The sequence below is a fragment of the Haemorhous mexicanus genome, chromosome 9 (assembly GCF_027477595.1).
Source record: "Haemorhous mexicanus isolate bHaeMex1 chromosome 9, bHaeMex1.pri, whole genome shotgun sequence".
Classification (NCBI taxonomy): Eukaryota; Metazoa; Chordata; class Aves; order Passeriformes; family Fringillidae; genus Haemorhous; species Haemorhous mexicanus.
This window is the reverse complement of record NC_082349.1, coordinates 20,734,925-20,978,717: the sequence shown is the minus strand read 5'-3', so window position 1 is coordinate 20,978,717 and position 243,793 is coordinate 20,734,925. Positions and strand designations below refer to the sequence as shown.

The following is a 243,793-nucleotide window of genomic DNA, read 5'->3' as shown; positions in this document are numbered from 1 at the left end:
CAGCAGAAAGAGGTTCTCCAAGAAAGCAGTGCCCTAAATTCTGCTCTTCACTGTTTGAAAGAGGCAGCCAGGTAGAATTTATTTCTCTCAGGAGTTTTTCTTTTGCTGATTAATTGTTTTCTACACTAGGCTATTATGTTGGTAAAATATTTATAACCGTTATGATGAAAATTGCCAGGAAATGAATTCACACACTCCTGCTACCTTTAGAATTTTTTTTTTTTTCCAGGACTTTGAAACACTGCTGTGGTTTTGGCTTGCCTCTCTAGTCTTGCTATTCTTTTCTGTCACACTCAGTAATTGGCCTAATAAAAGGCAGTAACAAGAATTTATTACACCTTGGGCGATACTTGAAACAAACTTTATTTGCTAGAGCAGCACTTTTTATCTACTCGCTGCTGTATATTTTGACAGTCTTTCTAAATATTAAATCTGACTTTATTAAAAGTTAAATCTTGGTGCTTTTTTTGTGATTGCTGCTGTTTTTGCAGTTTCTTAAGCAGAATAGTACATATATAAACATATCCTTTTAATGAAGCTTTTGGAGAAATAATGTAAACTGTAGATCTATCTGCTTATTGCCAGAATCCACAAAAAAGGTATGAATTAAAGAGCAGCTTCTATGATACCTTGTAATTTAGTTTTGGAATAATGTATGTGATTAATTGAGAGAACAAAGATGAGGACTATTCAACTTTTCATGCCTTTTTCAAGGCTGAGATTTGATGAAATCTTTCTCTGGCAAATGCTGCCCTTAACATTTTAAGTTTGCAAAGTAACAGCAGTAAAATTAAAGCACGGTTAGATTGCTATGATGTGATTTCCACTTTTAAATCTGGGTTTCCTCCAGATACTGAAAGGTAAAACCATGAAAGTTTTTTGTTTGTTTTCTAAAAAGGCCTTAAGAAAGAGCAGTACGCCATCCTGGAACTGTTTATGCAGGAATTTTTATTCTTTGAAATCTTCCAGTGTTAAAGCAACAAGAAAACATTTATAATGTCCTTTGGTGGAATCTTATTACACTTGTTATATATGTAAACTGATATTCTTTGATGCCAGCACGTTGCCCATACAGAGAAATCTCTGCACAATTAAATGAAAGGAAAAAGAAAAGGACTAAATAAAAAGTAATAGTTTTCTCTTACCTGATTAGAATTAAATACATTAATAAATTGTCTGGTAACACAAATAGGCAATAATACAAAAAATCTACATTGTACATTATTTCAAGAAAAATAACTTCATTTGAATACAAAAGGATAAATACACTTGTTGTCCTATAGCCACTCTTGTACAGTAGGTGAACACAGCATCTTACTGATGCAGTGCTGCTAAGGTATACAAGGATATGACTGGCTTGAGTTTTATTGAGGGGGCTGTTACACATGTGCATCACTAACATCAGACAAAGAAATCTTTCAACCAACAAGGGTTTACAGAGCAACGTTCACTAAAGCACAGGTCGGAGAGGATTTGGGGACTGAAGCAGGCCAATATGGCAGCTTTTACAGATTTCCTTATACCCACAATGCACTGACAGCAAAGAATGCCTTGGTTTGGTCAGTCCGCACGCCGGGCAGAGGTACAGGAGCGCACCAGAGAGGATAGCGAATGCTGTTGGAGTTCTCTTCCGTTCGGGGGCTGTCAAAGCCATGTCAGTCCCGCAGCCGATGGACCTGACAGAACAGGCGGCTGCCGGCGTGTCTCGAGTCAGAGGTGAGCAGTCTCCGCTCGCAGCCCTGTCCGTGACTGAGCGATATGGCTTAGTTCAGTTCGGCCTTCCTAGTTTGGATGTGGTTATTTTTACTGTTTTTTTTTTTTTCCTTTAGGGATTCCAGTGGCGAACGCCGGGGCTCTGTCCCGTTCCCCGCGGCCCGGGGCCGTGCACAGTCCGGGGTGAGGCCTCAGGCCGCCTCAGCAGCCGCGGGCCGGGGCCGCGAGCAGCGCGGGCAGCAGCAGGAGGAGCAGCAGGAGGAGCAGGAGGAGCCGCGGGCCGGGCCCCGCTCCCGCTCCCGCCCGCCCCGGGGCCGAGCTGCGGCCGCCGCAGCCGCCCGGCTCCCGCTCGCAGCGCAGCTTCTCGCACAGGATGCCCGTGTAGGCCGGCGGGCACTGGCACCGCACGTTGTTGATGCAAGTCCCGCCGTTCTGGCAGTGCAGGAGCTCGTTGTCACACACGTTCGCTGCAAGACAGCAGGGGAAGGGGGGAGAGAACAGAGAGCAAGCGTGAGTTGGTCTTCAGCAGAAATGCACCAGAACCGAGGCTCCACCTCCCTCCTCTTCTGAGACATATCATAAGGGGCTCTGCTTTTTCAAATACTCGTGGGTTTTTTTCCCCCTAAAGGCTGTATTCGTGGAAAACCGTCGAATTCACTTAACACCACTGACTAAAGTATTGATTCATTTTATATGAAGGACTATTTAATAATGAAATAATAAGAATTTTAATACGTGCCTTGTGCTAATGTCTGCATCTTTATTACTGAACTGGAACTGTAGGTGGTGTGTGTTATTTGAAAGGAGCAATGTATCTTGAGCTTTTGGAACCAGTGGTTAAAATTTTTAACAGTGGTTAAAAATGCAGTATGGCTTTGCTGAAGTAAAAAGATCTGCATGAGATCGCAAGGTTTTATAATCAAGAACTGCATGTATTAATGATCTGAAAAAATTGTGCAAAAAAGATAAGGCAAGCACAGGCAGGAAATTCAGCATGCTGTTGGATGGGGATTGTATGGTACAGACATCTGGAAATAAAAGATAATGTTATTTCCATTATAGATCAAATATTTCATCCTAATTAGATTTGCTACTTTGGTACATGGAATCTTAAAGCTATCTTAGATATCTCAGATATTGTAGCCTGATAATAACTTCAGAAATCAGATTTGACAAGAGAGTTAAGAGACAATAATACAGGCAAAACTTTTAGACCTGCATAATATTACAGTATTTGAAAAGCTGACAGCTTTACTTTGTATTGCTTAATATAAATTCAAATATATCATGGGTGAAAATGCAGCAGTATGAGCAACGTACCAATTAAATGTGTCAATCTGTGTTTTATTTCAGATGATAGCACTAGTATGATATGCGTTGGATTACAGCTCTGCCTTCCACAGAGAGGCAATTTTAGTAAGGAACTTGCACCTACAATCTAGGTAGAAGGTAACAGTAAAAATTTTAACTTGGAGAATTAGGGAGAAGATTATTTGGGTAAGAAGCAGATTCAACATCCAGTGATATTTATGTATACCTTAGTCTGAAAATACTCTAAATAATTCAGAATAGAGAAAGTATTGTAAATTTTATCTTAAACATTACTGTTTATTGCTACAAAGAAGTACAGTTTTGCAAATATTAATTTAATTACTTTTTAAAGCAGTCCAAATATCATGAGAACTACAAGTGAAATAGTCCAGGTTCTCAAGTGGTGTACTTCTACATAAATCTGTACTATTTTGTGCACCACTAACCTGACTGGTAATCTTATCTGTCCTGGCTTGCTTTCAGAAAAATAATTTTCTCACCCTAGAAGGTCTCTACAATAACTGCTTTCGGATGTTCTGCATCCAAGTGGGCCAAATAATGCAATATGTTGGAAACTTGTAGATGCATTTAAGAGGGACCAGTAAATAATTATTTTTTTAGTGATTCCTTTAGCAGTCAAGGGTTTTTACTAAGAGCTATGATTTAATATTTTTGTCCAGTTTCTGAGTTGCAGTGGAAAAAAACTGAGTAGTAAGGTACAACAACACATTTTGTTGATAATTCTATGTCTGAATTTTAATGTTCAACTCATACATTAGAAAAAATGTGTAAGAAACACTAAGTCCCCACCAAATAAATGTGATGAAATTAACAACCCAAAAAATACCATGGTAACAGGCAGAAAAAATTAACTGTATTTTAATACAGTCAATATTTGCATTACATCTCTTGTAACTGAGGCTATGTATCTTTGAAGTTGACTTTATTATTTAGATTATATATATTTAGTCATTTCAATATGCAAAATCAAAGTACTTTATCTGATGGTACAGCTGCTGGATCTGCATGTTCCAGACTGCTCATTGCTGGGATGCTTCCTACAGTTCAGGCAGTGAAAGTTGTGAGAGAGCTGTCCCATCAATACAGACCCTTGTTTGCCTTGACAAACTCAGTGGGAGTCAACAGTTCATTAAGTACCACTTCTTAACCAGCAGAGGAGATGTTTCACTTCACATTTTGTCTGGAATAATTTATCCAAATTTTCTCAAGTATTAAGTAAACGGTATTTTTTTGAAATGTATTATAAAAGAAATACCTTTCCTATTTTAAAATTTATTTTGTAGACTACAGCCTGTTATTTGAAGAGGTTCTTTGCCCAGATCTGGTCTGTAGTTACAGGTGGCTGGAGTTGAGGGGCTCCAGAGGTGTTTTTCTCCATGCTGGATGTTCTGCCTGACACAAAATTCTGCCTGACTACAAAATTCTGGATACAATATTATAGATGCTGATTTCTAAATCAGATAAATTCTTTCTCATTAGGAAGTTTTTGAAATGTACTTAAAGAAGGGATGGATCAAAAGCTTCATCATTATTCTTATATGAATGTTTTAAGTGTTTGCCCACTTAAAACATTCATATAATGCAGGAATGCAGGTAGGTTTTATTGTTCTCAGCAAAATAGCTGAAAATTCGGGAGTTGTTGATCTCGTATTGCAACAGCTTTGCTCATTTTGTGCTTGTATCTCTTTCTCTTGCACACAGATGTATGCACATATATGTATCATGTAGATAGCAATTGTGAGCTGGAAGTTGTATGAAAAAAATCTGAAATGTTATGAAATCCCATTATTTTTTGCCAATTTTGTTTTAATTTTATTCCAACCAACTCCAATACCATTTTCACCTTTCTGAAAGTAGGGGCAGGATTACTTTCAAAACTTTAATGTTGACTAATAATTATCTGAATGCAATCAGGTACCAAGTTCTGACCAAAGAATGAAACATGGAGAAGTGACACAAGTGAAAAACCTAATTCTGAAGTCATCACATTGAAGACTATTAAGACCTGTGTGGCTGAACTAGCTGTGAGTTTGCTGGCAGATCTTCCTTAATTAGAAGCCAGGACACCAAACTGGTCACTTAAAAACCAAAACAGGAATCTCATTTGTTTTGGAGAGCTTTGCAGCCCTTTGTGAGGGATGTTTCTGAGGAGTCTCCAGATCTGTGCTACTGCATGAAGTGAAATATTTAAAGTAAACTAAAGGAAATTGTTTTAAAGTTATTTTCATAATTCATCAATTTGCAATCTAACTATGGTCCAGTTATAGGATCCTTAAAACACTTCACAAAGAAGACAGAAAAGAAGGCACAACATGCCTTGCCATATGTCACAGACTAGTCTTGATCTTTTAATTGCAATGTTAATGAATTTGGGAATGGAATAAAAAAGGAAAACAAGGGAAAAATACCCATTTTTGAGCTGGCTCAAGGGATAGTCGTAGCCTGTAATAGATGTGCTGGTGTTTCATAGAACTTCTATTGGGTATTAAATGAAATATTGTGAGTAATGCAGCTCTTTGACAAATTACTACTTTCCTCTTAAATGTTCAATCTGAATAATACATAAAAATTCCTGAGTCTCTCCAAAACTCAACTTTAATGTCTTTGCAGCTTCTTGAAAGAAAAGAGTTAGCTCTGGCTGATTTTAGTTCTGATGCAGCAGCAGGGACAGAGGAGAAGAAATGCAGGCGTTGCTCTCTTCAGTCTGGAGGGGCACCTCAGGCACAGCCTTGTGCACTTGGCTTAAGCACCTCCTCTTGCTGTGTCTGGGCAGCTGCAGAGCACATGCCCAGGGCCTTAGGTCTGCCTGCTGCCCAGACACAACAACAAGATGCTACAGAGCTTAATTACAGTTTCTTCTACACCTCTGTCTTTTCTAACGGCCATCCAAGAGGGAAGAAAATAAAATTTCTACCTTTCTTTTTGCTTCCTTAATTTTTGTGCAGCTTGCCTACAGTAGCATCTTGTTCAGGTGGGTCAGGCTATTGACACATTTTTTGAGCTGGGATAGATGGTATTCTCTTTTGGCATCAAAAGATTTATGATGAAATTTTCTTTGTGGGAACAACATAAAGACCATTAATGACAAAGTCACAGAAAGAAAAATTGTTATGAGAGGTCCTTGCTTCCTTTCTTGAATTCTTAAGACTTAAACTTCAAACAATGTTTCCTGTGTTCACTTCCATCACTGTTTTCCTTCAGTGTGCACCTTTTGTCACATCATTTGTTACAGGCTTCTCTCTCCCTCTCTCTTTTTAAAACCATCCCTTCACTTTCCTCCTTTTTGTCTCCCAGATCATGAGTGTCACAGTCCCTGGACAGGTTGCTGGGTTGACAGCTCTGAATATATTACACAACATATTTGTCTTTTCTAAAGCACTGATGCAAGCTTTGCCCTGACTTCTGCTGCAGTGAATTTTCCATACTGTTTGTGAGTGGTTTTTGTTACTGGCACCACTGAATTTTTGACCTTGGATTCCATCCATTGTTCATAATTTTGAGAGCATGCAGGTCTCATGGCTGAAGAAATTATTCTTGGCTGTTTTTTTCTCTGATGCATTTGTTGCCTTGGTGCTTCCTATTTAGTAAAGAATATTACTTGAACTCATGAATGAGGAAGATTTCAGCACACATGCTAACAGAATATTCTGTCTGTGCATAAGTGAGTAAAAACCCACCATAGTACAACCCATGTTTTCAGTAATGATGTTTATAGGTAGCTCCAACATATGCAGTGGCTGTCTATATATAGACACTGAACAGCACATTGAAATGCCATGAAAAAATTGGGAGGTTTTGTCTCGCTGCATAAATAAGTACAGTAAATCCAGGCCAAGCACAAGCGATTTCTTGTCAAATGCAGAATTAGTTCCTGTGAATACTGTGAGGATCCTGTAACTAACGTGCATTATTCTCTAAATCTGTGATCATTTAATCAATAAATGGTAAAAACAATCTCAAAATATCAAAGAAATTGCATTGAATGAAGCTTGTGTGTATGCCTAGTAAGAATGTGAGCATCTGCACATACATACATAGCTAGAAAACCTCTGCAGTTGTGACAGTATTAGCAACATTTTCCCCATAATTTTTCAAATAGGCAGAAATGGAATTGGGGAATGCAAAAGACTAAGTCTCATTCGAATGCAAAGGTGTGAAATTCTTTCCTGTTGTACCCAGTTGCATGTTCCAGGTGAACATAAGCGACTGCAATCAAAATATTTCAAATCGCCACGGTCAGCAACGAATACCTTCAGTATTTGGGAAAAAAATCCTAAAAATACAATATCTACTTGCTGTGTGTTGAAGATCTCTACGTGGAATTCCACTGACTCATGAGATCTCACCCATACAGCACAGATGTCAGGTAAGAGGATATGAGGGCATGGGGAAAACAGTAGTCAGGCTTCTCCTGAAAGGTTACAGCTACTGCTCTTACAGTTCATGTTGCACAGCAGATGACAATACTTCAAGTTTTTATAGCTTAAGTATCTTACTCATTTGAATAACCAGTGAGTAATAACTGAGTTGAAGCTTTGTCACTGAGATTTCTTCCCCTGCCTGTCTTCCAATTAGAAGTACTCATTTTACTGATTTTATTCTAATGTTTAGAATTTCATTTATTGTTACCATTTCCATTACTGCCAAACGGCTTTAAAATGTTTTACTACTGTGAGTGTGTGTCAGTGTTGATCAGACTTCTTCAGTGCTTTGAATCCACAAGCATACCTGATATGAAAAACAGCTACTGTTCTTGTAAATGAGATATTCATAATAATTTCTTTGTTTGGAAGTGACACTAATTCAACATTTGCTGTAGTAGTAAAACTATCTTAGGATACTATCAAGACAAGGCAGATGCTTTGACAGCATGAAAATAAAACTGGTTTGCACTTATCTACCAAAACATATTCTTAAGCTAAGACAAAATAAATCACTGCCGACAAGTACAAGCCTAAAGCATATCTTACTGTGTCAAAATTATGGTCACAAAATGACAAACATTAATACAAAGATCTCTGGTGCAAAGTTGAAACAATGTTGTGATTAATTATACTGCCAGCAATACAGGGAAATAAACAATGACCAAGTGAGAGTAGTTTGTAAAGGCAGACATCTCCATCTTGACTTGTCTTAGAAATGCCTGTTAGAAGCACAATTGAAATGACACTTGATTTTTTATCAAACCACTTTTATTAAGTTATCAGAGAGTAAATGAATAGAGGAGTAATGGAGATACTGTGTTCACTGAAAATTTCCAGTAAAATTTTTAGATTGTTTGCCTACATATAATTTCTGGTTTTTCTGCACAACAGGCAGTTCAAAGCCAAGCCAGTTCTAATCAAATTGCAGGCGAAGTCTTCAGAGTTTCTACAAGAAGATGTGGCTATTACTCAGAGTTCTGCTCAGCACACAGCCAGAGAATGGATGGTGATTCCTCTCTCCTGCAAATAGGCAGTAATTTATCCTAGCATCCACATGGGTGAGCTTAGTTGATTATCTCTCAGCACTGAAAGTGCAAAATCCTGTAGAGAGTTTGTGGGGGATTTTAACCATGATATGAAGATAGCAGAGGTCGAAAGTTACTGTTTTTCACAGGTGGTGTCTGTGCTTTCTCATTTTTCGTCTCTTTTCTTAATCTAAAATCCTTGGGTTTAATTAATAAAGAATAATGAGAAGAAATACATCTATCCTATCAAAAGGACACAAGGAAAAACTGAATTTTGGAATTGATACTAATACATGATAGCCATAGTAGCTTTGGTAGAAACTACACATGATTGTGTATTAAAAGGGATGAAAACAAATCCAGATTTAGTTATCTAAGAATTATATTTGAACTAATATCTTTCAATCTTCTTGGTTTCAGGAAATGAATGATTTAACCTTTTGGTTTTCTGATTTGATGGTTCCAATTTCATACTTGTATAAAAGAGGATGATTCCCAAAAGTGGGGGGAAGAAAAATTTCCCTCTTCTTTTTATTGCTTTGCTTATAAAAGAGGCACCACTGAATTGGTATGACCCTGATCATACTTTAGGGTAATCTCAGGAGAGCAATAAACTACATATCAGCTTTAGTTGCTCAGAAGGGACTGCATGCCCCTATCATTCATATTTCACTTACAAAGCTGTAAGCTGCAGTGCCATTATTCCTCTCTGCTTGGAGAAAAATGAACATTCTTACATGACCTGTCTTCTTTTCCCTTAACTAGGAAAAGAAGCAGTTACTACAGAGTTGGTGTTGGTGGTTTATTGTTTGGGGATTTTTTTTTTTTTCCCCTATTGCCAACAGCAAGGTCAGGGTTTACATGTAACCACTATCAGTAAAACTGGTTAAGCACAAAAAGTGCTCAGATGCAAAAGATGAAGTCATCAAAAGGCCCTATGAATTGGGGGATGGGATTTGGTTCCCTAAATATGAGCAGCTACTGCCATGAGCTTTCCAGAAGGCTCTTCAGACATGTACATGGAGTTGGCAGGTGTGTCCAGGAGTTTTGGGGCTTTAACTGGGGAGCAGTGCTGCCAGGAGCTCCTGGGCCCTGCTCTGCTGCCAGCCTCTGCCTGCTGCAGCTTCCCATCTGAGGCACTGCTTCCCTGCTCCAGCTGAGCTCTGCAGGCTCTGCCTGACCCCGTGGCCACCACTGGAGCTGCTCTGCTCCCCTGGCCTGGGGGACTGTGTGCTGGGAAACTCCTGTCCTGCTGTCCCTCACCCCTCCTGTCCTGCTCCTGGCTCCATGGCACTTTGGGAATGCCCAGCTGCCCCTGCTCCTGAGACATCTATGGCCACCTCAGTCCTATCCAAAGGGCTGGCAGGGTGACCTTGCCTGCACAGCAGCATTTTCTGCTTCATGTGCAACAACAGGATTTTCTTGTGACTTGATTTTCCCAAGAATTATGAGACAGACCTGCAACAAGTATTGCTTTTGCAGGGCACAAAACCACAGGAGAAAGTCTGGAAAACAAACCAAAGCAGGATCTTGCGAAGGTCAGCAATTCAAATACATGATTATGAATTATATAAAAGGCTGAATGTTCCTGCATCCTTGGCTGCTAAGGTGTTTGATTTGGAATAATGTTATGGGAACAAAAGAATGCAAAGAATTTGTCTTTGTTTATGGAGAAAATAGTTTCTCTTTTGGCTGTTCTTCCCTGTGAACACTACACTGAAGGCTTTGAAAATCCATTAAATAGTCCCAAACACTTGTTACTTCATTTGGCAGCAAAACCAGGCAAGATAAACCCAACAGAAAGTACTTCCCCAATGATTTAGGGGATTAGAATAATTTTTGTAAGTATTTTCCTAATTTTTTTTTAGGGAAGGGGTAAAAGAGAGTGACAGAATGTGTTGGTGGCTTCTATTAATAATTACTGCTATCCTAAAGTTATTTGCCATCTAAAATAATTTCAAAGTTGCAAACTTTCTTCTCACTACTTTGGCTGAAAGCCAATTGCATGGGAGCTTTGGAACAATTAGAAAAAACCTACTGGAAATATAAGTTATGATCAACTTCTAAACTACATAACCCAGCATTTGTAATGGAAACACCAACAGTCTTTATTTGCACTCTAATAATTATCAAGGGTATTAAAGTGGGATGGGTATGTAACTAAATGGAAGAGTGACTTAGCAGCTCTTTTAGAGTGACTACAAGGAAAGGTAAAGCCAAGTTTGTATCTACATGTCATTATATATTCCTTCTGTGTGCAGAAGGAATTTGCCAAAAGAAAGGTTTAAGGTATCAAGACAGTGTTCTCCTACAGGAGACCACAGCACCAGTGTGCAAAGTTAATGGTGTAGAATCCCTCAGGAGAGGAACATTCTAAATTTATGTGAACATTAGTTAAAATGCAAAGACAAAGGTAAAACATTTGCATAATTCCTACAACGTGTATGAAGTGAGGGATGGGGTTTTTTGTTCAAGTAACAATGCTGTGAATCAGGAGATCTTTCTGAATCAATCTACATTGATTTATTGTTTTGAGTGTGGATGAAATGCTGCAGAGTGCTTTTGCTGAGCCAGCTTTAGAATGGGGATAAAAACACTTCCCTATAGGTGTCAAAGCTGTTCAGACTAAAACTTCTTATTGCTAGTGAACAATGGGGAGCTTGATGCCAAAGAAAGTCCAATGAGTTGCCTGTGCAAACAAAAGGAGGGAATGATGCAGGTCCTGTGAATTCCTGCTCTATTTATTACATTGCACTGCTGATTAGATAAATACAACAGCAGAGCTGATTATTGTTTCCAGGGGAGTTTGCTGACAGTCAGCTTTGAAAAGGTTTCTAAACTATGTAGTTTAAAAAAGGACTATGCAATCTTGTCCAATTGTTACATGTGATTGCATAAGATGATTAAATACTCTGACAATCTCAAATACCAATGTCGTGTATCGTATCTCCTTCTAATCTCACCTATCAGAGCTTCAGCTGCTTCATATTCATACATAAGGTATGCAGTAAAAATATGCAAATCTTTTATCCACTCTGCTTCATCTGACCTATAAAAATATTACCTTTTATTGTCTATTTTTGTATTACATTAAAATTAAAAAATGAATTCAACAGGCAGATTTTTATATCCTAATTCCTGTCTGAGATAGACCAGATGATAACATGCTTTCTTGTGAGAGGGATTTTAATTGGTGCAATGCTTTACTTTTCCACTCTTTTCATCAGAATACCAATAAGATGATTCAAACAGCTGGCATGTAGCACTCTGAAAAAATAAGAACGAATAAATTAATGTGTCAAATAATTAAAGCCATTAGTTGCTTCATGCTAGTTTTCATCAACAATATCTATTGCTGCACACAGACTTGCTTGGGGTTATCACTGTGCATTTATCTTCATGACAGAGCAACCACTAGATGGGAAACCCCAGATAACAGAGCCTCTCTCTCCAACACCATCTTCTTCATGCACACCAGTTTTTCTGCAGTATTTTGCCAGGTGTAACCAATGTCACAGTCTTAGCCAGTGTTTTTTTACTTGAAAACATTTAAAAACTGACTTATCATACAGTTCAACAAAAATGTCTGAAAGATGTTCATTATTACACACCAACCAGTAGAGCTGAAGCAGGCATACAGGCAACCTGCAGATTTTTCACAATATTGATATGCAGGCTACCACTAATAAGTTGTTTCATTAGTAACAATTATATTAATCTTTTAAAATCAACTTTAAAGTTTTGCTATAATGTATAAAAAGATCTGAATAAACACAGACCTGTCTTAGAGAGTACATAGCATGGTTTGTTTGGGATAATGTCTGAAAACTTCTTTCTATAAGCATACCAACTAAAGATAATGTCTCTAACCATGGATGTTGATATTGCTTACTATGGCAAAGTGTTAAGATAATTCAGGATATTAAAAAAGACCAGAGTTTTATTCTCATGAGTAAGGGCTGTTTCCCTGTGAGCTTTATATGGTTGTAGCATTACTTTTGGCATGCTGATTATTGTACTTATATTTCTGTTTATCAATTGTGATGCACAAAGGTGTTAAAATTTAATTATTAATGAAGACTGAAATAACTTGGGATCCTTGAGGAATAGATAACTGCCAAATGTGATTTCACTTCAAAGTACTTTCCTTGTTTTGTTTAAAATTATTTTCTCCAATTTTTAATTTGTCAAGTCATTCCAAAGTTGAAAAATACCAAGGATATCTCCATTAACTGTGATCTAAGAAATTACTTTGGATATTGTGCTAGATATTTCTGAAGATATATTGTATCAATAGCTTTAAATCTAATGATGGGAAGAAGTAGTCGTGTTACTTCAAAAGTCTGCACTTAAGACTGAGAAATCAAGACCTCGGTCATTTTCTCCTGCTCCTGAGAGGCTGTGTGTACAGCAATGTCACAAACTTCTGGTTTGGAAAAGGAAGGGTCACACAAAACCCACTCAATGTTTATGGAAATGTACTTTTAGAATGCACTTTTAAAACATCATGTCTGACTATATTCCTTTTAAAACTCTCAGTGCAAAAGGAGACATTTCTGCACAAGAGAACTGGGATAATGATTAATCTGTATTTCCTGGCAAGTTTATCTCATTGGGTCCAGCCCTGTCATCTGCCCCAGAGAACCCTTACATTACATATGAGATCCCACAGCTCCTATCATGTTTGTCCTTCTCTTCCAGCAGCCTTGGCAGTGATGGCAGTGGAAATCTGACTGATCAAATCCAAGCTCCCCAAGAACTCTGTATTCCTTGGCATTGACTCCAATGGCGAGAGGGTATTTGCAACACGCCTGTGCTGCTGGCTGCATGTGCTAGTGGAGGGCAAGGAAAGGCTGTCATTCCAGGTAGGATGAATTTTGTAGGTCTGGAGCCTTGTGAGGGACAAACACTGGGGGCAAACAGCAATGGAGCCTCCTCCTGCTCCATGGAACCCCAAGGCAAGCAGGGCCAGCCAGCACAGCGCCTGCTCAGGTTTCAAACACAGCCCCAGAGTGTAGTGAGGGTATGACAGGAGTGTGAAAGAGCAAAGGTTTTCTGCTGTGAGACAGCATTTCTGAAGTGGTAACATGGCAGATCTGAGTGGGATGCTGGTTTTCTGAAGACTGCCAGAAGCTACAGAATGAGTAGCTGTTTAGCTAAAACAGCAGGAGGAGTGCTAAAGGGAAGTAGTTGGAACTGGAACAGCTCTGGAGAGGGGTTTGGGCTAAAGCCAGGGCGGGTAGGAGTAGGTGAGGGAGGTGCTCAACACATCTTAGCTGGCTCAATGTTTTGTATTTGCAAAACACTCAGGGTCCTTCTAATGGTGCAGTGCAGCGTGGGCTGCAGCATCATTGCTAAGTTGTCATGTTGCCACTGAATAAAAGATATAACTGGAGTACACTTCCCTAAGTGTCTTTGCACTTTGTTTTAAATCAGTAATGAACTAGCAAAGCTCCCAGGTCATTGCAGAAAAATTATTGCAGGATATGGCTTTACCTTGCCAGGCGGTGTAAATCTCGACCCAGATTTTCATACCTTTGCAGAAGATAGCAGTGTACATGCCACCTCTCATATTTCTCCCCAGTTGTGTATCAAAGGGCACGTGTGCAAATGAAATTGGAAGCATTTCAAAGCATCCAGGTCAATTTTTGAGATGTTTGTGTCGCAGTGTGCTGTTGTAGTCTGTCTCTAAGATATGTGGAATAGGAGGCTCTTTCTGAGAGTGGAAGCCTCCTTGCAGAGAGCTGTGCTTTGCTGCATAATGTCAACATAATGGAGCTGATTTAAGGATGCTATGCTTGCCCTCAAGATGAATTTCCTTGCACTAGCAAGCCCCAGTTTAAATCTCATTGTGAGATTCTCCTGTTCCTGAAATCAGTAGGAAGTAAGTTAGGGTTTTGAATTTTGTGAGAGTAACTTGTCTGCCTTAGATGCTAGTCACTGCTTATTGCCTCATGATCAAAATGCAGCTTCAGCTCTTTAAAGGAACAGCTACATGTGATGAAACGGTCTGCACTCCTTGGAAATGAAATTCTAAATTCTTCAAGGTAAGAGTCCTATTTCAAGGATCCTTTGGCTTAAAAAGCAAGTTGAATTCCCCTTTAAAGTATGTGTACCATTCAGAGCTCAGTGGTGCAGCATCTCATGAACAGAACAGCCTACTGAACTGTCTCCCATGGACTGCTGTTTCTGTACTGAGGACACTGGAGTTTGTTCCTCCTGCACTTGGCAGCATATTTAGGGACTGGGTAGTGCATGTGGAGAACAAACCTGGCAGCTCTTTATTTTACCTCTTCTGTGCCCCTGATCTGTAGCTGCTTGGTGCTGCTTCTTAAGGCTCACGTAAACACCTATTAAAGGGAGAATTCCTCCTCCAAAGAGATTATGGCTCAACTCCTTGTAACCTAGAGCTTTTGAAAGGCAAGAATAGATCCTTGGGTCTATTGGAAAAGGTTTCAGATTTAGGCAGGAAAGAGAGTAAGAACAGGGGCTAGCGTTGGATACTGGTTCCATGAGCTGGAACAGTATTTTGGGTTATCCACAGAGAGATTTGTAAATCTGGAAAATACAGATAAATGTCGAAGTGTGGAAGATTTGGAAAACTATTCTACTCAGTCTCTAGAAAGGGAATAAAGTGGGTAAACTGATCTATGGACAAGTGCAAAGCAAAATACTGGCTCTAGATTCAGCCAGTGGCATCAGTACAGTTGTTAGCACATAGCTTTCCATGTCCATCTGAACAGACAAGTCACTGTTAAGAAGAAAAAAGTCTATCAAGAAGTACCTGTCCAAGATGTAGTTATGAAAATGCAACATAATTTTAGGTATAAAACTTTAATCATCCTCAGCTGCCTATTGGCATCAGTGATGTTAATGAATACAGTCCCTTTAATATAATTATTTCAAGTTGATTTCAGATACAAGGAGTCTTCTATAGAAATTAATTGCCAACAACTGAATTATGATCAAACTCTTCCCTCTCCTCTGTAACATCTTTAAACTTCCAGCACTGTCACTTCTCTTCTCACCTGATGATTACAGGTAACAATTTTATTAACAATTTAATTATTCTCTTGAGAAGCCAAGGTAATTATAAGGAGTTTGGCTTCTACTAGAAGTCTTTTTAAATGATTTTACCATTGAGTGTAGTCCAGCATTAGAGAAGAATAGGCCATAATTAAAAAAAAAAAAAAAAATCTCTAAATTGTGTAGGGTTGGGAGAAATTGAAAGAGCAATGCTGTTAATATTTTACTGAACATCATGGTCCTTTTGTATGGGCTATGAGTCCCCTCTAAATTTATCCTGTAAATCCTGTAAAGCTCTATTCACTTTCACAGTGAATTTGTGCTATAAAAGCTGGTAGTGAAAGATCTGACAAAAAGGTGGACTGACATTTATGAGATCAAGCTTTTGTTCCTGATTTTATCATATCCATGTTCCTTGTCAAAATCTTTCCTTGCATGCTTACCCTGAAGAGGAATTTGAAATAGCTGGAAGGGCTGGTCCGTGTCTCAGGTCTATGGATCTGGGAGAAGATGATCATGCAGACACTTACTAGAGAGAAATGCAAGGAAAAGCTAAAGGGGCAGAATGCTAGCAGGTGATTTGGTGAGTTGGCTGTATTTGAGATGCAGAGTAAAGTGAGTATCAAAAAACCCCCAGACCTATTGGAAAGGATTCTTGTAAAAATTACATTGTTAGCGGCAGGTTAAAAAAGCTTTATAAGAAAATACATTTACCAAGGGTAAAGAAAAACAGTGCAGTTATGATGAATGAAGGAAAAAAGAAAAGAGTACAACTGAGCTGTAAGAACAGGTAAAGTACCAAGGTAGGCCAGAAATGATTGAGAAATTTAGTAAAGTCATAAAAATTAGCCATTAATATTTTATCTAAGCATAGGAGAAGCCAGGCCTTCTAGAAAGGCTGTAGGACAAATAAATGCTTTGTAAGGTAGAGAAGGGAAAAATCTATTAACTATGGAAGAGGTTACCAGGCTCCTGCCTGTGTTGATGGAGGCATGTTCTGGAGGTGTGTCTGAACATTTGTACAAACCATTGTTTAAAAATGGAAGTCTGTTGCATCAGACCACCAGAAGCAAATATTAATGCTGAGAATTTTTTAAAAAATGCAGAAACAACATTTTCACTGCTACTTGTGATTTTTCTAATTTAATTTTTCTAATTGTCAGGATGGGCTTGATTAACTACAAAAAAGGACCTGTGGCAGGTGTGATTTTTATGAAGATTTTCAAGGAGATGGAGAGAAACTAGAGACTGGCAATTAGAACTTCTGCAGCAGGCAAGTTTCTAATTTTTTCAATGGAAAATGTGATGAAAAACAGAATTAGCAGTTAGATGAGTGAACATGATGAGTATGAAAGAGAGAAATAATAATGTACAAAACTAGTAAAAGATTTTTTTTAAGGAGTCAGGTAAGTATATGGATGCAAAAGATCAGGTTGACAATGTACCTTACTCTACAAAAAGCATTTTCCAAGATGCCTCAGCAAGGATCTTTTTTATCCTTTTAATTTATTTTTTTTCTTTATGGAATAATTATAGCTTGAATAATAAGAATAGATGTCAGGAACTACTAATCAGTCTTATGAGGACTTACACATATAGAATTCTGCTAGAAAAGTGAGTGAATCATGGTGTAATAATTTTGCTTAGGCTACAAAGGTATTGTGGCTATAAAGACCTTCAGAAGAATTTCTAAGGTGTGGGTGACAGAAATTAAGTGCTCAAGAGTAAGGTATTCCTACAGATACTTGGCTTTACCATTTAGAAAAGGCACCCTAAGAGTAATTGAAGGTGTTTTATTGAAAATTTTGACTTAGTGCTCTTCATCAGTCAGGCAAATAGATTATTGAATTTTTCAAGACAGGAAAAAGAGTGAAGTGGAAAGACCACAGTGTCACTATATAGCTTCATGATGTGCCCATCTCTTGAACACTGCATGAAGTCCTGCTATTGAAAAGATATATACATGTAGTAGTACCATAAAAGGGAGAATGACAAGCTGACACAGCTATAAGCAGGCCATATAAAATGAGAGATTAAATAAATTGTGTTTCTTCAGTGTAAGAAAGGGAAGATGGATTGAAGAAAAATAAAATATATGTCTTTAAAATCACAGATGTTATGGAGAAGGTGAATTGGAAATGATTATTCCTTTATTCTTCCTCTCAAGAACCAGGAAGGAGCAACTAACCAGTTAAACAAAGACATTTATTATTATTGTTGTTGTTGTTGTGAACCTGTGCCCAGAACATTTGGATAACAGAAGTATGAATGTCTCAAGAAGTTATTAGGCGAATTAGTGGCTGAAAGACTCACTGAGACCAATTAAATATGAAGATACTGATGAGTTCTTTGGCTGAGAAAATCTGTAAGCTGCACCTTCCAGCAGCTGGGTGCCTCTGCTGTCTGAAGCTCATACAGCCTGCAGGTGTCACACAGAGGGCACTGGTCCAGCTCAGAACAGCTTTAGTTTCTATTGTGAGGTGTTCCATTGCCTGCAAGCATGCAGATAAACACATGACTCACAGGAGTGAAAGGTTTTGAAGACCAGCTCTAAAATGAGCCAGGTACAATGGTCAGGAAATAGGATGAAATGGGAACTGGGAAATGCAAAAAGGCAGTTCTGTTAAGTGTTATAGTTAAGAGCTCAGATCTTGAAAAGTCTTGATTAGATTCAGAAATTCTTTGCTGAAACACTCAATTTATTGACACTAAGTAATAACTCCCTTAGTTTGACTAAATTTCCTTAAAACCTTCAGTCTGAATTTTTTATCCCCACCTGTACAGATTACTCATAACAAACACTGTCAGTTAATCAAGACATCCAAAATATTTTGAAACAAGCATGTCAAATAGTAGTAGTTTATAAAAAAGGTCTTGAATTCCTTTGCTGTTAGATACTACAATACTCAGCTCTATAGAAGTACAAATCTGACATTAGAAAACCTGATTACTTTGGGATTACTTCCATTTAGCATGTTTAAATTCAGAGCAAAAACACACCTTAACATTAGGTGTGCCCCTGCACCTAAAGTAACTCTGAAATCCATCAAATATGCAAGCTAGTATTTTAAAATTAACACTTACAAGTTGCCAAAATAATAGTATACCTACTTCCATGGCATGCTTTTATTAATGTGTAATTAAAAGGTATTTTTTTACTTTAATACCACTGGGGGAGCTTAACTTCTGTTAGTGGAGGCTGTCAGCACTTTGCAAGTTAAAACCCATCAGCTCCTTCTAAAGAAAACTTTGGTTTCCATACTGCTGTGTCTGCACATGTGTAAAGGAAGGTAAAACAACAACTTCTAAGCCTTGATAATCAGCACGTGCTGGTTTCAGCAATGCCATCAATTGCATCAGTGCCAAGACAGGAAACCTTGGATATCTTTATTTGCCTCGGGTCAGTAATTTTTATCTGCAGTTAAGTAGGATGGAGATTACTTTACTTAATTCTAAATGGTCCTTTTAAAGCACCTTCATAAAAATGCCCCATCTGGGTGTGTCTGTGCTGCTATTGATCTCTTTATTCTGTCCTCATAAAAAGGCAGTGAGCAGGCAAATTGCACAGAATCTATGGCCACTGAGCAGGCTTGAAAGGAAAGTGTGACAGATTTTTCAGAGGAAAAGAAGTCCTGCTCATCACTGTTCAAATGAACACTTAATAATTCATAACAACTGAGTTATAAGTTTCTCCTTCGATACGCTTCCAAATGTGAATAGATTAAGTAGTAATTGCTATCAAGCTTTATGTTCTATTTCATGTACCTAATAAAAGTTTATCTAGTGGAGCTTACTTTGTATCTTTTTGATCTATTCCTAACTGACTGCAATATACTCTATTAAAATATTTATCATTGTGCTATCAAATATTAACCATTTTAAAATCATCTGACTGAAGAAAACAAATAATGTTACTTGCTTAAGTTTTCATGAATTTCCTGATATTTAGTTGTTCAGAACCCCCCCGATATTGCACTAAAAATACACAAGATGCTACAAATTGTATTCGTTCTCTTTGAATTGGGCTGTTTTGGAAATGCACTCTGCTCACATCCATCACCACTGTCTGATTTGGCTCTGCATGCAGAATCCAAGTTTTGTTCTCTGAAAAGCTATGATTCTGCCTCAGTACAAGAGAATATTAGAGAGTTGTTGGTTTTTCTATAGATTAGTGGATTTTTAAAACTATTTTAGGAGAGTACAGAATGTTGGGGGTTTTTTTAAGAGTAACATTTTTAAGACATTTCCCTAATTATCCACCTGCTCATCCTTCTGAAATTCTGTGGCTTTGTCAGGTAAAAATACTGGCAAGTTCCTAGAGTGTAGAACAGTCTAGTGATGGGGAGTGATGTGCCACGTTGCATGGCAGCCCAGCCCAGCCTTACTGGCTGCCAGGCTTCCATCCCTCCCCAGCTGAGTGGGTTATGCTCTCCCAGGGTGCTCCTGCTTGTTCAACCAGTGGATGATTCATATCACAGAACTAACATAGCAAAAAAACTATTCTTTTTTGGTTAGTGTCCTGCTGAGTTAGATCTGAAATCATTCAGTGAAAGGTCAAACAACTGCCTGAGAGATTGCTAGGGGTGGGGGACTAAATAGTGGGGAATTGGGAGAAGAGGGATTGCAGCACTTGCAATTAGAGCAGTTTGGACAGCCATGAAATAGCAGCTTTGAAGCTGACACTTGGGCAAGATCAAGAGGAGAACAACCTCTTTGCTCCAATCCAATCCCTCACCTTGCTGGGGAAAAATTGTTCTGTTAAAGGTCAGGTGTATAAATGTTGCTACTGAACCATTTCTTTCTGCTTTGGAGAAAGCAATTCCTGATCACCAGGTTATCAGAGTAAATCTCCTGAAGAGCTGCAGTCTGTCAGGAGCCTGGTGCCTCTCAATAACATGGTAACTATGCAAACTAGTCCCCTCTTTTGAGCCTCACTCTCTGCTTGATTTTATTTGCCTGTTATTTTCTTTGGCTTCTCCACACACAGGTATTACCCAATTGACAACCCCATCCTGGTCACAGAAGCCTTCCAGCACAGAGACACTGAGATATAGTCCTTGAGCTCTCCCCAGTACCCCTCTAGTCTATTGCTTCTGCAGGTTCTTCCATTTCCACAATATCCCACACACTTTGTAAGCAGCAGTGCTCAAAGAAGAAAATTAAGGCATGGTCTCCAACCTAGACATGCTACAGGAATTATGCAGATCTGTATAACTCTCTCAGAGCATCTTATGTTTTCATCTCCTCTGTGCTCTTCATAGAGGAGAGGTGCCTCACCTAATCATTTCTGTTCATATACAGTGTTTGTGTTCTGACATGTTTACTCTGACTAAAATATATTCTCCCCAGAGAGAGATCAACCTTCCTTTTCTCCTTCAAATCTAGCATCTCATTAAAAAATAATAGCATTCCATGACATTCATACTTAGGTGAACAACTTTCTACATATCCAAGTATCTGTATGAGTATTCTGTGGGATGTATGTTTTGGAAGGAATGCATTAATAAGCACATTTGCATTGTTGTTTCTCAGGTTTAAAAGACCCTGGTTTTAAAAGGATATCAGGATGGCATTACACCTGTAAGCCACCAGCACACTTCCCCTGAGGCAAGCAGAACGAGTGTTTTGCATCAGATGAGGATCAGGTCTGACAATGCTGTAATTTTGTTTGTATTCTTGCCTTGCTTGTCTTACATCTGTAAACCTTACTTTGCTGTGAGTTGCAGAAGTTGAATTCTGGATTAATGTAAAGAAAACTATTCTGGATTTAAATTTGAAGCCAATTGAAGGAGAGTCTGATCCTCTTGCATCCAAACCCCTGTACACACACACCCACACACACACACACACACACAATTTCTTTAGTGTGCATAACCACCATGTAAAATAGGTATTTTCAAAGAAGTATTTTGTGTATAAAGACCAGGGACAGATGACTGTTCCCTGAGGACAACAATGCTCAGCTCCAGCAGAATTTTATCTTTTTCAATAAATTCTTTTTATATTTCACTTCCCTTCAGCTCCAAGTGTAGCAGTGTGCTTACTAGTACCATCCTTGGCACCAAACCACAGCAGAACTGCAAGTATATACAGCACCTGTGCAGAGGGGAGTCCTAGTGTATCCTGACCAGCTGACAGCATTAAAACTGCTACTGGTAAAAAGATGTAAAAATAGATAAGTGGATCTTCTATGGCTCCCACACAGGCAGTTGCAATGGTGAACTGGAAAGTAGGGCACCTTGATTCTGCATTTGTTTCTTTTTTATTTTTTTGTCTTGTCCCCTAGGTAGAAGTTCAATGTGTAGGTATTGGATCCGTGGACAAATGTGTAAAAGATCACTGACCTTCACTGGGGGGACCATTGCATTTTATATGTATTCTATCTAGAAAGAAGTGCAGGGTGTAATTAAAAAAAAAAAAAAGATTTTATAAGAATTAGATGGTACATGTCTTTTTTTTTCTTGCTGAATGGTAAATCCAGTCCTCCAAAAGCAAATGTTAATATTAAGTTCCAAGTTTACAATTTCAAGTTTGATTTTCTTTGGCAGCTCAATCTGCATGATGATTTTGATCAAATGCCTCAGCTTCTAACAATTGTAACACATGAAAAAATCCACCCCTAAAAAGCTCATATTTAAATAATCATATAATAAGTTAAATGCATGCTGTGACAGAATATGAATTATCTGACAGGCTGCAGAGTAATACAGTAAGTTTAGTCTGGAAGACAGATACAAGCACTGAGTACAATTTGAGCATTGAAGATAAGAGTGCAATCCTTTGCTTGCTTCTGTTTAAATGAATGAGAAAGAGTAAAATGAGATAGATTGTTCAGACCTGGATATAAGGCAGCTGGCTGAAAACTCATTTGCTAATTGTTTAAGATTAGCACCATTGAACAAAGATAATTTAAAACACTGATTTGCTATGGGGTGCCAGCTACCATTGGTAACTCTCACTCACTCTAGGCCTTTGTAGTGCTGTGGGTTCAATGTGTTTACTTGGTTTTTGTATGAAGGGAGATGGAGAATATTATTAGTCATTGAACATTCCCTCACCTTTTCCCCCATGAGGAAAATGCCTAATGAAAATTCGAGCTGTGCTGCCAAACTAATATTGGCAAACGATCTTTTCTTTGGCTGATTGGATAAATATGCAGCTGGTTTTGGAATCAATGCTTCTGTGAGTAAAATGAAAAGCTGTTATTTTAAAATGCTGCTGTATGTATGCAGTGGACTTTAGTCACCTGAAACGTCACGGCCAAGAAATACAGAAGATGCAGGACTGTGAGCAATACACATAAATCAACTGAATGCTCCTACTTAATATTTTGGTGGTGTTTAAATGATTTTGCATTTGATACAGGTTCCTTTTTTCAAAAAACACTATGTTCAGTTAAAAACTGGCCCAAATCAACAGTAGTTGCAGGTTAAATTTCTTGCCAGGCTTGGAGCTTTTAGTTCTGTTTTAATGTTCATTTTTAAAGGAAATCGTTCAGTTTCTATAAAATAGAAAAATCAAATATATGCCATGCTATGTAATTTCTCATGTTCCAGGAGTTCTAAAAGGGTTTCAGGACCAAACTGTTCTGTTCTGAATTCATTCCTGTGCTTTGATCCTGGTGAGAAAATCCATTGTGGGTATGTGGCAGGGAGGCCCCGCTGAGCCCAGCACGTTCCCTGCATGCCCACACCCGCAGGGGTGCTGGGGAGGGCTCAGAAGCTGCGCCAGGCACAGCCACATCTATTGTGCCTCTTCTTCTGAGGGCAGCAAACCTTCCTGTACCAACCAGACCCCGCTGACCGCTACGTCTCTGCAGCACAAACCCTGAATGCAAGAAGATAACAGCTGCTAGCAGTGCTTTTTATCTGGGAGGCAAAGTCTGAAATTGCATCTGACCTCGGTGTGCGCAGAGACACCAAGCGAGGAGCGCTCTGCCTGGATCCTCAAAGGGTTTAGATTAAATCACTAAGAGTGAGGTACCTCAAGTAAATAGTTCTGAGGATAATAGCTTCTGTGACTTCTACTTTGTGTGGCACAAAGTACACTCCAAACTGTAATTTATCAAATGATATATTGTAGGCCTTAGAAAACACAACTCGGCTTTTGTGTTGGTTTTTCCCTAATAGGTTTACTAATATATAAAATTATGACACTCCATTTACTTATGGAATCATTCATATAATTAAACTAGCTATAGTATAGATTTAAACTCTTTATTTATAGTCAGGCTTCTGTTTGCACTAGGTCAATGGTTTTTAGCAACAAAGCTCCATAAGAATAGAATTTCATAATAATGCCAGTAGCCTATGTATAACAAAAAGTAAACAAGCACATATTGGTCTGTTGAGTGAGTGTGTGTATCCATCTTTGCATATCTATGTTCCTGTGCAGCCCAGGCTTAGGGAAAAGCAGATCAAAACCACATGCTACGTGTCCAGACAAATAATCTTTTTGAGCTTTGCCAAGGCAACAGAATGAGTTCTTATTTTTCTCGTATATTGGGGTCTGCTTGCTTGCCTGGTCATTTGTTTAGAATTCAATGTGAAAATAAGAAAGCTAAAACTGACACTGTACAAAATTAAATTAATTGGAATTCTGTTCCTCCATGATAAGACTTGAAATGAGATTTAAATCAGTGTGTGGTTGGTAAAACACGACAATTTGATGTCTGTTCCATAAAACTGACAACCGCATCTAGTTGTTTTTCTTCTGAAATTGATCAGATAATTTGTTCAAACTTGGAGACTATCTGACAGTTACACAATCAGACTGAGATTTGTTCAGAAAATTACAACATAGTGAGAGAAACTCAATTAGTTTTGTCAGCAAATTTAAAGGCACTAGCTTGCATTTTCAGCAACTGCCCAAAGCTTTTACAGATACTCTTGATTCAGCTTAAATCAAGCTAATTATATGCTGGGCTCAAAAAACTCCTCATTAAAAGAACATTATTTGTCTTATAATGTCCAAACTCAAAAAGATAGGAAGTACTGAAATTAGTAAGTAATTTCTTTGACAAACTAGTGTATATATATTACTGTAAAATTTGCTCAACAGTCCTCCAGACTTGTTCAGTACCTCAGCTACTTAATATCTTTTTTAAACCCACTGGGTGGACACAGTGGTAGGTTTTCTTTATTCAAATTCTATGCAGAGAAAACATACTGATTTCTGTTTTCTCTTTTTTCCCCTCATAGTTCGGGTCACTGCAATACTTCCAATGCTTCATAAATCCCAATGGTTATTTTGCCAGTATCTAGGATAAGGTACAGGGTGGTAACAACCTCCTTCTGCCTACAGGGGGTGCAAAGCAGAGGGAGACCTCTTATTTCTGAGTGTGTTGTTTGGGAGGTAACTAGGATCTGATTAGGTGAAGATTTAGTACTAGAGAACTCTGAAACTTGAAACATTACTTCACCTGCTTTCTGCTGCAATTCTAACTGCCCAAGAATTTTGTGAGTCATGACTCAAGTAGAAGCAGCTGGAAAATGAGAACACAGTCAACAATCACGTGTGAAAAATATGGTTTAAATGCCCTGCCAAATACAAACAGGAGCTGGCTGGTGGAAGCTGAGGAAGACCAGTTTTCTCAGGTTGCACTGAACAGTGTTGCCCATGCAAGCTTCTTTTCTTTTCATATGCTATCTTTAATGCTATTTGGTTAACCATCACAGTATTTCCTGAAATTATTTATTGGTTTTCTTTCCTGGTAGAATTTGTTGAGTTGTCACAAGTCCAGATTTTCTGCTTCAGAGGTACTCATCACTTGGAGAGGCAGTGGTAATCTCTAGCATTATTGCCTTAAAAAAAAAAAATCTATTATATAAGATTTGCATTTGGTTTTGAGTATTTAGAGCACCTGTATGAATGTTGACCAGTTTATAATATTTGTCTAATTGGTGTCAGTAATTTCATTTTCTTGTGTTTCTCAGTCTTAAGAATCAAAAGCAAGCTCTTGTAGAAATCTGTCTTTAATGTGTGTGTGGTTAAGAATGCAGAGAGGCAGTGAGAGAAGGTGACAGAAAAATGTGAGAGGACCCTCCAGAGTTTCTGGAAGTAGATGATCAAAACTGTTAAAAGATTAAGTCTTAAGGATTTACTACAAACAAAATTTGCAGTAAAAGTCTAATCCTGTATATACAGTATATAGAAGTGATATTTCTACTCAGTTGTTTACAAGACCTGTTAACCAGAAGAGAAGCAAAATATATAACTAGGCATTGAAACAACATGTGTTCTAGCACCATTTAAGGGAAATTTCAGCTCTTATTTTTAAGGATGTTAAGTATACTTCCATTTTTTCCCAACCATTAGCTTTCATCTAGTTTTCACTAATTACTACAGGTACCAAGCTAGTGTTTTGCAGTTACTGTCCAGGGATAGTTTAAAGGTATGAAAGCATAATTAACTTAGTCAAGAAGCTGAAGTTTCGAACAGAAAAAAGTGAACATGCAGAGAAATCCCCTTCTTTCTTTTAGTAGGAATTCTGAATTTGGAAGTCATATGCTCATGTTTTAATATAGAAAACTTACATCACAGTTGCCAAGACACGTGTATTTACCTATGGCAGCGGGAGCTCCTCCGGGTGTTAGCGGGAGAGAGAGAGGACACCAAAAGTGCACTGAATTAACTGGATGGCACAGTCAGTGCCCTCAGCTGGGTGTCTCCCAAGGTTCAGGCATTATGGCACTGGTACAGCCCAGAGCTTTCGCTCCTTCTCTGCTCCCAAGAATTGGCACATGACAGCACACGGACGAGAGGCAGCGGAGCTGCAGGAGAGGGGCGACTCTCAGAGTTACTTACGTTGACAGCCCAAGCTGTGCCAGATATATCCCGGCAGACATTTATCACATTTAGGCCCTGATGTTCCCTCCTTACACTCACAAAATCCTCTGTCATTACAGCGATCATGGACTGAACCAAAAGGGTTACAATAACAGTCTGCAGAAACAAGACAACACATACACACTGGATTCAGGTCTACATGTGGAGATAATTCATTCAATACCAATAAAGGGTGCATTTCCAGTGCTAAAGGTAAAGGAAGACTGTCTATTAAGAACATCTAGTGTAGTGAATATAATTACTACATGTCCATTTGTTTGTTTGCATGTGTCATTTCAGGAAGAGACGTTTTATGATGCAAAGAGAAAAAGTAAACAGAAAAGATATAAAGGTAGAAGATACCACGGTCTCGAGGGTAAGTGATTGTAACAGATTCTTTTTGGCAAAAATATTTTTGACAATTTAATGAACATTAGAAAAGCTTTGTATAGTATGGATATATCCATGTGCCATCAGGGTGAAATGTTTCGCTTCATTAAAATAGGCTTATCTGTATTACTCAATATTTTCAGAAGTGCTAGATGTCTTTATAGGGCTATATAAATGCACTTTACTTATTTCCAAGATAGTCTTCCTTTATAGGTTTGAGCAGCATAATAATTTAAGTGAATATTTGCCATTAAATTGATGAGATTGATTTATCAGTGACATTAATAAACCTTTTGCATATTCTGCAATGAAAAGCTTGAGGTGAGCACTAATGTAATGCAAAACCTTTAAGAATGGGCTTTATGCAGCCATTTTCATTTCTCTCACCTCCCAGCGTGCAGATGGAAAATGCAGTGAGGCTCATTCCCCGCTGTATATTTTTCACATGTGTTCAGCTAATTAAAGAATAAGTAGGGTAACACATTTCCTCCCACAACACTTACTGTGTTGTTCATTCACAGCCCTTTTCTTTAATGTGATTACAATATCTGTGTTCAGCTTTCAGCCAGCTGAACAAAGGCAAGGAGCTCACAGAGCTCATTTTTGGCATTCCTGTTCTTCACCTTGGTTATTTGGATTTTGTTTTCAAACGAAGGGTTATCTCATTTTTATGTAGACCCATGTAGACCCAGAGTAACCTCACTGTTAACTGAGACCACAGGCTCCTTTTGGAAGCATCTGATCTCTGCTTCTTGCTGATTTGGGGCAACCTGCTGGGAGTCTGGATTTCTAAGTTTGTGAATCAGTGCTGCTTTGATGACTACATCTGGCAATTGTTGCCTAGCATTAGGTTAAACCTCCGTGGTACCATAAATGAAAAAATTGAGTTGAACTGGGAAGTTAGATTTCCAATGAAAAAAACAAACAGGAAAAAATTACCAGGAAGACATTTGTCATTAGTTGTCTCACTGTTTATTAACTGTAAATTACAGATGGCACTTTGAACATTTGGGATGCTGAAGAAGAATAGTTACCTTTGGCAAAAGGGTTCTACAATAATAATAGAGTCAATTAGCTGGCAACATTGATTAATGAAATGGAAAACTGCCATGCCAAAAATGCTGTGCAAGGCTGAGTATTACAGCAAAGTGAGTGCCATTTAAAAAGCTGGGAATTCTGATGTTAATCAGATGTATCAAATGTTTATGTAAAGGGGCATAGACTTGAGATACATTCTGAATGCAGGAAGTAAAATAATTTGCTTCAAGTGTGTTTATAGAAAACCTTGAAAGACAAAAGCTTGGAATTACATTAAAAATAGAGGGCCCAATTCTTGTTAAAAATAGCTTTTTTAGACATGATGAAGTTACAGTGGTTTAAACAAGTATTTGTGAAAGACATGTACACACCTGTGATACTGGATGTTATATTTTCCAGAGAACAAGACCCTGAGCAGTGAAACCTTTCCTACTGAACTCTATCACATAAACATGTAGGAAGTTCCAGGCCCATATCATGCTATTGAAGGGAAAGTAAATAGCAGAAACAAAGTTTTAAGCCAGGCCATTTTGCAAAAGTAGTAGATCCAATCAGAACCACCAACAGACTAATTCTAGCTTCCCTCTTTTCCAATTGATACCACAGTAATATAGCCTACAGAACATTTGGGGTCATTGTCCAACACAATATCACAGTTTGTGGAACACTTCCCAAGGCCTACCAAATCCTTAAGACATTACAAATCTCAAAGGTCACAATTTCAGTGTGCCACAGGGAGGCAGTGAGTATCTCCAATGCCCTTACAACAACAGGGCACTAAGTAACACTAACCTAACATTCCCAGATCACCCTAATAAGCAAACCACACACAGGTTCCAGGGTGGGGGTAAAAGCCCTGTAGATCTGAACCAAGAAAGAATTTTCATCCTAACTTTCATCTGGGAACTATTTGTAAGGATAGGAAGATAACACAAATGGGGATCTGTTCACTGGGCTTCACTCTATCAATGTGATGCTTCAAACAAAACACAATGAGCGTAAATAAGAAAGGAGGTGGGGGAATGGGCTGAGGCTTGCAGGCTTGCTGATTATTAGTCTGAGCTGACAGGGGCTCCAGGACAACCCCCAGGCTTAACTTAACCATGTGTCATTAGGGCTTCTGGTGTTAACTGAAGCTTAAGCCTGACTGACTGCAAGGGTGGATCTGTTAAAAGTGTGACAGCAATCACCAGCTGAGTATTTCTGCTGTGAGGCAAAGGCCATGTTTTATTACTCTGGGTCTACCTGGTGGTTTCCATGCTATCCTTGCTTGTCAGTGTGTGCATTCACTGAAAGTCACTCGGGCTTTATCAAGAAATAAAAAACTCTTCAAGCTGTTAAATTATTTTTCACACTGAATGAATAATTCTTAACTTCAGAATACCTTGATTTATTCTGAAACTGCAATTGCCCATATGAGGTAATTTTGCAGTTAATGTACAAATCCACAAATTTTTGATATTTCATTTTAGGAAATAAAATCTATTTTGCTGCTAAAGAAATTAAGGGCACCAAGAATTTAGATTTAAGCCCACTGTATAATACATTGCATTTGGCTCACTGGTAAAAAAAACCTTCTCAGTATTTGAATTATTCTTAAAAATTAAGCATTTTTACATTTTCTCCATTGATTTAGCATCAGCTAAGATTCACAGATTTGTTATCCATGTACTTACCATAGGTATTTCTGCAAACTGTGAAGCAGTTTTGATAAATCAGAGCCAAAGCCCTATTAGCTGCCATTAAACTAACTCATCCAAACCTTTGTTACCTTTCTACATACATGGCTGAAGAGGAAAGAATTAGCCTGAAAAATGACTTTTGTACGGGAATAAGACTTGCACATATCGCTGCAAATCTGCTTATGAAAATGTTCATGCCAACATTTCACTTGTAGTTAAACCACAGAACACTACTTTTAAACTCAGAGAAAAGAGAAATGAGCGTTTCCAATAGAGCAAGACTGTGCTTGACCTAGAAGGGTGGTAAATCCATCAACTCCCTCACAGGTGAAAACACTCCACATTTTGCCCAATTAAATCTTAGGAGCCCCAGATCAAGACAGCACTTTGAGAACAAACTTCTCTGTTTTCTGAAAAGTGCTTAGGTGTCTGTTAATTTCACTGACTTTACACGAGAAGTAGGAAAGACCTCTTAAGCTGGCAAATCAGCTGGGACACATACATTATAAACATACATTTTGTATAGTAACTGGGATCTGGAAAACTGTCTTAGTCCAGCAAGAATGTTATTTATTTAAAATTAATTACCTAACGTGTAGAAAACCAAGGTTTGATCCTATTGTTATTTCACATGGTGCAATTCTCATGGGAGCCCAAGAGAATTCTGCTTGCATTAAGGTGGAAAGTCAGGAAATGTTTCACATTGCCTTTTATTGTGCTAAATAAAAGATTTTAAAAATTTATTTTCTCAGTGTCGTGGCAATTTTAAAGTGCACAGTTGTCTTACCATGACATTTTAAATGTATCACTTATAAATTAATTTTAAAATTACTTATTTTTGGCTTTTTGTTTACTAACTTCCTTGTCTTATGTAGCTGCAGCTGGTGTCAGCATTTCAGTGTATATGGGAAAACAACACACTGAATGAGCTGATGAAAAATTCCAAACAGACCAATTTAGAATTGTATTCATTAGGCCTATTCAGGCAGCTGAAATGATACAGCCCTGATGTCATACCAATGATGTCTGTCATCTACATCAAACAAAGATGTGGGACAGTAGTTTTTTTCCCAAGAACATTTGATTGTGGTAATCTCCTCAGCACAGTCATACAAAATCATGACTTGCCTACTAAAGTTCTTATTAGCTCTGACTAATTACTGGCAAAGGAGATAATGCATTTCCTGAATGCATTGCCAAGCAAAGTTAAAAGAAGGACACATGAAATGCAGTGCATGGATGGATCTGTGTGTTTTTCACAAGACTAATATGTAAATCTGTCAAGTTACAAACTCAGATAATAGCAACTTAAATAGTTTCTGGTTTGAATCTCAGCAATGGATTATCAATGTATAAAAATGTAATTTATTTACCCGTAGTCTATTTTGATTTTACAGTATCTGCTAACTACTCTTTGCTTCCTGGAAGATGGAAAGAAAAAAAAAAATCACAATGAAAATCCAGAACAGGTCTTACTGGTGCTTATGTCTATAAGAAACATGATATTGTGAAATTCTCCACCCCTGTTTGTTATTAGAACAATGTCTTTAGTGGCTGTTAATTACTGGCCATTGTTAAAGCTTCCTTTGTACAATGTTGACTATGTTGAGGTTTCACCTGAAGTGTCCTAACTTTGCTGTATACTCTTTGTGGTGACAAAGAGTATACAGCAAAGTTAGGACACTTTGAGAACAATGCATATTCTTCTATGATGCTAAGATCTTAATTTTTGTCCTAATATGCTTTTCTTATTATGTTCTAACATTTTCTCTAATTCTGCAGTTTGAATATTTATAGCAGATTCTTGTTCTAAAGCACTGTTTTCACCTAGGAATCCCTTTTCTGCATTGACATTGTGTCACATTGATTTGACAAATTCTGTTCCTAACCTCACGGGCATCATTTCAGTTCCTCCTCTAAGTAGAGGGGAGGTAACACTGCATTTACAGCCCTGTGTCTGGGGGCAGAATTAGCTGCAACATGTGAAATTCAGTGAATAAAAGGGATTAACAGGGGTCCCTCCTTATGTCCTCTTGTTGCAGCTGGCAACTTTTGTAGGTATCCAGGCAAGTATTCAAGAGTCTGTACTAGTAATTGCAAAAGTCAGATTGGGACCAGGTCTTTAAGACTCAACTCCTTAATTTTCATGTGTGACCCCAGTGTGGCTCCCTCCTGTGTAAGGAGAGCACATCCAGTTTCTCGGGTTTCTGGTGAAAGTCTGCCCAAGACCCATAGCCAGAGAGGTTCGTCCTCATTTATGGATTCAAAATGCCTCCTTGGGGCTACCAGGGCAATAGAAATGAGGTGAGAAGTCTACACAGATGTTCTGATCCATTGAAAAAGCTCATTCTGGCTTCAGTGGCAAGTAAGCAGCAGTGGTCCCTAGCAGCTGCCAGGAGCTGAAAAGGCACAGAAGAAAAGGCGCAGTTATCCCGGGACTGACCTATGCACACATTTTCATCGTCCAGCTCTGCAGAAGCATTTCTGAAGTAGCCCAGCCTGCATAACTCGCAGTGCTGACCTCTAGTGTTGTGCTTACAGCTCACGCAAATGACCGTATTGAGCAGCTCGATGTAACTGCACCGGTTGGAGTGCCCGAAGCATTCACAGTCTTTCAAGGAAGAACAGAAATGTATACAAAGTGTATACAGCAGCAGAGTAATAGCACATTACATGCTTAGTAAAAATGAACCATGAGCAGAAGTATGAATGAATGGCACATACATGTTAATCAATGTAACACGGACAGCAGCAGATGTTTATCTGCAATGGAAGTGGAGCTGGTTTCAGGCAGGCTAGCGTGACCCGACAACCACGGCATGACGTCGGAGGTTGGCTGTTGTTGGCAGACCTGATGGAACTGAAGCATTTGCAGTTGTAAACCTTTCAGGGTTACTGGAGGTTCAGTTTCCGCTGAGAGAAATGCACATATTTTTGCACATTTGAGATGAGTATAAATCAAGACCTGGGAAAAACCTCCTTGTATTAACAGTATTAAATTCAGTGGACAAAATTGTCAAACTTAATTATAATTAAATCCACAAGAGTAAGTAAAATATTTTTTTTTTCTTTCTCACAGAAATTGAGAGTATTTAAAAATGCTATTGAACTTGGGGTGCTATAACTGGTAGGCACCTTGAGAACCAGAGTGTTTTATTTCATGGCCAAACAAATCTCTAGTTTGACAATTTTGGTCACCAACACCTCCTAAAACGATTAACAGTGAAGAAAAGGAAGAAAGACAGTTATTGGAGAACTGCATCAACTGTACTTTTGAGGTAAGCATTAACCAGATTTTGTTTTCTGAGATGAAAAACAGTTGGGCTAGAAAAGATTATGAAAATTCTGAAATGTGTACTGACTAGAAAGCATGCTTACTGCAGCCATCTGAAATGAAGTTGGCATGACAGCCACTTTAAAGAACCCCTTCATTAAATATAGGATGCTAGTGCCTTTTAGTCTTTAATCACAAGCAATATTTGGCTTTATGCAGAACAAATTAAAAATCAGAAATGTATCAATAACATTATAGAAGACACAGCTTTGCTTTGTGTAGAACACTTGTGTAAGCCTGATCACTCCACTCTTGGGGTTATGAGTCCAGAATGAATGCAGGAAAGGTTACTAGGATGCTAAAAGAAGTTGAGTCTATTTAAAAAGTGAAGACTAGGAAAATTTGGCTTGTTTAGTCTAGGAAAGCAATGATAGAAGATACCACCTTGTTGTATAAATACAGCAAAGAGCTAAGCCTCCTGCCATCCTGATGGACAATACTGGCTCAAGAACAAATGAGTGTTAACTGGCTACTGGGAAATTTCAGCTGGAAGTTAGAAGATGGTATCTAGGCACTAAGGCAGTGAGGTTGTTGGACACTTTCCATTTGTGGCAAAACACACTGATGCTTTACAGATGTAGTTTATTAACTGGTAGAATAAATTACAGTATATTTCCTGCAATAATGGAGCACTGGATGCAGTGACTTGGAAGGGCTTTGAGGTCTTGAAGTTATCTTGTAATTAGATAAAGCTGTAGCAGAGGGTGTAAAATGTTTCCATGTATGATAGAGGCCAAGTCCCCTGTGCTGCCTTTCCTCTGGTATGCTCCTGATTATGCTGGGGCACCTGATCATCCCCATGACTGGTAGAGAAGGGCATCACATTCAGTATTTGAGCCTGTCTGTATTTTTGTAAAGATACAACAGTAGCAGTACATGTTTCTGAGTATGCTCTGCACTCCCAATACATGGATATTTCTTTGGCTTTTGTCTGATGTACTGGACTGTAAATAGATTGCACTGTAAATGGATTAAAATTTTTTTTAGACACTTAGCACAACATATGTTTTAATCTTGAGAGCTGCCTTTCTGCTGCCAGAAAACATTAATCCATTTTACATATATGCATTTAGTTAACATATACTTCTTGTTCTCTTCAATGTTTTTCTGCTAAACCGGCGTTTTGTGGTTCATGCTAATCGGATAATTTTGATGCCAGTAACTGCTGGAGTACAGGAAAACATTTGGTGTATCAGTCTCAGTATGTTACCACTTGACACAATTAAGTAAGGAGGAAAAAATGTTAGTTTGTTGTCTTTTGCAGCTGGTCAGTCTGATTCAGCATCTCAGCCAGCCACCCTGCAGCATTTCTCCCCAAGTGTATCCATCTTGCTCAAGTGAAAACTGCCTGTGTGGAACAGATGAGATCTAAAAGTGGAAAATAGCACTAGCAAACAGGAGTAATGGAAAACTGGTGTGATTTTGTTTGCGTTTGATTTTTAAAGTAAGAAAGACTGACTAGTGATAAGCAATCTGATCTTTCTGAATCCAAGATTCAGAAGCAAGGCTGTCAGTCTTTCTGTCTGACTAAGGACCTGTCTTCTGCTACCAACAGAGAATTTGTTTTGGTGAGATAATACTGTATTGGTATGTTGGTCAGACTTGTTGCTAAACACTTTCATATTTCAGGTGAATTTAGAGGAAATAATTTGCCTATATACTTTAAAGAAAAACTGACTATTTCTATAAAGAAAAACTGACTACATTATCTTTTGTATTTAAGGCAGCAGAAAGAAACTGAAAATAGTTCATGAATGAATGACTGCACTACTTCCACTCTGAAACTGCAATACAACTTTCAATTATATTACTACTACACATAATTAGCCATAACAACAGCACAAAAACAAAAGCTGCACATTAAGCAATTTACTCTGTAACACAAGGCCTGCTCCAAGTTATGATTTGGAGTGAAGAAACCTCTAATAATTATGAAGCACTTGGATGTATGCATGTGCTCTGAAACACATGCAGGAGGACTGCTCAAGTTCAGAGGTGGTCATCAATACTTCAGGTAAACCAAGAGACCAGTTTTTAAACTTGGTTGCATTTCTGTGGGTATTGCTCTTTTGTAACAACTGTGCTGTGTGAAACAAAGTCTTTGTGTCAAAGTTAACTAATGCTAAGGTACAGGAGTGCTCTAGCGTCTTCATCAGACAAGTAAATGCTACATGGTGTAGAAAAACCCACAGTTAACTCGAAAGCAGTCCAACATCTAATCAAACATTAGCAATGGCAAAAGGAAAAAGCAAAAAGAAATAGCAAGTAACGATTGAATCACTTTTGTGATAATGCTTGCTTCTCCCCTGCCTCCCCACCACGTTGTTTGTTAGTGCAGGAATGTTTTGCTGTTGGCCTGGTCAGTGAATCACTTTTACATCCCTCTGTGCTTACAAAAATAAGCTATGTAAAAAGTCCTCCTATGATTGAAATGCTACTACTTTTTCCACGGGCTACATGAGATGCTACCCTAAGCCACTCAGACATAGCACACAGAATTGCATCCAGCACCGTGCCAGCTGGGAAGCTGTCAGTGCTGTATGGCCCTTCCAGCATATCATGTGGTTCACCTTAACCAGAAAGTATTCAGCTTGTTAGACCTGTCAGAAGCACAGCTTAGGATCTTTAGGCACACAGCTCTGGCTAGCAGCCTAAAGCACTGTCACGCACTGGCAAAGTCATGCAAACACTGAAGGAGATGGGGAAAAGTCTCAAAATCTGGCTGCACATGGTTTACCAGCCATTGTGAAATGACACGAGCTTCTCACAGTGCTAGAAAATGTTGCTTTCAGTTCTGAGTACCACATGTCAGAAAAGACACAGATAAATTGAATAACAATAAGGAGTGAATGGTTCAGAAATGAAAAAGCTCAGAGAAGAGGTAATGACAGCTAGATAGGTTTAATGTGAAGGAAAAAGGGATTGCCATGTTAGATGTGATCATTTTTTGGCTGATTCAGGAACTGTCAAATCCCTTGCAAACTCACAGAAGCATTGACTCTCTGAGCCTCCCTGACTATTTTCCAGTGCAATGATTTTGTTAAAACAATCCTGATTCTGTTGCAGAAAGCATGATAAAACTACCCACTGAAGCAGGCTCACAAAGTTGATAATCTAATTGTTTTGTTTCTATAAATTGAACCATTTCCCCCCATTCTAATGCTCTGAGATCACTTACATCTTTGACATAACATACTACTATTGTAGGGATGAAGTTCAGCTGAAGCTTCAGCTACGACCATTAAAACATGAAATGTCATCACATGAAACAATGATAAACACACAAGGAAGGGTAGCATCATTTCTAAACTAAGGTTGCATGAGTCAGCTATTAGTGTCACTTTTAAATTAAAGGCACAAAGCATATTTCAAGAAAAGTGCATTCACAAATCATTAAATTATTTTTTCTTTTTCATTTTCCAGTCACTCCGTGCTCCTCCTCCATACACTAAGGCAAACAAAGGAGATTTCATTGTAACCTTAGAAATTACCTGCTTCATAACAAACAGTATGGCTCATTACCATGATCTCATCAAAGGGGTCAAACTAAGTTCAGACATTTCTTAATAACCCTTTTCCTTGTTCATATGTATTTCATGAATAATGAGATATTCTCAATAGCTGCAGAAAGACAAAACATCTTCATACATACTCTTTACAGATAAATTGATGAGGAAAAACAATGAAAAGATCTCAGGGTTCAGACTGTGAATGACATATATGCAAATGAAACAGGTTGCCTGTAAGTCAAAAAGAATATTGGCATCCTTTATTATATTCATAAAATTCCATTATTCTGATAGAACACTAGAACATCAGTTCCAAATGTAATGCCTGCACTCTGAATTTGCACACTTACAATAAAATGAAGACATAAGGCACACTTACAATGCATTAAGAGACACAACAATGCATTACATTCCATGGCATTTACAGATACTTCTTGAGGACATGGACAATTGATGTTTTATGGATTGTGTGCCCTCAACTAATCTGCTTGTGTTTCCTCTTTTACAATTTATGCATATCACTGAGGAAAACAAAACTCTAGTAAATATCTGCTTTCTAGGCAAGGATCTGAATAGTCATATTCATACATTTAACTCCTTTAAAAAGAAATGCCATGTCACTTTATTTGCCACCAACAACTATCTTAGAAGCATATTTATTTTTCTTTGTATGGCTTATGTTTATGTGACTTAATGCTTCTGTTGTATTCAATGAAGATGCCTCACCAGTAAACTAATGGGTACACTCCACAGATATTCCAGATTCATACAGTGCAATGTTTTCACAACACAGAGCACTATGGGATCACTGTATGAATCCTAGAATTCCTACCTCTCTTGTGGTTTGCAACTTGAACAGAAGAAACAGTTGACATAGCTAATTTGGGAGCAACTGGATAGGTAATAAAATGAACAGCAAATTAGAAAAAGTATCATATAGGAACAAATCAGAATATTAAAATAAACATCTTTATTCTCTAACTTTTGAATTTAACAATAGTTATTTTTTTGTAAGGGTAAAGTTACAGTAAATGAGATATACAGTATCAATTATTGAATTATTTGAGCCGTAACATCCAGGATCAAGACAGGGAATAGAATTCACATCTATGCACTTTGGCAGTTTTGTGTTAGGGGTTATTTGGTGGTTTCTCCCAATCCATGACAAATGACTATATGGTAACCAGAGTGGTCTGAAAAGGGTTTTATTGGATTTGAATGCATATTTATTCTGGCCAATTAGCATAAACCTAAACCCTATAATAAAATATTTAGATATAGGCAGATTTCTGTAATCATTCTTTTCATACACTATCCTTAAATGAAATACTTAATCTACAACTATATGTTAAACACTGTAACAATATACTGCAAACACACAAAAGCTGAATAGAAATGCTTTGAAGTTTTTGTGTTTTGTGCTCCCTTCCAAAACATCAAAACTAAATTTACTTAAACTCTTATTTTTGAGGAAGAAACACTGAGTAATTCTGTGCTGTTCAAAACATATTTTGCAATGAAGTTAGGTCTTGGATCACACACAGTATAATTAAGCAATGAAATCCATTAGAAATGCTAAGTATAATTTAACTGAGAATGTTTTAATTTAAAATTCTTCTGGATAACGTAGGCTAATCCTTACAGAGAGCAGAGGAAAAGAGATCAGTCTGGGTGGGGTTTTTTCTTTGTTTAAAAAAGACATGCATAAACTTGGGAAGTACAATGAGAACCAAATGAAATTGGAATGCTAGGTATTACTTTATCAGGGGTAGTTCATTTTAAATATATGGTGAATAATCCAAACTAGAGTACATTTCTAATCCTTACACAGGGCACAGATCAATTAGTATTTTCTGTTTTGTTGGGCACATAGAAACTTGCACGCATAACGTGGTAGATTTCACATGCACATGGGCTATGCTTGATTTGGTGATTGTGATCCACAGACTTAATTACAGCCCTTCCCATGTAATTCCCAACACACTCCCAATACCTCTCATTTGGTGTAGTGGCCATTTTCTAGATTGCCTTTTCATTAATTTTACCCTCCACTTCTGTGTGTTACAGCACAGAAAGGACACCCTTTGAACGTGAAACAAGCCACAGGCCAGATTTCTGCAGGGACTTTTGGGGGAGGAAAGGGCAGTAAATAGGAACAGAAAGAAATTATTTTTATAATGAGCAATCACTTTGAAATGTGAAGTATAGCTGAATACTTCTTCAACTAACAAAGAATCTTAGTTTTATTAGTCATCTTAAAAAGTAATTTTGTTTCTTTCAGTGCTAATGGTCGTATCACAGTATGTGAGTAATTTTTTGTGTGGCACTCAAAGTGTAGAGAATCATGGGTCTTTCCTGCAGAGAACTTGCTTGTATTGTGGATGGCACAAAAGCTGAGAATGCTTCTCAGCTCACTCGGGAAAACAAACAAGACATTAAAAATGCATTTGATGTTGACAGCGACAACCTCTGTTCACTGAAAAATCTCAAAATTTCCTCAAAATACAGATTGTGCTATCTAAACAAGTCCAAAATTGTCCTGTGTATCACAAATTTTAGTCTGTATGTCTATTATTCCCATATTTGCAGTAATGTGCACAGTCTGAGTGTTGGAAGACTCCCTTTTCAGGTAAGGTTTGTTTTATAGTTATTTTCTCACAGGATAGCATTACTTAGCACCAGAGAAAAATGAGTTGGAGTATCATTGTTACTACTTTTGCCACCACGTGGGACTCGTTGAGAGCAATTTCAGTACCTTTAGACCACTAGGAATTTTACAGCATCCTACCTTGGTTTGGTTTAGAAACCTCAAGGGAAGAAATATTCGGCCATATCCTATCAAACTTTGGAGGATCTGCATGCATCAGGAAAAATCAGGTTTTGTTATTTACATCTGTGATATTGTTCTAAACAGGCAAGCATATGGACAAAGACAGAGATTACACACAGCTATTACTGGACTAGGCTAAGTTGCACTAGAACAGAACATGACTCCACAGTGAACAAGAAAACAAGCAATTGATGATTCCCAAAACACCAAATGGACATAAAATACTGTGCATAACAATTTCTCTTCAGTGGCTTAAAATATAATTTTTCATGACGAGAAGATATCCTAGGCCAATATATATAGTTCTAACACCAGGAACAAAACAGGAACATATTGTGTTAAATCTGCTCTGCAGAGATAAAACGACAGTATCAGACAAATATGGACTTCTTACCAAAGACACATATCTTACTGTAACATCCTGTCTCAGGGCCTTTTGAGTGAATTACATATCTGTTATCAGAAGAAATATATTTACCAGTAGAGTGGGCCTCTTCTTTGGCTCTCACACTTTTGTGTGTTTCATCTATTTCCTATCATCTGATATATCTGCTGATATATTTTACACTTGATTTTTTTTTTTTGTCATAACGTTAAATATCTAAATTTCTTATAAGTTCTACAAAATGTGTTACTTGCATGAAGCATTTTGTGTGAGCAATAGAATTAGCTGTGTCTCTTTAGATCTTCATCTCCTTTGATTAATGTGTTCTGGGGCTGGGGAAGTGAGGAATGAAAACCCTTAGCAGACTGGTGCTGGGACTTGGAACTGAAAGTGAAGGGGATGGGGTTTTGGGGAAGGAAAGAAAACTTGTTTTTCTGTTGCCATCTGCCTAGCTTTGAAAATTAGACTTGGACCATGTTTTTAAAATCTTCTCTGAGTACTGCAGTGGTTGTGTCTTGTCTGAACCAAACAGAATTCTTCTTAAGGGTCACATCAGCCTTTGTCCCTTAAGTCCTCCCACACAGAGAACAATGAAAGGAAAGGATGGGGACCTGCCCTGTGCCATTTGCTGTTAGGCAGTCTTCTGCAATTGCATGGGTCAAGTTGTAATTTAATCACATAAATTACATCAGATTTTTGCATTTTTTTGCCTTTTCCTTATCAACCCAGAAAACAGAAAAAAGAAAAACTGAAGCAGTTTGGTAGATTCTCAAAGAGTCTACACATTGACTGACATTAACCTGCCTCTACAGGTCAGATCCACCAATTCCCACACATAGGAAGTGCAAGTGCCCCAGTCCGAGTGGATGACAAGAAGGATCTCCAAGCTGTACCTAGGGGGTGCTTTGGTAACCCTCACCCCCTCCACTGACAGACTGCTACCAAGCACCTGAGAGACCACCTTTCTCCTCATCCAGACACTCACTGACAAATTACTTGCACAGGTCAAATTTTGGTCCATTTCGGAACACTTAGACTTGACCTAGACATTATGAAGTGACTGGATATTAGGCATAACATAAAAATCAGGAGTTAAAAAAGGAAAAGCAGCCATTATGGACCATGTTGTCTCCTGAGCCTTTTTTTTTCTTTTAGCCATTGTGCAGCATCAGAGTTGTTGCAGAAAACTGGTCACATTTCAGACTGGAGCTTCCGATATCCTACTTGTGTTGTTGAGTACAGTGTGGCACACCTGCTATAAAAATTCATATGGATAGTGGTCTTCAACTGAAAAGGCCTAGGTATTACCAGACTAAAATTAATGGTGTCAAATAACTTTGTAATGGCTTAGGACCAACCCTCTGGAATTTGTCATGTCATAAACTGTAGGTCCTATATAAATAAGATACTCCAGCAAACTGATATAATCAGTAATATTTAGTATATAATTTATCCTGATTATGATTTTTCTAAGTAATATCATGTCCAAGTAAAATAATTCCTTCTAATGCAGAAAAAACTATATTTCTTAGAAATTCTATAAATGCTATAGATCTGTGCTTGTTTTAGCAAACTTCCTTAAAATGGAGGTTGTGACTTACTGCAAAATAATTAAAAATTCCCTGACCCTTTAAATTAGCTAACACTGAACTGGGTTTCTTAATGGGCACCCAAAACAATGAAGGGCATATTTACAGTGCCTGGAGATTACCATTTAAGTATTATTACTAGTGATTATTACTGGTTATTACTGATAATTATAATCATATTAGAAGGGACTTCTGGAGGTCATTCAATTCCACAGTTTGCTCATGGCAGGGTCAACTTTAAATTTAGATGAGGTTGCTGAGGGTCATATCCAGCTGAAACCAGCTGCTGCTTGGTAATGTGGTTAATGCTCCTCAGACTCAAAGCTTCTGTTATGTGCTTGTTTCAGTCTTTGGTAAAGAGGATATCTTTTTCTCATTCCTCTATTCATGGCCTGCATTTCTGTCAAGATTACAGGTTTTTTGATAAAGGTCTTTCTTCATATCTTTGAACGTTTTTTTAATGGCAATGACTTGAAATGTTTTATCTGAAAAGGTAGGAGAGATGTCCAAGTCCAACAATGTTGGATGTCATTCCCACAAGTACATTGGAGCAGATGAGTCATCCCTTGAACAGACACTGGGAAGATTCATTTAGCAGCTAGTTATTCTTTCACAGCAACCTGTGAAAATATTTCTAGTCCTTGGTGATTACCACCAAGGGCTTTATTTATAGAGAAGTTGACTAGATAACCAATCTTTTCCAGAACAGTTCCATGCCTGGAAACTCCATTTTGTAATTAGAGTCATTATTTACCAGAGTAATAAATGTGCCTTGGGGTAGGTATTCTATACGATGTGCTATTTCAATCTACTGTAAAATATTCCATGACAGTTATTCTGGGCAAGCAAGGCTAAGAAATGTGAAAAAGAGTTTCTAAATGTGTGTTTGAGTGTTATTATTTAAAAGTGAAGCTACTGTAGGCATCTTTAAGAGTGGAGGTATGCAAGCTGTGTGAGTGAGAAAAAAATCAATATGACATTTTAAATTTGCATATGATATTTTTGCACTTTTAGTTACTATTGTTCCAAAGCCAATTATATGTAGAAAGTAACTACTGGAAAAAAATTTAATTTTCATGAAGTAAGAAAAAACTTAATGCATTATATTTATTAGATGTTTGATAATTTCCTTTTTCTCCTCCCAATCTTTTTTTTTTTTATTTCCTCCCTGACATACAGTATCAGAAATACTTCCAATATTAAATGAAGAAAATCTGTCTGAAATATTCACTGCAAGTACAGTCTGTACCATGGGCTGTACCACGGTTTCAAATGGGGGAAACAGAGGAAATGGATGGGGAGTTTCAGCCTAATTCCAACCTGACAGCTGCACATGAAAAAAACCTGTCACGATCTTGGCAGAAATTAATGGGCATTTTGGCTTCTCACTCCAACCAAGCACTGAGCTGGCAGTAAACTGGAAGTGTATTCCCAGAGAGAGGGGCTGTCCCTGCCCAGGGATGAGGGCAGAGGTGATGGAGCGCAGGAATTCTCCGCTGCTGCCTGTGCAGCTGTGCTCTGCAGCCAGCAGTGCCTGATCACCTCCTCAAGTGCTCCTGCAGGCCCAGCCCACAGACACTGATCTGCTGGAAATTACTGCCCATAAATCTCTCAGTCTTAAATAATGCTCACTTGTGGCAGACAGGGAACACTTGTGTTGGCAACTATCGCTATTAATTTAATTTTTAATAACAATAAGGAACCCCAGTGAGATATGCTGATTAAGATGTTTTCTAACTTTCTTTCCATTAAAAAAAAATTAAAAATATATCAGTATAAACTTAATGATTCAGTAGAACTTCATGTCTCTAGCCACAGAAAGCTGGCCTTGCTGCTACCTATTTTAAACCATGAGTAGGCAGCAGTAAATATCTGTTCTCAATTATAGATGCCTGCTGAGGACAGTGGACTTATGACAGTTGTTTTAGGTGCTAATGTTGAACAAAAAATTAGGATTTTTAAGAAATAATGCTCACTGAAATCACTGGCAGATTTAGTAGCTGCTGGAGTAATCAAGTGTGTTTATAGCAGATTGTATTCCACCACTTCTTGCAATCATCATATCATTGTTACAGCACTTCTATCTCTTTTGGTCTTTTGGAAGCTATGATAATCTACCTCACATAAAATTTGCCTTTTAGCACTTTCATTAAACTGCAAAATCTAAATCACTGAAAGAGAGAAATGCTGATTTTTTTTTTATCAACCCTTTATTAAGTTAAAAAAATACTTGGCCAATATTAGGCAATCTTTCTTGGAGCAATGTAGGAAGTTTCATACCTGTTCCTTTGAAGAAAGGAGAATTCTGCATAAATGTGAAGATGTGGTTGTTTTAGGGTAGCTCCTCAGCCATAACAGCTTTTATAACTGTTGGAAGAATTTAAATGTGATTAGTCCTTTATGTGTCCATTTGTAGAGTAAAAAAGAAAGTGATCTTTTCAGAGCCTTAAAAAATAATCCAAGGATCCATCTCTGGAAACCTTCAGATATCAGAAAAAATATGCCACTGATTTGAACAAGTTTTGGCTGAATCTCAATATAGTGAGGGCTGAGGGAATTCTTCAATTTAAAGTATTTCCACTAAAATGTTTGTAGAAGTGAACAATGAATTCAAGTTATTTTGGAATGAAACATTTAGGTACCTTCTCATGAAAAAAAGAATTACTTTGTTGATAGTTTGCAGGGATTGTGTTGTTATTTTTTATTTGGACCGGTTCTGCTTTTTCCTATAAAAATGTTAAAATTGTCTCATCACCTGTACAGTAATTCACAACTGATGAACAGTAAAACAAGATTTGTTTTTTTTAAATCACTATGCTGATTTGGAAACCTCATTCTTTGCTTTAGTCTGTGAAATAAACTGATTCTGTCTTAAGGAACAGAAAGAAAAAAGATGAGAGGGTAACATAGAAATGGATTTTTTTCAGGCAATTTCTCCCCAAGTTTTATAGATAATTAGATCTTAAAATATCTTTTTGGGTCATATCTACTCTCTATAAACTTCCTTGAGTAACTGAGCTCACCTTGCATATAGCAAGTGCTTTGCATGGGTACCATGGCATTTATTGGAATTTTGATATCTTATTTTCTAGAGTATCCTATCACTGGATTATTTATTAGTGGTTAAAAGAAAGATAACTATGAACTGAGTAGTTCTCTAAATATTGCAGCAAATCAAAAAGCATGTGATTGATAGACTGATTTAAACTAACTCAAGATGATGGTGGAAAACTAGAAAGAGAAATGAGAAACAACTCTAAACTGTCAGTGGCTGTGTCTGAGACTGCTGAGCACAGCTCTTCTTATCTGTTAAAATTGGTGGATCTGGCAAAACCAAAACTGAAACGAAGGCCCCCCCAAATCCCACCCCAGGGAGCTGGCAGTGCTCCCTGGGGCAGCACTGGTGGTTTCTGACCCTGCCCTCGAAATCACTCGATTTTTTTATGTATTTGTCACAGCAGTTTTAGCAAAGAGGCAGTTTCTGCTCTGTGCTGGGCTCAGTTCTGCTTCCTCACCTTCAGGGGTCACACCCTAGCAGTACAGCAGCAAACTGCCTTTGCTGGGACTCCTACCAGGTACAAGAACCTGTAATGGAATGATCTGGAATGCAAACTTCTCTCACATCCAGTATTCAAATGAGCACATCATATCACAAAGGCTGTTTGCATTTTCTTTCAGCTCAGAAATGTTTTAATAAAGTGTAAAATCTAATTTTTAAAGCAAAAGATTCTAAGAGCTTCAGAGCATTAAAGGAGGGAAAACAAATTCTGGCTTGATATTATAATCAGTTATCTAGATAAGGTGATTGCCTTAGACTGGTAGCCTGGTTAACAATATTATTTATTAGAAGGTCAGATTTGGATAAAATTACATTGAAATGAGAACATTTTGCTTATATGTCCAAAATAACAGATACAATATATTGTCTGAAGACAATATGTGAATGTTTTAAGGAGATAAATATCTTGATGGTCCCTCAACAGTGCAGCTTTCTGTAAAACTTGACCTTAAATAATAATAGAAAAGTAATGTTCAATCTAGTTATGCATGTTTATGTCCTGCTGACATGTGTTGGGTATAGACTCTAGTCCAGAGCTTGGCATGGTAATGGCTTTGCTCACATGACTGAAGATTTAATAAGAGAACTTCTTGGTTACTGCAAAAGGGCAAAATCAGGTCCAAGTTACTTTGTGTTGGTATTAAAAAAGAAAAAAAAATCCACTAGTATTTGCTCTCACCACCTTTTAAAATATATATTTACCACATTAGAATATCATTACAAATGTGAAAAACAAATAAAGATAAACTCATCCAGACACTATTTTCGCTCCAGAAAAATACTGAAGAGATTTTTCAAGGTTAAGAAAACAATAAAATAAGAAAGTGCTCATTCAGTCTTTTTTTTTTTTTAACTTTTTAATCTTGCATTTATTATCATTAAAAAAAAGTTCTCTTAATTTAAAATTGACTATAAGGAAGAACAAAAACATAGAGAACAAAGCAGAAAATACTGTTTGGTTATTGTGACTGCATCTTGCACTTGGGTGCATGGTCTGTCTCTAAACTCTGACTCATCTGCCAGCAGCAGGCTTTAAGGTGATAATAACCCACACAGAGCTATTTGCACATCATGTCTATCTTATCCTCTATCTAATTATACCCTCTATAACAAACTGCTTAGCATAATTAGTGGAGTTATGCTTTACAAAAAAAAAAAGAAGCAATAGTTTAGAAGACTCAACTTTTTGAAGGCATACATGTACAGATTGGTAATGTTGGTATTTGGCCACAATAACAAACATTTTGGTGCACTGGTCTATGTAAAATTGTACAATCATTATTTTAGCAAGTAAAATAATGCAGTTTTTGGAATATTTACATACTGTATAAAGGCATTTATTAAAATTATGAAATGGTTTTGGGACTCATTAATTGCTAACACTTTCACCAGTATTTTTTCAGACATGGCTGAAAAATGCTGAAAAAGCCAGCATTGTAATCAAGAATGCTGGAAATGATCAGAGAACCTATTATTCAACTGATAGACAACAGCAGGTACAAATGACCTTAATGGGAAAGCTCTGGGGGTTTTTTTGGTTTGCTTTGTTTTCTTCTAGATGATCAGAAAGGATGTTTACTAATGACCACTGTTTCTTTGTGTTCAAATTTTAGTGCTAAGCTGCTTTAATACAAAATCCTTTGAGGTAAAAAAAGGAAAATAGAGAATAATACATATATGTGCACACAGGTGAACGTATTTTATTCTTTGCTGGCTTTCATTGCAGTCTCAAAAAAGGGTTAAATGAACATTGCTTGAGGTGGCATCATTTTGCATGCTGGAAGTTTAGTTTCTAACCCCCCTGCCCCAACCCCATCCTCCTTATAAACTAGGAAAAGCTGGGAGCACACAAAAGCCAATACCCCCCTGTAGGTGTTTGCTGCCAGGCAAAATGAAACCCAAACTGTATCTCCCAAGGGTTATTTCCTGCCCCCAGATGGGGAAAAACTCTGCTGATCTGAAAACAAATACTGTGTTAGCATAGACAAAACAAAAATCATGCAGAATCCATTAAAGCAGCCATGACTAATTAATCTTGTTTGGTTTTGTGTGTTAATTGGACTTCTGTTAAATTCTCTTTGAGAACAGGATAAATTTATGGATTCTATCCTCGTTTAACAGAAATTCTGCTATTCCTATGTTATAGAAAAGGTGTTTAGAACATTAAGCAAGCAGAGTTATTTCTCCCCTGAGCTATTTAAGGAAAATCACATGGAAAAAGCAAGCAGAGTATCAGTATTTACTTGTGCTCATGAAGAGATGCTCATACTTCAGATAGGCAAAAAACATGTTGAATTCTACCACATATTATCCCAGAACATTTACAGCAGACTAAAGATAAAACACTTATTTGCAGAAACTCTTGTATTTTCTATAGAATGTTAAACAGAATTTTCTCAGCTTGTAATAAATAAACTGTACTAATCATCCCAGTGTAAAATACAAAGAGGTCAACAATGCATCCTTTCAGCTCACCATTGTTCAAAAGGTATTTGAGTTTCCCTATTAAGTTTTCAAAGGCCAACATCTGCTGATGCTCAGAAATGGTAGATGTGGTGACGAAGGCTGTATGGAGGGTGAAGTGAAAACACAACCATATAGACCATGCAACACAGTAGTACTAAGAAACTATAGCACAATCAAACTCCAAAGAGCTATTTCCCATTCATCCATTTCAGTTATTAATGGCAGGAATATTTCTGAGAACGGTGACATAAACTTATTCTCTTTCATTTAGTTAATTTTTTTTGGTAATGTATATATGTATAAACAGAAACTTTTGAAAACAGCACATCACTATGAATCTGCAGGCCTGCAAATACCAGAGGGGACACTAGAGCAGGCAAATGACATTATTAAGATTGGAGGCTTTCATTTGCACATTCTTGTCATTGATGCTGTTTTTCTATTTAAAGCAGAAAACAGATGCTGTGGCACTCAGCTGCTAACGCTGCTCACACTTGCAAGGGAGAGAGTTTTGATGGCATTTAACTTGCCTGTCTAGAGCTTAACAAATCAGTGCTATTCATGAGCTTAAGTAAACTGAATTGATTATAAATTGGTAGTCCTGACCCTGCATCATAAGAAGTGAGACAGTTTTATCAAAATTGTTAAAAACTTTTCACTTGGATACCGGCTATGGCAAATTGCACTTAACAACTGTGATATTTTATAACTGTGATTGTTCTGTATATTATGCAAGTTGTGTCCAAAGTATTTGCAAAGCTGAGGCTGTGGGGAATATTCTTTCCTTGGGCCACAGCAGGACCCCATTTCTCCCTCCCTGCTTTATTGGCAATTAACTAACGTGCCATGACTGTGTCCCCCAGGCTCACAGCTCAGCTGCTGTGCACTTGGTCTCTTCACGTGTTTTGTTTAAGTAGTCATCTGTTTCATTGATATAGTAGTTCTTTATGTAAGGGTGTCATGGCTTTGCTATAGTTTAAGAGTTGTATTTTGGAACTTTGATTACATACAGGAAAGCATTTTTCTGTGAAGGAACACAATTCTATATATTTTGTGGAGTAAAGCCGAGTTCAAAGCCTGCTAGAGTTAATGCAGATTCCAGCAGATATGCTGCATTTGCTAATCTACTTCATAGAAATGAAAGCTATTCCATTTATAAACTTTTCCATTTGCTCTTTGAATTTACACACACATATACATACGTGAAAATTATTGGTCCTATACTTGTGTTATTAGCAAACACTTTTCTTCAAAATGCTCAACCAGTATTTTCTCTGCAACAGTGTCTTAGTTCTTTGTGTCACACTAGTTTTGTAGGACTCAGTGTTCATCTGCTGATAAGAATCGATCCGAAAATCTGGGGCTGAATGCAGATGTAAGGAGTGACATTGTCTCTGACCACATAATAACAGTAACATGTTAATGCCAGAGAGGAGGCCAATACACAGCCCCTGCCCCACAGGGCTTGCTGTCAGAGAAACATTATCTACACCAGAAAGGGATGTTGGGAAATCAGATCCATGAAGCTGAATGACAATGGAAAACAATACTGGTTTTATTACTTACTACCAATACTGGAAATACTGGGTATACCTGCAGAGAGAGAAAACACAAAGAAGTGTAGTTAGCTGTTTGCTGTAGCTGGCTGAGCCATTACACCTAAGATGCTGACAACATCTTCAGAGTACTTTATCAATACATAGTTAAACTCAAGCATCTGCCATTATGTGCCCAGTCCTTTGTAAATGCAGAGTCTTTTAGATTTTTCAGTATGGGGCTGCAGGGACCACTAAAATGCATTGACAGATGGGATCTATACCAGCTCTCGGAACTTCATGAATTTGTTCAGAACAGTTTTGTATTTCAACTAACCAGCCATTAGGTTTAATGCTCTAGATAAAAGTATCAGTCATGCATGTATTATGCAGATCCAAGAGAGTAATTTAACCAAGGGATAGATGCATTGCTAACTGCTTTGGCCAGCTGCTTAAATCAGGTGGTACCTTCTGTTGCATTAATTGTATAGAACTATTTTCCCCTCTTTTACCTGACAGTTATCTAAATTAAGCTATGTAAAAGAAATGTAATTGAGTGAAACAATCTAATGCAGTAGGTTGGCCATATTGATTAAGTCTCTCATTGATTTATTTTTTTTTCCTGTGTTCGTTTCAATTCCTAAACCGAATTAATGCAAGGAAACCATTCCAGAGACAGGTGAAATTCACCATGAGAGGTGGGGCTGTTAAGGAGTAAAACTCCTTCACTGGATAAGCAGTGTAGGATCTCATGCTGTATAATGCAATCTCAAGAACTTGCTTCTTGTCAGGTCTGCCCTGAAAGCTAGGTTTTGTGTGCAGCACAAAACCATGGATATGAAATCTTTCCTGAAATGCCATTTTCTTAAGACTAAATGCCATTGTTAATGGGACTGTGGCTCACCACTCGGGTTAGTCAGAAACTACAGATCAGTATTGAAATCCTGGATATTTTCATCCTCTTCCTTAAATACAGTTTGCCTTTTTAAAGTTTAAGTGACTTTTGTGGCATGCATTTTGTTGCAGAAATCTGTCTCTTTCTCCATTAAACATCTGCTACACTTCTTTCAACATCTATCTTAAAGTTCTCCCTTACTCAGAGATGGAATGGATCTCACTCTGCAATTAAGTGAAGGAATGTCTTGAGAATAAATGATATTCAATGCAAGCAAGGTTGCAGAGTCAAGCTGGGAAAAATCCTCACTTGTGGCATGGCTAAGACAATGCTGAAGTAAGAGAATTTGCAGAATAGGAACCAAACCCAGACTTTTTATGTTTCACCACATCAGTCCTGGGACACGTATGAGAATTGCAGCTCCTGGGTTTTGTAGCCTATGGAAGCTGTGGCCTGGCAGAGCACCATGGACAGCACCTGCTGCTCCCCCAGCTCCACACTCAGACACTGTTTGCAAACTTAATTATTTCTACTTATGCTGAGATGAAATGTATTTTCCAAAATTTTAGCACCATGAGGTATTGAAAGCTAAATGCAAATATCATCATCATAAAACAATGTGGTCATAGTTCTAATAGTAACAAAAAGTGCTTTTTTTTTGGTTAAAATAATTAAAGAGAACATCTATCCCCTTATTTTAAATGTCAAAAAGACAATCAATTTTCAAATATTTTTCCCTAAAGTTTCAATAGCAGCTTGTTTAAATTTTTGCAAGTCATTGTAGCTGGTTTAAATTAGCAGGATTAATTTTCCTTTATACACTCATGGAACCTACACAAATATTAGATAAAAGACAAAAACTGTGCTCTCGCACTCACACTTGTGCTGTGAAATGGTATTTGTATTTCCTCTGGGTATACTCCCCCGCATCAAACCTCTCTGTCTCCTACACACACATACAAATACCCTTTCCTTTCTCTCCTGAACAGATTGTAGCAAAGGAAGAGGTTTTCCTGCAAGTCTGCTTGCCTCATATTGTCGTACTTCAAAATTTTCAATGAATTCATAGTGATAAATGCTTCCTGGGCAGAGAATAATGAACACAAGATGCCTGCTAGCCTGAGGGCTCTCTATTAACCTTGCAAAGATATCTTCAGGTTCTGTTTCAAAAGCTGTTTTGATATTTCTGTACAGAGTTTCTTAGCTGGTGTGGTCTTCTCTAACCAGACTGGTTTTTGTACTACCAGGTATCCCTGTGTGAGGTGACTGGCCTTGGTAGTGCACTGCTTTATGCCCTTCTTACTAAAGAGAGTGAGAATGACACTTCTGAGTTTGTCTGGAAAGGAGCTGGTTATGTAGGGCCACGAAGCAGGGTCTATTAACACTCTGTGGAAACCGCACATATGATGGGGAAATTATTCTTAGAAGGAGTGTTTGTGTGAGATCTGGAGTTACATATTGAGGCTAGCTCTTGAATTCAGCTGAGCTGGATTTGGTGCAAGTCCTTAGGTAATCAGGCACAGGAGGTGTGATTCTGCCATCCCTCTCTGTCAGTGAGGAGGCAGGCAAGGGCCTGAGCACAGTCCACTGCTGTGGACTGTGGGGTCATCCCCCCACTGCTGGGGACACCCACAGGCTGTGGGGTCATCCCCCCACTGCTGGGGACACCCACAGGCTGTGGGGTCATCCCCCCACTGCTGGGGACACCCACAGGCTGTGGGGTCATCCCCCCACTGCTGGGGACACCCACAGGCTGTGGGGTCATCCCCCCACTGCTGGGGACACCCACAGGCTGTGTGGTCATCCCCCCACTGCTGGGGACACCCACAGGCTGCGGGGTCATCCCACCACTGCTGGGGACACCCACAGGCTGCGGGGTCATCCCACCACTGCTGGGGACACCCACAGGCTGCGGGGTCATCCCACCACTGCTGGCCCTTGGCTTGAGCCTGGTGTGTTACACGGTGTTGATTGTTTCCAGTCAGCCTTGTACTGAAATCTGTGAGTACTCTGCAGCAGTGAAATGATGGGGACAGGTTAGAGAGATGAAGGATCAGGCCTCCTTTGATGGACAATTCTATTGAACAAGGTACAAAAAGGGATTCAATTTACACCTATTCAGTTGTTAAACCAAAGCCATGTTCAGCCTAAATTATCTTCCCGTTGAAATCACTGGGATGGTTATTAATGGTAATAGATTTATAGTAAAGGGACATCAAGTAAAGCATGCAAAATAAGTTCAGAGGTTGGTACTGCCCCTGAAATTGCAAATATTGCAGGAGAAAGTCACTAATACTATTTATTATACTTGAGGGCGGTGGTTTGGTATATTACATGTTCACTGTAAGTGCATCTAAATATATATGCATTACTTGAGAGGAAAAAAATCTGGTGTTTTCCTTTCGTATGATCTTCTGCATCTGCCCTGTAATTTTCTCATTTCCCCTACTTCCAGAAATGGGTTGTTTTAGCTCTTAGCTACCATGGAGCTGGCTATTGAGATGAAGAAAAAAGCAAATCAGATGCTAGCAAAGAAAGCAAGTTTTTGATTCTGTCTCTAGTTTGTGTCAGTGTGAAATACTTAACACAAAGAAATGGATCAAGCTTTTGGTGAGAAGGACCACACTGCTGCTTCCAGTGTCAGGGCAGGTCATACCCTGCAGACCCTCTTAGCAGCTCCATTGTCAGTGCCCACATGTGCTTCTGGCAGGACTCTTAAACAGGAACAAAATATAGAGCTTTTCATAGCAGAGTCAGAGCAGGGATGTTAATGCCTCATCCGATCTTGTGCTAGAATATCTCCCCTGCAGCATGACAGCACTCCCTGCAGTGAGTCTTTCTTCCTTTTGCAGCTCTTCCATTGAGGAATGATTGCAATATCAGATGCTCAGCATCAATTCCAGAACTTGTGAATTCTCTAGCAATTTAAAGCCCTGAGAAGCTCGATGATACTGGTGTCTTGTAATCCCTCAAAGGGAGTGATCATCATGATCACAGGAGTAAAGTTTTCATGGATTGTTAAATCTGTAGTCAGAAAAAGGATTACACACAGTGAAAGAAAATTCTTTGGAAATTTCATCTGTTTCATTGCAAGAGCCCCAGAACTCCTGCTACTGTTAATTTTGCAGTTGTTCCTCTGTATAGATTGAATTCATAGCAAAGGAACTGCTTTGATGAAGTTTGTTATTCCTCAGCTCTGCTTTCCCAAGCGATATCACCAGAAATAAATGGGACAGAGGAAATAGCTATTGTTTTATTGGGTAACATTTTAAAATTCGGACTTGCTCATGTCATGTTTTAGTGAGTCCAAACCAGTATTGAAAATTCTCTCTAGGAAACACCCAGTGAGATCAAAAGATTTTTTTTTTTCAAGTAATCATAATTTATTGATAGAATATTAGAAACTTTGAAGAGTCTGAAACTCAGACTTTTTTTTGGCACTTTGAATATCTTAAAACAGACATTTTGCCTTCCCATGCTGCTGCTTGCTACTCAAGGACCAGAAGTCTCTTTCATTTCACCTTTTCACTGTATATGGCAAAAATAGAGTTGTTTGAAACCAGTGACGTACAGAAACAATTCATTTCCCAGCAACAGATGTCACCACAGCCAGCACAAACAACCAGCTCAGCAGGGTCATGCAAGAGGGTAGAGTGCTGAAGGGGAATTTTTCAAGCCCTATTTTAAAAAAATACAGCACATTATTTATAATGCATTGTTTTTAGGTATGTACCTGTGATATTTTGCTGGCTATTGCACTGGATACCCAGTTGAAGGAAAATGAGTTTATCAGTTGCAGATTTTTGCAGTTTTTCCTGACACTCCTGTCTACCTGAATGTTCTTGATACACTGCAGTTTTGCCCTCACAGTAGGTTTTCCAGCCTTTTGAGTGACATGTTCTTGTGGCTTTATACCTTCTGTAAGCTTCATGGACTAATATTAAGATGTAATATAAATATAAAATAGGAGCAATATGAAGCTTTGCTGTTTTGTAACTTATTGATTGATATCTTCCTTTTTCTCCTTGAAACACATTGTCAAAAGCATCAAGGAGCAATATTTTATAACTTCAGCATGTGTCCCATTCCTTCAAATCAAGTCATAAAGAAGACACTGGAAAACTTCTAGTTACTTGGGAGAATGGGCCCTTAGAAAATGGGACACTGTCTAGTTTATGAGTCTGCTTTGACTGGAAAGCAGGATGTGTGATCCTTTCACTTAGAGGGATCCTTGTCACCTGGATTCCTGACTAGAAAGCACAACCTCTTGGACAACTTCATCTATGCTGGTTTTTCAAGATGGCTTTTTTATTGAGCAAGTATTTATGGGGGAAACTGAACATCAATGAGGGTGATACCAGTGCACTTCTGGAGGTGCCATAAGTTTTGCCAGAAACTGTTTCTGTGGCAGCTGTGCTGCACGGATGCCTTGTAAGTCTTTTCCTTTCAAGGAGGTTTAAGGCTGTGCTGCTGAGACAGTGGCTGTACCATGGGAGGGGGACCCACTGCAGGAGAAATTCAGTAAACTGAGACTGTCTGCCTGACTCCTGACTGAAAAGAACCACCAATGTTTCCCATGTCCTGGTCAACCCCTTATTTGATATTGAACAATGAATTAGGAAAGTCATGTAACAGCTGGGAGGGGGTTCTGCTGAGTGTGGGGCACTTTTGATACAGGTTATTGGTGGTGAAGGGACTGACACAAAGCGAGGAGGCTTTGATGCAGGCCAGCTCAGTGCAGTCTGAGACAGCTCTGTCTGATGGAGCAAAGAACCTAAGTGCCAAAGATCATCTAAACAGTGAGAGGAAGAGAAGGGCTAGTGATGTCAGACACATACAGCTGCTGAGGAGAAAAGCTATCCTGTAATACCAAGCAGAGAGAAATTCAATAAGTTCACTTTGTGTGTCAAAACATATTGCAGAAAAAACTATCTATAGAATGTGGCAGCACAAGGGAATGAATGTAATCACAAAATAGTCAATAAGATAGAGTGGAAATATAAAATAAATGCTGTGTGGAGACAAATGGAGAAATATTGTTAGTGCCAGTAAACAACAGAGTACTTGCTGTCTTTCACAGGTAAAGCATGGAAAAATGTTTTACATTCTCCTGAAAAACTCAGGGTGACTTAAAATGGTGAAGAAATAAATGGATAAAGAAAACTGGTTTTCCTGTCAAGGTTTCTGCTATGACTACAGAATAATCTGGAATGGTCTTCTGTTTCAGGAGCTGTAGCTTGAAAAGGTATGTTAAAGTCTTACTGGCCACAAAAAATGGCAGAAACAGAGCAATGGAAATAACAGAATTTCCAGCTGGGAAAGATTTGGAAATAGACATTAAGCTCCTTGTTGAAGCTGAACAAATTTCACAAATTCACGGAATGTCATGAAAGAGTGTCCTTTTATTTTGTGGAAAGAAGAAAAAAAAATTTCAGAGTGTTTAATATATACAACTATTTTAACTGTATCTTATTTAAACGTATTCATGTAAACTTCAAACATATTTAAATTTTTAAATAATTTGGTCTTAGATGAAAAAGATGGTCTTTGAAAATTAGAGGAAGAAGAAGTATCAAAGGAACACTGTATTACTGGATTATACAAAGTGCCCCCAGAGAACTGAAGTAATGTATGAAGGGAAGTTATTTCTATCACAGTGTTCCAGGAACTATTTCAGAATCCACACCTGACTAGGGAGAGGACAACACCAGGGCTGCACTGCTGATCACACGATGGAGATGGTGACTAAAGGCAGCAAGTTAAGTGAAATTGCACAGGCTGTACAGACAGTTTACACAGTAATGTATAACTTCATATGCTCCAACACATACAGCCTTAAATCAGGAAGTGGCAAAAGAAATGAAGATTTACATACCATAAATGATTGCTGCTTGTACCAAAGAATCAGACAACCCACAAGAAGAGAAGCTGATTTAGTTCTGAAGCAGTGCACAGGACACAATTCAAGATGTAGTTATCAGAAAACCACTTCTGGACTGAAAATCAACATGCTTGTTGAGAAGGATAAAAAAAAATCCAATGCAGTAATATTTAACTTTGAGAGAGCAAGGAAGTTAGATAAAAGAAAAGTGAAAAGAACATCTAAAAAGATATGCATGCAAACAGCATGAAAGCAGCTGGAGACAAGTGTGTGAGAGGCTCAGAATAATCATATATAACTCTTTTCTTTTTATGTAACTTATAAAAATTAGCTCTCTTAAAAAAAAAAAAATCCGAACCCCAATGCCGAATTGAAAACAACAGAATGCAGATGATTTTGGAAAGATAGCCTTCAAAAGTGTAAGTCTTCTCAGTGGAGAAAGTTATGGGGAAAAAAAGCATAAAATCTGCCAATTTAAATAGAAACCACAGTATTTTGAGAATCAACTTCCTATGGACACAGAAGTTAGAAATTGTTTTTTGTTTAAACAATCATACTAGAAGCAGGAGGCCCAGAGAGATAAGTGGGAAGATAGGAAATTGAGGTATTATTAATACTACAATTAATTTGATTAATTAATAATTCATTAAATATTGAATACTAAATGAATTGTTTTCACTGATGTTCACAAGAAAGAAAGAAAGAGAGATTCTCACCTCCTGAGGAATTTTCTCAAAGTGTGTTAGCATCTGAAGTAAATGGTATTCAACAAGAGCTGCCATGAGGAAATGTTACCCCAAGAAGTATTTTACAGGAACTCAAATATGATGTTTCTGAACTAACTGTTGTAGCATATAACCTGTAATTTAAGTTAGCCTTGAGGCCAGAAGAAATGTTTTAACTGTGGTACAGTCTTAAAAAAGGATTCAAGGACTGATCCAGAGAATAACAAAATATAAAAGAGGCACATTTTTATGTTATCATAAAAGAGCCATGTTGTTGTCATGTCTAGAATATCATGTGTGGTTTTAGCCTAACCAAATAAAAAAATGACATCACAGAACCAGAAGAGAAAGCACAAATGACCAGAGATGTGGCATGGTTTTATGATAAGATGAGAGAGATCAGGATTTGTCATTTAAAAAAAGAGTGGAGGAGTGGATAAAGTCAAGTGATAAATGGTGTAACAGATGTAAACAAAGGTGCATTATTCTTTGTTCCTTCCTCATCCAAGGAGGTACTTGCTTAACCATAGAAAAACATTTAAGGCAAACAAAATAAAATACTTTTCACTCATTGTCTCACTAAAATTTGAAATGTGTTGTCATAAGGTATCACTGAAGTCAAGCTTATGTCAGTTAGGTGTCTCTGTTCAGCAGCCAGCAACCCCAGCAGTCCAGCTCAGAAAGCCAGATTGTTTCATGGTAACTGAGAAGGTGAAGAAGAAATCCTTCATGCTTCCTCCTGTTTGCCAGAAATTCCTGCTGCCGATGACTGCTGAAGTCAGGATTTGAGGGTAAGTGGAGTCTTTGTCAGCTCAAACAAGGTTGTTTTCATGATGCCATCACCATCATCATCATCAACCCCAGAAACGGCTACATATTATTTACAAAATGTTTTGATTTTTGATGAAACTGTATATTTGCTGAAATTCACTGATGTTGTTTTAACATTAAGTTGATTTAACAAGCTTCACACACTCTTTCAGTAGGTTCTAATTCCACTGTTCTGTCTGGTGTGTGCTCAGCTGACTGGGAATGAGGTAAAACTCACAGTAAGCTGAATTTAGCTAAAATCCACCTGGTAAATCTCACCATATTTCCCAAACTTAGCTTTAAAGTATTAATTCTGTGAGCCATACTCAGTTTTTGTAACAGGCAAAAAATAAGTGAATACTCTTACAAAATGTTTTCCCCTGCTTTTTGGAAGTTAATTTTTTTCTGCTCAGTAAGAATTTTATCATAATTTCATGCCCCCAGACTTCATGGTTTGTTACTTGGTCTACTACTCTCACATTTTACTTGATAAGGTCCTGCTTCCTATGATCTTCATTTCTGAGTTTTGATTTTTCACAGCTGCTGCTTTGAAGTCTTAGATAACATTCTGAGCATTGCACATTGCTCCTGGTTTTAAACTTTCCATGCAGCTGCATACATAGCTCTGTTTCTCTCAAGTAACTTTTTCAATAAATTGTTATAGCTAATATTTTAAAATGAATGTTTTGCTTCTATTCAGGGCAAAACTGTGGACTCTTTTCTTAAAAGCAGCTAGTAACTTCTCTCAAAAGGTATCCTCATTTTCAGTCCTTTCTTCAAAGGAATTTAAGTCTGTTACTCAGTTCAGGGGGATTCTGAATCACTGTGTATTTCATATACATGTGAAAAGGAGAGCTGAGGCTCATACTTGTCTTTGTGCCCTCTCTTTCAGCACCACCTTTTATTTTGGCCCAATCCTGTCCAGAACCAGGAAATGGAGCTGTCAGTAACTTCTTGCTTTGCATAATGTGGAAGTGTGAGGGAACAGTACATGTGTGTTGTGGAGTGGCTGTTAGCTGGAAACAAGCAGATGTAAAACCTCAGGTTTTGCCCTCCCTTTCTCTCTTCAATACTTGATCTACAAGAGTGCATCTAAATTTGGACTGCAGGTCAACATCAGGGAAATGTTTCCCAACCTTTAGATCTTTAGTTAATAATATGAAAAATCTGGCCTGAGATGGTTTTTTCCCCTTCCTTTTTTAAATGGACAAAAAATGAGCAAGGATTTCACATGCTGAGCTCAGAGTGTCACTAATCTCAAGACAGCAAGAATGTACAAATGGAGAGCTGAGGGCACTCTGGCTGGAGCAGTGCTGCAGTTATTCCCACTGTCTTCTCTCCTCTGTGTGTGGTTTTTATGTGAAGAGTCCTAATTTTTCAATTCCTTAGCCCTTTCTGTGCAGTGTCCAGGGATTTGTCTATGGATATAATCATGTGGTTCTCCTGGAAGTTATTTAAAGCCATGTGAGAGCACAGATGATGTATACTTATAATTAGCATTTAGAAATTGACACCTTGTCCAATTAAACGCACCGAGTCAGAAAGAAATGACAAACCTTTGCAAACATTAATCTTCCTTCAGAGTCATGATATGGGGCAGAATTGTAATAATGAAATATCCATATTATACAAAACTACTTACAGATATTAGCAGTGCCCTTAGGTATAGGCAGATAAGAACCAGGGCTCCACGGTCGGCCCTGATAATTCTTCTTGCATTTTCCACAGTCTGGGCCCGTTGTGTTATGCTCACATTCACAAAGTAGTCTTTTGTTTTCTTCTTTACAGCCAGTAGCATGAAGGTTGCACTTACACCTAATTTTAAAAGGCAAAAATAAAACAAAGTGGGATATTATTTAGAGGTGAGGTGAGTTTAAGCTCAAGTTTTAGAAAAGCATGTCCTATGGCAACCGCTCGATTTCTGTGCTGTCCCTCTGGTATTGTTCTACCCTGAAAGCATAGCATCACAGGACATTCCTGCAAAGAGCAAGTTGCAGATCTTCAGCTCACACAGGTCTAAAGGCAGAAATGTCACTAAGATTCCAAGATGCTCAATCTTGTTTTCACTATTGCAGCACCACTGAGAACAAAGAAATGATTCTTTTTTTTTTTATTTATTACAGATAGGTCTATAATCTTGCAAAAATTCAAGAGTTACTATTCCCAGGAACAAAACAAGTCCTCTGCTTCTGTCCTTACAGAATCTGGTCCAAAGTACACCCTGAGAGCCTGAGAAAACAGTCTTCATTTAAATATCCTCTGCAATACCACACTTCAGTAGAAGGAAAGCTCACTATAATGGTGTCTTGCCATTCTTGTTCAGCAAGTATTGTCTTGTTCAGAAAGGAAATTTCTTTTCCTGCTTTAATTTAATATAGCTGTAGTAGCTGAAGGTCAGATTAATTATTTTGGTAGGCACATTTAGTTTTACTTGGGAAAGAAACCTAATCAAGCCTTGTGACAAAATCATTAGATAAACCAGATTCTGCATCTGGTCTTAAAACAATTGTTTTTTTGTTAAATTCCCCTCTTTTCCTGAAACTAGGGCACTTACAGAATGGGAAATTAGTTTCATAAACAGTAAGGTATTTTCACCTCCTTCCATACTTTTCCACTGGATGTCAAAACCAGCTAAAATCTATTTCTGTTTGGGGCTGGAGAGAAAACTAGTATTTAATGACCCTTGCTGTTTGTTTTCCTAATGACTGTACATCTAGTAATTTACAGGGTTCTCATGTGTGCATTTGTCACCTGTTCCATACAGTGACCAATAATTAGAGCAAAACAACACGTGGAATGGCCAAGTGCAAATTAACAGCTGTCAAGCTGACTTCCATTTGGAAGGAATATGACCTGAAGCAACTGGGCACATACATATATATCCCCAGGGTAAAACAAGCTTGCAGTTGTCATAAGTAGCTGCTGGAGAAAATCCACAAGAATATGTAATACAGAAGATGGTGGAGCATTCTCCTCTGTGCTAGAAATGAATGCAACTGCTGTTATTTGAGCAATGCTCATTCTAAAGAGAAACAGGTTCAACACTTTTAAAATTGAAATGACCAAAATGTATTCAATATGCTGGACAAGAGAGTAATTTTTACACAATTTACAAAATATGTGTGCTTGAAGACTAAATCAATTGTGAATTTTCAGTGAGTTGCCATAGTAGAGTGAAAGATGCTTGTCTGGGCATTAGTGAATGACATCCATCTATTCACTAGACACTGAACCTTCTGGTAAAGGGTACTGCTATTAAAAAAAGTCATGGGTTGTTTTACTGTCCACAGGAATATGAAAATGGAACACTCCAAACAGGAGAGATATACAGTAAGAACAAGACCAAAAAATAGAGCGGAAAAGCAGGAGAGACTGCCAAGTAACTAGAACAAATTAGAGAGAGGAAGGGACTGGATTTCTTTCAGGAGCAGATTTCTGTTTTATTGTAGGGACTCAGTGTCAGAGGCAGCAAACTGATCTAGGCAAGAGGAAAAAAGTGGTTGATTCTGAGGAAAAGCTGTAGTACCTAGTGCTCTGAAAGGGTGCTGCAGACTTGTACAGGAACTGAGGTGGGGGAAGATAAAGGTATGTTCCTCTGCTATTTGGAGTAAATATTCACAGCTCTTTTAACAAGCACCTGAAAATAAAGAATAGTTGTGTCACAAAATCTTGTGCAAAATCTCTTTGCACTTCTTAGATGCTGTGCTTGTCAGATGTTCCTGAAGAGAGACTGACCCTTCCTTAGTTTTGCTTACATGGGTAAAAGTCTTGGATGGACTCTGGCCTTCTCCATCCTCCTCTGCTTCTATCCAGTCCTGTGCCATGCTTCTTCAGATATATATGCAAAACATATGCATGTATTTATATGTATGGATATATACATGCATACACAAATAACTCCCATATAGCCTCATCATTTCCTTTTACTGCCCTCTTGCCCCAGTCCCTCGGTGTCCCACCTCTTTACAGGCTGCCTCCTCCTTTTCCTGATTTCCCAGGCAAGAGAGCATGGGCAGCACAGCTCTGCTGCCTGTCCTGGTGCCTGTTTTTTTAACTCCTTCGGGCAAGACTGCTGCAGAGGAAGTGCTTCTCAGCCCAGGGTGCAGCACCCACACCCAGCTGTTCTGGGGTCCTGCCCAAGGCATCCTGTGTGACTGCAGCATCCACCAGACAGAGACAGTGAGACATCCTGCAGGGCTGTTTGTACCAGGTACAGGCTGCTTTGCACAAAACCAGCAAAATGCATTTTCTTCTAGAAGTAGCTGGCAACCAACCTTCTGTCAAATTTTACAACCCTATTAATGGAGATTTAAAACCTACAGCCCCCATATAGGCATTCAGACTAAACACACACAAAATAAAGTAGGGACATTTTAGCCACTTAGCTTCGTAAATGGAAGAATTGCTAAATAGCTTTTCTTGTCCTAAACCAGTAGAATAATCAAAGATTCATTCAATCAATGCATTTATGCAAATCAACTTATTTATATGCTTTATATGTATTTTTGAAAGCTTTCCCAGCAGAATTACCCAGAAAGCTGCCTCCCGTCTTAAAAGAAAATTCCAAGTAATAATAAAAAACTGAAAAAAACCCCCAAATCAAATGCCAAAGCATTGTGTCCCCTCCCTTAAAAAAACCAAAAAAGAAAAAAAAAAAGCTATGTGGAGAGAGGGGAGAGTAGTGTAGCCTTCTAGGAGTATTTAAAGAGAATAAGAGAAACAATAAGTTCAGTCACTGGAAACAAAATAAAGGACTGACTTAAAACTATTGTAGGCAGAGGATAGCCCAAATCTAACATTAATAACTGAACAAAAAAAGAGACAACAATGGTGAATTTCCAAATAATCCTCAGAATGGTTCAAACTCAGCTGTGTACACTTTCTAATAAGAAGAAAATAAGGAACAAATGCAGTGGCTAAGTTTTACTACAAGACTAGCTAAAATTAAGGTTAAAAGTACATTTATATAAAAATGTCAATTTTGACTTAATAAGAGTTATACTAGGCACAAAAATAAATGTTTAACCCCCCCCCCCCCCCAACCCCAAACCATAAAAGATCAGATAATGTGTGGTAAAAACTTTGCCTTCTTAGTGTATAGCCAAAAAAAAAGCTGGGTTTGGCTCATGATTATTTTCATACAAGTATAAAATTCATACAAGTAGATTAATAGAATCTGGAGCAACTGAACTGATAGTCTTGTTAGTGTCAGCAACTATATATAAGGAGTAAAAGAGTGGAAGTGTAAGTAAAAGATGATGTTCAGAAGGCTGAACCAGAGGCTCTGATTCTCCTCTTGCACCATTTTTTTTTTGCTGAAGGCACTTGACAGGTCCTGAAGAGATTGATCATGATCTCCACTGCAAATCAAGGACGTGGCTGAATAGTGAATGTGTGTAAAATGCAGGCAGTGCTAAAACTGAAAGAGAACAACAAACATCTGTAGAAAGCAAACTGGAGGATACCACATCTGGGGAAGCCAAGCCAGTATCAAAATCTGTGGTATATGTGGAGAGAGAAACAGGGAAATAATATTTCATATGCTTTTGGTTTTTTATGAAGGGTGTGCCAGGAATTGGGCAATCTGTCCCAGGGACCTCATCAGAGTGTACACATGCACTGTCTCAGAGACTTCTGCAAAGAGAAATGTGTGTTGTGCTTGAGGGACAGACTTCTCTGGATGACTGAGAGAGGTAAATGAGCGTAGCGGGGCTAAGAGATGACTAGAGTACAATAAAAAGCTGCTTCTATTTGCAGAATAGGCAATAAGGAAACCAAATATTTAGGGTTACAGAAAGAGGGCTATTTTGGTACAAGTAGCACCCAGACAGACCATGAGAGAATCACTCTTTTGATGAGATACACTGGATAGTCAGTGGTGTGAAAACAAAGCAGCACATTCTGGGCCTTAGGAATTCCAGCTGTCAGTCAGCTGAGCACCACTGATCTGGGAGCTGATTTGGGCTCCCAGCAGATCACTCAAGATGTGCAATCAGCTTCCTATGGAGGATACCCAAATTCATCTCTTTCTTATGGAAGATTACCTTTCTTTTCTACTCCAGAGAGAAGGAAGGATTTTTTTATCTTCTATGAATATCCATAGTGATAAATTATTACTGAAAATCCTAGGTACCATTTGTAATTTCATTAACCACTTGCTTTGAAGGCTGTTCCTAGCTGTTACTGCTGTCAATCTAAAATATTAACAAAAGGTTTAGTTACATACAAATCCCATTTAACACAACAATCCATAGCCTGTGCTGATGCTTCCATTGGCAGAATGTGCTTGCTTGGGCTGCTTGTATAAGAATGGAGAAGGTCTGAAAACCTAAAATACTGATTTCACCTGCAGTGTACTGAGTTCCATATGACAGTATTCCATGCCCATTTAGAAATCCAAAGAAGAAAGTCCAAGTCCTGTAAAGGGTATGATGTACACACACCCAGAAAGGCAATTACTGGGTAGCAGTGGGTGGGTAGCAGCTGCTGGCACACCAAGTGGGTTTGCCTGCAAAGAGAAGGGGATGACAGAGGGAGCTGTAATCAGTACAGCAGGTTTGATAGCACAGGTTAAGGTCTGGAAAACACAAGAGGATCTGTGCTGCAGCCCCTGCACTGCACTGGCTAACAGCTTAAGGGCAAAATCTCATGTAAGGACACAGCAAATGTTAAGGGCAAAGTGCAGTTCTGAGATACAGTACATGCTCACTGTAAATGGCACTGCTGAGGTCTAATGCTTGTATGACTTACAGAGAATGACTGAAGTCCATGATTATAAATATCAACAACTCCATGGACAATTAGGTCACGTATGGAGAGATGTAGGCCTTGAAATGGCTTTCTACCTGAAGGGAAAACTGTCTGCCATTTATATCTGGTGACAGTTTTTGCAGACTTTTTTATTATTGCTCCTGGTGGGGCAGATCTGTCAGTGCTGAGCTTGTGGAAGTGAATGCCATGGCCCCACAAAACTTGTCTGCATTTGGAAACTTCCACCCTGATATTTCTGCAGCACAGTGGATATCCATCTTCCCAGTTCAACCTGCTAAGCAGCCTGGTTATAGCACATGCAAGAACACATTTCCCTCAACGTGCAAATTCAATTTTGAATCACTGGAGATTGATATTGCTGTCCAATGCTATAAACCCTAATTGTGTGGGAGAACAAATTTGTTTTTCTGACCACTCATCTCTGACAGACTCATTATTTTGTCATAAAGCAATTGAAATGATATTTTTGGCAGTTACATAAGGCACAGGAGCGCTCTGGCGCACTGACGGAGCAGTGCTGTTGTGGTGGGAGCCCTGGGTGTGCTGTGCTCCTCACAGACTCTATTTACATTCAGGCAAGTGACATTAAAATGCTGTAAATATCACTAAGGTAATTGCTAATAGCGTGCTGACGCTCTCGCAGGGGAGTGCCAACCAACAGACTGGGGGCACGTGAGGGGATCCTTGATGTTCAAGAGATCATTCACGAGAAAGAAAGACAAGAGGAGCTCTTTGATACATTTTTAACGACTAGCCATATGTTCCTCACTTAGATACATCTTTGAATCATTCTAGGTCATTGCCAAAGTTTAGAAAATTAACTTGAAACCAACTTGGAAGCCTTCTGCACAGACTCTTCACTTCTGCACGCCACGAGTCGGCTCCCTGCTCCCAGGTAAGCAAAGCCCGAGCTTGCAGAGGAGTTGGTGTGTTTGCTCTTCACATTACTGCCCACACAATGAAAAATACCATCCCCACACAGTTTTAATTAGGCATTTGAAAACACTGTTGGCAATGTTAGGAGCCTTAGTCAGCTCCCCAGTGCTAGCAACTACTTCCAGCACCTTGTTATAGTTGTCCTAAAGGACTTGGCCGTGTTTATCATGACATCAAATGTGTTAATGCTGTCATCTACATTATGCCTCTCAAGCTTACTAATGACCTTGAGGCAGCTTCCCCAGTGAGGTTTAGTTTTCTAATGTAATGTAGACAGAGGAAAATTCCACATTACAAATACATTTGAAGTGATACCCCAGCCAGGAAGGAGGATGAGCTGTAAATTGAGAAAGCAAAAGTCAAAATATACTATGAAATCTTTATCACTGAATCATTATTTTTCAGGTTTAAATTTTTTTTTCTCTTAATGACACAGATTGATCATAACTTGAAAAACTACGTGTACAGGTAAGTTACAAAACTCTTGCACTGTTTCTGCAAGTGTACAAGGTAAACATCATTACTTACGTAAGTCTGGTTATCCTTTAATTTCCTCTGGTAAGTGAACACATTTTCATTGAGGCTCACAGTCTCAGAAACAACATTGTTGGCTGAACAATATTATTCATTATATTGTAAGATTTTTTCCATGTCATGTCAAAACCCCACAGTATGCTGATCCATACTGTAGTTTTCTAAGCTTAGTAGATTTTGTGGGGATAAAAATAAAGGACACTGTTGTGAAGAAATAAAATGACTGCTGGCTAATTTATTTCCGTGGGGATGCAGCAGACATCAAAATGGTAACAAGATAATTATTGCAATCTTGGCTACCAATGCTCGCTGTAAGGACAACCCATCTGAAGTTTTGAGCTAAAAGGGTCAAAACCACCTAAGGACAGTTGACAATCAGAAAATGGCATGGCTTGCTGGCTGCAAGTAGGTCTGCTGAACAAATGTTCTGGCTCACATGAAGCAAAAAAGTAACTTCACTTTTCTATTAATATTTTTTTTAGTCATATGAGTATCTCAGGTTCACAATGATGTATGGAATCTAAATGCAGAGAGGGCACTGCGTCTTTTTCTGGACATTAGGAACAAGACCCCTGTGGTCTGGTGGTTAAATGTAGCCACTATAGTGAGAGTAATGAATTGTGAGTCCTTTTTTTCACTTGTTTATTTCTGGAAATGCATTTGGTCACCAGTTTTTTCCCTGTCCTTTTCCCTGAATTTATCTAAAACATCATAATCTCTCACTGAAAAAAAATTCCTTTGTGGAATAGGGCTACATCAATAATAAGGGATAAACAAATTCAATAATAACAAATATAACTTTTTATAGGTAGATACATTATTCTTTCATTTGGAAAGCAAGGACTAATGGTGGATCAGGTTTTTAAGCTTCTTAAATCTGTAAGTAGCTTTGTGGTTAGAAAAGAAGTTTAACCTGTGCTCAGTAATCCTGCTGCACCTTAGTACCTTAGAATCCAGAGATTTACAGAAGCCTCTTCAACTTTATTCTTTACTGTTTCGTTTTCACTGCTAAATTTGGGAGGAAATTGAATTAGATTCCCACAGGCAGTATGGAAAATTGGGGAAAATAGCTTCTTATTCTCCCTCAGCTGAATATAATGTATCTAGTGGGGAGCAGCAAAGCCGAGGCACAGAGAGCAAGTTTGCTTTGCTTTCTCAGCGGCCTACTTCCAAGCAGTTTGGAGAGCTTGAAATTAAAAAAGAAAACAAAGTCCAAAAGGGCAGCATAATTCCCTTTCCCTCAGTCCCAAGGCTCACAGAAAGCTTGCAGGGCATGGAACTGCCCACTGTTTGCACTAAGCCAACCCAACAATAAGAGTACGCCAGTGCTAAATTTAAACATTAATAACATTTATTGTGTTCGTGTGCTAGTAAGCATTTCTATATTCTGTCAGGTAAATGCTGGCAATACAAACAACTACAGCATCACTACTGATCAGTTTATATCTCAACCTGTATTTGATTAAGATTGATTATTGTCTGATAGATGCATATTATCTTCCTCTTCAAGCAAAATATCATTGAGGCAGGTCCTTCTGGCTTTGTTTCTCCTTTTCACCTGCCTCTTTCAGACAGAGGGCCACAAGCTGCTATACCTTGCCAAATAAACTATGTTTCTGAAAGGCAGTAGGTTACCAAATGACAGCCTTCCAGACAAACAGAGGCAACTGAAAATGCTGCAGCCTAGATCATCAGCACTCATCACAAACCCAGAAAGGAGGAGGCAGTAACCTGAGCAAATGCCTCAGGAGTTAAGCATTTATAACTGTTCTGATTTTGTGACTGCATAAAGGAGTGTCACAGACCAACAGATGTTCTGACTTCAGAAAATATTCAAACTTTCTTCCATTTCTTAGATCCAAAGTCTAAAAGTAATCCACTGATGCTTATGTCTAATTGAACAGAACAGCTAATTGTGAGTCCAAGTTATTTCAGTTTACCACATAAAAAAAATCCTATCCTTAAACACTTCTATAAACTTAGCCAAGTGGAGTGGACACAAACTTTTCTAACTTTGATTCCATATTCTTTAAGTGTTAAAGCAGAAATAAAAGTCTGAATATATAGCTGCTGTTAGCTGCTGTAGAAAACTAACTTCCATTCCCTTCCTAAACATTCATTTTTGCATTTTCTTCAGAGGTATTAGTTTTTATGGAAATGTGTCAATAAAGAAAGTGATTATAAAATCTGCCAGGGTTTGCCAGCAGCGTGTTCTGCAAATACTTTCACTCGTGAACACACTTTGTCAGATTCTTAGCTGAAGTAAATCCATCTGGCTCCTGTAAATTCAATGAATTTATGTTAGTTCACACTGCTTGAAATGAAGCCTAATTTGTTTCCAGCTTTCATTCATATTATCCTAAGCTTGGTGGCTGTATTTTTAGGTAACGACAGATAATCTTTTTATAATTTTCATGGCAGGTCCAAGGCCTTGAATAATCACGGGATGGAAACTGTGGAGGATAAGGAGCCCAGGTGTGATGTGCTTAGGGACAGGACTGCTGACAGGGCAGGATGCCAGTATTCCACATTGTTTCCATGCATCTGTTTTGCTCTAATCTTCAACCTCAGAAATAGGAAACTTTTCTTACCTACATGAAGGATGCTGACAAAGGTGGTCATGTCTCTCCCAGAAAAGCAAAACCTCTTGTGAAGATGAAGATCAAAGGGAAGAATGACAGTTTCTTCCAGTGCTACCGACTGGTCATTTAACACTAGTGATTATTTTGGTAGGTTCCCAGACTACCAATGAAGAACTGATAAAAATTAGCTGATGTAAACTCTAAGTAGATCAGTGTTACAAGTAGTTTTGCTTTTTCTTTCTCTCTCACTTGAGAATTTTTTTTCTTTCTCACTGGAATCCCTTTGGTCTCACCTACTAAATTGCTGTACTTCACACAGCAATCAATGTCTTGACACAGGGATGGGATGAGAGGGCAGGGGGGGAACAAGGTGTTGCAGAGGTACTACAGAACTCAGGTGTGAGTTGCTGTGATGTATCTTCTGTTTTAACTGGTTTGCTCTAAATATAAAGAAAAAACTAGGAGATGGTGAAAATCTGAATACATCTCTCTCCACCCACCAGCTGGAATAACACAGTCTGCTTGGCAGTACTCTGCCACTGTCTGTCTGATGAAGTTAGGGAGCATGTTATCTGAGATTTGACAACTACCCATTGCCATCAGGAAAGAAAAGCTTTTGGTATTTTAAATTTTTTTGATGCTGTCCAATGTCCTTCTTACCCATTCTTAGTTTGCCATCCATCATTGGGCAGTTATCATTATCAGCAAGTCAACAGACATGAAAAGACACCTGAAGACCACCTTTTATCTTAATCACAATAATACCACCAGGCAGAATTTAACCACTGCATTGCAGCAAGTGTAAAAGAACCTGCTAGATCCAAGAGTGTGGTACTCAAATCTTGCATGAAAGATGCAGCAATATATCACTGCAGAGTTTTATAGCTTACAAATTTAAAAAGAGAAGTTAAGAAATCTCTAGGAGTTACTTTTTCTTTTCTTTTCTCCTGATACAAATCTGAACACTGGATTTGAAACTCCCGGCATTCTGCTAATGTGCATCACCACTTGCAAGTTTATTGAGAAATCAATTTTCCTGGGTTTAGTTTAATTAATAAGTACCAGTATTACATCTGCTCAGCAGCACTCCCAAAAAAGCTGCTCTAAGATGCCAGTGATTACGCCAAGCTTCCTGTCTTTATTTGTAAGTAGTATTTCACAGCATCAGCTGCCAGCTGGTCCCAAATTCTTTTTCCCAGCACAACACTGAAAAGGAACAATTTGTTGTGTGGGAGGTCTAAAACTGTGGCCATTAAATTACCATCCAAGTGGACATGGTTTACAAATCCCATTCAAAAATGTCATTTAACTGTCTGCAGCGGGAGAAATTTTATTCTTGCATGCAGCAATACCCCACGTGAGCTGTTAGGAATTTGTGTCCATGACTGATGCAGGACAGACCTGGCTGAAGCAAAAATATCTTTACTAGCTTAGAAAAAGACTCAGGGCATAGGACCTATTGTGTCACAGTAGGGAATAAAGTATTTATTGTCAAGAGAGCAGTGTTTCTGCTGCATGAGAAACAAGCAAGGTTAATTTCATACTGATTTTGGTAACCTTTGGGGGACTATAACCGAGAAAAGCAGCATAAAGATATCCATGGTGCACACAGAATTCAACATCAGGGAAACCAGCTCTGTGAAGCCATACATCTGCTGCTCTTCTTAAAAGGTTTTAAAGCGTTTCTGTTTAAGAGACCTCCCAAAGACTTATTTAAAAGCTCACACGTGTCCCCAGCAGTCACTGCTGTTGATGGTACACATGGAAGAGTGGGCCATGGGCTGCGACTGGTTGCCTCCAAAGCAGAGAAAATACACCTTGTGCTGCTCTGAGCAGAGCTCCTGGAGGGGCAGGGGGTGTCCAGGGCTCGCTGCTGCCCTTGCTGGTGGAACCTCTGCACCCAGGCAGTTGCAGAGCTGGGAAGGCAGGATCCCTGCCTGAAGCACAGAAGGGGTGCAGAATTGCCCACCCCACCCACCCTGGCTTCTGGCACCAGGTATCACCTGAAAAGTGAGACCTCTGATAGCTTAAATGCAATGAAGAGCCAGGTCCTGTTCCCACTGGAGTCAGTAACAGGAAAGGTTTTCCTGAAGGTGCTGCTGTCAGGATTCAGTGAGGAACCTTCTCCCCTGCTCATTCTCTGATAGGCATCTGTTGTGACCAGCTCTGCCTTAAATCCCTCTGGTTATGCTTGTGTCTGTAGGTGAGGGGATTTTACAAATCAAAAAGTCCTGAGAAGATTTTCACCTCCTTTCCAGATAAACACCAAGACCATGGAAAAATTAGTTTCCAAGAAGATGAGTTGTACTGAGAAAAAAGCAAACATGAAGCAGAATCGTTTCTGGAGGCCATCTAACCCTGCCAGAGGTGCTGCTTCAACCCCAGGGACAGGAGCCATGCAGGATGTGCAAGGATATGGAGATGAAGCAAGGGAAAGGAACCAGCAGAAAAGCTTCAGGCAGGTCATCAGGAGACCCACTTACTTCTCTTTGAAAAGAGCCAGGAAGAAGTCAGACTTTTATCTAAAGATAAAAGGTCTATTGAACATATCCCCCCTTTTTTGCTATGTTTGTTGGCCACCTTTTGCTTTAGGTGAGCCACCAATACACCCAACCAGCAAGAAAGCATACCAAAAAACAAAGGCTAAGTTCTCTTTCCAGTTAAGTTCTGTTAATGGTTACAAATGACCTAACAGTCCCTGAAAAGCCCAGGCTGTAAGTACTTTAAACAGAAAAATTCAGATTTAATTTCTTTTTTTTTTGTTGTTGTTGTTTTATAGGAGATGTGTTGGGGAAAGGTAAAAAAATATTGATAAAAGCACTCTTTTATTTTCAATATCACCATGAAATGTCTGGACACTGTTTGGACATTTAGAAAAACTGCTGGGGTAAGTGAAGGCATAAACAGAAATGTAATTCAGGTGATTGTCTTTTCAGACTTTTGAGGATCCAGACATGAAAACTTCTGGCATATGATTTAGTGGCCTGTCCTCCTAGTGGCTATTTTAAAAGGATAAATATCTAAAATATTTTTGAATTGTGCAGACTAATGCTTGATTCTGAAAACTAGCTTAACATTTCTCTTTTCAGGCTCATTCCTACCTTCACCTCATCTGCACAGAAGCCAGTGCCTGATGTTCAGTGCTGTAACCACTCTGAAAGGCACCTTTTTACCCAGATGAGCTGAGTCCTGCTGTCCTGCTGGTTGTGGCTGATGTTACCTCCAGGTGCTACTGAATCAGGCCCTGGTGCCCTGTGTCCCTCTGCAGCCCAGCTGTGGCTCCCAGGGCTCAGAGCCCACTGCTCTGTGCCAGCTCCTGCTGCCTCTGCTCCACGCCTCTGGGGCTGAAGGAGAACAAGGTGCTTACCCTGAGGGCAGGTTAATTGATCTCTTTTTGAAAAACCACATTGCTGAACTTCAACTTTGAGGGTAATTATAAGGCAGCTCTGTTCTCTTCTGGACTGTATTCCAGGGTATTCATGATTAAACCAGCAAAGCTGAGAGTGCTTAATGATCTGTTCAGAGCAAGGGAAGCTGAGTAAAGATTTCAAAACTAGTTTTCTCTTGGTGTTTTCTTGTCTTTCATTAGGGTTGACTTTTAAAGTGCTTAGGCCTCATAGCTCCATTTAAAGTAACTAGGTATTGATAGCTGCTTATTATCCAAGCAGACACTCCCAACCCAGTTTAAAATACATACAGCTTTTACAGTTCCTCTTTTTGCCATTTTTTTCTTTTGGTTTTTCATCTCAATTGGAGTCATAACTCGAAAGAGAAAAGTGTAAAAACAAAACAACATTTCTCAGTGTTTATCATGTTAGCCTCAATTTTTTTAACTTCTAAATTCCATACAATATAAGCTCCTTGTCACAGAATAATTCCCTCTAGAATGATTATTACACGAATTATTTGCCAGTAGTGCCATTGCAAGTAATTGATTTTTTCAGCTCACTGGCTGAACTGAAAAAAAAAACAAACTGGGGGAGAAAAAATCATTTGTGTCAAAGGAAATGTGCAGTTTTATTTTCAGATTTTAAACTGCATTTTAGAATATTTTTTGACAATTTTTAAAGAAAAATATTTCCAAAGGAAAAATTGTACCTATTTTGAGTTTTTGGAAAAAATAGTCAAAAGTGTTTACTAACGTGTGTTAAATTCTGAAGATACTTTCAGCCATCCTGGACAGAAATTCATCTGTGAATAATTTATACTTCAAAAATACTAATCCTTTCTCCTGCTGAAGAAAACTCGATGAAGAGCGAGGGGCTGAAGTATGCCAAAAGCAACTTAGCATCCTATAGTTAAGATACTAGAAAAGAGATACTGGGTCACTGTTTCTAGCCCTGTTGGTTATAACAACACAACAAACACAATGCTATATGTTAGGAGTAATTTTAAGCAGCTTAGGAAATAAAGTCTTAAGTGTATCTTTAATTTGGGAAAACAATTCTTTCATCTAATGTACTTCAATTGTTGATTTTGTGTAGGGAAAGCTTATTTTCTTTCTCAGAAATACCATATGACAGTACTTTTTAATTATAGACACTATTTTTTATTATCTTGAAGCCAATAAACTGGCTAGAACTGCAAATGTTTTACTATGTTGTAATAAAGTCAGAGGAATTATAAAAAGATAGGAAAATACTTTTTAGTATTAGAATGCTTGAGATAGGTGATAAGTGGTCCCATTTTCACTTGCTTTTTACCAAAGAAAAATTTAAAGGGAATAATTAAAGTGCAGAATCACAGAACATTCTGAGTGGGAAGGGACCCACAAGGTGATCCCTAGATGGTGTCTGGGTGTGATTCTAAGGGCTGATGTGGTCTTCTCAGAGGTGGGTGGCCAGAGCTGGGCAGTCCTGGCCAGAGGCAGCTGGAAAGGAGCTCTGAGACCTCAGATGGCAAAAGGCAGAGGGAGGGGACCTGGCTCCTGGCACTGGCCTTGGAGCAGCGAGTAGGTGATGTGTGGACATGAGCAGGTGACATGTGGACATGAGCAGGTGACATGTGGACATCAGCAGGTGACATGTGTGGACAAGCACAGAGGCCTGCCCATTGTGGTACCACCAACGCTGGTTTTCTCCCAGTGCCAAAACAGCTCTGCCATTGGATTTAGTAGTTGTCCAAGCCACAGACTTATGGGACAGGAGACTTTGTGTATGTCACTGTGAAAAGGGGTTGCTGACACTGCTTTGGGAAGCTGAAGTGACAAAGGGCTGGTAGTTTTAAAGCCTTGTATTTTAAAGTCTTAAAATTCTGACCTAATGTCAGATGAGAATAAAATAGGGATCGCTTTTGGCCTTCAAGTGCTCTGGAACATTTATTATTCATGTTTGTTTTTAACAAATACTGGGTAAATCAAAGAATGTTCACACAGACACTGCAGTGTCCACTGAGAGGCTGGGAACATGTTTTTGTTGTCTATGAAAACAGACATGCTGGGGGGTCGAATTTGATCCAGTGACTATAATATTCCATGTACCAGAAGAACTAAACAACTTCATTTATATTTTAAATGTTTCAAATCAATACTTCCCTTCATATTCTGTGACCCCCGCCAGGAAACTCTTATAACTGAAAATTTAAAGAATAGATTTTACTTATGAATAATGTAAGGCTGTCATAGGGGAAAGCAACAGTGAAATACTGCTGACAGAAACAATCAGTACATGTTTATACTGAAGAACAAACCTTAGCAATTCCATCTTGCATAACACGGCTTTTAAAATCCTATACAAACTTTTCAGTTTTCCCTGAAATGTCAAGCAGTATTCCTCAGCCTTAAACTCCAGTGGAAAATATACAAGCTGTTTCTGTTTCTCAAAGACTGAGCTAATCTGGAAGTAAAATGTATGCATATATAAAATAAATAGCTCTGTGAAAAATAATCGAGAACTAACAGGTGCAGGTAAAGAAAGAGCTTAGATTTGAAAAAAACCCAGAAGTCCTTAATACAGGGAAGTATAGCAGTATCTGTTTCTCAAGCAGCAGGTTATTACCAGGAATAGATCTAGCAAGATAGGACAGGGTCCATTTTGGGGCACAGACAGTCAGATGGTGAACAAGAGCTTCCTTGCACTAAAGTATTCTTCAGGGCATAAGTGTGATGTTTGCACACTGACAGAGAGTTGCCATCCATTGAAAATAAGAAGGGGTATTTGTCCTGTAGACCTGATGAGTAGGAAGGGCCACGGTGCCCTGAGAGAATCCTTATAAAAATGCTTGCATGACACAGAGATTTATCTTTAATGAATTGGGGCATAATTGTCACAAACTCCCTGAATTATGCAAATAAAAAAATCAAGAAGAAAAACATAATGGCCACTTCATTAGAAAATATTTTTCTGAGTAATACTTCTGGGGATGAAGGAGTTATTGTTTGTCTGATGTGTTCCTAGCTGTGTTCTCTCTCTCAGACAATGAGGGCTGCAGAGGGGAAGGAGGGAGACAGGTCACTGGAATTTAGGATGGTGCCCACAGCAGTCATGACCTCCTTTCCCACTACTGCTGTTCATTGTCATTCCTCATCTATTCTCATGCCTGCTCAGCATTTCCTCCTGTTGACCTACACAAGCCAGGAGGGGGAAGCATTATGCAGGACTCAGAAGTCCCCAAATCTTGTTGAAGCAGTTCTCTGCCTGCAAACTGGGCAAAAAACATCAGGAGAGAAAAAGGGCAGCACTTGCAGATTTTTTGGTATGCACAGATTTATCATGATAAATAGCAGACTGACTGAGCCAAATAACTTAATGGCCAGATAATCATATCACAAAGGGGACAAGCTGCTGGCATCTATTCTTCTAACAGAAGTTGCATGTAGCTTGTTGTTTTTTTTTTTGAAAATGCAATATTTCTATTACTGTTCTTTTTTTCCCCCCACCTATGCAAGTCACTCCTGTATTTTGTCTCAGTTTTACCCCTTCATAATCTCTGGGTTTTCAGATGCTGACCTACTTGTGAAGGTAAAGAACTCTATAAGGAAAAAAGTCTTAGTCTATAACAGGTTTCTCTAGAAATGCAAGCACTGCAGAATGGGAACTCTGAGAACACCTCTGACAAAACAGCTGCCCCCTCTCAGTCTTACCAGCCCCTGCTCCTGTGGCTGCAAGGCAGGACAAGTGCCTGCTCTCCCCTGCACCTCTGGGCAATTATTTCTCTTTTCTTGCTTGACTAATGTAGTTATAGCAGCTGTTTTTTTGTTTTTTGTTTTTTTAAAGGTGCTAAGTTTATGACGATATAAAAAATACACATTTTATGTGTTAGAAATTAGGGGGAAGCTCCTGCATACAGGGCACTGAGACTGGACTTTATGGTGTATTAACTGTGTTTGCATTGTGGCAATATTTGCACAACTGTCCAAAAGGTCTCTCTCCTGTTTGGGAGAGAGAACCCTATCCACTCAGCCCATTTTAAATTGCTAAATCTTTTTCAGTGACAGTAAGCTCTGTTTTTTTGTGCTCTAATATGCGCAAGAGATTTTTCAAAAGCCCTGGTATAATAAAACACAGTCAAAATTTCCAAAATCTCCAATTTTTTTCAAGAGTCAGCACTCAACCACTGTTACATAATTTAATTTTAAATGCCAAATGTCTCTAACAATCTGTGAGTGATGCATCGAGTGATGCTCTTTGGATGAAGCCTTTAGAGCATATGTATCTCCTCTCCACAATTCACGAGCAGGCTGAATGTCAGCCACACACTTGTGCATTTGTTAGTCAAACCATGGGTATGACTGCACAGGGAGGAAAGCAGGGACCATGGAAAGTATATCCTCTGGAATCAGAGCACATAGCCCTTTGTCCTGCCCGTGGTATCGCTGTCTCGCATCTCTCCTATTTAAAGTATCTATATTTTATGAAGCACTATCAGACAAACAAACAAACCAGCATATAGACCACAAAGTCGGCATTAGTCTCCAAAAGAAGCCTTTGGAGAGATGAGGTATTTCAGGATCTGCTTTAAAACCCTAAAGTTCCAGTATGTATTTTAAGGCATCAAGTCTGAAGCATGAGATATTTGTACATGGCAGAATGGAGGCCACTGCTGTCATCCACCTGGAAGGATTACTGCTGGAAAGAATCACCACACTGAGGGTTACTCCTGCAGTGTCTAACACCTACCTGATGAGAAGGTACAGTGATGCAAACTGCTTTGGGTGTGTAAGGGTTCCACACTGTTGAAACTTTCTTTCAAGACATGTACACAAGAGGGGAAATGAAATATTATTTTTCATTTTAATTTTCATTTCATCCAGCTATTTCTCCACTCCCCCTTCACCTCTCAGAAATAAAACAAATGGAAAAGGAAGATGAAGCCCTTTATTCATACCTGCCCCAACCCCCCTCCCATATAGCTTCTGGATTAGGTTAAACATTTTCAGTAGCAGAATATTAGTAGCAGATTATTTGATCTTTAGCTCATTATTAACTGTAACCCACCATTTTCAAACCACAGCTTCCCATCTTTTAATTCTCCTCCTGTGCTGTAGAGGGGAAGGAGCTGCCCTTGCTGGCAGACTGCAATTCCTAGGGGACACAAGTGATTAAAAATGTAACTGGCTCCTTGCTGTTTTGCTGTCCTGCTGAAAGAAGTATTTCAGGGGCATTCAAAGGAAGGAAAGCATGGTTCCATAAACACAGGATCCTTAATGAAGCTTGTTAAATGATAAGCAATTTTCTGCATTGACAAAGTAGAATAGCTTGACTGTTTATTGCAAAAGGAGATGTTCCTCCTGAAGGTTTGCATTCCTTCTTTGAGGCACTTGGGCAGTGACTCCCCATGTGCTACAGCTGAGGGAGTGATGACCCCATCATGGAAAAGAGACTCGAAGACAGTGAGAAGTGAGCAGCTGGAGGTACGCGGGTGTGGGATGAGGGAAGGAGGATTTCCCCAAGTGGGTCACTGACAAAACAGATGCCTTGTCATCCTGCAGCTCTGTCCCCTGGCCCAACTGCCACTGCTGCTCCTGTTCCTGCTGGCTCCACTTGCCCAAGGGAACAGCAGGTTGTGGGACCTGCTGTGCTCTAAATGTGGGCCAGAAATGGTATTTTTTAAAAAAAACAAAACAACTTTTCCAAGTAATTAATGGTTGTGCTTACATGGCAAAATCAACAGCTCTAGCTCTATCTAAGGGAAGAAACAGCCCACAGTTCAATAAACATGAGAGAAATCTAAGGCCAAAGAAAATGATCAGCTACAGAGGGAATGAATTTCATGTTTCCTCTCCTGCTCAAACGGCTGCCAGAGTTTCCTGGACTCCTGTGCATGTTCATGTGCTTGGATTGGCTTTTCTGAACAGGCCTAAACCAAAGCACTATAGAACCATTACCAAATCAAAAAAGTTAAATTACTATGGTTATGACAATTTCAGTAAACACCATCCCAACATCTAAAGATCCCTAATGCACAAGAGAGTTGAAGGGAAAAATAAGTAAAATCTGTTTTACCACCTATAAAAGTCAGAAACAATAAATAGTCCTGCGACCATTCTGTATCTGATAACTTGCATTAAAATATATATAAAGTATTCTGGGAACTGAAGCAATACTTCAGTTCAATAAAACGAATGTAATTAAAGAGAAAGAATCCTGTTTTTCCTCTGCTTGCAATTTCAAATGAGAGCTTCTTAAAACTTGTGACCATTGCTGGAATCCAATTCAGGACCTTAGCTTATCAAATTCCCTGCTCTGGCACCATGCCTTTGAGGTATTATGAAGCGCTGCTCATCACAGCATCCCTGTCTATAAATGCTCCCAATAACTTTTTAAAGAGCAGACACCCCATTTTGAAACAGGGAAGTGTTCACTGTGAATCAAAATGGAGTCACCAAACCTGTGCAACCTTCAGCTGGTGCTTCTTTTCTTGAAAGCTAACAAAGGAAAACGTATTAGCACAAAAAGTCTCCTTGTAACATTTAAACTTGGAAAGCTTTGCAGGACAGCACACCTACACAATGTCACAGCTTTTTGGGACCCTACAGAGCACACATCTTATTCTGTAATTCATTCTGGGATGGGGAAACTGCCGGGCTAATGAGCTCTCCTGCAGCCTCTTCCCCTGCAGGTGCTTCCCTGGAAGCACAATCTTAAATTGGACATGGCCATGCCAGATGTAACCTCCTGAACAAACATCATCCTCACTCCCACTGTGGTCTGAGCAAGCCATGGCAGCACTAACGTCTGACTTTGATGAAATCACAAACTTCTTTTGATTCAGACAGTGGGGCCAAATTAATTCCTCAGCTTTAATGCTGAGGAATCTCAGGAATTCAATACAGGAACATATTAATCTCTCTGATAGGTGACAGTGCAATGTATTATTGATGGGGGAGCCAGCACATCAGCACTGTGATAGTGACCCTAACCAGCAGATGACTGAATGGGTAAGGAGTGAAGGAGCTGCTCTGGCTTGAAGGCACAGCCTCAACTTTGGCAGGCAGTCCTTCACTCCTGCCCCACTGCTAATTTTCCAACGCATTACTTTGTGGCTTGGGTATCCAGGAAACCTCATTATGAAGGTATGTGACAGCCCCTGATAATACATGTCTGTGGCAAAATAATTGATCCCTCTTTGCAGTGGTGATCTTTAATGCTCATGGGGCATGGGAGGTTATTAGATGGCAGGCACCCTTCGATGGTCTCCAGCTAATACGTTACCAGACAGCATGTGCCGCCCATCTATCACTTACAAAATAATGTCATCCCTCAAAAAGGGCCTGGCAGTTGGTGTTAGGGATGAAGGGGGTTTAATTATATTTGTGGATGAAAAGATGTCCTGAGAAAAGTGTGCAGCCTGATTATTTATTGGCTGTTCAGAAGCCCTCAGCACAATATAAGGAAAACATCAGGCTCTCCAATACGGTGTTTCACATTGCTGTTACAGACTCTAGCCTTGAAATCAAGTTCAAGCTGAAGAACAAAATTACCTCTTACAATATGTGGTTTACTTCTGAAAATGAAAAGGGTAAGAGACGTATTAGCAATGTTGGCATTAGTGGAGGCAGCTGTTTTTAGATATTTGGTATTTCAGGGATGTGAGTTTAGCATCGTTACTAGAAGTACAGCTTACTATATTCCTCTGCTAACTTTCCAACAGTGAGCAGATGGTTACCCTATTACCAACCATTTGCATTTAACATATTGTAATGATTTATATACCACATGTCACCGAGCAAAGTAAAAACAGTCGATGGTAACTAATTAGTTGAGTGTGAAGAGGTATATCTCAATGTATATATTCTTACTGTAATAAAACTTAATCTTCTTGGTTGTTATTAGGTTTAATGTGTGGTGTAACAGAAATACTGGTGGCAGTTAAATGTGAACCTTCGTGTCACTTTACCATTAAGACAGTATTGGTATCATTAATATTTCCACCAGCACTCCCTTACATGCTGTTTCATGAATGATGGTGCACAGAGGGTGGATTATAAAATCCATTGTTCTTCTCTACCAATCCTTCTTAAGTGTATTTCAAAGTATTTAGTAAATCCTAATGTATCAGATAATTGGGTCATATTACAGGACAACATCTGGAGAGGCTGGAAGTGGGAATACTGCTTGGCAGAGAGGAGTATGCTCAGAGCTACCATAAAGACAGAAATAGATTCAAGAGAGAAAATCACAAAAGAATCACAAGGTCTTCAAGGGAGTTTGCAAGGAACAAGCAGACAACTACTGACATTTACATGAACATCAAAGTCAGAAGATAAGACTCTAGGGTTCAGAGGAAGAACATAACTTTAGAAACCTGCCCTGCACAACTAGAACATGGGCAGGTCTAAATGCCATGTAATGCGCTATCCATGGTATGTCCCAAGGCCTGATCAGATGTAACCTACAGTATGAAGCTATGGATTATCTGCCTTATCCTGAAATGGTTTTTGTTCACTTTTTCGCTTATTTCAAAATGGTGGCCATCACCCCAGCTGCATCAAAATAATTGATAGTCAAGTACAGCTGGGTTACTCCAGAGAATAACAGCATTTCCAGCATAAAAGTCTGGATGAACTGTTGTGTGAGCAACCGGGTACTGTTGACAGACTGACTCTAAGGCTCCAAGGACTCAGTATGCTGCAAAAATTACAGGTGGTCTCATTCGGGAGCTGCAGTGTGTCAAGAAGTTCAGCGGTTCCCGCTCCCTCCTAATGTCATTAGGACACCTCTTGCTACTCAGCATCCTTTCATTCCTACCATATCCCACAAATCTCCAGGGACACAGCCTGTTCTCCTGCAAAGGGCTGCAGCCAGCATTCTGCTTTCCTGAATGCGTCAGCAGCCAGACTTTCTCTTGGGAATACGACCTGCAGTGTAACTCCTCGGCTCCTTTTCCCTGACCGTATTGCTGCCTGCTAAAATTGCAGCATTGCCATTTGTTTCTGGAGCTCTTTCCTTACTTTTCCATGAACTAGATGATAATCTATAGGAAAGTGTTGAAAACTCACCCTGTAGCTCAGCCCAGTTAACGCTACGCTTCACCTGTGTTTTACTGAGGATTTTTCAATACAGCCTGCTGTGATCAAATAGAGACTGTGATGATTCCCTTTGAGCACGGGTCACTCGTACTGCTGAGACACAAAAATCCTTGGGGTGGACTCCAGAGGGAATGGTAGGAAGGGTCTTGCAGACCCCACACAATGATACCATTAGACCTTGAACTTTATTAATTCACTTTCTAGTTTCTGAATAGGTGTGACTGTATCACTGGACTTAACAGAACTGGCTGCTTTACATCAGCTCTATCATACAGACATGAGGCAAGATGAACAGACGGAGATGTGTGAGTTTTTTCTAATTTTTTTTTTAACAGAAGCTGGAATAGCCTTCTGACTTCTGTCCTCCCTCCCTCCTTTTCCTCCCTTTTGTTCCTTCTGTCCTCCCTTCCTTTTCATCCCCTGTTTTCCCTCATTCCTCCTACATGCATTTGAAACTCAGTGGGTTAATAAGGGTAACTTCACTCAAATTACTCCTGATTTACAGGATGGCATCTGATCTGAAACGAGTATCAGGACTGGTCTCTTGTTTCAATGCTTAACTTTTGATATACAGGGAGTGATACAGAGCATACTATGGCACCATTCTAAAGGGAAATGAGAGGAAAGGCAGTGGGGTATCTCTTTTAGTTTCAGATTTTTTCCTAGATCACAGCTGCATGATGGGTTATTTAATACAGCTACAAAAAAAAAAAATTAACAAAACGAGAGAGAGAGAAGTATCACCTATGTCAAGAGAAAGTACGTGGATATTTTGGGTTCAGCTACTACTTTCTGAGGCACTTCACACACTGAAAGTGTCGAGGAAGAATCAGCTCCTAAGCAGATGCAATCAGGTACTGACGTGAACAAAACTAAGGGCAGGCAATATCACCACACTGGTACCCATGGAAAGGATCAGAATGTAAACTTAAAAAAACCCCAAACCCATGCCTAAAAAATGGTAGTTCCTATTACTTGTGAAATAGTTGGAAATTTTTAAACTTTTAATGTGATAATATGTTGTACCAGTCCAGCTTTAACTGCAGCCAGAAGGACATCCCTGTGCCAGGAATCATTTGTATATGTGATACAGGAGATCCTTAAGCTTATTTCAGTGTTTGCATTAAATTGCACTCTTTTCAAATGAAAAGCTTAAAGGAAAGAAAGTTTCTGCAAGCTATTGGAGTCACTGAATTTATTCAGAAAGGCTCTTTGTATGCTTCTCATCATACAAAGCAACACAGAAAGAAAAATCCCCATTTCTTTCATCAGGATTTTTATCTCTACTCTTTTAATATTCAATGGCAAAATGAATTATACTACAAAAAGGCTTGGTGCCTCTCCTCAATAACCCTGATCCTGCATGATACTGAGCTTCCTGAAAGACAGCTGGGGGACATCAGTAGGGAAATACTTGATGTTTTGCAAAAATGAAAAGATGACCAGATGCTAATGAGCAAAGGTGGTGAGTGAAACCTGGGGATTTAAACCCACTGATTGATTTCAAAAGCATATAGCAGAATGAGGGTCCCAGACAGCATTCAGACTCCACTGCTCTGCTCTCCTTCCAGCCACTGTGACTGAGGCCACACTGAGCTGATGGACAGGACTTGTGCCATCAGGATGGAGGGTAGAAATCACTATTATCCAAACACAGGCACCAGTAAAACCCACCCAGGACACCTGTATTGAGTAAACCCCTGGAGACTGCTCATGTGTGAATAAACACCATGACCATTTATTTCAGTTCCTGATGACTCTAGATTTGCTTACAGAAAATGAAGTGACATATTACAGTACATATATTAAAAAAGCAAAAATTGCACTTGGGACTTACAGATCAATTGCTATGCTCTTAAATACATGCTTCTTTTTCTTTCCTGTTCTCTAATGAGTTTATAATTTAATCAGAGAAACTGCTAGATTCCCTCCAAATACTAGTGAAAATCTCAAAGGAGAAAATCTGCTTATGCAAGTGTTCCTGTAAAACAAAGAGTATTCAAGTATGGTAAATAACTACTAGAGTCAAGAACAGTATTCAGTTGTCTCCTTAAAAGCTTGAAGCCTACATATCTTAATATTGATGGTTGGGTTCTGAGCTGAACATCAATTAAAACATTTTCTATTATAAATAAAACTACAGCATTTCTATAGATTATAACTTCCCCAGGGCAAAGTTCTGCCGTTGGGTAAATTACAGAGGGACATTCTCATATAGCGTTGCCAAGTGTATGACAGAGTAACATCGAGATTTACTCCAGCTAATCCATCCACAGACTGCACCTGCAGAATAAGGCAGAGGATGGGACCAAGTAGAGCCCAGCCTGACTGGTGGAACTGCGTGCCCAAAGCTGCAGGGTGAGCTCCCACTCAGGGCAAGGGCCCTCACCCACCCCAAATCCACCACAGCCTCAGGAGCAGTTCAGCCTCACAGCTGGCAGGAGCAGTGGGCTGACCAAGGAGACAAAAAAGCACCAACCCCCTAAGTAGCAAATATATTTTACTTCAGATTAATTTATTCAGATGCTGAGATGGATTTGAATTTAGAATAGATAATGTGAGAGCAAGGAAGTGCTAAAACTGAGGTTACTTTTCATTTGTGTATTGTGAGTTAGCGAGGTTTCTATTGCAGCTGAGACGCGGTCAGAAAACCCTGGGGCTTAAATACAGAATCTTCAAGGCGAGAAGAGTATAAAAATAAATTCCAGAGGGCTTAATAACATTGTGCAGAGACTGGATATTCTGGTGTCAGAAAGAAACTAGTGGCTCTTAGATCAAAACCTAATCATTCAAAAGCAATAAGAGCCTTTGTTTTACCCAGCCAGTCATTCTGTTACCCACTGGGACCACGGTTTTTACAAGCATCCCGAATTGCTGTTAATTTACAGTGTATAAATGTACATGTCACTGACAATATAACAGTTAGAGCAAAAATACTTTAAAATTAACATGGTTAAACCTTCAGCAGTCTGATCCAAAATCTGCTAGGAACCTTGAGCTTGACTTCAAAGGAATTATTATCAGCCTTTTAGTGAACTTCTGCAAAAATAGGTTTAAAACTGGGAGCTGTACCTCACTGCTTACTGCCAGGACTGTCCTTCCCATGGAATTGAAGACAGGTAGAGCCTGCAGACAGGTCAGGCCACCTCTGCAGGCAGCACAGTGAAAGAAACTTTCCTGAGGCTGCAGCACAGGACACCCTCTGATCCTCTGCAGCAAGGCCAGATGAGAGGAAGATGTCTGCTCTTTCTTAGCTTCTCATCCCAGAAGACTTTATTTATGCATTAGTTGACCTTTCTAGCTGTTAGGACCATCTTGCTTCAGCAGTTAATTAACACAAGTGCCATAATTTAATACAGTTAATGCTACTTTATGCCCTTTAATGTACCTTCCATTAGTGATATTATTGTAGTATTACCCTGTAAATTAAAATAAGATCAAGAATAAGAGAGGCTCTCTTTAATTAAGGTACTGGCACACTGCATCGTCCATTATTCACTAGAAAAAATCACCCTGATTTAGTGAAGCAGACCGTCAGTAAGTCAGAATTAGTTCATGTGGATTATTAGGTTTCTTGAATAATGGGAGCACAATGGGGTTGCTGAAATTGCTAACAGCCATGTTTCCTTTTTTTCATCACCTTAATAAATACACAATGGAAGCGGTAAATTGAAGAAGAATAAACAGGTAGTAATAGAGGAGGAAAGGCATTCATTGAGAGTACACAGGTTTTCATCTCTAATGCAACATACATCAGGCTTATTTCACACCAAAATGCAAAGCAATGACAAAACAAACCTATATTTATATAACAATCCCCTGCCTATAATTCATTGTGAAGTATTAACCACCACATAGCCCTGTATATTTAACATAGTGGCTTTAAGATAGATGCTTTTCACTGTCATTGATGCTTAAAACACAGTGTGAAACAAATTACATTTTATGCTGCCTTTAGAAAGATGCTATTATGAGCTTTGGTGATTTTAACTATATTTGACCTACAGGTTATGTTTTTCAGAAAAAGGACTAGCTTTAAAGTGGCTGCCAGCATCCTTCATCCACTACATGTCAAGCTCCTTGGTAACCTCCCTTTGTATCCTGTCTTCATGGAATAATCTAGTCTAGTCTTACCAAATTTATATAAATAGCTGGGTCTCAAAGCCCAGAATATGAGTCTTGGTAGCAAAACAAAATAGATTTGTAACAATTTCCAGTATACATTCTCAATTAAGGAGCAATAGCTGGAAAGCTCAGCTGAACTGGAAACAGCAGCAGAACTACCCTGGTAAGCCTTGCTTCCCTCCACTGGTTCCCATGCTCAATCCATGCCAGGGCATATGCTGGGATTGTTGATTGGGAGACTCTGGTGGGGAGAGGCCATAAAGTTTCTGGAAGAGACAAAAAACCACCTAAAACTAGGTAACAGTGGGCTCATTGAGAGTTACAATGGGTGCAACTAAACAACCAGGGGCTGTTTACTGTAGCCCCACAGCTGCTCAGCAGCAAGCAAGTCCTAAAGACTTTAAGAAGGAAGGCTCACTAGATGTTGAAGGAAATGGCACCAAATCCCAAAAGAGCTGTTCTTCTCATTAGCAGAGAAGTGATAAGGATTCACATGAATCTAATCTTGTGAGGTACTATTACACATCAGATACTTCTTTTAAAGCACATGTCCAATTACTGCAGCATTTAGACAACAAGCATCAGCATCAGATAAGTTCTCTGTACAGTCACGCTTCATTTCTACAGATAATTTTCACAAGATTGGTGAGCCCCAGATGTGCTCAGAAGGTTTCTGTTTCTAATTTCCATGCAATGCACTCTTTTTTAATCCTTCAGATGCTTTCTTTGATAAAGTAATGATAATCTAATTGAAGTCAGACTAAGCTCCAAATGGGCTTTCAGACAGGGAACGGGCTTTCCTTAATGCCTAAGGACCTACAAATCCTGAGCTTTGATATGATGCCTCAGTAGAGCTAACCTATGTGGAGGGAGCCCAGTGGAGAAAATATACACATTAAATAGGTGTTATTTTTTTATATTGAGGCTAATTTTACTGAACTATTTCAAACAGTATCTTAAGCTGTTCATGATCCACTTAGCCCTCCCAAGAGACTTCTGGAAAATAATTTACAATGCAACTAATGAGCATTGCAAGAAGAACTCTTAAAACAGCAACATTTATTTTAGATTTTCAAATGTTAGACTAGTAATTATGTACGTATGGATATATAGCTGATGTGGACACAGAAGACTGTAACTGCATGTTAAATCTCCAGTCCTAAGAAATGTATTTTGATGATTTTGATTTTCACTACAGGAATAATAAAAATATAGTCAGCACTGTTTTATATAATCATTATTTTTTTTCACTCAGTTCTGAGTCTGCAAAGAAAGTCCCTGACCTTCCAAGATAGATTAGCTTTTCTGTTTGTTTTGATACTTAGATTCCCTTAAAGAAAAAAGTTTTTTAAAAAGGAAGTCTTAAACCCTGTATAGGAGAAACAAAGAGGGAACAAAAGTATATTCGACTGGCAAGTGAATTGCTAATAGAGGTGATCCCACTAATTTCCTCTGAACAACTTGGCATCTGAGACCCATACAAAGGGATAACCTTCCTGCTTGAGGGCATCAGTCAATTGCTAGTTTGAGCTGGGTACAAAATTTCCTGATAGGAATTTCACTGCAGTTATTATTTTTGGGACTACAGCACTTGATACCAGCCACCACTTGCCCTAGAGGGAACCATTTGTCTTGAACCCAGCTGAATAATCATCTTTGTTATATTCAAATCAGTCTATCTAAAACACTGTTGGGTTTTTTTCCATTTTAATTCAGCTTCTCTGCATTTCAGAGCTAATTAAAGTAGAAGGAATGGGCTCTAATCTCCGCTGCTTTCCTTGTTCACAGCCAGACCTAGTGGGAGGGGTTTGTGCAAGGGCTGCTGTATCAATCACAGCTCACATTAGAGGCCTGGGAAGGTCAAATGATAAAACAGAATCTCTGTTTTTGGGTAACTGCCCCTGGATAAGACTCCAACTACATAAGAGAAGCAAGCGTTCGACTGCTAGGGTGAATTCCTGAGCCAACAGGCGAACCGTCCCCCCTGTGAGACCCAGGGCTCAAGATCCAAAGTGAGTGCCAGCAAACACCCAGACCTTGTGCCACTGAGTCAGAGACTTCTGGTATGACAGCAATGGCCTTCAGCTGAGTCAGATTTCCAATGAACACTGGCAGAAAATATAATCTTCTTTGGGAAAATAAACAGTTTTGAATACCTTCTCAAATCAAACACATATGCCCGTTTCTAAAGTTATATATTCTCTTACCTTCCGTATACCCTTATGTCTGAAATTGCATAAAAGTAGCGTGCCAGGTGTTGCTCATCTACATATATTTCACCAGTTGCTGGCCTAAGCAGTCTTATCCTCAGATCTGTAATGGTAAAGAAATCTCTTAACTTCTTGGTGGTGTCAAGCTGGCCATAAAGAGAAGCCATGTTATGAAGCCGAGGTCCAGCAAAAAAAGCGAATCTATCTTTGATTTCGAAGTGGATAATTTTGCTATTTGTCATGTACCCAGTAGAGTATTCCTCTGTGCAAATGATTTCTAGGACTGTGTGCTGTGATAAATCCCTCACTGATTTTGGATCCATGTGAAAAGCATCTAAGCAGTCCGTGGCATAGTATTGGTAGGGCTGCCACGTTCGTCCATAGTCGAGTGACTTCTCCAGGATCATTTGGTCTGGACGGCCAGATTCAAAGGTGATGACTATGTTATCTGTAAGCTCAATGGTTTTGTTCCAGGAGAGTGTAATATTGACATGAAGAGGCTTCGGATAGTCCTTCCAAGTTGTGGACTGCCAAAATGTGGAGGGATGTCTTCCTTCCAGATCGAACATCAGTTCTGGAGGATGAGCCAGTTCTTGGGTACTTGCATCACATTCATTATTGCACATGTAGGGATTCCCCTGGAAAAGAGCAAAGCAGTGTTACAAGGGGCACCACAGAGGTGTGACATACAAGATGTTTCTTAACTAAGGACTGTTTTTCTCCAGGAGGGAAGCCAAGAAAGAAAAAACAAATGCCTGCAAGTAATAACTTCATCTTAGTGAGATTAATCATGGCTGTTTTACCTGTTGAAGTACAAATACAACATAGAGAGTACCCTTGTGTCTGTACTGTAGACATTTTTCTTAATATATATTAAAGAAACAAGCTTATTTACCCTGAACAACTTGGACCAGAGATTGAGTCACAAAAGGCTAAGAACAGTATGCAAGTCTCTAATAGCTCAATAACTCCAACTCTTCTTAGAAAGATGCAGCAGCCAAAGAGGATGTCTTTTTAAAACAAGCATGTTCCTCAGAGCTCTGCCCAAAAAAGTACTGATTTTTAGGGCAAGTGTATTTTGTTAGCAGTGCAGCCCGTGTGTACTCAGTATGAGCCAGTATTCAGTACGCTTTCAAGTTTTCTTTCACCCAGGTGGGAAATTTATCATGCTTAACCAGCTCAACACTGCCTTGCCTTACAACATTTACACTTGCAACCAAAAGCCATTAGAAAAACAGTGCTCTGTCAGCTCTGGGACTTGATTCAGGTATCTGCCATCTTATTACAGGGTACCAAAGTACTTGAGAAAAGACTTTTCATGAGGCACCAGGTTCAATTTATCAGGACAAGATAATCCAGCACTTGATTAGGTGGGAGATGTCAGTGGCTCCAGCTGGAACACTGCCAAGGTGGCAGGAGCGCTGAACTGAGGGTTGAGTTAAAAACAGCAACAAAAAAAAAAGCTTGCCAACAGTGCACAGCTTTTACTGCTGCTTGTCCTCTGAAGCAAGGTGAAAGTGAATTATTCTCTTTCTAGCCTTTTGATGCATTAACTTTCACACTATAATCTTCTGCTTCTTCACAAAAGCTATTTTGTCTGCAGATTGGGGATATCTTGCAGCAGTTGCCAAGATATCAGACCCTGTAGGCTGCACTGAATCACGTATATCTAATTTCAGCTTTCCACAGTACGTTAGTATTTTGCTACTTGTTCATTCTGTGTTTGTTCCAGAAAGCAACTGCTGCTTTGTATCCTTCCCTCCACCTGACACTCAGATTGTGGAAGAAGCCTCTATTCACTGATAGTCAGCACTGCTGGGGGAAAATACACACATGCCTATACCTAGCAGAGCTCGATGAGGTCATTAATGTAGCTGTCATTGTCATTATTCAGAGTTCCATGCACCTGCCCTGAAAAGAGAACAAGCCCTGGCATGATGATCAACCTTTTTTTTTCCTGTAATTGCAGTTATACTTCTCTCCATCTCAAAGCCTGAGGGCAATGAAGTGACTCAGTGCTACCCAGTGTGGAAAACAGGATTCAAACATGAGTTTCCACCTTGGCCACTGCTCTGCTCCTTGATATACTCCCACAAAACACAAGCAAAAGAACTTCTGCATTCACTTTGACCCCCCACTGGCAACTTCTTCTTACCTGGGTTGGAAAATGCTGTTTTCTTTCTCTGTCTTTCTTGTTAATATAGCTGAATGCTAAAACTGACAACGATTCACTGGGACTGGAAGTTAGGGAAAAAAACTACACGACAACAAAAAGGGTTGTTTGAAAACCAGCTGTAACTGGAAATACTCTGCAAAATTTTGTCTATAATCTGTTACAGCTCTGATTTCAAGCTCATGGTTGCTATTTCTATGCCTTCCTTTTGAATAAAACAGTGAAAATTAAAAGTAAGCTTCAAGAAGAAGAGAGAAAACACAGAATTTTAAAATGTTTAAGCTCCATTGAATATATCAGATACAAATGGTAGAATCTGCTAACTTACACAAGCCTATTTTCCTCAGGGAAAATATACATGTTGTGAAATCTGTAAGGTTCCAGATCCTTTGGCTATATGTAGATACTGGTTTATCAGGAGATGCCCGGATTGCATAAGTCACACCTATCTGAGGTTGCCCAGAAAAATCACTTAGATCTGTGTACCTCTAATCTATATGCTTTATGCTTCTGCTTTGGCAAAAACAACTGCACTGGGCAGTCACAGGTATCAGAACCCAACAAATAAATGCTCCTGTGCAGCCAGACAGGTGCATTAAGCACTGCTGAGGGATGGCTTTAGTTTTCTGTCCCACAAGCAACCGCTGAGTCTGCTGTGACTCTTTGTGCTAAAAACTAAAGCCACTCTGATCCCTTAGTCCCTGGATGCTGGAGGAAGCATGTTTTATGACTTCCAGCAGCTAACCCAGGTTGTATGGGATGTAGTGTTTCTTTCTCTATATTAGTTGATTTATTTTACTCCCTTTGCCTTTTATCTTTTACGTTTTAGCAAAAGCTGAGGTGCCAACACAATCAGAGAATAACTGGGAGAGGGGCTCTAAAAACACCCCACAAGCTGATGTGAAGACAGTATGACACTGAGAGCTGGCAGCACTAGCTTGCAACTGAAATGCAGTCTACAACTCTGTGCACAGAGCTTTTTAGGGAAAGATGAGATTATTCCAATTAATGGCAGAGTATTGTGAGAAATAGATCAGAATCACAGTGCTGTCGTGTCCTCCACCTGGAAGCTCTTACCAGTGGTAACAACAGTGCCACAACCTGCCACTGAAGCACCAGGGTAAGGACATCACTGCAAATGAGAATCCTAAGAAAAGCTTCAGGTACAGCCTCACCAATAAACTTAACTATTCTTTTAATTTAATGGCACAGAATTCTCTCTTAAGAGGTGAATGATTTGATGACACCAAGATAACCTGTGTGGAGTTCAAGTGCTTGAAAAAGAAAATTAGGAGAAAAAAAAATCTAAGCTGATTATAAGCCAATAAAATAAGTGTCCTGAATTTTAACAGGAGGAGAGAAATTAAGAGTTTATGTAAATTCCCCCTCTGTCTACTGACATGGCAATTGCTGATGTAATTTTGAAATATTTAACATAATTATTGCTTCAGAGGCTTGGAATCAAGTTCGCATTTTCTCTGCTTGCAACTTGGCTTTCAACTGCTTCTAATTAATCTTAAATGTAATTTGCATGGTAAGTCATACTTACATTACCAAAACAGTCTAAAAGGGTCTTACTCTACACAAATGTCCCTTAGTACATGTTATTATGAAAACAATTAATTTAACTGGGATTAGTTACATATTTTAATGCCTTGATCTCTATGATAATCCTCTTTAAGACTTTTGTCTCAGTAAAATGAATACAACAAAGACAAACTTTGTCCAATTTGTGAAAACCAGGCTCATGTTGGGACCATCTGAAGGACCAGAGCATTAGCATCTCTAAGTAATTTTGTGCCTAGCAGGCAGCTGTAAACTTATCTTCATTTAAGCCTTCCAAGAAGCAGCTCTTCACTAGGACAAGGTGGAAAATATTTATAACTTTTCAAAATGATATTTAAGCCACGGGGGGAGTTCTAAATAATTAAATACTGATTAATACTTCTAAACACTTTAGTGCCAATTAGCATAAAAGGTAGCTGAGTCTTTCCCGATGCCACAACCATGACCACCAACAAGAAACCCACTATTTTCCTGTACAGCAATGGGAGATTGATTAGATAGCTCCTTGCAGGCAAGCAAATTAAGCTGCTATTTATTTTGGTTTTGGCTGCTCATGGAATTGAAAATACCACTAAAACTACTGCTGTGGTCTAAGTGTTGGCTTTAGGAGGAGGTACCTGATTTGCAGGCACAGTGAGGACATGTGGCTGTATCACATGCCTTGATGACACTCAGCCCAGGCTGGAAAAAGCAGAGTCACCTGAGAAGCTCCTGAGTAGGGCTGACTGGGCCCAGTAGGTTTCCCCTCAAGTAGCTGGGTTTAGTTTGTTTTAGCACACAGCAATGTCTCTTTGTGCCAGCCAGCTTGAACTTTTATAGTGGTGTTGGAGGTGCTCTGCAAGTGTCCCTGGCTGTGATGGGGTGCCAGGGCTGGCCTTGCTCCCCCTGGGCAGCAATGTGTCCTACCAAAAGCCTCTCCAGGAACAGCACAGTGACCCTAGGGTGAGGATTTAGGTCAAAACCAGATGTCCAGCAGCAGCGTGACCTCTGAATGTCAGCAGGGGAGCAGCAGCAGTGCTGCAGCTGCTGTTCAAGGGCTGCAGTTTGAGTGCTGCTGCTCAGGTGAAGCCTCTGGTCTCTCACCTGTGCAGCTCCTCAGTGGCACACACACAGGCTCAGGGTTCCACTGAAGATGTTGCTCCTTTCAATGTGTTCCCTGTCCACATTAACACCTCATGGACTTTCTCACTCAGGAACAAAGACAGAGGGGCTTAAATCTTCTGTAGCGTGAAGACTGGATCTGTATCACAGATTACATGCTGTAATGGACACCTAGCTAAATCCCTACAGAGGATTATTAGTTGCATTTTCAGACTGGTGAAGGCTGCTGAGGTCAAGCTGGCCAAGACTTTAAGAAGAGCCAAAATAAATTTTCAAGAAGTGAGTCACTCCAACTGATTTTCATACCACTGCCACAAGGTAATTAGATCAGATGCACGAGACAAGAAATAAATACAGCCTCACTTATGTCTGGAGTGTGGCTGTGTGGTAAATTACCACATTCAAGTCACACTTTTAGAGATAACAGAGTATTTCTGTTTTCCTTTTCAAAAGATCATTACAATTAATTCACTTGGTGCATGCTGTACATTGTAGGTGATTAATTAGACAGTAATAGCTAACAGCAGCAATTGCCCTAATGGTTACATTTTGCATGTGGTTTCTAACCAGGAATTACTTGTTTACTGTGACAGAGCCAGATTATGAAACATTAATTGTGAGATACTACTACACCTAATAAGGTGTTGTTCTGCTAAAGGCAAACAGTCAGTGAGGTGGAGGACTGGCAAGGTCCAGGATCTGGTGCATAATTGATGTTATCAAAGCCACTACATCCATTAGCTGGTTTGAGAGCATCTTGGTCAATGTCTGCAGAATTATTGCTGTGATGATGACAGGAATGGCTTTAGACAAGAACGTTTTACCATCCACAGCCTTTCATCACTGCAGTGACAGCATTTTAAGTTAAAGTGATTTAAGTTAAGAAAGAAAAAGTGCTAAAATCTGAGTGGAAGATTTGATGCTCTTTCAAGAGCTCCCAGGCGAGGGCATCTGGATGCCCAGACTAGCACTTTGAACTCTGAGCTGCAGGCTGAACAATGTACATTCTTCAAAATGAGCAAAAAAGAGAATAAAAGCATGTTTAAATCAATACCTTCTGGGGAGACTTAAAAAGATTAAACCAGGGAGGATGTGACTGGCCAAAAATAGCCAATAATACTTAACAACTTCATGCACTTTTAAGCTTGAAAGTACATTGTAGATTATGGTCCTGATCCTGAAACAAACTTGGCGTAACAAGGCCCTTGTAACTCAGATTTAAAAAAAGGTATTTAAGCCTCTAAAAATCTGGCACTTTGCTGTGTGGCACACAAACCTAGCTAATTATTCTTCATGACAACACCTCCAGAAGGTATGGAATCCTATACTAAATTTACATATAGATGCAGAATTAGAGAGAAATGCTTTTGCATGATGAACTCAGTAATCCCTGATTATATTGTACTGTTGCTTGCAAAGCCTTTTGGTAGATCATGTGAAGGTATTCCTGGCATACAGAGTAGTTCTCAGATTACTGCCTCTTTTCAATACTATGGATTGAAAATGCTGCATAGGAGAACATTTAATATTTGCAGCACCAAATGCATTGGTGCATTTGCCAAAGGCATTTACTTCCTAGCAGAACATTCTCTATTTTTAGTAACTTTAGTTACTTTTTGAAAATGATTTTCAATTTATGAGTCAAATGGAGTTTTGTTTCCACTGAAATATTTCTACTCACTTCTGGGGAGTGAAAATCCTTCTTTTCCTCACTGGTAGCTTTCTGCTGCTGAAACTGTCTCAGACTTGGCAACCTTGCTGATGTAACTTTGGCCACTTGATCCTTCTGGCATAACCTTATGGCAGATCTTACTGGCACCAACCCCAGTGTGGTTTTGTTATTTCAGAAGCTCAATATTGGTGTGTTCCTCTTGCATCAGCAGGTATCTGGCAACATAATCACTTTCCTATTTATAACTTTTGCAGTGTCATGCCATGCCTGATGCTGGGACCCCACTGTGTTGAGCTCTGGCTGAACAATACAGCAAATGTTCCAAGAAAAACAGTTTCTTTAATACCAGATGCATACCTGGATTGAAGAAACTGAAATCCCAGGGGGTGTAATACCCCCTTCTCTCAGAACAGTGGCACTTGTCCTGGCTAAAGCAGCCTATCCATGAGAGCACTCCTTGGACAAGGCAGCAGAGGTATCCATCTCCAGCATCCTGCTCAGCTCAGCATTTTTGTCTGAGCGAGTTTTCCAGCCATCCTGCTGCCCTGCAGGAGCTCTGGCAAGGAAATAGTGCAGGAGATACAGGGGGTGTCCTCAGCTGGGAATAGCTTATGCTGCCAGTAAAAACAGCTTGGGGTGTCTCTGCCTGAGCTTTTGTGTTCTGACACAGCTCTCATCTTGCTCGCTTTCTGATTATTTTGGACTATCCATGGATTAGAATGGAAGCCACTGAGAAGGCAGAAAGAAGAAGTCTAAAACATTACAGCTGAAAGGGGCCATTCCTGAGCAAGGAAAAGCCAGCCCACAGGGAAGTCAGTCCATTATTATGAACAGATGTTATCAGTGATCACAGTGATCATGGAGGGAATGTGAGCATCAAAATCTGAGAAATGAAATCATCCTGGTGGGGACAGGAGAAATCAGGGTACTGGGAACACTAAAAATTTATTTTTTGTTTGGGGTTTTTTTGTTCCTTTGCTGTTTTAAATGATTGTGTTCAGAGTTTTGGTCCAAAAAAGAAAACTGTGCATACTAAAAAGTCTGAGAAACAGGTTTTGATAGCATGGAAGACCCCTGCAGGCCTTAATGTCTCTCCTCTCCCAACCTGGGAGCAGGGTTTGATGTCCCTGACCAGCCCCACCTGGGCCCCAGCCAGACCCTATTTAAGCTCAGGTCTCTGCTCTGATGTAGTGCTTGGCTAGAAGACTACTGCTACTAGCAGAAGGGATGCAACAGCTGGGAAGGAAGTGAAGCAGTGCAGATAAATTGACTGGCTTAAGGGCAACATGAAAATGCACCCTAAATAGTGAACAAAGAGCTAAATTATGCCTGTGCTGTTGTACTCATGCTTAAGTGACTAAAAGGTCACTTACATACAAAAATAGCTACTTGCATGTGCAAGTGTTATTTATGTTGTAGAAGACTACTCAGGGAATGTGTGTGTCTGTTGGACTTAGACACAACCATTTCTGTCCCAACAAAATGAATTTCACTGCACATGTCCCCTCAAGGCATCATTACAATTTTATTCTTACAGAGAGCAGCAGGATTGAGGACAACAAATTCAGATTATTTCCTTTCTGACAGATGTAAACATAGCACCTGCAAATGCTTACCCTCATCTGCACTGCAGGTATTGCTGCTGCAAACTCAACAATCTAAATTCAGGTATGAAGAATTCTGTTTTTTCCACTGGCAATATTTTAATTCCTCGGTATTTACACATCTGTGTGAGCATGCTTTTATTTTTAATTTGTTTTGCCTGATAATTTTATTATTTCCTGAAAGTGGAACTGTAGAAAATGCTACAACTGGGAAGTACAGCAGTGTGATGGAAGGCACACCTTGTTATGTCATTGTGATTGTATGTTTTATGTTTTACTCTGAATACTGGCTGACTGTGTTGGTGCAGATAGCCAAAGGCACTGTACCAAGCTATTCTGATTGACAAGAAGTTGATCCAAAACTATTTTCATGCATAGAGAAGCACACTCCTTTACTAGGAACTAGTTAAAAGGGAAACTAACAAAACCAAATCCCAAACCTTTCCTAGCTTTGTGGAGACAGAGTTCTTGTTTAAGTAATCACCCTCAGAAATAAGATCTTATAATTTATTTCTCACTTGTGATTTTCACCAACTTAAAAGATGCTGTTTGGTTGCCTAGATGTGCAGCTACACAGTCATTCTGCAAAATCTGTGGGATATTGACTATGAATTATGGCAAGACAATGAGCAGAAGAAAACCAAATCCTCCACGGTATTCATTAATGGTTGCCTGTGACAAACCACTGTCAGCTTTAATAGTGTTCCTGGGGTGATTCTTGCTTCCTCTGTGGGAGACTTTTGAGATTGCTCAAGAGCATTCCTAAGTAGTAGCAATAGTTAAATAACTTTCATCAAATGTAATGCAAAACATAGTTAGAAAAAAATTATTTTCGGTTTCATTTTATTTCTTCATAAAGAAGTAATCTTAGAACAGATGGTCTAATCAAATACCTGCACAACCTACACTAAGTAATGCCTATATTCACTAGAGCATTACCAGAACAGTCAGCTGATGTTTTACCAATCACCCCAATGGGAGAAATGCTGAGTGCCATTCAATAAACAGTTAATTTCCCAGCGCTGGACTAACTTTTCCTTTGCTATCATTGAAGTTAGCCAGCCTTTCCAAGGCAAGGCAGGCTGTCTTCCCCAGCCCTGACAGTCCTTTATTTTGCATATTATCACACCAGTTTGAATAGGATGCTGTGTAGTAGCTGTGAATGTGGATAGAAAAACCAGGTCACTTAAAACTGTAAAAAAACTTTCAATCCACGTTTATGTAATATTGCATGTTTATGTAATGTTTTCCATGCTACTTTTTAGCTCTAAATCTCCAAAAGACTTACAACCATGTTCAGCTGCCCACAAAATTACAGGTGCAGGAGATCAGACAAAGAGGTGAAGTAATTAGTGCTCAGATGAGTGGTGGCTAAGCCAGACGCTCTTCCTTTGCCTCAAGGGCCTTTTTTTCCAAAAGAAATTTTTTATTAATTATTTTTTTCAAAGACAAATCTTTTAATTAATTCTATGGCTAATGCCATAGAAAAAAGACAGTGCAAAGACAGACAACAAATAAAAAGGACTAAAGAGACAGAAGAGAATATTTTCTTGCTAGGGATGTTTCAGCTGTATTTTTGGGACTGTCTGCATCTGTAGACACTGCTCATCCTACTCCAGAGTGTTACTGGTTCTGTGCTCGTGGATCTCATGCAAATTTGTATTTCTACAATAACTGTAATTTTACTTCTGATTCTTAACATCAGTATTATTATTTTTTACACTTTTGGACCTACTAATATGTCTATTGCCATTTTTAATAAGTTTTAGAGCTGATGGATTGACACTGAATGCCAAACACCCCAATTAGAATTGCTCATGTTATGCAGAAACACTGTTCCTAATATCTATAATCCCCCTCTGCCCTCCCATCTTATTATTGCTACCAAACCTGCACTCTCTTCTGTTGAATTTGGTAAGTTTTTTGTTGCAGGATTCCCAGGCTTAGAGGACGTTTGCATGTATGTGAACCACTTAAAGGAAGAATGAAAAAGAACATAAACAATAATGACAGTTGTAAGTGAAATCCAATTTCACCTCATGTCTCTTAAAAGGTGGACCACATTGTTTTCCCTTCATTTGTGTTTGTCAGGATGATAAAATATTTTTAATGAGTCACAGTGTATACCTACGTAATGTGGAATTGTTATAGAGACAAATTTGAATGTTGAATTTCATTATACAGTGAAGGGATGTCTTATTAGTATTCACAATGAATTGTGTGATGTCTTTCCACATTCAAATTAGAGTACATAGTGCTTTGAAAAAGAATAAAGTCACTCATCAAATCCACATTAGGATACTGCACCAATATAAGTAATTCAATAAAAAAAAAAATCCCCACATATTATCTTTTGAGGAAAGGTTGCAAACTTTGTGATAAACTGGTAATTTTCTCAGTTCTGTGCTGGAGAATGTCATGTAATTTCCTTTATGTCATATGTCCATAATAAAAAATAACCACACAGCTCCGAAAAATATACAATGACTTCCTAAAGTCATTACTACTGTTATCTGCAAATTTATACTTCAGGTATGGTATGTGCTTGCACTGCCTCCTAACAAACTGTCACGAAAAAACTTCTTCCATCACAGCACACTGGAATATGGAAAAGCCCAGCTGGTTGTGTGGTGAAAGGGGAAGGGAAGCAGCTGCTCCTGTCCCATGCAGAGGGCAGGGTGTAATGTCTGCGTGATCCCTGCTGCTGCCTCAGGTGGGCACCTCAGAGCAATGGGGATAAAACCTGTCCCAACAAGATTGCATAGCCTCAGGTACTGTCCCAAATAACACAGAGTACCTCCCAAGCCTGAATGAGAATATTTTACCTAAAGTAAAACAAGAGCATCTCCAAGTGCAAGAAAGGCTTATGATAAGGTATGTAACACTTTGGATTAACTCATCAGATGTGTAGCATGCAACCAGCTCCCCTGAACCGAGGCAAAATTGCTTCCTGGGTTGTTTTATAAAGTAATTCAAATCTGAAGAGGCTTCTTTCCCTACAGAGCTGTGGCATGACTTCTGCAAGCTGGGGTCCCCCTCTGAACCTCTGCATGCCTCCAGTGTAACCAGGTACAGTCCTGAATTCATGGCACATGAACTGGGCTAACTCGGGTAACTTTGTTAGTAAGACCAGGGCAGCCTGGGCCATGCAGTGCTCTGGGCATTTCAGTGCTGCTTGTCTCTGGGGGTGTTGGGCTGCCAGTTCTGTTTCTGGGCTATTAACCCCCCACAGAGATGAAATCTGCATGTGCACGCTAGGACAAGACAACTGTAACTCACAAACATTGTCAAATGAATATAACCTAAAAAGCATTTGACTTTTGCTAAGCATTAGGTAGAGGAGTTCCTCAGAAGAGACTCAATGTGGTTTTTCTATAGTGGTAAAAATAGACTTTCTACAGTTGCCTGCTGGGATGCCTGAAGGTAAAGTTTATGGACAGGCTTTCCTTTTATCCTAATACATTTCAATCTATTACAGAGCAAGTTGATAAGAGAAGCTCTAACTATGCTTCTTTCCGTGTACCACCCTGGGAAGTAATAAATTACAGCATATTATGTTCTCTATCAGTCCTACCCATCACACATCTTACAGAAGATGTGATAAAGAGAAACACCTTGGCTAGAGTAATGCAATTAACTGCTGTCATTTGAAATGTGAAAAATTACATTCTCTTATTCCAGCCTGTCTAATTTTGAGCAAAAACGCTGTTTAATGACTTAATGGTTGACTGTATGACTACTTTCCAACAGACTCTGTTTCTTGCAGAAGGTGCAAGCAAGGTCAAAACCTTTCACCAGCCTGCAGTGTCCTGGCTGCGCAGCCCAGAGGTCGGGGTGCTAAGGGACAGGAGAGTACTGGGACAGCCCAGCTCCACCTCAGCTGCTGCCTCTGTGAGGGACACAAGAGGGACAGCCCCTCCCCAACACATGGATGTGCTTCTGATGTCAGGTGGCAACTGGGCAAGGCAGCATCTGAAGCCAGAAAGGGATGAATATGAGAGATATGCCTCCATGTGTTCCTACAGGGACTCAGTAATTTAAACAAGCTAGCACTGCTCAGCATTTATCTTTAAATGGAATTTTAGGTTCCAGTTAGTATGAAAGGAGCTGTATGAAGTGCACTTACTAGAATGAGAAGTATCTGTTTATAAAATGAGTCAGTACTTGTAAGGGTGCAAAAATAAAAGACCTCAGAGCAGGTGAGGTATTCTCTCACCTGACAGAGAATTTAAGGCTGTACTGTGCTACAAACCAGAGCCATATGCCCCTTTCTTTAAAGGTATGCAACATTTACATTTTTTCATATAAAAAAACCTTTGCATATTGCATCTGAGTATTTCCAAGCCCCAATAAAGTGTTTTATGGATAAGAAGTGGCATAGCTCTGCTTTTAACAATGTCTTTAGACAGCATACAAAATCACCCTGTTCCACATGGCCATCTGTGATATGTTAATGCAAAAGTAAAAAAGGAAAAAGCAACTTCAAAAGATATGCCCTTGGATTTTTTTTTTTAATTTTCATTTCTTCTAATTTTTCACTGGGCATTTACTGAAAGTGCTGCAGTGAGATCAATGGAAAATAACTCCAAGTTTTAGCTTATAATGGAAGTGAACATAAGGCTGTAAATAATTTTAAATGGATTTGAGATTATTTTTGTGAATTTTCTTATACAGCACTTGAATGCACCAGTTAATAGTATTTTGTGGGCACATGCAAGTTCAAAAAGCTGGTCAATAATTAAAATATATATAAGAAAAAAGCAAGCCTCTTAAGGCATCTTTGATTTTAATAACTCACAGTGACATAGCAAGGTTATGGAAATTATGTATTAATGTAATTTATTCAAGAAGCTGGAGAGATACTTGTCTTTGCATAGGAGCTATTAAAGAAAAAAATCTATTGTTTACCTCTCATCTCCTTGCAAACATTTGTGACTCTGTATCTCTCTACTTATCTGTATATATTCTGCAACACTGTACTGACTAGCTTTTAATCATAAAATCAATTCCTCCATGTGATATTATGTCTATTCAAGTTCCTTCATATTTCTCAGACTGCTTTTCTAGACTTCATAATTGTTATTTTGCAGATATAGGAGAAACTCAGAGTCACAACTATATGTATATCTATGTGTGTGTGTGTATATATATATATATATATATATGTATCTATGTATGTATGTATGTAACATTTTCTTGTAGGGTCCTGTAACCCTCCAAACCTGGAGAAGCTGCCTGCACACTTGCAGGTGTCTGAACTTGGCTGATGCCAAAAGTTTGGATATGATGCTCAAAAATAGAAACTTCTGACTTTTTTTAAATCTGCAAGCACGTAAGAAAACCATTTAAAACTCTGTGTTGAATACATGAAGGGATATTTAAGTAGTTATAAAACAACCCTATGCCATAAAAAATATTTTATTAGGACTTTATAGTTTATTTAAATTCTCTGAAGTTTCTTTCAATGAGGCAAATCCTATCCAGAGATTCAATTAATTTAATTCCTAGACATGAATTTGCTGAAACCAACAGATGTTCTTACTGAATAAAACGTGAACAGCAATTGAACAAAAGCTCCGGGAGGTATCCCAGTGCTTATGAAGCCCCAGATAATTCTGTCACCTCCCAGCAGCTTTTAACTCTGCACACACTGAGCTTCTCCAAAGCTGCTTTGCCATCACCTGCTCCTCCAATGGCAGTGGTGGAAAATGAGGCAGTTTTTGACTGAGGGAAAACTAAAAGTCACTGCTCTGCTCCTGGAACTCGCAGGTGTGGCAAGGCTTAGGACAAGATCCCTGCAGCATCCTGGGGCTGTGGGGAGTCTGTGAAAACAGGGAATGGGGGCCACAGCCCCACCTGAAGGCAAATAAAAAGGCAGTAAAACAAGTGTAACTCAAGCAAGTCTGAAGAGTAATTGTGTTTCTCTGAGTGTAAGGCAAGTGTGTTTCATACCAGCACTTGCCTTCTCAGGTGCTGCCTTTGTTAATTAAAGAAATGCTTTATAATAGAATAGCTGTCATAGATGATATAATGCTATCACTTTGATATCTTAATTAAATTACACTGCAGGCTCTAAGTCCTTCAGGACACCTTCATTTCAGATGCTCTGTGTTTGTCAGTCACCATCACAAATGGGATTTTGTTTTGTTTTTAATATCTACACCTACAAATGCCTGGCTTTATTAGTTGAGTCTAGGCTAGCAGAGTGAAGGTAGCCATGGGATGATGTAACTACAAGAGATTAGACTGAAAAGGCAGATTTGTTGAGGTTCTGACTAGCTTTTATACAATAATGACTCTTATCACCCTGTAGGACAGTTTAATTTAGGTTATATAGTAATGGCGTTCAAATGTGGATTATGTACTGGATAGTCCACATTTTCCATTAAAAATCATGTCAGAGATTTCAAAGAGCCTAAACTCAGTGTTTGTCATCCCTCCTTCTTATTTGCAGCAGAGGAGCAGATTTGCAGCTTACTCAACGGCCCAAGAGGTGTAACTGTGTTCAATGCCACAGGTCTGTGTAAAATGTTTGTAGTTCAGTTACATGAACAAGATTAATACATTGGTTGAAGCTAAGTAGAGGAAAAGAAATCTTTCTGCTGGCTGTCATTCTGTTGAAGGTCTTAATTATTACTATTTGTTTACAAGTTGGTATTGCAGTGGCATGGCATGGAGTGGTGGTGCAAGCCCACAGCTTGCTGAGGGCCATTGTCCAAACAGGGGTGAGGACAACCTCTGCCTGGAGGCATTGCTCATCTTGACAGCATTTTAATATCTCTCATTGTCAGTTTTATTATTTTGTTGATGGCCAGCTGCAATTTTGTCACTATTACAATGACAAGCTGTCAAGCATGTGCTGGTCTTAGCAAAGTTCAGGTGTTTGCTTGTTGCTGTGCCTTGGAGAAGAAGATGCAAAACAGCCCCATGCTACACTCTGAGTAAATCCAAGTAGCAAAACTTCAGGAAGCAAAATAAGTATAAGAAGAAAATGTATTCATATATACATATATGTATTTGGTGCTGTTACTCTGGCATTGTGAGGGACAAGTCCTTCATGTGTCACTCTTAACTCCCACTGAAGACTGTGGGAATCTTTGCACTGATTTAAATTGAAGCAGACTTGCTCCTAGATGCTCCAATTATGGAAACAGCAGCAAGAGCTTATGAGACAAAATTTTCTCACACTGGGAGAAAAAAATAATGAAAGGACACACTGTATTCGATGTGGGACATGGAATAAAATCAGTCTCTTAATGATGAATAGTTGTAAAGGTTAAAAAAATGACATTGCAACAAAATATGTGCCCTTCTAGTCACCTCAGATGAGGACTGATCTCCTAGTGTGTTTCATTGTTTGGTGTTATTTTATTACTGGGCTTAACTTGATGTAAAATTAATTATTCCCCAGTATATCTGCATTAAAAAAGTGCCAAACACCAATTATGAATGATGACATTTAAAATAATTCACCGAGTGAGTGTAATTAAGTTACAAATAGACTGTTCTGCAAATAGAACTGCTGCTCTGAGGGCAGGCTGCAGCATGCTGCCTGCATGGCATTAGCCAAACAGGCACTCCTGATGCATGTGTGTGCTAGACTTCGGAAACAAAACTTTTCTGAGCTGGTGAAATACCAAGAATAATAATTACTTGTGAAAGTGTTCTCGTAAGAAAATATAGAAAATATACCATTATCTGTAAAGGCAATACCCTAGACTGCTGTGTCCTACATGATTTCATGCTTTGTATTTTCAAAAAAATTCTTTAAAGGGCCATTGCAATATCAGCCAACTCAATGGTGAGAAGGCTGCAGGAAGGATTTATTTGAGTTTTGAATCTGTAGTAGAGCAGATGAGTAAGAAGGGTTGAGGAAGGCTTAATAATTTTTGCAATGATTCAACACAAGCAAGTACTTGTAAGAACAATACATTTCCCTTCTTGCAGTATAGTTGCTTTTTTTAGTTTTAGAAGAAACTCTTGTTTTTTAACACTCCTCCATGACAATCCAGAAGTTACATAAAAAGGAGATTCTCTGTTGCATTCCTAAACTGCTCCAGAGTTTGAGGGGAGATTATCTCTAGCTTTCTGGATGATATCAAGGGTGACTGAATAAAATCTCTGAGAAAATACACATTTACTCTTTAGTGCTGTGAAACTATAGATAATCTGGACTATAGTGCTTATATTCTTATCTTTAATGAAATGCTATAGGAAATCTGTGTAAATCAGGATAAAGTGGGAATAACTCTTCTGACTTTGTTAAAGTTGCCACAGACAACAAAAAAATTAGGAAATTAGATCTTTAAACATGTATTAGGTTCCCTGCAGTACCTTTAATCAAAATCAAATTTCTCTAAAAAATACATTAAGACTTTAGAAGCTGAATATTTTGATATTTGAATATGTGAACTAAATTATATTTTGGGTGCTTAACCATTTGCAACTGATGCTGGCATCATTTTCTGGATTTATACTTTTCAAAGTGCCTGAGGATGGGTAACAGCTGCAGAAGGGGAAGTTTCAGGGACAGAGGAGCTGTGGTTGGGCCGTGCTTTTCACAGGCAGCATTTACTGACACATGCTGTTGATAATCTTCTGGCCAGAGAATTGAATGTGAATTCTTTATTTACAGCTCAGAGTCTTTGCCCCACAAAGGAGTGAAGTTACTGCAGCTGTACCTGAGAGCTGATTGTGTGAGCTGCATGTGCTGCTGCACAATGGGATCAGTGACTGCTGTGTCACAGCAGTGATCCACTCCAGGGCACTGCAGCCCTTCCTCATCCTTTTCTACAGGTAGGCTTTGGGTGTGTCCTTGGTCAGGAAGGAGGTTTGAAAAGAAAGTAGGAGGGAGCAGAGGGGGAGGAAAGAGCACAACTAAATTTTGAAACAAGTTAGTGACAACTGTTGGCACCACCAGGTAAAACTGAAACAGAGAGGTGGTATGGTATGGAACAGGAAAGGAGGGGTGTAAAGCAATGAGATCATCAGAAAAAAAATGCAAAAGCCAATTGAAGTTTAAAAAGACAACCTTTTGTTACTGTTTTCTTCTTCTTTAGTCCTCAATTATTTCAGGTCATTCCCCTGAATACATATCATGGTTTAACCAGCTGGTCACCAAGCCCTATGGAGCTGCTCAGTCAATCCCCCTGCAGAAGACTGGGGGGAGAATTGGAAGGGTAAAAGCCAGGAAATTCATGGGTTGAGATACAAGTTTATAGGGAAAGCGAAAGCCATGCACACAAGCAAAGCAAAACAAAGGAATCAGTTTGCTACTTCTCGTGGGCAGGCATTCCTGCCCTTGTTTTAAATCTGTGCTAACACAGTCCAAATTGCTGAACTACATTCGTGCATATAAAAGCACACCTTCATTTCACTGGGTATGAGGCAAAGACTTGAGTGTCCAGTCTGAAGGCAGTGGAGGAATTTTGCATACAAGAAGAAAAGCAAAAGGAAATAAAAGGTTGCTGTCTTAAGACGGGTAAAGAAAATGGGATGTAAAAAGGCTAGATTACAAAAACATGAGTTACCATTAGGTAATTTTCTCTACTGCCTGACTTCCTTTTGCTCCTCTATCTTAGTAGACATTATACTAAATGACAAAACAAATGGTAAAGACCAGGACAAGAACTTCTCACGTAGAACTGCCAGAAGTGCAACTTTGTAAAGTTGTATTTTTGTCCCTTTTTCCCCAGTAGTCTAAAGATGCTCTTATAAAGAGCATATGCTTGTGAACAGAAGTGGGCTTCTAATAGAACTAAACCATAATTTATTTTTATGGCTTGCAACGTTAAGTAATTTTACTTAACATGCCATTTTTGAAACTAAATGCATGACAGAAGGAAAAGTATGAGACACAGCAAATGCATGAAGGAAGATTTATACTGAAAAATAAACTGCTGGTCTGGTTCACTGACACCACATTCCTCCAGCATTAGGCAACTCTTGCAGGTAAGTCTCCTACAGTGTTTCACAAATAAGTCTACTTCTTAAGGTGCTTCTAAAATATTTTTTTTCAGATGAAGGAAAGAGGCCACAGTTTAACATTAAGTGACTTACTGGATGGACCAGTGTGAGAGTTTGCACTGACCACTGCATTGAGATATTGCAGCACAGCATTTTGTTTGCTGGGTGCAGAGGTTTAACAGCAAATCAAAAACTCATTAACTATCTGTTTGGTGTTACTGTGTCACATCCATCATCACCACATCTACTACCCTCTACTTGACAGTTTATCTCATTATAGCACCTAAAAGGAAAAGGGTCCTCTGAACCCTTTCTGACTGGGGCTACTACTGGCTTCACCCGGAAAACAGTTAGGAAACAAAGCTGCTATTGGCAATGCTACCATCTTAAATGCTTGCTAAGATCTTTTATCAGGCTCTAGTGATTATTTTTAAGTTTAAAGACATTTTTTTTCTGCTTTATTAGTTAGCAATTAAAGTGGATTACATGAATGAACAAAGACAAACTTCAAGTCTGCTGCAAAGTAATATACAGCCTTATAGCTTATTCCTATTTTTTAAGCACTGCTTGGCAAGGCAGTTTTAAAAACCTATTTAGAGCATGTACGATTGCTGAATTGTTTTACTTTTTGTCTTCTTTTCAGTACCTCCTAATTGTATTGCTGCAAACAGCAGTATATGATCATGTGTTTGGACAAAAAAGATGAACAGCAGGAAATATGACCTGTGAGTCTATCTGGTTAATAAACATATTTCAGGAGAGGTACAGGAGATAAATTAAAATCGAATGGTTCCTGCCTTTATCCTTTGCCAGGCTCAAGGATGTCTTCTAATTTGACTTGAACATATTTTTGAATTCCATTAAAGCTAGTGTTCCTAAAAATACCTGTAAAATCATTTCAATACTAATTGGAACATTGTGGTTTTTCTGCAGGAAGCTTCATATTCCTACTTCTCCCTCAAACCAGCCAATTTCTAGGAGAAACATCATGCAAGTCATTGCATTTGCCTGCAAAGCCTGGGTCACTCTTTTGCCAAATGATGAAATTCAAGGCCTAGAAACTTGGATCTTTGCAAACTGTGTGCCAGCTACAGCCAGGATTCAGGTGGGCTCTTTTGCAAACCATTTGTCTCTCCTATACAAATCTGCCAATTGGCATTTTCCTGTAAGTTTTTAAATTTCTTTTTCCTTACTTTAATTATAAGAGGTACACCAGTACCGAGGGCTATGTTACTATCTCTAGACTGAGGCACTTGAAAGTAAATGCTTGTTTTATACATCTTCTGCTTTCTACCCTGGTTTACACACATTACTGCTACTACATTATTACATACATTAATGTAGATGTATGTCACGGCTTCTTGATGTGGCAGGTGTAGGTATCCTCACTTCTCAGGGGCCCTGCCTGGCCTCAGTATGTTTGCAAATGTTGAAACCTTAAAGATGTTTTCCCCACAGAAGCCACAAGGTAAATGTAACAAGTAATCAATCTTTGGAACAACAATCAGCAAATCTCCTTATGAATACTCTACACAAATGCAATAATTAATCTAAGCTATGACCTGAATGGCAATGAATACAGTCAGCCTGAAACGATGGCCATACTGTACTCATGCTTTTGGCTTTCACAAATAGTCTGTTACATGCAATACAAACATATTGGGCTGTTTTGAAAAATACTAATTTCAGGAGGGGAACGTGACCCAAGGGGTGCATGCAGATTGGGTTGTCTGTTCTTAGATGTTCAGAGTAAGGCAAAACACAATGTCAATGTCAAAGCAGAACAGGAAGGATATAACACACTCAGAAACCAAAAAACCCCAAGCCATCAAACCTATAGCACAAACCACACAGCAAACCCAGTCCTTTAACCACAAAGCCTCAGACAAGCAGTCGAGGGCTGTGAGCAATAAGTGGTGGAGAAAGAGAAGTGTTTGGCACAGGTTCAAATTAGGCAGTGTAAGCTCTCCTTTATTAATTAGGAGGACATGTAATTTGAAAATTGCAGGCTGATCTTCAGCCAGTGCAAGTCGGCTGAGTGCCATCTTGCTCAGTCCAGTTGAAGACAGTAATGCAATTTTTTCAAGACAATACATTTTTTAATCTGAATTAGTAAGTAAAACATTCAGATTCTATAAAATGAATGTGTTTCTTCTTCACTGGGCATTAGCATTGGGCATTAGAAGCAGATGGGCAGGTTTCAGTCCCCAGTGAGCAGGCTGGAGGCCGCTGTGCACAGTAATGTTTCCAGGGCACCACTGCAGAAGTGTTTTTAAATAAGAGCAAAAGCATTTCCCTAAGGATTAAAATAATGTGTCTTCTAACAGACACCTCTAACAATCTTTTCTTTTACACAGATTTTCTCTTTTTAAATCCATCTACCAAAATTAACCTAGGAAATGCCTAAAGAAATGCCACAAAAAAGAAACTTCTCCTTGGACAAGTACAAATCCTTACTGACTTTCACTATCAGACATGTGAAGATGGGATTTATTAATTTATATATTTACTGTTTATCTATTTAGTTTGGCTGTCATTTCAAAATGATGCCAGGAAAAATAAAATAATTTCTTGTACTTTTCCTGGTGGTAGCTCACTAGTTGAGATTGGGTGGATGTTCCCTAGGGACTGGTGAGAAATGCTCATCATGGCATCTTTCTCAAATGACACTGAAATTGTCTTGTGAATCATTAGATCCATCACCTAAATTTAACTGTGCATTAAGCATGTTATACCAGGTCCATGAAAAGGTAGGGCTGGCCAAAGGATGGAAAAGTCTGACAGGTAACTATTGAGCAGTTACATGTCAAGAAGAAAATTAAGTGTTAATAATCTCGCTTACTCACAAAGAAGGAGCATGAGGAGCAATGGAAAAGAAGGGGAAAAAGAGAAGAGTGGAACATACTAATGATGGTTCAAGAAACATTTCAGCATAACTAATAAAATGTAAAACATATTTTATTGAAGATTTTTTTCTCCTCAGTAATTATTTTTTGCTCTTCTCTGTGACATCACCACCGACAGCTCTTGTTTTCACTTCATCTGCCATGGATAAACATGCATCTATGTTTTCCTTCTCCATAAAGAGTGAAAGTAAAAGAATCATCTTCCTAATGTCTCAGCCATTGACAGAGTGCCTGTTGCTATTTCCACCGTGTCCTACACTTTCTTTTCTTTCACCACAGAAGGAATCAGCAACTCCAAAGTCTTTTTTTTTGCCTTCCATTCCACAGGAGATGTGAACTGTAGAAAGAAAGCCTCCTCCTTCCCTTCGTCCTCCCTGTCTCACAACACTTGGCCCTTTGGCTTCCTCTGTGGCCCCTTTGATCAGTGAGCAGCAGCCCGGGCTCCTGGTGCCTGCCGTGGGCACGGTTCCCTGCGGTGCCCTGCAGCCCTGGGCGCGCTGTCCCGGCCCAGCTCCGGAGCTGCTCCTCCGCGTGCGAGGCACAGGGCAGCCAGGTGGGCTCTCCCATGGTGACAGGGACAGCGCGGCACAGGGCGGGCAGGAGCAGCCCTTCCACAGGGTGACTGGGAACAGACTGGGAAAGGGGGGTCAGGCAGCTTCCAGTCGTGCTTTGAGGAGGGCAGAACTTGTAGCTTGTGAAGCACTTTGAGATTTCAAAGTCTGGGCTCTGAGCTGAATATCAAACTGAAAATTTGAAAATTTTACTTGGAAGAAAATTTCCACCAACAAGGATTTCTGTATCTAGCAAATACAACGTTTTAAAAATGTTGACACAAAATACTTTGAATTATTTCAGGTTTTTGGAGGAGGAAAGAAAAAAATAAAAAGGTGGGATACAGAGAAGCAAGGAATGGCAGCTCTAGACAGACCATGACTTTTATTTGTGAGATTTTCATAGATGAGACCTAATAAACCTGAGGTTTTATTTCAGCAGTTAACATCAGCTATTAAAAACCAAATAAACCAGATCTACAGACTATCTCTCACCAGTTCAGCTGCTCTGGTATATATGAGTAGATGAAATATGTTAAGGGTATCCCTGCTGAAATGTAAAATGCAAGTGCTGAGGAGCTAACCAAGCTGTATGAAAGCATACCAGCTGGGCTGAGACAGCAAAGGAGGAAGGTCAGGAACTCTGTAAAGAAGAAGGATCAATACCAAAGTCTTGAGAGGAATGCATTCAAGTCCTACAGAGAAAAAAAGAAAAACTACCTTAGGTGAATTGTCAGAAGCAGCTGCCTGTTAAAAAAATAATGGTGCTTGCTCTTTTGCTCAAGTTTCTTTTTCTTTTTTTTTTTTTCTTTTCTTCTCTGCATTCCCTTGATTGAAAACAGAAAAAAAATGGTGCCTCTATATGCTATTGCAAAAATGTTGAAATCTGGCAAGTGGAAAAAGGCTAGAAAAAGAAAAGATTAAAAATGTTAAAGTATATTCAGCAGCCAAGAAGCTAACCCAAAACCACAGGTAACAAGTTCATGCAGATGTCAACTTAAAGTTCAGATGGATCAGCATTTCAAGTGAATATTCTGCGGGGTTTTTAAAGAGAAAGGTAAGAAAGAAGGTAATAAAACTGGAAGTATTATTTCAAGCTTACTTTGGCCTTGTAGTCTTCTCTGCAATTCTGCATAATGGAAGAGATATTCAAATAGTCTATTTTTTTTTTCCCTGCAAATTTCTCAACTAGCACTGGTTTATAAATTAATGGAAATTAGTGAGAAACCCCACTAACTAGTAATCTCCAGCTCTGAAAAATGGATTGCTTTTCCTAGACATGGCATCAAGGGAGATCTTCAATACCAATCCTGGGCTAGGGGCAAGGTGCAGGAGGAAGGAGAGGAAGCACAGTGCTCACCCCATCTCATTCCCTGCTCTCACATCTCTCCATCTTTCCTGAGGCTTAGATTTTGTCTAAATGCTTTGATAACCCTTGCTATGGTAGGAGTTGAAAAATACTAATGTTGATAGAGAAAATAAGAGCAAACTTGTACTAATTCTGCTAAAGCTACTGACGTTAGTCTGGATTTAACTGGTGCAAATCAGAGCACAGCATGGACGTAACCAGCTGAAGAATAGGAATTACTGTACAAAAGACAACATTGCATAAACTTAAGATCTATAAAATCTCTTAGTTCTAAGAGGACTTTGTATTTTTAACTAAGTTACAGCTATGATGTACAATGAGATATGATGCATGCTAAAGACCTTGGCTATCAATTAGTACCAATAGGCAGGAATGAAAGATGAATATCTAATGTTTGACTGATTCAGTCTCCAGTGAGAGTGGCTGGGTATTTTAAATGCATGCCTGCATTTCTGGGGAAGATACAGTGAGCGGTTTGATGCCCACAGCAGTTGGCACCAAACAGTTGGCAGCTTCTTCATCTGCCTCTCAGGAGGGTACCAGCTTTACACCAGGGTTTGGTTTCATGTTTAAACCTGCCATGGAGAATGACACTGATGATCGGTGAAGAGACAGTCAGCAAAGGCGCCCATGTCAGGCACAGTCAGAGAGAAATGTTGTCTGTGCAGTTAGAGTGACTGCTCAGAAATAGGTTAAACCTCCTGTGGCAAGGTCACCATGGGGCTTGGGGGGCCGTGTTCTCATTTGCACGGGCCTGCCCTCCCAACCTGCCACAGACAGGAGCACAGTCAGCAGGGCTGCTCTCCATCCTCACTTTCTTAAGCTCCTCTGTTCAGAGATAAAGTTATGTCTAAGGGGGCTTAATGCTCTGAATGTGTGAATGCTTGTATGTATCACAGACCTGTTCATAATCTAAACCCTCAGGTATTTAGACATCCTTTTAAAAGAATAGCCCACATAACATTTAAACACCTGAAATAGAGAGCAATGAAGTTCTTCTACAACAGATTTTTTTAAGACGCACTTGATTACAAAAAGCCAAAAGCCAGTAAGATTGTGTTCCTCATAAAGGTATAGCAGCAACTAACACATAGAGCACAAATAGATCTATTATTTACTATCCACCTAAAGCTTTATCAGTGCTAGCGGTGAGCCAGACTGAATCTTATCAGCAAAGCTGCTTTGACATCAAGCTGCTTTTCTCACAGAGAGTTTTCCTAGATTCTCCAGGTCCTGCAATGAGAACTGGAGAAACATGAAGGACAGTGTACAAGCAAACAAGGCTACAGAAGCAGCCTGTGCTAATCATTGGAGCTATTGCCACACTCTTAACCTCTTGCCAACAGCTGTGAAATTATTCTTTTTTCAGATGTGGAAAAAAAAAAAAAAAGAAATAATCACAGTTTTATTTTTTCCTCGAAAAGTTCCAGAAACAGTGATATGACCTTTAGGGGAATGCTACAGAAAATGGGAGAGATAATGGGTCCTTTGAAACAATGAATCAATGGGGGAAATGTGTTTTCTTACATAATCCATCACCCTGATAAAATTTGCACTTGCTCTGTTAGGGAGCAAACTGGCTATAAACTGTTCTGTGCTGGGAGAGCGGCATGGTGCGTGCTGCAGTCTGTAACGAGGACACACAACTTGGGGATATTTTGAGCTGAGTGATTTACATAAGCAAAGAGCCTGATCCTGTGCATACAGGACTATGGAGCAATGGTGCCAGCAGGGAAGCAAAAGAAGGAAGCCCCTAACTTCCATGCATTCCCATGACTATGGTATCCAAAAGAAATGGAAGGAAGATAATCCAGCTGTGCGTGCCATGGCCGGCATGGGGGCTGGCTGGGGCACTGCACTCAGCTTTTCTGCCTGCTGGTCAAGTAGAAGGCTCTGATGGTTGTGAAGATGAAAACTTTTCATTTGTTCTTCTCTGAAAGTCTCACACCTTTTGTGAGATGTTTTGGAAACTACATATCAGAGTTGAGAATTTTTAAGCGTGGTCTGTGGAATTTGGTGGCAGTCAGCAGAAACAGCAAAGGTAACCAGAGCAGGATTAATGCAGATTGTCTTGGACTGCAGATACGAATCATACAATTGCACTGACACCTGAAGAGTTATGTTTGTAAAATACCTAAATAGTACAGGTAGAGAGCATCAACCAATCTCAAGATAAAAAGATGCATCTGCTAAAAATTACTGGAGCCCATACAAATATAAAGTTTTCTGTACAGTCCTACAGCTGTCATCTTCCAGCTGGAGTCCTCTGGGAATCAGAAATACTTCATGCTTTGAAAATCTTTATGAATCCACTATGGAAAGGAATCATGCCCAGCAGTATGACTAGAAAAAAATACTATTCTTAAATGCTCACAAAATTAATAATTCAGGGTAATAAAACTCAAAATCATCGCCTTTTTAACCTTACGGTGACATTATTAAATGAAGAAGCAAAACAACTCTTGGATTTATCTTTGCTTGATCATCTGAGTTTTAGCTGATTACTGTGAAAGATGAAACCCCCCAAACTACTACCAGCATAAAATGAAAATAATAGAGGATTTTTTTTCCTCTGCTTTCTCATCCCTCCATTGGACAACACTGTGGATTTGGTTCATATCACTGTGGCCAGTGCTGGTTTGTCACAGGTTAGGTCAGGCTGCTTCTCTTGCACAGGGTGTCAGAAACAAACGCAAGAGAAAAGAACACCGAGGAAAAAAACGCTCTACAGTAAGAGTGACGGAAATTGCTGGGAGCGTTAGGCAGGCATCACAGCTGAAATAATTTCTGCCTGTTTAAAAAGATAATGTTTCAATTTGGTACTGTCACTTCAAAACAAACAAAGCAAACAAACATTTCCTTGAAGAAAATAGTAATTTATTAGAAGACTAGTCTTAAAGTTTGTTTAGATGTTCCCTTTTCAGAACAGGAATAATTCATAGCAGAGAGAGAGACATGTTGAAAGGTGTGTAGTTTGTCAACAGTAAATAGTAGTAAATACAATCCTGCTCTTTCCATTATATAGTGAAGCCGGCTGGAATGCTAGCTCTTCTGTCCAGGAATACATTAGCAATTCATCAAAAGAGCAAATGTCATTATACATGGGAAGCCCAGGGAATTATTTTGCATTTGATTTCCAGCTTTGATAGCATCATTATTGATTTAAATATTCTCCTGCATAACATGCACTAGATGCAAAGGATCATTGTATTTTTGAACTTCCAATCAGAGTCATCCTGAGCTGCCCAAATACTGATGGCTGCAATACAAATGAATACACAAACCCCTTAGGTCAGACTTTTAGCCTGCTCACTGACAAAGTTCAACAGAAGCTGCCAGACTAAAGCATGGTTTCTGAAATATCTAAGAACACAACCCTAAAACAGCTGTATGAGTATACTCTATACCCACAAAGCCAGGCATGAATCCTTTAGGGCAAAAATCTGGTTTTGGCAGAAGTAGTGAGAAAATGAGTAGCAAGTGAAGAAGGAAACATTTCCTTGTGTTGCCTGTCTCAAGTCAGTAATGGCGTGGTGGGGCTGGCACAGTGGGGTTGTGTGTAATCACAGCTCAGCCTCCCCAGGTGACAGAGCCTGGGCCTCCCTGGGAGTACAAGGCTCTACCACTGCCCTTAGAAGTGCCCATTTTAGGAGAAAAATGGGAAAAGACCAACCTGATAGAGAAGAAGTGTGATAATTTTCTCTCTAAGTGAAAAGGTTTTTTACTGTATTTCTTGAAAATGCAACTTTATTATTCATTTAAAGCACAATACTATCTGGCTGCAGTGCTGGCTGTAAAATGGGAAATTATGCACATGTTGGGATTCCTGGGTTGTAAGAAAGGTATTCCTTGGAATTTCTGACAGACATCATGTGTCAGACCCCACCTGACAGGACCTGTGATGAAGGGTGCCTATGGTACATGGCCAAGGCATCTTCAACAACTTCCCAAGCTGCATCAGGAAGCTTACAGTGCTCCAGAAAACAAGGAGTCATGGACAGCCTTTGGTCCTCTCGAAGAATAAACATTAAGTTATTGCCTGAATGTGAGACAGACTCTCACAGGAGACTAGGGCACAAAACAGTTTTGACGGTGGTTTGCAAGATGTCCAGAAGAAAGATGGGGAATTGTTTCTGCAGCTAGTGAGACTCTATGTTTTGCCACGAGTGGAACAGGCAGGACTATGAATTGCAGTAATTTAAAGCTGTGTATGGATATAAATCACTAGGAAGGAACCAGAAAAAGGAAACAAAAAGACCTTATGACTCCATGTGGTCCCATCTGAGAGGACTAGCTGGGATGTTCCCACAAGGCCAAGATAAAACAAGTGAGGGTGAGAACTTGGTGTAAGAAAGCACAAGTTTACTATTCCTTGGTTACTCTGCTTGTAACTAGTATTGGATACAGCAGAGAACTGGTACTGAAGGAATTTGAACCCTCCCTCTGTTTCTAAAAAGCAAACAAACACACAAAAAACAAAACAGAGAAGGAGCTTTGTTTAGATAAATGCACCCATCCAAAACCAAGAGACGTGAGGTGCTGCTGGGCTCAGACATGATGACACTTCCAGCTCACAGAGGGCTTTGACATCTGCTCCCCAGTGACTCTGGCTGGAGAGATGAATTCATGGCCCCTCCCTAGAGGTCACAGACCCACAGCAGTTGGCAGATGAGCCTGGCTGTTCATGTCAGCACAGAATTCATCAGCTCTGCTGACTGCCCTGCTGGCTGTGGTTTAGAGCTAAACCAGGAGACCTCAGGGCTGAAGCAGAGGGGGAATGGGCAATAACTCCAGTAGGCAGAGGACACGGCAGCAAAGGACAATCTATCTTCAGCCATGTGGTGCACTTGTTGAATGAGGATTAAAAGACACTTGGAACATCAGATTCTGTGAAACTAGAAAACCTTCAGAGGTAGTGGTCCGTAGAGAGAACAAAAATGACAAATAAAATTAGCACCTTTCTTCCAGATACTTCACTAGATTAGCATCTGCTTTATTGAAATGTGTGTCTAGCTTCAGCCTCCATTCCTGGAAGTGATGGAGCCAGTCTTACTTTTATCAGCAACGAGAGAGGACTGTGGTCCCAAGACAAGAGAAGACAGAACATGTATACCCATTCATACTGCAGCTTTCCAGACCCTGCTGGCACAGCTCAGCTTTGTCACATTTAGTCACAGATAGGTTACAATTATTTTCTGTTTTCTTTTTTTCTCACTTAGCAAATTGCACTGGAAAAAGTTTAGTTACCAGAACTAACTTGTTTCTGCCACACTGGTAATGACATACATAACTGCCTACATGCTATATAAAAATTCAGTGATCCCATACCTAGAAAAACACATGTATGTGGGCTAGGGAAAGAGTGGGATGAGGACAGGTACAAACAGCATGATTTGGTTAGCTCAACTGAATGTTAAGCTTCAATGTCTTATTCCAAGCTACCTACTTATTTATAGGTTTGGGCTTTTGATCATACAACTTTTCTATAAAATTAATACTTTTTATAAAATTAAAGTATCCTCTATTGAGAAAGCATCAGAACACACTCAGATATCCAAGGATAACAGTGGATTTGCTCTGCTTGATTTATTTATTGAAGTTTTATCCACCTACATCTTTCTCAGGTGCTACCATTCTGCTTCCAGTTTCACATTTTAAAAGGAGTATTATCTTTCTAAAAAGAGACATTCTTCAAATCCTACGTAATCTCCACACTAGACTATTACTTCTAAAAATGTAAGTATAAAAATGCAGTGCATGAATATGTTTTCATCATATAAAAACACAGTACTGATGGACTGCTCCATTCCCAATTAATTAAAGTGTGAGTATTGTAACATGCATTTATCTTTTTCAATTCAATTTTTTCATTTTTTAGGTTGACTTCTTTTGAGAGCCACGGTGAAAACTTTGCCTCAGCATGGACCCAGCTTTCAGAAGCAAGGTGATAATTAGGCATGGATGATTGTTGTGTTTGAATACCTCCACAAATGTACCCAATTAAGGTTGGTAATGGTGATTGTTAACTAAGAGCTTAAGCTAGCATGTCAAGGGCAGTCCGTAGATGTTGCTACTGTTTGGAAGGCTGTGATGGCTTCTAGTCAGTCCTGAGCAAGGTGAGTTTCAAATTATTTGAATGGGACTTTAAGGTTTTATTCTCCTAGAATTCTGCAGCTTTTTTTTTTTTTGGATAGTGTTTCATGGGTAGCAGTGACATTACTTTTTATGCTGTGGATACCTATTGAAAGTGTTGTGTGCTAACCTCTGCTGTGTGTTACTGTGTCTGCTCCTGCTGGAAGGGCTCTCAGCAAGTGGTGATGGTCAGAGGACAATGCTGGCAGGAAAGAAATGGATTGACTGATGCTGAGTCACTGCTGGAGCTATCACCACGGATGTGTTCTGGAGCTCCTCAGTGGCAGTGCTGTGTCTCAGTTGTGCAGTAATGTTGGTTCTCAAGTTCTCTAAGCTCAAGGCTTGTGAGGGTGTGTGCAGTGCCCCCCTGGCTCACCAGGGAAGACTGGAGTATGTCAGGAGACACAGAATCAAAAGGCAAGCCAGGGGCAACTGCAGTAGCGTGTCCAAGGCATTGGAGTATCCCTCATCAGCATAGCTTTTTTTCTAATTTAAAATTTGATATCTACTGTGAAAGGAAAAAAAAAAATCCTTCAAACAATATGTCCTTAATGCCTTGTTTATGCTGCACTTTAAATACATTGAAGTAAAAAAGGACACTCTATCAATCCAAGGTTACCCTACTTCACAAGAGAACAGTAAGAGTCTGCACTTAGGGTCAGATGCTCTGAAAGCAGCTGGCTGCCATACAAACTGTTTTCCAAGAAATTAAAAGCATACAACTCCTCCAGTAAGTGTTAGAAAATATCAATTGCCAAAACTTTCCCAGAAGAGTTTCTTCCTTGATAAATTTAAGAATCTCCATATTGTATTTTGCCTAAATTTTGATTTCGGAATATCTTACCTTAAGGTCTGAGGAGTTTGGTGCCTACTGAACATTTTGTAAAGTATTTTCTGTGGTAAACCAAAGTTCTTTCAAGTCTATGAAAGAATGTAAGACAGCACAATGTGTATGAAGCAGAAACTCCCATGGGAAAAAAAAATTCATAACACTAGGGTGCAAAAAGAATAGGATAAAAACACTGGAAATACTGACATGTCATTCCATAAATCATTGTTGTACCCTCTCTTAAAATATATTTTTCTATGCCTCACCTGACATAGGACATTGCAAAAATAGAAAAGACCCAAGATCATGTGATAGAAATTATTAGATGTCTGGACTGACTGCTAAAGGAGGAAAAATGTGAGCATGTTTAGGGATAATAGTCTGACTTGCAAAAAAGTAGTAAATGAAGGGCTCTACAGGCAATATATTTTAAATTAATTACTGATGGAGCTTAATCCTATGATGTTGAACTGAATGCCTGGGCGTTGCAAAGAAGGTAACAAATGTGACACAGAAATGCAACAAAGCACCATTTAGGTCAAAGTAGAATCTGGACTTATGTTGATTGTAGCAGAAGCAGTACTGTGGCAGTACTGAAATAGAATAAAATGTCTATTTAAAACTTGAAAAGAAAAAAAAAAAAACAACAACCAACTGCTTTCAAACCCCATCTTCAACTCTCAAAAGGTCAAATTCAGCCCCAGAACAGCAGGTACAAAGTATACACAAGCTGAATTTGGTGCTAGAAGTGTATGACTTTATCCTTCATCTCCAAGGTTTTACTGTATTTAAAAAAAAAAAAAAAAAGAATTGTTAAAAGCTTGGACTGAGTTGTTATTCTCAGCACAGTCCCATAGGCTTTAATGTGACTATCATATTTTATTTGTGCATTTTAGTCAAATGCATTAGTCGTGTATCAGAGATGACCTTGTAGGGGATAATGCTGAAAGCAGGAGAATATTATAATATTATGAAAGGTAATTTAATTAAAATTATAAAAGTTAATAAAGACAGAGCATTAAATAAAAACACAAGCTCAGGGAAGGCACCAACTCTAAATGGAAATAGGCACTGAATATTGTCCTCCTGAATTATTTTGCTCTAAGTATGTCCATTGTTATGGATATTTGCAAGTGAATGTTAGCATGTTCCACTTTGTTGAATACAGGGTAATCTATACACTGACTCTTTTTCTTGCAATATTAAAACCATTAAAAATTGCTCATTAGAAAATACTTAATAGCAATTGCAGAATACAACCCAACTGAAAAAGGAAACAAAAATAAGAAATGACCACTTTTCCTGAGAAAGCATGGTGGACTTGGTTGTCTGCATCAGTGCTGCACGACTGGGAGGGACAATGCATAGAATATCCTTGCTATAGAATGCAGGCTCCAGCCCGTTCCCTTGGCTGTGGGATGGAAAACAGCTTTCATGTGCTGGGGATGCTACTGGAGGTGCAGAGCAGCTGTGGCTGTTCATAATGCTCAGCAGGGCTGTGGGGAGCACAGGGCTGGCAGGGCTCTTGCACTGCCCTGCAGGAGGGGCAACGGCAGCACTGTCTTGTCCCAGGAGTCACCTTCTCTGTCCAGGCTGACTGAACCAGGCTGGCCCGCTCTCGGTACTGGAGATGTGGGGTCGTGCCTGTGCCCAGAGAGCATCTGCTCCTCCCCTAGGCAGAGCTGTGTACACAGGATACACAGCAGGATGTGGAGGTTGTGTTTATCTACTGGAAGCCCAAAGAGAGGAGCCAAGAGGTATATTTATATCCACTGCCAAAGCAGAGAAAGAAAATGTACAAAATTCTGGTCCTAACTTACATTAAAAACTTAGAAAATGCCATCATTAGTCTTATGTACAATATTGCCTGAGGATGTGACCCTGGCAATTTGCACATCCTCAGGAAAACCACTGATTATCTCAACATGGCCAGAAGAAAAACTCCTGACAAAATAGAAATGGAATGAAAAAACTTGATAACACAAACACCACCAACACACATGAATCTGATTAAACGAATCTGATCTGCCCTCACTGAGGAGAGCTGTGCTTTATGTTCAGAAGATATGCTATGCCCTGAATGAACACTCAAGCTATTTAATCCAAATATGGTTAAACTGAAAATTGTGTTATCCCCTTTTTAGCCTAAATTGTGGGCAGAGCTTGGCACACGGAGCTTGCCTTTGGAAACGTGCCGATGGCATGTCAGTGCCGCTCCGCAGCGATGATGCGATTTCGATTAACGAGCGGCAGTGTGAGGGGGATGCTGACTGTAAAGAGCAATCCCATCACCTGACAATAGCTCTGCGATGAAATCTCTTACACAGATTAAAGAGGGAAGGGCAATAACTCATCAGAAAAAGCAGAACTGTCTGCTTAATTACTTGAAAAATGTCTCAGCCACTACCTTTTATGACACCTGGTGGGTATAAACATGTCCACAGTTTTAATTAATTTTCCCTCTTCTTTCATTGCACCTGTATAGCCTGGAGAAATGAAATTCTAATGAAATTACAATTGTGCATTTCTATGTGAGTTTGAAATACACTTTGGCAATAACCAAAAAATGAGGCATTTCCATGGATTTAATTAGAAACAGGAAGTGTACTGGGAAAAATACTTCCCAACAATTATAATTATTCCAAATCAAACCACAGTGCCAAGTCCCTTCTCTTAATTCATAAAATGTAGCTTTTTGGTGTTCATTTTAATTTAAAAAGATAATGGAGGAGGCTTTTCTCTGGAGTGAAGCAGAGTTACAGTGAAAATCCATCTTGGCATTTTCAAAGCAGCAACAGCATAAGCTCATACTTTTGACCTTGCAGTCCTGCTACTCTCATTTAAAATTGATGAGTGAGACCCTTGAATTTGTTCTGCTGAAAACAACACTTTTCATAATGACTTTTATAAACATACCACTAATTGTGGTGAAATGCCAGCTCTGCAGAAAAATGAAAGGAGCAGAGGTCTTTCTCACTTCCCCCCCCCTTCTTTTTTTTTTTTTTTTTTTGAGGCAGGAACAGGTTTGCTTCCATTCTTTGGGGACATGAACCACTGACTTGTCAAGCACAGCCTGAGTTTGTGCCAAAACTTAAGCAAAGATACCTTGCATGTTCCTTCTTTCATATCACTCTAGGGAAGTCATGGTTATGCTGGTCTAAAGCAGACAAAATTGAGATAAAACCCTAAATACAAATTCTAGATAGAAATCAAATGTTCTCTAAAACTCACAATTACTCAGACACAACAGGTAGCCCTTCTAGAGCCCTTCACTTCTTTCCTGTATTAGTCTGTGAATTTGTAAAGAAATCAAGTGCTTTGGAGGTTGAAATGGTTTTAGTGGATGAAATCAGGACAAATTAAGGACGCAGGGTAAATAGTGGGGGAAGCAGAATCCAAAATGTGCAGGAATAGTGCAGTCACAGCAATACAGTATTGGCATTTCTATCAAACCTCAAGCTTCATTGCCTGGGAGTTTGGGTTGGTGTAGGACCAATGCTTGGGCAGCAGCCAGGATCTGCAGTGTTCCACAGCACTGCTGATTAATACAATGATGGCCTCTGGCTTGGCTAATGCTGACCAAAACATTTTCCATGGGCCCCAGCCACAAAATCACAAACCTTCTGAGCTGCTGAGGAATTCTTGAAGCTAGCCTCTAAATTTTATTTGTGTGTCAGTCATTAAATGTTTTATTCTGTGGACAGGTACTTCATGGTAAACGTAGCTCTAGTTTCTTAAAAACTCACTGACTGATAGTGTTTGATAGCATGTTCGTGCAGATGTTTAGCTAGGTCTTATTTTATGCCATCAAGCACATTACACTTGTTTTAATTTTTTGCTTCAAAGGCTTAACATCTGGAAGTTACCAAATTAGTAACTAAGAAAATGTCATTCCAGTATACAAAATACTTTTAATGATAATTTTGTATCTTTGTCATTCAGAAAAAAAAAAACAAACAACGCTATACTGATAGTAGTCAGATTCAAAGTAGCACAATATGAATTTTCAAGGCTTATTTGACACCAATTTTAGCAGCATTTTGGATTCCATGTCTTCCCCTCTCCAGAATGCCGGTGTTTATCATTTAGCATCATTAGAAAGCTCTCAAATATTATCAGGTACACAACATTCTTTACTGTAAATGCGTTTAATGGTTTGGGTCCACGATGGAATGTGTGCAGCCTGGAACTGCCAAATGACTCCAAGATGGGTATGTCTTGGAATGACCAGTATATCCTTTGGGAAGCAGGCATCTGAAATCTCCATATGCTTAAGTGCCCCGAATAAAGCCACGGCAAACCTGATGCTGAGGCAAGAGAAAGGACAATATGCTGCTTAGGAGGAATACAGCAAAAAGCCAGATCCAGAAGATCTGTTCCTTTGAGCATGTCGCTCCTCCCAGTGCCCATCACTGCTGAGTGTCTGTCTGGACAAACACTGTTTGCATTGACATGAAGACAAAGCAGAACTGGACCCTCAGTTTTAAACTTGAGGTACTGGGGGAGGAAATGGGGTTGCTGTAGGGTAAGTGATCAGCAAGAGGAGAGGCTGTAAGTGACAGAAGTTGAGAACTGTGAGTCAAAAGCAGGACTGCAGAGAAGGGAAACTGTGATTGCAGGAAACATTCTGCAAAGAATGACTTAAAGCGAACAGGATCTGCTGTACCTCCCGCTTGTCAGGTGGATTAATTTGGAAAGTCACACTTAGGCTAAATATGTTTCCACTGTATTTAGTTGCACAGAGCAGAGAACTGAGCTAGCTATAAATCCGTTGTTTAGATGTTCTTGTGATAGCTAAAAACCCGATAGCTTGGGTAGCAGATGCCTCGCTTTGCCAGCGCAGTGCTCATCATGGGCTAATTGGCCTTGCTGACAGTGGACTGGCTCTGCCAGATGATTTATGGCTTCCATGCTACATCACTATCATATCACTGTGATACAATCTTTCCTATCCATCTTCCTAGTTAAACTCTCACTGAGGCCCTTCCCATACTGTGTTTTGATTACAGCAACAACCTTTTTTCTGGCCTTGACAAATGCAATCTAGGCCTGCTGATAACCATCCAGAAATCCAGAATGCTTCTGCTAAGATCATTTTTCTAGCTCACTGTGTGCTCTTGTTGCACTCCAGCACCAGCTACTCCTTCTCCATCTCATCAGCCATCAGCTGTTCCCCCTCACTTTTGGAACCCTTCACTGCCTGTTCCTGCCACACTCATCTCCAGTTTGGTGCTGCCCCCATAGCACTGCTTGGTGAAAAGAGCCTTTATTCCTTACCTATTTGTCTTTTACTTACTTACACTTTTTTTATTACACAGGAACTCTTGTATTTTCTTCCATGCTGTTTTTCACACTTGGGAGGAGTTTTCCGTAAAAATCAGTGAAATGAGATCATGAATCTCCTTAAAGGGGCCCCTCTTTTTCAGCAACTGGAAATACAGTACTAAATATTAATTGCATGCTCTGTTAGTATCTTTCATGCTGGCTAGAGTGGGTTCCTTACTTCCCTGTACTACAAAAGTTGCCCATAAAACAAGAGCTTGCATTTGGAGTAGGGGATCACCCAGATGTTTGGACAGCATGCAGTCAGCACAAGAAGGGCTCATAAATACATGTTACCCTAAATAATAAAGATGTATAAATATTTTTACAGTGGAAGCATAGAAAATGCTCACTTGGGAATCAACCAGTTAAACCCCCATCTTCAGTAAGTTTATGGAAATGATGCATCATTAAGTGCCGATGCAGAGTGTGATATTACTTTCTGCCTGACTTCCCCTGCAGACTCCCACAACTTTTTAGACATTGTTACTGCTGTTCTCATGCTATTTGAAGTTCAGAGAACTTTGATTACCTTGTGACAAAGAAAGGATAAGAAGGGTGGAAAGGTTTTCAGACAAAGAAAATCTGGACTGCTTGGTTGAAGGAGACGTATTGAGAAATGATAGATGCAAATAGATTAAGTTGCTGCAATAGCACCATCAACTTAAAAAGAAAATACAACTAACTCAAATGCCTGAGTTATAGCAGTAATCTCCTAAATTTAGCTGGCATGGCAAATAAATGCTATTCCTTGAAAATTACCATTGTGACTGACTTCTAACAATTCTATATGAAAGCAGGAACTTAAATGCTCTGTGATCTCCTGTACAGCCTCTAAAGCATTAAAAAATATATACTTAATTCTTTTGACAGTACCTGGAGTGAACAGTGAGACAGACAAAGAAATATGAAGTATGGTTTTCTATAATTTTCTTATATTAATTTTCCTCTGGGAGAACCCTTAATCACAGTATTCAGTCAGAGCTTGCACACTAAAGCATTTAGAAGCAGTGCACTGCTGTGGGAAGTTGACTGCTCATCCACGGAACTGGTGTGAGCTGAGGTGCAGGTGCTGGCTCCTGTTCACAGCACATGACTGCAAGTACATGGATTGTCACAGGCACTGCAGATGAACAGGAAGATCATGCTATAAATCATGTTATTTGAGTCAGAGGTCTCTGGGTTTTAGAGAGTACCCCATGATGCATTTGCTCCACAACACAAATATTAAGTGCAATGAAAGTCTGTCAGAGATTGCATTTCTCAGGAGTTGTCTTACAACTCTGCGCTTCAGCTCGTGGTAAGAAACTGCAGTGTAATCAGCTACCACTGTACACATTTATTTCTGGTCATTGCAATTTAGATTAGTTCATGCCTCTATAGGATTTCTGTCAGGCACCCTGGTTACAAGTGAGTCATTGCTCTGGAGAAGGGACCAACTCCATGCACTCACAGATATCCACATTTATCATGGCACAACACCTACAAACGCTTAGGTCTCCTGTGAAGGGCAGGAAGCAGCACTGATTTATGCGCTATGAACTCAAAGGAAACATCATAAAGGGAGTATTTTAAACTTAAAATAATGCTATTCTTAGCTGGCAAGACTTGTGATTTTTTGATCCTTCTCAGATGCACAGCCAACAGTGAGCTATCTGGCTGCACAAATGCCCCCGCTTTTCTTCTCTCAGTTAAATCTGTGATTCGAATGCACACTCCAGTCCTCAGGAACATTATGTAGATTTGAAAAACTTTCAGAAAGACTTCCTGTCCATTAGCCACTGGCTGCTTTGCAAAAATGCATAAAGATAGTGTTTTCCTCTCATAACAGATGTAAGCTCCTTGCGCTGTTGTTCAAACTGCTTGAAGGAAAGCAATATTCCTTTTCTCTTTTTGCTGAAATAGTGGCATCTCTCAACATAAACTGAAAATATACTTGGAACTTAATTTGATGCAGCTCTCAGAATTTCACGTGTGAGGGATGAACAAATGAGGATCAGCTTTCTATAATTAGTGAGGCATATTAGAAGGACTCCAGCCTGTAAAGTTTTCTGTGCTGCAAATGACTAATGTTCTTGTAGTACCAAGAATCACTTAAGGTCTGTGTCCAGTTTTGGGCCTCTCGCATCAGGAAAGAGTTTTAGGAGTTGGAACATGTCCAGAGAAAGGCAACAAAGTTGATGTAAGGTCTAGAGACTAAGTCCTATGAGGAGCATCTGAGGGAGCTGGGGGTGTTTAGCTTCCTAAAGGAGGCTCAGGGAAGACATTTTGCCCTTTAAGATGACCTGAAAGGAGGCTGTAGCCGGGTGGGGCTCGTCCTCCCTCCCAGGCAACCAGTAACAGGACAAGAGAAAATGGTGTCAAGCTGTGCCAGGGGAGGTTCAGGTTGGACACCAGGAAGAATTTCTTCTCTGAAAGGGTCGTTAAGCATGGGAAAGAGGAGGTGGTAGAGTCACCACTCCTGGAGGTGGCACTTAGGGCCATGGTTTAGTTGACAAGGTGGTGTTCAGTAATAGACTAGGATGGCTTTGACTGTCTTGGAGGTCTTTTCCAGACTTAGTGATTCTACTATTCTATTCTATCTGAAAGGTGTCAAAAATTTTATTTCAGTTGTCATTATTGAAGCTTGTCTGAAACAAATTCAGTTTTTAAATTTATGAACATACTGTAGAAATTGTTACCTACAGTGTGGAGCAAATTCATGTATTTTGGTTTCCAGTTTAGGCTCATCACAAATGAAGAGGGAGAAAAGTAGTCCTAAAGAACATTTCATCCTGATTAAGACCTGGAAGAACTCTAGGCATAATTTAGAGCATTCTGTAGGGTACTCCAGCTCGTGTTGGCTACACAAGTCCCAGCATTCTGGCTGTCTGGAAGGGTTTTTCTCAGGCCTGCTCCATGTCTTCCAGCTGCTGGTATGGTCCAGCTCCTCAAAAAGCTTTTGAAATAGGGGGAGGATCAAAGAGCAGATGGCATTGGGCTGATTTTGCCAATCCTCTGCCACTGGAGGAATTCTTTCTGTGACAGTAAAAATCTTCTGCTCCATCTTAAAACCAACCAAAGGCTGGGGGTTTTTTTTGGCCTATTTAATGAGGTGAAGGCAGTATGGAGAAACAAAACCAGGGTCTAGATGATGCCACAGTGACTTCAGTAGGCTTGCTCTAGACTCAGAGGTGCTGCTGGCAGTGCAGAGAAGCCCATGGCAGATAAAATAGGTGGTTTGTAATGAATGAGGCAGAGCTCTGCAGTAAATTCATCAGGGACACTGTGGCAAGCCCCCAAAGGGAAAGAGGTCTAATATCCATTGAAGAGTGATGATAAAAATAAATTTTGAACAGCTGCTCTCCTCATTTTGCACAAGACAAGGACATTTTTAAGGGTAAATATTGTTTAGAATAATCTAAAAGCTTCTGCATAATGAATTATCCACCTTTTCTGCAATACCCTTCAGAATAGCTACCCTGAGTTTTATCACAGGACTGTCCACAGCCATTTTTCTAAAAAATCATTAAAAAAATACGTTCTATAGTTTAAAATCTGGACAAAGTGCTTTAGCAAACTTCACAGCAAAGCAGGAGCAGGCTGCTGGGTGAGTGGTGACAAGGTGTTTCATAACTGAGGATCTGCAAACCCTTGCTGACAGCAAGATCAGCACAGTGGGACCAGTGTTCAAGGAAAGATATTTTAAGTCTGCCAGAAATTTTACGGCTCTTGTACAACCCAAATCATCATAGAATCAGTTAAGGCAATTTTTATTTCTGAAGGGCAGCATCTGGCCTACTTGGCACGCTTAAAAATTTCAAATGCGTATTTTTCAAAGCAAGAAGCGTAACAAAAATATATAATTCAAACTGGCAGAACATTATACTTTGGATGACATTTTGTAGTTAATAACAATTTAATATAGCATAAACTGTACTTCTGGTGCAACCTAGAAAAGCATCACACAGTTTAGAACAGACATGCTAAAAGTTCATTTCAAAGTGGTGGTGCAAGCAGGCTCTGTGGCTCTTGCAGGAGCAGCAGCTTCTGCATTATTCTTAGTGATTGGTTTTAGCATTTGGTACTTGTAAACAGACAAGATTTTGAAATCAAAAAGGAATGCGAGGGGTAGCACCTTGGTCATGGCACTGCAAGATTTATACCACAGTTTTGTCTGTTCACAAAATCAAAAGGCTGCACAAACTTTTGGAGACTTGTACCAAACACACTGCCTGGGATTTTGGCTGGTGTCCTCATTTGCACAGAAGGCCCTCCCTGTGGCTGAGCCCGACCTCGCCTGGTGCAGGACCGGCTCCTGCGTCATCCAGCCCTTTCCTTCCCCTGCCCCGCTTTGCACTCGGTGTCACTTGCATTCTATTTTCCTTTCACCAAGTGCCCAAACATAATCTGGGCTTGTCTTGGAGAGCTAAGCTGTGCCTGAGCAATGCAACTGAGCACCAGCTGCCTTTGTTTGTCCTCAAGTACCAGGATACTCCTCCACTTCGTGCATTCTGGAAAAATCTGGGTGGCCCCTCACTGTGCCTGGGAATGGCCAGACCCTGGGACATGCACACACCCTGCAGGCTGGAGGAAAGCCAGACTGGCTAATTCCTCATTTGTGTCGATGTAGTTAAGCTTCTTCCTAATGATATTTTGACCTGGGTAGAGAAGAGGAGCCATATGGCATCTTCCACCCCTGACAACAACTGCGGTTAGTGCAATCAGCACATTAGCTAGGTGATTTGTTTAGATTCAGCTGTCACTAACTTGTGGCAAACTCAGTTATAATTAAGTTGTGCATTAGGCAGAGTCCTAATATAAATTGGTTTCATTTTCATATGCCATTTCAATTGTATTTTCTGCCATAACTCTGCTTACAGATGAAGTGTCCCAACTAACTGTTCCTCAAGGCCATTGCCAAGTTTCCCACCTTCTGATTCAGGAACTGAATTTGTTTAGCATGGCAAATCAGAGAGCTACAGCATCAGCCACAGAGTCATGCGACAATTTCAACAAAAATAATGTGCAATCATTAGCCTTAACACATGCCTAAGCCTTCAGAGCCCCACTTTTTAATTACTTTTGACATCTGTGTTTCAATTGTGGTCTAAGCTATTTAAAATGGTGGCAATGTGTTTCCTTAGTTTTGGGCAATATGCAGCCCAGTGTAGCAGCAGGTGTAAAGGAGAGCTTTGAAAGTCACAGAATCACAGAATATTCTGAGTTGGAAGGGACCCACTAGGATCATTGAGTCCAGCTCTTAGGTGGATGGCCAATACAGGGATTGAACCCACAACTTTGGTTCTGTCTGCACCACACCCTAACTCACTGAGCTAATAAACCACTATTTGTTTTTGCAATTTGCTGTCCTTGGAGGTAAATGATGGTTCAGGGAATGGCTCTGGGTTGCAGTAGCAGTTGAAGGTGTTTATGATGTTGGTTTTCTCAAAAAGTGTTGATGCAATAATGATACTTGTTTAAGTCCTTTAAAATTCCAAATTTCCCCAGACGGTTTCCTGTGTTTAATAACAGGATGAATGAGCTCAACAGTATTAACCCCCATCCTGCAAAATTAACCTTCCTCCCCCAACACCCTGAGGACAGAACAGTGATATCCTCTCCTTTTTACAGTATAGATTTCTGAATCAAATATTAATGCTAAGCATAATGTAAATGGGTTCATAAAGCTTAGAAGAGAGAGAGACAATGCTGACAGTTATCTAGGGCTATACTATTTCTCAACTTTACTGCATTAACATGCTAGTTAACAGAGGGCATGTAGTTCTTAAAAGCTTACTGCTCCAGAATACTGAATGGCAAAAAAAGAACAGATGCTGTCAGATCACTGCAGTTGATTTACAAGCTTTTGCTTTTGAACTATAACCTCAGAAAAACAGGGAGAAAGACTGCAATAATCACAAATAATGATCAAGCATTGAATTATGGCTTTGATAAATGCTTTCAAAATTGCAATGATAAACAAAATAGCACCCTTTTACTATGCAGTAAATAGACACAGTTCACTATTAAAAGAACAAAAGGATCTAGTTTCTGTAGGTATTTAAGGTAAGTGTGGGACAAAATACAGGGCAGCAGACAATGGGGACTTAATCCCAAATGAACACTATGAATATCATTCAAAAATTCAGCAATTCCATGAATTGTCTCCATCCCCTGCCTGGAAATGGAAGAGACCAGAATGAGATGCAAATCAGTGCATTTATCTAATGAATAATGCAAATGAGTGTTCCTCTTCTGGCATGGCAGTCTGCAGGAATCCTCTCTGCCTCACCTCACATTTCGTGTGGATTTAAGCACCATGTGTCAGAAGAAATTAGAGAACAGAATTGCCAAGAAATGACAAAGCCTTGGAGCCCCAAGTCAGTGCAGACAGCAAGGTACATTAAGATGCATAGTAGAGAGGAGGAGAGAGCAGACATCTCATTAAAATGAAAATGTTGCTATTTTTCCTTCACCTCGTTAATTGAGTTGTATGACAATTTAATCAGCAATTATTTCTGTGGCTACTAATTAGAAACATCCTCTAAAATGATACCAAGGTGGGATCTCAAAAACTTGACAAAATCTTTCAGTTTGGCTTTTTTTTTTTTTTAATTTTTATTTTTTTAATGCTGGAGTTACTTATCTCTCTGGTATCAGTTAACTGCATCAGCATTTTTCTCATAGCATCACAGGGCATACTGCATCTTATCCATTAGTCACAAGCCTTGCTGTAACTTTCCCTTAGCATCTAACATTACTGTCCAAAAATATACTCAAGCAAACAAATCCAAAGGCATGCAAGCCCTGAAAATTGACTCTTCCCACCCCCCCCCCCAATCATATTTTGCCAGCATGTGTATGTGATTCAGAATCCAGGATGGATTTCATCTGCTTCATTAAAACCTCTCAGCATGCAGACCAGCTATGCTGCCACAGTGGGCATCAAGTCCATCCTCTTCATCATTGCATTGAGTCCTCAATCTGGGGATTTGTGAAACTTTATGCTTTTCTGACTGGTGCTCTCTTAAAATACAGAGCTGGTACATCCAAATGAGCAAAGCCATTTGTTCCCTGGACAACTTCTTAGTTATCAAGTACAGAGTGGTGAAGGATAGGGAATGCACAGAAACTAGAGGTCTGAGAATGCAGTTTGGCCAGGTTCTGTGAAGTCCAGTTTGGGGTGGAGGGAAATTGAGGTGCACTTCTCTTGCCAAGTGAGAGGCTAAGTTCTGAACTGTAAAGCTGAGAACTTGATGCAATCACTAAACTTTGGGGTGCCCATTGTATATGATACAATGTTAGGGCCGTGTTCCCATGGGTCACTGAGCCATGAACCAGCAGGCAAAAAATTGGTGGTTTGGTTCAGTAACTCAAAGAGATATCAAAGAGATAAATCTATATATTAAGCAAAAGAAGAGATTAGAGAGATCTTACTACATTCACTTCCAGGAAATGTGAAAAATAAACCAAACCAAAAAACAAAACCAAAATCCAACCCTTTTTTCTCACAAGCTGACAAAGACATCATCGTTATTTATAGTTGTGCTTCAGTTCATCAGTTGGAGGCACACTGCAGAAGATGCTAAAGCACTAGCGACATTGCTACTAAATTAAGAGCTTGCAGTTTCTTTATAATAGGTGAAAGCAAAGCTATTTCTCCACTGGGCAGCTTGTTGCAAACTCCACAACACTGGGAAAAAATGGTGTATTATTTTGATGGATTTTCTCTCAGGTCAATCCTAGTGAATCAAGGGGGAATCGCCTGGCATGCAGGTCTGTAAGGAATTTGGTGTGAACTCCATGAAAATGCGACTTGCAGTCAGTAGCATTTTCACTCTCTTAAATTAGAAGGACACGGGTAGGTTCTCTGCTCCTGTTCCTGTTGGCAGTTACCATGCCAGAAATATACAGAGAGTTTAGGTTTCTTATAGCAAGGGCAATGGTAGCTACAGTGAAAAAAATACTGTTAAAGCAAACTAAGAAGTTGATTTGAAGCAGGGAGACAATTAAAGCACAGCCTTTCTGAAAGAGTAATAAAAATGTCACTGCAAATGACAGATTGTTACAAGTCCTTGGCTTCTTCCTAGCACTGCAATAGAATACGGTGTTAAATCAGTTCCCAGAGATTATTAGTGGTATATGTTATTTTCCCAAACTCAAGGAACTCAGTATCATTTCATAAATCAACTGCAGGTTAAAATTAGATTTTTTTTTTTACAACCTTAGTTCTGTGACCCTTGCACATACAATTAGCAAAGAAAATTATATAAAAAAATATAGCTGAAACCTGACTCATCAAACTTGGAAAACTAAAAACATTCCACCAAAAACCCAAACCAAACCAGAAAACAGCTCTTTTCTGTGGCTTCTCCATGCCTGTGAGTTTCACTGTCTGCAGAATAAGACACAGACAAAGATATTGTAGGAATGGACTCTTATTTCTCATTAGCCTAAAGTTCTGTAAATTAGTTCTAAAGTCTGCCTGTATTTTGTTGTGCTAACTATCTGTACTGCTTTTTCTGTATCAAGCATTAAGAAACCTGGGTCAGAAAACTGTAAGTAATTAAAGCCAATAATAACTGAACCCCATTACCTGGCATGTGAAGACCTCCAATGTGCAGGTTTGAAATAAGTTTTTGGGTTGTTAGGTACAGTGGTATTGCAGGCTCAACTGCAAATTCCTCTGCCTCGGGTGTTCACGGGCCAGATAATGTCTTCTAACAAAGTCTCAGTGACAGTACTGTTAGAATCTCACATGCCTTTCTTATGTGGCAGAAAGCTGATTTCTACTGGAAACAAACTAGCCAAGAACCCTTCAAATTCCCCACAGAAATGGGAGGGATCTCTTACCATCTTCTGACATGCAACATTGCTGTGTGCTTCTCTGCATGTGCATGGCTTGCTCAGGAGGGGCTGCAGCACCCCTGGAACTCTGTTGTGTGTGTTGGATACAGGACAGGGTGTGTCACCAAGACCAGCATTCCCTACTTGCTCTGATGGGGAGGTTTATTGTTCTCTTCTTCAGCAGCTGCTCTTTGCTAGAGCTGCACTGCCAACGTTCACACGTGTTGCAGCAAAATGCTGTGCACCTGATCCTTGGTTAGGAGGGGTAATTTTGAACTACAAAGTGTTTCCAACTGATTATTTATTTCATTAGTGTAAAAGTAAACTTGTTCTGCTTTTCCTGTGATGCTTTATACAGCTCATAATTACCAATAAAACAATTACTAAGAGTAAAGGCAGGGACAGCAAAGGTTTGCTCCGCACTGCCCTTACATCTGCTTTCTGTGGCCTTGGTAGTTGGCTGGCTGAAAGACAAAAAAAATCAACTGTGGTTTACATGACAGGAGTTGAGAGAAGCTCATGTACGGTGGTGTCATCAAGAAAGTGTTAAACAGGTCATCACGGACACAGGTGCCATTCATCCCAGTAATAATTTGTGAAGAACATTTTTCTTCTTGGTCAGCTCCTGTAAATCTTCTTTTGAAGTTATGAGAACTGGCCTGACAGGAAGAGGATGTTGATGGTTGCATTAGTAGAGGTGTGATGACCTTGAGGATGGGAACTGAAAAAAGCCCCTGTTACTAAGGTAAAACTGCCCTCCTGCTTTCTGATTTTTGTTTCTGATCTTATGCACAATTTTATTATTCCAAACCCATCACTTAGTAGTACGATGCCCTTGACATGATACAATCACCAGAACAAGATTTACTTCAAATTCTCAGATTGTTATTGATTGGGAGAGTCCAACACTGCCTTGTAAAAAGGCTATGCCTGCTTTTTCTGAGCTCCTGCAAGGTATTCGCTGTCCTAGAGAGTGAGTGCCTGGGAAAAGCAGCATGGCGAGGAGCATAAACCAATCAGCATTCCTGCACAATCTTTTCCCATCCTACTGCTGAACTCTTTAAACTTAGAAAACATCTAGAAAACACTTTACCTTACCCATCTAAAGTCCACAGATTAGGTCTGTGTGGCCTGTACTGTTTCCAAAAAGAGGATTATCCAAATATGATATCAGAATTCTATGTAAGAACAAGCCCATTAGCCCTGGTGGCTTCTCAAGGTGCAGAACATTAAAGGTGACAGAAGGAAGGCAGGCAGATTCTTCTGTGCTTTGGAACAACTCCCCATGTCTCTCTTCAGTCCTTGTTTTCTCCACCCTTTTCAAGGCAGGCAGGGAGGGGCTGGCACCCTGGAGGGCCGTGTAGACTGCACAAGTGACAGGTGTGTGAGAGCTGCCTGCCACACCATCCCATTAAATGTAGGTACATTTTACACCAGCTGAGGACTTGGAGATGATAGAAGAGGGAAAACAATTGTCTGTATGGCTTCAAAAAAACTCAAACCAACCCCATGTGGCATTTTAGATATCAGTCCACAGTTTAAAACTGAAAAAATGGCATGCTTTTTGTCAAGGCTTACAATTTGACAAAATTTCTGCTGAAACCCCCATCTTGTCTGATTAGCAAAGGAAAGACAACTGTTGTAGTGTTTTCTAAGACCTGATTTTAAACTTATAAAACTTGCAGTTCATGATTGATGATGCCTGGCTAATGTTTGAGTTGCTACAAGCAATGATGGTGCAGTTATGGAGAACTATGGAAAGATTAGTCAATAATAGTCTTCTGTCCTTTTCAATTATTTACAAATAATCCATGAGATGCATAAAGCTAAAATAGATTATTTCAATATGCAAACCCTATTATGTATTCTATATATGTACCCTAGCTGGCACCTTCCAGCTAGATGCTTTCAGTGTATTCTTGTATGCCCCAAAACCAAGAAAAGATGGATAATGTCCTATTCTCCAAAACTTGTTTTGTCACTAGGGACAAAGAGCCTTGCACTGAAGATCACAACGACTGAACTAATCCAAAACCCAGCACCAGTAAAATGAGTTAAGGACATTTTAAAACTGAAAATGCTGGAAATAAGTGAACTTCAGTGAAATTGCTTCTGACAAGAAAAATTTTAGAATATAAAAGCATAGAGTTAAATTTACTTAAGATGGTTTTATGAAGTTTCTAGTTGAGAGTTTCAAATTAGTACAGTGCAGAGGATAATGCTCACTACTAAGGAAGCCATCCATTGCTGTCAGTAGCTGTCCTTCTGTTGCCTAACACAGGACACATTAATTTCAATGGAAGATCATATTTTAAGCCCTGTTGATGTAAAGTCAAACAGTAGCTCTTAGGCATGAAATATACATGATGAGTCACTTTTAATTTCCTTTTAGTTATTGAAGTGTATCTTTTTTAAAAAATCAAAGCCACTGCTTCAGATGACAAAAAGCTTCTATGTTCTTAACATTTTGTTTCCAAAGGCTTATCCCACTTCTTTTTCAGGAAAGTAGGGTTTTCAGCTGCAAACATGCTAGCAAAAATTTACCCCACTAATTTAGTGAGGGAAGCTACAATGCTTGAACCCCTTAAAACCGTTACTTGATGTGTCTGGAAGTCTGAATCAACCCTTGTGAAGTGAGACACCTTGCTAGGATATTTCTGCAGGCTATCCCTACAGTATTCATACTACTTGGCAGATCCATATGGTCAAGGAAGCCAAGAGGCATGTCAGTCTGCAAGCCTGTGTTAAAAATAGAGGAGGAAAATAGCACGTGTAGAAAAACTTGTTTTAGCAGTTAGAAAATTGTGTTCTGTACCTTTTTTTTCCCTACAGCTATGCACGTTGCAGATTTTAGAGGATGAGGGCTTTTGTGTAGTTGTTTGCTATTCCTTTTTATTTATTTTTTACCACCTCCCCACCCCCAGTCACTTAAAAATGTCACCCACAAGTAGCTGTTTCTAGTTTTCACTGGAGGAATGTGTCTTATGAGCAGGTGTAGCTGGTAAAAATCAAATTGATGAGTTAAAATGTGGCTCGTGACAGTTTTACAGATAAAAATCTAAAATGCACCAAGATGTTGGAAAGACATGGCACGCACATGTAAGAAAATGCTCCTTTCATCATAATGGTGTCTTCTTTTAGAGATTTTACAAATAGTTAGCTATAAAAATTCTCCCTGGGCTGAAGCCTGACATAAAATATCCCTGATATAGTACAAGTTCTTGCTTGTAGTAAATATAATTGAAATTCATTTGCACCCTTTTTTTTCCTCCCCTTTTTTTATTCCTAAATTCCATATAAAGTCTGCCTAAAGAACTACAAGATATGAAATAAAACCATTTTCCAGAAAATACAACACATCAAACATCAAAGCTACATGAAATCACTTATTCACGTTGCCAAGTCAGCTCAATGCCAAGGATTTTTGTGTCCTTAGCTATATTTGTACTTGTAGATCAAGATGATGTCACCACAAGTGACCTGTGAAAACATGAATTTCCATATCTAAAATGTCTACAACAGTCATTGTTTCTACAAGTAAATCGGGAACAGAGCTATCCCTATTTTTTAACTAGGGAAATTAGTACACAGGGATCTGCATCTCATCACTCAATGGCCTTAATAGTATCTGGGATTATTTTTTATTTTCATATTCAGACAGTACTCATAAGCCTTGAAACAAGTAAAGAAATATTTGGATTAACAGATCTCTTATCCGGTTTCAGCTACTCTTAAATAGGTATGTTATTTTTTGTATTGGAAATGGCAGTTTTGGCAAAGCAGCATCAGTATTAAAAAAAGAAAAGTGGCAGTGGTACTCATGCTAAAATTGACCAACTCCCACAGATTCAGCCCTTTCTAAACTCGATGGGTAAAAATAAATGACAGGTTTTCATCCTCACATAATGAGATGGGTAATTTCCATACTTTGTCAAGAGGAATTGCTAATGCCTGTCTGTATTTCTCCCCCTCTGCTTCCTGGCATAAAGCAGAAGGGACGGAAGTGCCGATTATCATCTCAGTTTGTACATTTATATTTTCTTGAATGAATGAAGGTGATTTGGGTTGCATTAGGACTGGATGTTTTATAAGTAACATAAGTGTCTAAATGTTAAAATCATTACTTGAGAGTCAATTTACTGATTTCTTCCTTCTCAAAGGGCTCTGGGGAGCCCACTAACCAGAATGGTTGTCCTGGTGTACACTAGGTTTGTAGAATTCTCAGCTGAGTTCACTTGGCTTTGTTTCAACAAGATGCTTACAAATGGAAATTTTAATATATGGAAGTGCCTCAGGAACTTGCATTTGGTTTCCAGTGATTCTTATCTTTTACAAAGTACAAGCTCTGCAAGAAAAAGACATGAAACTCTGGGATTCAGAGATGTTCGGCTACTAAATGAAGATGGAGAAATATGTTTATCCAGATAATTTGGACAAACCTGAACAGCATAAAACTATCTCTGCTCAGTTCTGCCAAGTAAATCCAAAATTCACATTCTGACACTGGTCTACCACAGTGGGAAGAAATATGATATCATGCTCCTTGTTCAGTGTCCTCAGCCTGGAAAGCCTGATGCTGCACAATCCCTCGGGACTGAGGGTATCGTGCCCCTGACCAAAATGTGCGAAAGCAAGCGGAGGGCGCGATGCTGCAGCTCTGCTCCTCCCGGCTGCCTGCGTGACACTGGCAGGTTAGGAGGCAAAGGTCACTCTGCTGAAAGGAGGATTTACCATCCTGGAAAAATTCTAAGTTCAGGCTTGCTAGCAGAGAAGAAATGGGGTCACCCAGCTCTCCCTCCCGTCAGTGCAGGAGAGATGTGTGTCCTGCCCTGGCTGAGGAGCACCAGCTGGATGTGCTGCTGTACTGCACTGTCTCCCTGCTCCCCAGCAAATCTGATCAGGAGTCTCCCTGCAGTGAGCCACAGGCTCGAGATCACCTCTCCTCACCAGCGGCAGTTCAAATTATGATAGGTCTTGTAAATATTTTATTTATAAAGCAGTATTATTTTACTTCACTAAAGGTGCTGCTGAGGGGATGTTTCTGTCCAACTGCATTGACAGCAAGCCATTCACGTTCACCATGGATGTCTGGGAATTTATTTTATAGTGGAAGATATTTATTTCTTTATAAAAATTGGCGTTGCTGGTTCAAACAAACCAAACAAAGCCAAAACTCCAAGTTCCCACAGAGTACTTGGGTATCCCCCTCCACATACCCACCTCGGTGCTTTGGGGGGCCCAGGGAGGAAGGAGCAGTGGGGGAAGGCACCAGCTCAGGTATTTTAAAGAACCTCATCCAGAGAGCCACAATCTCCCCTGGCACAGTTCCCTGCTTTTTAAGATCAATTGTTATTAAAATAACTGTCTAAAAATGTCCACTCTTCCCAGCTAATTTGAGGGGAAAAACAAACCGAACTGGAAGAGCAAGTAGTAAATGGAATAAAGGCAATGCTAGAAAATGCTTAACAGCTGCTCTTACAAAGTGTATTTACAAAATATAAATCTCCTTAAAAGGATGCTCTTCTACACATACTAGTGACATGTGCTTTAAAACTGCAATTGAAAATATGTAGAAACCGTTTATTTTGTTTAGGAACCCTGTTTTACCCTCAAATATTTTTAACAACTGAAGTACTTTGTGGGTGTGCTTTTGTTTTGTTTCAGGCTTGAAAGCATTCCAGTACCCAAAGTGTAACTGAGGAGGGAAAAAAAAAAGGCAACTGGACAGAGTGTTGTTAAAGATTTATTGGAGCATCTTGATGTGTGATAATGAATAAAATGCAAATCTGTTTTACTACCAGTCCTCAGTTTTGATTTATGAGCAATTATTAATTTTTAGATTGCTTCCAGTTGGATGAAAACAGAGATTTTACCAAACTATTTTTTTATTTCTGCTGTCATTAAGTATATCCATCTTTTAAATCTTGTAGGAAACCAAGGAATCCTTTCTCCTGAGGACCAAGGAGCCTTTGCAGAATGTACAGCAGGTGCTGCCAGAGGCACAGGTAGGCTGGCGTGTGGTGCTGCCCAGTGGGAGGGAGCTGGGGGACAGCACAGGGCCAGTCTGTGCCCCTAGTGTCCCTCCTGCCCCACTGGCTGCTGAGGGGCTCAGTGGGGCTGGATGGGAACAGCCACAGCAGTGGGGCTGAGCTGTCCTGCCCTGATGGGGACAGGCCCATGGGCAGGGGCTGAAACTCTCAGGTCTCGGAGTGTTAGAAATGAAATGCAATCAAATGAAATGTTTAGTGACTTAAGGGGAGGCACCAAAATAAAAACCCCACTCTCTGAAGGGTAAGGTGCTCTACAGTGACAAAGCAACAGCTGTAGCAATTGTACGTGCCCAAAGAGTTCAAATTAGATGGATGCAGATGTTGTAAATGAAGTCTGCAGTAACTTTGAGATGTACATACTTTAAAAATATACAACTATGCAAATCCACTTTAAACAAGACAGTAGCAATAGCTTCATCTTTAACTTCCTGTTCCCATTCTACCCCATGCTATCTAGTAAGAATATACAGATAGAATTTAGAATCCTTTATTTTTATTCAAATTTAGCCCATAAAAGAAAAAAGCTTTTTTTTCTTAACAGCATCTTTTAATGGTATTGCATAACACTGTTTTAAAATGTCTCATTTGTGAAAGTATGTATAAATGCCAAAATGCTTTCAAAAAATAATTTTTGTTTCACATTGTGATTTACCCATTACTCAGAAAAGTATTTGTTCATTTAATTATTTCAGTAAACATAATACTGGTATGACTATCTATGCAACATAGTATTTCCCCCTTTTTGAGGAATATGAGCCTACTTGTAATTAAAGGAATGCTATATTAATGATGCTGAAAGTCTCAGAGGGAAAAAAATTTAATGTCCACCTCATAATATTATGCCAGAATTACATGTCCAGAATACTTTTTAATAATCTTTGTTTCTTAATTTAGTTTTGATTGGCTATGAAATACAAAGTAGCACTCAAGGGCTCAAATTTCTACTGTCATCAGCATTTTTGCTCTATAAATTGTACAAATGCATGGGACTCCCATCTGCAGGCTCCTTTTCAAGCTTCTATTTAACCTACGAAGGAAATTAGCTGCAGGCAACTGTAATTGATGATAATTTCATCATTTTTTAGCTGTTGGGATGTATTATGATATCTAGGTCTAAACACAAACAGAAAATTATATTTTAATGTTGCCATTTGAGCTGCAAACACAGGTCGGTAACACAAACCCGTCTCTAGTTTGCAAATTACAGCAATAGCCACTAGGAGTCTCCTGGTCAAATTCATGATGAATTTGCACAGTAATCACGGCTCAGGTTTGAATGCAAACCCCATGCTAAAGGCTGGATTTCAGCAGAAGGGCCAGTCCCTGTGCAGGGCAGGTGGGACTGGGGCGACAGGATCTCTGAGCTGTGAGCAGCTCATCAGGTTCCTGAGCTTGTACCAGGCATATAGCTGGCACGTGTTTTAGAAGGAAAGCCAGAAGCTTTCCAGAACACACTGTTCTGGTAGAGCAAAAGATGGTCATGATCATAGGAAGTCAGATTTGTTTCTCTTTATGACTGGACAGAGTATTGTGGAATTGTTCTTACAAAGAGCCAAGTAGATTTCACCGACTGTTAGTCACTCCCGGGGATTTCAAGAAGATTTGTCTTGCACTGAAATGCTGCAGGCCACAAGAACTAGCATCACCAGGTACTTCAAAATTTGCTTAGTGTCTCTGCACAGTGAAACCTGCAGCTCAAACCTGAAAATGTGAATAGCTTCTTTCTCTTTTCCTCTCTTCTCTGCTCTCCTCTCTCTCCTCCCAGGCCAACTATGCACAAGCATACGGTGCCAGACACACTCTCAGCAATGCCAAATGCTCAAAGTTCATAAATTACAGATCTGCAGGAAGGGGTCACGCTGGCTCAAACACTGTGGCTGTTCAGTCCAAGTCTGTGACTGACAAAAGATGTCCAAATTTCCTTGAAGGAATACCACAGAAAGCAGTCATGCACCTTCTGCCAGCATATGTAGCTCACTTGGAAACTAGAGACTGCTTTAAAATGGACAGGGAAGCCAGGGGTGACCAGTGAACCCTTCCCCACAGTGCTGGTTACCCTGTAGGCAGGAGGAGCCCTACTTATTCTGGAAGGATGCTGTCACATCCTCCTTACAGACACATGCAACTCCACATCTAGAAATTGTTAAGTGTTCAATTGCTCTTAGCCACGTATTTGTTTTTAAGTTTCTTTTATGCATGTTTCCTCTTGAGCAAAAATCCTTTCCAAGCTGTAGAAATCCTGAATGACTTTAAATCTGATAAGATTTTAAACAATAATTTGGAAGATTATTTATTTAGCTTCTGCTTTTTGAGCTCTTTTGTTTCATTTTCAAACTTTTCCCTGCAACCAGAAGGACTAAGGAAATAAAGATGATGTTTTAAATGAAACCTGAGAATCTCATATAATCATAATTGTATGGCTCAAGGGGTTTGAGGTTTCAGAATAATCTCATAAGCTGTCAATACTGAATGTCACCAGAAATTATAATGTTATTCTCAGAATAGATGCCTAAAAGCAACTGCAGGATAGTTTTTTCTGTTGCATGCTCCCCATAATAGCTACAAATGCTGTTCTGGGGGGACACCACAAAGCTACCTGCAAGTGGTGAGCTGCCAAATGCTGGCTTTAGCTGCCAGCTAAGGCTGTTATATTTTGCAACAAATTTACATATGCAAAGCCCTGTTATTCAGTCTGTCAACTAAACAAGGAAAGTACAAATTCATCACAGACTCATAAGAACATTTAATACCGTGGGGAATATGCAGAAATAAGTAGGGGGCCAATTTAAGCACCCATCTCCTCTGTATTGTATGCTTGCACACATTGCAATGCACGGCTGCTTTGCGTGCTATTGCAGATTATTATCAGCTACTCTCACAGACTGCTGTAGATGCTACCATAATCTCCCAGCAGGACTTGAATGAAATTCTCAGTCTGGTCTGTTTCAAGGATCTAATCTATATTACACCAAAGGCTGACAGAGACTTAACAGCTAGTACCTTAGTCCATTTGGTGAAGAGAAAATTAGTAAACCTGATCAGGCAACTGACATGCAAATAAAACAGGAGGCTGCTTCAACCTCCTTGTCATCCTGCAGAAGCAGACTTGGCTTCTTGGTACCCTTGCTTATTATTAGAATAGCTGAAAAGACCCTGTTCTTCTCCAAGTCAGCGTTAACCTGATTTCAGTAATAAAACAGTGATACAGTGGTACAGGTTTGGCAGGTACATAGCCAGTACTTACAAGAAGAAAACCAAGCATTTGTGTAAGCCAGTTTGGCACTTCACCGTGCTGAAAAGAAACCTTTGCATCTTTGTCACTTCAAATTTGGGCTTTTTTAGCACAAGAACATGCCTAACACGAAAGAACTTTTTTCCACTGCCCACTTTCTCCAAGTATGTCAGCGCTATCTTCTTAACTCATTTTCTAAAACCAAAAGTGAACACAAAAATTCAAGGTCTCAAAAATGCCAAGGGCTCAGCCCTACAAAGTATATAAAACCTCATTTTGCAGGAAATACCTAATTCCTACAGATAGGTATAGTACAGATAGACAATGAAACATTTTTAGGGATGAGAATGCTCTGCTCTGAGCCATGGGCAGTACCTTAGGAACACTAAATATTTCTGTCATTTTCCTTATGCTTCAAGCAAGCCAAGCCATTACCAATGCATATCTAAATACAGTGTATATGTACAATTTACATCTATCCTGGACACAAATCCCACAGTTTATCATGTAAGAGTCAGTCACTCTACACTTGTGTAGCTGAATGCACACTCTCATTCTGTGGGCTCTCTCTCGCTCCTCCCCAGTTACTCCCCTTCTCTGCTCCTCATGTGAGGATTCTGGTGGCCTTCTGCATCTCACAGGCTTAAACTGCAGGTGAGCTACAGCAGTAATCTCAGGTCACTCCCAAGCAAACTTTCCTCCCACATCACAGCACTGCTGACCCGGTGCAGTCCAGTGTTTTCAAGGGGAGTTCTGGCACCATTTTTAACACGTAGATTTAATCAAAATGTCTTCTGTTTGCCTGGTGGTTTTTTGTTTAAAATTGTTATTCTAATTAGAGTGCATACTGGCCTTCAGAAACTTACAGTATTACTTAAGATAGGAACTGCTGCAATGTTTATCTGCACTAAAAGGAAGAAACAAGTTTTATTGGGCAGGTTTATTTCTTTTGGGGTTTTTTTTCATTAAAAGAACAACTTTTTGCATTAGATGATGAGTTACTAAATATTATTGAGTGCTAAATCACAGCTACTACTATTCAGAGGGAAAAAATGTATTTCAAGATTAAGGAAAAAACCCAGTAAGACAATATTATGTGGGGCACATGATTTCCATTTGTTCTTAAACAGTGGCTGCTTGAAGCTGCTTGGAGATTTAGAGTGTCAAAGACATGTCAGCAGAGATGGATTAGTGGGCAGAGAGCAAGTGGTGCAGTCAAAGGTTCATAGTGAATGTAATTTATTCATGTAGCTTCACAATTTATCACGTGGCTATTACCATAATGTACGTGGGAAGCAGCTGCATGCGTGCAAATAATGCCTTAAATGTATGTGTGGTTGGATCTCAACTCCTTACAGAACAGCAGTGGTGGAAAATGATGCCACAAGGCATTTAAAAGCAGATTTCCTTCCTGCGGGGATGCTGTCATCCGGCAATGACGATTTGTACACAGGCAAATAAATATCTTGTAGACTTTTCTCAGTTGTAATAACCTCACTTACCAGAACTTATTGGTCCTTCAAATCTAAATAATGTAGGTAATGTGGAGCATGTTTCCAGTGCTGTGTTAACAGACGTAAGTGTGCATGTTTTGTACACCAAACTCTTATTTTCTTTTCAAGGAACTCCAGATCTTCCACTCACTATTTAACAGAAATATCCAATTGCAAAGAAAAGAGAACCTCTGTGGGTGTGAGGACAAAGAAGTTATCTACAAGTTCAAGATCTCCTTTAACTGAAATAACTTCTCACAGTGTGATCTATCAAACACTTGGGAGCAGCACAGCTGTAAAATATTGATATACATACATATATATATATATGTGTGTGTGTATATACATATATAGTGTCTGTCCAATTCTTATACCTGTGCATTTACTTAAAAAGCCAAACATTTCCAAACCCAGTCTATTCTAGGACCATGTAAAGTGAGGAGCTCTCTCTTAGTTTGTTTGAATGCCTACAGTTTCAGCTAGGAAGAAAGCTGCGAGTAGTTGCTAGAGCTTGGAGGTGATTTTAGCTGCACTGTCCATACACACCTGCTGCAGCTCCTTGGGTAGCTGGGAAAACTTCAACAGCTCAACTCCCAATGCCAGTTTTTAAGCTTTAGCAGTTTGAGTTCAACTGGTCTCACTGTTTGGAAATTATACTTTATTATGCTATGCTATGATGCTTTAAACCGATTTTAGTGGAATTGGTTCATTCAAATCTTTCTTGATCAGGCAAATGCCATCCCAGTTACGGGTTAGCACAATAGGAGTTTTATGCTGCTTTCTTTTGATACATTAAAAGTTGCTGTAGAGAGACACTGAATTCAGATAAAGTCAAGTCCTCATAAGCAGAACATCTCATTGCTCAGCTTAATGTACTGCTCAGAGTTTTGTACAGCAGAACCTTTCACATTTGGAATATGATGCAGGTTTTCTTGGATAATTTCGTGAGCACTCTAGGGCTTCTATTTTGAAGCCATCTATCACAAGTATACCCCCAATAAGTATGCAAAATGAAAAGCTTGCCTTACCATTGCACAGAAAGTCTCAGGAGGATCTCCACATGTTATGTCGGGGGGATCCAGAGTCACTTTTACATATTTGATCATGTCTCTGGCTTCTGGCTGGCAGGCCATGTAATCCCATACTTTTCCTTCTTCCGTGTAAATCTGAGTCTTACACACGTCATAGTGTCCCCACACAGAAGGGTAGTGCTGCATCACGGAGGATACAGTAACCCAGAGGGTGTGAAGTGACAGGAATCTTGACAAATACATTTCTAAATCCTTTTATGTCAGCTTCGTAAGGATGCTCAGTGCTGGCGTATGTGCAGTCTAGAGATTATATGTACATTTAATGTATATATTTATAAAATAGGTTCCAACTCAAACGTGAAGCATTAGGATGGGATGTTTGTTTCACTATGTTAGACTTTGGTAAAAGCCACCCAGGCCCCGATGACAGCCTTTCACAGCCATGCAGCACTTGTCCTTCGTCTTATAACTTATCTGTCAGGGCTTCTTGTAAAAGATGTCCAAGAGCAGATAATAATTTGTGAAGTTGCAGGTCTTCAGCTCCACTGTCGATAACCCTGAGTGATCCTCCGTGTTCAGGGCTTGCAGGGGATGCCTGGACACACTGATAAATCAGTATCCGAAGGAAGAGGGTGAGTGTCTATAGGCTGGTGTCTGTTTCCCATCAATCATCCTTTTCTTCTGGCACCAGCACCCTTTTAGAAACAATAAAAATTAAGAGTTATTGTCCAAGAATCAATGCATTACAAAATATACGATATGTTGACATTTTGGAGGTTTGATGCAATATAAAGCAAATTGGTACAATATGGATAACCTTTACTGTGGGTTCTGTGCTAGAATGAAGAAACTACCAAAATCATTCACAGTGAAAAGTATTTTGACATGAAGGATTTAACTGTACTCTAACAAAGACAGATTTATAATGTTTCAGGTGAGTTAGAGGTTCCTGCTTCCAAAACTGTATTTTCACCCTAGCAAAACTGGAGAGCAAACGACTGAATTCAGCCATGGCCCAGATGGTGCAGGCAGGCAGGGGAGCAGACAGCCTAGCACTGCAGGGCAGCAGCAGCAAGGTTCTTTTATTCAAGTGACACAGAGATGGGCATCAGGGCTAGCAGGTGCTCGTAGCTTCTTGGCAAGTGGACCTCACGGAGCTCCAAAAGCCTTATATATTTCTTTTAGATTATTATTATTATTATTTTTAAAATAACAAAGATATGGCAAGTAAAATCCAATTTCCTTGATATTTCTCATGAGCATTGCAAGAGCTTTGCTCCCTTTTTTTTTGCCTTTGAACTGTGATTTACTGACCACATTGATGACAAACTATTGATAAAGACAAACTATTGATAAAGCTTATTTTGGAGCTTACTATAAAGATGCTTTCCCCCCTTATTTTCTTAGGTTTGAGGGTCGCTGTACCTGAGTACTCAGCATTTATTTCACAGCAGATATATGCCCTTTCCCCTCTCCAGAAAACAACCAGAAATCCCCTCACTTTGTGGCACCTGAATCATATTATTACAGGTATAAAATGCTAGAATTATATCACAGCAACTTCGAATATATATTTCCTAAATAACACAGGAAAAAAAATCCAAATTCTTTATGAGGAAAATTGCAAAGACAGAGTAAGTACCCTAAACAGGGACAAGGAAAACCAGGGCTAGGAATTCCAGTGCATTTGTGTCAGCCTGTGCTTGGTGTCAGCCTGTGCCACCCGAGGTTGGAGAGCCAGGGCGCGGGGCTGTCAGCAGGAGATTTCAGCCAGACGCTGCAGCACTTCCACACTTCCTTTGTCTGGATGCTAAAATCGAGCCAGACCCGCCGGACAGATGTTGAGAAACAACCATAAGTTGCCACTTTCTGCAGCCTGCTTTGCTTCCCAGCTTTAAATTATGCCCAGTGTCATGATCCCTCCTACACCCCACAGCCATGGGAAGAGGTGTGTGACCTGGTAAGCTCCTTAACGTGTCACGTTGGGAATATTCATTTTCAAAACTTATCTTCAAAGCTATTCACAAACAGCCTCCCTATATTTAAATAATGCTTCATCTTAAACTGAGCTAAACTACAGACACCATAAAATGCCAACAGATGGTTGAATTGTGTTTCCATAGCAAAGTAATTTACAATAATTGCTGTATGGACGTAAATGCAATTTTCCATTATATTCATTTTATCTAGTGTTACCATACAACTCTCATGCATTTTATCAGAATACGCAGAGAATATCTGAATTTTTCTGCAGTAACAATTCTCAATTCGCTCAAACATATTTAAGCTTCAAATCTGAATTTGACACAAAAGCAGAAATATCTAAGACCAAATTAAATTTAAATCTCTTTAAGAAGCATGCTGGGTAGTACTGTTGGCTTTGTAGCAACCTTACATTCTTTTTTTTTGGTTTTAGTGGGAGTGTTTGCATATTATTTTGGAATTCAGTAATTCAGAGAACATTTTCTGTGTCATTCTAAAGACACTTCTTCCCCTGTGTTTCCTTTCCAATGTATGTACTACTTTGAAGGGGAAAAAAGTGTACCCACAAGAGACCATAGCTTAGGGTTATGGGAAACTATGTCACTATGAAAATGGGAAACAACTCTTTGCTAGAAGAGGCCGCAAACTATTTTAAATTTATGGTAAATCAAATTCCCTTTATTGGAGATGGCTTGGTCATAGCTGGAATAAACAGTAAGTAAATAAATACATAAATGCAATTTTTCTGTGTAGAAATAAGACATTACTGAGTGTAATTATCTTTAGATTGCAAGCTTGTATATTCAGGCAAAAAAAAAAGTTTTTCATTAATACCTTCCTTTCTAGCTCTTTAGTTACCTATAACCTTTTGTAACTGCCGAGACTCAGATCCACTAACAGGACTGGGTAGGACTAAATAATGTGAAGCAAGCTGCTACCTTAACACACTGTGCTAAAATACTTCCCATATAACGAATTCTCATTAAAGTAAGCCAATCATAATGATGGTCGTTACACAGAATTATAGACTATAACATCGATTGAATTTAGTGCACTGACAAGAAAAAAGTGCAGAGGAGTGCAAGACATCTGAGCATTAGGCAGCTGTAGCCGTGTACAACAGACACTCCTGACAAGAAGCAGCCAATTATAGCTTAAATTTCTGGCATATAACCAGTTCTGATTAATAGTTTTCCATTACATTACAGACATATTATTAATGTATTAAAAATGTCAAGCTTTGGCAAGAACTAGTATGGCATGGCTCAGTTAGTCTGCAGTATCTTCTTTTAATGAGCTTCCATTGATATAGAGAAAGATATTGACCAAAGCACATTAAGGATCATGTGCTGAGTGCTGTCAGGTTTTTTTTCTGACAGGGCTATATAATTTGTCTTGCTTTTGTTTGTTCCTGCAGAGTCACTTATGATATGCATTTTACATTTCGGTGCCCTATTGGTAAGGACATATCTATTTAAATTATTTTGTAGAAAAAACGTTTGGAGTAACATTTCTGAAGTTTACAGCTGTACCAGACGTTTAGTGATAAGCCTCTAGCTGGGGGCAACACACAGCAATGGGGTTTTTTGTCCCCTGTAATGTCTGTGCATGACCTTAGAAAAAGGTAATCAAACAAATCACTGATAACTACTGTCTGATGCCCTGATTCCCCCTGCCCTGCTAGTCACACACGCCGGGTGTTTGGGGCCATGGAAGTGGCAAAGAGGGATCAGCATCCTTGCTGGCTAAGGGCAAGGGAAGGGCCAAGTGCCGGGACGACTTCAGCAAATGTATGCAAAGCCTCCAGAGCACACTGCTCCCGGCGTCCTCTGTGTGGGGCAGCAGCGCTGGGGCCTTGAACATTCCCATGTGCCACATCCTCAGCACTATGGAAAACACTAGGAGGCACCTGGGAGGCACCGGTGCAAAGGCCCCCTCTGCTCTCTGCCTTCCTCTCCGAGCTCCGTCTGCAAAGTGCCCGTCGTTCTGGCCACACGTGAGTATGTCACAGCCATCTGAGAAGAATGGCATGCAGCTGACCCCCAGACTGAAATCAGCTGTGAGGAGGCTCTGAGCACATGCATCCCTCTCCAGATGGGGAAGTCACAGCTCATGCAGTGTGTTCATTCTGCAGATGGAGGAGACACCCCCTTTACAGAATAGATAAAATGCATCTTGGCAGCATCAGTGTCAGGGAAGAACTTCAGGTCTCATTAGGGGTTGTTAGCAAACACTCCTCCTTTGCCTCCTTCCATCATTGTGAAAATCCACCCCCTTCCCCTCCTCACAAACCACAGCGGCTGGATGTCTTGCATGAGCTCCCTGCTAGGAAATCACTGTGAGATCCATAGGGGTGGGCTCTTGGGCCTCTCTCTGGCAAGCCACAGGAACGTGAAGGAGCTAATAAAATAGTGACCAGCTCCCACACTGACCATGCATTGGATCGAGCGTACCCTGCCAGCACACAGGAGCGGGAAGGAGAGCCAAGAGCAGATACTACAGTGCCTGAGGAGAACGGGCTAAAACAACGAGGCAAGGCAAGGAGCGCCGGCTGTCACCTCCCCACAGCGGCAGCTGCAGAACAGATTTCTCCAAAGGAAACATGTTTCAAGTTTGTATCCCGAACAGCTTAAGCAGATGAATGGATCCAATCAAGCCCAAGTAAAAAGCGCCTGTTCGTCCACTCCAGTTGTTAATTATTTAAAGCCAGTTTAGAACATAGGAAATAATGTGTATCAGAATACAGAACTAAGCCTCATGCAACTTACATTTACTAACCTCATGTTGTATACCATGTTACACCTAGGCAGCCTGAGAACACAAACTAACCCCTTTTATAAAGGCAAAATTATTTATCTATTCAAAGAAGAAGGGAACCTGTATTTAATGATTTAATACATATTATTTCTGCCAATACTTGTATGAAATGCAGTATATTCAAGCAACTACTTTGGTGTCTTTGGCCTCAAATGCTGTTCCAATCAAAGTTTAGATTCTATTCTTATCCAGCTTATTTAACTATTTAGCAGAAAACGATTTCTTAGCCTCAGGAGAAATTTAAAATGTCAATACCTAATTAAAGAAAATAAAATACAGCTACCCAAACCCTGCAATTTGGCACTATACTTGAAATACTTCTGGTTTTCACACATTATTCTTTGCTGACTGACACATCATACTACCACTGCCATTGCTTGCCAGGTATCATCAGCTGTCAGAATATGGAGTAAAAAGCATTTCAGCTATTTAAATTTTAGAGCCTTAGTACATAGCTGCTTTTTTTCCTCTCACATCTTTATAATTGTAGCATCTTGCTTTAAATAGCTCTGTACCTAGCATCAATCTGTTCTGCAAGTTTTTCCTCTGGGAATTTAACTTAGCATTTGGGGAAGTTACAGGCTTTGTTTTGGGTTTTTTTTCAATGATTCTTCATGCTCAATAAGGTGATTTATGCTCATCACACAGTGTATCCAGGGTATAGGGCTACAAAGCTTTCAAGTTATGGTGTGAGCTGATGACTTTCTAAGCGAAAGTTCTCAGGCTCAAAAATGAATGCCTGCCGGTTGCTGAATTTGTTCTGTGCTATTGCTGTATTTTACATAAATAGCTAGAAAGTTGGTGCTGCTTATCAATGTCAGAGGTTTGAGACAAAGTTCATAACTCTGAGAGTATTGCCACTAACTCTCTGAAACTCTCTAGCAATCATCCTTTTAAGGTCCAGAAATATACCAGAAATCAACCTTTATTTTTTCCCCATGAAAAGCACAAAACGAAAAAAACCCAAAACGAACTACCACCACCATCACCACAACCACAACAAAAAACAAGCCAGGGGAAGTTCTGCTGTGGTTTTCTTCCCTTTGACGGGCTTCCCCGGCCACAGCTTCTCATCCTGAACCGCATTGTCCTTAGGCAAGACAGTGACTTATTCCCTCTTTAAAAGCATCTCCACCGCTCGTTCCACTCACTGTCTTTGCTAACGTTTCTGTAGAAGTAATGCTGGCTCCTACCACATCAGATCCGGAGTATTGAAAAGTTGATTGCAGAACAATAAAAGTGTATCAATCAGAGGCCAAAACCGCACATGCACCAACTTTGAGAGTAGAAAAGCATCTGTTTTATCGCGTTTAGCTGATTTGCGCTGCTCACCGCCATGAGGGATTTTCTTTGGGGGTTCTGTGTGCGTGTGAATGTTTAGAAAAGCCGCCTGCAATTTCCGATGCAAAGGAGGAACTGTTTCCAGGCTGGGTACCAGTGACCTGCCCGCTGCTGCTCGCCGGCGGGGCGATGCCCTACGCCGCCGCCCCCGCCTCTGCCCAACGGGACCGCCGCTCTCCGCCGGCGCCCGCGGCTGGATCCGCGCTGCGGGGCGGGCGCCGGCGCGAGGGACGCGCCCCTCCCTCAGGGCTCGCTCGCGCTCCCTCAGGGCTCTCGCACCGCCCGCGCCCCTTCACAGCTCGGCGTGGCGCAGCCCGGCCCGGTCCGAGCTCCGGCTCCCGGTTCCGAGCTCCGGCTCCCGGTTCCGAGCTCCGGCGGAGGAGGCACCGCGCAGGTACCGCCCCAGCCCGGCCCCAGCCCCGGCCCCGCCGCGCTCCGCTCCGCGCAGGCGGCAGGGGGCGCGCGGCCCGCACCGATCCGCCCGCGGTCGGTGGCCCGAGCCCGGCGGGGCGACCCCCGCACACAGCCCCCGGCACCCGCACCGGCCCCTCCACGCCGCGCAGCCCCCGCGCCCCATCCTGCCCCGGAGCGGCATGCGGGCTGTACTCACCCTGCAGGCTCGGGCCGCCCGAGCCTCACCACGGGGCGGCGCGGAGCCGCCGCGGCGCTGGGACGCGCTGGGGCTTCCTCGGTGGCGGCATGAAGGGCCGCGGGGAGGGCGTGAGGTGGTGGGGGGTTGCTCTTCCCCGAGAAAGTTTCCAGCGGGTCGCGGAGGGGCTCGGCGGGGCCGCGGCTGGGCCCAGGCACTTGTCGGCGTCGAAGTTTGGCGGGGCGCGGGCGGCGCGCGGCGGGCGGGTGGCCGCACTCCTCCGGCGCTCGGCGGGGCGGCGGGCGGGTCCTGCCCGCCGGGGCTCCCCGCCCGCCACCGCCGCTCAGGGCGGGGGCGGCCCCGCGCGGGGCGCCGGCGTCCGCGGCATGGGGCGCGCGGCACGAGCGGAGTGCGCCCCTGGCCGGGGCTACGGCGCGGAGGGCTCCGGCGGCGCGGCCAAACTTCGGGGGGCGGCGGCGGCAGCGCCTCCTCACTTCGGAGCGACCTCGCCGCGACTGCCGGCGAGCGGGGCGGCGGCAGCTACCCCACCTCCGGGCCCGCGCAACGCGCGGCCCTAGCGCCGCCGCCGCGCCCGCCCCCCCGCCGCCGCGCTCCCCGCCCCGCCGCCCCGCGGGCGCACCGCCGGCGCCGCCTGCCCCGCGGGGGGGCAACGGGACGGGACCTACCGCCCCGAACCGAGCCGGAGCCTCCCAGCCGCCGGCAGGGCTGTCACTGCTCCCTGCCCGCTGGAGTAGCTTTAATTTTCCCGTGTTATTTCGGCTTCAGTCTGGTAACGCACAGGCGGAGGTGCTGTCCGTGCTGCTGCCGTCCGAGCCCAGCGGGCTGACCCCAGCGCCCCGCCGCAGCCGCGCTCGGCTGCAGAACAGGGCAGCGTGCCGCCCAACTCGCCGGAGGGTCCCTCCGCAGTGCTGGGCACGCCGAGGAAGCGGCGCTCCGTTCTCTGCCTACAGCACCGAAGTGCCACCGACACGGGGAGGGAGCGCGACTTGTCCTGTTGTGGTGCTGCTGTGACCGCCCGCCCCGTACCAGCCCCTCGGGGCTCCTGAAAGACGCCAAAACCCCGTCTCCTCTTTCTGCTATGCTTTCTCCTTCCCTCCTGCACGCCCTCTACTTCTGTCGCTTAAACGAGAGGCGCAAGCACTTCTCCCTTTTAGATTTCTCCAAGCTACAAAACAGTATCTAAAACTAATGACTGTCAAGTCCTGTGGAGGAATTGTGCTTGCTTACTCCTGGCAACTACCTGGTTACTGAATTTGACCGACTGCAGCTGCCAGCGCTGGGCAGTGGGACACTGGCTGCATTGTGAACGCTCAGAAGCTGCGTTTATCGTTTGTTTGCGTGTTTTGCATGTTAAGAGGTGTTAAATGTATTTATGTAGGCAACAGTGCCGTTGTATTTTGTTGACAAAATTTGGCGGTTTGCAATGCCAGTAGGTAACCAGATGAAATGAGGCAGGGGATTTATGGAAGAGTAAGAAATTTATTCTCTATTTGAGCCATGGAATTTGGTAGGTTGTGGAAATAACTGGCAGGAGTCATTAGGAAGGACAGTTTTCTTCTTTTCCCTAAGACAGGTAACCCAGCAAAGTAAAAAAGATGCCTTCAAGTTCCTCCCAGGTTTTTCTTCTCTGTATGGGCAGTGGTGTTGTTTTGTCATTTCCATTCATTCTCTGGAATCTCTGTGGCCGTGTTAGTACAGGTACCGCATGGAAAAGTTCTTTGTGTGGGAAAGCCAGGAATGATCAAAGGGGTGGTAAAAACCAGCTTCAAGGATTTTCAATCCCCAGAAGCAGTTCTTGCTTTGTTTGCAGCCTCCTGGTCCCTGAGGTACAAAAGGATAAAAGATGGAAATCAGTAATTTTTAATTTCCCACTTGAACTGGAAGCATGTCAGGCATTGAGGCTCCATAGGGCCTTTTGTAAAGAAGAGGGGCAGAGTTTCAGTGCAGTTGGAAGAAAAGGGTTGTTTTCCTAATTACTAGACAGATGGTGGGCTGTGCAGTGAAGTGCAAGAGTCTGTACACACTGAGCCAAGTCCCTGCAGTGGCACATGTGGATGGACCAGCCCTGCTGCCTGTGATGGCTGTGGGGCTCCACTGCCTCCTGGCACTCTGAGTGTGGTGGCTTTGTTCATCTCTGGGCCAGGCTGCATCGGCTGCTTGCAGGTGCTGCGAGGGGAGTGGTTTTGGAGCGCTGGAGAAGTGTTGTCTTGCTTTAGACTTGAACTGGGAGAGGATGCCTTCTTTCCACGTGTGAAGAGCATAGCTCTTCATGTCACAGCAACGCCACTGGCAGTGGTGTACTTGGAGTGTGCCATTCACACTTGCTCTGCACCTTGTGCTGCTCTGGTCACATGCTCTAAACCTCACCTCCAGAGATGTGTTGGAAGTTTTCTCTCCTCTGTGCAGAGTCTTTGGCCTCCTGAGACCATTATTTGCCTGGTGGGACTGGCTGGCCACAAAGATTAAAGGCAGGATCGAGTCATCTGATATGTCAAACATCATTAACTTCTTCATGCCAATGGTATTGGCCTCTTCTGCATAAAAGCTAGAGCAGCTGGTTTGAGTGCAGTGTCACCAAGTCTGAGATTAGATGTGCCTTACTGGTAAAAATGAAGGCCAAAAATCAAGTCTAGTGTGAGGATGTGGCCAAACTTTACAGCCAAATTTTAAGCTCATGAGAGAAAAGGGATCTGATTTAAATTCTTTGTCAAAGGCTGTTGAAAGGATGGAAAAGCAGATGGAATTCAGCAGCTAGAGATTTATCTGTGTTGTTTTTGTTCTTTTTAGAGAGACAAGCTGGAGTTAAAGAGAAGGGACAATGCTTTTATAACCACACTGAAAATACTGTGCCAATACCTGTACTAAATTTCTGACAACTCTTTTAGTAGTAAGTAATGATTTTTTGCACGTAAGTGGGCTGGGCAAGTCACTGTCACAGCACCTTGAGACTGGACTTTAGCAGGATTCCTAAAGCAGATTTGATATGTAGACAGAAGATAAGATTAACCAAAGTTTGAAAGGAATATTGAAAAACACCTCAGGTCCCACTGCCTGCCTTACAGGATTGGAAATTGACTAAAATAGAAGATTTAGCAGTTGTTAAATACCAAAGGATGGAAAGTCACAACACTGGGAAAGTGTTATCTTGAAAGTGCTTCCAGCAGTATTTCTTATGTCTTCTCAGTAATAGCTGGCATTGGCCCCTAACAGAATCAGGGAAGGGGATTAATTTTTGATTACTGGCCTGAACATGGGAGCACCTATGCCTATTAGGACACTCCTTGCTACAAGGCATAATTTGTACTAGAAGCAGCATAAATTGGTGGTACAGAAGTGATATCGCTGATTGCAAACTTTTCTGATGAAGCACCAGCTGAACTGCAAGTTTTTAACCAAGTCCTAAATCTAAACAAGCTTTGCATGTTTTCAAGCTGTGGTTTGGCTATTTAGTGCATCCCCTCATGTGCCATTATGAATCTTTTATTACTTGCTGTAGTCCAAGTTGACCTCTAATGATACAGCAGAATTATTTTATTAGTGCCTTTCCCCACAGCAGAGTACTGCTGCAATGGGCATTAGCAGAGTACCTGGCTTTGCCTGAAGTAGCAGCTGTCCCTGGAAATGTATCCAGAGACACAGGGAGCTTCCCTGCCTGAAGCTCAGTGTTTCAGCATGCTGGTGGCTGAGGGCCGCAGTGAAAACTGCAGGTGTGATGTGGTGCAGCAGCTTGGGCCTGACCTCAGAACAGAGGCTGATCATGGTGGGGCCAGTGCCCTGGCAGGGCAGAGGAGAGGAGGCAGTGGTTGCAGCTGCTGGGGCTGAGTGGTGGCAGGGAGGGTCTCGCTCGGCAGAGAGTGGCTTGGTGCTTCTGTGCACCTCTGCTCTGCAGAGCCACGACCCACTCCATGTGCTGCTCTGCTCCTCCATCACACTGCACACATCTTTCTGACCTCTTGTCACCAGCTGAAGGAGTTTTTGCAGAGCAGCAGGAAAAAGGTGTAGGAGATAAGAGCAACAGTAGTGCTAATTTGCCCCTGCCTCCTACTGCTGAGCTGAGAAAGGGGTAGAAATGACAAGAAACAGCAAATTCTCCCAGCGGCAGAGCCGGTCTGTCCACTTTATTGCTGCTTTGCCCACAGTAGTTTAGCCTTCTGTAAAATCAATTGGCTGTCTAGAATGTGAGTGTTGTTCTGGGCTTCCATATTTAGTGCCTCCAGTGCTTACAGCAGAATGATTGGAAAATTGTACTTAGATAACTGACAAAATCAAAAGGTTTCTGCATTAGAGTTGTTCAGCCTGGAGAAGAGAATGCTCTGGAGAGACCTTATAGCACCTTCCAGTTACCTAAAGGAGACCAACAGCAAGAGAGCTAAAGAAAGGTTTTTTGCAAGGGTATGTAGTCATATGAAAAGGGGAAATGGCTTTAAACTGAAAGCAGATAAATTTAAATTAGGTATTAGAAAGAAATCTTTTACTCTGAGAGTAGTAAGGCTCTGGAACAGGTGGCCCAAAGAAGTGGTAGATGCCCCCTTCCTGGAAGTTTTCAAGGAGGAACTGGATGGGGCTTTGAGCAATCTGTTTTAGTGGATGGTGTGTTCCTGCCCATGTCAGGAGGATTGGAACTAGCAACCAACTCAGGACATTGAATGATTCTATGATTTGTACAGGCAGGGGACAAATCCTGACCTCTGTTCAGTGAAGCAGTGAATACACAGACATCCCTATGTAGTGTTTTGACACTGCTCAAGCTTCAGCATAGCTCAAGGGCAGGGGACAGGGAGGCTACTGAAAAAAATGTCACCCCTTGCTCTGAAACCTCCATCACAGTACAGTTTGTGAGAGGTTTTCTCTGAGCAGGCTGGGTGACAGAACAATAAATGCTGGCAGCTACAGGTGCCTTGTCTAGATCACAGCTTCCATCACAGTACTCTGCACCAGCAGACCCAGCTTAGCAGGCCTGGGAAGTCCTAATGGGAAAGGCCAGTGGAGGCACACCCCTGAGTAAGGTAATCTGGGCAGCCAGCTGGGAGTATGATGTTACACTGATGAACACTACATCAAGAGATATGCGAGTCATCCTACTCCTGCCTCCATTTCCATACAGCTTGATAATGACTTTTTCTCCTTAGAGGGTAAGGAGATCTTTCCCAATGATGCTTCAGGGCTGAGAGCTTCTCTGAACAGGACATTGGGGTCTGAAATCTTGAAATAAGGTAGGCAGGAAATCTGGGAGAAAGAGTACCTCATCAGCAGTGTTTTTCATTTGGCTGGGACTGTTTCCTGCTAGCAGGCTGTGGGACCCCATTACTTTTTTCTCAGGTCTAGGGTAGAAAATGGGCCATTTCAGGTCTCCTGAGAGCACTGTGTTTGTAATTCCCATGCAGTTCCCAAAGGAATGCAGGCAAAGAATTTTCATGAGATGTGCCCTCTGTGAGAAGGCAAAGTCAGTTATTTTTTACACAAAGTGTTGTTCTTAGGTATTGTACTTGTTGATTCAGAGATGCATGTAAATTACAGCCTGGATTTCCACTTGCAGAATGAAAAATGTCTTGTTCTAATAATAAACACTGTATCTCTGCTGTTCCCATCTACATAACATACATGACACAATGTGTAAATCCTCAACAATATTTTTTCAGAATTTAGCAGCTTGTTTTTCCGCAGACATAAACATTTATTTTTGGTGTTAATAATTAATAATATGCCACATGCACAAAATAAATGCGAAATCTAATCTTGTATAGACATAAATGTATCTGCCAAAGTGGTCTTTCTGTGCTGTAAATGACTCTCACAAAGTGGCAGCATACATTCTGTTTTCAATCACTGTTTTTGTGTTTTGTGAACAGATATGTCATTAAATTAAATGTTTTCCTTTGCAATTAACAAATACTTCACACTTTAAAGAAAAGAAAAATACTTGATAATTATTTTTAAATGGAACATGGCTAATGTTTTTGCAGTCTTTGCAGCTGTATCCCAAGCAAAATACAGACAGAAATGTAGAAAATCCCGGCAATGGAGGGAATATCAGATATGAGAGTATCAGTCCTTTTCTGCAGTGAAAAGAAGGAAACGACCAACTTGGGGTCAGAGCCGCAGCTGGACAGGGAATGGCTCGGTGCTGTGCAGAACAAGACACTGGAGTGGTGCAGGGTAGCAGACAGAGGTACACCCTTCTCTCGCTTATTGATTCCTCCCTCCGGTGTCCAGTATTTTTAGGTTTCATCACTTCCTAGAAACCAGCAGTAGCTGAGAACCCTCCTGACAAAGCCTTGGGGCTGTATTGCCGCTAATGGCTGTCCCACCTGGCAGCCGGGGGTGCGGCTGCTCTCGGTTCCGCTGTGGCTCTCTGCCTCGCAGTGTGACTGCTCTTCCTCACGGTGTGAGCACAGCCGGCAGCAGCCGCTGGCTGCAAGCTGTGGCTGTGCTCAGGAACCCTGGCTAACAAGTTAGATGGTAGTTTAGCACTGATTTCTGGTAGGAGGTGCAGTGTAGTTTGTGCCATTTTCAGGGAAACCACGTGGAACTGTGGTTTGCTAAACTGCAGAGGAAATAACCATCTTTCCAGAGTAGGCTGAGCTGACTTTCTGGGAAAGGTAGTGATGCACTTACACCAAAGGCTTAACAAAACATGAGATGTTCTGTTGGGCTGTTTTGTAAAGACCTTTTATTTATATGCTTGTTTTTCTTTTATTTATACTATTCCAGCCATTAACGCATGTTTTTGTTGACAGTTCATTGGTTATGGTTAGTAGTGGGGCTGACATAAGGGTCCTCAGAAATTTGTCAGACCTTCTAGTAAAAGTAAACCTTAATATTCCACCATGAAATAAGAGATGAAAGAGCTTTATTTGAAGCATTTTCGTGCTATCATTATGCATTCTGTAGAAGACAAAGATCATAAAAAGTCCAGTTGCTGTTCATGAGCCAATACTTATTAATCAAATGAAAATAAGGTGCCCTAGGAAGGGTGAGTGCAGAGTAACTGGGCTGGGATGACTCAGCCATCTTTACAGCAATAAACTCACAGAATGGTATTGTCCAAGGTGCTTTGCAGGAAAGTTTTTAGAATTCCCTGTTTTCTGAATTTCTCTCTGCTCAGCTCACCTTCTGTTTGGGCACTTTTTCTGGAAATTCTGGACACCCTTTTGGAAACACATTCATGTAGAGCTTCACGGAGGCTCCCGTTGCTGTAACTGAACCGATTTCTCGGGGAGCCTACTTGCCCACATGGGGGATCATAGGGTACAGCTGTCAATACAATTGATTCAAAATGTGCATAGCAAGGTTTTTTTGCGCTTCCAAAAAGGCTTTTAAAAATGAAATGTTCTCCAGAAATGGCCAGCACCAATGCAAGATTCAGCCATTTTTCAAACATAGTAGTAAACACAATATATTATAAATAGGGATAGATTATTTGTCAAAAAATATTGAGCCTGTTTTTGAAATGGAGGATCTGTCTTTTGATTCTATATTTTGAAAATATTTCTTGTACTTTGGCTTTTTTTTAGCAGACAGACTTGTCAGGATTTGGAGTCAGGGACTGCTGCTTATGTTTGTGTACAGAAATGAGCGCTGCTCTCATCTCAGTTATGCATCTAAGGTTGGACTTGCTGCATATAATACATACAGTAATTAGCAGTCATTCATCATCTGTCATCAGACACCTTCTAGCTGTTAATACTATCCTAAATGTATTTCCTTTGGAAAAACCACTTTTCTAAAGACCCATAGGTCTCAGTATGTATATGACAACAACCTGAAACAACCAACTAATCTAAATTCAGTTCCTAGATGAAACTTAATGTTTGGACATAGGTGACTATTACATTTGCTCAACCAGCTATATTCTGTTCCCTCAGCAGGGCAAAATACACATGAAAACTTCTGGTTATTTACCTGATCCCACCTCTTCCTACACAAATACAGACAATATTTAGTACCACTTTTAATCTGTCCAATATTTTAATATTGAATAGAAGCATTCCAACAAAAATGTTCATTATTCTATTATTGAGGCATTTCTTTCATGGAGGAAAAGCATAATTTAGCACCAAGGAGGGGATTACAGTAGTGCTCTGACACGGGATAAAACACAAGAACAATGGGCAGGGATAGTATTGGCAACTACCTTAACCCTCCCAGTGAAAGGCATAAGCAAGTATATAAAAGCATTCATTACTTGAAAACTTCAATAATGAAGAGGCAGTTTTGGCTGTGCATCTGATAGGTATGTGGAAGTCCTGGAGGAAAGAGTAGGGAAAACTCAGTTTTGATGCAGCTGAACCACAGTTTTGTCAGGTAGCCATTAGTTTTGATTTGTGGTATACCATTATGAACCAGCGAAGGGCAGCACTATCCAACTGTTCTAGGTAACTGGATAGATCACTAATTATGTTTTCAAGTTTACAATGATGTAAACATTAAATGTTTAACAGGATTTGCTATAAAAATGGTTGTGTTGCTGTATTACTGCAAAACAGTAACTTCAAGAGCCTTTTGTTTTCGTCACCAGATTGCTGCAGTTACAAATGAACAACTTACTTGTAATGAATTTTAGGAAAGGCCATTTCATTTATTGAAAAGGTGAATCTCTTGCTAAGAGTATGGTAAGTTCAATTGCTTTATTAGGTTGCAGCATAGGGTCTACACATCAAAACGTATTTTAGCAAATTGAAATATGATTAGTATCAGAAATATGTGAACAATAATACAGATATTTTTGTAGCTCAAAACACTAATTTTCTACACAAATTGTAAATGAGATTAGTACTTTTATTTCTGAAGTTTTCTTCAGCATTTTTCAATGGGAATTAGTGATCTATGTGTCTCATACTTGTATTTATGCTCAATATAACAGGATATTGGAAAGAAATCCAGTAACAGGTTTATTTTTTTCTTTGTGTGTGAAAATTTAGCTGTATAACTTATACAAGCCCTTTCAAAGTGCTATCTTATTTACTATGGTGTTTGGGAGGGAATAAAATTAAAAGGTGCTCAACTATTTAGTCTCTCTTTAAAGGTTCTATGCCCATGTTCACGTCTAAAAAATAGTGTTTTGGCTTTTACTCCAGAAATAATATCTTGACTTTCCAGAGGATGCTGTGTTATACTACAAGTCCATGCCAACAACAGTTCATCTACCTAATATAAAAACAAAGCTATACGTTGGTCTGGATTTGAACTATTTGTCATGTGAATTCAGATGCTGGCACTGTGTCCTTGCAATGTTTTGCATGATATGAGCGCTTTAGTTTTTTTAAAAGATGTCTAAGTCTTTCTGGCATAGAGCTGGCATACAAAAAAAAAGAGTGTAACTTGTGTGTACCAGGGTTGGAATTTCACCTGTAGTGCTTCAGACACAGAAAATTAGGTGCTGGCTGAGGAAGCCACCCTTGGCTCCCTAGGCGAGGGGATTAGATAGGCAAAGGTCCATCATGCCTGTAAGATCTGAGTTAAATGAGAACCCAGTGGGGAGCCTTATGGCTTAGGGGTGGGCTGCAGGGGAGAGAGCCCCTGGGTGCTGCCTCTCCAGCCCCAGGATGGCTCTTCCAAACTGGCTTTATTTCCTTGTCTTCTTTTTCACGCAGACGTACAATGCCTTCAGCCTTGCAGTACTGTCGAGAGGGTGTCAGGGCCAAGATGATGTTGGTTGCTTTCTTTCTCTAGCAGACTTGTGTACTTATTAAACATAAATATCAGGATATTCACCATTTATTTATATTTTAAATTTAAATTTCACCTGCATTGCAAGACATTTATTACTATATTTAATGTGCAAGACTGTCCAATTAATTAATGAAAAATTCTGGGACACTGGTTACAAATTAAAATGGTGACATTTGCTGCAATAATAATTTTTATGTTGAAGAACCAGACCCATACATCAGAATATAGAAAGATGAATGAATCCACAAATGAATAAAATTATTTAAAGCTCAAGTTGGCAGTGGAGTTTATATGTTTACTCTGATATGTAAAACATCTATTGATCTGAAGTTTGATTAGTAATATCTACAAATTTATTCTCATATACATCATTATGATTGTGTTCTCTTGTGCTAAAAGTTTACCAGTTTACCTGAGTAGTGTATACTGACTACCCAGGCTGCTGCAGATGCTTGAACATCTTGGGGAGCTCTGCTCTCCATGCATTGGTAGGGCTTCCACCTGAGGTGGGAGAAAAAATGAGCAGGAGGGCAAATGTTTGCCCCAGGTGAAATGATACCCTAGGGATGCGTCAGTTCTCCAGGGTGGTGTGTGCTGTGTGTGACAACTGGCTGGGGACAGCTGCTGGGCCCCAAGTGTCTGAGGCTGGAGAGGGAGGGAGAGCAGTCTGGGGCTCTCAGCCCTGCCTCCTCCCTCAGGACTGGGATGTCATTCCTTGCAGGAGCAGTGGAGGGGACAAGGCCATAGAGCAACGGCTGCAGGAGTTTGTCCCTGGGCGTGAATTGGAGCAGGAGGAAAACAGACCCGTGCCAGGCTTGTGAGCTCAGGCCACAGTGCAGCACACCTCTGTAGGCTTCTTGTGATTGTTCTCAGAGGTCTGTTTCTCCAGGGCTTTTAAAAGTAACGTTCCTGAGGGTAAGATTTCCTTTTCCCAGTCTCTTGTTCCTCATTTCCTTGATGCTCTGAAAAGACATTATATTAATCATTGCACATACCCTCCCCTCCTCTGAGCTTGGACATTTTGAGGGATCCAAGGGCTGATTTCAAGACCTGAGAGGATGGGAACTTACTGTAATATGCTCCAAAAAGGCATGTTCACAGAGAAAAAGATGTGAACCTGGAGGTTTCACTTTTTAAACAGACATTAAAAAGAACTATGAACAATGGACAAGTAATTTCAGAAAAGCAAAACTGGATTAAACAGAACCTGAGGATTGTTAAGAGAGGAAAGCAATGGATATGGTCTGCTGATAAAAGAGAAAGTACTAAGGATCTCTGAAAACAAATATTTTAACAGAATTAATATTTTTCAGAATGATTCACAAACACATGAAAAGGATTGAAAGAAAGATAAGTTTCCAAAATCAGAAGTTAAATGCCAAGGGGATGCATCTAGCATTCATATTGTCTGTCATTGATGGTGAAGTTACAACTGCTTTCAGTGGTTGCAGGGTTCAGATCTGGTTCTTTCAAAGTTGCCTGCCAGGTATCCTTTGGACCATCTACCCTCTCAGGCTCTTTGATTTCAGCAGATCTGGGGCTGGGTTCTCAGGGACTGAGAGCTGGGAGAGCATGTTTTGACATTTGCGTCTGTCTCAATGGGGGATCTGCCACTGGCTTCCAGTCCTGCACAGCATTTCACACAGATCAGAATCGATATCAGCTACAGTTGTCACTTTAAGTATTAGCCATGTATATCCTTCTGACTTATGCAAAAACATAAACTAAAATATGCATTCTCATTTTTCATATGCTTCACCTGATGTCTGAAATCACAAATGATATCCAAAATGAGGAACATTTTGTGCTCAACTAGTATATATAGCAACTTTTAAAAAATACATTTTTTATAGAGTGTCATAATATATTATTCTTTGTATCTATTCAGTGGCATGGAGCTAAACAGTATTTTACAGGAAATATATTGGAATCTACAGTGGCCCTACTGAAGTATTCCATAACGGGCACCTCCAGCAGGCAAAATGGGGCAGGGAATCTGCAGGAAGGGTGTGCTAAATAAATACTCATCAGAGAGCTGAGGCAATGCAACTTATAACTGCAGGTGCTAAACTTGAAAGTAACTTTACTTAGGGGAATAATTTCATATTAGTTCTTAAGGGTTCTTTTGTCTTTGTAATTACATTTTCTTGTAAATAAATATGTAGGTTATTGTTCCAAATAGATAACACAAAGTCTTTTACAATAGGAAATTGAAATATTTAAAGTCATGTCATGTAATAAGTTGTTGTCTGAACGCTCATTTACTTCTGAGAAACTTACCCAACTGCCCTAAAAGAGCTGCTTACTCCATTCAGATTCTTTTTTAAAAATTGTATTTAAAATAGGGATCAGAACTAGAACCCAACTTGTGTTCGGTTTTTTGTTTGTTTGGTTCTAAATTTTGCTTTAAGGCCCTGTTTTGTGCAGTCCAACAGACTTAGAGTTCAAAAGATAAGCGTTTTGTGGCATGAACAACCTGAAATATATTTTAAAAGAAAGCCATTAGAAATGTCTTCTTACACATTTCACCTTTTATTGTTGCTGAGTTGTGAAAAAAAAGTAAAGAAATACATTCAGAGTAATTTAGAGTAATTTTGTCACTGTAGCATTATAGAAAATGTGATTAATCCCATAATGAATAATAAACAATGTGCAGCTGAAACTGTAGGCAGGAAGGATGTGCATGACTGCAGTAGAGATCTCATGGGTTAATTGTGTGTGTTAAGGTCCTCTTCTGTAGGCACACAGTGTGTGGTGATGGGGAGTGGGGCTGGCCCAGCCTCATCCCCAGTGGGCACAGCTGTGCAGGGCAGGTGAGCAGCACTGACAGCAACAAGCCATGGAGTGCCCAGGGGCACTGAGCAACCACCAAAGGGAGCAGAGGGCACACAGGTGCACTGCATCAATAGGAGGGGTATAAAAGGCTGAGCTAAAGATCAAGAAGGGCAGAGTTTGCAGCCTCCTGAAGTGATAGGGTGCTACTCTGTATGGGTAGAAGCCTTCTGATGAGGTAAGGTGTTGCTCTGAGTGGGTTGAAGCTTTCTGAAATTGTACAGTGGCACTCCATGTGTTGTGGCTGTCTGGACTGTGGCATATGCTGTGACACTCTCCCCTCCCCCAAATGAAGAAATGAACATCTAGCAACACAAATAATTGTTTTTCAGTTGTTTTTAATATGCAGGCTGCTAAAAGAACATGGTAAATTATTTGAGTTGTGTTTCAAAAATGGCATTAGCATAGCAAGCCTATTTTCTTGCTTTAGGGGCTCTCTATGATAACTTGTGTGTGGATGTCTCATTGCAGCTGTGGTCTTATCACCATCAACTGTATCTGCTTGCTTATTTCTGCATCCTTCACCACAGATCAAAATAAGAAGGTCTGTTTCAGCTGTGTGCATGTTCTCCAGTCAATCCAATAGCTTTATCTACTTTCTTCTGCAGATAGGTTTCTTTACTACCATCTGCTGTGTAGATCTCCAAAGTGGTGTGGGAATTGGTTCAGCAACCTCAGTGTATCAGATGAGAGATGCATTTACTGTGGAACAGATAGGGAACTTCCCTTTTAACAGGTTTGAATCATTTAGTTAATACATGGTTAGTGGCTCTTGTAGTTTTATGGCTTCTTGGTAACTTCCTGAGTGGGTGGGAATCCTTGGACTGTCTTATTGCATTGTGGTTACATAATATGTGTGATGTCATCCTCTACCATAATGGTTGTTAGCAGGAGTATGGAATTAATCCTGGGGACTTCTGAAGAAGCTATTCTAGGTTTGTTGTGGTGGATAGTGAAATTATTAAGGAGTGAATAGGATGAAGTTTATGTTAGTGCTATCTTTGCTCTCCCTTGTATGGTGTGCAAACCATAGCTCAGCCATCTGTCAATATCTGCACCTCTCGATCCTATTGCCAATTACTGGAACCAGCCGCTCTCCGTATGTATTTTAGAAATTAGTCCCTGATTATTAAATCATGACTGCATGTTAACACACATTATTTTTATAAACCCGCTGCAGACTCCCATGCATTATAAATAAATTGTATTAACTCCAGTTCATATGAAATATTTATAAACACTATGGAAAGGGCTCGCTTTCTGTGCGTAGTTATTAGACGTTTTAGATTATAAAAGATTGCAAATGGTCAATTATGTAAAATTATGAGACTACAAACTTAAAACCAGGCTCATAATCCTACCATGAGAGACACAGAAAACCAAGATTCCAACTGGGCTCAAGAAGAGTGGCATGCTTTATGTTTCTTAATTATCTTTATTTCCCAGTAGCATTGCTATTGCCAGAGCTCAATTTACTATGTGCCAATGAAAGAGTAATAAGTTGCAGAGACACTCCTATATCAGATGAGGGAGTTTCACTCTCCTCTGTTGTCAGAACATAAACCCATAGAGGTCAGATGATTTTAGCTGTACCCTGTTTGACTTAGAGCAATTTTGTAATTTGGGCAAAAATCAGCTATGTAGTAAGTGGTTCTTACCAAAAACTCTTCTGGAGATGGGCACTGAGGCTATTTATGATGTTAAGTGCTAATAGGGATTACAAATCTACATATTTTTGTAAATCTAGGTCATAAGTCCTGAACCTTTGAAAATATACCTGAGTGTGGTAATAAACCGTGGAAACCAGAGCAGGTTTCCACTGAGCCTGCTGGTTTGCAGTGCCCTAGTTTATGGACTAGGGAAGGACATGGCTGAGTGACACAAGAGGTTTTTGAAAATATTCATTGATATTCCACTGAATCCAAGGGAAATAATATTTTCTTTGGGAGAACATGGGGAGACCAGTGAAAAATATCTCTGAAACCCTCAGCCTGGTGGTCTGAGCTGGCCTTCATAGAGCTGCCTGTTAGTTTCCCCATCAGGGATTAGAAGCTTTTGAGATGTTTTACCTTTTTGTTTTGGTGAGGAAGCACCTCTAAGAGGACTCTGTATGGTCTTTTACATAAGTATGATAAACCTGTTTACCCAACCTCCTCTCATCCACAGCTTTCTTCTAACTAAATCTAGGTTATGTCCCTAGTTAGAAAATTAATAAATAAGTTAAATGTTTGTACAGCACCTTGAAGCTGTAAAGTGCTGTCTAAATCCCAAGTACTAGCAGCCCTCTCAATTATGATACAGCATGTTTATACAAATATGTTTGATGTCCTCAGAACATTTGGACTAAGTGGAGCATATTTCCTGTTGAGCATAGATTTTGCTATGGAAAGCCATGCCTTATGAAATGCAGACTGCTGTCACAGCATCCAGTTTAGGAAAATAATGACATAAAGAAACATTATTTGCCACATTAAACCCACATTTTCTATCTATCTGGAAGCAGAAGTAAAATATTTAAAAGAATCCCTTCTTCCTAGTTTAATCAGAATTGTGTTGCTTTGCTGATTACTGGAGCACCTGTGAGTTTTATTATAGTGGCATTGCATTTGACTTTACTTAATGGTCTGACTATTTTCATTATGTATTTTTATGAGTTTATTGTTTGGACATTTTAAAATGGAAACATAATGAAAATCATAATGGAATTAGGAAGCTTTTCTCTAGAAGAGAAGTTTTCACCATAGCCTGCTCCTACCCCTACTGTTTCTCTCATTGTAAGCAGAGGAAAGGGCTGTCTTTGGGAATGCTGGGATTTGCTGTGAGGTCCAGGACTGCAGCCAGAGAGAAGGCTTGCTCTAAAGCAGTTCTTCTGTCACAGTTGCAGGAGACATGTAATAAGGTGCATGGAAAGGCTGAAAGAAAATGCAGTCAAAGTCAGTCTTCTAACTTCACCCTTAAGACAGTGACTTCTCCCTTTATATACCAGGCTATTCTTTATTACCATAAGCTTTCTTTGACTCGGAATATCTTTAGCATTCTGATTCTTGAGTGTTGAAGCTGTCAGGCAGTACCTCAGCAAGCAGAATATATTTTTTCAGGGAAGTATTTCTCATCATTACAGTGCTTTTTAGCCCCAATTAAAGATGGTTTGTGAATTACAATATCACTGCTAATGCCAGTAAAGAGGTCACATTTTGCTGTGATGGAAAAGAAAAATTGTGCCTAAGGACTCCAGAGAATGCATGTACATTTTGGGTAAAGAGCTGTTAGACTTCTAACAGCCATGTCAGAATTCATATGCTCATTGTTGAAAGCTGATACTGGATAATTAAGCCATGCCAGCAGATAGCCTCAAAGATATTCTACCAAGGATACAGCATGTATTCATGGCATTAAAAAAGCTCTAAGGCAGAAAATTCTGAATTGCTCACCATTAGGGTGGCTCTGCTGCCACTGAAGTAAAAAGTAGAAGTCCTGTCAGTCTTCACAGGAACTGTGCTGCTCTATTGACATGTGTCAGGTATCTTCATCCTTAATTGCATGACCAAATATCTTAATTGTAAATCTGATTTAAATTTACTCATCAGTAATGTATTAAAAGTATAGATGGGCAAGGAGTGACTTTTCTTGCAATGACTATTAAGCCTTCAGCATTGTGGTGTTTTCTGTGTGGTTTTTTTTTTTGCCAGATTACATTGAAATTGAGAGGAAATAGAGAAGACCTTTCAGAATAGTGTTCTGATGAGAAATAGCTGCTTACACAGTGATTAGGGAGTCACCTAAGTGATAGTTAAGAGAATGATTCCCCATACTTGAGCACTAGCCTGCTTATGCATTGCTTTCCCTCCACAGGCTGGGAGCCACTGTTCCCCAGCAGGAGAGATAGATCACAGCCAGCAGGACTGCAAGAGGCTCTCCTGGTCCCCATCCTGTGCCCTCCCTCCTGTGAGATGCCTGGGTATCCCTGCAGGATGCCCCACTGCATCCTGCCTGCCTGCCCTCCAGGCTGCTGCTAGTGCCCATGTGGTGCCACTGCTTCCACTGGCAAAAACCTCCTGCCCTAAACCCCTCCTTTCACAGCTTTGCCATCTTTTGTCATGCTGCTTTCTGAGTCCATGATTAATCCCCACCTTTCGTGTCAACTGTTGCCCTGAAGAGCATTTCTGAATGGTGCTCAGCCTCTGGGATCCTCCCCCTCCCAGGCTATTGCCTTTGGTTTCCTGCAGTTGCTTTTCATCAGCAAGGCTGTTAATTCTGCCCTTTTTTCTTCCTTTCTTTTAGCTCTTTCCTCTGATATTTTCTATTTCATGGAAATCTTATCACAGTCAGAACTATAGATGGAATTAAACTGAATAATACTCAAATTCATTATACCAGACTTCTACCTATGTTTTCCATATCTGAGATCTAGTAATAATTTTTCTGAGGATAATTTATTGTTAATGCAACCTTTTCTTGTCTTACTTTTTTTGCTTATCTTATTGACTAAGACCAAGCCTGTAGAATAGAGCATCCTTCACTTCCCTGCCAAAATGTGTATGGAGACCTGCTGGTTTCTCTGTATGTGATCTACCTGCTGCATTGCTGGACTTGCCTCAGCTATCCTGTGATTTTTGTACCAAATACATGAGATGGTGTCACAGACAAGTTGAGCCATCTTCAGTTTATGCTTTTTGTTCCCATAACACAGAGGCCATGGGAATGGATTGCTCTACTACTTGATGTGTTCATCCCATACCTGCTTAATTGCCTAGATATCTGATTTTCTGTTTACTTTAAATCTTGTTTGCCAGGTGGATTTTTTGATGTGTCATTTGGGTGTAGAAGCTTCTTTTCTTTTCCTGTGAGTGTCTTTTAGTTGAGGTAACCTATCAGTGCAGGCTCCCTGTGTGACCTTAAAGGACTTGTTGTCCATAGGAATTCCAAATCATTGTTTAAGCTGATTAGTAAAGAACATTTACTATAGATACTGAAAGCCCAAATGCCTAAGAGATTTTCACAATGCATAAACTCTTATGCAGTATCTTTACTGTGGTGGTTTTTAATTTTTTTTTTTCTGAAATAATCCATAGGTCTTATAACTGGGTGCTTATCATGAGTAATTTCCAGGGTTGATTAAATACTTTATGGTGATTCCTGAAGCTTTCTGTCACCTGGAGTAGTGACTCAATATGTATTTTTGGGGTACAGTAAGCAACTTCTTGAGAATGCCCAGTTGGACAACCTGGTGGGTAGAGGCTTGGGTAGAGGCTTGGCTTTTAGGAACAAAATACAGCAATCTCCCAACTCAGAATTAAGATTTCTGAACAAAGTTGCAGCTATTATCTAAACAACCTGTTTTAATGATGAAGTGATGGATGATCACAGTGTGGCTCCTTACCTCATTTCTTCAGTAAATATTCAGAATTTTTCATGCTTTACTGGGCAAAATCCTATAATCATAACTACATATGTAATCTACATTAATGTAATAGTATTAATGTACATTGGATTATGTTGTTAAAACTGACCAGAATTTATTAAATTTTATTTAAATGCAATTTCAAATTAAAAAGTAAGCATTCCTGTGGTGTTATTTGCATTCTTTGTAGCACATGCATTTAAAAGAAATGTTCAGTATATATTGAGATCATACTAATTGGCATGAGGGTTACCAGAGCAATAGCTTTAACTGAAATCCACAGTAAATAGAAGAATAAACCCCAAGGTAAATATCAATAGCTTTCTAGCTCCCCATGGCACAACAGGGACTGCTGCAGGAAAGCAGTCAATTTCTATACAAGCTTTATTTTTCAGTGCTGGTTTTTCAGCAATTTGGAACTGACAATGCAGAAAAAATATTGTTTTCACATAAGCAAATATTTTCTCCACCACTCTTGTCCAATGGCCAGGTGAAGAAATGGCCAGTGAGACATGCAAGAGATTCCTCAAGCTTCAGCTCTATTGGTCTGAGATGAGGCTCCCTTGAGTGGCACTGTGCAGTGTGAGACTGCCCATCCCAGCCAAGGTCTTGTGCCCACAATGTGAGGTGCAATGTGCAGGGGTCAAGGCGTGCTTTTCAGACTGTTTCAGAGGTGAATGCTGCCTTTCAGCTTGCCCCTTTGAGCTGTCATCTCTAAGGACTCTTTAGAAGTTACTTTTGTTTGGTTCTAGTTCTCCAGCTTTATTCTTTGATCACTACAAAATACTTATATGTATAATATCATAAAATATATATATTATATGTGTGTGTATATATATATTCCCTAACAAAGTATACTAAGAGAATTTTACTTCCTTGTATCTATTGAAATGTTACCTGGATGTGATTTCTGGATGCACATTATAATATAAATGTGCATTCAAATACATGAATGATTTAGCTGTTGAAATGTTCTTAATTTACAAGATTTATAGTATTCCTTTCACTGACCAGGAGAAGAAAGGAATGAAGCATGGGCAAGTGAAGTTGTCTGATTTTGGCAAGAAATATGAATCGCACTTTCTTATGCCTGAATACTTCCCTGTTCTTCACCCCACTCCCCTTTGGAAAGAGTGCAGGGCCAGAAGGATCTTGAGGTTGTCCAGTCAAACCTTCTCTTTGTATTACATTCCTCAGTTTCTCCCTCTTTGCTATCATGCTCAATAGGTTGCTGAATTAATTATTAAAAATCATATTCCTAATTTTTAGTTTGAATAAATCTGCTTTCAGCCATTGCTTCTTCTTATGCTCTTTTTTTGCTAGATTAAAGAACCCTTTAGTGCCTGGTATTTTCTCCCCACGAGGTGCTTATCTGATGCAATCAACTCTCCACTCAATCTTCTTCTTGATAAGATAAACAGATTGAGCTGTTCAGGTTTCTTACTGTAAGGTATTTCCTCCAGCCTAAAATAGTGTATATGAACCTCTTCTGCACTTCAATTTTTTTTTTTTTTTTAACATCCTCTGCCTTACATGGCTTTTTATATCTAAAAGGAGCAATCCAACACAGAAATTGCCTTCCCCCCCTCCCCGCCAAGGAACAATCATCATACGATGACCCTATGCAAGCCTCAAAATAACAAGAACTGGATTTCTTTTGACAGCACTCATTTATTAGGCAGCAAGGGCAGCTGAATGTATCTGAATCTTACTGCTTCATTTTTGGGTGAACCAGGTTGTGGTAAAATTCTGATTCATCAGAGGGGAAAGGTGAACAATGACACGTGTTCCCAGGAGAGGCCACCTTGCCTTACAGCTGCTGATGTGCTGGACTTAAATGGGAAAGCTTTGTGGAGAGGGTAGGAATTGTGTCCAGCACTGGGACAAAGCTGGGGATCATGCCATGGCTGGCCCTGCTCCGCCAAACCTGGGAGCATCTTTGTACCATAGAGATTTGGGGATTTAAAACAAATCCCATACAAAGCAGGAACAAACATATTGTGGGTGCAGAGGGCTCTGGGGAGGAAGACAAATCAGATGAGTAGTGCTGGTACTTCTTTGGGGCTGAGTGAAAGGGAAGGTTTATCCTGGCTGTGCAGGGGATGGCTGAGAGCAGAGGGAAACCATTTCCCTGCTTGCCAAAGTCGTTCAAACCCCTTGTTTACTACTCTTGTGATACTCACTGGTATTGTTGGTAGTGATGTGGTCCAAGAACCAAATGGTATCGGCTGTGGTACATTGAAAACAAATGTGATTTGCCCAAATTTGGTGATTACCTCACTTTAAAACCCAGAATAAGCTGCAGATAATTAAAAAGGCAGTTTTAGGGCTAGTAGAATGAATAGCAGAATAAAAGACATACCAGTTAAGTTTCTCTCTAACCTGTATATCTGGTGGAATCAAATTGTGTTTTAGAAAGCCAAGTGATTTACAGGTGAGTTCCTCCTGGTGCTGTCTTACAGAACTTGGCTTACCTGCTGTTTATACATGTCAACTTCCATTAGAGTGCAGGAAGCTGCCCATAAGAGACTTTCACTGTGTGGCTGGGTTCCAAATAACAGAAAATTACATCACTCCTCTACAGGAATGCTATATATGGTGAAATGTGGCATTCATCTGCTGAAGGATGGAGGAGATGAGATGTTGGGATTTCAATAGTAGCCTATGACTGAACAGTCATGGTTCAATAGTTTTCCCCTGCTGCTAAAAAAGCTATTTAAGAAATTGCTAATACCTCATTTAAAATCTTGATCCTTGTGATGTGATGACAGGGGGTCAGGCTTGGAGGCGGTGTCACAAACAGAAAGATATGAATGTTCAGCATATAGAAGTATTCATTAATGACTCATAAGCAAGTGTGCCTGGCAACTAATTGGAGATTTTTGTGCAGAAATATTGTATTTATGGGCTCCATAGAATCTAACTTATTTTTGTTCTGCTGCTTGTGAGGCTATCTTTTTGGCAGGAAGAACTCATTAATCAAAATCCCTCCTTTTGTAAGTGACTGAGTATTGAGAGGGTGGGGAGAGAGGAGGGCAGGTAGAACATGCATCTGAAATGCCAGAGAGATCTTGTACTGATACAGCTCATACCACCAAATAGGAGAAGGGATGTCAGAAAAGAGGAAAACCTCTATTCTAATGCTGCTTATGTCAGGGCATCATTGATGAAACCCAGCTCCACTTCTCTGAGAAATCTCAAGTTACTCTTTAATGATCCCTTTATATTTGTTCATTTTTTTTAAAGCAATGCAGCTAAAATCTAGTCTGCTTACCATTAAAGTATTTGAATTAACATTTTACATTCTTAGCCTATTTCTCACTGTCTAAGGGTTCTTGGTGGAATAAAGGTTTGTGGAGAGTTGTGGGTTTTGGGCAGGAAGCCTGATCCTGTTCCTACTGGGTACAGGGTATCCCCTCTCTGCCCATGTGCAGGGGTTGCTCTCCAGCTACCAGAGGCAGGGCAGCCTGGAGAGCAGGCTGCACAGAGCAGTGCTGGGGTGCATGGGGTACCTAGAAATAGCTGTAGCTATGCCTAACAATAGATCCCCTTGAGCTAAGGCCAATGCTGTTTTCACATTTTATTGCTATCGAGCAAGAATCAGAGATAATTTAAACAGATTTAAAGGTGTCTCCACCCTTTCAAAGGACTGGAATGTGCATTCTCTGAAATAGTTTGCTTTGAACAAAAAAATGTGGTCTTTAAATTCTTTTTGCTTGTGCTGTGTCATAGACTAACAGGGATTTCACATGTATCTACTGGCAGAACCACCTTTTATCCGTTCTAGCGAGGCCCGATTAATCTATCTTTTTAAAATAATAAATATGTAATTGACCCTGTCTGCTCCCATACTTTACAAATTCATTAACGCTTTTCTATGTTGTGTTTTTTACTGTGCTATACAGCCGTGCAAAGAGCTCCAGACATTGTACTGTAAATCACTAATACCCAGACTGAAAGCAATTGCTGTTAATGAGAAAGCTAACCTACTACTCCCATGTCAGAGATACTAGCAAAAGCAGGATGATGTGCACAGCTGTGGTGGAGGCTGAATTTGTGTCTCTAATAAATGTGGGAAAAATGGACAGGATGCTTGTCCACACACCTGAGCAGCCTGTCTGCAATGCCAGCAGTTTGCAAAGAACATTAGAGAAATTAACAGAGATGTCCTTCTGATTAGCCAGCTTTTCCAAGTCTAGCTAGCATAAGCTCTTTAGTCTTTGGAAGGAAATACTTCCAAAGAGGATAGAGAATTTTTTTTAGTAGTGGTAATCTTCCAATAAATTACTTCTGACCAAGGGAGGACTTGGAGGGGCAAGATAATCCCAGAGTAAAGTTGATTTAACTTCATCATTCTCAGGAAGGCTCTGGGGTTGGAGGTTTGAAGAGCTGTATGTGACATTTTTAAAAGGCTTCAGCAGAGGCTTAAACTCCTATAATGTTAAATGTATTTTCTGAAGCAATTAGATTCTCATGCTGGGGCAAGATACAAGGAATGCTTTTGTGTGTGCACTAATGTAGATGACATCAGCTTTTTGAGAAGGTCACAGGATGCAAAAGGGGCACAGTCTTATTACTTTCCTAATTAATAACAAACAGGGGGTGTTCATTTTTCTCTGGAGTTAAGCACTGTACAGTGGTTAATGAAACACTTTCACAAAAGGAACTTCTATTGGACATGACTGTACATCAAAACTGTCTGATCCAACCTTTGCCCGTGTGCTCTACGTCTGCCATGGAGCACATTGGCAAGGCTCAGAGTGTAGCTGGCTGCCCCCCCGGCCTGTGCATAAAGAGGATATGACTTTGCAAGTCTTGAGAACTGGTGCCTTTTTCATTCAGGTACAAGAAGGAAACCTGAAATTGTCATTCTTTGACAGGATGTACTGATTTGCATTACAAGGCTGGGAAGAAAACATGCACTTCATCTGCTTTGACAGTTGGCCTTCTGAATTACACTTATCAGCTGTATTAGCCCAGCGGCCTTTGGCAGAAGAGGAGCAGGGGTGGGTAAGCATTGTTCTTGCTGATCGGGGACGATGCAGGCTCTGGATGTCTGCATTCCCTTTGGCACTTTGGTGGCATTTAAAAATATGACAGCTGTGAATTAGCTCAGCTATTTGCAGGCTGGATTGCACATGGCTCACTGACAGGAGAGGTGCAAAAGGTTTTTTTCTTCTCTTTCACTTAGTGTTTGATTTCCACCAGGAGAGCTGTGGCAGCCAAGGATAATAGCGGTCACAAGCCTCAATAAGACTCTGCTGATCTATTTGCCTTGCTAATTTCTGGGGACAGTATGTTTGCATCTGCAGTAGGTCTCAGTGGGAGGATCTTCCTTTTACAGCTGTATGTGCTTGTGTTATGGGATAATGAAGAGGAAGGAGGTTGCACATCTGAATTCCTGCCCTTACAGAGGGCCCTCACCCTTGTTGCTGTTTGGGTGCTAATCATGTTTCTGGCTTCCCCATGGCCAGTTTGATTGGTGTTCCCTGCTGGATGAGCTCTGTAATGAGCTGCCAGTGCACGGTGAGCAGCTGACATGGCCTCTGCACGGGTACTTTGTCTTCTTTAGTAGTAGTAGGGGAGAAAAAACTCTACAACCACTGTTGCTTTTATTTTCAGAAGTTTCTCTTGGTATTCCACTTAGTTTGGTAGTTTAAACATTTGCTGAATTTCTTTGCTGTCATAGAGAGAAGTTACTTTTTCCCTGTTTTCATGTCCAAATACAAGGGTGTGCAGAAATTGCCTGGTGTTGTGGGAGAAGAGAGGATGGGAGCACATCAGGAAAGTCAGAGCAACAGAGAGCAGCTAGAGCCTCAGATCTGCCCAGGAAGGGCAAGAGTAGATTTTCTTAGAGCCCTGTTTTGCTTTGCAGTAGGCTGTGTCTTGGTGGGGTTGAGGCTTGGTGGCACCCGGACTGGGCCACTCTGAATATCTGGCATGTTCTTGCCTGCTTCCTCTTCTCATGGAGGGAGTGCCTGTAAGCCATCAGGAGATTAAACAGGGAAGACCTGTTCTTTCCTTCAGACACCAGAAAGTCTCACTGCTGCCTTCTGTGCCAGACAGGAAATTATCCATGTTTTTATTGATGCTGGTAAGGGTCTCCATGCATCAGTGTCTAAGGGTCTTAAAAACAGGGAGATGCTTTCCCCTCTCAGCTGTCTAGGAAACCTGGTCTTCTCTTGTCAGATTGTACTCAGCAGCACCTCTGCATGGCCTTGTTGTATAGATGTAATCATACATCTCTGTGCCACAAACATACAGTATATAACAGAGTAGAGGATTGATTTGGAAAATTATATCTTACAAGAGTTATTTCTGTGTTTGCACCCCCTTCCCCCATCTGACTGTTAGTGATCTTTTTAAATTTTTTCAGTACCTCCCATACAATTCTGCACAGTCACCACCAAAACCAGTTATTATGGAAAATCCTTCCCCTTCTGCCCCCTTGCATTGCTAAAATCTAATTTTAGCCTAGGAAAAAAAAGATTTAAAGGATTCATATGGGTAGGGTGAATTTTGTGACAGACTGGTCCAAAACTCCATCCTGGAAGCAATTCTGCCTGTCAGCTGAGCCACTGCAGTATCTGTAATTTTTATGTATTAGGGATCTGGCACCTTTCTCTGGCATCTTATGCTGTACAAAATTAGCCCAGCATATGGGTAGTGTAAATTGGAGGACATAGGTTTGAGTAATGAACAAACAGTGACTATGCTAATTAGCTTCATGGACATGAAGTTCAATGTCTTCTGAACAGAATCACCTCAGCTGTTTTACAACCAAAAAAAAAAAAAAAAAAAAGAGTCCCTGATTTGGTAATTTTGGTTATTTTTTTTTTTTTTTTTTGTTTTGGCAGTGGCAAATATTTCCAGCCCCTTACTTATTGTGATTAGATGCGTGCTGCCCGATTATCTGCATGTTGTAATGGATGCCTGCTACAGACAGGTGAGCCAATATCCTTTTCCTTTAAGGTGTTTAGTGTAGCTGCAGTTGATAATAAAGATCAGCATATCCAAAGGTGTTCATCAAATTCTAACATTAAAACAGTAAGGAAAGCAGGAATCACTGTGCTCGTAAGAGCTGTAAATATCTCGTAAAACTGAACATCAATTTTCAAAAAATAAAGCTTGCTATAAAAAGAAAACCTCAGAAAAATATATTTTGCAGTAAGATTTATTTTATGAATTTCTACTTACTACAGTGGTTTCCAAGCTTGCCAGGCTGTTTGGTTTTTTTGGGTGTTAATGACCCTCATTCTTCCTCTGCCTGATCCTAATTCTGCTGCCCATGGTCAGTGCTGCCTTTTGCACGGAGTGACCTCTGGCCCAGAGACTGCTGAGTCAGCAGCAGCACTGTGTCCCTTGCCAGCCCTGTTTCTACACTCCGGCTGGCAGAAGCACCCATTGCTGCAGGGCTGAGCATGTTCTTTGTACTTCCAAAAGTTGTGGGCCCTGTTGGGTGGGCAAGGGGAATCTGGCATGGAGTGGGAAGCTGGGAAACCTTTGGGAAGTTGTTTAATGCTGTTTAGGTACTGCTCTTGGTGTGGGCAGGTGTTGCCAAGTGCTAATGTCGGGATTTATTGCAGGCTGAACTTGCATAGGGTGAGTGCAAGCAATTTCAGTTCTCCTCTCGCTATGAAAGGAAATGGATGGTGTAGAGGGAAAAGAAAAAAAGGTGATTTAGCCTTGTGAAAGCCAGCTCCTCGAGCTGACTTTCTCATTGCTGTTCAAGCACACCTCTATCGTCACATTAAATTTTGCAATCTGTATTTTGGGGAACATGAAAGGTGATTGTTCAAATGGGGTATTCTGGATTTTTGTCTGTGGCTCTTGGGGTTATGGAGGTATTCTGAAATTGAGAAGTGTAATCTAAATGCAGTCTGCAGAGGACTTCTTAAGCAGCCTTTGTTCCTTGTGTTGGTTTAGAACACCAAATACCTGAATTTTAGGAGCTGTTTGTGTAGTTTTATCTGTGAGTAAATGGAGGAATTTGATAGTCACATCTGTCCTGGAGGAGAGGTAGCTTTAATGTGTTTCTTGACTGGTCATAAATCATAATCACATGTCTCAATTTTCTGAGTTGAAAGGGACCCATGAGGATTATCAAGCCCAACTCTTAAGTGGGGATTGAACCCATAAGCTTGGTGTCATTAGTACCATGCTCTAACCCCCTGTGCTCATCTCAGGGTCTTAAAGATCATAAGGATTGGTCCTTATTCATGGTAATTGAGCTAGAAAAATTCTCCTTTGTGTCATACCCCTCCTCAATAACTTGATGATCATTACTGTGCTAAAAACCCTAAGAAATACCCTAAAAATTTGCTTATCAATACATACCTTTATAGTGGAGATATGTGTGTATTTGTATATGCAAAAGACTAATAGTACTGTTTTTGCAGTGCTGATATTTTAGGATTTAAATGGGAAGGGTTTTAGAAGGGAAATGCCTTTTGTTGGATCAGCAGTTTTAGTTGGGGAACACTGGTAAGTGCTGGTGTCTGTTCTCTCTCTGCCTTGCAACAATGGTGCCTATGAGTGTAATTCTCGCTACTGGTTGTTGTCTTTTATTACTGATGCTGGGGCCTGAGTTGCTCACCTAATCATGATCATTTAAAAGCATATTTTGGTTGCTTTACACTGCACCTTCTGTAATTATCTGTGGGGGAAAAAAAGGTCATGCCAGTGGCTCCTCTAGCCAGGGACATGCAGTATATGTTACTTAGAACTTTCCTAGTCGTGGCTGTCTGCAGTTCTCAATTATTTTTCAGGCATACTGCTCTTTGCTTAAAATTGAATTGCAGAGTGCTCCTCATCCCACAACTCATGCAGTAGGATCAGGACAGCAGCAAATGCTGTAACTGCTGGCCAGTGTTTTATATCACCAGCTGGGCTGCTCTTTGTAAGAGGAGTGCCTCTTTGTTATTGTCCGTGTACCTCCATTGCTGCACAATAACTTCATCTTCTGTGAGTGAAAGTAACCAAATTTTGAGTAACTTTTAGGAGAGACATGGCTAAAATCTACTGCTGGCCTTAATATCTGTAAGATTTTCTGAAGTAGAGGACCTAAGACTGTTTCATCTCCCATGTGCTAACTTCTGTCTTAACTCCCTGAGGACTAAGAGAAGAATCAGATGGGGGATGTCATGATTATGATAAACTTGTGAAAACATGAGCACAGATTTTTAAAAGCATAAAAGCCATGATCTATGCTTCTTGCTTTGCCTCACTTTTATTTTTCATGAGTTGTACACAGCACATGCAACAATGTGTTCTTCATACTCTTGACAGATGACCAAGAACAGCCACTTACTCCAAAACCCAAGTATCAAACATTTTCAATCTTTCTGGTAGATAATTTTAATTCTTTCCAAATAAAGCAGTACAATTCAGGCAGTACAAAGCTCAGCAGGTAGCACGATGGTGAAGATTGAACAACTTAATTGTGTTCTAGATAGAAAGTGCCAAAAGGAATCAATGATATAGGAGCCAGTGAGATGCAAAATTGGGCAGTCACCCTCTCTTGCTTAACCGAGAAGAGGGCGGTTTGTAATTTAGTATCCCTCCATCAAATATTTTTTTTCTTCTACCGAGGTGTTTGTGGAGAAATTCAGAAACCTTTACAAATGCTTATTTAAAGTTTGATGTTCCATTATTACTAATTGTTATTATTCCATTTATATGGGCATATCTAGCAAAATACTCTTTTTCCTTTTTTAGACTTTGGTCCAATGTGTAAACTATATTTGAAGAGGTTCATTTCAATTTAATAGCTTCCTACATATCATAAGAGAAAAAATCACAAGTTAAACAAGCTAACTGCATTTTGCAGGTCCCAAGCCTACAAAGAAGCTTGGTGCAAAGTATTTTTCAAGTCCAATGTTTTGACCTGATTTTCTCTTTTGTAAAGCAATTAGGTTCACACTTTAAAAATGTACTTAATAATATAATACCTAGAAATTTCATGTAGATAGTAAGGAAGTAGCTTACTGTCTTTCAAAATAAATAGAGGCATACCCTTTCAATTACCTGCTGGATGTGATCCATTGAATGCCAAGTGCTACTGTGGCAAATCTACAAGATGGGAAACAATAACAAAGACAAAAATCCTTGAACAAGAGGAATACAACTTTCCAGCTGGAGAATAACACCTCTGCTGTTCCTTTTGAAATATGACAGATTTATAACAGTTATGCTCATCCCAGAGCTGAGCTGATGGTCACCCCCCACCAAGTACTGTTAGAAATAATCAAGGATATAATAAAAGCACTTCAGTCTTACACATTTGCTTTGATAATATAGAAAATAGAGTTAATAGGTATCATATCACTACTTCTAGATTTCAGTTTTAGCTGATCTGTAAATTAAAAATTTTAAACTAGACAAGATTGGGAAAATGAAAAGACACCTTTCTTTCCCAGGCAGAAATCCTTTTGTCTCCTTCTCATCTGGACCACAGTAGCTCAGAAATAGAAAAATTTGGCAGAGAAAGAAAGGATAATTCTGAATTTGACTGTAAATGCAGGATTAATTTTGTTTCTCCAAATTGAGGTTTCTCTTGGATACTGTTACATTTAACACTCCTGCACTTACATACAGTGCTGTGGGCTCTTTAGCAGTCACTGACCTGGGGACCTTGGCATTGTGTGTCCCACAGAAGCTGGGCTGCCTCCCTACACAGGCACTGGGATTGCTCCTGAAAGATTGTACTGGGTCTCTGAGTCTCCTTCTCACAAACTTCTTTACTGAGGAGGAGCAGCAGGCCCGTCCCTGCCAGAGCTGAAATCTCTTGGTATGGTTTTTGTTCATGGTGTCACCATTCTCGGATTTGCCAGGCAAGGTCCCTGCCTGGGAGCAGGGCAGGGGCAGAGACCCCGCAGGCCCTGATGCCCACTGAGGCTCTTGCCCATGACCTACCCTGTTGGCAGCTTTGCTGTTCTAAGTGCTGTACTGCTCTTACAAATTGGCTCTTGGAGGGCCCTATTGGACCAGTACCACCTTCCTTCTTTCTGCCCCTCTCTGAAGCCCAGCGAGGAGAAGCTGGGGAGATGCAGTATGCCAGCTGCCCCCTCCTCTCTTGCTCGGGCTCTAGACATGTTCCTGATGAAACAGCACTGCTGTGGCAGATCCTGTTCTTGGAAGAAGCTGCCTTTCCTGGTGGCTCAGTGGCACAGCTTTCAGGAGCTGTTTATATGGTCTCCTCTCTGCCTTATGAGTCAATGAACTGCAGTGAGGTTCCAGTGTGGTTTGCCAGCTCTTGTGTTGCTGGCAATGCTTGCAACTCTTGGTTGATGTGCTGGGAACATGACAGGGTTTGTAGCCAGGCTAGGCAAGTGTCCCCTCACAGGCATTGTAGGACATTGTTGACTCTTCTCCTTTATTTCCCTAAACTACTTAGATGCCTTAGAAACCTGTGCCTTTCAATACTGAGTGTAAAATTTGCATTAGTTTGGAACTGGAATAAACTGTGGCCACAATTCCCTTTAAAATAGGGCATCTGCTCAGGTAAAAGATGAAGAGGAGTATATATGGCGGTAAGGGGCAAAAAATCAGAGAAGCACAAGCAGTTTATGTGTTCATTCATGGCAACAATTTACAATTCCCTGTTCTTAACCTGTGTCTGAAACTGAATCATTCCTCCAGAGGAAAATACTTAATTTGGTAATACCTCTGGTTCAAATTAGAACAAAACTTTGTTTTCAACAACTCCAAAAGACAAACAACTTTCAAAAAGTTTTAGATCAGAAATGCCAAAGCAGGAGGTTCTTACTGCCCATCAGTCAGAGGCAATTTTGCGTGCTACAATCAAACCTCAGCAGTGTTCATCCACATGACCTTGGCCCTGGGCAGTGAATAAATCCCATGCCTCTGCTGGTGTCACCCATCCTGGACTTCCCCTGGAACTGAGGCAACCACTCATCTCCAATCTCTCTTGCAGGCAGAATTCCAAGTAGGAATTCAAAACTTTTGCAGGGAGGAGCACGTATTCCTCTTAGTGTCCTCTCAACTCTTTTAAAGGAATTTGGATTAGATGCATACTTAGCATTTTATTCTATTAATAAGAATGCATAACAAAGGTAATATATGTTGCTGCCAGTGGTGTTTGCACTATGGTGTTCCAGTAAAGGTGTTAATATCAGGTATATAAAGAATTGAAGCCCTTTTTCCTGATGTGTTGGTTATTATTAGAAGAGGTGTAGGCCTACACAGGATGGAATGTGCTTCTTCAGAATATAGTGACTGATCCTACATTTTAATGCTTTCTACTATATATACACTTGTTTTTATTACAGCATAAAGTACTTTTCCATGGCACAATCAAGAGAAATACAGTATATGCGTGTGTATTTATCACATTTTTGGCTGATATACTTCTGGTGAAAATTAGGAATAGAAATAGGGCTATGAATACGAGGGCAATGTGACAAGTAAATTTAGAACAAGAGAGTAAGCTGCTATTGGGACTAAACTTTGTACAGGAGTTTTCTTTGGAAGGATACAAGGATTAGTATAAAACAATTCCACAGAATTTATTAGGGTGAAAAACAAATATTAAGTTGAGGCAAATAAAGCTCTAACTTTGAGTCCTCACCCATTTGGGGGAGGATTTTGGAGACTGCTATTTAAGCCTCATTCTCATCAAAATGTAGGTTCAGATATGACTGAAGTCCAAGCCCAGTAATAAAACCCGTGTGTGCCCTGAATTTATATGAATTATTTAATTACATCTGTAGTTATAAAAAAATTGGAAATAGTCTAAATTTTGAGGAAAACAACCATTATTCAAATCCCACTTCAATGTAGTTCTTGCCAATTTGCCTTCCATAACAGATGCTACTTCTCTTGACAGCTTATTGAGGCCAAACCATTTATTTCTAACCAGAAAATGGAAGAAATGACAAAAGCCACACTGCAGGAAGAGATATGTTCTTGTCAGTGGAAAGGCTTTCCTTTCCCTCAGGAAGATGCTGGTTGCACAGGAGGTTGGGTGCTTACCCAAGTGCATGTGCAGACACACACTCACTTGCTTTTTTCTTCTCAGGTGTCCATTAGCTTAGGACTTGTTTGTTTACATTTTTGCTCTTCTAACATATTTCTGGTTGGTTTGTTTCTTTTATTAAAAGTCTGTTTTCTCTCAGCTCTCTCTTCTACTCTGGGCTAGTTTGGAGCAATTTGTCAGTGTTTTGTCTGGTGGTCCATTCCGTCCTCTTGCATCATTACATCACACAGGTTTGCATCATGCAACTTCATGTCTCACTTCTTGGCCCTTCTACATAAGCTGAATCCGTCTTGACCCCAGTTCCATAAGATGACCCAAGATTTCTGCAGAAGTTCCAAGGAGTTGAAATATTTTACCAGAAGCCATTGGGAGATGGGTATAATGAGAAGTAAGGATTTTGTAGCTCAGATCTCAGATTCATGGACAGGATGTGACTTTCAATATTATGGTTTGTTTGTTTGTGCTGAGCTGCTAGCATACTTCTGTCTGGGCTCTGGGCAGACAGGGACAGTCAGGCACCAGGGCTGGGCACTTGAGGGTCTGAAGACAAGATCCTGGCAATGGTTTGCAGGTGACCAGAACCCCTCTGGCCACAATGATCTGTGTAAAAGTAAGCTATATTCTTACTAGTAAGACTTTTCAGATTCCCTTTGTTACAATTACATTCACGACATGAGTGGAGACATGCTGCTAAGACTAAACTTGATACTTGCACTGTATTATAACGAAAATTTAAGATAATTTTGCATAGAAAGGTTTCCTTTTACTCTCTCTTTGTCTTTTCTGATGGTGTAGCAAACTACCAATTGTTGAGCCTGCCACCAGCTCTGTACTGCTGTGTTTCATGGGAAGGAGGCCAAGGTTTTGTGCACTAATTTTGCATTATTTGTAATTTTGCACACTTTTTGGCTTGTCACAATCTTACTTGCCTTTGAATGCAGTTTTTCTGCATGTTAAATATAGCCTTTTAAAATAAGTGATATTTCCTGTATTTTATGTGGTGACAAACTGCAAAGTGAAGAGTCTTAGAAATATTAAATACATGCATGATATGCCAGTGAAAACAGGAATCTTGGTGTTTTACCTCTTCAAGAGGGTTCAAGCAGTAAGCAGTCCATATTCAAGGTGTCAGCAAAGACACCACAGGACATCAAGTAACAGATATTGCTGTCTTATTCCACTCTGTGCCAGTTCCTAAAAGCTGGAGCCGTGACTTGGGTCCAATGTGCTCTTGGGTATTGTGAGGAAAGGCAGTCTTTGCCCCAAAAGATTTGTGATTAAAGCCAATTTACTTAGGTTTTTAATTTTATTTTTTTCCTGGAATGTTATAGATAAGAATAAATTTTACTGCCAATGGTGCAAATGGTTTCTCTTGATTTTGCTGAGCATATAAAGTGAACTATTTTTTATCAGGTTGAGGAAATATTTAACCCTAAATTATCTGATTCTGTCCTGTAGCTAGGCATGCTAGGAACTCCCAAGGACTGCAGTATGCTTGCAACGTTATAATTTAGGAACTGCTGAATCAAGTTTTTCCCTCTGTATGCCAAGGCAACAGATTTTACTTTCTTTGGTACAGGAAACATCGAGGGAAAATGTTGTTCAGAAATTTTTTAGTAAAAAATCAATGACCATCACTGATATCATAGATAGGGGGGCCACTATTAACTGAAAAAAACCCAATCCAGACATGCACACATTTAAGCTCACAGATGATTCTAAGCACTGAAGCACATCTCTGTTGCATGTTGCTGTATCTTGTTAATGTCAGCCTGAAAACATTCCAGGCAAATCTGTTCAGAAAAAGAGCACAGGATGTACAAATCTCACTAATCTAAACAAGATGGGATGCTACTTACAGGTATGCAGTTTACAAGGCATGGAACATATGTTGAGTGAGCAAAACAAAAGAAATCGTGATCATGTAGCAATCAGCCATCTGAATAAGTAAGGATGCTGTGCACAAATGTCTTTCATCACTTAAGTGATCACCTGCATTTTCAAAAGGCTTTTTTAATGTATTTGATGACTTTTTTGTCTCTAGTGTCATTATTTTATATTAAATTAAGTACTATTTAATATAGTTCATGCAGACAACAAGCTAAAGTCTTAATAAGCTAATAAAAAGTCTCAATAGACTGTAATTATAACAAAGTATTTTGATCAAGAAACCCCAACACTCCTGACCCTCCAAATCCAACCTGATTGTGACAGGATGTTTGCCAGATGTTCAGATGGGAATGGGCCAGAATTCATCATTTAAAGTAATGCCTAATTAATATTTTCCTGCAACAAATATCAAACATTTTTTTGTAGACCTCACTGCCTATAACTTTTGTGTATTAAACATGTCCTCAGAATCCCATTTTTGACCTCTGTTTTAATACAGGCCAACCAGAACCTGCCCTAAAGGAGCAGCTGTGAAACACTCTGGTGTTCAGATATGCAAAAGTCAGTGCAGCCAACAGCCCTGGGGACCAGAGCTGTGCCCTGGGGCTGCTGTGGGATGTGTAATACGCAGCCCAGGTCACAGCGGGTCACTTGCCTCTGCTCACTAATTTGGCTCTGGGGCCTCCTGGGGTCATAGGGCAGCAGGAGGCCAAGGGCACGGGACTGTGGTGATAATTTTCCCTTGGTTTTGTCCATTTCTGGGCCAGTTAGTTCTGCCTGTGCACTCCAATGTGTTTATCCCACTCGTGTTCCTGATCAGCCTGCAGGGGTGTCTGGAAGCACATGCTGTAGCCAGGCACAGCAAAGTGAGTCAGCTGCAGCTTGCATGGCAGCATGGAGCTGTGTCTCAACAGAGCTGGTGACATGTCCCAGGCCTCCCACTGCAGGTAATTCTGTTCTGTCAGGATAATTTGCTGCAATTGGCCTGCCCCTAGTGATTTCCCTGGCTGCCCCAGCTCCCTGTGCCCAGCTGCCATGCGGGCAGTCCGAGGCTGGCACCAGCAGTGCTGCTCAGGGGCAGGTCTGGTTGGGCTGGACATGCCAGGGACTGGCACAGTGCTGGCACAGCCGTGCCATTGTGGGCTCTTCTTCCAAAGCACAGCTATGCAATGCACATGGGGAATTTCTTACAGGGGTGTCTGAGGAGTTTTACAGAGAAGCTCCATTTTACAGATTCAGAGAGAGAAAAAACACACTCAGCCATAAGAGAGATGACAAAGAACACGAAGGAGATGAAAATTGGAGAGACAGAGAATGCAATGATAGGGAGGCAGCTCTGAAATGCTGCATGGTTTTGTTTTCCCTGTCATCTTATCTGCTGTCTAACCTGTAGCTCTTCCAAGAAAGAAATAAAATACAGCTTAGTTTGTGGAAGTAAGGAGAGCAAGTCTGGAGCTGGATATGACCCACTCTATATAGGACCAAAAATTCTAAGGCTAACAGTATAAGCCACAGAATGATGGATTGGAGTGAAGCACAGAGATGGGCATGGAGGGATGCTCTGCAGGGCATGCTTGATATTTTGAAAACAAAGTGCAATAAAAAGAGGGCACACATATGTGTGCCTGTATGCAGAAAAATGACCTTACCTCCAAAAAAACTCCCAAACAAATTTTGCAAGTGTGACCATAAATTTAAAAGGCAAGGCTTGTATTTTCCTTCTCAAGACCTTATTCTGCTTCTGTTTTCCCCTGTGGAAGGAAAGTGAAACCAAAGTTCAGTTAACCCAACTTGTAGCAGGAGCAAGATGATGCTTCTACAGCCTGACAGCACTGGCTAAGACTGATGTTGATGAAATCCCTTTGATTTTTTGCTGATCCTTTTAAATATTCTAGGGGCAGTGACTAAAATGTTTGAAATTGCATGGACAAACCAACCTTTGTGTGCACAATCTAGATGGATGTTTTAAAAGACTGATTTCTGGATCTCAAGTCCCTCCAATTGAGGCATTTAAAAAAATGCTGTGATCAGGAAATAGCATTTTTCTTTGTTTTGGGCTTCCCAGCTTTTGTCGGTTTATAACATGCAGAAATATAATAAGAAACTTTTATGCTTTGAAATTTGGTATAAAAATACAAATTATTTACCTTCTTTAAAGAACTTAATTTTAGGAGCTCACCCTTCCCTCCTTTCCCAGTTTTTAAGAATGCATGGGAAGAATTTAAAAAAATGAAAACTGTGTGGTGGTGGGATAGCTTGCTTGACATTTCTCAACAAAAAACAAGTTCTTGGTTTCAGGCTATTTTTCTAGCCTGAATGAATTTTCATGGTTACATCGTAAACCCTTGAAAATCACAGTTTATAGGGAAATGGGTGACACAACCTTAGTTATGGTATATAATGAGCTGCCATTCTAAAAAAAAAAAATTGTTAACTCCTTCTGGGAACTTGTGACTGTATTGTGATGTTCATGCACCATCTGTTTGGTTCTATTCCAAAAAAACGTGATGGTGAAACATGTATAGTCTAAGTGTCAGTTTAGATTAAGTGATCAGCTCCATGAACTACAAACACAGACACACACCTACTCAGCTAATCAATCTAGACTTCATTTGTCAGTTCAGTGCATATCATTTGCAGAGGAGAGAACAAACTCATATGTTTAATGTGGTTAACTTTGCAATAAGGAGGCTTTTCCTGGTCTATATGTTTTTCCTCGTCTGTAATTCTGTTTTGGTAACAAAATTTGCAGCTGGAGAGTCACACTCTCAGGAATGGTGATGTTGGCTTAGAAATCTGACTTTTGAGATGTAAAGACTTGTGAATATTATTAATTAGCCTTAAAAACATAGGCATGAATTTCACAAATTAGCAGAGGTCTGGGGTGGGACTTTGAACAATTATCAATTATTTGGCCAAGCAAACACTTTCAGCAGGTCGTTAATAGGGTCTGCTCTCTGACCCCATGGTGTGCATCAGGCAGGAGCTGGAGCAGCTGGGCTCAGCAGCTCTTTGGCTTTCACCACTGCGCTTTGACACTCAGCACCTGTGGGTCACAAAGCCGGCAAAACTCTGCAGGTACAAGGAAATTTTATTGGCTTAGTACAGCCATCAAAAGTTGTTGGCCAAAGAAATCTCAGCAGCTGGGGATGGATATATTGGAACTACTGGCTGAAAAAAAGCAGAATGGGTCTTCCTCCTCTGGGCTCTGCACAGAAGAAATGAATGAAGTGTAGGGATTTCAGTTTAAGTTAATGCCGCGTTAGCTGATGCACAGGCAGCTTCAATTCTCTTTAATTAGTGCAGCATTAAGTGACAAAGTATTTAATCAGCAAGCTAACAAGTGCAATGGCTGATTGCTCTGTGCATGCACTTGTGTGGGGGTGTGACTGAAAAAAGTAAATAAAATTACTTTCCTTGCTTTAAATGAAATGGGATCCCTAATTCTGTTACATCTGCAATCAGTTTAGAGGCATGATAGAGCAATAAAAATTGATTCCATCCTGTTTTATTCCTTTAACAAAGTATTTCATTAAAAAAGCTAATACTGTAATTTAACTGTTTAGCTTCTTGAGATATGAATTTAGGCCTTATTTCCACAGTGTCCCTGTCAAGGGAATGATCCAGCTGTCTTATCTTGACGTTGTACTCTTGCATCTAAAGCACTCATATTTCTATTTGCCCCCGATCAGATTGAAGATTGAGCCCCCTTTTCTTAGAAAGGTCTAGAAATCATGATCCAAGTACATAAGCTTATTAACTTTCAGTATTGCAATTCATTACATCAAGGTCTTAAGATAAATACTGTGAAAACCCTCTAACTGCTGCAAGCCACTTACTGGCTTAGTAATGCAGATTGCCATCAACATGTCACCCTGTACTAAGCTCTCTGCTGGGTTCCTGTTGAATACGGTCCAGTTCAGGGTTTCTGTCTTAGATCCAAAGCCCTCTGCATAGACCCTGCAGTTACCTGTGGGATCGCCACTCTACTGCACTAAACCAAAACTGCATGAACTGGCAGAGGGTCATTTGTATGGTCCTTTCTTGCCACTGAGTTTGTGGATCTCACACACATGAGCTGGAAATGGCCCATGTACCTGTTCACTTTCAGACTCAGAGCTTCCAGTTCCAAGTGGAATGATTGCTGAACTTGATGTTCCAGGCACAGGGAAGACTTCATGTGTTAGGTACCCACCAGTCAGAAAGGCAAACCTTGTGCTAAGCACTTTCTGAAATCAGACAGGAGGCAATAGTGATAGATGGAGGAACTCAGAGAAATAGTGAGTCTGTATTAATTTATGTGGGCATTAGTGTGAGAACAGTGGAAACTCAAGTGGGCTTTGAAGTAAGTGAACCAACTACTTCAGTATTAGCTAACTACCTATTCAAGAACTTCCTTTGAACTCTCTAAGAGGGAAAAAAGAGACTTTTCAATTAATGGAAAAAAACCATGACTCACAAATGCAAAATGACCCCTTGTAGCTGAGTGGCAAAAATCCTAAATATTCATTGAGATTTTTTTTCATTGTTTTCAAAGAGCTTATAATTTCAGCCATAATTTATAGTTTACAGTTTGAGCCATCCCAGAAACGTTAGCCAAGCAGTGGGGGCTGAAATAACTCAGGTGAGAAGACTTATGTGAGTAGGTGGTTTGCAGAGGAGAAGGGTGCAGAGCACACCACCCAGCTGTGGGAGTGGGGGACAGGAGCACATGCCCACAGCCCTTCTTAAATCCATGCCTGAGGCAGCAGAAGTCATCCAAAATCTGTAGCATTTTCTCCACTCTATCAACAGCAGCACTCCTGGGAAGTTTGTTTTTTGAGTTTACAGTAGAATGCTGAGGGAGGTTAGCCTGAGAAGACAGACATGGAAAACAGACCCTTGAATATGAAGTTGACAGGTTTTATTTAGAAAGCTGGCATATGCACTGGCTGCATTCATATCTGCAGTGTTCCCCAACTTGACAGGCAATCTAGAGTATGGTGTATATTAAAGAGAAGTAGTTTTGAACTCAGATTTGTTTCCTTTCATACAATTCCTGCAACACTGAGCATTTTTAGACAAGTACTGGTTTTGTTTTTCAGTAAAGACTATGTGGCTTTTTTTTTTTAACAGCTCACTGAAAAAAAATTGTGAAGTAGCATAAGTCTGGCTGCCTAGTTAGGCAAGTTTACTTGCATTTTTTTAATGCAAATATAATACCATCAGAGTTGATCATAAAAGCCTGCCTGAAGAGAGTATAGGGGAAAGCATGACAAAGTTTTTTATGGTTTTAATTTGATCTCAGAAATAATGTCCAGCAAGTAGAATACTCTACATAACTATGTAAGCAGTATCAACATAACCAGAATTTCTTTGAATTTCTCAGTAACCTTAGGAGGTAGGGTTGATACTGCAGGTTTTGTCAGGCTGATGCTTCTCCTCTGAGATGACAAAGTGAATGGCCTGTTCATGGGATCTAACGCTGAGTTATTTTATCTCACTCAAAAAGAAATATATGTAAAAGAAATAAATGATTGCTCATCCTTCTGCTCTTGACCTCGGTTCAAGTCCTGACTCAAGAAAATGTTTTTGGGAGATCACTTAAAACCAATGCCTGTTTTAAAAACATGCTTTTCTGAGGGGGAGGTGGGTTGCAGAATGTGTGCAAGTTCTCACTTCCACTAAGATGGAAAAAAAATGTATGTAGTACTGTTGGAAATCAGAATGGGAAAAATTAGGAAACTTCAAAAAACCTGCCAGACATAATTGTTGAAGTGTATTGGTCCAGAGTCAAGGTGTTGCTAGATCTGTGTAATGAAGACTACCAGGCTGTACTTTAAATGTTGCACTTTAATAAATGTCTTTCATTTATTGAAGAGTGGGTTCCCACACAAGTCTTCCCTTATGTGTAGAAGTGTTCCTGAAGAACTCTGTCACATAATTTCTTAACCTTCACAGGCAAGTTCTGATTGCACACAGAGCACGTCGCCATCATTGTGATGGTCCTTTGTGATCCTAGAACCACAGGACTGGCTGCTGGGAAAGATGCAGATTGTGGGAAAACAGCTGAACATGTAGTTGACCTTAAATTGGTCCCAATGGCTAAAGATTATCAACTATTTTAGAATTATTATGAAATAATTTTTTTTAAAGTAGCAAACAAAAACCTTCTGCAACTTTGAGTTTAATCTCAGAGATGGCTCAAAATGAAATAAAACTAAATGGAAGTTAAAATTTTGTTATGCAAGTTAAAACAAGTTAGGTATTATATTAGTCTCTGTGATATTTTCTTACTTGGGTTTATACAGACTTATCAATATATCCCAAGAGTTTTACAGTTCTCTTACACATCTTTATTATATTGGTTGACTGAGAGCAAGTGTGAAAAGAACAGAAAGTATATGACAAAAATGAATTATTAGTATTTCTCCCAAAGTGGGGGCCTAATCTCTGTAAGTACTCTACATGGAAACAACCTCAGGTGTTAAAGGCTTTTAGCTCAGGAGATGATGAGACCCAGTGTCTGGCACCTGAGTGACTCAGTGTGCAGAGGGGGAGATTGTTGTTGATTGGTGGTGATCAATCAGCCCATTCCCCAGGTAATATCAGGGAACTCTCAAGGCAGCTGCTTATGAGTCAGAGATTTTCAGGTTAGGCCTTATAAAGGAAAGAGTTTGCCCTCTCTTCCCTCTCTCCCCCACAGAAAACACCAAACTCCACCAACCAAAAAAAATGGTTATGTGTTTCTTTGGAGTAGAAGTGTTTTAGCTTCTGTGTGTATCTATGAAGCCTGAAGAGCTGGAGGAATTACAGAAAGCTGATTGTTTATTGACTGGTAAGTGAAATGTACTTGTGGATTTAATCCAAGTGTGTGTCCTGTAACTATTGCTACTTCTGTTTTGGAAATCTGAAGAGAAAGTACCCTGGAACTGTCATTTGGGACTGAGGTTAAAAGGCAGAAAATAAGGGTCAGGAATCACACTGTCAAGAAGGTTTCCACTTTCATTTGTCCACTAGGTGCTGCTTCTGTTTTCAGCTAGAGATTGCCCATAGTAAAATGGGGGAGGGTGCTACTTTGTGGTCTGAAATGAGCTTGTGGCAACATGGAGAATTATTCCCTGACAGGAGAGTTGAGCTTCTGAGGAACCCTGGACTAGGAGAGAAGGTGTTAGCAGTGTTTTGCCTGTTAACTGTATAAATACTGTTTTCTGAACTCTGAGTTCTGGCTGGACTAGCCATGCAGATTTATGGCATCTCAGTGGTTTCATGACACTGCCTGCTGTGCAAACCCTGGAGCTGGTTTCTGCTGGAAACTAAGTACAGCAACACAGGGATCATAGATGCACATAGACGTGAGAAGTACAAATGGAAGTGATAATTTTGGAGTGATCCTTTCTTAGATTTTTAAGGCTCTTGCTGTACTACACTGGTATGTGGGAAATATTTTTAATATATCCTTGTTTTGCCTTGGTTAAATTGAAATATTTAACATAGAATGTTTTCTGTGTATCTGGACAAAAGGGAGTAAACAGAAGAGGGGCAAGGACAGGGAAAGGGGAGAAGAGAAAATCTCTGAAGAAGCTGAGGAGCTTTCCAAAGAACAAATAGTATGATCTACTTTGTTGCTAAACTGATTAGCTCTCTTATAATCACATCTCAGCTGATGAACTTTGTGATCTTCCTCTGTAGAGCCCTCTATGGCTGTTCTATTTCGTTCCTTAAGAAGATTAGGTGGGTAATCCTGAAGCTCCACAAAACCACCTGTTGTTTGGGCTGCTGTATAATACGGCTTTTGAGGCAATCCTTTGACAGTTCAGAAGTAGGATTGTGAGTAGGATCAGTTATTTGTGTTCCTGCTGCTTGCAGTCTGTGTGTGCTGCCTGGCCCTCTGGGCTGCGTTTCCAGCAGCATAAGTAGCTGGCCCTCAGGAAAACTGGACCCAATCAACCTCCCTTCTCTCCTATTTTCCCTTCCCCAGGGACTTTTCTGTCTGCAGCAGCACTGCTTTCATTGCTGTAATGACATTTGCAGAGTCTGTGTCTTTACCATCTGGCTGTTCTGGGGTTTCAAATGCACCAGGTGTTGGTAGATTCATCCACTTCATCAGGAAAGGTGCCTTGCAGCATGTCTAGAACAGAATTATTAAAGAAAAAGGAAAATAACCTAAAAACAGATAAATGCATTGGAGAGAGAGAGAGTAAATCCAGGAAACCAGTCAGCTGCAGGTTGAGCTGTAAATAATAGTCATGCCAAAACTGGGTCAAAATCATTGTTCTACATAATCTGCTGGGACACAATGGTAGCTCTTTGGGCTGGGATGTTTTCCTGTAAGCCGCACTGTCTCACCATCCTACTGAAAATGTCACTCACTGCAAATGAAATTCCTAAATATAAACCCACAACCCTAACTCCAGAGGAATGTAGGAACTTTTTCCTCAGAGTTCAGAAACCTATGATGATAGAATATATTTGTAAGAAAGAAGTTAAAGACTCTGGGTTTCCTGTTTTTCTGCTCTGCCAATGTTAAGGACATAATCTAACAATATGTTAAGCTGGTGCTTAATTCTAAGCATCTTAATGATGTAATGGTAGTAGGCAGTAGTGTGGCTGTTTGTCTGCTTTGATTTAAAGACTTCCTTAAATGCATTGCTGATTTTGGCTTTCTCCACCACAGGTTAATACATTGTGATTAAAAATGAATAAGTGCAGTCCTATCATCAGCCACAAAGTTGTCTTTGTCAATCCATTAAATAAGGTTATTCTCATCAGCATGTTTATTCTTTTCCATCCCCCCTCAATGAAGCCTGTGAGGGGAGGAAAAATAATTTTCATGTTATAAATCTTATTATAAATGAGGAATTTCAGGCAAAGGTCTTAAGAATGTCTTAAATTTAGTATCTTATTCTATGAAAATATAGACAGACATTAAAATAGTTCTCTCATCTCCTGCTTACTCATCTGTCTTTCTTACCCTAAACATTTTACCCTAAAATAATGTGTTTGGTCAAAGGGTTTTCCAAGAGTTGCACACAGCTTCTGTCCTCCCTTAGGGCCATGATGACAGGTAGAGCTACAGCTGTTTTGCTGCAGTTTGATTACAAACACAAGATTTTGTGAGCCATGGGTGCTGAGAAAATCATGGAACAACTTGTCAATGCTTTTGTGACTGTGGAAATCTGGTTGTTTTTAAAAAAAGGTAAACATATGGCTATTGTGTTTTATTAATCTGTTACTTCACACTCCCTGGCAAGGAATGAAGGGGTCACCAGACTCAAGCATAGATAAGTCACTTCTGGTTGCCCTTCAATTTGATCTCTAGTAATCACCATTCATGCTGGTGCAGCTTAATTGAATGTTTTGTATTGTAAAATGGATCCATACGGAGATGAGCACTTTCCATGCTTAAAATGGCTCAGTAGAAAAAAAATTATCTGAAAAATGTTTTTGACAGGGTGTCTTAAGTGGCAGACTTAGAGACTAAAACGGAAGATTACTGTTGTGAGGATCAATTTTATCAGTGGTGCTAAGGGTAAATGGAAAATAGATTGATTATCCTATTCCTGACAATGCAGGGCAGAGAGGGTTAATAACAGGAGTATTCTTTCACCATGTTTGTCTGGCTGAGAAAGCTCAAGGTAACCAAATGTAGGGATATGATTTGATTGACAACTTATTCATCAAGGCATTGATTGTTTCCTGCCATTCAGCTTGTAGACAGGTTGTTGAGTAAAGAAGTGTCTAATTAAAATTCCTTTGTGGTGTGATTCCCCTAGAAACACATGAAACCAACAGATGAGACAGCAGAAGAATATAAAAATACTGTTTTCCAGTGTTTCCAAGTCCCTGTTTTGCACGATCACTTTAGAAACCTGATTCTGGAGGTTTGTCTTTCGATGTAGCTGTCCTGTGAAGTTTCAAGGCAGGCCTGTGCCTCTGCTTTCTCTTGTGCTTTTGGCTAGTGGCTTTGTAATTTCTGATGATAACTTACCAGGGGAGAATGGTGATAAACTGGAGCTTCTCTCAAGATAAGGAGTAAACAAACCAGGGAATTTAGTCTACTTTTGGTTGAGGAGGTTAATTTGAGTTGTTGATGGCTTTTTTTCTTCCTCAGAAATTGATGTATGAACTTAGGAGTAGAAAGGAGCTTATCTGTTTTAGCTCTCTGAAGGGTAGGGAATATGATAGAGGAAAACAGCTTTTTTGCTTGTAGCAATTACATGAACAGCAGAATTCAAACATTAAAAATTCTCCCACTCCTGGAAGTCAGCGTGTTATAGCTCAGCCTTGTGGTTGCTCCCATTGTACTGATAGTAATTTTCTGTCCAATAGTTTCTGTAAGACAAATATTCTCTCCATTTCAGATATCTCCTGCTGTTTACTCAAAGAATCACAGTTTCCCAGCCTTCCTAGCTCCCAAAGGAAGTGTTAGATAAACTAAGTCGTCACAGGGATTGTAAAATCCCAAATTTTGTCTGAAGGGTAAAATAATGCTGAGTGAGCACAACTTTTTAACTTTCAGAAGTTTCTGTTGCTATCTTGTCATCTGTAAGACAGTAAAAAAACCCTTTTTCCTAGTAGAGAACTCTAAAATGTATCTTGCAGAGTGGAGAACATTGAGTGGCATTATATTCCAAAGTACTGAGATACAGCTACCAAACCTTCAGAGGAGACAGAACTCTGTGTGTGTGTGTATACAGCTGGCAATAGCCATATTTGTTATTGCAATGAAATACAGGGATAAAAACCCATGAGTGAAAAAGTGATTGTAACTACGTTTAATGCAGGTATTCATCATATTCCATGATGATAAAGGGATTAAATAAGGCTTCTTTTATGTTGGTATAAAAAGATCCTGCAATATGGTAGTCATTAATTCTAGATTTTACATAAAATACTTGTAAAACAAACAATTTATCTTCATGTCTAGGTATTTCTAGAAGCTGACTGCAGTGTCATTGAAGTGTTTGAAATAGGGGGAAATAAGAGTTGTATGGCTTAAGATGGTGAGAAAAGTCAAAAAGTCACCTTTTAGAGAAACAATGCCTGGAAAGATGAAGAAAAGAAGTTGCCGGATGCTTTTTTTCTTATTAAAGTTTTTGGCTGTGGAGAATCTGTATTCCCTAATGGGATTATTTCTGATTATTTTGTTGTAATACTTTCATGAGGATGCAAGTTGGCAACAAACTGCAATCCTTCTGACTGTACAGGGACTCTGATAGAAAGCAGCAGACATAGCACATTCACTGGCAGGCATACCCATAGACCTGCTGCTAATTTTTCTTTTACCTAAATAAAGTGTAGTAAACCTTCCTTTGGAGCTTAAGTGAGAAAAGAATAAGTCATAGGAAAGATCTGGAGTTGTCTGAGTATCTAGAAGTACTTTCTTTTAATTTACTATTTTCCTAATGGAAGATGGACTTCAGTCCCAAAAGTGGCAAACAAATCATTTGACTACATTTGGGAAGAATGTGAATAATTCTGTGGTGTGATTTATTATGTGCCATTGAAAGCAATTTTGGTTTAATCAGAAATCATAGAAAATATGTAATTAAAAAGCTCTCAAAATGTATGGGTTAAAAATGTCACTTAGTATGGGTTTCTAACAGCTTCATTTGTCCATTCTGTACTTGGAGCTCTGTGGCAGGGCACAATCACATGTATAGCACAGTGATTTATAGAGCTGAGAGCAGACACTAATGAGAAAAAGCTTTTAAAATAAAGACTTGCATTGTATAATTTATGTAGCTATGGCCATAAAAATTGAAAAAATACTGAACAGATAGTTTTTAGGCTTAAATGTGGAAGTGTCCAAACTTTATAATCTTATGCATATAAGAATATAGTAGGAAAGAGCTGACAATAAATCTGGAGGACATCTATATCTTGCTAAGTGGCACTTCAAAACTTGTATTAATTCTAAAAGCTAAAGTCCAATTTGCCTTTTCCCTCCCTTCCTTATGCAATGAGGAGTTTGGACTTCAGCTGGTGTTGGGTTTTTGTATTGTAGATGAATAGATACCACTTGCATATACTATAGAGGCACGGGTCAGAGAGAAGCCTATGTTATTCAATATAATACGGGCAAGAAAATCTTTAATAAATAATATATCAGAAGACTTTTTGTGGTAGTGAAGGCAGTGCCCAGCTCTGGCTGGCACAAGTCAGCAGTGCTGTCACTAGAAGCTCAGGGCTGACTCCCATCTGCTGCCAGGTGATAGAGCCCATTATCAGCTCTTGCTCCTGTTTAGGAGTTGGCTGGAGTTGCTGTGCAGTAATGTGGAAAGGCACTGGCAACCTGGAACACAGCTCTGCACACTAGTAGGAAACCACTGTGGAGGGAATGCTGCTGCCTTCTTGTCCCAGTTCTGCTGTTTATGTGGACCTTCTGTAGTGAGCTGGGTTTGAACCTTACAAACATCTTTGTTACCATTAGCAGTTGTGTCTCTGTCAAAAAGTCCTGCTTGTTCTTTTGAGTTGAAAAAACTTTTGCTAAGGACAAGAGTAAAGAGAAGAAGCAAAAAATGATAAATAACATTTCTAGTAGATAACTCCATCAACAGACAAAATTTTACTGGAGAGTTGAGTGATCTCGAAAGTCTAGGTACTTTGATGTACAAATAGATTCCCAGTTCATGCATCTCAGTTTACAAAGGCATGTAATGCTAAGTATGTTTGGGTTTTTCTTAACTGATATCTAGTAACTGGCTCAGTAATACCAGAGAACTGTTCCTAGAGCTATTGCAGGGCAGTCTATGCATTTCATACAGCTTCCATAGGGAATGCTGCAAACATTGCAGTGCCATTCCAACCAGTAGCTCAGAGTGGGGCCAGCTTGGGGTCCCTGTCCAAGAGGGACTTTAATGATGCTGAGTAACCATTTATGTATAACAGAAACTAAATAAACTTCTACTCTACTTTCTTAAAAATGCATAAAACCCTCCAAAACCCAAAATAAACAAACAAAAGAACTACTTCAAGGACTAGTGGACTCTCAAACATGGATTTTACTTGTGAAGCAATGGGAGGGTCGTTTTCCTTTGTTAATTGCTTTTAGCAGCAGGACTGAGGAAGCTGTGTAAGAAACTGATCACTAATGGACATCTTTGTAAACCAGGAATAGGACAGGTTTATAAGTCTCACTCCTACCTGTGGAATCACTGGAGATCCTTTAGGGTGCACGGCCTTCCTTTGGGGTTAATGCTTCCTTTCACTAGAAACTGTATAGAGGCCCAGTTACATATCCTGATGAGTGTTGCCTCAGCACCAGGGAAAGACCTTGCCTGCTACCCCAGGTAGTTTTTCTGTGAATGTCATAGCTGAGGAGAGAAACAGGCAAGTCTTTTGCCTGGCCCAGGAACCTGAGCCAGGCTGGAGGCCAGTGCTGTGTGGTGCATGCTGAATGACTGTTAGTAAAACCACTGCCCTGTTCAGATTCAAAAACATAGGATTCTTTTAGCACTGTATTTCTGAGGTGAGTAGTTATGAAGGATGGTCAGAAATAGCCTGTCAAACCTACTGCCTGAGGAAGAGCTATTGCTTTCCCAAGTACAACCTCTAAATTTTTGGTACCCTGGGAGCTACTTCAGCCATGAGGGCTGTTTTGTGTGGTGTAAGCCTAGAGTGAGTCTTTAACATAATGGGCAGGCTTTTGCAAGGTGTATTAGTAGAAACAGTGATGTTAAAATACCTGTTAGTTCACATACCTGGTGAATTACAAATTATTCTAATTATAAAACAATTTATCTTTATATATTTTTTCTTTTCAAGAGTTCTTCATTCCTAAACAATAGTCAGTCTTCGAGGAGGCTACCAGAGGACATTTCAGCCAACTAATAAAAAATGCAGTGTTTCCTGAATGTGTGATCTTTGCTTGGCTTTTGTTAGATTAATAATTTAGTAAATATAGTTGAGTGTGTTTAATGCAATTTTCTCCTCTTTAAAATGTTCTCGTAGGTAAACGAAAAATCACTTTTCTTTGTGCTTTCATGAACAGAATCCCATTTTCCCCTCCCTTTAGGATGATCTAATGCTGCAGCAAATAGGGGTGGGGAGTGAAGGGGAAGGGTTGAACAGCCAGGTTGTTCAAGCATTGCTGGCAAGTTTGAAAGGCCAGTGCAAATTAATTGCTTTTTATAGTTTCCATCTTTGTAAGCACTTTGCATATCACCATAACTTTAACCGAAGGAAGTTTGGTGACAGTGCTGTGGCAAAGCAGGCAGTGGAGAGGTCGGGAAGTACAGGTGGGGCATGAGGACAGCTGGAGAAGCAGAGTCTGCTCTTGCTTTGCCTGCCCCACATGGACACAGCAGAGGTGCAGTGTTTGATGGGCTGGGATCTGCTCCTCTGCTGCTCTGTGCACAGTGTTGGGGTCATGGTGATTCCAGGTACTGGTGCTCTGACAGCTCAACACATCTGTGGCTCTTAGTGAGTTCTCCTGGCCTGCTGCCCTTTCCCTCTTCCAAATGGTGCTCCTTTACTGTGTGTCACACCATGAGCTACATAAAAGACAAGTTCTCAGTTGCTCCAGTCACTGCCCCAGAGGCTGTGAAGTGTTGATGTGCATGGTTGTGGCTGCCAGCAGGTGCCTTTCCCTCACATGACTCATGGGCTCCAGAGCATATCCTGTCATGGAAAAGATAAGGAAGGAAGGATATGGCCATCCACCCACCAGCAGCTGGACTGCATCAAACATTGTATTTAACAGATCTGCTGCCTTCTGCTGGAAATAGAAACTAGCAGTAAGCAAGAGAGTCTACTTTCAGCATTAGCAGAGGATAATGCCTCTTGTTCCCTAGAGGCTGTCCAGCACATCATCTGCTGCTGTGGGCTACGTGCTCAGCAGCCAAAAATTGGCACTTGGGGAACAGATATTGAGTATTTTTGCCTAATTCTCCAGAAGTCTTACTGGAAACTATACCAGGAATTGCACTGCCTGGTATGAAAATTCTATATTAAATAGTTCAAATGCTTAGCTTAAAAAAATTAAGACTCTTGTCCTTTCATATCTGGAAGAGAGAGCAGAATATTCAGGTAAAATAATTTATGACAGTAATATGCTATAAACCAACTTTTCAGCAGCTGGTTGCTTAAATTCCTTCTTCCCCACTCCACACTTGTCAAACCTGTAGGGAAATCACTGCAAGAAATACCCCTTCTGTCTTCTATATTCAGAAATAGGATGTTGTATGTGAACACTTAACTGTGTAATGAAAAAAGGATCTCATATGCAATGATCTGAAGGATCAAGAGGTCAATCAGTTTTCTGAAACTAAGTCTAGTTTTTACTGGCAGCATCTAATATTAATTACAAAAGCTCACACCTTTCCCCATTAAATTCTGAACATTTATGCACATTAATATGAGACATCTAATGGCTTGACAGCTTTAATTTTTTTCACTGTGTGCATTTCATTTTGTTTAACCACAAGAAAGCTGAACTTCTATTTATTATGGGAAAAATTGATTCAGAATAAATCCTGACAGTTTGAGTTACTTCTGAGCTTTTGTATTTAATGGAAACACAGTATGAAATCCCTTTCTATGCTCCCTGTGTGGGAAGGGGGGATTTGACAGTAGGAGAGCAGATATCACCACTAATAAAAGTGACTGCATGGCAGGGTGGGACAGGCATGTTGTGTAGGCATTTTGCTTCAGGACCCTTCCCCAGCAGGGAAGCCCCAGCATGGTGGTACTGAAGTGCAGATAACCAAGAGCAGCTCCAGCAGGCAGTGTTAGTTGTGATAAGTGTGCAAGATTGTTGGTATTGCTGCCTTTACACCAGGGGCTTCTGCAGACCAGAGGTAGTCAGTAGATGATCAGATGTCCCTTCTCCAACCATCTCTTGATACATCCAGGCAAGCTGAAGCCTGTATGGTAAATGCAGATGCTGCACTCAGAAAAGAAGCCTTGTTTGGCTGAGCTCTCCATTATTGCCACAATAACAATGCAGAGGTCTGGTGCTTACTGGACTCTGGCTGAAATGCTCAGTCTGGTGTGACAAGCTTGGATGCCAACTGGATCAAGTATGTATTGTTGCAAAACTGGAAACTGGTCATCAACCCATCTCACACCAACTACTGGAGAGATATCAGCTGAATAGAAAGGCATAAACTTGGTATGAGATTTAAGAAATAAAAAACCAAGCCATATTTTAATCATTAAAAAACAAAGCATAAATGAAATGCTGGCTACTGAAGAAGGCTAGGTGAGGACATTGTGAGGTCCCAAGGAAATTCCTTATAGGAGAAAAGTTCAACAGCACAGTTCAGAAGTGGCAGGGAGATGCTCAACAGCAAGGAGAATGGAAAGAGTAGATGAGCTGTCCTTGATAGGACCAGGACTATTAAATAGCAATTTCGGCTTTTGCTTGCTTGTCTACCTTATTTTTTCACTTTGACTCAGCATGAATTGTAGCTTAATAGCTGCTTTTGTACTGGTAGTCCCCTGACAGGAGTTACTATCAGGTTGGATAAGCTGTGAGAAATTCAGGACTCCTGAAGCAGAGGTACTGAAACTCAGTCCCTGCCCCCCCTGTTGCTTGTCATTCCTGTTCTTGTTGCCAAGGGGGGATTTCTCCTCATCACTTCTGACAATTTTCAGTCTTTAAGATTGTTTTGTAAATCATGGATGTTGGAAACACGTATATCTAAGCTGTCTAGTGTTCAGGCTCTTGTGCAAGGATATTGCTTGACAGAGGGAGAAATCCTTCATAGTCCTTACCCTGCAGTAACATAGGATAGTGAGCAGGAAATGGTCTGATAGTTAAAGCAGATGGTTTCTCAGCAAAAGCCTTCTGTGGCTTGTGTTCTCTGTAACTTTTTTTAGTGAGATGAACCAGCTTTCCTGATGTGACAGCTTCATTGCTGAGCCTTGTGGAAACATGCTGCCACTTAGACTAATTTTACCTTGTAAGAATATGAGAGCACAGTGGTAAAGCAAAAAAGTCAGCATTGCTATGATTTGAGAAATGCTTTTTTTTTTTTTCCTGCGGCATAAGTGGTTGCCAATAGAGGGAAGTGATTTGTTAAACTATGCAGAGAACAACAGCTTTAAAACATAAATGTGTTCCTGCTTTTCCTGATTTTTGCATATCTGCATTGTGAGCCAATGCAATTGCTAAAAGAGTGTTCCCCAAAAGGGCTGTTCTACAGCTATGTGGTTTGTAAATGGCAGGAGTTAGGGGAAAAATAATCAAGACAAACATCTTCCAGGAGACTGCACTAACAGAGTTTAGAGTCTGAAGCAGGGTGCATGTAAATGAATGTAGAGCATTGGTGTTGATAGAGGCCAGGGAACGCTGCTAATAGGGCTGGGGAACTGGGAGATGTAGGAGTGTGCTGGCCTTGCAGGGAGTGAGGGGATCAAGGATGTGGTGGCACATCTGACACATCTTGGTCTGTGCAGACCAAGGGAATGGGGGGCATGTCTGCCTTTCCTCTGAGGTATAAAGGAGGAGCAAACAGCGTCCTCTCCTCTAACTGGTGCATTGGACCTTTGTGTAAGTAGGAGGTGACGATATGATAATAATTGAATATATCAAAAGGCTTCAGATTAGAGCCTGAGTGACACTGAGGTGGTCTTCCTACAGTGCCAGGTGGTGAGTTTGATGGGAAGGGCTCATGGTGGTATCTGATTACATTCATGCTTGGTCTGAGAATTATCCCTTTTTGGAGTGATTTGAGGTCTCTGAAGGTCAAAGTACAGGAATTAGAGCTAGTAATCACCTATAAAAATTCAGAAACAATCTCTGGAAATGCCTTCACCATGTTAACTGTTGGCATAAAATATGAATTCTTAAATGATTGTGCATTCATCATTCACGTTTCAGTTCTATGAAGCTGAACTCATTGATTTTGAATTCATGCCTCAGAACACTTCAGTTTCCTAACCCTGCATTAGGGCTCTAAATGACCAGTTGATGACATCATCATGATTTTTCTTATGTAGTAAATGGTGAAGCCATTAACATATGACTTAACAGGACTATATGACTTTTCACCAAAGAGAATAGTTTCTCAAAGAAAAAAGTTCTTAGTCAAAAACATATGTTCAATAATAGGGAAAATACAGAAAATGACTGTCAAGGTAAATTGCATTTTGGATTAATACCATCTTCTTTCAAGTTTGTCCCACCATGATAATCCTTCTTTATTTATTGGTGTTGGCCTTTTCTGTTTAGAGACCTTTAGTGAAGACTTATTTTATATTTCCTGTATCATTAAAGTGACTTAAATGATCAAGGATGTGGTAGGCCTGACATTTATTTTAATTATTAGCATAAATAAAGAGCCATCTATATTCCACACCTGCTGCAATTATAAAAATATATTTTCTTCATTTATAAAACAAATTTTGTGCTTCAGGGAGTCAACTAGAGAGATGAGATTCTGTTCTTTTCAGTAATCTCTCTATATTGTCAAGGTCTATTAGATCTGACTGCAAAGAGCCACCAATGTTGTTTTGATGCCATGCAATTCATGAATTCCATGCAGTTCCTGGGAAGGGTATCTGCACAGTAATGAAAACAGAATTGTAGAAGAAAACTACTCCAGAAGTATTTTATCACAGCCTCATATCTACACTTCTGGGCTGTGGAGCCTTAGATATTGTATTTCTGAAAAGAGCACTTTGGTGAGAAATGATACATTGGTCACAAAAAGCTCAAGCTAGAACAGAAAAGAGGCCCCTTCAGCTTTTAGATACCATCTAAAAAGCACTTCAGTTTAAATTTTGATCACTTTAAAGATGAAAAGTTTCATATGAATCAAAAAAGCTGAGCTATATCTTAGTATTGCTTTCTATTTTTTGTTCCATTTGTATGTGTAAGTCAGCATTAGTTATAAAATGTATACTTAATTACATTTTAGAAAATACAATGCATTCAATTAATCTAATCTGAGACTCCATTTGTCAAAGTACTCTGCTTTAGTAGTTCATACTCCCTTCTCATGCAGGCTGTCATATTTTTTTTTTTTTTAATGGAAAAGTCTATCATGAAATAGTAATGGTATTTTAACACTCTTGGCAAGACTGGCTACAGCACAACAGTGGAATCAACTGGCTACAACTAAATAATTTCTCTTCAAATTGTTGTGCCTTAGGTTAAACAGTGTCATCTAACAAGGCTGAGAAAAGCTTTCTCTACTTTTCTGTGTGATGGAAGAAAGCCTCTTTTATATTACACTAGATAACTTCTGTTTCCTAAGCTGCACTCCCTGTTCAACAGTAACTGACTTCAGTGAGTTGTGCTATCCTGTGCAGCAAGTCAAGATTCTTCTATTTGGATGTCTCTAGTCTGGGGATTTCTCGTGATCCCATTAGATGTAGGGGCCTACACATGATCTTCTGAGGTCCATGGGGCTCTCTGAGGCTTCCCTGTCTCACAGCATGTCACAGCTCTTCACACTTGGGAAGTTTTACCAGCACGGGGTGTCTAATGTGACATGTTTGCTTCTTGTGACACACCAAGATTGTCTAGCATTTGTCACAGTGCAAATTATTAGTTGAATACCTTTTGATGAAATAAGATATGATGGCAATTTGGTAATTTAGTGTAAATTCATAAATTTGTTGTTTAAAAGTTAAAGTAATTAGTTAAAAGCATTTTGATTAATGATAGCTAACAGCTTGTATGTATGAATATAATAGTGCTGAGTGGCTGTATTCCACGAGAAGTGATTGATTGTGTTCTGGGGGTGCACATATGTTCTGGGTGCGTATAAATTATTGTTAGTCATGCAGTTTCACTAATGGGATTATTTTCAATGGTATCTCTGCCATTTTAATGTGCTTGCTTTTCAGTATTATTCTAGCTATCCAAGACTGCTCTGTCTTGTTTCAGTATGGTTATTCTCTTGTTCTCTTTCATGTAACTGTCATACCTCAGGAACAATGGCAACGAGAAAAATGAAAAGAAAATGTATTTTGATGTCTTGAAAACACTGACATAGACAAGAAAAACCCCCAAACCAAGAAGCTAAACCCATAATACTTTATGTTTTAAGCAAATAAAAGATCTATATTGAATTTTTTGTGCCAAGACAGTTTGGCTTTTAGGATAATGTTTCCACATATGTTCAACAGCCATCTAAGTAAAACTCTTTGGGTGTCTGTCTTGCATTTGCTTTAGTCTGAGGTAGGAATCCAGACTATGTGGTGAAAGAAACTGGTCTCTAAAACGTTCACACAATTTGTTCCTCAGGATGCAGCCCTTTATATCACTTGACATTCAGGGAAGTAAGTGTTCTTTTGTTACAAAAATAATTTCTTGAAATTTAGTTTGAAGGCAACGAACTGAACTGTGTGGGCTCAGCTTACCAAGCATATTGCAGCTGTTGTGGTGGTTTTGTTAGCAGAGAGCCCACTTGACATCTCTGGCTATACCAAGAAATCTGTGTGAGCACTAAGCTTCTAGGATATGGCCAAAGCTCAGGAGTTTAACCAAGACCTTGCTGTGGGGTGTTAAACTTTACCTTGAGCCACTGGGGATTTTGCTATGCAATATAAAATGGAATAACCTAGGAGGGGATCAATTTAATACCAAGCCCCCACAGGGCGGAGGGAATGCAGAAGGGGCATCAGTTCAGTTTTGGCCCCAACCTCTGACCTGGGCAACAGCTCTTTGGCTGCATCCTACAAATGCAGAGCTACAGAATGTGCTGTTCTGAAAAACAAACCCAAGGTGCTAGACTGACAGCAATTGTTGTGCAGTGCTCAATTGTCTCAGGGATACAACTAAAAAGGCAGGGACCGAGCATGCCTTTGCCATTCCCTAGTTCCGTGAACCTCACCCAGGATTTACCAAAACCACTTTTAGACATAAAGTTGTCCCTCATGTCCTTTCAGGATTTGGCCACTATGCTCAGACTGTCTGGAATTTTGTGAGGAGAGCAGCTGTCAGACAGTAGCTGCTTTCATCCACCGACCCTCTTCCTCTGTTATTTGCACATTATTGTTGTTTCTGCCTCTCTTCTCCTGTGCAGAATATCTGCCTCTAGATGTTCTGAGCAGTTTCTGCATGCAGATCTGGAGCAGGCTGCCTATCAGAAATCAATATTTTAAATGATGTTTTCCCCACAAGATTATTATCATTGTAAAATCAAAATATTTTGAAGATCTTGAAAGCTCCAAGAATATTCTGTGTATGAGCTGACAGGAAACCATAATCAAATTGTCAAGCAATTGCTTCTGCTGTGGCAAAGTGAGAATGTTAGATTACATGTGTCAGCATGTGAAGATAAAGACTGTGCAGTGAACAGCAGGCTGAAGGCTTGATAGGAGGTGGGGAGTTTATCGCTGTACACTGTAACCTATTGTGGACAGTTCTGCTACCTCAGCAGTCCTCAGTTTGCATTAAAAACTATGATCAATAAAATGCCTCAGTTTTGTCATTCTACCAACTTTATTTGATCAATTAAACTGAAAACTAATTGCTATTCCAAAGGGTTAAGTAATAAAAGATGCAGAATACTAATGTATGTTCAGTAGTTGTTTACTGAATCTAATATTATCACTGCTCTAATCTCTTCAAACTGGCATCAAAATGTATGCTGCTGTGATAATTTGAGTAAGAAAAATGGCTCATTTATTCAACATATGCACTGGCTGCTCATCTGAGTTTTTAAGATTTTTAAAGATTTATGTTCAATTTTTTTTTTTTTCAGTTTTCCTGTCATTTTACCTATTCTTCTGTAAACTCTTCAATCTCCCTCTTTCTGTGGCTGCTCTACATTCACTGAAAACTTCTTACCGGTCTTTGGTTCTGAGCTTGGGACACTAACCCAAAATGTGCCAAGAATTTGAACTCATTAAATTCAGTCAGAATTAATGACTCACCACCTTGAAAGATCAAGGCCTGTAGGACATGTTCTCAAGTAGCCCAATCATTCCTGTAGCTTTTTCTCTTGTACAGAAAGAAAATGTATTTGCAGGAGTGGAATTTCAAATGTTTTTAACTCTGGTAACCGGATTGCTGTTCAGGGTGATTATTTAACTGTAGCAGATAACAGGCATTTAATATCAGTTAAATAAATGAGTAATTTTAGAAAAGTATAGTTTTTAGCCCGTCAACTGCTACAACCTTTGTCTGACCATTAAAGGACTTGTAATTCCCCAACAAAATTTAAAGGAAGTAAACAGTGATACTATACAATCAGAATTAGGTTGCCAACAGTAGGTTAAACTTGTATTGTACATTGAAAACAGTGACTGGTGAAGGAAATGCACAAAGTTTTATAATTTTTGTTGGCAGCAAAATATTTGCAAGGACGTTGTTTGAAAGTATATGGAGGGAAATATAATGGAGAATGACAAATGCATGAAAACTGGAAGAATTATGTGCTTTTAATTAAAAGATAAGAAAACAAAGATGAATTGTGAATATTTAGACTGATTTAGAAATAGATTTCTAATGTTCCTGGGGCAAGGGTCAGGACCAGCCTTCCAGCAAGATGGAAATGTGAAATGGGAAATGTGCTTTCACCGGTAGTCACATGACTCAATTTCCTCTGACTTGCACAAGAGAGGGCAAAGCAGAGCCAGTGTTGGCTGTGTCTCTGCCTTTCTGTTAGTGGGTGTTGCAGGTGGAGTGTCACCTTAATACTAAACAAGAAGGTAAATTTACATTTAAACTGGAAATTAGCCAGCTAGTGAGAGAATCATGTAATGTTGGGCTGGGACTAGACAGGGTGTCCAGTGACTCAGCTCTGGTTCTCTAGTCTTGCATATTTTATCCTAATGAACACATTATTTCTCATAACTTTTCTATGTCTGGTAGGGGCATTAATTCACAGATTGAAGGGCAAAGACTGTGCTTCTGTGATCAGTGTATCTGCTGCTTTAGAGTGTTTCATTTGAGAATGTGTACTGGGGAGCAATATGGCCTAGGCTTGTACATTTATTTAGTACCTAGCACTCTCTCTAAATTTAAATTCCTTTGCTCCTTCTGTGGGTCACATGCATTTATAGCGGAGTCCTATCTCCATTAAAGTAGTAGGAAGATGACAGATGAGATTCTCATGATCTGGAGAAAATATTCTTTGTCAGGGTCTTGAAGGCTTATGAAATGTTAGTCTGAGACTCAGCATAAGAGAGACTGAGGCTGTGATGATCCAAGATCCAAGTGTAGTACTAGGGTACAAAAACCTCTTTCATTCCAAGCTACTAGTTCTTTTTAATGAGAACTTCAGTGTCTCCTCTCTCCTTGTTTTCTCTCCATGAGAACACTTTTCCTACAGTCCACAGCAAGGTGTCTCTCCTCAATATAAGCAATTTGAGAATGTTAAAAAGGTTTGATTTGAACCTATATAAAAATAATTATATATGCACAATATCGTAGAAGAAGATTGAAGTACAAAAGGAAAGTTGAGAAAACCTGTTGGGCTGAGAAATTGCTGTTGATGCAAGTTCAGTACACATTAGTTTAGTGCTCAGAAACTTTTGTTTGCCAGCAATCTGTAAGGCCTTTTCATTAGCAAATTACTGTTTGTGTTCAATTACTGTTTTCTCATCTCAAAGGCTTATCAACTCTATTTCACTAAGCAAATGTATCTCTTCAGTAAAATTTTTTATCATCATGTGCTTGCAGCCCAGAAAGCCAACTGCACCCTTGGCTGCATCCAAAGCAGCGCGGGCAGCAGGGCAGGGAGGGGACTCTGCCCCTCTGCTCTGGTGAGACCCAGCCTGCAGGGCTGTGTCCAGCTCTGGTGCTGGAAACACAGAAAGGACATAGAGCTGCTGAAGTGAGACCAGAAGGGAGACCATGAAGATACCCACAGGGCTGGAGCACCTTTCCTATGAAGATGTGCTGAGAGCCTTCAGCCTGGGGAAGAGAAGGCTCTGGAGAGACCTTAGAGACCCTTTGAGTACCTAAAAGAGAGACTATGAAAGGGAGACTTTTTACAGGGGTGTGCAGTACTAGGACAAGGGGGAATGGCTTTAAACTGGAAGGGGTAGGTTTATATTAGACTCTAGGAAGAAACCATTTGGTTTGAGGATGCTGAGGTGCTGGAACACTGCACTCTATCTGTGGAAGCGTTCAAGGCTACAGTGGATGGAGCTTTAAGCAACTTATCTAGAGGAAGGTGTCCCTGCCTATGGCAGTGGTATTGGAACCAGATGACTTTTAAGGCCCCTTCCAACCCAAAATTTTCTGTGATCTTAGTTGAAAGTTATGCAGCCAAAAAGTTTTGTTCACTGTACCTAAGCAAGGAATCCTGACTCACTTCTGTCTTTCTGCTGTGACAATGGGAACTGCAAATGTGTAGGAATTAAGTAGCAGTTACTGTTGCTTTAACTCTTGGTTTGAAACTGCTTACTTGTGGTTTATTTTTGCACAGCTCTCCAAGCTGCTTAGCTGAAAAGGCATTTAAAATGTTTGTTGTATTGCTGGGAAGGATAGCCTGCCAAGGGCTATTATGATGACAAAATAAATGCCGGTGACTGTACTTTGCCAACAGAATATTGGACCATAACTTTTTTTCTTCAGCATTTTCCAGAGTCACTATCTGAATAGAAAATGGCCAGAGTGTTGGGGTGAAATGCCGTAGATTCAGCATTCTCCCTTGACTGGCTCTCTTCTTTACTTGGAGGACCTTAAGTACTCATCTTCCTGAAATGATTCTTATACAGGATCCTACTTCATCTTCCTGCCTCTTTCAATTGCTTTGATAATAATAAGAATTTTAGCATTAGAAGTATGCCTTTGTAGCATCACTCAAGGAGGAGTCTTTGTCATACATCTTAATAATTTATCATGCTCTTGATAAGAATTCTAGATCAGTAAAAAAGAGTAAACAGGCTCAGGGAGACAGTTGTTTGGTGCTGATGTTAATTTTGCAGCAACCAAATTGGTCTTCTGTCATTAGACTTAAGATGTGTAATTGCAAGATCATCATTTTGGGGAAGCTACTGCTGCCAAATATTTTACAAAATGTATATTAATTAAGCAGTTTAAAATGAAGTGCACCTTTCCTTACTGACATGGAAAAGAGGAAATAACTCTAGTGTTGAGACCTTAAAACATTCATAAATGAGGAGGAGAGTGTGCTGCAATCTCAATGCTAAAATAAGAAAGATTTTTTTTGGAATAAAACCAAGCCATTAGAAATGGACAGACTAGTGCAGATAAAAATAGAATTAAACTGAACCTATAGTTAATATTAAAAAATACTGAATGCTTGAGAAACTGATAATCATTTTTGCATATCTCAATAACCCATCTGATTAGTAGGGGCTAAGGAAAGCAAGAAAATATGCAATAAAAAAGATAATTCCAGATAATGGTTTAGTGATCTAAGTTTAAGTATTTGGGAGTTTCTATGTGCTTTTTTCATTATCATGTCTGTTAGCGTGCTTACAAATAACTTTAGTACAAAGCCATATAGAAGAACAGCACATGAATGCAACATCAGTGAGAAATGCCTGCAGTTGTTTGTGAGCCTGACTGTATTTGGGAATGATGAGCTTTGTAATGCCCTTTGTCAGAGGTAAAAAGAAGGTGGTGGTTCTTAGCTCCCTCTGCCACACTCCTTATGAGAAGTGACAGCGGGTCTGAGTGATCTGTGAAAAAGGAGAGCGCAAAATGTGTGACTTGTATCAAGTTTCTGCTCAAGTGCAATGAGAACAGCAAAAATGGCTCTTGGATGTTAATTAGTCTGTTTCTACCATATTGGAATAGTCTTAGCTGCAACAGAATTCTTGTTAAAGAATTCTAAAAATCCATTTGGGAGAGAACAGAGAGAGAGCCCTTTGTGGGGAAATAAAGCAATAGCATTGTGAAATATTTCAGGAAAATTGAGGAAATGAAGCCTAAATCCCCAGGATCAACCCTTTGAGGAGTTTAACAATTGTGGAGCCTAATGGAAGGGAGATAGTACCGGCTCATTTATTCTTATTGGAGTAAACTAGAGCTTAGGTTCCAATTGAAGGTGCAGTGGCTGAAGCCAGGAATTAATTTATAAAAATGAAAGGTGCTACAGAAGTATGAAGAAAATCTGATCTTGTGGCTCTGGTGACTTTGGTTCTGCTTGTGGAGTTATGCTTGCTTTTAAAGCAATGTGTTCAAGTATTGGCTTCCTTACTGCTCTGAGCTGGTTCTGCTTTTACCTTTAGGCACTTATCTGGGAGTGGGCAGATGTGTCCGTTGATCCATCTAGACTAGACCCCACTACTACTGCCCAAAGGCAGGAGAGCCCTGGCCTGTAAATTTGCTTCTTTGTGCCTTTGTAATCCAAGTCCCTGTCCCAAGAGCACTGATTGCCTGCTAACATTTCTGGTATGAGGACAGCAGTAAAGACAGCTATTACAGCGGAAATGGAACCAAGTGCAGCTAGGGAAAAGCTAATTAAAAATGAAGGGGATGAGAAGCCTGGGAGAGGTAATGGTCCTGGAGAACATTTTGGTCCTAGGACAAAAGGGTTATTTCTGATAGGTTTTCTTAAAAGCATTGTCAACATAAATTCCATCTGTTCTGTAGAGATGTCGTTCTGTTTCGGGTATCTTTCACAAACCACTGTCACACTGTAATTGTTGCTGTCTCATCTTTTTCATCTGGGCATTTTCTCTTCTTCAAAGTGATTTTAATTGTTGCAGTAACATAGCTACTCTATGGATCTTTGTTGCATTCTCTAAGAACTCTTGCCCAGTGCCCAACCAGGGTTGAAGCTGTCCATTATGAACGAAACACAGTGCAGCTTCACAAACAGCATTATTGAAGAGGCACTTTGCATTATTCCAAGTGCCCACTTTACTAACATGTATCTATTCTCAAGAGTAATAAGGGCTGCATTTGATTCTCTGTGAGCACTCCAAGGGTCAGGGTCTAGACTCACTTGTGCTGGGATAAATGTAGCAGAGCACCACAGAAGTCAGTTGCTGTTATGGCTCTGTATGGCTGAAGCAGAGATTTAAATGTTTTTTTCTGTATCACAAGTAGGGCTCTCCCTGACCAAATAGATTATATTTCCTAAGTACTTACCACCAAATAGAAGAAATCTGTATTTAACAACCTTAAGGAAATGAAAACAGGATTTAGTAATTTAAGATGTTAACATTTTTTGTCAATCTCCAGTTGCTTGTTTGCCCTTTTTCTCTAACACTATTGTTTGTAGCTTTCAATTTTATTTGGGCTAAAAAAAAGGTGAAAGAGAGGCGTAATATCTTCTAACATTTTTATAGTAACAGTTATGGTAATTTTCGAACATTGTCATGACAGTTGGTGTGTTAAGGTAATTTGAAGACATTACAACAAGATGAAAAAAAAATCTTTTATGCTGATGATGGCTGATTCACTCGCAGTGGAAGCCTTGGTTTTCTTCTCTGTTAGTGTAGCAGGCCAGCTGTTACACCTGCCTCACTATTTCTGAAATAAAATATGATGGGCTTTTTGTTTTGGAAGAAGATTGAGAAACTTAAAACAAAGGTTATAGCCCAGTATAGTTCCTGGGTTTTGGACATTCTGTACTGAGTCCCCACTGCTGAGAGTCTGACCTGTCTGGAGCTGCACAGTGATGTGCTGTGTTGTTTTAATGAAGGGGACTGAAGGCAAAGAGATGAAGGGCATCTTTCTCTAAATGATGTACGAGTCTGTGCCACAAGGCCTGGGGTCTGTTGAGGCTGCCAATGCATGCTTCTGGTGTGCACCCTGGGTGACACAGTGTCTCCCCACTCTTGTGCCTTATTGCCCCCACTTTCCCAGGGGATGGCTCGCCTTTCCTTTTCCTTCCATCTCATTGAGGGCAGGAAGATGTGGTTCCCTTGAGCTGAAGATAAGAAAATGTTACTTTTCCACCCTCAGTTTTTAGTCATTTTAATGGGCATGACAGGTATGGGAAGAAGGCTGGAGCTGGCTGAGGGGTAGAGGTTGCTATGGGATTGCCATGGGATGTTGAAATGGACATGGGGCCATGCCCTCATCCAGGAACTTTGCTGACGAAGAGTGAGGCTCCCCCTCCCTGGGGAGACAGAACTCATTCCCATGGAAATTGCTTAACCACAAAGGCTGATCTGTTCAGAAGTGCTTTCAGTCCAGGGCAGTTTGTGGAGCCACCCCTGCACTGACCCTGTTTTCCAGGAGAGTGTGCTGGAAGTGGCCATGTGGAAGGGAGAGCAGAAAGGGGCCAAGAGACTGAGGTAAGAGCTTTGGGGATTTGCAGGGGACATCTTCAGAAGTGAGTTGTTCCTGAACCAGTGCTTCCTTACTGAGGGGAGCACTAACTGATCCTTCCTCATGAATTCTTGCCTTTGGCTTAATGCCAGTGTCTTTATGCCTGTTGGATTTAGCCTGTTCAGCGGGCTGAAGTGCTCAACCTATGGCTGTCTTGGAGGACAAGGGGGTTGGTTTTGCCTGTCCTGTTTAGCAGGACAAATGCAGCAGAAGCCCTTGAAGGAAGCTGGTGCCTGGTTCCTCTGTGAGGGAAAGGATGTGTAACCTGGGGAGTGCACGTCTACAAAAGCTTTTTCTCACCTACACAGGGAGCAACAAGGAGGGAGAAACAGGGGCAGTCTGTTGAGAAGTTAAAGCTTAAAGCATCCTTAACAGGAGAGTGGGAGGGAATACTGTTTAATCTCTGAGTTTTATCACTCTCAGGAGATAAGAGTGGAGGAGTGAGGAAAGTACATCATGACATACTCTGTGACATGGCAGGGACATGTACTCTTTTTTTCAACTTTGCCGAGGAGCACAAGTTATTAACTTGCACTCTGTTGTAGCCAGGTACTGTACAAACACAGCAAAACCCTGTAAACTCCTTGGATAGGGGCTGTCTTTCTAAGCCAGGGAGTACAGACTCTTGTTTTATGCTCTGAGAAGCTGGTTTTCCTGCAAGTCAAGCAGTATTTCCACAAAAATCAGAAAGAGGTGCCTGTTTCACATGTTTTCAAGTGGAATCTGGTTTTCACTGTCCTCACTAAACATGTGCACTCTGTGTGCCCAGGGGGTTCAGCATCTTTTCCACAGTGAATTACTCATTGGACATATCTGAGCTTCCTGTGATTTCACAGCAAATAACTGAGTAAAGCATTCTCTGAGAATCAGCAATTTTTATTATTTGTTACAGATCCTGAATTTACCTAGTTATTAAAAAGGGGTGAATTTCTTGCTGTAGCAAACATTAGTATACGGAATTCTCATAGTACAGTGATAGCAATTCAATGTTGCCTTTTCCATAGTGTCTGGTAGAAGGAAGAGATGAGCAAAGGGTCCTTGTCATGGAATCTTTGCTCTGAATGGCACTTCAGGTGTGTCTACAAAATACAGAATTGTACAGTGTACAATTCTCATGGGAACTGATCACTACCAATGAGAGACTTGTCCACCTCTTTTTCTCTGGCACTTGGTGGTAGCTCTTGGTTTACAGCAGGTTACACAATGACACACATGTGTAAAGGTGACAAACCAGCTGCTGTGCAGCAGCTGCCCCAGCTAATGTCTGCTTCTGTCAGTGCAAGCAGAGTCATAAGCAGGAGAAAGCTCTTGGGATCTTGATCAGATCCTGATAAATCAAGATAGTTGCTGTGGGAGATGTGTTGGTAGAGAACCTGGTGCACTGGTGGGGATGCCCAGGGTGGGGTACTCACCTTTCCTTAGCTGGTTAATAGAGATCCAATTTGTCTTTTCTCTTTGTCCTGTTGTAATTTTATCACCAAAAACCTTGAACTATTTGAGTATGCCATTAGTTATGGACCCTACTAATAAGTATTTGCACATGTAAGCCTGTCTCAATGTTCTTTGTGCTACAATCAACATGTTAGAGCTCAATATCCCTTGGAGTGTTTGGTGGTGGTAGTAATGCAGCAATACAAGATCACAAAGCTCATTTGCACAGGCTGTCAAGTGTTACTGTGGTGCCACATAACCCCTTCTAGAAGGACAGGGAGTTCTGAGAATTTTACAGTAAATGAAGAGGAAAAACTACAACTTGAATTCACTTATAGTTAGGATTCTTGTCCAGCATACACTTCAGATGCAGCAATAAGCTTTCAGCTTCCATGTAACTATGCACAGCAGGTCACCCACTTGGTCTGTCTGGATTTAGATGAGAAAGGAGGTTCTTGTCAGAAATCCAAAGAATGCTCTGTGGATCAGATTTTTAAAAGAAAAGTCATTATCCACATTGTGAGCCAGACTTCCTTCAAAAGCTTATCCCCAGTTTAGGCACCAACACAAAGTGATCGTATTCAACCCAAGGGCTCAGTGCTGTGTGTGTGTGTGCAGAGTCCTGATCTCTGTGGCACTGCCAGGGCAACGAGGGGCAGCTGCTCCTTGAAATCATGAAAGTGTCTAAATATGACCTTGGCATATTGAAAAATCTGTCCATCCCCAACTGAGGGTGCTGAGCCCTTGAAGATTAACCCCCTGGGCTCCTATGGAAGTCTGGTCCTGCATCTGTTTGATCTGGAAGTGCTGGGAAGGAGCTCTTGCTATGCAGATTCACATTACTTTTTAAATTCATTTAGAACTTATCATATTTTCTAATTAATCTGTCATAAACATAAATATGTTTGGGGGAGTAAGAATTATTATTAATTTGTACTATTGCAAATGTCTTTGGCTTAATTTCCATTATTCTCTGTTTTGTTAGAAGCATGTGTCTTTGTCACAGCAAATTGCACTTCACTTGATTAAATGATGGGAGCATCTTTGTTCCCTGTCAGTGGAACAGCTTTTACTAAGATAGTTCTATACTTTCCACTTTGACTAACTTTAGAGAAGTAAGTCTAAGAAATAATTAAGAGTAGATTACATCTGAGAGAATTTTTAATTCTTTCCTCCCCCCCCACCCCGCTTTTCCTCATTTTTTCCCCTTTTCCCTATTTTTTTCCTTTCCTTTCTGTTGATGTTGATAAAAGAGCTCTGTTCACAACTCTCTTTCAGTTTCAACATGTCAGGAGGTCATCACAGGGCCTGTGGTCTGCCTTTACCTGTTTATTATTTTTAACTTAGATTATTACTTGCTTTGCAACAACTTGAAAATTCTGGCATATTGTAAGGAGTTCTTAAGAGCACAAGCATGTCCTCTGGAAAATGCAGAGAAGCTAACAGCTTAGCTGATGTCATGCACAAAAGCAATTGGTACAACTGAGAACAAGCATGAGCCTTGCAAACAATTATTTTTTCAATGTTTTCCAGAATGGGAGCCCACTTATTCAGACAGTGGGTTTGTGCTATGAATACAGACAGGAAAACACTGTGATCCTCTGGCTGAAAGAGTCCAATACATATGTGGAATTGTTGCTATTACTAATGATACACGTTAGGCATTTTTATAAATAATTTGTGGTTTTGCTAAAATAGTGCTTTGACCCATTGCAAACCATAACACATTTTCAGTATATTCTTTCAAGCTATAATATTTTAAACCCTTTAATTATGTTCTGTAGATTTTTATAATTCTTGACAAACAGTTTGAGTATGCACTGTCACATACACCTTATGTGGTGTGCAATTTCTTTCTTATGTGGTGCAACAATTTCTCTTGCATTGTTGAATAATTTGCCAGAACACAGCTAGTACAGTAATCCAGCAGAACTTGTGCTATGCTGTCCCCAGTTTGCAGTGAGAGAAACACTGGCACTCACATTCCCTTATGGCACAGTTTTAATTTCACTGGATTTATCCTAATTGAGGATCTCATCCTTACTACAGAGACGTACATGAAAATGTTCCCTTTTTTAATCTGTGGATTTTCATTAATCTAAGGGAATATCCTAAACTTGTCCTATGATGGACCTTTTAATAGCTGCACAAGCAGAGGGAGTATTGAGAGAACAATTTCTGTCTAATAAATAATTTTTCTCTTGGTGCCCAGGGTTCAAAGATTAGGCCATGCAGCTTAACCAGTGATAACCTACCATCCATGAGAGTCAAAGATCCCTTTCACTCATAACCTGTATCCCTGTATAACACTCATCTCTTAACATCTGTACATCCCATGGAGAGCCTGTGTTGCACAAAAGTTACATGCATACTGTTTTATGGATGGTTTTTGTTGTTGGGAGTAGAAATCACTTTGCTCCCCATGTCTGCAGTTCCTTGTTGAAGAGGGAAGGCTGTCAGTGGAATAAGGCTATGGTTCCACCTGTGTCTTGAAACATAAATGTGCAGTAAATGGTGGGTGCTTTGTTTCCTTAGTAGCACACCTGGGTTTGACTGGCACTTAAAAAGAGCTTTTTCTCTTAATCTCAGTCTCTTTGCAAGCCCTAACAGTGTCATTAATTCTATTTTATACATGAGAATATGAGAGATGCTAGTTATGACCTTTACATTTAAAAAAGCAACTCCTGATGGTTGGATGCCTCAGTTTTGTTGAAGTTATCTCTACCAGGAAATCCTTTTTATGCTCTTGCCTGCATCATCTGCATTTTTATGACTTGGACTAATCTTTCTAAGTAGATCACTGTTTGAAAGGGTTGGGTTTGGTTTGGGTATTTTTATTAGGCTATTTGAAAAGTTTAGTCTTGGTTTGTGTTTGTGCTTTTTAATAGGCTATTATTAATTGGTAGTTTTCTCAGAAGTCCCAAGTTTTAGTAGAAGCACAGGGAGAGTTTTCAGGCAGTAAAATATGATGAATAAAAAGTAAAAATAACAGTTTGGATTTTTTGTTTCACATAGATAAGAGTTTTGCATCTAATGGTGGTTTTAATGCTGACATGACACCGAGGCATTTGCAGAGGGCAGTGAAGCTCCTGGAGTACAGTGTGGATTCAGGGGTTCACTGACCTAGCACAGAATGGGTAGTAAGTCCACCTGGACATTGTGGACAGAGAAAACAAGAAGTGAAGGAAACCAAAATATGTTCAAAACAGAAACAAAAATGTTTCTGACAGGCAAGAAACAAACCAATGATTTTGTTCACAGTCAGCCTTGAAATGATAGGATCTAATTCCAAGGCCTTCTGTGCCTGTTGCAGTGTTTGTTTTCAAATGCACAATGTAAGTTTTCCCTGGCACTGTTTCTACATGTGATTTTTGACATCTGATGTAAAAATATTACTAAAATACTTTATCATTCTTTGTAGAGTAATTCCAGGTGTCTTTTCAAAGGACACCATCATGGAAATATAATTTATATTTTTCCCATAAGTGGTATTAATTAGCTTGGAAAAACATCCGTGATGATTACAGAGTGTGTTTTGTTTGACTTATAGCCTTTATTATTTTAGGTGATTAACAATAAAATGGCCATTGCTGTTACTACATAAAAGTCTTGAAACCTGTAAAGTTTCAACTTAAGAACTTGAGATAACAGTGAGAAATGCTTGAGACAAGTGTGCCTTGATTTGCTTTCGCTGTTGGCAAGAAAGGAGGTGGGGGGAAGTTATACCTGCAGTTATTTCTTTCCTGGGGAGCAGATTTGAGGAATGAGTTCTGTGAATACCTGCAGCAACACTCAGTATTTCTCAAATAATCAAAATTAACAGCCACACAAAGGGCTTTTGCATAGGAGACACATCCTCCAGTGAACTAGACAAGAACTATAGATATCCTCCAATAATGATAGATAGGCTGTACCTCCACAGTGATTTCATGTGCAACAACATTGTTTATAGGTATGAATCCTTGTCACATCTGTGTGAGCTATTCTGTACAGCATCCTAATGGATTCCTAGCAGCCTGTGAAATGGTCTGCCTTAAAAAGGTCCTTAAAGGGGCCTTAAAGATCATCTAATTCCAACCCTGCATTCCTCAAGTATTCCAGCACCATGAGGACTCCTGTACTTAAATCTTTCTTTAGAGCACATGTTGGAGACATGACTGAAAGGATATAACAGCTCACTTGCAGAAAATGGTTATAAATGCATGTTCACTATTAACCTGGACCACCTACTTAACCTGTAATCCATTAAGTAAAGAAAGCATTTTTAAATTTCTTTTAATAATCAAGATATGGATTTAGAAGCTTTATAGCACCACTTAAAAATAGGCAAAATAGATCCTATGGGTGCATTGAGAGTGTTAAACAGTATTTAACAAGGCATATCCCATTAAAATCATAGGCTGCTGTCTGGAAAAAAAGAGCAGCAAGAATGTAATGGAAAACAAAATAAATCAAGCAAATGCACACTGAATCTTAGCTATGAATCTGGCCTTAGGCAATTTGGCACCAGTTTGCACCCTTGGAGATCAGCTGCATTGCAGAGGAGCTGCTCTCTGACGGGAGGGGGCCTTTACAAGCCCGTTCAAGGCTCTGCTGCAGCCCTCTGCCAAATGAGTTTCTTCTGCCCAGGGACAGGTGCTGAATCACGTCTCTCTTGGTCAAACAGGAGCCATCTGCTTCTGTACCAGCACTGTCCTTTCCTGGTGGAGATGTTGGCCTCTCCTTTGTGATGGAGAGCCTGCCTGCAGGATAATTGTGATTCTGAACCTAAGAAGAGGGATCAGTGACTGAGCAGTGAGTCTAATCCTGTGTTCTAAGGAACTTAATTTTTGGGTTTTTTGTCAATATGGTGTAGTAGTCACTCATTTCACTAACCAGCTGAAATGAGTGGATGATTCTGGAGCCACTTGCACAATATCTATCTAGCAAAACCTTTGCTAGAGACACTTATTTTTAACCAGCACCTCTGAGGTTGCATGAACTTATGAATTTGAATAATAAGCACTAATTGAGAGCATCAGTTAAACAGGATGATAAAGTGAGACTTATAATAGGTGGAGAAATCCCACTTGCCTGTGCATCTGAGTTGTTTCTACAGTTCCCAAACAGGGTGAAGAAGCTCAGTTTTCAGTGGTAATGAAGTGCAGTAAACTAACAAAACCTAAGTCCTGCATGGCTTCAGGTTCAGTAGCATTGTTCGAAACCATTCTGCTTTGGTCCCTTCTTAAAGATGTAAATGTGACTTGTACTCAGATACTTTTGTGGCTGAAGTTTTAAACCAAGGCGATAACTCTGCAGAAAGGATGTTTTTGGAGGAAGTGGTTGACTGTGGCCTAAAATAAATGGTTGGTCCCAGAGTCCCTGGAGCAGCTTGCTTTCCTTGGACAGCACAGGACGGGCAGCACGCTAAGCTTCAAATACTGACAAATGTTTTTTGAAGTGCTACTAGCTATATTAAACCTGCAAATGCTCACAGTAGCCCCATTTTAGCCATTTACTCTCATTTTTCCTGCAGTCATTATTTGTTCCTTTCATTTTCCTGTAGCTCAGCCATTCTCTGCCATGAAAATGGCACACAGAAACAATATTGGCAAAAAAAGGGGAGAATAGATTGAGAACATATATGTAGATGTAAGTGTTTATGCATCCCACATTACCAATTAACATAGAATGTGCCAATTTCAATGAGTTTTCATTGATAATTGCTTTAAAATTACTTGAAAATATTGCAAAAGAGGACCTCGATCTGTAAAGATCACTGAGGAACAAATGCTGGAAAGCTTTCTGGTACAGGAAAGTATGTGTTTCATTTTAAGGATGCCTAAACAGTTATGCTGAATATCTTAGGACTCACCCATTTAAATGCATTACTAAATCATGACCTAAAGATTTCCAGCTATCTGAAGATATTAAAAATAGGTGTGTTTAATAAGAGACATATTTTAAAATAATAAAAACAATAAAATGTTGATGCTGACTATGTTCCTGGGATTAGCAAAAGACCATTGGCCTTCCTGGTCCATTCATTAATCCAGGAGAAATTACACAAACTTTTGTTGTCATCCACCTCCTCCAGATGAAGTGTAAATCTGTGCTTCTTGGTGGAATGTGGACTTGCTACGTACCTCCCTTTGCCTTTTATAAGCACAGAGGAATTCTTCCACTTTGGGAAAAAGAAGAAATTAAATCTTTAAGACCAGACTAAATTTACATTTTGAGCAAGGCCCGAGTAAGGATGGATATCTGTCTGGGCTGTTTGTAATAAATAGTTTTTATTTCTCAAAAGGATTCTATTTATACTTATGGTAAAACATTTTATTACCTTTTATATGTAAAAACAAGTTGCATTTGAAAAGGTAATTATTACTGATAAGAAAAGTAAATTTTTCCTAAGGAATTTTTAGATGATATGAAAATGTTTTGGAAATTTTTTTTAAGAAGAGCCTCATAACAGAATGCTAACCTTCCATAAATATTTTTTGCCTATGAAACATTCAATAGCAAGAATATTATAGCAAAAATTAGCACAAAAAAAGAAAAAAAATAGATTGTTGTGAACCAGAGGAGAGTGCCTGCCAGAAATATTTAAAGCAGATATTGATTGAGATACCATCTTACAGTCTTGGCAGTGAGATAACTTTTACACAGAACAGGGGAAGCCAAAAGGCTAAATTCTCCGAAGAGCAGGGTGTTCAAAAACCTGCCCAGGCTCATGACCCAAGAGCAGTCTCTTCAGAGTACTTCTGAGTGAAACAGTCTATTATTGATTCAACAGGCTTTCTTGCTTTCCTTGTCTTTAGTTTCTTCTGCTGTCCTTCATTTCAGCCATTTGGGGCTTTTCAGGAAATCTGAAATAAGAAGTATCTGATCTCATGTTTTGCAATTTCTAATATTCCCATCCAGAATACCTTGTTAAAGTACTAAGAAGTTTGAGAACACACCAGTAATTTTAAGATGTAGAGCATTAAAAGAATATACAATTTTGTAGATACAGTGTATAATTTTTTTTGTGTATTTTTATATATATAAATATATTTATAAAGCCCTACATTATTCTCACTGAATTTAAAATGCAGTCCAATGCACTATCAAGGCTGAATGTCAATGAAACTAGAGAATTCTGAATAATAGAGGTGCAAGGTTAAGGTCACTCCAACCAACTTCTGTGCTGTTCTTGTTAGTAGGACTAGGAACAGCCTTCTGCATAGTTTAGGGGATTAACCTGAGGAGTACTTTTCTGTAATGTGTAAGAATACTGTGGTCTTAAAAGGAGCTCATTGCAAGTTTGCCAGAAGCATAATGATATATTTTTAGCTAAAACAAATTGGTCTTTTCTTTATAAAGCCATGTGCTGAGACACTTATATTAGCAGAGGAATTAAAATCAGTTTTTATGAAGGAATGCCAGATTAATACGGCTGCTGCTGCCCCACAGCCAGTGGAGTCTAAGTTGCTGTGGGTGTTTCTGTTTGCTAGATTTTAGTGGGTTTTATGGGTGTTCTGGGGGGGTCTTGAGATTTTTTGTGGTTTGGTTGGTTTTAATTTTTTTTTTTCCAGAACAGTTCTATTGATTGAGGTTTTCATTCACTGAGGTCAGTCAGAGCTGTAGCTCTTGCTAAGCTTCTTAGCAATGTGTGATTTGGTGGGTACAAACACCTTTTTTGGAATTGAGGAAAATGGGGCAAATCAAGTACCAAAGACTTCTATTTTTTTCTTTTTTTAGGGGAGGAAATGCCTTTTTTCCCCTGTTTTTGAAGGACTGAATTACAAAATGGCAAATACAGAATGCATGTAGAAAATGGGAAATGGAAAGAGTAGTGGCGATGCTTGCAAGGTGGGGAGGGGGGGAAGAAGAAACACAGTTGAGTTTAACAGTGTTTTTGGTTATGATCAGATTTGTTACCATTTCAGGCACTTAAGACTATAGGGTTTATATTTATTTCTTAGTGTTGACTTGGAAGAGAAGATACATTATTTCATTTGATATTCTGGAAGCATTAATTTCCTTCTCATTTTCATTCTGTTTCCATTGGAAAACTTCTATTTTACTAAAGGTTTCCGGAATAAAAATATGTGAACTTGTAAATTTCAGTTTAAATTGACCATACAGAAGAAAGAACTTGAAGATCTGCACTAAAACTGGCTGGGTGCATCTGAGCCTCCATCTTTAACAGCACATCTGTGCCCAGTGTAGGTTATTCTCTGAGCAGCTCAGGTCAGAGCAGTTTTATGAGGGCCTGGCTTGCAGCAACTCGGCCTGGGGCTTTTCCAAGCTGCCAGTCCTCTTCTCTCTAGCTCTTAGTGCTTTTTAGTCCCACCTCTTTTTATAGGACTATATTTCTTCACACAGGCCATGAAACATGTAGCAGTATTTCTGACACTTCTGGCTGTTTATTAATGGTTGATGCTGAGTGGGCACACAGGACAGAATAGGAGCTGCCTTCTCCAGCCACTAGCTAGCACTATATCCTTTGGACTGTAAGTTTATGATCCAGTGGGTGGCAAAATTTTCTAGGTGCTATCGTTCCATGGGGATAGATGATAGACTAGTTAATAAATTTCCGTTGTTCTTACCATTTTAGTTCAGACCTATATATTTTATTACTATAACTTTAAGGCATTGAAAATCCATTTAATTTATAATTATCACTAGCTGGTTCTATCTGCTTTTCTCTAACGTGCTTAACAATATGATCCATGGACTGAAGATCTTAAAATACAAGAAGTGTGTTGGGTTCAATCCTCAGAATAAAAGGTTCAGTAGATTTGCTACAGCTGATCTTCCTTAAATTCCTGTCATTTACTAAATTCCTTAGATTTGAGACTTTGCATGCTGTATAGGAAACTTTAGAATGATTTCCTGGATGTAATACAGCAAGTCAATTATATAAATTCATTCTTTTCAGGTGATTTGCTGCTGGCTGCTTATTGATCTTTGATGAAAAAGTATTATGAAAGGAAATTTATGCACCCATAAACTTGATGGCAATAGTGATAAACAGGATTTGCATGCAGCCATAGCTACTGCTTGCATTCCCAACAGAGAGGTTATATTGCTTCCCTCCCTGTGACTAGAAGGGAGAAATAGTGCTCTACCATTTAGATTCATGAATTTGGTGTGTGTGTGTGTCTGTGCATGTCTACAAGCATGGAATATACTCATCATATGGTAAATTAGAGATATTACCCAAGCACATCTTGCGTAGATCAGGCCCAGCTCAGACTCTGTGCTACTGTCACACTTGCCATGTACGAAGTGTTCCCCTGTTTTTTGGGCTTTTCACATAATTTCTGCTGGGGGAATATCTCCAAGGGAGCTGCTTCAGTTTTTCAGAGGTGCACAAGTGGTTTGTACCTTTTTAGTTCATTCTGGAGTTCAATATTCTGAATTGAATATTCCCTGAATGTTTGCTTTGGTACTGCTGACAAATAGGGATGAGTTGTTGGATGTCAGTGTAGGGGTTGATGTCACTTTGAGAGCTTTCCCCTGGCATGGGGGAGACTGTAAGGCCTTTCTGCAGAACCCTTTGGTGCAAGACCCGTGGGGCACAGCCAAGCACAGTGCACTGTCAGCAGGGACTATCATTTTTTGCCATGGTTTAAAGTAGGAGTCACATGAAATTGGTGACCTTGTGATCCATCCTCAAGGTGTTAATCATCTTCACAGTACATTAAACAGTCAATTTGATCTGTGCATCAATCTCCCACAAAATGATGGGGAAAACAATATCATAGTAAGATAGCCCAACAAAATAATTAATATGCAGCATTAAATCTCTCATAAATGGACAGTGAGCAAAAGAAAGCTCAGTCATTACATTGGATTTAATTTGCTGAGGGAAACAGCCTTCACACCTGAGCCACAGTCACAGCTTGGTTTTCTCTCAATTAAATCCATGCTTGTCTAAAGCAATGAGGGTTTGGAGGACAAGATCAGGGCACATGCTAATGAAATTCCCTGCAGAACAAGGACATTATGCAGAAACTGTTGCAAGGCATAGACCACATAATCTGTGTTTAAAATTCTCTCTAAGGCAATGAATGCAAAAGCTTGGTGAACATTAGAAATAGACCATGCTATTAATAATGAGAATTATTTTTTCAAAGTAAAATTCTATGGATATTCTAAGCTTTTGCTACAGGATATTACTATTCAAGAGTACTTATCACAAGATTTATATTTTTACACCTACCCTTTTGAAATCTAAACAAAAAGTTGTTGCTCAGTCCTTTCCAGATCCATTTAGAATTCTTCCCTTCATAAACTATGTTGTTGGCCAAATCAAACTATGATCTACTGCAATACTGCTCTAATTAGGTTTTCTTGCCAGACTGTTAGAATTTCTGGCAGTATCTCATAGCTCCCAGAGAACCTCTAAGTTGGGGCTTCCAGAACGTTGCAAGTAGTTACAGTGAAGGATTGCTTTTCCTTTACTGAAAACCATGCCTTAGAAGGATGATGAGCAATTGCATTCAGAAAGACTTTGAGGTATGCCAAAAGCAGAATGTTGTTTTTTTTTTTTTCCTTTCTCAAACATGGAAAAGATTTTTCAAGGAACTTGTTCAAGGTTCTTCATCTATATACCTGTATAAACAAGTTTTCCTATTAAATAGTTTTCCACCCTGTGCATATACATTCACTAATTTCTTCCCCGAGTCTAGAATAGAATTCTAACTGTTTCAAGTCATTCCTAACTAATCCCTTTCTTTAATTCTAGAGGGCATTTTTTGGCTTCTGTCTGTAACTCTCAAGAGAATTTTATAAAAGAAATTTCAAAGAGCCTAAGAAGTTTGTTAAAACTAACTCTTTTACATTTAAGAATGCTTTTATTTTCTTTCAAAATATTAATTCTTAGGGTGTTGGTTTTTAGGTTTTTTTCCCCCCTGTGCCAAAGTCATCAATCTCCAAATTTGGCACTGGAGAAATCCAGCACTGCAAGTTTGTGTCTTTAGGAGTCCCATCCTGTTCTGACTGGCTTTACTCCACATAATTTATTTAAATGTAAATATAATAAAATAACTGATTTGCAACAGGAAACCCATTTGCAGAATTTGTTTTTTTGGAAAATTCTGAATTAAAAATACTGGACCTATAAAGAGAAGGTCTAAGAAATCAGTTTCTCTCTTCCCTTTCCTGTTTATCCCTAGGCTGGTCTTGGATTTGCCTTATTTTTATGCAGGGGTCTAGATGACCTATTTCCCCTCTATCTCAGGGCATTTTGTCAGTTATACAGCTATTTTTGTAATATTCTTAATTTGATCCAACTTGTGTCATATGTCACATTTATGTCATTACTATTTTTTGTCTAGTCTTGCTGTTTATACATGACAAAAAACTTCCTAGCTGAGTCTAATCATTGGGGTCCTATCCCAAAATATATAAACTGAATTTCAAATAGTGAGCTCAGTTTGAAACAGGAAGCAAAACCCTTAAGAAAGGATTTAAAAAAAAACCCCAAACCAAACAACCAAACAAAAACATCACCATATGTTGGTCGGCCACTTAGGATTACATCTTTTGAACATGCTGAGGTACTTCTGCCAGGAACCGTGCTTAACTAGGCTATTTGGAGGTTTGATATTTAATAATTTATGAAAATCCCTCAACTAGTAATTTCCACTTTGGTGTGGTTTCATTATTTGTTTGGGGTGTTTTTTGAACATTCTGTCTCTCAGTAGGATTTTTGGGCTTTTTTTTGAGTTCTGACCTTGTCTGGTTTGTGTAATCTGATGAGTCATCAAGGTTTGGACTCTGCTGATGTGACTTTATTTGCATATAAAGCCCAAAGCAGCAGCAGTCTGTTCAAAAAGCAAAGAATATCCCTTGTAAGGGACCCGTGAGGCTCATGGAGTCTCACACAGGGCAATGTGTTAAACATCTGAGAGCACTGTCTGAATGCTTGCTGGGCACCAAAAGGCATGGCAATGTGGCCACTTCCCAGAGGAGCTTGTTCCAGTACCCAACTCCCCTCACACCTTCTTCACACTGGCTTTTCTGCCTCTTTTGTATTATTTTGAAAGTAAAGAGTCCTCTGCTTTTTTTTTTTTTTTCCTTCAAATGCATAACCCCACCATTGAAAATTCATGTTGGCAGAAGAAAATTGAGAATTATCAATTCTTCAAACTGTGAAATGTGTACAAGTCAGCCTCAGAATGTTTATAAAACCAACCCCATTTTTGGCATATCATGTTTGTGCCACTTCCGTGGAAAAGACTTGAATCTCCTAACAATATTGATAAGAATCCTCATGGCTGCTTTTACTGCTCTGCCGAGGTTTAGGGTAGGGTTTAGCCTAGGGTTAGGGTTTTGAAATCCACAAAGCCCAGAGCTCCAGGCACAGTGCAGCTGCAAAAGGCATTCCAAGGGGAAGGCAAAACTGCTACAGCATGGCTTCCTCCACAGCTTTTTCCTTGGAACTAGCCTTAGCCCAAGGCTGCTTTTACTATTCTACCTAGGGTTAGGGTTCTGAAAACCACAAAGCCCAGAGCTCCAAGCAGAATGCAGCTGCAAAAGGTATGCCAAGGGGAAACAAAATCTGCCACAATCTGGCTTCCTCCCGACTTTTGTGTTTGGCACCAACCATAGCCACATGCCTCTTTTGGTCCCTCACCTAGGGTTGGGGTTATGCCTAGGGTTATTGTTCTGAAAGCCACAAAGCATAGTGCACTAGACATACTTCATGTGCAAATGGAATGCCAAGGGGAGCACATAACTGCTAAAACAGAACCCTTTACCTAATCATAGCTCTAACCCTAAACCCTATATCCCTAAACCCTAACCTTGACCCTAACTCCATATCCTTACCCTGTCTCTGTCAGTATGACTTAAAAGTAAATTTGTGTGGAGAAATAAGTAACACTCCAGGTGGTCCTGTGAATTCTGACATTGAGGGGTATGGCAAGAACCAATACATGACTCTGCAGATCTCAATAGCCAAAAATAAGCAGAGTAAGATATGTGGGAAAAATGGTAAAAAATAAACAGCTATTTAAAAAAAAAGTCTTAGATGATGGAACACTTGTAGTGTAAATGGATTTAATTATTGAATATAAAAAGCAAGATATGAATTAACTTCCTTTCACCTCAAAGTACAACATAAGGTACAGTTTCTCTATGTTAGAATATAAAAAAACTAAAAAAGAATGGGTCTGTAAAGGATTATGTTCTTGCACATAAATTGAGAGAAAAGAATGAAGGAAACCGCCGCATCAAGCACTAAAAATTATCCTTGGAAGAAAAGGATAACAAAAATGTGTTACTGAGCAAAACTTGGCAGTATGACTGGAACTCTAACCAGTATTAGTGAACAACAGATCTGTGCAAAATTTTTTCATGTTAGAATTTGGCATTGAAGAATTGGCATGTTTTGCTGTGGTCTGCTTTTCACTTTTCATGCAAAAATGTTGTAATAATCCAAATCATTATTTTTTATTTCACTTTGATCAGAACTACTCCGAAGGGGATTTAAAAGCCAGAAATAGTGCCTTATACATGTTCATGTTCAGGTTTGGGTTTCATTAGCAGCATCTAACCATGGCAGACACATGAAATTGTGGAGTAAATAGTAAGAAATTAGTAAGAAATGGTAGTAAATTAGTAAGAAATGGTAATGTGGGTGTATAAATGATGGAATCAAGCTATGTGTGTGCTAAATCAGTGGAACCTTTAATAGGCTAAAGATCTGAAGAAGAGTGTGGTAATGATCTCTGTGAACATAACATAATGTTTTCAAAATTCTCCAAGACTTCTTTCTGGTTTTCCTTTCTGAAATTTAAAGCATGGCGAATTTATTTATTTTTTTTTACTAACTAACTAAAATACATGGCATGTATGACATGATTGAATGTTGTTTTTTCATATTATGCCAAGTAAATTTCATGTTTTAAGGGGAAAAAAGAAAGCAAAAATGTTAAGAGTAAGTGCACTTTAATTTCCAAAAAATCAACCAAAAGATTGCCTTTCTTTTCCCTTGTGGATTTGCAAGGGCAGCTGTCCTCCAACTTTTCTCCTGCTGTAAAAGAAATCCAAGAAGACGACATGTAAGCTGGTAATTAAATCTGCTTCACACTGTGTGGTTCAAAATGCAAAGGTAAAGCAGAACAGAGAGAAGAGCTCTCTGCTGTACCTATTGAGCTGCAGAGAATTAACTTCTTTTTGAGCATCCTGTTATCTCAAAGGAAGGACCGCTTCACAGAAAAAGTCAAATGAAATCCCAGTAATGCTCAGTGGTTTATAAACAAGTTGTTATAATGGGACTAAGGCATGCACAAAACAAATTTCATGTTAGAATGGAAAACAGTCTTCATGCTTACTGCCACGTTAGAAACCAGTGTTTGTGACAGGCTCAAACTACAAAAAGGTAGTTCAAGGTGCATTCACTCAGTTGTGACTGGTCATGTTTTCCTATTACTGCTATCAAATGAAATGTTTAAGTATGAAATGCACTGTCGAAGAGTATTGGCCTAAAAAGTAAAAACCAAACACAAACCTTTTTAAAACAAAATAACACCTAATCCATGCCCCCCTTCTCCAAAACAAAAGAATCCCCAAAATAAATGCCCAAGTTTCTTTCTGGGAGTAATGTTCACAATTACTTTCTCAAGGCTCCGTCAGTGAGGAGCCGGAATGAATAAGATATAAAGTGATCTCATTTGTGAAGTAACACTAAACAAAGATTTTACTGTTTTTTCCTAACCTAGACAGTTTCTTTACGTGCCTTTTCTGACAGAAGCAGTGGCTCTGAAGCCAGCTGTAGAAAGTTATCATGAGATAATAAACTTGTTGCATGGGTCAGGGTAAGAAACCAGTGATATCATTTTAATAATAAGCTTCAAAAGAAGCAGCTTTTAAGGAGTGCCATAGGCAGGTGGCAACTTGAATAATCATCATTTTTGAGACCCAAATTATTATTGGAAATGCCATAAGTGAGTTCTGTGGTTTCATAGCTTAACCATGCAAGGCATCTGATTGTAATGACTTGAATTTTGCACAAAGGTATGACATGGAAAGAAGCACATAAGAGTGATGGAATGCAATGGGCAACGTTTTTGAGATTATTGGAGACTCCTGGCTCCCTGTGTGCAGCAGGGTTCCATGTCAGTCTGTTCCCATGTGAAGGGACCCAGGGCTGTGGCCCTGATGACTTGGGGCACCTAGTGCATCTGCTTGATATGGAAGAATCTTCTCAAAGAAGAAGAAATAGAGTTTAGACTAAAGAAATGATGTGACAGCATATGCCCCCGTTGTAATCTGAAAGTTGTGGCATGTTTTGCAAATGATATATCACCATTGCAAACTGGTAGCTGACTGTTTAGGAAGAAAAGTTTTACTCTGATAGGTAGGACTGACGTACAAGGATTAGAGGGTTGTATCTTTATATTTTATCTGTATATTTATCATGGAAACTGTGAGGGAGGAATAGAAGCAGGTAGCTGAGAACAAATTAATCAGGACACACCGTGACATACACCGAGATTTCTGTTGAACTAAGAGGTGTGCCCAAGACTGGAAGTTAGAAGTTGCTGTGTTATATGCATTATATAATGATATCACATACTGCACCTTATAGAGTTCAAGCACTAAATTAATTATATAGCCTTGCCAGATATGTTGTTTTCAAATACATGTCTGAATAGAGAGAGAGATGTTACTGTACAAAGAGCAATGGGTACAGTTCCAGACATGGAATTATTTTCACAGGAGAATTCTGACTGTGTGGGCTGGATGCAATCCTGATGACAAGGGTGTCAGAGTAACCAGAAGCTGAGAGGACCAAACTCTGTCCAAAGCTGCATGGGGAATGCAGTGAGTTTAGAAAGGGAGTCTAGACTCTTTCTGGCTCTTTGCTAAAGGATAGTGAGCCCCACCAGAACCCTATTAGATTTGCTGAAGTAATTTTCTGTATTTTCACTTTATAGGATATGCAGTGATGACATGACAAAAGAGAAATTAAAGAGAATAGAAATATGTCGTGTTAAGTTGCAGTATGTCATAACTTGCTACAATATGGGAACTTACTTTTCACAGATTTTGTTGTTGTTTTCCCAGTTCTTATGTTAGCATTGTTTGCTGTTCTTGTACCTTCTCAGTTTGAATTTGCCATGGGAGCTTCATCTGACAGATAGAACTTGGTTGAGACTTTAGTAATTAAGATTTGAGGCTGTCTTTGGTACTACTGACCCCTTATATCCCTAGCTTTGGATTGTCAGTATCAAGAGAATTAACTGAACTAGCACTTGTGACCAAGCTAGCAGGAGTAAGGGCTGAAGATAAAAAGAGCCTTGTGGAACCACTGCAGACACTTGGAGACTGTGAAGGAATAAATGGAGAAAGAGGCAGTAGTAAGGGGAAACCATAATATGATACATTTCAGATTTTAATTTCTTGGGTTGGAGCTATCGGATGACTAGCTGACCTGTTAAAGAAAATGTGACTAAATTAGCATTTGAAATGGGCCTGATCTTTAGAGATATTTGCCTTGTAAGGACAGGGTTTAAAGAAAACTAAACAAACTAAAAAAGGCCATATTTTAAGGTGTAGGTATCTGAATTTCAAGATGTGTCCATTTTCAATGTAATATTTGGATGGATAATTTGCTGGAGTGTAAGGAAAAAACATTGCAATTATAAAGTGTTTTTTTTCTTCTTTTTAGATAAATTACCAGATGGATTGTAGTAACTGTAATACCAAGAAATATTTTTGGGGCAAGAATCAGGCAGATGTCAGATATTTCACATCCAAAAACTTTAAAAGGTTTGGCCTTCATAAATTCTAGACAGGAGAAGGTATCAGATTGATTGTCAAGTATGTGTTAGTTACTGAATAGGGATAAAGCAGTGCTATATCTAGATATTTGGCCATAATCCAGTAAAATCTTATTTTGTCCAGATTTTTACTATATACTTGCTAAATTAATTTCTGTGAAAGCCAACTGGAAGGAGCAGTAGAGCAGTACATGGGGGAGGTATGCTACAGCATATGCTCTGGTTCTGCCCTTGAATAGAACAGTTCTGAAAACAAATTATATAATGTGTTGACAGAAAACTATAATCCCTGAGGTAAATTTGGCTTCAGAAAATATTCTCCAAGAATCATTTGACAGGTCCTTTGAGAACAACAATATGGTAAGAATGGTATCTGATGAACTGTTAGCAGATTTGAATCTATCCGATCTTTTTTAAGACATCTGAAGGATCTGTGATTTATAGTGGGTATAAGGCAAATATTTGCCTAATTTTGAAGGGAAGTTTTTCCATCTACAGGGTTATGTTCTAACACATTTGTTCTTGATCCTAGATATAGCAAAAAAGGGTGCAGTTCTGCTACGAGTCCTGCTGAGACTTTGGTCAAATTTAGCTCTCAGCTGAACCTCTAGAAATCCAGACCTGCTTTAGTTAGTAAGGTCTGTGTGAACTTGTACAAAAATTACTGTCAGAAGAACCTGACTCAGTCAAGTATTACCAAGTGGTGTGTATTTTATAGATGACTGGTATCAACCTTACAGCCTTCTCACTGATGTAAGCTGGAAATATAATAGAAGTGGAGGAGAGTGTGTGGTGCTGGGTCATGGCTCATGCTTCAATGGATTGTTTTCAGAGCTTATTTTTTAGAGACTGTGAGACTGTTCTAAAGAGAGTGAAGTTTCAGCAAGGAAAGTTTAATACAGTTATTTTGGTATTGGCTGGATTCCACTGCAATGAAAACTGATAACCCTTCTTACATTTTAAACCCCTTGTTAGTCATAGGAAGAGTATTATGTACTACTATATTGACAACAAACCCCATTTAAATGCTGTTTGCTGTGTGAGCCTGGGATTGAGAAGCTCATATGCTCAAGACCATTACCACCACAAAGTCATTGACATGGCTCTGTCAGAAATGACCACATGTACAGGTGTTCTACAGCTGACTGAGTTTAACTGACACGTTAAACTTCACAGCAAAAATAGGGATTCATATGACAGGCAGTTTTGGGGGCTTCCTTTGTGAAAAGAGGCATTTAACCTGCCAGTGAGTTAATAAACTCCCAAGGGTTTAGTGGAATTAGGGAATAATCATTAGTGATCTGGTGAGAAGGTGAGAGTTTTGGACAAGCCCAAAGTCTTGGTAACGTAAACTTGCTCACAGAAACAGATGCATGCTTTTTTGAAAATGGGCTTGGTGCTGATTTTTTTAATGATACTTTGTGCCTTGAAACATGGGCAGCAAACACGTAAAGGTCAAAGGTTGCATTTCACTGGTGGAAGGCATGTAAAAGTGAAGAGGCTCTTCAAAAGCTTTATGAAAAAACCTGGTAGTTTCCAGCACATCTTTTTGCTGTTATAATGGGTGAGTTCTTACTTTTTCATACTTTCTGTGCATCATAGCACTGTTGGGTCTTTGGTCATTCAGTGCATTAATGGCAATGGAATATCACTGGGATGCCTTTTGTTTGGATAAAAGAGTTGAAATATCATGGTTCACATGCAAGCTCTTGCATGATTGAAATAAAGGAAGATCTTGTCAGTCCTTGAGTCCATATTTTAGTTTACCCATACTTCGAAGCCCAGTATTTAACACATGGTTGAGAATTTTATTTACTTATTCCAAATAGATGAAACTTCGTTTTTTTACTGGAATTTAAATGCTGATGGAAACAAACTATGACACCTCAAACGTAATCCAGCTTTGAAAGGAGTGCAAAAGGATGAAGAAACTTCACATATATCAGAAACAAAGAGTACCAGAAAACTGTTCTTTCTTGCATAGTCCATTAGGAGAGATATTTCTGTAATTTCTACTTCAATTACTGTTTTACTGAAACATACATTTCATTTTTTTCCTCTTTTAATATTATTCTGGTAGTAACAACTGTTGCCCTCTCTGTACCCTCCCCTGCTCCACCAAGGAGAGCAGAAGGTTTTGCTCTGCATGCTGCATGTAGATTTGTCAGTAGGAATTGTTAGGAGCTGGGAAATTGTCACACTTCCTGTGTGATATCCACAGATATCACAAAACTTTATTATAGTACAGAAGGCTTGAGGAGGTACTTTTGCCTGGGTATTGTGACTGTGTCCAGCTGCCCTACTGAGACAGCAAGATTTTCACAGCAAAAAAAGCTTTTCTTGCTTTGAGAAATGTATTCTGGGTTTTTGAATTAAGTACTGGAAGGGTTTTCTTTAAGCTACTTCTACTTTCTCTCACTATTTCATTCTTACCTACAAAATGTTTCCACTCTGTACTTGTGAGGTCTTCTGTGACATTCATTTGGTCCTTGCAGGGAAATCTTGTACCTGAACAAATTCAAAGCAAGTCAGAGGCCACCTTGAGGAGCCCATGGTGGATGAAGTTGCAGTATAAGAGTATCATGCTCAGAATAATGATCCCTCTTCCACTTTCAATAGAAATCAGAGGTACTTCTCTGCAATGTAGAATTCTCATTCTGCTCACATTCTTTATTGATTTCCAGTGCTCGAATCCGATTTTATTGAAGTATCCTTCCCACCAACTGCAAAATGTCAACACAGCTTAGAAAATTTTTCATCTTTTCTATGACCAAATTCTATTCACTTAAATGTCTAGCATCAGCAAACATTAAAACTCCAGAGTTTTCTGAAGGAAATAATGCAGTATAGTTTTTTAAAATTTATTTTATTTTACTATCTAAGGTCTTCATTCAAATACAATTGAGCAAGATAACTGTCATTAACAGGCAGCCTTTTCAGCAGCTGAAAATGACTGTGGAACTGCTGAGCATCATTTGTGTTTTAGACAAAGTCACTCTTAAATAATTATTTAGCCAAACTATATGACCTGACAATTTATGTGACTTCCAGAGATGGGAGCATCTGTGAAATGGATGTTACTAAACTGCAGTCTGTGCTGGCACTGATTTTTGATCTGGTTTTTATTTTTTTTTTTTTTTTGAAAGTATCTTGACTAAGAGCTAAATCCTACTGCCTTACCAATGATAACTGATATTGTATATTGAACAGTATTAAAGGAAAAAGACATTGCTTAGCATGAAGAAAGAGGGTAGAGTCATACTTTACAATATGAGCTATTCATTCCTATAGCAGGGAAAAACTGGATATCATTAAAAACAAAAGAAAAAAGGGATATTTTAATTTTTTTTTTCTGTGTTGAAAATATTCAGCAAGGAGCCAAATGATCCTGGGAAATCTATTCAAAAACTCAAGTAAAAGTGTCTTAAGATGACTGAATCTCACACAGTTCAGGTGTCTTACTCCAACAGCCCGCAGGGCCTGTTGCAAGGGTGTTTGAGTGTTTGTTGGCAATTAGGGATATTCTGGCCAGTCCTGCTCAGTGGGTATGAAATGAAAGATTTTTCTGCTGAACCTCACTCTTCAGATGTCATTTTAACTTCTTTTATTTAGGGATCACATGTATTTGAATCCCAGCTCTAAAGCTGTTCCTGCTCACTGCCTTAAGTGGACAGCCAAGTTCAAGTCATGCTATAATAAATCAGGTACCTAGAAATGAATAAACAGGAAAGCTGAGTCAGAGCTCTTCTCTTGCATAGCCCATCAGGTTTTTGAGCTTCAGGCAAACATCATCAGACCCACACACATTTCCTCCTGAGCACACTGACAAAAGGATGCCCCTTTCTGCCCCAGAAGAAGGTGAGCATAGAGACACTACCTGCAGGGTTTAGAGATCCAGTTTGTAGCTTTCTGTACCACTTTCCTGGCCCTGCTAAGGCATTTGGAAGAGGATTGCATAGGCAGTGACTCAGACTTGTTGATTTAGAGTCACATTGAATCAGCCCACAGGAACTCGAATGCAACATATATACTTTATCTGACCCACTTGAGAAGATCAGATTTAAAAGGGAGATGACTGAAATATAGCAAACAAGAGGAACAAAAAAAGATATGAAAGTCTGACCCATACTAAATTTTTCAGTGCTTTTTCACTTAAATTGGGTCGCTTTACATAATAGGTCAAAGGAGCTGCATAAACTTTGCAAGAAAAGCTTGAATTTTAGCCTTTGTCTCCTAAGCTGAAATGAAACATAAGCTTTTCTTTATACCTTGCTCTCTTCAAATGACAAACAGGACATCTTTTTTTTTTCCCCCAATTACTTCATATCTGTGGTCTATTTCACTTGGTCAGATTTTATGACCAACTTAGACAAACAAAATATATTAATTTAATTTTCTTAGCTTTGTGATACGTTTTTAATTCCTCTGGACTCGATTATGATCATAAAAATCAGTGTGAATGAGTAACTATTGAAAGGTTTTCTGTCACTCATACAAGCAATACGTTTCCAAGAGACTCAAGGACTCTCTTCAGAGTTAGGGAAGAGAAACAGAGAATTGCCCCTCTGGAACTGCTGCTGCAGGTAAAGTAAGGGCTCACCATTTTTTTCATGAGATTTCTGTAGAGTCTTTAAAATGATGAGGACTTGTGTGAATAGTGTAGACAGCCAACTATTAATCCTGTTGGGTGAGAAGGGAGGAATGCCAGGCTGTGTTTGGGAAGGGTTGTTTGTCTGGAGCCTCCTGAAGGAGCGTTTGCGCCACTCGCGGCTCCCCTTCGGTTTGGGGGCTCGCAGCAGCTCCAGCCTCTGCCCTGCTCTGCAGGTGCCTGGGCAGGCACTTGGATCCTCACACATCAGCTCCCCTGCCCACACACTGACTCTTGGATGTCTCACTTTGGAATTCTGTCATCTTTTTTTCTTCTGTCAAGATTATTTCAAACTCTAATCCTGCTTGTCAATGTTACTTGCAGTCCCTCTTGGTTCTGTGTCAGTTATCTACTTAATTTTACATCTGTCTCATAGTAATTTCACTTGCATCATATTTCTGAAGCTTCCCTATGAGTATGTCATGCAAAACTGTCAAAAGCTTTACTAAAACCAAAGAACATGACACTTATTCCTTCTTTCCTGTTCACATAGTCTGTCTTGAAAGGAAACTGGGCAGATTTGATGTTTGCTCTTGACTTAACACAGTGGCTGCTGTTAACCTCCCTGCTGCTGTCCCAGCACTCACAAACAATTTTTAATAAGTGTTCCAGACTTTTGTCCACTGAGCCAATTCACCTAAAATTACCCAGTTCTTCTGTTTTCCTCTTTGGCTCCACAAAGAAAGAGGGTCACATATAAAAGTATGGTTTATGGCATAGTAGACTGGAAGTTTGTAGTGATGGCTTTTTTCCTATTAAAATTCTATTAGTGAGAATTGAGATTTGTGAAAGAAAGCTGCTCAGAGGCAAGCTTTTGTTTTGGTGGAAGAAATGACTAAATTTGAATCTGAGGGAAATTGTATAAACCTTTTGTAAACAATAGTGTCTTTGGTAAGGGGCTAGTTGGGAAGAAAAGGTAATTTCTGTTAGAAAAAGCTACGGGATTTAACACTAATGAAACCAAGATCCAAGACTTAGTACCAACAATTTTGGCAACATATGAGTCTGAATCAATTATTGCCTCATTCAAGGTCAAACTTTTAATGCAAAAAATAAGACATAATCTTAGTAAATAATCTATATCTTAGGATGTGCTTGGGCCTTTTAAATAGAGAAAAGATCCCATGGATTCTATTTTCTTCTGGTGCTTTGTTTTTCATTGGAAAGTACTGACTCAAGCCAACTATTTGCAGAATTTTACAACAACATACCTAGGTAATAAAAAATTAGAATATTAAAAAATTATTTTGTTTCAGCAAGTTCAAAACACACTATTTCCCTCTTATAATTGCAGAGTGGATCTTAAATATACATTTATGTAAAATGCGTCTCACAGTACATGCAAGACTTATAAAATGCTTGGCAAGAAAGAGATATTATATTTGTTTAGCACAGAAAAGAGAGACTGGAGGAAGATGTTCTGAGAATCAAAAGGCTACAGAAAAGGCAATTTTAAGAAAAGTCGATTTAGATCAAGTAAATATTAATTATATGGATATTTAAGAACTAAGGCTACAGGTGAAGGCCGTGAAATGCCCTTGACAGCAGAATTTTAATTATAGGTTAGGCAAATATCTTGAATGGACAGCATAGTTATCCTTGACTTTGTATCAAGTTCTGGGGCATAAATGGGATGATTTGTTAAGGTTCTTTCAGGTCTTTTAATATTTTTTGTAATAAATATTGAAGTGGGCACATCTAAATATTTTGAAAAAATAAGGTGACATGTTATAAAATATAACAATGTATAATGACCTTCAGATTCTCAAATGGATTAATGTTTTTTTAACATCAGCCTGGGCAATCAATATTGCTTTTTCTCTGTCTATTATTTAACACCATCATTTAGGCTTCTAAAAGCTGTGATTAAAAGCATGCTTCCCACAAATAGATCTTGAAGTAATTGGCTGTCTTTGATAGAGTTTATCTAACCAAAACCACATGATTTCTACTGTTCAGGGACACATCATTGCATCTGGGATGAGGGGAATGGATCCTGTGTTTTACCAAGGCAAATGAATGTGATGCATTATTATCTCTTGTTTGCGTGGGACCACGAATGGCCCAGGTGCTATTGAGGCAGGCAATAAAACAAAGGGGAATGAGCTCCAGACATAAATGGGGCTGTTTTGCACAAACGTGGATCCAGGCATAAGAAGGGAATGAGCTGAAAGAAAAGCAATAAGTAGCTTTTAGCCTGAAGACTTAGCAATTATTGTGTAGAACCCATTAATGCTGTGATGTACCAAGGTGCAGGATGGCATTCCAGGGCTGATCCTCAGGATCATTATGGAGGTGATGACATTTCTGCAAAACTGAGCATGACTCCTCTGGAAGCAGTAGTTATTCTCCCTGAAAGTGGACCAAATGTACCAAAGGAGAGAATTTGCAGAATCATGCACACAGTGTATGTGTGAATAACTTGCTTGGAGTACAACAATCATGACTTTAATAGTCAGCGATTACAAAGAGATTATGAAATCTGAACCCATGCTTTATGACTGCCAAAACAGCATTCAGCCTTATGTTATATAAAATCTTAGGAATATAAATGCAAAACTGTTGTCAACTGTAATTTCAGAAACTTTGCAATTGACAGTAACTGCTTTAAAAGAAAAAAAGCATCCTCATTAATGAACTCTGCTGTGAAAACTCATCTGCATATAAAGCATAATTTTAAGAAGAATTAGCATTTTTCATATAAAAAGAGGATTCCAGTGGCTTTAACAAGCAATACCATTGGTTTATCCTTGTATCTAGGGGAATGTGAAAAACAAGTTCCATAGTTTCAGTAGATGAAACTTAGTTACTGCAACACTCATGAGCCTCTGTTCTGTAAAGGTCATAAAATGAAAGCTGGCAGGGTCAGTCCAGCAGGTCCTTCAGTCTGAGGTAGGACATACCCTTTACTCTCCAGTGAAATAAACATCCCAGCATGTATTTGTTCTCATTGCAGAAACAGCAAAATATTTATTTTTATTGCAAGGCCCCTCCCTTTTTTTTTTTTTTTAAATTTTCTTATTCTGGAAAAAAATGTGAGTGTGACTGTCTTGTTTGTTTTGGATTAAAATGCCAATTATTTGTGATTTACATTACAACATGCTACTGTCATAGTACTTGGAAGGATGTGTAACTATCATATGAGCCTGCATTTGAAGCAATCAAAACTGAAAAATAGAAAAGAGGGTAGGATAGGAAAGAAACTTCAATTTGTGTTTTTCCTACTCGTAATCTGCCTTTTCCAAATGAGGCTGGGTGGATCAGAAATGAGGCAGAAGACTATTCAGGGAAAATACAGCCACTGAAAACAATTAAAAAACTAATAAATACCTCAAAATCGACCCTGTAACTTGTAGGACTTTTAAGAAACTTCCTGTTCTTTCTAATGCAGTTTTTTTACCTTTTTAGGGCATGTATTTTCAGCTTTCCTCTGTACTTATGAGGCTTTTTCCTATTACCTGTAAATCAAAAGTTGACCTACTCACAAAATCACCAGATTCTAGCATATAAAAGTTTGCTCAGAGTTATGAAATACTGAGTGTTGCAAAACTGAGAGAGTAGGCAATATTAGCTTGAAATCCATCAGATTTAAAGGCAGATATGCCAAAGCAGCAGGAGGGAACTGAAGTAAGGGAAAAAGAATGTAACAAATTCAGAGATAAAAGGTGTAATTGGCCCCATCTATGGTTTACCTTGGCTACAAGGAACAGAAACCTCATACCTAAAAACCAGCACAAAGCTCTTCTTAAACCTTTTATTTAAGCATTGCTTCAGCTTTTGTCCCTGGTTCCTCCATTTAGGGGTGTGCAGAGCTTCCAGGTGTTTCTTTTCTCGGCCGCAGTGTGACATTCTGCATGTGGCCTCTTCAATTGTCCTTGTCTTTGAGCAGAGCCCTCACCTCCTCCCTTTGCTGTGTCCTTTTCCTGTGAGTCTTGGGGCTTGTGCCAGAGTGCATCATGTACCAAAGGATGAGTGACTGTGCTGGGGACAGCGGCACGGCCATTGGGAGCATTGAGGACACGTTGTGCTTGTAGGATAGAAGAGGTGAAATAGTGGAGCAGGCTGGTGACAGCAAGACAAGTCACCCTGCTGTGTTGCTGTAGTAGGAATCAAGGAAGTAGGTTTTCTGTGAAACTTCAAAAGAATGGCAGCCCAGTTTTCTTCTATTCTAGATGCTGCTGTGTGCCTCTAAAGTGGAGAAATCTGCTTCTTATTACGAAATACCAAGGTTTCCTCTAAAGAGCATCCTGACTCAGTTTCAGGAACTTTCTCTGACCCTGTGACAGGGTCAGGTAAAGCCACTAGCCCCTGTGAACTATCCAGAAAAGGGAAAGGATAAGTAATTAAGAGGCAACACTACTGACACAAACACCTGTCTTGGAAGGTATCAAACCCAGAGCGCTGTGAAAGTGCTGCATAAAGCACTTGAGACATTGCAGAGGTTCTAGGCTGCTGCAGATTGCTATTTTGATGGGCAGTAACTGTGATTTTGAAGCAGTGATAGAGCAAGCCACAGCAGGCTGCAGTGTTCATAAACTGGCATGTTCTTTGGATCACTGAGACACAAAATGTTTTCTGTTTTACTGAAGTTGATTTCAGTAACATAATCTTGTTCTGTTTTATAATGTCTTGCTGGGAAAGAACTCTGCCTCATGAAGGGTGTGGTTAAAATAGCTCAAGACCTGCTGTGATGGTGCCAAAAAAACCCCACTGTTTGTACCTATGATTCACATGTTGTCTTTCACAGGGTGGAGCAAGAAAAAAAAAAAAAATCAATAGTTTTACCAGATAAATTATCTTTCTGCTCACGAACTCTACCTGTCTAAATAGGCTTTTAAGAGACAGGGAAATACTGGTCATACTTTTCATCTTTAGTGATGGTACCAGAATAATCTAAAAAATGGATTTCATATAACAGCTTGAGGTCGTGAAGTACAGACCAAGTGGATGATAAATATATGTATATAGATAAGTTACTTCACTGATTATTTAAAGCAGTAAAAGTTACTGAGGTTATGCCCTCAGCTGGTAAAAATTAGGTTGGAGTAATTGGCTTAACTTTGGTTTGTTGGTTTACTCTGATTTTCATCATCAGATTTAGTGGTTGTAGCTTTTAATCAAAGCAGGACAACAGAGAGTAAACTAAGGTGAACTCTTTGCTCTTTAGCTGTGGAGCAGTTGTTCCACATCATAGGGTTGTTTGTTTTGTTAAATAACCCATGTGCTATATTTTAATACAATTACCTAAAAAAACCCCAACCAAAACAATCCCAAAGGAAACAACATGAAAAGGATGATGGTGATCATCCTTTAGTGACAAGCAAGTATAATTCCATAAGAAACAGAATTAAAAAACTTCTCAAGTTGCTTTTGGACGCTGCAGAGACACTGATGTGGGGATGGGGGCTCTGCTGTGGCTGGGATTTCGGGGGCCTGGGGGGGTTGTTTTTGCCAGTCAGGGCATAGATCACCTGTCCAGGGCCTTCATGCTGGGGCTGCTGCCTTCACTCTTTAGCTTCAGGCATGAATTACTTTCTCTAGCAACCCCATGCCAGTTCCTTATGTGAGGAAAGGCCAATATGTAAAGTAAAGATGCTCCTATTAAAAAAAAAAAAAATCAATCTCTGACTTGAATGGAAATAGGAATATGGAGAAAGTTCTGATTTTCCGTTTTCCTTGCCTGTGTGAAGACTTTCAGGATTACTTTAGCACAAAATTACTCTTTATTTCATTCTCACTTAATTTAAAAATATTGTTGGTTTTGCTATGTTTTTTGCATATACTGTGCATTATCTTCTATGGCATTAATGGACTTAAAAATTTAATAGACAGTTTTGTGTTGCAGAAGCTTAATTAAGCTGTTACTCTTCAAAATTTTGTTTGATTCAAGTCAATGAAAGACAAGTATTTTTATTTAAACTCTTACTGTTGCAAGATTTGAAGGCTGAGGCAGGTTTATTTGGGGCTTTTGAGAACTGGAAATATGTGTGGGGGTGGTTCTCCTGTCTTGAACTTAACAATTTATGAAAAGAAGACAACTTTCTGCTTGCAACCTTTTAAAATGGGGTTTTCTGTCCGTGAGTTTCTATTAAAAGTCTGACATCCATCTTGGCTCCATCTGTGGAGTCTCTGAACTAGGTGAAATTGTTGTTTCAACCAATAGCATAATTATTCCATTATGATCTTTCCTTAAAAAAAACTTGATAAAAGTAACAGGAAAATAATTTGTGCACAGAGGATATCACATATCTCTTTATAGGCATTGTGGAAGTGTGATGTAGTAGGAGGTTAAACTTGCTTGTGATGCACTGAATCAATATTTTTGTTCTAACTACTTCGTGTCAATAAATCTTTTCATATGCCTTATATATGAAAACCTCATTTTTCAGTCAATAAACAAATGTCTATATACACACTTGGGAAACTTTTTCCTAAACAAAACATTTCTTGCTCTTCCTCTGCTTTTAACAAGAAAGGGATGTAATGAATTCCTACAGTGATGAACTAAATGCAGAAGTGATGTAAATAAAATCATGCTGGTGTAACTTCTAAAGGAATCTTATAATGCACGTGGTGCTTGGGGATTCTAACCACTGAGTTCCTTCTAACTTTGTATCATTTCTGTGGATTATAGCATTTTCCTTTCATGCACATGCCAGGTTTGATAAAGCAGAAAGAAGTAACAAATAATGAGTAACCAGGTAAAGTTACTGACAAATTAAATATACTGCTTCATCCTAAATCCTTATTTTTATTTGCTCTTCTTCTGGAGCACCATCCCTTGGTTCAGCTTGGAAATTACACCAATGTTCATGAGCTTCCTCACACCAGTGCAGGGTTTTAAATTAAAGTCTATGAATGGATGATAAGAATCTGCAAGTAAGTGGTGTTTCTTCTTGGCCAGAGTCAAAAATCAGATTTTTTAAACTTTTTTTTTAATGATAAGCTCAAAGAAACAGAGTATATTAGTAGGAATGTTTTTAGATCACCTTTGATGTCTTTGTTAGGCCTATACAAAGTAGAGAAGTTTTCATTTTGTGAAGTAATTGATGTGACAGCTAAGCTAAGGCTTGAAGAACTTATTCAAAAGACAAAATTTTGAATAAAAAGGAAAAAAGAGTACTTCAAGGAAAGAGGCATGGCTCTGTGTGTGAAATCTGCCTATGCTCTTTCCAAGGCAGAGATCAAGGAGGATGGAAAACCTCTGCTCCTTGGGTGACAGCTAGAATGAGGAGCCATGATGAGCACTGTTGGTGGGGTGTTTGCCATGAACTGCCCCCTTTAAGGCCTGAGTGAAGCTGTTGCTAAGCAGAGGACAGGGTAACCCAAGGCACATGGGGGGTGATGAGAGAGGGGCTGAAGTGGCTGGGCTGGGAAAGGAGTACAGTAGGGAACAAATCAGTCACATTCTATTAATCAAATTGTCTCTTCTTTTAGTTAATCATAGAGAACAAAAATTTTGGGGACAGATAATTTTTTGGATTTGATTGTACCTGCTGGGTAAATTCTAGTTGATTAGTATTAAAGTCAGAGGTAGTTTGAATGAGGACAGCAAAAAAATTTTAGCATCTCTGATCTCTGGAAAGGTTCTTACCTTCCAGAGCAGAAACAACCTTATCCTCCCAGGCAAACAAAAACCACATTTTACTCCAAAATGTGCAGTAAAGGAACCAAGGTATTTCACAAAGATAGTTTTCAACTGTCACAGAAAACTCCTAAGGTACTTTTTCTGAAAGGCTGGTCCAATTGAAAAAAAACAGTTACAATGATTTAGCAGATCTTTTAAGGAAAATAATTTTAGTATACACTGGGGGAACACAATGTAGTTGATGTTACTTGGAAATCCATACCCATAGAGTTGCTTGGTGGTCCAGATTCAAAATGCAGGGCAATGTTGAACAGTGCTGTTCAGTTACTTGTCCTGGGTCTCATTATTTTATGTATGCATTTATTCATTTTTATAATGAATTAGCTAGAGGACTGAATAGTGTGACAGCTTTTTCAATCTGGAACACATCTGGTAGAAAATTTGGATGTGTTGGAAGATGGAAATGGAATCCACAAATTATATTGAAAAGTGGGGGAGATACTTGGAAGATGATGGATGAAGTCTGATGGTTTTGCTCTGCAGTGGGGAAAGCTAGAACAGCTGGGTTTCAAGTTCTGCAGGAAGCAGTAGGGGGCTTCCAGTGGATCAGGACCTGATGTGGCTTTAGTTTGCCTGAAGTGGCAAATTTGCTAGTTTTGCCATGGCTGAGAAGAATTGTCATAAGCACTCTAGGGAAACATGATCCTGATAAGGCTGTGAGACTGATACACAGCAGTGCACCCTGCCAGATGCATGGGGTAACTTCTGTGAGTTCCTGAGCAAGCCTCAGCTGCAGTGTGCTTGTTTGCACACTGCAACTCCAGACTGATACAGACAAAAAGGGAGGACCTACAGAAAAGGAAAGAGAACTATTTGGTATAGAGATAGAAGCTTTACAAAGAAAAATGAAAGAATTGGGGAAGACTGAAGGGGGACATCTCTTCAAGGATATAAAATACTACTGCAAACCCAAAGGGAACGAGCCATTCTCCATCTCCTCAATGAATAGGACAGGAAATAATTTTAGATTTCTGCAAAAAAACCTGATTTTGGGAATGAGGATGATTACTGTTGGTGCTAAAATGAGTCTTGATGTGGGAAGTGTTTGCCTTTGTCAATTATGGAGTGGCAGCAATGGAGACTTGTAGAACAGAAACCTGTCAGGACTGATGGTGGGGCCCAGCAGTAGATGGCTGCTCGAAATGTCTTCCAGGTGTGGGTTTAAAACATTCCTGTATCATTTTTATGATTTCCTGCAGAAAGAACAGAAAATAGAAATGGAGGGTTTTTGCAAGGCCCACACTATCGTGTTTCATTGCTTCTTAGTGTTTCAGTGTACTGGGTGCTACATTTTACCTGGTAAACTGACTTTACTGAGTTGGTGCTGGAGCTTTTAGTGATGGAAATGGAATCTCATAGAGTTTTTTCCATTCCCATTTAACCTAAGTCATTCTCTATATAATGACTACTTTAGTTTGCCCAAGGAATATTGGAATCAAACACTTTGAATTTATTTTGCAATGTTTCTGTCCTTGCTTTCATACATAAATTCAAGCAGAATTTGCCACATCCAATCTGAATTATTAACCATTGTGCAACCTAATTATCTGGGAGTTATCTATATATATAGTTGGGATTTTTTAATATTTGGAGTTTCTATAAATTTTTAACATGTCTGGTCCAATTTTGGCTTAGAAACCTTTTTTTTTGGTTGAACATTATGATGAAAGATGAAGGAAAACTCATCTTTTGAGCTGATTAAATTATTGTATGAATGTGATAGATTTGCTAATCAATTTCAGTTGAAGAATATATCATTAGACAATAAGTCTGTCAAATGAATTCAAAAGCTTGACAAAATCTTTTTGTACAAACAAGTGATTATAAATGGGAAGCTGTTTTCTGGCATACAGGCACAGATCTATGTCTCACAGAACAGCAAATCCACATTTTTATGTAAGATTATTTCATAAAAGCAGCAGGTCTTGGTCTTTGACATTTTATTACCCTGTGCTTTTCAAACCAACATTTAGTTGGACTTGGTAAATGTTGTTTATTATTTTTAGTCATTCACAACATGCTTGAATCTGTGTTCTCATGGAGGCAGTAATGCATTCATCATAAATGATACAGAGCTTTGAGCATATTTTAAGAGAAATAACCACAGTATACAGTCATTTAAAAACACATTTGCAAAATACTGTTTTGCAACCAAAATGAAATGCTAATGCTGAATATAGACACATTACTCCAGATATGACAGATTCCACTTTTTTTTTCTCAGTTTCTAACATTATTGTTACGAGTTGTCATGTGTAGCTGAGTGCTTGGTGATTCTGAATCCTTGTGATGATGCATTCAATTTCTGCAATGAGCTTTGCACTTAGAGAAGTTGAGTAACACAGAGTTAAATGTTGGTTTCTTGATTCCTTTTATGTTTTTAAAGTACTGGAAGGGAGCAGAAGTTCATTAAACTTAGGGATCTCTCAGTAGATGTGGTGCAGGGTGGGTTTTAAAATTTGGAGGAGGGAATGCATATTCAGAGAGAGGGAGTTTGAGAAAGAGAGGCCTCACTTTCTGTGAGAAACACTTGGAGAGGAGGGAGAAAGGGGAGGGTTTTCCCCCACTAATCCACATCCAGAATCTAATTTGCTGCTGGAGGCTTAATCATATCCTTGTGTCTCAGGGAATTTTTATCAGCAGTTTGGATGGTTTTACTTCATTTTCTAAAGCAGGCAAGGACAATTTGGAATAAGGCTCACCTTCCTGGAGCTGGGTCACAGTTTTACCTCATGGAATGGCTTAGCTCATATTGTGGTTTACTCTGTGGGCCTTTTGGGGTCACAGGAGTGCATCTCTACAGCTGAGCACAAACTGTACTTTACAAATCTAGGTACTGATAACCAAACTTAGATTACAGTAACACACATTTACACAGCAGTTGTAGCAGGGCCAGCATGTTTCTGGCAGTCTCAACACAATGCAGTAATGCTTTGCTTTTGTGCACATGAGATAGTTTGATGGGTCTTTTGGTGTGTCATTTTTCCATATATTTTTTTCTGACGTTACTGATAAATAGTAAGTTTTACTTTATTGCTAAATAATACCTGGGACTAACAAAACTATTCCTACTTTCAGTTCTTATAAGTACAGAAAAAGACAGATTTAATTTGTATATCTGTTTATTCTTTAAAGTGAATTTATATTTTAAAGGAATTGCACATTTGGAATTAATTTAAATAACTAGT

At 39.7% G+C, this 243,793-nt stretch overlaps 1 protein-coding gene across 2 annotated transcripts; it reads right to left on the bottom strand.

Annotated features, from left to right (window-relative positions):
• Positions 1-928: 928 nt before the first annotated feature.
• NTNG1 (netrin G1) lies at positions 929-149,441 on the bottom strand. Of its 2 annotated transcripts, XM_059854417.1 has the most exons (7): positions 149,180-149,441; positions 142,426-143,123; positions 86,600-87,240; positions 58,618-58,790; positions 48,696-48,722; positions 39,089-39,154; positions 929-2,180 (listed from the first exon to the last, which is right to left on the bottom strand). In XM_059854417.1, the coding sequence occupies exons 2-7, from the start codon at positions 142,669-142,671 to the stop codon at positions 1,915-1,917; spliced, it is 1,419 nt and encodes a 472-aa protein (XP_059710400.1). In that variant the 5' UTR covers positions 142,672-143,123; positions 149,180-149,441; the 3' UTR covers positions 929-1,914. The 2 variants fall into 2 exon arrangements, with proteins under 2 accessions (XP_059710400.1, XP_059710401.1); XM_059854418.1 differs by lacking the exon at positions 39,089-39,154 and having other exon boundaries at positions 149,180-149,440.
• Positions 149,442-243,793: the final 94,352 nt, after the last annotated feature.

Excerpts from the sequence above, each read along its gene's own strand:
- NTNG1 (XM_059854417.1), bottom strand. The coding sequence starts at position 142,671 with ATGTATTTGTCAAGATTCCTGTCACTTCACACCCTCTGGGTTACTGTA. Across the intron at positions 48,723-58,617 it reads TAAGGGCACTGCTAATATCT|GTATACCCAGTATTTCCAGT; the intron begins GTAAGTAGTTTT and ends CTCTCTCTGCAG. Across the intron at positions 2,181-39,088 it reads GGTTTCTAAACCAAACCAAG|CGAACGTGTGTGACAACGAG; the intron begins GTAGGATGCTGT and ends GCTGTCTTGCAG.